We start from the raw sequence: 243,793 nt of genomic DNA, 5'->3' as shown, positions 1-243,793 counted from the left end.
CAACAGTGTTCAGCTTGTTTCTCTTTCCAGAACACTGCACATCTTGGTTGTTTTCATCTGAGAGGCATCCTCCTAGAGTGGTGTTTAATTCAGCCAGTCACATAGACCCTTCAGACAAATTAGAGTTCTGTTGGTGAGGAAGAAACACACTGGACGGTGGGAGGCAGAGGCAGGCAGATCTCTGTGAGTTCGAGGCCAGCCTGTGTACAGAACAAGTTCCAGGACAGCCAGGAGTATGGAGAGAAACCCTGTCTCAAACACCACACACACACAGACACATAGACACACACACACACACATAGACACACACACACACATAGACACACACATAGACACACACACACAGACACACACAGACACACACATATAGACACACACACATTACACACAGACACACACATATAGACACACACACAGACACACACACACACATAGACACACACACAGACACACACATACACACACATATAGACACACACACACACACATAGACACACACACACACACACACACATAGACACACACACACACACACACACACACACACACACACACACACACTACGAAGCAGAAGTAGATATTGGATAAGCAAAGCTAGACTCAGTTCCTCTCAGGAACATATTGAAAATATATCTTTTCTTTCCTGATCCATCACTTTCCCTCTTCTGGAATCTTCATGAACACTCTAGCACTCACTAAACAGCTCCCTATTTTAAAAATCTTCAGGCTGGTGAGATGGCTGATGGGGTGAAAGCACTTGCCTGATCCTCAGAACCAATGTGGTGGGAGAGCTGACTCCTGTAACTTGTCTTCTGGTCACCACACCTGTGCTGGGACATGGGTGCAACCATGTCAACCCCCTCTCACACACAAATAAAGAGAAAAATGATTTGAAATAGAATTAAACATTTCCTTTGTTCTCCTACTAACTTCCACCTACTAAACCACATCTTTATCTCCTAGCTGGTTCCTGGTTGGTTGGTAGTTTGGTTTTTTGTTTTGTTTTGGTTTTTTTGTTTGTTTGTTTGTTTGTTTTGTTTTTTGTCAACCTCTGACACAAGTTAGAGTTTCAGAAGAGGAAAACACAATTGAGAAAATGCATATGTAAGAGAGACTACAGGCAAGCCTGTGGGACATTTTTTGAATTAGTGATTGATGGGGGAGGGTCCAGCCCATGGTGGGTGGTTCCATCCCTGGGCTGGTGGTCCTGGGTTCTATAAGAAAGCAGACTGAGTAAACCATGAGGAGCAAGCCAGTAAGCAACATTCCTCCACGGCCTCTGCCTCAGCTCCTGCCTCCAGGTTCCTGCCTTGAGTTGCCATGACTTCCTTCAAGATGGGCTGGGATGTGGACGTGTAAGATGAAGTACACCTTTCCTCCCCAAGTTACCTTCGATCTGGGTGTTTCATCACAGTTATGGAAACCCTAAGACACCATCTCAGAGACAGTTCTGCAAGGAGTTGTTTATGAGCACACAGCCTACTTACCTCAGAGCCCATTCCTCTGCAGCCTCAGCCTCATCAGTCTTCTGTCCCTAAGAGACAAGATTCCCAATCAAGGCTGAGCTGCCAAGTGCAGTTACTGATTTTTCCTCTTCCTTCCACACTCTCTTCTGTTGACCATTTGCCTTCATCTTGGTTCTGAGGCACTCTGCTCTTCATTTTCTCCCATATCACCAAGTAATTGTCACCTTCCTCGGACCCCCTTTCCTCCGGATCCCTAAACCTCTGGTTGTGGAGGGCCCAGCCTCCCCGACTATACTCCTCTGAGATCTTCCCCTCTGTATTATGGCTCCTTTGCACACCCTGTATTAAATAGCCGTTCTCCAGTAAGTATTCTCTCCCTTCCCCTCCTTACTGGGGCAGGGCATATCTCCTTGTTCCCTGACCTGGCCTGTGACTTACTCTGACCTTGTGAGAGAATGGGACATGAGAGCTTTTGCCTCACCTCAAGGACAGTAATTTCCTATGGCTGCTGGTCCAAGGCAATCAAAGAGCTCTTAAGAGTGGACTGGAACACAGCCCCAGCCTGAGAGCAAGGGCGAGCAGCCTGTAGCCTGAAGTAGCAATGCCCCAGACACCCCAGACTGCTGAAGAAAGCAAAGAGCCCCTGTGGCTTTGGGTGGTTTCTTCTATGGCATCCCTAGGTCATCCTGGGTTAGGTTAAGGGTAGAACTCCTCAGTTGGGTCCAGGCAAATTGTAAGGTGACTCAAAACATGGTAGGGATTGTGGGATGGGGATAAAGGAGCAGAGTTGGGAGGACTGGACTATCGCAAGCAGGGCTTGCTTGCAGATGGGCTGTGAGTGGGGTAAGAGGATCGTGTAGCAGTCCTGCTTACTAATTGGAGTCTCTTGGGAGTGTGGCAGATAATCTTGGTTGCCAACTTGATACATCTGGGAAGAGGGACTTGTGTGCGTGACAGGGGGTGGGGTTTAAGTGTTAACCCATGTAGGAAGGCCCAGCCTACTGCAGGAGGCACTGCCCTCAGGGAGGTGCTCCAGGGGTGTGGAAGAGAGGCAGGCGCTGGTGGAGGGGAGCATTGCTCTTCTCTTGGGGCTACCTCAAGCTCCTGTCTTGAGTTCCTGGTCACACCTGCAACTCCAGCCCTTGGGAGACAGGCAGGAGGACAAGGAGCTGAGGTCATCCTTGGCTACACAGCCTGAGCTACACAAGACTGTATCGAAACAAACAAAAATCTAAAACGTCAGCATAAAAGCTGGAGACCAAGCTGTCGAAACACGAGCCTGACAGTCATCATCAAACGTCCAAATCCGCCTCATTTCCTAATAATTTGTTAAACTTGGTTGGTCTGAGTGAAGATCCAAAGCAGAACCACACAAACATCTCTCTGGTTACTCTGGTTTCAGTCTGTTTTAATCTGGGGAGTTCTTCTCCTCCCTCAGTCCCTACCCCTCTCTCTCCAAAGCCAGACAGCTCTGGGAGTCCACCCCATCTCTGGTAGCCCACCCCATCTCTAGGAGCCCCCCCCCCATCTCTGGGAACCCACCCCATCTCTGGGAACCCACCCCATCTCTGGGAACCCACCCCATCTCTGGAAGCCCACCCCATCTCTAGGAGCCCCCCCCCCATCTCTGGGAAGCCACCCCATCTCTGTGAGTCCACCCCATCTCTGGTACCCACCCCCCATCTCTGGGAGCCCACCCCCTTGCCCTATAGAAACCTTCTCTTCTGCCAGTCTCAGGGTCTATGAGTTGGCAGTTGAGTCTAACAGATCAGATTCAGGTTTACAGCTTTGGCAGCAACAGCATGTGGGAGGTGGTGTGCACTTTCTGTACCTGCACACTGGGGTTCACAGACACAGATACGTCTGTTACTAAGGAGACTGCAGGGCTCAGGTACCACTGGCTGCATCAGTTGCTCTTAGCAGCTGTTTCCTTATTGGTTTTAATACTAGCTGGTGATCATATTCAAAACTGATTTGTTTTTTTTTTCCCTCATGGGATATAAGATGCTCACAGCAAGTCCCATCATCCTGGCTGCTTGTCTCCACTAGAGTTCTGTAGGAATAGTTCCTAGGCAATGTATCATTGCTTTGAAATAGGATCATACAGGAAAGGTGTGCTGTGGAGGTCATGAGACAACCTTTGGATGTCAGACCTTTCCTGCCACCTTGATTATCTTCCATGACAGGATCTGTGTGCCCCAGGCTTGCTGGCTCAGAAGCCTTTGGGGGCCCTGTCTCCACCCCACCCCCCATCTCACTGCAAGATCACTGGGATTCCAGATCTGTATCCAACTCTATAGAGGTTCTGGGGATCTGAACTCAGTTCCTCCCAGCTTTACCCACTGAGCCACTTTCCAGCAACCCTCCCCCCTTGTAATGTTTTTTTGTTGGCAACTGAAACTCAGTCTTTATTGTGAAGATTTATATTAGCGGGGCTAGAGTCAAACTCTGGCTAATGCTTGTTGAAGCTATACTAATCACAAGCTGCTGGTGAGAGGAAGGAGCTTGACATCATATTCCAGTCAGTCTTCTAGTGTGCCAGTGCCTGTGACTTTGCACAAATGTGTGTTCTTTGTGGCTTCTTTTCCCCCTTGAGTGAGACACAGAGACTAGGCATGGGCTGGGGCAGAAGTGCCATTCCCTCCCCAGGGCTCTGGGGCAAACCTCGGGAGAAGTCCCCGTCCTGGAGTGTAGGCTTTTGTTATGGAAACAGCTCTGGACGTATTTTACAATGACGACGAGTCTTCTCTGCTGCAGCCATAAAGGGGTTGCTCTCAGATCTTAACCGTGAGAACCTGGTGGGGTTACTGGCAGGGCAGTGCTGAAGACTGGGTCCCCAGGAGCTTCTCCCTCCTGCAGGGGTTTCCACTGTTCCTGCTGAACCCCAGCAATTCATGGAAACCACCATTCATGTCTTCCTGGCAGTTCACAGGGCTTCTGCACCATCTGTCCTGGGGCAGAGCTCTTGGCTCCAGGCCTCTCCGGAGCATCCTGCTCCTCCATCTTTTGGACGTCAGCCTCCAAGCAATCCCAACACCCATTGCTTTTCAGTTTGTCAGATTTCTCTAGTCCTTAGTATAGAAGCGACCTTTCCTCCACTCAAAAGTTGAAATAGCAAGTTGCTTCTCTTATTTCATGCAGCTTTTTCTTTCATTTTTTTTTTTAAAGAAAGCAGGTAACACATTTACATGTTTCCAAAACCAAATCTGTAAACAATGTCTACTAAGAAAGATTTAATATTTTAATCCCTGTCCCAAATATCCTACATTTTCCTTCTCTATAGGAACCATTTCTTAAAACACACCAACACACACACACACACACACACACACACACACACACACACACACACACACCCCATACCACTTTATCTTCCCAATATTGCTAATTGTTGGATAACCACTCACATAATTCTGATGTAAGAAGGTGCCGGTGTCTTAGGAAGCTGAGTTGGGTGGGGGAGGGGATGCTGCCAGTTAAAATAATCATGGGTCAGAAGAGAAGGCTCATGGAGCAAAGGCACTTATTGCCAAGGCTGACTTGAGTTCCGTCGCTGGGACCCATAGGTGGAAGGAGAGAACTGACTCCAGAAAGCTGGCCTCGGGACTCTGCGGTGAATCACGTGGACATACGGTGTAGTTCCTGGTCATAACCCTGCTGTTTTCTCCTCCCTGGGACCACAGCTTCACTGAGCCTTGCTCCAGGCCACACTGGGTGATGGCTCAGCCTCTCCCTGTGGTCAGGTGTCCTCTGCAGCCCTTCCAGTTGCTCAGGATCTTTAGATTAACCCGACAGAAGACAGGCTCCCTGGACGTGGCCAGCCACACACCCAGCTTGTCTGCATCCTCACTTGGGATTCTCATCCTGTCCTGGCCACCAGCTCTCTGAGGTGAGGTACTCGATTCTCCTTTGAGCCTAGCTATGTTTGTCTATTTTCTGTCTGTGCGTTGGCTCACTATTGCTGCTTGAATAGAAAAAAGCGGGACCTAAAGGCATGACCTTCCATAGGCACAGTTTTTAATAATCCAGAAAAAACAATTGTTTTCTGTATCTAAAGTTACTGGGACCCTGCTGGACTGTTTTTTTTTTTTGTTTTGTTTTGTTTTTTTTTTTTTTTTGTGGACAACAACTTGCTGCATCTTTAAAGGGATTTCTTTTGTAAATTACCCTATCAGATGCCCCCCCCCCAAGATGAATAGTAAGCATTTGTATTTTCTTTGAAAATCATCTTTTTCGTTTTTTAAGACCAAACAGTTAAAGCTCATGACTGTTTTAATCTACTCAGAAATTTTGGCTTCCCTCTTATTATCTTGTATTGTCTCCATTTTTCCTGATTAGGCTCTTGCTTCATGAGCTGCTCAACACTCTACAGGGAAACTCGGGCTTTCGCCTTTCCTTCCGATTCCGTGGTCTGCCGCTCTCTTCTCCCTCCACTTCCTTCAGCAAGATTATGACTTATCTTCATTAATTAACAGTAGAGTGTCTATGAGTATTAATTTTTAGGCTTTATACTTTTCTCTGTACCACTTTAAGTTATCTCTTGTGTCCTCAATGCAAACTTTTTCTTTATTGTAATTTTCTGAATATTCTAGAATTTGTTTTGCATTTCCTCCAGTTGAGCAATGGTGGCGGGTGCTGACTTTTGTTGTTGATTTGGGGGCCTTCCCATCTTGGTTTGTCTTGTGACTTGCGCAGCACACTGTGGGGTTGCAGGAAGACGATGCCCACGGCTTCACTCTGAGGGGTTCACGACCTTGCTTTTGCCTCAAGTATTTCAATTAGTTTTTTTAAAACCACTTTCTCTATTATTTCACAAACTATATCTGCATAGAAAGATGATGTCTCCTACAGCTAATTCAACCTCTTAGCTACACACACACACACACACACACACACACACACACACACACACACACTTAAGAATTTGGATAGTATTGTGCTTGACATACAAATAAACGTAAAATTAGGTCTTAGTTTCAGTTTGTATTATAAAATTGCCTTTATTTCCCCAGCATAATGCTCTTGCCTTTAACTTCATAAAGTAATTTTTTTCTTTCTTTCTGTTTATATTCTGTTTATATTGCCCTGTAACTCCATCTCTAATTTTCCAGGCTGCCATGTTTGGGTTTAGCTCAGGATTGCCAAGGACTGAGCCTGTGATTCAGCTTGAGTATCCTTTCTTTAAGAAGTTTATCCATTTGAATTTGCAGAGAGCAACAGACACACTTGATGTCAGTTTTTCTATGCTTTGTGTTACAGACATCATTAGTTATTTACAGTGGCCTGGAGAGATGGCTCAGTGGTTAAGAGCACTGGCTGCTCTTTCAGAGGTCCTGAGTTCAATTCCCAGCACCCACATGGTGGCTATAACTCTATAAACAGGAGACCCTACATCCTCCTCTGGCCTCTGAGGGCACCATGAATGCATGTACACAGACATACATGCAAGCAAAACACTCATACATGTAAGATAGTAATAAAAGGAAGTCTTTTAAAAAAGCAACTAAAGGAAGGTTTGTTTTGGCTCTGGTTTGAGAATACAGCTCATCATAGTAGAGAAAGCGTGATGCAGGGCAGCTGGTGATAGCCCCAGCAGGAAGCAGAGAGATGAATGCTGGCTCAGCTCACTTTCTCCCGACTGGAACATCTGGAGCCCCAGCCCACAGAGGAGCGCCCACACTCAAGGGCAGGGGGTGCTTCTCACCTTCAACTTTTCTGGAAACATCTTTACAGAAAGGCCCAGAAATTTGTCTCCCGAAGGGATTCTAAATACATAATCCATATTTTAGTCTTTTTAAAAATCTTTCTACCATGTGGTTTGTGGTTTCCATATCCCATTATGTGCACACGTTTTCTGATGATTTGGAAGACTTTTAGTTTTGACTTCACTGATTTAAACGCATTCCAGTTTTTTAGTAGTTTGATTTTTATGTAATTAATTCTCTTGTCCTTCAAAGAGAAATTATTGGGCAGACTGGGGAGCGCTTATAAAGCAGCAGCCAAAGGAGATTCTACACTCACTATAGATGACGGAAGACCCAAGGAAGGGCACAGGAGATGGCCTGGTTGGTGAGCGTGTGCCGCACGCCACCAGAGACTTGCCAGTGCCTTTTACTGTCTTTCCTGTGGTGGCATCTGGAGTGTGAGCTTCTGTTCACACCCTTCCTGCATGATTTCCTTGTTTTTCTCCCTGATCTTTCCAGTCCAATCCAGTCTTGTCCTTTCTTCTCCCCTCCCTCCTCCCTTCCCCTTTCCTCACCCTTCCATAATTCTGTTGATGGGTGAAAAAAACTCTTTTCTAAATTCAAAGTTTGCCAGTAGATTTTTTAAAAAAAATTCATATTTAGGTCTAGGATCAAAACTGATTTAACTTTTGTGAAAGGCATAAGGCCTGTGTCCAGGTTTATTTCTATTTTTTAAATTATCTTTTAAACTTGTACTGACTTCAGCATTACTTTTTGATACAGCATCCCTTCTCCATTGGTGTGCCTATTTCCCTCTCTCTTTCTGTCTCTGTCTCTCCCTCTCTCTCTTCTCTTCAAAAATCCACCCAGAACCCTTTTATTTTAGTGACTTATTTGGAGCAGAGATTCTCATACTGGAGAGGGGAGAGAAGACCGACTTGACCATGAGGACCTGGTGGGAGCTGTCTTGTTTCAACTTAATCCCTCCTACACGCTGAGCATGTAGGCCATGAAGTTACGCACAGGAACCCCAGCCTAAGCTTTTCTGTGTTCCTTGCCCCTGCCAAGTGCCCCGAGAGCAAGCAGGGCATCCAGCTATTTTCTGCAGTCCCAGGACCCAGTAGAGCGCCCCCTATCTAGAAGAGTAGAACTTTGTCTGCTGAGGCCGATTAGGGTTTCATTTCTCCTCAGCCCTTTCCTTTATCAGCCTACTGTATCTCCTGGACAAATGAACCGGTTCAATTCTCTCAAGACTTATCATGGTCTAACTGGAGTGACTACTTGGAAGCTAAGGTTCCACAGAAGAGAGGGCTGGGAAGCTCCAGGGGTCCGGATCAGCTGATCCATAGAAGCTACTTTGTCTTTGAAAGCTCTCTGTAACTTGCTCAAGTCCACCCATGGGCTGTGGCTGGGTTCCAGCTGCTGGTTGGCCTCTCCTTTGCTCCTTAATCCAGGTTTAACGAGATGAGCACCATTAGGAGAGGTGGACGGTTACCCTTTAAGTGAGCAAAGTGACTCTCCCCAGAAGGACTGATTTTAATAACCCAGTGCAAGACCCCCTTTAAGGTACAGGATGATTCTGGCACATCGGTTAAGTGTTACACAAAACAGACGTGCGTCTTCAAAATCAAAGGCGCTTTTCATTCATGTGAAAAAGGAATCAGTAAGCTGCATGAAAACTGGGGTGTGTAAAAGTCCCTGGGGCCTCTGGTCCACAGCAGGAAAAGCTCAGAGCAGATTGGACACAGGGGGAGGCAAGCTCGCCGCCCATAATTCAGAGATAGAGGGCGGCAATCTCCCTGCACCCTCTGTTTCATGTGCGGGCTTTTGCTTCTGATCTGCCAGAAGTTGCCTAATTGGCAGTGACTGTTTCTGTGGACACAAGGGTCTGCTAAATGTGTAAGGCCTGCATTTTTCCAGGGGAGACTTTTTCCTTTGCACATAAGCCAAAGATTCCTTCATGCACAAATTCTTTCTCATGCAGGTCACTGGATTCTTGTGCAGGGAACATGAATGCTGAGTCCTCCGCACAGAGCTGAATATTTGCACACACATACATTTATAGGATCTGGTCACACACAGCAGTGGGGATGCTGTGTGGGAAGCCATGTGCACATCTTGAAATTCCCACACTCATGAAAATGCTCCCTAGGCCCAGGATGAGGGAAACACTTTGAGCTGCTTGTTTACCCAGTCAAGAGGGTTTTCCTTTCAGTCAGCCACGCTTTAGATTCTGTCTCCATTGTGACCAAAGGTACCTTGGGAAAATGTTCTTTATTATGAGTATGTGCATGTGGAGGGCAGAGGACAACCCTGAGTGTCATCCTCAGGCATACCACCCACCTCCTTTGAGTTTTGGAGCCCATCAGGTAGGCCAGGCTGGCTGGTCAGTAAGTCCCAGGGATCCATTTGTCTGTACCTCTTCAGCAATGGCACTACTACAGCATGATACCAAGCCTGGTGTGTGTATGTGTCTGCATGAACACTTGTGTGAACATGCATGTGGGGATCTGAGGATGCTGTCAGGATCACCATCAATCTCTCTTCTACCTTATTCATTGACAATCTGTCAATCAAACCTAGAGATCATAGGCTTGCTACCCAGCATGCTCTGGGGACCCCCTTCTCTGCCTCCCAAGGCTGGACTTAGAGGAAATCAATCACAACCACCCAGCATTTATGTCAATTTTGGGGACTGACACCTGGTCCTTATGCTTAGTTATGTCCCTAGCCCCATGCCTGGTATTTTTACATGGGCTCTGGGAACCAAATTTAGGATATCATGCTTTTAAAGTGAGCCATCCCCTCAGCCCTACTTGGGGGTTTCTGAACAAAAATGTAAACTACCCACTCTAAGGATAACTCTCTGGTATTAGCACAATAGCTACCCCACTGAGGTAAGAAATGATCTCTAAGTCAATCTGAGGACTGGCAAGTAGGTCTATGAGTCCACTTCCCAGGAATCAGGACAGCTGATGTTGATTTAATACTTCTTTGTGGCTTGAGCAGATTAATTGGGTCGCCCCAAGTATTATTTTTATCCACATATTACACACACACACACACACACATCCAAACAGACCTCGTGCATCCACCGAGGTAGCAGTGGTATTTGGGACTGGGTAATCCCTTGCTAGAGGAAGCTGTACTCTGCCACTGTAGAACGGGTACGCCAGCTCCTCCCAATACAACATGAAGGAGTCACTCTGAACAAGGCCGAGTCATGCTAGCACTCCAGCTTCACTGAAAGTGGAGTTCCTTCCTCGCATCGGGCGCAAAGGATTCTGGACCCATCACGGGCCTTAACTTCCTCATACCCCTCCTTGCCTCGTTAATGTGAATGTTGGGAGCAAACCCGGCTTAGAATTTATTGAGCATGGAATGGCAGCTATTAGGCAGATTTGAGGACTACTTCACCTCACAACTTAGACTTATGAGTGAAAAGGTGAGTTCCGCATCGTTTTGGAACTTTCTGCCACGGTATCTCAAGTCACAGATTTGATTTCCTGAAGCCAATCTGTTAGTGCTTCTGGAGTCTCAAATCAAACTAGTAGCTTGGCTTTGGCAACAAACAATGTACTTCTGGACCGCCACTTCTCACCCCGTTTAAAACTTCCTCTTCAAAAAAGCGTGACTTTAATTCCCACCCATCTTGGCCCCATGGTCTGGTGTAGTAAAAGTCCAACTTGCAGTCGACAAATGAAATACACGTTTTGGTAAGACACACATGGAGTCAATCCAGAGAGGAGAGGTGTGATTTTTACAGTTGTTTTTCTGACCATCCATTTCACAGCAGAACGGGCGGAGGCCACGTGGAGGGGCCCAGCCACATGCCCTTAAGTGTTCAGTCTTGTGTGACTCATTACTGCAAATAAAGGTGTTGGCCAAACGGTGCCCATTATATAGCACCCAATCAGGGCCTTGTTAGGAACGGCCTCACTGACTCCCCACATGGAAGTGTTCTCTGGGCTTCATGAAACCGCCACGTCTCCAGCGCTGACAGCTCACCCTCACTTTGATGTCAGTGGTAAACGGTGACTCCAAGCAAGCATGTTCTGAAGCAGTGTCGTCTGGCCACTGCCGCCTCAACTGATGAACCCAGGGGCCTCAGGACCAGTCGCCCAGGGAGCTTCCATTCTTGGTGGGATGAAGCTCCCTGGGAATGGATGTCCTACCAAGACACCTGACAAAGGGTGCTGTTTCTGAGGAAAATAGCAGACCTATGTCAGCCTGTTTTGGGCCAGGCATACATCACATATAATCTTAAGAAGAGCCCCAGGGGATCCTAAGAGCAGAAGGGCTGTCCCTGCCCCTCACCAGCGGCAGCACTGGAAGAGGATCGACCCCTGTACCTCACCTGGGTAACACAGCAGAGCTGGTCCTGATGGTGCAGGTGTGGGAGAGCCCACCCTGAGGGTAAGGGAGAGGAACTGGTCACCCCCCACACCCCCTCACTGCTGCAGGTGAATTAGCAGGGACAATGCTGGAGAGCTCACCCTGGTGGTGAGGACAGCCCTACAGCCGCCCAGAACCAAGGTTATGACTTGGCCCGCCCCAACATCCACCCCAGCTGTGACCTGCTGGAGCACATGAAGGAACCTGACTGCAGCCCCAAAGCTGCAGGATCTCCACAGCACAGGGCAACAGCAGGATGTCCAAGAGTCCTAGTGAGGACCCAGCATCGATAGTGCAGTGGAAACCAGAGGCCTCGAACCAGACCAATGACTCTGCAATGAACACCGGACACTTGTAGGTAAAGATACATGGACAAGGGGGTTTACTGCGTGACTCACTGTGTCACAATGCAGCTTCCATGAGATGTTTATTTTTACGCTTAAATTCTCTTTTACCAGGGTATGTGTGTGTACAGGGGTGGAAGGCTGATGTGAAGGGACAGGAAAATGAATGGGATCAAGACACATGATGTAAAAGATGCATACAATAAATTTTTAAAAAAGGGGGAAAACTGAAGAGTCCCAGGGTGGTACTATTATCCCTCTATTCTGAAGATGGGAAAACTCAAGGTGCAGAGACAATTTGAGATCATCTAGCCATGAGGCTGAGCCTGTGTCCTTCACTGCTGAGTTACCTGGTAGGCTTAAAAAAATATTAAAGAATAACATAAACCCAATGCAAAAATTATGTATCTTTCTTAAAAACTTATTTTGTGTGTGTGCTTATGTGCACATCAGTGTAGTACCCATAGAGGCCAAAAGAGGGTGCTGGGTCATTTGGAGCTGGACTTACAGGTTGTTGTGAGCCTCCCAATGTAGGTGCTGGGAATCTTGACTGCTGAGCCATCTCTCCAGCCCCTGAATATGTAATTAAGGAATTACACACACACACACACACACACACACACACACACACACACACACACACACACACACCCCAAAACCCCAAAACAATGCATGTCATCAACAGACCTTAGAAGCACCCTATGTTCAGCCACCCACTGCACAGGAAACTGCTACGATGCCTTATTTCATTTCATAGATCAATTCTGCTTAGCTTGAAACTTAAGAACCAAAAGAGCCTGGGAATGTAGCTCAGTTGGCAGTCTGCTTGCCCAGCATGCATGGAGCCCTGGTTGGATCCTCAGCACTACATAAACCAGCTCAAGACCACTCAAGGCCTGAGCTACATGAGACGGCTGTTCCCTGCATCACAAGGGCCAAAGGAACCAACGAAATACATAATCTCTGGGGGCTTCTCCAGTAATTCATTTTCGAGATGACTGACATTACATGCAGTAGCAATTCATTTTCATCATCCTGTGGTGTTCTTCTGTGATGACATAATTTATAGCATTGTTAGTAGGTAGGGGTTCTGTAAAACCAGGGGCTATGTCAATGCTGCTGGGGGCACTGACCACCCCCCACATGCACACACACACATTGTCACACTTACACCCCCCCATTCTCACTGTTACACACAACACTCTCTCCCTCCCACACATCCTCCCTCTCTCTCTCTCTCTCTCTCTCTCTCTCTCTCTCTCTCACACACACACACACACACACACACACACACACACACACACACAGACACCCTAGGAGTGAACTGTTTTGGTGACTGGGTTTGAACAGGTATTTCCCACATATCCACCTGTGCTGTCCTGAACTGTTCAAGTGTCTTGAGGGGTCCAAAGGACTGAGCAGTTTCCTCAGCATCCCCATGCCGAAGGGAGCCCTGTGGGTGTGCCGTATTCAGAGAGCAGCCCCTTTAAAGAACTAGTGCTGTCGGACGAGCGGCACGCAAACCCAGCGGGACTGGTGTCCTGATAAGTGGTGCCCAAGTGTGCTTTGAGTGTGCACCAAGGAGAAGTCACCGGGGACTCATCAAGGCCTTGGCTGACAGGAACCTTCGCAACTAAGAAAATAATCCGTCATCTCTACCGTGGTACTCTGCCACAGCAGCCTGAGCTGACAGATCCAGGGGACAGTGAAAAACCCTGAGTCCCTCAGCAAGCTTTCTCCCTGTGCGGGATGTCAGCCTGTCCAGTCGGGGGCCTTGGCAACACCCGAGTGTCTCTGCAGCCCTTGGGTTCCACTGAAGCATCCGTGAGGGTGAGTCTTGGTGAGACTTTACCCAAATCCCATGCCACTCCCACCCTTTAAGAGCCTTCGGGGGTAAAGCGCTTCATGGGTGGCCTGGCAGAAATCATACATCTTTACTAAAAATAGGATCTAATTGGTAGCTTTAAAGCAGGGGCTGAGAATAACTTAAAAGAAAAAAATAGACCAGAGTAAGACTGATGAACTGTGGTCTTTGGTGTAAGTGCTGGGGACAAAACAGGGGGTGCTAGGCAAGTGATCTACCACAGAGCTACACCCCAGCTTTTGCTGTCTCTTTTCACTAAAGTTCTCAGACAAACAGCTGTTCAAGTGTGCCCTCTGCTAGTTTAGAAACGACCCAACTGCTTTCCTTCAACTGACGTCAGTTTAGACCCAATGCCTTCTCAGTGGTGCGAACTCAGAGCACTGTGATTTCCTCCACCAGACAGGCAGCGACTTTGTAGGTGATCACACCTGCTCATCTGCAGGAAACAGAAGCTCTCAGTGGCATCCGAATGTCTAAAACAGACCACTTGGGGTGAATGGTGGATGAAACCAAACAGGCTTTGGAGCTCTTGCCATCCCCTTGTGGTGGTATGGTCTAGGGAGCCGCTTGGCTACTCTGCCCCGGTTTCTTTAGCTGTAATAGGGAGCTAATCACCCTGAAAAGTACTTCAAGCTTGTGAGCATGGGTCAGTGTGTATGGGTGGTCCTGCAACACTGATGAGTTGAGTTCGGTCTGCTCACAGACTGGACTCTGGACTCTGTTCATCAAGAAGTATATTCTGCTCCTTCTACCCCCAATACAGTGCATCCATCCATCCATCGTACTGAGTGCTGAGCAACGTGTCCTGGTGCCAGTACCCAGAACACTGCCTCCTACTTCCAAAGGACCTGAGTGTTCGGTGATAAGATGGCCTGGCCTTTCGGGGTTATTAACCTTAATGGAGTTGGTGGAATCAACATCACCCCAGAAAAAAAAGATCCCTCTGATGGACCAAGGAAGCACACAAGTACAGTGATGTGGAGGGGCCATCAATATGGAGAAAGGTGTGACAAAGCAGGAAACAGCCAACTTTCAGGGAACATGTGATGCCTCCTCTGACTTCATACACAGCCTCCTCTGCTTGGAATGAGCAGCTGCTTCGACTTCCACGTCTTCACTGTGAGGAACACAAGATGGCTGAGTCTTCAGGTCAGTGCCTACTTTGGTCCCTAGGGCCACCTGCCTTAGCCTGGGGTGAGTGGTGGTCTGAAAAGTCCTGGGCCCCTCAGCTTCTTTTTCACACTGGAGTCTGATCTCTATCAGTGCATATACCTGTCAGTATTCTCAGGAGCACCTCCATGTGGCATGCTGAGAACACAGCCTGGACCATTCATTACTCAATGCTTCTTGGACTCTTTTTTTTTTTTTTTAATATAAATAATCCTTAGTACAAATATTTATCGGGCTTCATAATACATAACAGTTGAGAGAATGCACAATTAACATCCTGGTAGTAATGGACAGGGATGACCATGTGTCCATGTATTGTACCCAGGTATTTAACTGCCATCTGGTATTTAAGGAAGGACATTCTTATAAGGCAGGCTGCATTGATTACATCCCACCAAGACTCAAGTCTCAGTGTGTAAGACTTGATGTAACCGCTGGCCCTTCCATGTCCCAGAGAGCCCATGTGTCACCTGACACGCTCTGGGTATCAGTTTACGTCTTCAACAAATCTAGCCACTTGTGCGTGGGGGGCCGGAGGAGGCCACTGGGAGTCTTGCCCATCACTCTCTGCTTCGTTCTTTACCAGGATCTGTCACTGAACCTGAAGTGCACTGCCTGACTACACTGGCTGCAAGCTCTGGACTGCCTGGCTGCTCCCGAACCCACCTCCACAGCAGCACAGGTTCTAGGTGCATGTCCAGCTCTTACGTGGGACGCTGGGGATGAACTCAGGGCCTCATGTTTGCGCCAACAGATACTTTACTGACAGCTAACTCCCTAGTCCCAATTCAAACAATTCTTTACCTCCTGCACATCTGATGAGAAACCAGAGTTCTGTTAACCAGAAGATGTCATGAGGAATTGTAAGGAAGGTTTTTCTAAATCAGTACATTTAAAAATATATAACATAAATAAGTCAGATATGCTTGCTCATACCTGTAAATCCAACACTTGTGAGAGATGGAGGCAGGAAGATTGGGACGAGCTCAAATCCAGCCTGGACTACAGAGTGAGATTCTAGCTCGAAGCCAAAGAAAATCAACTGTAGTTCATAATCTCTCTAGCTTGTGTGCCTGTGACTCAGCACGAGGCTGCGGTCTGTGGGGCCGGCATCTCCCGTGACTCGGGCTCTCGGTTAAGCTGTCAATCAGCCGTTTGGAACTCAGAAGTCCCTCAGAGTCCTCTGCTTTGGGCTGTGCGGGCTGCTGGCCGTGTCCCCCAGGGACTGCACCCATCCTTACTCATTGTACTTGGCCAGTTTCAACCTGGGGATGATGTTCATGGACTGCAGCTCCTGGAAGAGCAGCTTGCAGGCATACGGGATGCGCAGCGAGGACACGTGGCCTGATGACTTGCAGTAGTGGCACCTGAAACCCAAGGAGGCATGCGTCAGGGGGACTAGGCTGCACACCGCATGTGACGTCCCTCTCCCTGAGCGGCCCATCCCTGTTAGACACGTACAGCTCAGAAAGTTAAACAGCCATCTGTGCATTCAAAATCAAGAACGACACAAACCAATCCCTGCAGTTTAAAAGTATGCAACTTGACTCTATCAACTACATTTCTAGAACTTTCTCTTCAAACTGTTTTGAAAGAATCCCAGAAATGGAGCCATCAGGAACCGAATCAGCTGGTTCACTGTTGGAGTTTTCGGCTGGCTTCACCAACCCACATTGAGTTTGGGGCATCTCTGTGCCACATTGTTCTCTGAAACACACTTGCCAAGAAACTTCACTTCCTACCACTGAGGCAGTCAAGGCTGATGAAAAAGAAGCCTTTTAAACAGGAGAGCAGCAGTGGTTCAGGCCTTGTCTATCAGTCAGTATTTACAGTAAGCTGTCCCTTGCAAAAACCTGAGAAATGTCTGTATGGACATGTAAATATTTCCACTTGACCCCTGCAACAGCCTGCATCCCAGCCAACATGCTAGCCACACTATGTCAGATTCTTCGTCCTCTTCTGGTCTCAGTCCTAATCTACAACTATAGAAGGTTCCTTGGGGAGGACGTAGTTGTCCTTTCCGGTTTTCCAGTAGAAGACTCAGAAGAGTGTCCACAGCGAGGCTATTAACAAGACCACAGAGCTAGAGCTCAGAAAACCAGCTGGTTCTCATTCTAGGACATTTATACAGAAGAGTGTTGTAGTCACTCAACATCACAGCAGACTCAGTCACTGAAAAGGGAGATGTTCATGATACACTACAGAGTAAAAAACTCCAGTTAGTGAGACAACACCCAGACGGATTTCTAAGCCCTAAACACATCAAAAGTTTGAAAAGACTTCTAAGATGCAAAAGTAAAGAGGGGACTGGAGAGACGGCTCAGTGGTTAAGAACACTGGTTGCTATTCCAGAGGACATGCGTTTGAGTTCAGCATCCGCACAGTGGCTCACAACCATCTGGAACTCCAGTCCCTGGCGATCTGAATCAGCCTCCACAGACTGCTAGCAGGGAAAGTACCCATACACATTAAAAGAAGAGAGAGAAGAAACAAGGGCCGGTGGGACGGCTCAGTGGGTGCTTCAACTAGTCTGATGAGTCTGATCCCTAGGTCCCACAGGGTGGGAAGAGAACCAAGACCAACAGATTGTCCTCTGACCTCTGTAAGTACCCCATGGCATCTGCATGTTAATACATAAATACAAAAGAGTAAATGTAAAAGAAAAAAAAAAATGTATATTAGGGTGGATGTGGTGGCACATTCCTACAGTCCTTAAGTTCAACACCTGGGAGGCAGAGGCAAGAGGATCATAAGTTCAAGGCCAGCCTAAGCTGCATGAGGTCTTTTTTTTTTTTTTTTTTTTTTTTTTTTTTTTTGAAAGGTTCATATTTGGATGTTCTTCTATTATCAGAATCTTGGGAGGGTTTACAATTTAAAAAGTAAACAAAACCTGAAGAGTAAGGGCAATCAGCCATGCTCCACGGACACCGTCACTCAATTATACCAGCAGTCATCTCTGGGAGGTGAGAATGTTTGGGCCCCTCCCACTTGTAACTTTGAGCAAGGGCTATTTCTACAGCCAGCAAAATGCAACTGCTTTTGTGTGTGTGTGTGTGTGTGTGTGTGTGTGTGTGTGTGTGTGTGTGTGTGTGTGTGTTGTATTTAATCCTATTTTATTTGCCAGAGGCTTGCTTCAGAACCTTGGTGTGTCCTTGAACTTGCTATGCAGACCAGGCTAGCTTCAAACTTGTAGCGGTTCCCACGCCATCTACAGGGTCCTGAGGTAAGTGTGAGACAGACATCACATTTCTCCTGTTTAAATTTCAGAAAAGCAGAGCAAGTACTGAGGATGAAAACTTACATGGTGACAGTGACCTGTGGGACAGAACCCCCCGCCTTGGGGTGGGGGTCTGGTGGGAGAAGGGTGCACCATCCTGGATGCTGACAGCAGAGACACAGTGATGATATAAACTTCAGCAATATAAAATCTCTTAAGAGACAGCCCAAAGAGTTCTTTAAAGCATTACAATCAAGACATGTTCTTAATGTGCCTGGGTGGGTCTAAACTATTCAGGAATCATACCCATACACTACTTTAATTAAATTGGGGAAACAGACTGAACTGAGGTAACTTCTTCCTGGTTTTCCTATCCTGTATATTACATGGTGGCTCCAATTTTAGTTAATCTAGTTAAAATTTTCATATGTGCTGATTCATAGCCTAAATAACCAGTTAATCTTAATATAATCATTCAAAACATTCCAACGTTCTTTATATACACATACATATGTAAGCTAATTTACATGGCTGAACAACTTGCAGAGGTAGAAACCTGACTAATAACAATAAAGTAAACTGGTCTCTAGGACGAAGACAGCAAGAGGAGGCAGCTGTGGCTGCAGTTGAGGTGCGTGCCCAGGCAGCATCCTCCACGAGCTAACTACCTTAACAGGGCTCACTGGTGACTTCCATCCTGGGCCTCTGAGAAACAACAGTCTTGTGTAAACCTCCCCATAGCAATGCCTGACTAATGTGCAAGTTACTCACCAGGTCCTGCTCCGAGACACCGAACCCCTTAATTACCCAGCCTCCATTGTGTGGCTTATTAAAGGACAAGTGTCTCCAACTAGCTGTGTTTTCTCCTCCATCAGCTGGGCACACCAGACCAGGGAATGGCAGGAAAAATGACAGCATCATTATGCTGCTCAGCCAGAGAGCTGCACATGAAGAGGCAGCCAGACTACAGAACGGGTTAGGATTTTCTTTGGTTGGCAACAGAGTATAAATAGGGCACTCAAATTAGACATACAGTGTCTTAAGGTCTATGTAGCTACAGATAAAGACCGCCAGACCACATGACCTGACCAAGTCCTTTCAAACGATAGCACACTGAACCCATGATCAAGGCTGCAATCAGATGAGCTTGACACTAGACAGAAGCAAAGCACCAAAGAAGGCAGAGGTTTAATGAGATAGAGACGTCTGTCCAGCCTTATGCCAGCTGTACCCAAACACTGAGCACAGAGACAAAGGCTTGGGCCTGGGGAACCCACTTCACTGTTTCCTTTTTCTTTCAGAGGAGGGAGAAATACAAGGAAGACAAAGTGAGAACTCTTCTGCCAGACGGGAAGGTGTAAGCATGGGGAACTGGGCTCCAGCCCATCCTATAATGCTACTGTTCTCTGTCTCTCTCAGAAGACAAATGGACTTCCTAGGACTGAACAAACCTCATCTCATTGATAGAAGAAAAGGTCAGGCTTATTCTCATAAAAATATCACCAACTCTGTGATCTTAGGGAAAGAATGAAATTAAAAGTGGACACTTGTCCATTTGTGTCCAAATTAATGATTTCTTCATAAGCAGGACTCACCTGCTATGAACAATCCTTTTCTACACTATGAATGTATATCACTCTTGTTGGTTAATAAAAAGCTGACAGGGCAGTAGCTAGGCAGGGAGTTAGGCAGAAAAGTCAATCTGAGAATGATGGGAAGAAGGAGGGCAGAGTCAGGGGAGACACCAGCCAGCTGCCCAGAAGCAAGACATGTTAAGAGGACAGGTAAAACCACAAGCCACGTGACAATACATAGATTAATAGAAATGGTTACTTTAAATGTAAGAGTTAGCTAGTAACAAGCCTGAGCTATCCGCAGAGCATTTATAAATAATATTAAGTAAATGTGCCCCTGCCATGAGACTCGACTTTCAGAGAACCAAAGGGTAGAAGCCAGGACCAGCATGTCATGAGCTAAGTTACACAGCAGTTTTTTGCTCATGCAGACAGAAAAGGTTATAGATGCACAGTAAGGGCAGATTCAGACAAAAAGAGCCTATAAATGGGTCACAGTGTGTTTAAAAATATGTGTAGGCTTGGGGGGGGAATGTATATATAGTCTTAGATTAAAAAATATAGTTTTAGGGGTTGGGGATTTAGCTGAGTGGTACAGCGCTTGCCTAGCAAGTGCAAGGCCTGGGGTTTGATCCTCAGCTCCAAAAATAAATAAATAAATAAATAAATTAAATTAAACAAAAATAATAAAAATAAAAATATAGTTTAAAAATAATAAAGTCCTTAAAAAGGAATAAAACAAAAAAATATAATACACATAAAGATGAAAAACAGATTGAGGAAGACCACCCCCCCTGGAAAAATCTCCGATGGGAGTGGATGGCCCAGATGATCCCAGAGTGCCTCTGTTGCAGTTTCCTGAGTTCTAAATCCAGAACAGCTTCAAGGCAATTGGCTGAGATGATCCAGCCTCACAAAATACTCTAGTCAGGACTTAACAATAATCCTGAATTTTCTCAGGATCCCCCAAAGATTACCAGTGCCTTCAATTAGCAGGATATAGTTTAGAGGACTATACCCACATTCCCAAAAATGAATTATGAATGTTTGTCATCCTTTTGGGGGATTGGTTATAAGTTGTTATGGATAATGGTCAGGAAAAAAGCTAAACAAAGGAGATTAGATTCAGGGATCTTGTTCTGAAAAGAAAAAGTGGAGAAACAGAAATGATATGATAAAGGGTAGATTATTGAATCTACTTTTAAAGCAAAAAAAAATCTTAATCTTACATATTTTACATTGGTATAGATTTTAGTTTATTGATACAAATTTAAAGTTAATTTTGTTATACTGTATGTATTTTTCTACTTTTGTTTAAGGTATTATGTTTATACAGCTCATTTAAAAGTATAATGTATAATTAAAGAATACAGATTAATAATTATCTACAATATTCAAACTTATAGTCATATTAGGTATGTTTTCAAGGTTAAAGAGATATATTTAGATAGAGGGTCTTCAAACACTTCCAAGACCTGCAGAATATGGCATTTCCTATGTTTAATAACCTAAGGTCTTTCATGACAGTGAGACATGTCTGCTCCTGGCAGCACCAGTCTACTTCAAAGAACATGATGGGCATTGAAGAAACTCCATATGGAGTTTGCTTTCTTTATGGCAAAAGCTAGCCATGTGAGCAGAGAAACTTGCCTCAATTGTGATAGATACTGACCAAACTGGACCAGCAGGACATAAAAGAAAGCGACTACCAAACTTTGCCAAGACATGGTAGGACATTCCATGCTTTGAGAAAAGTTGGCTATACTAGGCCTGTGAGTCAGAGACAGATGCCCCAGTGTTATAGAGGAACTTTAGGTGACTGTCCAGGCAGCAAGATGTCCCTGTCATTAGGTAACATTTCACCCTTTTGGGGTCTTTGACAGAGTTGAAGACTAGATAGGGTAGTTATAGTTTTTCTTAATTATGATAAAAGATAAATTAGATACAAAACTTTAGACTCACCAAGATAAGACAGATAATTAAGTATTTTCTCCAATTTTGCTAAATGCTAACGGTTTGGATATTGTTACTGTAATTTGTACTTAATCAATGTTTTTGTTGTATATAGTTTTACTATATTAAGGTTAAAACCTTCCTTTTTAATTAGACAATAAGGGAGAAATGCTATAGAACAATCTTTTTATACATTATGAATATGTATTACTCTCATTGGTTAATAAAAAGCTGACAGGCCAGTAGCTGGACAGGAAGTTAGGCAGGAAAGTCAAACTGAGATTGATGGGAAGAAGAAGGGGCAGAGAGGGGAGACACCAGCCAGCTGCCCAGGAAGCAAGATATGCTAGAGGACAGGTAAAGCTACGAGCCATGTGGTAATTCATAGATTAATAGAAATGGGTTAATTTAAATGTAAGAGTTAGCTAGTAACAAACCTGAGCTATTGGTCAAGTATTTACAATTCATATTTGGTTTCTGAATGGGCGGGAGAGAAATGTCTGACTACACTCATCAATTCATCTACACTGCAATCATAAAATAATCTCTTAAAAAGTTTGTCACCAAGCTAGCAAGTATATACTGTGCTCTAAGAAGTCCCTTTGCTCTTTAAAAAATATGGTACATATACACAATGGAGTACTACTCAGGAGAGAAAAACAGTGACATCATGAGGTTTGCAGGCAAATGGATGGATCTAGAAAAAAAATCACTCTGAGTGAAGTAACCCAGACTCAGAAGGACGAACATGGTATGTACTCACTCATAGTAGGATACTAGATGTAAAACAAAGATGACTAGACTGCTACACAACTCCAGGGAGGCTACCTAGAAAACTGGACCCTAGGAAAGACACAGGGATAGCCCAATGACAGAGAAATGGATGAGATCTACATGAACAACCTGGACGACAGTGGGAGTAATGAAGGGCAAGGTCTGAGCGAAAGAAAGCTTAGGGGAGCAGGAGATCTAAGCTGGATCAAGAACAGAAAGGGAGAACAAGGAATAACAGACCATGATAAGTGAAGACCACATGAGAACAGGAATAGGCAGAGTGCTGGAGAGGTCCCCAGAAATCAACAATGATACATCCTCTGTAGACTGCTGGCAATGGTCAAGAAAAAGCCTGATCTGATCTAGTCCAGTGATCAGATGGTCAAACACCCTAACTGTCGTGCTGGAACTCTCATCCAATAACTGATGGAAGTGGATACAGAGATCCTCAGCCAGGCCCCAGGTGGAACTCCAGGAGTCCAATTGTCGAGAAAGAGTGTGAATTGTTGAGACCAAGATTGGAAAAGCACAGGGACAAATAGCCAAACAAATGGAAGCACATGAATTATGAACCAAAGGCTGTGGAGCCCCCAGCTGGAGCAGGCCCTCTGGATAAGTGAGACAACTGAATAGCTCGAACTGTTTGGGAGGCACCCAGGCAGTGGGACCCAGACCTGTCCTAGTGCATGAGCTGGCTGTTTGGAACCTTGGGCTTACACAGGGACACTTTGCTCAGCCTGGAAGGAGGGGACTGGTCCTGCCTGTACTGAATCCACCAGGTTTAAATGAATCCCCAGGGGAGTCTTGGCCCTGGAGGACATGGGAATGGAGGGGAGGGGATGGGGGGAAGGTGGGAGTGGGAGGGGGGAGGACAGGGGAACCCATGGCTGATGTGTAAAATTAAAACACAAAAAAAAGGAAAAAAATAGTCAAAAAACAAAACATTTATTCTTTATCTATTGTTTGTTCATTCATTCATCCATCCATGTGTATGACTGTGGGTGCCTATGTATGTCTGCAGGTATGTGCATGCCACAGTGCACACCTGGAGGTCAGGAGACAATTGGCGAGATTCTACTCTTTCCCATTGGTCCTGGAGCTGGAACTCAGGTCATCAGGTTTGCGTGCACCTTTACATTTTTTTTTCTTTTTCTTTTTTGTTTTTAGAGACAGGGTTTCTTTGTGTAGCCTTAGCTGTTCTAGAACTTGCTCTGTAGACCAGATTGGCCTCAAATTCAGAGACCCACCTGCCTCTGCCTCCCAAGTGCTGGGATTAAAGGCGTGCACCACCGCCACTTGGGTGCACCTTTCCTTTCCTTTCTAAGCATCTTGCAGGCCTGGCCCTTTCCTGATTCCTGACCTGCCTGATCTAACCAGGAAGTGGCAGCTTATAAAGGCAGCAGGGTAAGACTGTTTTGGAGAGAGGAAAAGGTGACCATGCATTCCTCAGACCCCAGCAATGACTGCTCACTTAGCTTCACACTGTTCTCTCAGGTGGGAACCCACCTGAGAAAGAGGGGCTCTGGGTAGGGCCGATGAGGGAGCCAGGGTATCACGGCTATTCTCCACCCATGGAATGTCTATCTTAGACACTGTGATTTTGCCTCTGATAGATCAGAGGGACCACAGGCTCTGTCAGCAACACAAGGAATGCAGGGCTGCAGACCTTGATACCCCTAAGCAGATCTTTTTGTTCTTTGGTGGCAGTGGAGTGATTACAAATAAGAAAGGTTCTACAACTATCCAACACAAATAACCCAGGGAGCACCACCCATTAAGATGCAAATCAAACACTTTATAAATTACATAACGAACTTGATCACTTAGCAGTTACATTTTTCATTAAGCATCTACCAGGTGCAAACTAGAGAGTGCATCCATGAGACAGAATGCAGGGAGCAGCCAGCATGTCTCCTTCCAACCGTTCTTCTGGACCCAGAGCTGCATCTGACACAGCAGATACTGAATGCATGCTGGATGAGCCACTGAGACAGTCTGTGCAGCATTGAGTGTACAGTCCAAGGCACTTGCCACAGGGTAGGGGCACAGTACACACACCAGGACTTTGCCCTAGCTTTGTCACTGTTTGTAAGATATGGGGTAATTTGGCTTTTGGGGTCTGAGGTTACCAATAACAGATCTTGATACAACTTTCCCTAAGGGTTTTGTTTGTTTGTTTGTCTGTTTTAATTTGCAATTCTTGTTATAGATGGATGGTTGTAAGCTACCATATAGGCACTGGGAACTGAACCCAGGTCCTGGAGCAACAGGTGCTGAGACATCTCTTCAGCCCCTGTGATAATATTAAAATTAGGATAAAATCTGCCCTACTTAGGAGCTTAAAGTACAGCAGCATAAATATAGCATTAAAGACACAACATACAAACACCTACTCATGGGGATGTTTGGACAAGTGGGGCACACACATGATCACAGGAAAAGACTGCAGAGTATGTGGGTCTGGTCAAGGACAATTCTTGGGCTGTTACCTAGGCCAAGGGATTTGGTCTGAGAGATTCGGTATCTATCCACTTACCAGCCTGAATATCCCAGGAGTCCACACTGCCCACAGACGTCAACCTCAAAAGCATCACTTGAGATCATTAGTCTCTCTAGCAAAAGCATACTCGCTCCGTAGCCGATTAAACAATCACGTTCCATTTCTCCCAGACGCAAGCCACCATCACGAGATCGTCCTTCAGTGGGCTGCCTTTGCAGTAAATGAGCAGACATGCGTTAGACATGGGAAACAGAGACAGCATCACACACTGACCAAAAGCAAGGCTTTAGAGCAGGCTCTCCCGCATCCGAACCACATCAGACAGTGACCGGGAACTACTCAGTCTCTGAAGGGCTTCCAGAGAGCAAACTAGTGGCTGTCATTGTGAAAACCATAATTATACAGTCCTTATACAACATACCACTACAGCCATAATATAACAGTATATTGTTTACATAATCCCCCAATCCTAATGTTAGTGTTCATTAGTCTCACATCATGGTCACTGTTATTAGGCTAGTATAATATTCAAATCGGAGAGCAATGTCTTTGAGTATTTTCAGAAATGCTTAGTTCTCTGTTACTTAGAGAAAAAGGGACTCAGACGATGAAGAAACCTAGGTTTCCAGTAGCTCCTGCAAGGGCTCTGTGCTGCTTAGCTTTTGTGAACTTGCTGAGAACCTAGACCCACCCAGGGAACAGGGAATGTCAAATGAAAAACTGCCTCCATCAGATTAGCCTGTGGGCATGTCTGTGGACCATTTTTTTAAAATTGCTGATTGATGTGGGAGAGCCCAGCCTGCCATGGACAGTGCCATCCCTTGGCAGGTGGGAAACTGAGCATCCAGTAAGCCAGTAAGCAGTGTTCCTTCCTCTGCGCTCTCTGCAGTTCCTGCCTTGGCTCCCCTGGGGGATGACTGCAACGTGTAAGCCAAATAAACCTTTCCTCCCCAAGTTGGTTCTAGTCAGTGTTTTGTCACTACAGCAGAAAGCAAACTAGAACAGGCCCCACAGCCTGTTACTTCCTTGAATGGACTCCCCATGACACAGTGAATACAGTGCCTCCCAACATATGATGAAATGTTCATATTGCCTGTTGTTACAGCTGGATGTTACCATGAGAAATAAATAAAGAGCAGATTATTTGAAAGAAAAAGCTACAAATGAAAAGCTAACTGAAATGTCTGGAGGCGCACTCTGTGGAGGAGACTTCATGAACACAACCTTTTCCATTTGTATCTGCTGGTGGACACACCCCGGACAGGCACTCTCCACTCGAGATTGCTGGATAGGCGACGGTGGTATGTACACATGAGCAGTCTCCATGCTTGTACTTCATCTGCCTGAGATCACGGACTATAGATAACTGTCCCAGACAAGCTCCATGTTGAAAAGAGACATTATAAATGATCAGAAGGGACAACACCTGGCCCCCAGGGGTCTCACTGCTCAGGCAGTAACTACCCAGAGTCTTAGCTCCTCTTCCCTTTTTGTCTTTAAAAATATTTAAAAAAGATTATTCTATCTTATGTATGAGTGTTTGCTGCACGTATATACACCATGTATGTGCCTGGTTGCCTTCAGAGATCAAAAGAGGGCATGGGATCCCCTAGAACTGGAGTTATGGATGGTTGTGAACTACCATGTGAGTGCTAGGAATTGAATCCAGGTCCTCTGCAAGAGTATCAAGTGCTCTTAACCACTGAGCCATCTCTCCAGACCCTTTCCAGCATTTTGAAGCGCGCGCGCGCGCGCGCACACACACACACACACACACACACACACACACACACATCCACCCCTACGATTTTAATAGGCATTGCATATGCTCAAATTATGCTCAAGACTGAGTTTGGCTTTCAAAAAGCAAAGCCAAATGGTGGCTGCCCCATTTTCCTCCCGTTTAGCCAGCATGATCAGTGAAAATGAGGGGACCAGACAGTCATTAGACATCTGTCATGTGCCTGGTATTCAGTCCATAGCACTATCACTCTGTGAAGTAGGTACTACCATCTGTGACGAGGACTTCAGGAAGAGATCGGCTCTGGAGGCACCCTTGCCCATGGCGCATCTCACTGCCCTGTGATGCAATTTTACTTTCCCTAATACCCTTCCTCTGCATGTTGAACCTATGGAAACAAACCTACATCTACAGAGGGCCATTCAGCACAACGCTGACAACATGCTCTGAGCATGCTCTGAGCTGACTGGTCTGTGGCTGTGCTGGTCTTCCCTCCTAGAGTAACAAAGTGTTTTTACCTTGTTTTTAGGTTTTACAGGAGCTTACAGCTGGGAGACTTTGGAATTTTAGAGAAACTTTAAAATTTTAAAGACCATGGAGCTTTAAAAAGTTGGGATGTTTTATATTGTGATATTAATATTAGTATGATATCCTTGGGACAGATGAGAAAGGAAAAGTTATGGGTGATGTTCACAAGGGATCAATTGTGCTGGTTACTTTTTTGTTTGTTTTTTGCCAACATGACATATGCTACAGTCTTCTGAGAGGAAAGCCTCAATTGAAAAAATGCCTCCTTAAGACTGGCCTGTAGACAAGCTTGCTGGACAGTTTCTTGATTAATGAGTGATGTGGGAGGCCCTGCTCACTGTGGGTGGTGCTGTTCCTAGTCAGGCAATCCTGAGTGGTCTAAGAAATCAGGCTGAGCAAGCCATGAGGAGCAAGATAGTAAGCAGCTCTATGGTCTCTGCTTCAGTTCCTGCCTTGAATTCCTGTCCGGGCTTCTGTCAGTGATGAAGTGTTGCCTGAGAGTCATAAGAATTCTCTCCTCCTCAAGTTGCCTTTGGTTATGGTGTTTTTAATCACCGCAACAGAAGGGACTAAGACAGTGTGTCTGATACAACCAAATGTGGGTATCTTAAGGGACACGAGTTTGCTGGGACTGTTTATTGCCAGACAAGCATATAACGACCCGACTGCAGCATCGGCTTTTGTCCCCTGGGGCTTCTCTTACCTGGTGAGCACAGCGCGTGGTCCTCGGGCCCGGGCGTGCATTTTATCCAGCACCATGTGTTTCAGCTTCTGATAGTACACAGGTCCAAAGTATATGTACGCCTCTAAGGGCTCACTGAAAAGGAAGTCAGCACTGGGGTTTAAGAAACAGTCTGGATAACTCAACAGACAGCCTTCTCATGCCTCAGCACCAGGAGGTCCTTGCTGTTTCCTCAAAGACTATGACAACTGTGAGACTAACCCTCAGTCTAGAGTGGATGAAAAGGCTAGACCAAACCCACAGACGCACTAGCACTATGTGAGCAGATCATGCCCTCATATGAAATGAGCTGTCAACAGGGTGACCCTCTTCATCCCGTTTCATCAGGACATCATTTCTTGGTGTGTTAATTCCTGGCTGATCTGGTCTGGTAGACAACTGGTCTACCAGAACAATCCAGTGTCCTCCTAAACTGGAAATCACAATAGGTCACTCTGCTCTAAAATTCCCAATGTTTTCTTTTCTGATATTCCATGTTGCCAAAATTATACATAGCTATCATGCCAAACGTACTAACCCCTCTGCCTCAGACCACTGCCCTCAGACATGTGCTAACAGTGGTCTTCTGCCAGGTATATGCATGTGCCTGTCAACAGTGATTCCTTAGAGGAACTTTCTGGAACATCTTTTCTTTTTGTTTTGAGACAAGGTCTTACCACATGGCTTAAGTGTCCCTGGAATTTGCTACATAGCCTAGGCTGGTGTCAAACGTACACTCTTTTGGTACCACCCTCCTATGTACTAGGACCCCAGGACTTCTGAGAGGAATCCTCCTTCTGTGCTCTCTACCTCTTCCCTCACCTGCAGTGCACGCAGCACCTTTGTGTGGTAATCGTTGCTTGTCACTCTGTTTACTGCCTGTCTTTCCAGAAGAAGGCAGTTCTTTGTCTCCTTTACCACAGTGGCTCCAGTATCTGTACTGCCTGGCATACACCTAGTGCTCAATAAATGTTTGTCTCTCATAGATGCCCCATGACCTTTCCAATTCAGTTTCCTTGCATCAAGGTTGTCAGCCAAGGGTCTTTCCAGTTCTAGTAAATGACTCCGGTTCTCGGCGACAATAAGTCATGGTAGAATTTACGGACATCTGTCACCCAGTGCTAGTCCACATCAATGGAGTAGAGCCACACGCAATTCCTACTTCTGACTAAGATCAGGAACATGGGTGAGAACAGGGAGGACATGTGCAGGTCCTGGGCATCTGAGCAGGCTCAACAGTGCTCCTCAAGCTCTGGCATGGAGAGGATGGCAAAGAAGTGAAAAGTCCACGCGGTGCCAAGGGAAGCATGCAGACTACAGCCGTGCACAGCACACAGCTGTAGCTTACGCCAACCTTTCAGTGCAGTAATTTTCGGGAAGCTGCACTGAATGGGTCCTATGGTTTTAGACAGTCTCCGGACAACATTATTTCGGAGTAGAAATGAAGGTGATGGGTTAGCAATGATTGTGCTTTTTTGAAATGGACCCTAACTATTTAAACCATAGTTAAGTGAAGCAGACTGTTAATTTTTTTCTAAAATGAGATTCTGGTTTTTTTTTTTTTTTTTTTTAACATCTCAAGAATGATGTACCCGAAGAAATCTGTATTGTTACCATCTGGAGAAGTCATTTTAAAAAGCACTCCATCCTGCAGCAGAAATGGATTTGGGGTACTTCCATCACTTCTGGAGCATTTTTTTTGAGCACTGCAGTTAAGCAGCATGCCCGCCCTCCCACATGCTTCAGCTGAGCTGCACCTGTGTTCAGGTGGGTTACAACCCAAGGGCAGCTTAAACATCCGTGACCCAGAGGTCACCCCAGAGACTCCCTCCCTCCCTCCCTCGCTCACTTATCTCTGCAGGAGCGCATGTGCACTGGTTTAGAAGCCCTTGGGTCTCACACTTGGGTCCCATGGAGCAGCAGCTAGCACCTGGCCTAGGGTTTTACCTGCCACAGGGTACGAAGCAGCGGATTTGATCTGAGTACCAAGACCTCATCATTCACAATAACTGCATGGACGTCTCTCTGTCAAAGATGACAGGCAGACCCTTCACTCTTTTTTCCCAGCCTCACCTCAGCTGGACAGCTGCCTCCTTATGGACTATCAGCTGGGCTGGCACCTACCAGTTCTCGGGATTTGCTTGGGAGTGTGTTTTCCTTGTACCACACTCTCTAAACGGCAGGACAGCTTCTGCCCTCCACATCTTACCCACCCTCTCACCATTCCCTTGTCTTCACGTGCTGAGAGCGAGTTCTTGTCAGCATTTTCCTACCCAGCAGGCACTGCTGGAGCACCTGTGCTAGGTTCCGGAGACAGATAACAGAGCCAGCCTGCTCTCATGGAGGCTAGGTCCCAGCCGGGTGAAAGACAACAGTACCATGGACATGTCCGGTAGTGATGACTGCCATGGTGTCCCAGCCGGGTGAAGGACAACAGTACCATGGACATGTCCGGTAGTGATGACTGGAGAGCAGTGAGGAAGGAATGGCAGTGCTAGGTTGGGTTTTCATTGGGTAATAATCAGTGGGCAGAGGGTGAGACCCAGGCATGGAGTGCTTGGTAAACATACATGAGGCTCAGGGTTCAATGCTCAGCAACAGAGAGCAAAACCAAAATCCTCAAAGCAAAAGCAAAGTAGTGTGTAAGCAACCCAACAGCCTGCCTCCACTAGGCAGTCCCTGAGGCCTGCACTGTTCCATGTCTAGTAACGACCCATATGGTCAGCTTTGCGGCTTAACTGACTTTGATCCCGTCAAACACCGTTCTGGTGTGAGCTCTGGCCCCAGGCTGGGGACAACACTGCATCCTCTGCAGTCAATTCCTCAGGAGCAGCACAGACACTGACCTTGTTGAACAGAGTGACCGGCTTACCAACCCAAGTCGTCCTCAATGACCTTTGCTTTTCTTTTCGTTTTTTCCAGTCAGGGTTTCTCTGTAGCCCTGGATGTCCTGGAATTTGCTCTGTAGCCCAGGCTGGCCTCAAACTCAGAGATCTGCCTGGCTCTGCCTCTCAAGTGCTGGGATTAAAGGTGTGCGCCACCACCGCCCAGCGCAATGACCTGTTTCTTGTACCAGGTTTCCTAAAACAGTGAAGCTTCACTGCTCCAGACAGTCCACTTTTCTAGGCTCTTCCTCCTTTCTTCCTAGTGGTGGACGGTACACTCACCCTGTGATGCCTGAGGTGACATAATCCTTCCCCAGGTAGTTATAGCCATGGCGAACGAGGTCTTCACACACATCCTTTACTTTACTCCCTCCAAAGGCAGTGCCGTAGTGGAACCTGCCGTCTAACACACCTGCCTTGCCAGCCAGCAGCTCAATTAACTTTCCGACCTGTGGGGTGAGATGGGAACAAACTGTGAGTGTCTCCCTGTGGTGTGGAGTTCTCCTGACCTACTTAGCTTTGGCTTACAGGTAGCTTCAACCCCCACAATTACCAAGAGTGATACATTACTAATACCGGCATTCACTGGTACCTTGCTAAGGAACCCTGGCCTAGGCGACTAACATCCCTATGGTGTTCCCTAGTTTTCAGATAAGGAAACTCAAGTATGAGCTAAGCACTGTGGCTGCGGACACATGACCCATGACAGAATTACAGGTGACAGGAAGTGACTGCTCAAAGAGGCAAACTAGCAGGCTCACACACAGTGTTCTGCCGGGCCACCGAGGAGAGTACGAGGGACTAGGAGTCTGTCTATCTGTCAGGGGACTGCTCACTGTAACTAAACTAACAGCCTGCTTCCTTCCTTCAGAGTACACCTCTGAAAAGCCCACAGGTAACTGACCGTCATTCTCGATGGGAAGCCGTGCGGGTTCATTATGATGTCGGGACAGATACCAGAGTCGCAGAACGGCATGTCTTCCTGGGGGACGATCAGACCACAAACACCTGGGGACAGGAGGTTTTATAGTACGTGAGGCAAACAGGCAGGAGGGAAGAATAGAGCCTTAATTGGGATCTTCCCGCTGCTATCTCCATCCCCACTCTGCGAAACCCTCCCCACCGTCTCCATTAAGAGTAACAAGAGCAATTTCCAACAACCCTGGTAGCCAAGCAGTTCAAAGATGACTCTCCTTGGAGAAAGGCATTGTAGCCCGGGGACTGGCCTGCTGGCAAGACACACAATGGGGCTGTCAGGCTGCTTGCCCATCTTCCCCGAGGACCACAAAACGCGAAGTACAGTGTCAGGACTGCTCCTACCTGGAGCTTAGCAATCAGCAGTCCTTGTCAGCTAGGCTGTGGTCTGCTGCTTCATACCCAAACCACAGGAATCCAAATTCTCTGACCACCAAACAAAGAATGGCTGAATAAGACTGAGTATGTAAACTGGTATTAAAAACCTATGACAAGAGATGGCTCGGCGATTAAGAGCCCTAGCTCGCTCCCCAGCATCTGTATGGTAGCTCACAACTGTCTGTAACTCCAGTTCTGGGGATCTGACACCCACACATGCAGGCAAATACTAAATGCACATAAAACAAAAGCAAGAAAAGAAATCCGTGTGCACAGCTGAAATGCTAACAGGTGTACTCTGGCTACAGAGCTGGCTGGTTGGCCCACCTTGCTAGAGCTTCCCCGGCTGAGCTTAACCTGCCTTAAGGAATTTTAATTCCTATAGCTTACAGCACATTAGAAAAGTGATCTTTGATTGAACTTGTAAAGATCAACAAGAAAAGTAAGCGCCAAATCATTCTCAGTGCAAAAGGCTAGAATTAGACACGGAATTCTAAGAATGAAAAAAAGCAGGGCACACATGGGAGCCCAGCAGCTCTGCACTCCACTGACAGTCTCTCAAGGTTGCAGACCTGAGTAGTCCCTGGCAGCTTCTAACCTTGGAGAGATTTTGTTGCTAAACAGTTTTTTAATCCTTCAGATTTGCTTTTCCTGGGAAGACGAGTAGGGACAGAATTTAGGTGCTCAATCACACTTTATATAAGAACTACAAGACTTGGGGGCTGGAGAGACGGCTCAGCAGTTAAGAGCACTGGCTGCTCTTCCAGGGGACCTGGGTTCAGTTCCCAGCACCCACATGGCAGCTCGAGACTGTCTGTACACAGACATACATGGAGGCAAAATACCAGTGAACATAAAAAAGTTTTAAAAAAAAAAAAAGAAGAAGAACTGGAAGAGTTGTATATAACAGCAGTGAATGAGGAAACAAACGCTCTTGACTGTTGTGATAAGATAGACCTCTTTTCTCCAATGTGTGAATTTACCAATGTCAGGACCTATTGAAAAAACCGAAGGTTTCCACTCCTGTTTGTACTCTACATAATTCAAGCCACTTATTTTTTTAAAATTTTATTATTATTGCGCTGTCAGAGCTAAAACCTAAGACATGATAAGCAAGCACTGAGCTGCAGCCCCAGAATCCCAAACTACCTTAAAACAAAACCTTTATGAGCTGTGTACTATGAAGAGCAGAAGCTCAGAGGAAAGGAATCCTCCTGTATCTAGAATTGTGTTGACACTCTGCTTTTGAGGGGCTGCCAGCAAGACTGCAATTAGGCTTGTGGAGTTGGATTCTAGAGCATACAGCCCCTTTGAGAGCTATCTTGGTTGAGAAGGTTTTAACATATCGTGAATGCTTTTCTGTATGAGTAACACAAACGGTTATTTGGTATGCTGTAGTTCAAACCCAGCTATGTGCTAAAATTTATGTCAAGCAAAGGATGTGAATTTTTCCTTCCCTCCTAAAACACATCTCCATACTGAAATTATCTGACAAAACCCTAGAGCTACTGGGAAATCTCCTTTGAAGGACATCAGATTGTGAACTAGGCACCCTGACAACATCACCAGAAGCCATGAACCAAGTGTTGAGCACGGTAATTCCTACGAGGGCAGGAACGCTGCTGAGAGTCAGTCCGGTGACACCCTCAAACACAAATCCAAAGGGAAAAGGCAGAACTCAGCCAGAACTCGCAGGGACGCTGGAGTCAGCTTGGAAGAAGCTGCCTGCTGTCCGCACTCCAAGGCACCAGGAGAAGGTGGGAGGGAGGGACAGGTGGTCCAGAACAGACTGAGGCAGCGTGACAGGCAGGCTGGGACTTGGGAGGGTAGGAAGGGAGAAAACTTGCACTTTATCTTAGGTTTTAGTTGACGTGTTTAATTGAGCCAGTTCGACCTCATTATGCTAGAAGATGAAATGTTCATTCCTAAAATCAGAATCTAGTAATTTTCCTCTAAGCCTGATTAATCTTCACTGCAGAGCATCCTTTTGGGATGTTCTTTCCTTATCTGCTGTTTCCTGACACTTGGGGAAGAAAGCATACATGAGTAGCTTTTTTTTCACTCCATCCTATAGCAGATCTGCTCTAGCTGTATCTGAACCAAGGGCACCTGTAAGCCAAAAATTAAATCTTTGCTAACTTAAAATTACTCGAGTCCCTGAAACCCTTTTATATGCCAAGACGGTTCCCATAGCAGACAGCCTGTGTTGTTTGTTTTGTGTGAAAGTGAATGATAAAAGACCCATGAAATCGACACAGAAAGCCAGAACAGCGGAGAGAGGCGAGGGCTCTCCATCACGGCGGCTTCTACCCTCTGCTGACTCGCAGAACAATGGGAGCCACACATCCAACTGCAGATCCAACACAGCTGTGCGTTTCATTAGATGGGGGCACTAGTGCCCCAAGTAAATAATTAACTTATTCTGCTCTGCTGACTGTGCTTATGAGACCAGTCAGAGCTGACGGGTTTTAATACACGGGAGCACAAAGGAGCCATAATGAGCTTAGAAGTTAAAACAAAATATTTAGACAGAATTTGAGGATCTTGAATCTCCAATTAGACAGATGATTTTTTAAGTTTGCATTTTACTAAGTCCATCAGGGGTAAAGAACGTTCTCCATCTTAGAAACACTTTCCCCCTTTCTCTTTCCTTCCATATTTCTCTGGTTCAGAAGTATCAGATCTTCAACATACTGGGAAGGTTTCTTTTCTTTTCTTTTCTTCCAAGGAAACATTAAAAGTGTGTTTCATAGAGGAACACAGGCAGAAAGTCCACACCAGTACTAAGAACTTTTCAAAGTTGTGGCCACTTCCCTTGAACACTGGCTTAAAATGCAAACAATGTGCAGTGTGCTTGAGTATGCTGACACCCCCCCAGCCCCCCACCCCCGGTCCCTGGAAAGAGATGGGCTGCAAATAAAGCATGGCTAATGGGAGCTGTTGGGAAATGATTACTGATTCATACCTTAAAAGCTTACACAGCATTCCAGATTTTAAAATAAAATTTCACCCCCCTCCCTATGCCGATGTCTCAACTCCATTGTTTGCAGCACAGCCTCCTGGTAGCAAAATGCAAATACATTTTGCTCAGGAACTTTGATGCACTCACTGGGGGCAACTGGGAATTAGGCCACAGACTGTATCACAGGACTCTTAGCAAACAAATCAATGAAGAAACAGAAGCTGGGCAAGTTAAGAGCAGATGCCCTGCCAAGAGAATATTACTCCATCAGCACCAACACCGGCATACAGAACTCACTGAGTCCAGGGAAGCTACACTGGGTGCCAGTCCACTCAGAGGACCCACACACTGCCAGGCTCCTATACCAAGTTGCTATCTTTATTTCTATAGCTTCATAGAGCAACCCAGAAATCATGTATGAATGGGTCTGTTCAGAGGAAGTCCATTCAGCATTATGAATCATTTGGTTTTCTTAAAATGTATTTCTAATGATTCATATTAATAGCAACTGACCTATTAGTTTTAATGGGTTGGATCTGTGTGATGGAATACTTTAAATTAAATAGTTAAGAGATATCTATATCAGAAAAAAATATCAGAAAATATATATCTATATCAGAAATATATCAGAAAAAAAATTGGTGTAGTAGCTCATGTCAGTAATGCAAGTATCAGGGCAGCAGGAGGGTTCTGAATTCCAGGTCAGCCTGGCTACTCAGCAAGACCATCTCAAAAACAAACAAACAAACAAACAACCCAAAAGAGAAAAGAGAAAAATACCATTCTCGAGCAACATCAAGACAAGAGGGCAGAAGCTAACTGCAGAAAGAGCTCCGACCATATATTGAATCCAGGACTATTTCCCAGGGGACTTCCTCATGGAGGACTGTCTAGCAAACAGTTTCTATTGGTTGTCAACTCAGTATTACGAAGCACAGACTGTGACAAGCACTGTAAGGAGGTGAGGACACGACCCCAGACAGGCAGATGCAGCCAGCCTGGATCAATCCAAATCGTGTCCTCACCTCCTTACGTGACTGATGCCAGGCTCGTGACACTCATGACTGTGGGGAGATGACACCCCCAGAGTTCATCTCTCCTTGGACCTCAGTCCAGTGTGGGGAGGACAAGGAGTCAGGTGACCTTAATCTGGTGCTCTTCTGTTTATCTGTTTATCTATCTGGACGTCAGTGTTTGGTTGGAGAAGGGGCAGTGATGAACCTTGGTAGTTTAGTCTTTATACTGGGAATAATTAGCACCTCCTTCATCAGGCAATTGTGTTAAGAAGAACCAATGAGCTAATGTTTGAGAGCAACTTTATGGTCCTTAGAGAAAAGACTCAATCTAAACACAAGGAATTATTATCATATAAGAAACCTAATTGCTCTCAGCGGGAAGTATTAGAGGAGATCAACTCAGTGGACAGCCTGCCAGGACCAATTGCCCCACCTCTGGAAGAGGAGGCTGGAACCTGCATCCTTCAGTTTGCTGTTCCGGCCATTCCACATTAGCTAGACACTGCCTTCTCACCCCGGGAGCCACCAGGGCCAGGGCAGGAGTGTCCAGTGGAAAGTGCTTCCTGCTGCTGGACAGGACGGCACTGAACACGGTCAAAGCACAGCCGAGTGCACTTGAGTGTGGCTGCTCTCAATTAAGAAATGTTCTTAATAAACATATGGCTATGGGCCTTAAGACATTCAGAAATGTAAATTTCTAATTCAAAATGTGAAGGCTAACACAGGTGGTTACTTCTTTCTTTCCTTTTTTCCAGTTATCAAATTAACCTTTTTTTTTTTCTCTCTCTCTCTCACTACCACCTTAAATCATGCCAAGGAGAGAGAGGGAAGACAAAAACTGTGGTATCACCTCAGATCTATCACATCACTGGCCATATCCTGGCTGATGTAACTTCAATTCGGCTCTTCCTTCCATGCTAACAGATAAATAATGCATAAGAAAACTTGATTAGCTTTCTTATTAAAACATCACTCTAAATGAGAGGAGGCGCTGGAAGACAATAGTGTTTTTACAGGCTTTCCCATGAGCAGTTGAATGGTTTATGTGATAAATTTGCATAGTCTGAGGCACACAAAGGGCTGATTAATTGAAACCCTTACAATGCTTCTGGAAGCAGCTATTGTAAAACAATAACCATAGGAACTTTACAAAATACACATGGCTAAATGTGTCAAGAACTTAATGAAATGTGTTGAGCCTACACTATTCGGAAACAGAATTGGAGATTTTTATTCTGGGGCATAAAACAATAAATACCCTAATTTCAAAGCTTTCGTTGGCTAGTTACTAAAAGGGCAGAGGGCTACAGTGAGCTGCAGAAGATCAGAATTTGTTCTTGGAAAACAGGTTAGGTAAAGGCTTCTTACAATGAGGTGTCTATGTGGGTAAATACGGATTTCTAAGACTAGTCAGTTGCTGGAATTTCTTTTTGGACTCTGAGTATTAGAGATGCTGGAAAATGCACCTTATCTTTGGGGTCTCACTATTACTGCAATCAGTCACCCCTCTTCCCTCCCACTTAGGAACTTTCATTCAAGCAGATCAGGCGGCCAGGGAGCCAAAGACACCAGTGTGTCTGAAGGTGGCCTGGCTGAGGATTTTAACAACCAGAAGAGCTGTGTGAGGACAAGGGGTCAACCATGTCCTTCCTTCTCCAGGCTGAGATCTCACTCACCCAGTTTAGAAATGCTACAGAAAACCCATAATGAGTGAAGAAGGTCTGGGAAAACTGGCTTTAATGTGCCTCACAGACAAACTGTGCTCCCAGGTTTTCTGGTACACACGAATCGACGTTTTCTTCCTCCTCAGACCCTTCATAGCACTGCAGAGGATTTTAAATGCTCCAGAGAGTAAGGGCAGAGCTTTTAAGATACACTCCATCCAAACATTAGTAAACCAACAGCAGATTACTGAATAATCTTTGAGGTAAGCAATCTTTTAATGGGACTTATTTTGAGCAAGAGTCAAAGATAACTATTCCAGAAAGTTTGTCCACAAATACAAAATAAACCACTAAGTGAACCACTCAGTGCAAAGCTGTGCTTCGATGAGAGCAAGCTCAACTTCAAACACGGATGATGTTAGAGCATTTTAACTGGCTCTCTGGTCCCAGAGGAGGGAGAGGGCAGGAAGAAGTGGACATCATTATCTCAGATTTGCAGTTATTAAAAAGCTCCTGTTTGCCAGGACAAACACTCTTGCTCAAATACAGTTTTTCCTTAGAAACACTGCTTGGCATTACTGCGGTTCTGTGATCTGTGGGACCTTTGTTGGAGGTGCTAATCCTTTTTCACATGAGAGACTGAGAAATGTCCTTTCAGGAGAGTGATATATTGCTTTTCTCCTCTCCACATCAAAGGAGCCTACTCTTTCCTTGCTCATTGTGGATGGCAACAACAGAAAGGATATCCAGAAATATAATAATTCGCTTTGCCTGGACACTGAGATGAAACTTAACTCCTCAGGCTAATGTAATCTTTTGATAAAGAATTAAAAAAAGACCAAGAATGAAATCTAATAACGGCATTATCAGAGAAAAAGTCTCAATATGAAAATATTATTTGGCCCCAATTAAAAAATTGGCTTCAGTGAGTTCCCTCTATGCAGACTTTATAAAAAGTCAAAGAGCCTAATGCACTTGTTTATATTTCAAAACGGAAGTCTAGCTCCAGAGTAGACATGGTTCCAGTCAAGCCTCATGTGAACATCTCTTTGTATCTTTATGTACAAAGTGGGTAATGGATCTCATAGAAGCACACAGCACTTCAGACCCACGGTCCTGCTCGACTGGCTACTTTGGAAGCCATTACCTATGAACCATGGGAGTCACAGCTTCACCCCCAAGTGAAAAAAAATGAAACAGGAAAAGATCAAAACTCCTGCACAGAACTCAGAACCAAAGCAGACGTAGCTTCCTCTGTAGACACACAAGGCAGTTCACCCATGCTGTAGAGGAGGCCCTTACTAAGTAACTCAACATCCCCAGATAGGCTTCATCAAAAGCTCTCTGGGCCAGCAGCTACCCGACCAATCTCACTGATGACATTTATAACAGATCTAGTGAAGACCCACGGAAGCTTGCATGGACTTCACCAAGACTCACTGACTGTCAGAGTGGACAGATGGAGACTTCCTTAACGCAAAGTGCTACAGCAGGTGCACAGAGTGTGTCGGTCCCATCTTTAAGTAGCTTTTGTGTGTGACACCGTCTTCACTCAAGACTTTCTTCTTCAACACTGGCTCTGTCCGTTTAGTCCTGTTTATAGTTTTGTTTTGGAGACAGGGTCTTACTATGTAGCCCTGGCTGTCCTGTAACTTCCTCTGTAGACCAAGCTGGCCTTGAAATCACAGAGATCCACCTGCTCCTGCCCCACAAGTGCCACCATGCCCAGCCTAGCCTCTGAGGGTCCAAAGAGTAATGCTGCAGGGACTTATGACCCTTCTATTTCCTACAGTGTTTTCTTGCCAATCAGTCTTTGCTCATCACACTGCTCTTGAGGTATGGATTCTCTTGGTCCAGCTTACCTGCTCATACCATCCTCTTCAATCTTCAAGAGTGCTTTGATCATGCACAGCATTTAGCTACCAATGCTCCACTTCCTGTCCCCAGTTGCTTCATTTAGCAACTGTTATCTTTGAAATGTTATCCTGTTACCTTTGAAATGACTATGCTTGAGCCAGAGATCAACACTCATGTTCTGTGAAACTAAGAATCTCAAGTTGTCGCTAACTGCTGGAAAGGCTATTTTAAGAGGTATTGGGTGCAGAAATGTAATCTAATCTCTGTATTACACCTGTACTTAAAAAAAAAATCCCTAACAGCAGCTTAAAAACAAAAAATAAAATAAAAAACAACAACAAAAAACCCCACCCAAAACAACAACAACAACAACAACAACAAAACTAAACCAAACCAGACAACAAAGCAACCAGGCCATCGCTAGGGTCATGCTGATCCTTGAACATCATGAGCTTAAGCCCATGCTTAGAAGGCAGTGCATAATACACGTCAAATCAAAACAGCCCTAAGGTTTTCTCCTGGAGAAGACTTAGGGGTCAGCTTGCAGGCAATGCTCTATTATTTCTAAACAAGTCTACATTTCAAGAGTGAACGCAAAGCTCCACTAACCACTATTCTTACCTTAGGATGTGTCTGAATCAAAACAAATCAACCACAGCAGGAATCATGGTGTGACACATACACCCCAGAACCCCACAAACTCTTGAGACTTTCATCAGCCCATTCTGCAATGATTACTATGGTACCATGGACCATGCTCTCCAGTGACTTCTCATTTTACCTGACAACATCTAACTCCCTGGGTCTGATCCGGGTCCTCTTCCGGCTCTACAACCTGCGTTGAGATACTGCTGTAACTGCCCTACCCGTCACTTCCTCCACACTCCTCCTTCTGGCGTTGGCTAGGGAATGGTCAAAATGGAAGGCTCAGATTTTACTGCATTTTCTACTTTTTCCAATTCATGAGACACTGAATTTTAATCAACCGGGCTACTAAAGCCTTGGCAGATGATCAGTTAAAGAACAGAGCAGGGACACATTTATAATGAATTGATTTTAGCAGGGAAGGGGCATCAGAGAATACAGTTTTGAGGAGTATGTCTTCTGGACAAGTCAAGACCAATTCATATTAGGGTAGTATTTGCTTTGCTTTGGTGGTATATACAGGTGTTTTTTTTTTTTTTGTTTGTTTGTTTGTTTGTTTGTTTTTTAGGAAAACCGGGGATTTTGAAGAGATGCCCCCCTCATGAAGGAAAAACTTGAAAGAAATAGGAGAAACTCCCAGGGCTGTGGCAATTCCAGAGGAATGACCAGGGTATCAGCCAGGCTAATGGAAGAGGCAACACACTCAGAAAATTCTGGATTCAAATCCTGGTTCTGCAGGCATTAAGCTGTACCCAGCAACCTCCTCCTTGAGGTTCAAATGCCTCATTCTGTGTGGTAGGAATCCCAGCAGTAACTAGAACTGTAGAGATAAAAGCATAGAGCATACACGAAATGTTTATAAATTATCAGGACACCAAAAGTACCGTACTATGAATTTGGGGACAGACAGCACACATACATACGACTCCAGGACTCCGTGCCTAGCTCTAACCTCCTGCTGTCTCATACCCACTTGCCTCCTTTAGTGAAGAGCCTAACAGACATCTCAGACTTGAGGCTCAAACTCTTAACACGTGCCCTTGTCTAACTCCATAACATAGTTCCTGCCATATTCTTGCCCATTTCACTGAACAGCAAATTGCCTGCTCAGGCCACAAACATCCCATGGTTTGGATTTATCTCCCTAAACAGACATGTGAAAAATGTAACAGTGTTGGGCAGTGGGGCCTATTGGGAGGTGTTTTGGGCATGAGGGTGCCAGTGCTGAGTGCAGAAGCATCTGCGGCTGCAGACTCCGTCTGATGCTCTCTCTCCACTGTGCTCTTTGCCCTTTCACTGTCTACCAAGAGATGATATAATAAAAAAGCCCACAGATGTGAGACCTTCGGCCTTGCATTTTCTAGCTTCTAGAACTGAAGAAAGCCTCTGTACTCATAAACTGCCCAGACTAACGATTCTAGGCATTGCAGCACAGATCAGATGAAGGCAAGGGGCTAAGGGAGATAGGTCCCTGAAGGTCACTGGCCAGCATGTCTAGCCTAATCAATGAGTTTCTGGTTCACTGAGAAACCTTCTCTCAAAAAGTAGATAAATAAACAAATAATAAATAAAAGTGGAAAGTGAGCAAGGAAGAATGCCAGATGCTATAACTTGAACCTCTACACACATGTGCACTCACGTGCATGTGGCACCTGCATGTATGCGTATACATAAAACACACGCACGAACACACCAACACACAAGCTCACAGAGAAACAGTACAAAAAAACCGAGTACTATGATGCTCAGTCTAAATGAGTGATAACACTGGACCTACTACCTGATAATGCTGTCCAAGTACTCAGGGAAACAATGTTCTTACTAGAACATTCCCAACAGACACCAACAGGGAACAGGACGTGCTCATATGCACATGGCCTCATGAAACTTGCTTCCTACGACCACTTTCTCAATCATCTCAGGAACAACTAGTCTACAAGGAGAAGAGACTGGGTGTGGGGAGAAAAGTAAGCACAGGAAGAACCAGGAAGCAGGAGTTCCCTAAGTCCATGGCGTGGCGGCTCCCTACATTAGTGTACTCGCCGACTCTCAGTACACCTTAGAAGCACAGTCAGGTGGATCTCTGAGTCCGAGGCCAGCCTGGACCACATAGCAAGCCAAGGCTACATGTAGAGACCACCTCATAAGCAAACAAACAAAACCTTCAAAACCCTCTCCTAAAACAACAACAAAAGAGGTAATCACAGTTGAACGGAATCACTAAGACAAACCCTAATCCAATATACCTCGTGTATTTATAAGAAAAACCTGAGAAGAGAGGATATGCCACTTGGAGCAAGGCCTCAGAAAAGCCTGCATCTGCTGACCCCTTGACCTTGGATGGCCAGCCTCACCACAGTAAGAAAATCGACGGCTGTTGCTAGCCTCCCAGGTCTGTGGAACTTGCTGGAGCTGCCTTACTATGCCAATGCAGTGTGCACCCAGCCTTCTTGCAAACGGTGGCTTGGCACTTAAGAGAACAAGACAGTTTCTGGCTCTGTTTGACTGTTGGCTCGTGAACATTATTTCAAAGTGTGTCCCCTCTATTCCGTGTGTGTGTGTGTGTGTGTGTGTGTGTGTGTGTGTGTGTGTGTGTGTTCAACATCAGATGTCTTCCCTTAATTGATCCTACCCCACGGATCCTCTTGCCCGCCTCTTCCTCAGTGCTGACATTACAGGTGTGCACTGTTGCTCCTGTTTTTACACGAGTCTTGGGGGTCTGAACCCAGGTCCAGCGTTTGTGTGGCAGATGCTTTACAAACCTGGACATTGAGTTTTTTAGGGGGTGGGGGTGGGGGTGAAAGCCTTAGAGAGATCAGGGAAATACAGAAAGCCACCAGCTAACCTCACCTCACCAACTCTGCAGCTTCCAAGGAGAGTGACTTCCTGTCTACCCAGGCTTATATGCCTTGCTTTTTTGCCCTCTCACTGGCTCTTAGCCCAGCTAACTCACTTCCTCTTCCTACACAGCCCTGCCACTGTCTGTCTGTCTGTCCAGACCTCCAGGTCTCTATGGTTGTAACCATGAACAACACCCAGCCCTATGCATCACTTAATAATACTGACAGATTCTGAGAAATGTATCATTTGGTTATTCATTTGCTCTTGGAACATCATAAAGCATACTTACACAAATTGAGTTGGTTACAACCTCACTAGATAATACAATTTCAAAATGTCCTTAACTGGGACATGTGGTGATATTTTATTTGTGCTGAAATGTGGAGATATTTTATTTGTATGTTAATAAATAAAGCTTGCCTGGAAATGGGGGCGGGGAGACCAGACATTTTAAGTAAACAAGAAGTTAGGCAGTACCCACCCTTAATCCTTTAGCAGGCAGGATCTTGTGTGTTCAAGGCCACACTAGGGAACAGAGCCAAGTATGGTGACACACACCTTTAATCCCAGTGCCAACCACAGAGACACTGAGTTCTTAGTTCCTCAGAGAATGAGTACCATAATGTGGAGCAGGAATGAGGGAGGTTCCTTAAGGAACATTGTGTGTGTCTCTAAACAGACTACTGATCTCGAGGAAAACTGTGCAAAGAGTCTGTTGATGGTATGGAAGAACAATAATATAAACACAAATAGATGAGTCCCAGAATTGTAAATAAATAAATGAGAGAAAAGTATTACTTCAGAAAAAAAATTCATGCTACAGAGGAGTGATACTCAAATGGTTACTTATTTTGTATTGGACACCGGCTATGTAATTAAATGACAAGGGCAGGCTGTTTAGAAGAGGTGCTAAGTTACTGGACCCACCTAGCCACCTAACAGTGAGTATCACCCAAAATGAATGACTGTGTCTAAGAACACTAGACACAGGAAGGTGTGAGCGGGTGGAGCTGCTTCTGGGATGAATGACTGTATCTAAGAACACTAGACACAGGAAGGTGTGAGCGGGTGGAGCTACTTCTGGGATGAATGACTGTGTCTAAGAACACTAGACACAGGAAGGTGTGAGCGGGTGGAGCTGCTTCTGGGATGAATGACTGTATCTAAGAACACTAGACACAGGAAGGTGTGAGCGGGTGGAGCTGCTTCTGGGATGAATGACTGTATCTTAGAACACTAGACACAGGAAGGTGTGAGCAGGTGGAGCTGCTTCTGGGATGAATGACTGTGTATCTAAGAACACTAGACACAGGAAGGTGTGAGCGGGTGGAGCTGCTTCTGGGATGAATGACTGTATCTTAGAACACTAGACACAGGAAGGTGTGAGCAGGTGGAGCTGCTTCTGGGATGAATGACTGTGTCTAAGAACACTAGACACAGGAAGGTGTGAGCGGGTGGAGCTGCTTCTGGGATGAATGACTGTGTCTAAGAACACTAGACACAGGAAGGTGTGAGCGGGTGGAGCTGCTTCTGGGATGAATGACTGTATCTTAAACACTAGACACAGGAAGGTGTGAGCGGGTGGAGCTGCTTCTGGGATGAATGACTGTGTCTAAGAACACTAGACACAGGAAGGTGTGAGCGGGTGGAGCTGCTTCTGGGATGAATGACTGTGTCTAAGAACACTAGACACAGGAAGGTGTGAGCGGGTGGAGCTGCTTCTGGGATGAATGACTGTATCTAAGAACACTAGACACAGGAAGGTGTGAGCGGGTGGAGCTGCTTCTGGGATGAATGACTGTATCTAAGAACACTAGACACAGGAAGGTGTGAGCGGGTGGAGCTGCTTCTGGGATGAATGACTGTATCTTAGAACACTAGACACAGGAAGGTGTGAGCAGGAGGAGCTGCTTCTGGGATGAATGACTGTGTGTCTAAGAACACTAGACACAGGAAGGTGTGAGCGGGTGGAGCTGCTTCTGGGATGAATGACTGTGTCTAAGAACACTAGACACAGGAAGGTGTGAGCAGGTGGAGCTGCTTCTGGGATGAATGACTGTGTCTAAGAACACTAGACACAGGAAGGTGTGAGCGGGTGGAGCTGCTTCTGGGATGAATGACTGTATCTTAGAACACTAGACACAGGAAGGTGTGAGCGGGTGGAGCTGCTTCTGGGATGAATGACTGTGTGTCTAAGAACACTAGACACAGGAAGGTGTGAGCAGGTGGAGCTGCTTCTGGGATGAATGACTGTGTCTAAGAACACTAGACACAGGAAGGTGTGAGCAGGTGGAGCTGCTTCTGGGATGAATGACTGTATCTAAGAACACTAGACACAGGAAGGTGTGAGCAGGTGGAGCTGCTTCTGGGATGAATGACTGTGTCTAAGAACACTAGACACAGGAAGGTGTGAGCAGGTGGAGCTGCTTCTGGGATGAATGACTGTGTATCTAAGAACACTAGACACAGGAAGGTGTGAGCAGGTGGAGCTGCTTCTGGGATGAATGACTGTATCTAAGAACACTAGACACAGGAAGGTGTGAGCAGGTGGAGCTGCTTCTGGGATGAATGACTGTATCTTAGAACACTAGACACAGGAAGGTGTGAGCAGGTGGAGCTGCTTCTGGGATGAATGACTGTGTCTAAGAACACTAGACACAGGAAGGTGTGAGCAGGTGGAGCTGCTTCTGGGATGAATGACTGTATCTTAGAACACTAGACACAGGAAGGTGTGAGCAGGTGGAGCTGCTTCTGGGATGAATGACTGTGTCTAAGAACACTAGACACAGGAAGGTGTGAGCGGGTGGAGCTGCTTCTGGGATGAATGACTGTGTCTAAGAACACTAGACACAGGAAGGTGTGAGCGGGTGGAGCTGCTTCTGGGATGAATGACTGTATCTTAGAACACTAGACACAGGAAGGTGTGAGCGGGTGGAGCTGCTTCTGGGATGAATGACTGTATCTAAGAACACTAGACACAGGAAGGTGTGAGCGGGTGGAGCTGCTTCTGGGATGAATGACTGTATCTTAGAACACTAGACACAGGAAGGTGTGAGCAGGTGGAGCTGCTTCTGGGATGAATGACTGTGTCTAAGAACACTAGACACAGGAAGGTGTGAGCGGGTGGAGCTGCTTCTGGGATGAATGACTGTATCTTAAACACTAGACACAGGAAGGTGTGAGCGGGTGGAGCTGCTTCTGGGATGAATGACTGTGTCTAAGAACACTAGACACAGGAAGGTGTGAGCAGGTGGAGCTGCTTCTGGGATGAATGACTGTATCTTAGAACACTAGACACAGGAAGGTGTGAGCGGGTGGAGCTGCTTCTGGGATGAATGACTGTATCTAAGAACACTAGACACAGGAAGGTGTGAGCGGGTGGAGCTGCTTCTGGGATGAATGACTGTGTCTAAGAACACTAGACACAGGAAGGTGTGAGCGGGTGGAGCTGCTTCTGGGATGAATGACTGTGTCTAAGAACACTAGACACAGGAAGGTGTGAGCGGGTGGAGCTGCTTCTGGGATGAATGACTGTGTATCTAAGAACACTAGACACAGGAAGGTGTGAGCAGGTGGAGCTGCTTCTGGGATGAATGACTGTATCTAAGAACACTAGACACAGGAAGGTGTGAGCGGGTGGAGCTGCTTCTGGGATGAATGACTGTATCTAAGAACACTAGACACAGGAAGGTGTGAGCGGGTGGAGCTGCTTCTGGGATGAATGACTGTATCTAAGAACACTAGACACAGGAAGGTGTGAGCGGGTGGAGCTGCTTCTGGGATGAATGACTGTATCTTAGAACACTAGACACAGGAAGGTGTGAGCGGGTGGAGCTGCTTCTGGGATGAATGACTGTATCTTAGAACACTAGACACAGGAAGGTGTGAGCAGGTGGAGCTGCTTCTGGGATGAATGACTGTATCTTAGAACACTAGACACAGGAAGGTGTGAGCGGGTGGAGCTGCTTCTGGGATGAATGACTGTGTCTAAGAACACTAGACACAGGAAGGTGTGAGCGGGTGGAGCTGCTTCTGGGATGAATGACTGTGTATCTAAGAACACTAGACACAGGAAGGTGTGAGCGGGTGGAGCTGCTTCTGGGATGAATGACTGTATCTTAGAACACTAGACACAGGAAGGTGTGAGCAGGTGGAGCTGCTTCTGGGATGAATGACTGTATCTTAGAACACTAGACACAGGAAGGTGTGAGCGGGTGGAGCTGCTTCTGGGATGAATGACTGTATCTAAGAACACTAGACACAGGAAGGTGTGAGCGGGTGGAGCTGCTTCTGGGATGAATGACTGTGTCTAAGAACACTAGACACAGGAAGGTGTGAGCGGGTGGAGCTGCTTCTGGGATGAATGACTGTGTATCTAAGAACACTAGACACAGGAAGGTGTGAGCAGGTGGAGCTGCTTCTGGGATGAATGACTGTATCTAAGAACACTAGACACAGGAAGGTGTGAGCGGGTGGAGCTGCTTCTGGGATGAATGACTGTATCTAAGAACACTAGACACAGGAAGGTGTGAGCGGGTGGAGCTGCTTCTGGGATGAATGACTGTATCTAAGAACACTAGACACAGGAAGGTGTGAGCGGGTGGAGCTGCTTCTGGGATGAATGACTGTGTCTAAGAACACTAGACACAGGAAGGTGTGAGCAGGTGGAGCTGCTTCTGGGATGAATGACTGTATCTAAGAACACTAGACACAGGAAGGTGTGAGCGGGTGGAGCTGCTTCTGGGATGAATGACTGTATCTTAGAACACTAGACACAGGAAGGTGTGAGCAGGTGGAGCTGCTTCTGGGATGAATGACTGTGTGTCTAAGAACACTAGACACAGGATGAGCAGGTGGAGCTGCTTCTGGGATGAATGACTGTATCTAAGAACACTAGACACAGGAAGGTGTGAGCGGGTGGAGCTGCTTCTGGGATGAATGACTGTATCTAAGAACACTAGACACAGGAAGGTGTGAGCGGGTGGAGCTGCTTCTGGGATGAATTACTGTATCTTAGAACACTAGACACAGGAAGGTGTGAGCGGGTGGAGCTGCTTCTGGGATGAATGACTGTATCTAAGAACACTAGACACAGGAAGGTGTGAGCAGGTGGAGCTGCTTCTGGGATGAATGACTGTGTCTAAGAACACTAGACACAGGAAGGTGTGAGCAGGTGGAGCTGCTTCTGGGATGAATGACTGTGTGTCTAAGAACACTAGACACAGGAAGGTGTGAGCGGGTGGAGCTGCTTCTGGGATGAATGACTGTGTATCTAAGAACACTAGACACAGGAAGGTGTGAGCGGGTGGAGCTGCTTCTGGGATGAATGACTGTGTATCTAAGAACACTAGACACAGGAAGGTGTGAGCGGGTGGAGCTGCTTCTGGGATGAATGACTGTGTGTCTAAGAACACTAGACACAGGAAGGTGTGAGCGGGTGGAGCTGCTTCTGGGATGAATGACTGTGTCTAAGAACACTAGACACAGGAAGGTGTGAGCAGGTGGAGCTGCTTCTGGGATGAATGACTGTATCTAAGAACACTAGACACAGGAAGGTGTGAGCGGGTGGAGCTGCTTCTGGGATGAATGACTGTGTCTAAGAACACTAGACACAGGAAGGTGTGAGCAGGTGGAGCTGCTTCTGGGATGAATGACTGTATCTTAGAACACTAGACACAGGAAGGTGTGAGCAGGTGGAGCTGCTTCTGGGATGAATGACTGTGTCTAAGAACACTAGACACAGGAAGGTGTGAGCGGGTGGAGCTGCTTCTGGGGGACACAAAGGGAGGAAAAGCAGGACCAGCGTTTCTTTAGCACACAGCCCTCCTTTTCTACCTGCAGCGCTGTGTGGTGATACATTGTGTGCCCTAATAAACTTGCCTGAGAATCAGAGGACAGAGCCAGCCACTAGATTAGACACAGAGGTCAGGCAGTGGTGGCACACACCCTTAATCCTAGTATTGGGAAGCACACATGCCTTTAATCCCAGGAAGTGATGTCTGGGCAGAGAAAACAGGAACTCACTCTCGTTAGACTGAGGATTTTGTAGAGGTGAGAACTAGTGGCTGGCTGTTCTGATGCTCTGATCTTTCAGCTCTCACCCTGATGTCTGACTCTGGATTTTTATTTACTTTTATTAAGAAAATCTAAGATAGAACAACAGCACTAAAAGATCAAGGCCTCAAGAGGAAAGCCATCTACCACAGAACTCTATCACCAGCCTAAACTTCCACTTAAAAATACAATAAATGAACCTTGAGAACCATGCACATGGGCCAGTGAGTGACTCAGCAGGTAAAGGTGCTTGTTGTCTACGCTGATGAGGTCACGTGATGGAAGGAGAGGACTCAGAGCTGTCCCCTGACATCCACATATGTGCTATTACACACACACACATACACATAAACAGAAATAAATCAATAAAATACCGTTTATTATTTGATAAAAATCATGCTTACAAGTAAGTTTCTATTTGCCCAAGAGCCCTATTCTTTCATTATAGGGTTCAAGTATATGCTACCTATTTTTCTGTGTGGCTGCTTCTTCTTCTGCCTCCTGGCTTTCCAATAAATCTGATAAACCATAAGATAGGGCTATCAAGGGATGAGAGCTAATCATGAGGTTTTACCTTGGATTAAAAGCCATCTGGAAAAAGAAAAGCAGGAAGACAAAGTCCTCACTGAAGAAAAAGGTCAGCCACCCTGGGAGGACTTCCTTCAGTTTCACAGAGAAACATGTATGTCAGAGGCCCTGGAGCAAACAGCGCTCTACAGGCACTATGCAGACAACTGAGGCAGAGGACTGCTGTCAGCAAGTCTGATCCCTGTCATATTTACAGCACAAAGCTTCCTGACATTTCACTTAGACACCATGTTTAATGGAGCTTACTGACGGGTTCAGCTCAACAGCAGTGCTCTGTCCGTGTGTGTGTGTGTGTGTGTGTGTGTGTGTGTGTGTGTGTGTGCGCACGCGCACAGTAAACCTAAGGACAACCTACTCATCAAGAATTGAAGGAAGCCTCAATTCTCACCAATTTTCTCAGATTCTCTTATCAAGTACTTACTCAGCATCTGCTCTAAGAAAGGCTTCATTAGGCTTCAGGCCTGGAGAACATTCTGCCGCCCTTAGTAAGTTTAGTGGGACCAGTACCTAGTGGATAAGCACTGACATGCTAACCAGTCTCCAATTCTTTGTACAATATAAAATTGACTTGGGTATGTGTCCTAGTTAGGATTTCTGTTGCTGTGATAAAACACCATGACCAAGTTGGAGAGGAAAGGGCTTATTTGGCTTACACTTCCACACTGCTGTTCATCATCAAAGGAAGTCAGGACAGGAACTCAAACAGGGCAGGATCCTGGAGGGAGGAGCTGAGGCAGAGGCCATGGAGAGGAGCTGCTTATTGGCTTGCTCAGCCTGCTTTCTTATAGAACCCAGGGATGATACCACTGACCATGGGCTGGACCTCCCCAGTCATTCACTAATTCAGAAAATGCCTTACAGCCGGATATTATGGAGGCATTTTCTCAATTGAGGTTCCCTCTGCTCAGATGACTTTACCTTGTGTCAAGTAGACATCAAACTAGCCAGGACAGTGACGTGACACGTTGATGCAGAATGGGATGTTCTCTTATGGTGTGAATTCTTGTAAGGAATATTGACATTTTCTAACATGTCAATTCTGTTCTGTCTACATAATAAGTAAGATGAGAGTAATCAAAACTGTTAATAAAGGGATATTCAATTCTGAGGGATCTTCTAGAACTGAAATTCTATGACACAACAGAATACAGAAGGGGTTAAGCATGTGCCTTTCATAAAAGAATCACTATTACTGTCATATGTACTTCAATAGGCATAGTGTCTGGGTTTGTGATTCTGGGCACAGAATGAAATTAAAATGAAATACATGATCAGATAAGCACTTTTACCATGTATACCTCTACATGCCATTGCAGTTTTAACAGGTGAATCTGAGAAGTAAGGCTGAAGAGTTGGTGTACCTTTCTGTCCATGACGACTGCTGAACTTGTCTCCTATCTCTGGCCGCCGCGTCTGTCTCAGGAGCATCTTGATGAGGAAGGCGTCCTCAGCATTGGAAGAGATCATCACTTTCTCAATGTAGGAGTCTGTTGCACCTTTGTACCTAATGTGACGACAAAGTCCCTACAATGGCTTCTGATGCCCTTGTCAATCTCGCACCCATCTAACATGCTCTCTTCACTTCTACCACAAAATATTTTGATATTCTCCTCTCAAGCTCTAAAAAATTATTTCAATATTAAAGTTTACAATTTTCCTTTTACAGTGTTACATTTCTTAGGAGGCAGACACAATACAGCAATCCTACAGTTATTCCTTTATTATAGACAACATTAACAGTGGTTAGTTTGTGTGAGAACATGTGCCTCACGCAGCAGAGCTGAACTCTGAGGGGAGAGTATCAGATTCAGCTCTGAGTGCCTGGTCACTTTTCCAACAGTTCCTCAACCTACTGACCACTGACATTACTGTCGCACACACAGTTTGCTTCATGTATTCTTATACAACAGACATTATGAGGAGTCTACTAAGAGTCAGATCCCTGGAGTATGGACGTCCAGCCATTAAAGGGTAGAGTTCCTGCACAAAAGCAGCTTGCTTCCAGAAAGAAAGAGGGAGAAAGGTCAACTGTGCTAGAGACCAGAAGCCCAGGGAGCTCTCAACTGCTGGGGCCCCGGACGGCAATGGTGGCGGACAGTGGGCTGCCACACACCACCACAGACCTGACTCTAGCAGGCGACACCTGCTCAGGCACAGGGAGCAGCCTAAGCCAATGGGAGTGGCCCCAAAGTGGATGGCACGTTTTGAAGAGACAATTTCCTAGAAATGCAGGCTGGTGTGTATGTAAGGCAAAGCCAAGAGGCATGCTAGGGAATCTTCCCTACAGGCAACCCTGTCATTTAGAATTTTACTCTATTTTCTCAAGAGAGTCACATAGCCAGATGAAAGGTTCAGAAAAAAAAAAAAAAAAATCACTTGGATGGGTACTCCAGAAGTTAAGATAAAGCTAACAGCTTTGGTGACTAGATGATAGTAAGTAATAGTCCAGGCAGAAGCAGAACTCAGTTACCTCAGGGGGTGAAAGTGTGTGTGTGTGTGTGTGTGCGTGCACACATGTGTATGCATGTGCATCATGTATATGTGTGAGTTTGTGCAAGCACATGTGTATTGTATGCATGTGTGTGTGCACAAATGTGCATGTGCGCGTGTGCATGTGCGTGTGTATGTGTGAGTATATTGTGTTTGTGAGTGTGCATGCAGGTGTGTATGAGTGTATTGTGTGTGTGTATGTGTGAATGCATGTGCATGTGAAGGTGGGTGTCTGAGTGTGTGTGAAGTGTGTCTGTGAGTGAGTACGTGTGATAGAACCTACAACAGGAGTTACTGAAATGGCGCCCGTGGCGGAGGAAAGGAAGCACAGGGCTTGTGCTGCCAGTGCCTGGCTGGACTGTGGTGCTTATCATCACCAAAAGAGATCAGGAGAAGCCAATTTTGGGCTAGGGAGGAAGATGGTGTGGTCTAGGTTTGGCTCAGGTGCCGCACGAAGCCAGCAGCAGGCAGATGTCCTTCTGGGAGACGTGAGTAAGAGCCAGGGAGGGAGGAGAGAGACGCAGAAGGGGCTATCGTCACTAGCTCAGCTCAGGTCTGGATCAAGTCTCCACCAGGCCAGCAGGAGGACGAGGTGGGGGTAGTGCTAACCATGAAACCCAGGGGAACGACCTGTCAGTGTTAAATGTCTTCAAGATCAATGCAGGTGGCACACTAGGTGTACGGGGTGAATGGGGGACAAGGGCTTAGCCACAGGACTAGAACACAAGGTGCCACGACCTCGGCCAACCGCCCATCTCTGGGTTCCCTAGTTCACCTCTTCCTGCACTAGGCTGTGAGTTCCACAGGGCACGGACGGCACTGGCTGGCTCACTGTTGTCTTGGTAACTAGAATATCTCCTGGAGCAGTTAACTAAAGTGCTCCAAACACTCCTGACTGAAAAGAGCGTAGGCTGTCTTTGGCCACCTGCTCTAGAGCTGTTTCAGTAGCTAGAGAGACAGGAACTTGGGAGTGAGGTGGAGAAGCAGGAACAAGGGTGACCCAGAAAAGAAAGAGACACAGAAGGGGAACTAGCTAGGGATAAATCCCAAATCCAGAAAAGGCCATCTTTCTCTAAGATGCTAAAAATATTTAAGCACATTCTCTACCGTGGGAAAGAGATGGATTCTAAAAACAGGTGGTAATATGAAAGACAAGACAGAAGAGCAGAGTACCGTCTCTTGAGGAGCGAAGGAAACAGAGGTGCTGGCAGAAGGGAAGACGGGTCTTGACCATCTGTCTCCTTTAGAGCCACCCCATACCTGTAGCTTCAAGAGTTCTGTTGGGGGGATTTGGTGTCAGAGACCCAGTCCCAAGTCAGCTGCACGATGGCTTTCCCCACTGCCGCATTTAGCACAGCTCTCAAGAGCGAGCAGTTCCGCCAGACCGCTGCCAAGCACACCCAGGTGGCCTTGGGATGTCACCCACGTTCCCCTTCCCCTTCCATTCCCACACCATCAGACTCTAATGAACTTCTGGGAGATGCGGCACGGGGTGGAAGGACTAAGCTCCCACATGCAGGACGCCCATACGACGGGCAGACTGGCGGTACAGAAGGCCACTATCATTACGGCAGCAACTGCATGTCTCTGTCAGTCTCTGCCAGTCACTGTTCTCCGCTGCCCCTTCCCACCCCTCACCTCAGCCTAGGTCAGCCTGTCTAAGGCAGAATATTCATCTTCTCTAGACGGGTCTATATCATCACAGTGTGGTGACTATTACTGGCTCCCCCCAGCAACTTTCACATTTCATTATAGTTTAGAGCTGAGAAGAAATGTAGAGATGGATGACTTTAACCTTTTCATTATACAGAGAAAACAAAAGGGATTTACATGCTTTACCCATGATAACGAACAGCCCAGTTCTAGTCCACTGGTGATGGCACGGTGTGGCTAGTGCTTTATTCATTTCTATGACACAGACCTGGTGGTTGTGCCACTCTGTAGAATGACCTGCAAACTCTCCTGTATGTTAGCAATAGCGAGCTACACTGACCCTCCAAAGCCGCCGAGCCCTTTCTACCTCGTGCCCTGCTTCTCTTCTACGGGACTCCTGTCTACTTGACCTGCTCCCTTACCAGGCTAGATGATCTGTTTGATTCCATACTTCAGCTTCTCTTCAATGACACACCATTTTCATGCAACAAAAGTATCAAAAAATTGCTATTTCTAGTTCTTCAATTTATAAAGACCGTATAACTTACACATGATACATAGTCCTATATAACATATCATTTCCTCCATCCATTCTTTTTCCAGACATCTCTATGTGTTATCAAGGCCTGAGCAATACTCACGTGATGGGCACGTCTTTGTACTGTGGCTGCTGCGGCACACTACTTCCCTCCAAAGGAATCTGGGTCACTGTGGGCATGGACTTGTTTACAAGCACCTGTTTGTTTTCTACTTTCTCACCTAAGGAAAAGACAAGAGCATCAAGCAGACTGTTATATATCATAATGCAAGGCTGCTGGGCACAAAACCATGGACAGACTTGGTTTATGAGATCTAGACATGGAAGAAAGACACAGGCCACCCTGGTGGGAAGTCAAGTTCAACAGTGCTCAGAGGTAGGTTTGTAAAGAAAAAAACCAGATGGAAATCACCTGTGATTAATGAGACACTGACTCAGGACCACATATCAGTGAAACACCTCCATCCACAAGAGGCTGTCTTAAGAGACCACACAACAAAGGAGCACCACCCTAGCCAACAGCATCAGAACAGATTGGGAGCACTTGTTATCTCTAGACATTTCCATCAGAACCAAGTTACCACCAGCTTACCTTGGAAAGGAAGAAAAAATATCTCTGGTTTTGCTCTTTCTAGTCTAAGGACCAGCTACTGGAACAACCATCCTCATGCTTATTTTTGAAACCACAGTGTAAACACGTTACAGAAATTTCTAAGAAACAAAGGTAGACGGACTAAAGCCACTTGTGTGGCTTGGGGTAACCCAGCTCTGCACAGGACTGTCCACCCAGGGCTCAACTATGACTAGGCTGTGTGGAAGGTGACTGTCCCTGTGTTCTGCATAGCCGTACTGTGCTCTCGTCCCTTCAGGTAACCTCAGCTAGCTAACACACAGACACTCACCCAGGTTTAGAAACGAAGAAACTACTTTCCATCTCTCTTTAGCAGATACTCTTCCTATCTGCATTTCCTTAGAGACTCTGCAGATCTTCCACACTAGGGTGAGTCCTCTTGCCACACAATGGCATCACAGTTATCTCTATGATTGATTCCTTACACCAGCTGTAACCTGACATGCTTGTGTAATCTGATGATCAATGTCAGCCTTCTACACTAGCCTGTAGAACCAAAGGCAAGGGCTGTGTGCTGTACAAACAAATTCATTACACATTTGCAATTATAATGAGTCATTTCTTTTAGGGAAAGAACAGTCCAAAGTCAAACCATAAGCAAAATGTATATATTAAGAAATAGCAGCATAGATACAGAGTCAAGACCTTATTCAAAACATTGTTTCAAGTTTGGCTTTTCTATAATTTAAGATTAGCCTAGAATACATTTTTGCTACGGGAAAACATACATAAGACACAGGAAAATATTGTTAAATAACTCTCACAATCTTACAAGTATACCCTGAAATTCATTATTCTTTAAGGGTTTTTACCTGGAGAACAAATGCCATCTGCATCTAAGATTTCATGTCGCCAGATGGGTTTTCTGGTAGCAGCATCCAACATGGGACCCATCACCTTATCAAAAGTCTGATTGGTGTATCGCTTCAATGTGCACTTAGCATTTTTATACACAAGACAACGCCCAAAACCTGAAAGGAAACCCCAAATGGGTCAGAATCCCTGATAATATGAAACTATGACAAAACATGGATTTATGGTATTCAAGAAGCCACTTCACCTCACAGTTCCAAAAACAAAATGAAAACCCAAACCTCAAACTATTTTACTGTTGGTAAATCTAGAACTGGCAAAAACCAAGTAACAATCCAAAGACTGGCTCACACCCTCTGCCACTTATGTACACAGACACCGTGGGTTCGACTCGCACTTTCCAGCTGCGATCGACTAGATCATGCTGGAGGAAGTGACACAGGCCTCAGAACACCAGGCTTTCAAAGGGCGTTTGAAACCACCCGGGCCGTCCTTTCTGTCACAGGCCTTCTGAGTGAGGCCAGGAACCTGAACACCCTCAGTCACCCAGGAAGTTGGGTGAAAACTCTCAAGTCAGGATGCTCAGCACAAACATGCTCTGTACAATTTCTGCTAAGCCATTCTTAAAGGTCTTCCCTTCTTCGATTCTGGCATTCATGGTTAGACCTAAGTAAGCAAGCAAAATAATATTTACTTTTGCAGAAAGGGAAACACATCAGCCCCTGCCTCCGGTCTTTTAAACGTTGAAGGTGACTGTGGGATGAAAAAGAGTGTAAGGTATATAGAGTCATTTCTAAGTCTCTGGGTGTTCCCATCATCATGGCTCCAGTGACCTGTGCGGTAGAGTTAACCTCAGCTCAGAGAGCCAGCTGCTCTGCAAATACTGCATGATCTGAAACTGTGATACAACAGCCATGCAACATGCTGCAGTGCATGCAAATCCAAATTGCACAAACTATCATGTGGTTTCTTCTAAGCTTAAATGGACATTTTATTTATAGGCAGAAGCTTAAAAGCTAACGGAGGGCAAAGTCGGATCATTAAATCGTGGTTCAGAGTTTCTGAGAGACATCACAACGTCTTCAGATATCCACATCAACATTACCAGTTAATCAGAAAGGAAAATATCTAGTTCTAAAGCATGGCTGTTGTCATTGGAGGAAAAAAGGGGCATAAATTCAGTGCTGCTAACATTAATGCCAGTGACACATATCTAGGAGTACTATTATGGCTGCCTAGCAACTAGGGAGAGGGAGGAAGGCATTGTGGGTATGCCAGGGAGGGAAGGAACTAGAGGCTGAATAGAAGTCAGCCTGCAGACCAGGTGGTGCTCATTAGGGCCGGCAGCGGTGACCTGCGAGAGCGACATGTTAAGAGGAGTGAGGAAGAAAAGGACAAAACTACACAGTTGTAATGTACATGCCTAGCTTTTGACATTGGCTAACAAATGTATCACAGACTTGGGGTTAAACTGTATAGTAATAGCCTTTTCCATCTGCCCTCTCAACACAGGTTTACTGTTGCATATATTAACAGATATATTAGAAACAAACAAAATGAGCCTTAGTTCATGTACTGTTTAATTCCTGGTAGAAAAAAAATCTCATTTATTTTTCTCTTTGAGAAACTTTCTAGCTATTAATAAAGTAATAAAGACTCTAAAGTTAAACATTTAACACATGTTTTCCAATGTCAGTCAGTAAAAACAAAGAGAGCAAACAGAACCAGCACAAAGTCTAACAAGTCTTACAAACTTCTAGACATGGCAGTGACCTGCACCCACGAGACCTCAACAAAATGGCCACCTAAACAAGAGCTGCATAACGACAGCTTTAGTTGATACCCTGAAGTAGGCAGGGGAGATTTACAAGTTTCTACCTCGAGCTTAAGAGCTAAAGGCGATCAGTGGCTGCTGAGAAGGAAAATCAGTCTTCTCTAGGGACGAGCTCCCCGATAAGTTAGTTGATCCCACATGGCCAGCCCTAAACACATGTACACATAGCAACATTAAATGGAGTTAGACATTTTACAAACCTCTGTGTGTGTGTGTCTGTGTGTGTGTGTGTCTGTGTGTGTGTGTGTGTGTGTGTGTGTGTGTGTGTAACAGTGAAGAGGTTATTAATTTGGATGGGGGTGGTGAAGGACGGAGAAAGAGAGGTGGGATGACATACAGTCCTCCTATGAAATTCTCAATTTAAATAAAAATCTACAACGCTAGTTTGTGTCCAAGTTCAAATACTTGAAACCTGCAGTCACTGTAACACCAATAGCCATCACTTTCTATCTAGCTCTGAGAACTCACTTACCCCTGTCCAGGGAGGCCTTGTTCAAGACCAGCGCGTCTTCGATATCATAGCCACTGTAACTCATCACGGCAACGGTTGCATTCTGTCCAGCCGGCAATTTCTCAAAATCTATCAACTCAATGGTCTTTGTTTTAACCATGGGTTTCTGTGGATATGCCAGTAGATACATAAGTGTATCAATTCTGTTTCGCTGGTTGTATCCAATGGTACCTTCATTAATATTGAAGAAAACAAAGCCAATCATTATATCCTGTAGAATAATCAGGTAGCATTGAATTTAAATACATTAAATTTGCTTAACTAAAGTGAAGAAAATCTCAGGTTAAACATTTCACAATTAAGACCCATATGGTAGCCATTGATTTCTAAAGTAACTTTTCTCCCTAATATTTAAAATCCCACAAATATAATCAGAGTAATAACAACCTAAATAATTTCAACTTTTTGGACTTTATAAACACAATTGATTCCACTTGCACAAACTTAGTTGTTACTGGTTAACTTTACAAGTTCAGTACATGAACCTATACTTGGTTCTGTTCAGATGATGTGAGAACACTGAGTCTTCACATGCAGGAGCTTACACTGCACAACGAAAATACGCAACTAATGACAGCAAAAGCTTGAAGTGGAAAGGAAAGGAAAAGAGAGGAGGGATGGATGGAAGAAAGAAGAATTCCACTGAAAGCAGAGAAGCATGGATTTGTTAATTTGTTATTAATGAAGCAGCAAAAACAAAACAAAAAACAACAAAACAAAAAGAATATACTTGCACCAAACATGAGGAACACTTGAGTAAATGTCAGGTCCCTTCTCCTAAAGAAGTGAAGACAGTCTGGTTAGGATGAGGAGTGAGGGTGTAGTCTGGTTAGGAGGAGTGAGGATGTAGTCTGGTTAGGAGGAGTGAGGGTGTAGTCTGGTTAGGAGGAGTGAGGGTGTAGTCTGGTTAGGATGAGGAGTGAGGATGTAGTCTGGTTAGGAGGAGTGAGGATGTAGTCTGGTTAGGAGGAGTGAGGATGTAGTCTGGTTAGGAGGAGTGAGGATGTAGTCTGGTTAGGAGGAGTGAGGGTGTAGTCTGGTTAGGAGGAGTGAGGGTGTAGTCTGGTTAGGATGAGGAGTGAGGATGTAGTCTGGTTAGGATGAGTGAGGATGTAGTCTGGTTAGGAGGAGTGAGGATGTAGTCTGGTTAGGATGAGTGAGGATGTAGTCTGGTTAGGATGAGTGAGGATGTAGTCTGGTTAGGAGGAGTGAGGATGTAGTCTGGTTAGGATGAGTGAGGATGTAGTCTGGTTAGGAGGAGTGAGGATGTAGTCTAGTTAGGATGAGTGAGGATGTAGTCTGGTTAGGAGGAGTGAGGGTGTAGTCTGGTTAGGAGGAGTGAGGATGTAGTCTGGTTAGGATGAGTGAGGATGTAGTCTGGTTAGGATGAGTGAGGATGTAGTCTGGTTAGGATGAGTGAGGGTGTAGTCTGGTTAGGAGGAGTGAGGATGTAGTCTGGTTAGGAGGAGTGAAGATGTAGTCTGGTTAGGATGAGTGAGGGTGTAGTCTGGTTAGGAGGAGTGAGGATGTAGTCTAGTTAGGAGGAGTGAGGATGTAGTCTAGTTAGGAGGAGTGAGGATGTAGTCTGGTTAGGAGGAGTGAGGATGTAGTCTGGTTAGGAGGAGTGAGGATGTAGTCTAGTTAGGATGAGTGAGGATGTAGTCTGGTTAGGAGGAGTGAGGATGTAGTCTGGTTAGGAGGAGTGAGGATGTAGTCTGGTTAGGAGGAGTGAGGATGTAGTCTGGTTAGGAGGAGTGAGGATGTAGTCTGGTTAGGATGAGTGAGGATGTAGTCTGGTTAGGAGGAGTGAGGATGTAGTCTGGTTAGGATGAGTGAGGATGTAGTCTGGTTAGGAGGAGTGAGGATGTAGTCTAGTTAGGATGAGTGAGGATGTAGTCTGGTTAGGAGGAGTGAGGGTGTAGTCTGGTTAGGAGGAGTGAGGATGTAGTCTGGTTAGGATGAGTGAGGATGTAGTCTGGTTAGGATGAGTGAGGATGTAGTCTGGTTAGGATGAGTGAGGGTGTAGTCTGGTTAGGAGGAGTGAGGATGTAGTCTGGTTAGGAGGAGTGAAGATGTAGTCTGGTTAGGATGAGTGAGGGTGTAGTCTGGTTAGGAGGAGTGAGGATGTAGTCTAGTTAGGAGGAGTGAGGATGTAGTCTAGTTAGGAGGAGTGAGGATGTAGTCTGGTTAGGAGGAGTGAGGATGTAGTCTGGTTAGGAGGAGTGAGGATGTAGTCTAGTTAGGATGAGTGAGGATGTAGTCTGGTTAGGAGGAGTGAGGATGTAGTCTGGTTAGGAGGAGTGAGGATGTAGTCTGGTTAGGAGGAGTGAGGATGTAGTCTGGTTAGGAGGAGTGAGGATGTAGTCTGGTTAGGATGAGTGAGGATGTAGTCTGGTTAGGAGGAGTGAGGATGTAGTCTGGTTAGGATGAGGAGCCTTCTCACCTGACAGTCCTTAGAAGTATGTGTTACTGGGCAATTGTCATCTACAAGTGAAATCTGAACTTTAACCCTACAGTGGGTTTCATGGTTTTCTGAGGTAGAGTCTTTCCATGTTTTGGGCTCATGGGCACACAGTTGATTTTAAAACAGATGTTTACACTAGGAAACTAAAACCTGCCCCTGAACTTCTGAGCACCTCTTCACTGAGGAGTGACTGAGGAGATGAGGTGTCAGCATTAGCAGATGCTTGCTTTTTCATGCATGGGCCCAAAGTGCTACTGTATGGAGCTGAGCCAAACTCTGTATTTGATTTCCTCTAACTTCTGCATCTTTGTGTTATTAGATCACCTGCGTTCCATCCCCATCACTACCTCCCCCACCCAAAAAAAAATCAACAGCAATCTTAAATCAAGACTGAAACCGACTATTGAGCAGCAAAAAGAAAAAAAGATTTGCCACTCCCTGACAATCACCACCAAAGGTAACAAACAACAAGGGCCTGGAAGGAGGGAGGCATCGCAGACTGGGGAGCTCATTAAGGTTGCTCGGGAAATGTCAAGTGAATTAAAGTGAAGAACTTGTGCTTCTTAACAGTGCATATGTATTTGTGCTTAAATCTCTACAAAACTTACCAAAATTCAGCTGAAAAACAATTGTCAGATTGAACCTTGTGGCCCTTTGGTTGAGCTTGCACTAGGAACTGCAATTTGTGTTCTTTTAGTGACAGCGAGTCAACTGGACACGGAACCTGACAGTGACCACTTGTGCTTTAGGAAAGGTGAGTGCTGCTGGGATGTGACGCAGCTCCCGGACAATAACTTTACGTCTGTCTATGAAACCACTTAAAATTTAGGCTGTGACTCCAGTTCCAGCTGTGCAGTTTACTCAGCTTGAGCTGAGGATTCAGGCAATGTCCCACCAGGCTGCCAAAACATGTCTCCTGAAACTGAGACAAGCATTATCGTGCAGCAGGGAAACATAAGTGGCCGTGCCTCTCAACAATGGCCACGGAGCCCGATCCTGCTGTACACTGCGCTCTCAAGCACAGAACGTGATTCTCAAGCATTACTACTGACCACTAAATGGAGGAACAGCAAGATCATTTAGCACATCTGGGGTTATGATTCATCGGAGATTTTTCTTTAAAAAACTTATGTACTATACTTATACACAGTATTTTTGGAAGCATAATGGATGTATATATTAAAACAGTACATATAAACTAAATTTCTACACCACAGATTCTTACAATGCCATCAAATCCTTATAATTTTTTTCTAAAATTATGAATATTTGTCAAGAAGGGTTTTTGTTTGAGAAAGTATCTAGAGAAACTGAGTCAAGAGGCTTGCCTATGGAAGCACAGGCTCAGCTAAAATGACCTTCCTGCTGCTTCTTCAGTTTCTTTCCGGAGCATTGCAGGACTGGGCTGCAGCTCGGTGGCTGTGCTTACCCAGCATGCACACAGCACACCATAAAAGACACTGGGCTAACTCCCACCGCTAACACAGAAGGGCACCACCTACACGCTGTGCTTTATTTCTACGGCCCCATTTTGCTGTAACCACTGTCTCCAGTGACTCCCTTTGCTTATTACAGGACACAGTTTTTCTTACTGAGCCACATTTTCCTGATAACTTCCCTAAGTTATCAAGAGGCATACAACGTATACACATGTACGTTAAAACAGGGAAAAGGTTATTTAAGGTGAGATGGAAGAGACTATAAATGTGTAACAAAGTAGTGTTTATGGAAAAATGAAGTTGCATGCATTTAATATTTCTCTCACTCTTTGCCCTCAATCTTAATCATTACCAATTAAAATAAAGGGTGATGGTATGGTTAACTTGCAGACACTGCCAAAGAATCGGGTAGAGCGACTATATCTTCTATCTCCATGGCAGTGTCTGCACCTTCCCACTGATCTGCACACTGACATGCAGGATGCAGCCTCTAGCTTTCCTGTTCCAGGGCATGTGTAGACCCCCATGTGGCTCACTCTGCATTCACTTTGCATCCTTACACTCCAGCAGACTGACAGGAACACTGGTCATTCTGTACACTCTGCTGAGTGTCTCACTTTGGGTTTCTTGGCTCATCTTTTAGCTGGATTGTCTTATTACCAGTGTTCTTTATATAAACTAGGCATCTATGTGTTGGGAGAATGCCTCTTCCTACTCTGTGACCTGCATTTTCATGCCTCCAACTGTCTTTCAAGAGCAAAAATCCAGTTTTGAGAAATTTAATTCATCAACTTTTTCTCCTAACAGTTTATACCCTTTGTATCTATTGTATATTAGAAAGCTTACTCAAATCTTACATTCTCAAAGATATTTCTTCTTCTTCTTCTTCTTCTTCTTCTTCTTCTTCTTCTTCTTCTTCTTCTTCTTCTTCTTCTTCTCCTCCTTCTTCTTCAAGTTTTAGTTTTTTGTTTTTGTTTTTGTTTGAGACAGGGTTTCTCTGTAGCTTTGGAGCCTGTCCTGGAACTCACTCTGTAGACTAGGCTGGCCTCAAACTCACAAAGATCCACCTGACTCTGCCTCCCGAGTGCTGGGATTAAAGGTGTGCACCACCACACCTGGCTTGTTTTGTTTTTGTTTTGTTTTCCAAGTTTTAGTTTTAGCTCTTATGTTTAGGGTATGATTTATTTTGTATTAATTTTTTTATGATATCAGATAGGAACTGATATTCACTCTTTATATATAGTTATACAAAATAAAATATGTTTGGTCGAGAATTGTTTTTTCCCCAATGAACTGTTATGGCACTTTCATTAAAAATCATCTGTCAGGGCTGGAGAGCTGGCTCAGCAGTAAAGAGCACTTGCTGCTCTTCCAGAGGACTGCAGTTCAGTTCCGAGTGCCCACACCAGGAAGTTACAACCATGCATGACTCCAGTCCTAGGGAACTGACATCTGTGGGCACCTGCACTCTTGGGCACATACTCTCCCTCCTCCTCCCACACCGTACACGTAAATAAAAAAAAACCCTTAAAAGCAAACAAACAAACATTAGTTATAAAGATAACTTAGTGCTTCAAAATGGGGAATAATGACTGTAAAGAAATTCAGTCCACAGCCGGTGTATTGGCACACCTTTAATCCTGGCACTTGCTTGGTAAAGGCAGGCATATCTGTACTGAGTTTGAGGCCAGCCTTGTTCACACAATGAGTAGGCCAGGTGGGGATACACAGTGAGACCCTGTCTCAAATAAGACAGAGAGAGAGAAAGAAAATCAGCTGCCTATAAATGCTTGCACCTCTTTCTCAACTGTTAATTCTGTTGCATCCAATCACACACCTACCCTTGAATCACTATCACACTGTCTTTCTTGTTGAAGCTTTAGAATAAACCAGAATCAGGTTGTAACTTCTCCAGTTTATTCTTCCATAGCTTAAAACTCCCTTCCTGCCCCGCTTTGTATGTGTGTGCATGTGTGTAGTTACCCATGCATGTTTGTGTATGGAGGCCAGAGGTTAGTGCTGGATTTTTTTTTTCTCAATCATTCTCCACTTTTTTTGTGCATTTGTTTTGAGACAAGTATCTCATGATATAACCCTGCTGGCCTGGAACTCACAGAGTTCTATCTCACTCTGCCTCCCAAGTGCTGAAATTAAGGACCTGTGCCACCTAATCCAGCTCTGTATTAGAGACATTCATTTACCCACACATCCATTCATGTATTCATTGTTTCAGAAACATTTATGAAGTATTTACCATGCCACCCACCAAGCTGGCTGGACACAATAATGAAGTACATTCCTGTCTTCAATGAGATTATAACCTATACTGTCGTACAAAAGCCAGACTGATTAGGGCCATAAGAGTTCAAGAAATATGGAAGGATGTGAGTTTTCCTAGAGAAGAACTTCAGTAAATCCTATAAAGGAGATTCCATGAGAGATAGAATGCACCATGGTGCAAGCTGTTCCCCCACTCTGGGATTCAGCTTTCTTGTCAGAAAGAAAAGGGCGTGCCTCACAGATTGTTATCACGCCTAAACACAAATGTGTGTAAGAATTGGAGGTCTGGGGACAGGTCAGCAGTAGAGCATGTGTTTGGCATGAATGAAGCCCTGGGTTCTCACCCACAGACTGAAGCAGTAACTTCCTATCACTCTCAGGAGAACCACAGAAACCACAGAGGCCAGACCACAGGAACCTCACCCACGGGAGTGAGTCTAACATGGAACGCAGACACAGGGTGTTTGAAGCTCTGGAGAGACTTGAGATAATACAGAAGCATTTCAGTCAGGAACTACCACACAGACTTACACTCAGAAGAGGTACAGTGATTAAAAAAACCTTCATCAACAGAATTAAAAAAACCCTCATGAAAAACTGGCGAAGGCTTTCCCTTTAAAACTCCTAAACAAGTAAGTAGATAAGCAGAACAGACAATGGGACAGGGAAACGCAACAGTTTTATGAGGATTCTTGAACATTAAGATCTCGATTTCAGGAAACTCCATTCCAGTTTAAACACAGGAGGAAATGGTCTTCTTAGAGACAGATTCTACTGAAGACAAAAAGAGAAGTCGTTCCAGCTCCTGAGTTTTTTTGCTTTTTTTGTTTTGTTTTGTTTTGTTTTGTGTTAGTCTGGCAAACTGGAGCTGATGGGGGAAGAGCTGGAGGAAGGCCACGATGCATATTCATTAACTTGCTGATAGAAATTGAGGGATCCTTTAAGGAGAAAGTGTTCCACTAGAGGACTGCCAGCTAGTAAGATCTGAGAGTGAGAGGTTGAGCTCAGCCCTGCCAGTGCACCCCACAGCTCCAGCACACAGCCCAGAGACCTGGAGCCTGACCCTTTCCAGATGTCTGACTTTCTATGCTGAAAGGTCAGGACACCGGCAGCCACACCCACAGAAGTGAGAAAGTCTTAGCAGCAGAGATGCCATGCAGAGACTTCAAAATTTTACTAGTTAAAGTGTCTGTCATTTAAGAAGCACCTTTGTAGCCGGCTTGTGGGACTGGCTCTGAGTTCCTGTGGTGGCACAGGTCCTGGTGCACTTTGTAGAAGAGAAAAGGAGTTACTGTGTTTCATTCTCTGAGGGGGTGTTGAAAGGGCAATGGGTTGGACACACAAATCTTCCAGGTTGGCTAGAATATTTAGTGAGCCAGTTCTGGACTAGTAAATCTCTTTCACTTTCTACATGACTAGCAGACAAGGAAAATGTTACTTTGGAAAATCCACACAGACTCTGAGATTAAAACAGTCTTCAGCAATGTGCCCTCTTTAAAGTGGCTTTAGTTCTTAGCTGCCAGGACTCAGCGAGCTCAACTGATCCAGAGCAGTCCTGCTCAAAAGGGCCAGGCTTGCCCGGGACCTGGGCCTCTGATGTGCCTTCTCTCTCACTGACCTTTTCCCGGCTGCCTTTCACACAGACCCTGTCACTCTTGCAGCTATTTTAGTACCCAAAGGGGAATGTGGCCAAGCCATGTGCCAACTTGAAATGCACTTCTCTAGGCCTTCCTTCCCAGTCAGGTGTGTTTTATAATAACAAACAGTAACAAAGCTTTTTTTTTTTCTGACTTAAGATATTCAGCAGCTTTTGTCTTGCCGGCGTCAGCAGTAACGTCAGAGGATTGTATCCAAGGAGCTAACTGTGCAGGACCCAGGGTCAGAGCAGCTGAATACACCAACCTCAGAAAACACAGACAATGAATTGCAAATGACACTCAGAACAAAACGAGGAAAAAACCTTCACACAGAAGACTACAAAAGAACTCCCCAGACACTGAATCGGCTTTCTGTGCACACTGATCCTGCCCGACTGTGTGTGGTAACTAGCCCAACGCTTCAGACGTGGGGCGGCAAAAGAAAGGCTGTGTTTTGTTTGTTTGTTTGTTTTTGGTGGGGAGGGTTGTGATAAAAACCTCTTTTAAGTCTGTTCTTTATTTTTAAAACAGTTTCACTAGCTGGAGGTGGCCAGTGCTTTGGTTTGTATCTCCAAACAAAACAAGGAGCATTGGTAAGGCAGTGCTTAGTCTGTGTTAATTCTGCTGAAGGTTCTCCACAAAAGGTGTATTGTTCGGCAGGGATTCACATCACGAAACAAAGTTGTTTGGTAAACCCCAAAGAAGTGACAGTACTTCCGTGACATCCAGGGGTGTCTGCGGAAACTTGTGAGCAAGGCAGAAGCACGGGCAGGCTATCAGATACACACCGGGGTGATGGGAAGCCAAACGATGAGCCACTCTTCAGAGTTGCCCACTGGGAATTATTCCCGACTGCCCAGGCATCATACCATTCAGGTAAACGGTGGTGGGACACTCTGCCTTTCATCTCTCCACAGCCAGGCAAAGGGCACACGGAACTCAGGAAGATGTCTCTACACTTCCTGTCTGTGGTGAGCAAGCAGGATTTCCTAAGGCCAGCTGCAGCTAGAAGAGGGACAGAGGCTGAGCATGGCAACACAATTGTGTTCACAATGTTGAAAATGAAACTCCTGTAGCCCCTGAGATTAGAAATGATACATCATAAGGGGAGTGGAAATTGATTAAGAGTACTAGGATTTGAAAACCACTTTCAACAAGTCTCCAAGGGAGATTGTTTATGGGGTGGACTCCTCAGACTACTCCCTGGGTCATACTGATTCTCCGTGTAGTGTATACTCTCCTCCACATCACTCTGTCTTCTTCCCACAAAGACACACCTTGCAGCAAGGCTCCCATGAAATGCTTGCTCCTATTTTCTCTTGGAAAGATGCTTCCCTTCCAAGATTCAATGCAGTTCCTGCTTTGCATGGCCTCTTCTCCTCTCCACCTCCTGATCCTGGAGAGGTCTGATCTGCTGGTCCTCCAGGTGCACTGACACTCCTTCCCAGAAAGCTCTGCCTGCTGTCTGTGTTCAGGCTCCTCCCCCCACACCTGACTGCCAGCCTTGCTCAGCAAAGGTTACAGATGTGTGGACGGGTAGATAAATTATAGGAAGACAGGAGAAAGGGAAGGAAAAGGACTTGGAAACTGGAGTGTAAGTTTTAGAAGACACAACAGCAGAACAGGACAAGTTTGTGACTCTCAGTAAACCTCCCTGGCACCCTGAACCTCCCTGCCTTCACTTTCCACTGCTCTGCTCCTTCATGTATCTTTCCTGGTCAACTTACACTTCAAGGGCTTTGATGTTTATAGTCACACACAATTACGGGAAATGTATTATGCGGTTCCTTGTCGGCTAAGGAAACAATCTGAGATCTGCATTTATTCAAGTAAAAGACAGGACAGGGATCCCACAGGCATCAGGGCTCCACAGGCCCTTGAGCTTGGCAACATCTGATTTGTCCAAACACACACTAGTGAGAAGAAAGATGGAGTCTTTTTCCAAATAGTGTGGGTGCAGGTTGAAGGCATCTTACCCATGGCTTGCTTGCCCATGGCACACTGGTAGGTGTTCCTTGGAGACTGGTTATGATGCGGGTATGGGATGAGGCCAGCACAAACACCAAGAAGAGTGAAGGGTTCAATCTCCAGGTGGGTGGTATCTCTAGCAAGTTAATGAAGAGTTGGCAGTTTAGACATCAAGTACTAAAATCAGTATCTGTTTAAGGATATAAAAATTACTATTTCCTAGGTCCCCAAGGGACTTAGAAGACAATAAACTTTGATGCTAGCGGAACTGCTAAAATAAAAACATGCTGAAATAAAGTGTGATGAAACCTAAGAATTTAAACTGTTCTGTGATAAAAATTCTTACCAGTGATGGAAATAAAAGAGAAGGGAGACAGTGTAACAGTGTTTATATAAAAATAAAACGATATCATCCTACACACTACCAATGGTATATTACAGACAAGAATTTCTACACCAAGCACAGAAGTATGGTACAATAACTTGTACATGGGCGAGAAGCTTCCCTTCTATCAATAAGGAGCCTGCATCATTGTGTGAGGATAGGAAGAGATCTCTTTGAAAAATGAGTCACTACAGACCTGTGCAGACCAGTGGTAGTCATTAGCTGATGGTGCCTACTGAGCAGTTGAAACATTAGGCTACTAAAGAACTAAATTTCAGATTTTACCCAATTTTAATGGATTTAAAATTTGAAACTCAAGTTTAAATTTAAATTAATTCAGTTTCTTATTTTAACTGTCATTATATTATAAACAATTTTCATTTGTGAATCTACCTATTCAAATGTGAAAGTTCTATGAGATTTAGCATTTCTAATAAAATTTGGTTCTAAGTATATATAATATTTTAAAGACTCATACTGGGAAGAATGTAAAATATCTCATTAAAATGTTCATTATGATGACACAATATTTTGGACACAGTGGGATCACAAAAATATTAAAATTAAGGGCTGGGGACAGAGCTAGGTGGTCAAGAACCTTCTAGCACTTGTGAAGCCCCAGACTCAGTCCTCAGTATCCTTCACTCATTATGTTCCTGTTCATATGGCGACTAGAAATCTGTATGTACTGGTGCCTTGCACTATGTTCTTACAGGTGTCAGAATCTTCTTCCTTCATGATACCTCTCTGCAGAAAACTCAGGTTAGGGTGTTTTCACAGGAGAGAACAGCCAGAGTGTGCAAGGTTGTTACTCAAAGTAACACATGTCATATTCAGGATACATGCCACACCGTGATCCTGTGTTCCTTACCCAAGGGTCCATGCAATAGAACCTTAGTCATTTCAAAGGTTCACAGCACCTGAGGGGAGAGGAGATTCTAGGAAACCAGGTCCCCACCCACTGTGGAAAGTGAGCTGTAATGTACCTGGTAAAAGACCTCCTACTTCTTCATCCATTTTTCTCTCACACACACTAAGCTATATCCCCATGCTGACGGGGACGTGCTTTCCACTACCTCTAAGCTGGAAGATTGTGGGAGCTCGTTTTCAGGTCTGCATAGAAAGGATGATTAGTTCACGGGCATGAGTGCAGGTGTCTCAGATGGTCTGCACTTGGCTGTGTTGAGGAGGAGGTCTTTTGCTCCACCCCTTGGGGGTCTCTATAAATACCCTGGGGCAGAGACAGTCAGGACTCGTTGGAATAGGTTCCAGGCCCTCTCGAGGCTATCCTGTATTTTCTATCTGTTTATCTCCACAATCTAAATCCTTCTATCTAATATTTCCTGCTGCTCACACTCAAGAACACTCTGGAGAACTGTGGGATTGGTGGGTAAACACCTCTCAGAAGAACAGCATTTTCCTTAGGATCTAGCAGAATCTGAGATGTGATCAGAACCTTTGTCAGCAGAGTGGGAAAAGGTCTAAGGGATTTTTGTTTTAAGAAGCAGAACTTAAAGCTTAATTTTCTACTCTAGAATGAAACAGTTCGGTTAGGGGATGTGGATTAGTGATGTAGAACTTGACTAGGCACATTTGAGGTCCTAGGTTCAATTCCTAGTACTGGAAAAAAACAAGCAAGCAAACCCAGAATTTTCTTAAGTACAATGTTTTGCCTAAATACTATGAAATTCTGTAACACACAAAAAAAAAAGCATTTGTAAGATATAAAGATGGAGTTAATTGAAAAAAAAAGGAAACACAGTTCTTTTATCACAAACTGATATATATATATAAGATTATATAACCTCTCATAAATATTGAACATCTAAATGCTCTGAATTTTAGTTTTATGAAAAAGAAAAATAATTTCCTTTAAAATCATAACCACTGTAAATTTATCCTGAACAGCAATTAAGAGATTTTACTACATGTAACACACTTACATTTACTTAGCACACAGTAAACAGCCAGTGCTGGGTACTGGGGGACATAGACTCTTACGGAATGGGGAAGAACGCAGGGTCAGTCTTTTCATGGAGGCGGGGTCTTACGGAACACAGACAGAGTGAAGATCACTAGGAATTTCTGATCCTGTTGCCGCCACCTCTGGAGTGATAGGATTACAGGCATGTACCACTAAACCAGGTTTTAATTTTAATTTTAATTTTTTCGAGACAGGATCTCTCTGGCTTTCCTAGATATCTGCCTGCCTCTGCCTCCTGGGTGTTGGGCTTAAAGGTGTGTGCCCTGCTAAAGGCAGGTGCCATTAGGCCTGGTTTTACTGGGTGCTGGGGCTTGTATGCGGTGCTTTGTGTATGTGCTTTGTATATGCTAGGCAAGTACTCTGCCAACTGGGTTACACCCCAAGTCTAAGTTCATTTTTTTTTAATTTTATGGACATCTACATTAAAAAACACATCTAGACTATGAATAGAACAATAGAATTGTATTTTAAAATAACATGAATTTGATCAAAACAATATGTTGGTGACTGGATAAACCCCTGCTTCATAACACCCCACTGCAGGAAGATATGCAGTACACAAATGAGTCAGTAAAACACAGATTTTTACTCCATGGCAGTAAGCACCAGCAGTGAGGAAGGCAAAGACGGGTGTTTGTTGACAAATGGTCCCCAGAACCGCACAACCAAGTGACCCGACTGCAGGTCGGAAGGAGGCCAGGGAGGTGTTTGAGGAGAGTGAGTGTGAGCAGGTGCTGGAAGAACTTCTGAGAGACATGGAAGGCTGCAGAGGACAAGCAACTGCAGCCTCCTGACTCAATGGAAGATGGGGTGATGAACTATCGACAGGTGAGAGCAATCAGGGCTCAAGAACCACAAAGGATTTATCTGTCACCCATACATGTGCTACAGGCTAAACATGGCGGTGCACACCTGTAATCCCAGTACCTGGAAGACAGACACATAAGAATCTCTAAGTTTGAGGCTAGCCTGGGCTACTTAGTAAGTTCCAGATCAGTCAGGGCTACATAATGAGACGATGTCCCTAAAACAGAGTCTACTACAAAATAGTTCTTTTATATTCCATCTTGTAATGTGGAGCATAAGAGTAATTTGGAAAGCTCATCACCTGAAGGTGTAAAAATCCTGACTAAAAAGCATAATTTATCAAGTTGTAATACAAACATACATTTCTCTGGTAGCAGGAAGAAGTTAATTACTTGTTTGTGGTTGGAGATATAAACAGTTATCAAGTATGAGTATTAAATTCCCTTTTAAAACTGTAACTGCAGAAATTCCTGTTTCAGCCAAGTGGTACAATAATGGCTGCATCACAAAGCAGTTGTACAGATGTCCTCTGATGTCTTCCAGACGAAACGCAGATGCTTCAAGAATGCCAGTGTGGTAGAAGAGATATTATGAACACATTGGCATCTCCAGTTTACACTGCACATATGCTCAGCAATATTTTTACAACATACTATGTGTGGACTTCCTACTCTAACAAGAAGATTTCAGATACCCACTGACAAAATCCTATCTAAGACAGACAAACATATACTCCGAATCCTGACTCATTAGCTCCATGTTTACTGTGGTTAGTTATTAAAATCAGACAGGCAATTCTTTTTAAAAGTATACACCAACTATCACATGGTGGGAGGGATAATTCAATCTAAAGATCACTTGTGAGTGATTCTGTAGCATTTCATGGGGACAAACAACAGTTATAATTTATTACAAAACACCTCCCAGGACGTAACAGGGCAGTGAAAACACACAGGACTTTCTACAGACACATGGACTTGAACTGTGGTTGTTCCAATCTTACTTACTTGTTAATCGTGTGCTCATAGAGTGCAATGTTACAATCATTTTCTTCATTCACATCTAAGTACTCAACTAGACTCTCGTGTAAGAAATCTTCGAAGTTCCTGGAAAACAGCGGTAAAGGAGATACTGAAACGCTTTGCTGCAGTACTGTACATGACAACAAGGATCCTGGTTTCCATTTGTTCCCTAATTCCATTCTCCCCTAGAGAGAATCAATACACTGAGATATCTGAAACCCAAGTTTATGGGTCACAAGTCACTAAAACAAAGCACTTGCCAACCTGGTCCCCACTCCTAAGAACACTGACTTTAGAAACTGGTATGAGGATGCAGTGTCTCCATCAGCAACAAGGCCATGAGGGTTTCCTTTGTGGAAGCAGCTAATGGAGAGTGATTTACATCAGGGCTCTATAATCCTCAGGAGCTAAGTTGTTAAGTACTTCATCCCATGCCAGCGACTGCACATGGATGATTTTTAACTGGTTGTGGTATACTTGTAGGGAGAAGTCAATAGACTGGAGATGAAAATACTTTCCTAGAGAGTGTGTGTGTGTGTGTGTGTGTGTGTGTGTGTGTCCAAGAACGTTATTGCTGATTAAAGCATGTGTATCCATAGTTAAAGAGATTAACAACTCCTCTTTTGATCACTTACCTGTAACCTTGAGCCAACTCTTCCATATGCTTATTTGTGACTGCCGGCTTTTGTCTCTTGACAATGATGTAAGGCCTAGGAAGGAGAAGAATAACTTACTAGAAGAATGATGTCAGCCAGCTCTATCCACCACTGTGGAATGAGACAGAGTAGATGCAGCTTGTCCTGGAACAGACTGAGGACATACAGTATTCTCTGACACACACACACACACACACACACACACACACACACACACACACACACACACACACACCTATACTTATGTGAGTAGGTGCTCACCACTCAGTTTTCCCTCCAGTTGTCCTAAGAATCATTTGGATTTCAATGAAAAGGCCACGTGAAGATCATAGTCACTGAAGTCTCGACAGGGCACAGAATCTTCACGCCATACTTTTTAAACTGTAAAGCACTACACATGCACCTCTTTATTTCCCACTGGGAATAGTTGATGTATAGAATCTCCCTTTACATATGCTTCAGTGTTTTTGTGCTTTTGGTAACTTTAGTTTAGAGTCAACTGTGGTCAAGGAAGTTTTAAATCAGGTACCCTCCTGGGCAGTGCGGTGAACTCCTGTAGCGCCCTGCCCCATTCTTCCTGGGAAGGGAATCACCCTTTTCTCTAGGGCGTCTGCACTACACAGCACTAACAGGACACCTGCCTGTTAGCCTTTGAATAACAGTCTCAGTTATCTGATTAAAACGATGGTACTTTAGAGACTGGGTACTATAGATGCTTTTAGCCATCCCCTGGGGAATCCTGGGACATATCCTCCACACAGAAGAATTGCTGTAACGCCTACAGTGTTCACAGGCAGACTTGTCACCGAAGACAATAATGGCAGCTATTTTGAGAGTTCAGAGGAGACCCAGACGTTTGAGGTGGTTTGATGCATGACGAACATCACTGAAATAGATAAACAGCTCACTTGGCTGTATGCTTGCTTACAGAGAACACAGCTTCCTTACTGAAGAATTATGACCGGATGGGGGTGAGATGGAGAGAGTACTCTGGCAGATTGACCTGTGTAACTGTCAGCAGTGACTTGCCTCTGCAGGAAATACCCACAAACAGAAGAGGCACGCCACATGGAAACGTCAGGAGCTGCGGCTGTTTGGATAAGCAGCTCTTACAGTGGGGAGCAAGATGCCAGAAGACACTTGTGTGTCTGTCCTGAAGCCCAAATAAGGATGTGAAGACTAATGAGCAAGAAGAGCTGATCACTCACAAAAAGGGGCATGAGAATGAACAGGAGCTTGACAAGCTCTTCAAGGAAGTCAGCAGTACCTCAATCTGGCTTTTTGGTGAGGAAGCAGACCAGCTCCTGCCCCGCTCCAGGAGCTCCGCCCACTTGCGCCCCACTCCAGGAGTTCCACCCACTGGCCCCACTCCCAGAGCTCCGCCCACCCGCCCCACCCACTCCAGGAGCTCAGATCAAGGCTCACAAGACAAAGCAGAAACCAGGAAGTGGGGGGGGGGGGGGGAGAGGTCCCTTTACTCAATAAATTTTTCTAATCCAGCCAGGTCTGTGATCTGCTATTATAAAATTACTTCTGAAAAACAACTAACTTTATTTTAGAACATGTTCTATTATATGGATACAATGAAATAAAGAAATTCCAAACAGGAATACTTTAGAACAAGCCACTGCTTCCCCTGCCCCTCAGAAGGTCATGTTGTCTAATACCTGCTTCTTTCCTCTTTTTAAGTCAGGATCTCACCACAGAGACCAGGGTGGACCTCACGGAGAGTCCACCAGCCTTTGCCTCCTAAATGCTAAGATTAAGGTCACTGAGCCACCATGCCTGGCCTAGGCCATTTGGTAACAACTCCACATAAGCACTTACCACAGCCTACTAGCTAGTTCTTAGCCCAGCCACAGGTAGGCACTACCGCTTACATTTCACAGTCAAGGAAACCAAGCCCCAGAAAGTTAAGAATACTCAGATTCACAGTCACTAAGTGGCCAGCTGGACTCAAGCATGGGTATCTTATTTTAGCAACACCATAAGAGAAACCAATTCTGAACAGGTTAAGCAAAAATTACTTTACTACAAGCACTGAGAATTTGTCAGAAGGAATGAGAATCAAGGGAGAGGAGAAATACTGAGAAAGATCAGTAACTGAGACAGTTGAGCGGACCCAGGGAGTACCGAGTAAGAGGTGACCTTAAGCTTATGTCTGCCTGGGTTGGGGGCAGATACCAGTTGGCTTTTGTCTGCTCAAAGGACTCCACCTGTGTGTGACAAGCAGCTGGACACTCCACAGGCACAAAGGAGCCTACTTTTCTAGTTAGCTTCTTCACCTGTGTCTTCACACGTTCGCTTGTGGCTTGCCTCAGCCTTTCTCCGTTCACTCTCTGGTCAAATCGCATAACTCTGCTAGAACCTCAAAGCTCGGGAGACTAAAGAGAGAGAGACTCTGATTGCTGGAGTCAAGTGACTTCTGGGGACTGCCAAGAAAAACCCAATTCTACTCTACTCCAGCTCTGGGTATATGGCTCAGCTTCACAGAGCCCCCCAAGCTCATTAAAGAAGAAAATAATTCAAATCAGGGTCTCACACACAGCACACCCAATAAGACAACAGACAGCATCCTTTCCTAGCACAGTTGGTTGCTACTAGTAATTATTTCTGTTTCTCTTGGCAGATAAAACTCTCTGAGGACAAAAATATCTCCCATTGGTTTTCAAGACTCCCATTAATCTCTAAAGTGTTTGTAACTGAATTACATTCATCTCCAGGACAAGAAAGGTTATTAAAAGCAGCTTCGGGGGGAGGGTGTGTGTTGGGGATTTAGGTCAGTGGTAGAGCGTTCGCGCCCTGGGTTCAGTCCTCAGCTGGGGGGGGGGGGGAGCAGCTTCAAGACTGAAAGTGAGGCCAGTTCTGTCAAAAGTTCACATGAAGAGACTTAAGTCCTTTAGAACAACATACCTGCACAGCCGTCCTCCATCAGAGGAAATATAAACACAGCGGTCTGTAAGATTTGTAGAGATAGAAACAAATTCATTGATGTAGCCTGCTCTTCGCATCAGCCGAAATGTACTGACAAGCTTTTTATGGTCTCGGATGACACCTAGGATGTTGCCTAAACAGAGAAGACAGGGTAGTGAGTCAGAAACAAAAAAATAATCTGATTTAAATGATCCATCCAATAATACTGAGAAGTCATTTGAATGAGTAGTCATTTGAAAATAGTTATCAACATGAAAACTAGTCCACAGGCTCTAGGGAGCAGCACAGGGTATGCTCAAAGAGTCTGGGGGCCTTGAAGCCCGTGGCCATCACACCAGACACTGACTGAGAAACCCCCAAGAGTTCGCTTCACTGTCCTCAGCTGTCAGCACCGTCATGGGGACATAAGGTTCCAACCAGAACAGGCCTATGCAATCCACAGGGGTCCTGTGCTGAGTGCTGAGAACTCTGCCTTGTACCTGGTCTGACACCACAGAACCTTGATGAAACTAAGATGCTAGGCTTCACCTCCCAGGGTTAGCATGAGGACTCAGAGGCACAGGATGAAGCACAGACTCAGAGCCAGCTCCCCATCAACTCCTGGGAACACTAATAAGGCGGGCAGCTGACCCTTCCTCCAGAGCCTGTATACAAAGGGCTAGCGACTCCCTGAGTGGGAGGAAAGGGGACAAAGGAAGAGCAGAGCGGTGGCCAGAGATGAGCACACCAGACAACATGCAGCGACCAAGTCAAAAGGAGGAAGGGTAGGTAGGGCACACTGCTGCCAGCCTCTAGGGCTTTTAGGGAAGCAGAGTAACACATGAAGGAAGAAATGGCATGAACCAAAGGAGCCCCATCTTGCCCCAGCTACTGAGTTTAAGTGACTGGATGGCTGACACTGTGAGTGAGTTGATCTGTGTGCACATTTAACTAGCTTTTAACACATCACACAAGGCTTACTCTACTATGGATAGTTTAGCAGCTCACACAGATGGAAAGCAGTAGATGGGCCTCAGTGCTGTTCTCCCGTGTTCTCAGAATCTTGGGTACCACAGTCAAAAGATCACTTTTCTTCCTTCAAATTAGTGCCTACCGAAGACACCTTCTCAGTCAGGGATGGGAGTTCGTGTCCACTGCCCTCTCTCAGCGCTAGGATCCCACCTGGCTTGGACCTGTGCAAGTTATCTCCCATTGACAACCAACTGCTCAAACAGTGAGTCTCACTGGGTGTACAAACCACACTTAAAGGCAGGCCCTGTGTCCAGCAAGTAGACAGAAAAGACAAAAAGAACTCAACAGAATTTTTGGAGATGTTTTTGTCTCATATTCCTTTGTTTGGGTATTTTTGACCATACTTTGTGTTCCTATGGGTTTTGTTTGTTTGTCTGCATGTGTACTGTTTCTTCAGCTTTTTCTTTGTTTTTTATTTGGTTTTGCCTTATTCTAGTTTGTTTTTCCAAGAGACAAAAAAAGAAGTTGTAGAGCTGGAAGGGCAAGGAGATGGAAAGATGTGGGAGAAATGAGGGAGGGAAGCCATAAATCAGAATATATAGAATGGAAAATATTTATTTTCAATAAAAATAAAATAAAAAATAAAGGTCTATCTATAGCCATAACTAAAGTATGTTTATATTTTAAATATAAAAGCAGTGGATTCCCTCTTTACTCCCAAAAGATTGCTTAGAACAGTGGTTCTCAACCTTCCTAATGCTGTGACCCTTTAATACAGTCCCTCATGCTGTTATGACCAGCCATGAAGTCATTTCATTGCTACTTCATGACTGTAATTTTGCTACTATTATGAATCATAACGTAAATATCTGATATGCAGGATATCTGATGACCCCTCTGAAAGGGTCATTTGACTCCCAAAGGGTTTGCAAGTCACATGATGAGAACCACTGGCTTAGGAAGAACATGTCTCTCTATCATACTTACCATTCAGGAAGACAAGAAACACATTGGGGTAAGAGAGTTCTTCTCCACAGAGTAAATTCACATCTTCTACTCCCAGGTTACCAGCTAACTTAATAATGGGTCCGTCCTCCATGTCAGTTGTAATATGTGTCATAAGGGCCAAGTTTTTAACCAAACCACAGGCCTAACAGAAACAGACAGTCATGAGTGTTAGTCATACAAAGTAGAGCTTGTATCTGAAAATGCTCAGCACTCTGTTGGTAGCAATATAAAAGAGCATCCCAGCACTAGGAAGGCAGAGCCAGGCAGATCTCTGTGAGTTCAAGGTCAGCCTGGGCTACCAAGTGAGGAAAAGGCGTACACAGAGAAACCCTGTCTCGAAAAACTGGAAAGAAAAAAAAAAGAGCATACTAATAGGGACACTTGGGGACTGACACTCATTCTCTCTCTCTCTCTCTCTCTCTCTCTCTCTCTCTCTCTCTCACACACACACACACACACACACACACACACACCCCTCAAACAAATAACCTCACCTTTAAAATGTGTACATTCTTTAACCTGAGGAACTTATCCTCAGATGACAAGAAAAGACATTGTCCTGGCTAGTTTATTGTCAATTTGACACATATTAGAATTATCTGAGAGAACCACAATTGAGAAAAATGCCTCCATATGAATGGGCTGCAGACAAGTACACGTTCTTAATTGGTAGTTGATGTGGGAGAACCCAGTCCATTGTGGATAATACCATCCCTGGGCTGGTGGTCATGGGTGTATAAGAAAGCAGGCTGAGCAAGCCAGGAGGAGCAAGCCAGTAAGCAGCACTCCTCTATGGCCTGTGCTTTAGTTCCTGCTTCCAGATTCCTGCCCGAACTTCCCTCAGTGATGGAGTGTGACCTGGAAGTGTGAGCCGAATAAACCCTCTCCTCCCCAAGTTGCTGACAGCCATGGCACTCTACACAGCAACAGAAACTCTACCTAAGCCAGAGATTGGAACCAGGTCAACAGGCACTGATATGACAGGCCTGACGGTGTTTTTGAGGACTGGAAAGGCTACTGTGTGCTCAGGGCTCAGTGGGCTGTTCTGGGGAAGTTTGGAAGAACACTGAGATCCATGGAGACAGTGAGGCCTGGCTAGTAAGGTTTCAGAGAGAAGTTTGCAAGCTCCTTAAAGACTCTATCAGGACTACTCAATATTTTGGAATAAGAACCATTAAAGGGAAACCTTTGCTTTGCAGAGAAAATTGATACTGGTCAGCTGGAGCTGAAGAATCAACAGTGATTAGGAAGAGACCGTCACCATTACTGAGGATGGCAAATCTGGGCATGTTCCCTTAGGGTCAGCACACAGAAGCTGTGGTCAAGAGGGAGCCAAGGCTGGACTTGTGCTTCCCATATAATTCAGAGTTACTGCAGGTCGTTGACTATACACTACGAGTTGTCCTTTACGCACAACTAAAGAAGCCACGAAGCTACTCAAAGATCCTTCTGAGCATCAAAGGTGATAGCTCTCTCATTTGTCCACATCCCAGTCACTTCTTCTGGGATGAGAAAGAGAAATGTTCACTATGAATCTCTTTGGATAAGATAATGAATCACATAATATAACTGACAAACTACATCAATATTTCTTGCCAAATAATCAGTTAATCAAAAGAGAAGAAACAGCCTAGTGCATGGGTCCAGAAGCAGAACCCTGGCCTCCCATCCCAACAGGTATGACCTCTGACTCCCATGGTACCTTACCTCTCCTTCAGGTGTGTCAGAGGGACACAGCATCCCCCACTGGGATGGCTGGAGAGAACGAGGACCACTCACTTTTCTTGTTTTTTCAAACTGGGAAGAGATTCTTGTCATCATGCCGAGTGCAGAAATATATGACAACCGAGACAGCACCTGGGTCACACCCTGGCGGTCCATTTTAAATCTCTTTAGAGACCAATTCCCCTGTAGAGAGATGGGATGCAGGAGACGACTCCCAACCAGTTCATAAACTGAGAAGTTTATCATAGTAACTGCCTGAAATGCGCATATAGCCATGACAGAACTACAGAAACCAAAATGATACAACTGGGTTACAACTCAGCCAGTCTCTGCGGAGGCACAGAATGAGGCTACACTGTGGCTAGTAAGCAGATCCGAATATGCATCCCAGAAGAGTTACCTCCTCTGGGACTCAGGGTCCACTGCCCAGAGGCTTCCAGGGGAGCAGGAAATGGAGTATGGAAGCACTGGTGAGGGTTCCAATCAAAGCTCTAGGGGAATCTCACGTTGCACTGTCATTTAGATGCCTTCCAACAACAGTGTTAAGACAAATATAAGCTCAGAAAAAAAGTGACTCTTAACAAGCAGTAGTTTAATGAGAGATGATTATCTATACTTCCTTAACCTAGGCCCAAGGAATACGAAATTGCATATTTTAATCTTTTTTGTTTTGTCTTTTTTTAAATGTTGGGGAACAAATGCAGGACTTGCAAATGCTAAGCAGGTGCTCTACCCAGAGGAGCACCTTCTGCCCTAAAACTGTACATTATTTTCATTAAGAAATAGTACGTTGTCAAATCAAGAAATACCTCTGAGTCACATCGATATTAAAAGATTGCTGTCATTAATGTAAAGAAGCTATAATGAACTCTATTACTCTATATGCTAACCTGAAAATATTAATAAAAATGGACTTATGTGAGTAAATCTTAAATGTTAATTTTATTTCTATATACTGAGCATATCAATATCAATATAATTTTATTTATATTAGTTGTATACATTAAATATTTATGCTCCAAAGACATGAATACACAGTAACATGAATTGTAGAAAATAGCATGCATCAAAAAGCAAAGTAAAAAAAAAAAACTCTCAAAACCATTTGACTCAATTATCTTCATGACTTAAAATTTCTAGCATAAACTTTTGAATTCAATTTCAGGCGAGCACTTGTCGATCCCAGCTTTAGAAGCCTCAAAACAGGAAAATTAGTGGGTTTTTAGGACGGTGTTCCCAACCTTCCTGATGCTGTGACTCTTCAATACAGTTCCTCATGTTGTGGTGACCCCAAGCCATAAAACTATTTCATTGCTACGTCATAACTGTAATTTTGCTAACATTATGAATCATCATGTAAATATTTTCAGAGATAGAGATTTGCCAAAGGGGTCATGACCCACAGGTTGAGAACGATTGTTTTCAGAGCTCAAATAACAGTTGCTATTAAAATATGACTTCCGGGGATCTCCCTCATGAGTTAAAATTATAATTTGTTTAGTTCAAAATCTATTTCTTACAAATCTTCAATCTTTTGGCAGTTTGGATAAATGCTCTAAATTCTAGGCGTAAAGCTCTACCCCTTAAAAGCCCAGAGCAAGCAGACAAGCATCCCACCCACAGACTGCTGTGTGCTCAGTTGGCTCCTTTTATTCTTGGGATGAGACTTACGCCCTGAGGTCAGAGGAAATGAGACGAATATTCAGCTGAGAGCTAGAATGAGGCAGCCCGCAGGAAACAGGAAGCAGGCAGGGAGTGAGGCTGAGAGAGTGTGTTCTAGTGGTCTGCAGGAGCAGACAAAAAGGAGCACAGGCACAGAGCAGGCACACAGCCTGAAACCCGCGTGTTCTTTTGTTGGGACCACTGTGCAGCCACCTCAGATCGGGACACACCTGCCAGTCTAGTGCTTTCTAATTAGCAGGTGGCCGAGAAGATAACCAGTGTCATGCTGAAAGAACACAGTCAGGAGAAAGGGAAGCTCTTACTTCGACAATGCTGACGTTGCAGGTCTTCTGCCTCCAGAACCTAGGCCAAGGCACAGAAGTGGCTTGCACCGCCACGTCAGCTGTAGTAGAACCATGAAACTGTCCACATAGACCCACTAAATCTCTGAAGCTGAGCAGTGAAGCAAGTCTGCGCTATATTTCATGGTTATGGGAGCCAACGTATTGGGCCAAAACCCATCCATAAAACTAACTGTGTGTCTGGAATACCCTATGTGAATCGGACTTGATCAAGATAGACCCATAATTGCTCTGTTTTAAAAAGGGAGCAGATACCTATCTGATAACCTTTCATGAATAGCCCAGCCCTGAATACACAGCAGCTGCAGGGGATGGGTTCAGAGCCCAGAAAGGAAGATGATGGAGCTCTGAAGAATATAAGCCCTACTGTGAAATAAAACACTGTTGTATGGCTTTGGACAAAAGCTGCCAACTAAGAAATTCATCTGATGTATAAGTCAATTTCATTACAGGGAAAAAACAGAGGAAGTGCCCACAAGAAGAAGGCCTGTTAACAGTTAAACGAGGGATTTGTCCTCTCCCTGCAAGTGCATGTCCACAGTGCCATGCATCAGGAACTCCAATATAGCAGGGAAGGTACACAGGAGTCCTCCCTAATCTATGCGGGCCTGTTCAAGGTCCCAGGGGATGCTGAAATGGAGGAAGTACAGAACCCTACCCATAACTGTATGCTGTTTCTTTACACACCCACGATAGAGTTTAATTTGTGAATTAAGCATAGAAAGTAATTTGCAACTAATAAAAAGTAGAAAAACCACAATATAATCCAAGTTACTTAAATTTATGAATTACTTTTGAAATGGCAGCAACAGTTCGCCCTGACTCCATACGCGAATGGGATGAGATGGCTATGGGGGAGTGGCTGGATTAACAGAGTTCCTATTGAGAAGACTTAAACTTTACAGGGACTTGCAGAGACTCTGTGGCCTTCACGTTCTTTGCTGTAAATGTGTCGTTCATGATCTGTACCCATCACCTGGGTTCCCAGGGTCTTTCCCACTCTAGTCTACTTGTGTTCAAAGGCTGCACAGACAGCCGGACTCACAGTGGAGATGGCGTTCACCATGCCGTTGGTGATCTGGTCCTGACGCATGTGCTTCACGACATCAAACTGGGCTGCTCTTTGCTTGGGAATCACCTGGTCTGCAATCTTCTTCATTTCTGAATTAAATTTTTTGAACAAATCTTCAAAAAGAAGCGACAAAAGCTAGAAGACAAGGATGCAATGATTAAGTTTAGGTCTCAACTAAGGCTCTGTTTTAGAAAAAAAGACAAATTTTAATACTGAAAACAATACATTTTTGGAAAATTCAACTTAATGGATATGTACAGAACTTAAGATGGATATATGTCAAACTCTGTGTAGGAATGCTGAATGAGAGCAAAGGTGATATAAACCTGGCAACCAGAGATATTTAATTTAGAATACTCTCAGATTTGTAGGTTTTACTGACCAATTTTAATTTACAAAGAAAGGCGCTGAAAGTTGAAGTTTCTGATTCAGTAGATCTGAGGGAAAAGGCAGTACTTTGCATTTCTACCAAGTCATCAGAAGTGAGACTCGATGGTGGCGAGCATTTTGAGAATCAGTTTCCTACTGATATCTGCATTTAGTTGTACGAGGACACTACCAGTATCCTCTATAAACTGCAATCTATATAAACAAAATTTAGACAAACTGAGCTATACTTATACAAGAACATTAGCAACCAATGAAAATGAACAAAAACTAGTACAAAGTCATGGCAAAAACCTGAAAAACACAACACCCAATGAAAGATATCATACACAAAGTCATGTCTGTATCTCCCATGAAATGAGGTTCAAACTCCAGCACAACTGAACTACACTGTCTCAGAAGCCCAGACCAGTGTAAAACAAGAACAGAGGCACTGTGGAAGAAAGACCCACACTATCATAAGAGTTCAGCTTCTTCACTCTTCACCACAGGAAAAGCCAAGAGCACAAGTTCTGTTTTCTCCCTCTCCCATGAGAGAAAGACACCTTTGCTGGAACAAAGGCAACTGAACTCTTTCTACTTCCCTGGAAGTAGAACAAATGTATAAGCAGCTGGGGAAGGGTCAGGAAACCTGCTTAGCATGTCTAGGAGGCAAGAGTACTGGAGCTCACAGAAGGCGGGGCAAAGCTGCCTGCCCCATGTGAGAGCACAGGAGGAAATCTTCCTTGCCACCCACAAGCATTGCCCCTAGAAACAACAAATACCAGACTAGCACTGGAGGAGGACGGACAGATCTCCTGGTCACTAATGGCAAGAAAAGGCACAATGTCAGAGGATGAGGTGGATTCCACGTCCTGTGCATTGCTACCCAGCAGGGACCCAGGCCACAGGGAAGGGACCAGACAGACGGATTTCCATTATGGAACTGGGGACAAGGGGACAATCTTCATATTCTTCATATCCCTACTCAACACAGCAGTGGAGGTGGCATTCAGTTCAATGGGGCAAAGGAGGGATATCAATAATGAGAAGGAAGCCGTAAAGCTGTCTTTACTTGAAGGTAACACATATATCGTCAGGAAGATCACAAGGACTCTAAAAGAAACTGCATTATGAAAAGGTGCATTTAGCAAGCTTGCATGATTCAAGGCCAGTAAACAAAAAGCAACTGTTTAAAGTAGCACCAAGAGAAATGGCTGAGACTCTTACTAGGAGAGATGCCCCACAGTCATGGAGTGGGGACTGGAGACATTCAGAAGTGAGCTCTCCAAACTGTCCTACGGATCAAATGCAACCTCAGTCAAAAGCCGCCAGTCACTCATTAGTTAAGAAAAACTTAGAGAAGCCAGTGTTAAAGTCAAGTGAAAATGTTAAAATTCCTGTTTATCATCAAGTTCAGAAAGAAGAAACTAACACATTGGACGGTCTCTAGAGGAAACTGGAGAACTCAATTATTCTCCAGCAAACTCTATTGCAGAGGCCATTCCTAGTGGTACATGTGCTTAAGCCCAGCACTTGGGAAGAAGAGGCTAGGCGGACCTCTTTGCGTTCCAGGGAAGCCAGGACCACATACTGAGAACCTCACTATTTTATTATTATTTTTTTAGATTTTTAGCTAGCATTTTTTCTTGACTTTCATATATCAATTATGGCTCAAGGGAACCAAGGAGATGATGACAAAAAGTATTATTTTTTAAATTCCAGATGACGAGTGTGTTAGAATGAAAATATTAGATACCATGATTCTCCATACCATAAAGAAATGATGAGAAATGGAAATGATCCTTATCAACCACTAAGGAAGCAATTAGGAGAAAAGCTGGTCAATTTTAGAACAGATGAACTGGGATTCTAGTCCCCTGTACCTTCTAGTCCCCAGTACCAAGTATCACAAAGACAGACACATAGGACACATCCTTCCTTACAGAACACAGCACCAATGTCATCAAGGAATCCAGACGAAGAACACAATGTTCAAGAGCGTCTAGTCTCTACAAACTCTATTCCCAATTAGACATGTTAATACATACAACACACATGAACACGTGTCACAAGGAGGTTAGGTGTTGTGCACATTACTGCAATCCCAACACTCGGGAGGGAAGAGGCAGGGGGATCCGAACTTTGAGACTAGCCTAGGATATACAAGTGAGTTCAAGGCCAGTTTGAGCTACACTGAGACCCTGTCTACCCCCAAACCACCTCAGACTCTAAGGCCTAAGCAGGTAGCTTAGGGGTCTAATGCTTCAGTCTATCCCCACTACTACAAAACAGGAAGAAGTGAGGGCACATTTTAGGTGTCAATGCTGATGGGGCATTCCTTCTGAGTCTATTTAGATGTTTCTGGAATAGGATGGCATTTGACCAGTAAACTGAATAAAGAAGGTCCACATCTACCCTGATTTGATGTGGGTAGGAATCATATAACATGGAGGCTCAAATGGAGCAGAAAGGCAGAGGCAAGGCACATGTCCCCGAGCCCCAGCTCCCTCTGCAGAGCCATCAGCCAAACCTAGAATGTAGGAAATTCCTTAGAACAAAATATTCACTTTCTTGAAACACACACACACACACACACACACACACACTCAAAAGGACATCTAATATATAAATCAACCAATTGCAACAAGCGAGACACAATAGCTCATTGGATCCTTGATGATAGTAAGAAATTACTCTTTCAAAAGTTTAGGTCTGAAAATGATTTAGAGACATGTCTTATGTCTGTATGATGTAATTTTCTATCTTCGATACTGAAATAATTTGATGGCTGTAGCCTGTTTCAACAATCCACCCTGAGAACTGGAGGGGATGGGAGGGTGCTCAAGAGGATGCAGATGGAACAAAATGAACTGAGCTCCAGGAGTCCAGTCAACCAGAGAGAGGAGGGATTCTATGAACAAAGGACATCGTGATCATGATTGGAAAAAGTACAGAGACAACTAGCCAAACTAGTGGAACATGAACTGTGGACCAATGTCTGAGGAGCCCCCATGGAACTGGACTAGACTCTCTGGATAAGTGAGACAGTTGTTTAGCTTGAACTGTTTAGGGGGGCCCCAGGCAGTGGGATCAGGACCTGTCCCTTAGTACATGAGCCGGCTTTTTGGAGCTTAATGCCTATGGTGAGACACTTTGTGAAACCTTGGGGACAGGGAGGGGGGCGGTTTGGACCTGCCTCAACTGAATGTACCAGGCTCTTCTGACTCCCCATGGGAGGCCTTGCCTTGGAGGAGGAGGGAATGAGGGGTGGGTTGGGAGGGAAGGCTGGGAGGCGGGAGGAGGGAGGACAGGAGAAGCTGTGGTTGGTATGTAAAATGAATAGAAAATCTCTTAATTAAAAAAAAAGATGAACTTCTAATAATCACAAAATAGATGATGGCTGATTTTACTATGTTTATATATTTGAAGGTTTTCATATTGATATTTTTCATTAAAAATAACTCTCAAAGATACTTAGAAATAAACCTTTTAAAATATCTTTTTATTTGTGTGTGTCTGCAGGTGTGTGGGGTATAGCAGAGGCACTATCCTCTGGAGAGGGAGTTACAGGTGGTCCTGAGATGCTGATGAAGGTGCTGGAGAACAAACTCAGATCCTCTGGAAGGGCAGCAAATGTTAAGGAACTGCTAAAGCCATCTCTCTAGCTCCAGAAATACATTTTTGTTTGTTTGTTTGTTTTTAAGAGGGCAAAAGACATTCTTTGAAGAAGATTAGAAATCTTTAATGGAAGACATGAAAAGAAACCTAAGTAAGATTTATGAATAAGACTAATATTTTAAGATTATAAGTTTTCTCAAAATTTTATCTGTAATTCTAATGAAAATCCCTAGAATAATTTTATGAAAATTAGCAGACTAATTCTAAGATTTACAAGGAAAAATCTAAAACCCTAACATAGTCCAGGTCTTGTGAAAAGGTAATAGATGCACAGGCAATGGAAGGCCAGAACACAGCTTTGAGACAGACCCACACACAACCGGCACATCACAGAGGTGCAGTTTGATTGACAGGATCATGTAACAAATGGCCCTGGGACAACACATTTCCCATCTGAAAAAAAATGAAATTCGATCCTTTCTCCATCTCTTCTCTATTTGAAGAAGGTGTCACACCAGCCTGGCATCATGTAATATGTATGAGCTTAAACTTAAAAAAAATTCTTTTACATGTGGTGTTTTGTCTGTACGGGTGTTCCTGTACCACATGAGTGCCTGGTACCCATGGAAGCCAGAGGAGAGTTAGATCCCCTGGGACTGGACTTACATACAGAGACAGTTGTGAGCCACCACATGGGTTCTGGGAATCAAACCTGAGTCCTCTGAAGGAACAGCTGATGCTCGCAACTTCTGAACCATCTCTCTAGGCCAGGCCTTGACTTTCTGAGCATCCTGCCTCCAAGCCCCGAGTCCTGGGATTATATACGATGCACCACCACACTGTGTTTGTGTGGGCCTGGGGACTGAACCCAGAACTGTGGGCATGCTAGGCAGACACTCTACCAACTAAGATAAATCCCCAGCCCTGAAATGGGGTTCTTTAACAGCATTCAAAACTGTCTGGAGAACAAATACCAAAGATCTCTGTGGTAGAATATTATTTTAAGTGTGTTACTTTTGTTCATGTTGCATTTGTTTAACTCTGTGAAGCTGTGTTACTGTGCCTGTCTAAAACACCCGATGGTCTAATAAAGAGCTGAACAGCCAATAGCAAGGCAGGAGAAAGGATAGGCAGGGCTGGCAGGCAGAGAGTATAAATAGGAGAAATCTGGGAAGAGGAAATTGAAAAGGAAGAAGCCAGAGAAGGAGGAAGACTCCAGAGGCCAGCCAACCAGCTACACTTCAAGCCACAGAGTAAGAAACAAAGAAAGGTATTCAGGAATAGATAAGGAAAAGCCCAGAGGCAAAAAATAGATGGGATAATTTAAAGTTAAATAAAGCTGGCTAGAAACTAAGCCAAGTAAAGACTGGGCATTAAAATTAAGAATAAGCCTCCATGACTGATTTATTTTGTAGCTGGGTGGCGCCCCCCACCCCACCCCAAAAGAGTAAAATACCAACAATAACAGATCTAAGTTTCAAAAACAAAAAGCTCAAAATAGAGTTAGCAAAGCTGGTCACAAACTGATACTTGCTAAAAGGTATCATGAAGTTAAAAAAGAAATTTAGGCTAGAAAAGGGTAGCTATAGCATATATAATTGATTAAAAATAGGACCTAAAACATACAAAATGTCTCTTTGAAATCACTAAGGATGCAAACAAGATATTTCAAAGTAGAGGAAATAATACTGATCAACATATGAAGAGCTTAATCTTATTCATTAAGTAGGAAATGCAAAAAAAGGGGGGGGGAGTTGGGGATTTAGCTCAGTGGTAGAGCGCTTTCCTAGCAAGCGCAAGGCCCTGGGTTCGATTCTCAGCTCCATAGCTATGAAAAAAGAAAAAAAAAAAAAAAGGAAATGCAAATAAGAACACAGAAGACGTTACCCTGAACCCCTAGAGACAAAAACATAAAGTTGGACAAGGAGTCATAGATGGAGAGCATCAGGAATTCATCTATAAGACAATGCACACATGGGCAACCTGCTTCCATGAAAGCAGTCCTCCTGCTGTAAATACTAGGAACCAGGAGATGTGGAGAATAAGGTTAGGATAAAGAAAAAGGAAAGTATACAAAGCTCTTGACTGGTAGACTGGAGAGCAATACTTTTATTTCATGGTATCCACACACAATGGATTATAATATAGAAATAAAAATGCACTATGGTGATGCACAATACTGTTGAATCTTAAAAATAACACTGACTAGAAAAGTTATGAATTGTATGATAGAAATTTATTTTATGAAGCTCAAAATAAATAAATCTTACATTGTAGTAAAAGGTTTACATTTGCCATCAGGGCTAGAGGCAAGGCCCAACAATTAAGAGCAGTGTGCTACTTTTCCAGGGAAGCCGAGTCCCAGCACCCACGGCCAGCAGCTCACAATCTCCTGGAACTCCAGCTTCAGTCGGAATCTAACACCTCTGGATTCCAGGGGCATCTGTGCTTATGTGCACATACTCACACACATATGCATAATTAAAATTAATATGAACAAAAATCTGCTGGGAGGTGGTGGTGCACGCCTGTAATCACAGCATTCAGGAGGCAGAGACAGATGGATCTCTGTGAGTCTGAAGCTAGCTTGGTCTACAGAGCGAGTTCCAGAACAGCCAAGGCCACTATTACACAGAGAAACCTTGTCCTGAAGAAATGAAGATAATAATAAATGCAAACATCTCTAAGAGCAGAGGGGGAAGTGGACAACGGGAAACCGGCATGGCACCGATGACAAGCTACACTGAGAAGTAGCTCTTAGTGTTCATTGTATCTGTACCCTTCATAACACACATCTGTGGGACGTATTTTTAACTCATCCTAAGAACTCCTTAAAATACATGCTATTCAATAACATACTTGCCATAGTTTGGTCATGGTAGAACAGGGAGTGATGAAAACCACTGAAGTGGTGTCTGTAGAATTAGGGGGTGACTAGCACAGCACCAATGGGTGGGTTTGCCTGCAGATGACTTTGTCTGAACAAAGCACCACCATCTTTGAAGGCACTGCACTGGCAGGCAAAACTTGGAAGACATTCAGCAATGGCTTCATTTCTTGTTTTTAAGATGTTTTAATCTAGTAGTAAGCTGAACTGTGAGGGAGATGGGTCTAAATGGGAAACCAAAATGCAAAAGCTCCCCTCCCATTGACCCAGCACCCCCCCCCCCCACCAACCTCCTTTCTTGGTTTTACTGGATGAAGAACCAGAGAAAAAGCAACCCCAGCTAAGAAATACAAACAGCTGGAAAGCGAGGAGAACTTCTCAGAAGGGAAAGAGCCACAGGGAGAAACCCCAAATTATACAAATAAAGTTGGCCCAACCTCCGGCTATCCCCTGAACTACAAAGGGAATATGAGGTGCAGGGCATGTGCCCCTGGCACCTAAAATACAGAGAACAGGGATTGTGGCCCACGGGGAAGCAGTAACGATAGTGTGGCCTGTGCATCTAGACCTTAGGACATGCACTCAGAGTGCGGAGCCATCTGAAGTCACAGCCTCACTGGACCTTGCCCTTCAGCCATTCCTGCAGCCACCAACTAGATGACCAATGGCTGACCTCCACCAGTACTACAGGCAAACTGCCCAGTTCCACCTGAATGCCTGACCCACAAAATTGTGAGGTCTACGAAAAGGAAACCACTGCTTATGGCAAGCATGTGCCACGGCAACAGATAACCAAAACATCAGTAACGTGAAGTTCACAGAGAGGAAACACTAAGTAGCTGTTATACTACAAGAGAGAGCTGGCATACTTCTACAATAAATATAGAAGCTATTATAAACACTAATCTCTATAATTATATTCAAATTTCCCATGTAAGCTTTCCTTTCATTAATAGAACAAAAAAAGCTCAATATATTTGTTTGTGATTAAAGTCAATTAGCAAAAACATTTCAATGATTCACTTAAAGAGGAATTCTGAGATTCACCGAAAACATTTAAGCTGAAGATTCACCAAATCCTATGCTGACTATAAGAAAGCAGACTTATGACTCTGAATGAAGAATTATTAAAAACAACTAAGTTTTCCTTAACAGCAAGAGAATTTTTCTAAGTTGGACCATTTTAAATGTCTTTCCCCCTTAAGTTGGACACATCCATCTACTTTTCTACTAAAACCAAGTCTGCAGACCAGGAAGCCAGGATCTTGGACTTGAATTTACAAAAGTGTTCTGAAAAGAGACCTTCCTCCCTGAGAACTTAATCCTTCCTCACAGGCAGACCCAGCAGCCTCTCTCATGGAAGAAAGACTGTGGGAGTGGGAGGAAGCAGGTGCAGAAGGGTGAGGGCGACAGAGCCGGTTCCAGCCGGTTCCAGCCAGTTCCTGTGGGCAACACCACGGAACCAGCACAAGCGTCCTGAACAGAATCAAGTCCCTCAACCAGACCACAGAGCCAGCGCTCTTTTAATTAGTCCTTACACTTAGCTGCCTTGGTCTCAAATTACGAAAAAGTTTTTTGGGACTCCAGCTGAATCTTTTGTGGCTTCCTAACTCAGACACAAGAAAATGTCCCTGGTGCTAAACACGGATGAACAGGACTGCCTCGTCAACAACACTGCTACAGGAATGCACTTCCCCTAGCCTAAAATGTCAACTTTAGAGAAGTAGTGCCATCCAGGTACCAGAGCAATGAGAGGCTGCAAGGCCAAGCCATACTATGAGCCACAAGGTCTAGGTTGGAAGCAAAATGATTACAAGGGCAGGATGCTGCGCTAACATTCGACTTCCTCCAGCTGAAGACAGAGGCAACATCGAGCAAATCATATTTCAGGGAAAAGTGCTGACAGCTCATCAATTGATTTTCAATGAAAATGCTAAAAAAATTAATAAAGAAGTTAAGCCATTGAAATACAGTTTCACAAATTAGCTTAATGTCAGAGAATTCTAATTAGGTGCCTTGAGATTGCTATTTAGTGTTTAAGCCTTCAGAGTGCCAAATTCTCCTTTTCACACAAACTGGTTGCAAAATTAAAGACATTAGGCAGCCTTAATTACATTATCAGAACAGCTGGGATTAGGCAATCTCTGAAGTCAAGACGGCATTCTTTTGTCCCGGGATGGAAATCCCTGGCTTTCCAGGGTGCTGGATTTTGGTGCCATTCCATATCTCGCCCATACAAAGCAAGCTGCATTAGAAACAAAAAAAATTGCAGACAAAGAACAGAGTAACGTGCAACAAATAATGAACACATTACTGAAGAAGAAAAGGTAAGTGCAAAGATTAAGCCTGAAATCAGTAGGTTTTGTTAACACCTACTGGCGGCTGGCCGGGCAACTCTCTGGTGACAGTCAGAGTGAGGGAAAGCTCACTGGGCCAGTGGAGACAACTCTGTTATCTAAAGCTAAAGCATGGCTCCCCTGCCTCATCCCACGGGTGGGAACTAGCAGCTATTGTTTTAACACATTCTTGCCAACACAATACCTTTATGTGCTTACATTGTTCATTAAGCTATGTTTTCTTGCATGTGGGAGTCCTTTTCTTAAGCAACAGGAATCCCTCTTTAGCCTCCTCATTCCTTCCATATTCCTCTACACAGTCCTTTTTTTTTAAGGACTCACTTACAGCTTGATTTTTTTCTTTTAATTGAAAAATGGTTAAAATGAGGATTAGTGGTAGGAATACCATAAACCCTTGCAGAGTGAGTGGTCAATCTGAATGTGGTAAAAAGAACCCCTGCTAAACAGGCATTAACCTTTAACCAAACAGAGCGTCCCCACATCCCAGATCCCGACTCTTCCCAAGCCTAAAAATGGTTCTAACTTCCAAAATCTAATTTTCTATTTTAGTTGTGGGACTAGACAGATAGTTTAGTGGGTAAAGGCACTTGCTGCCAAGCCTGATCAATCCTCAGGACCCATGTGGAAGAGGGAGAGAACCTCTCTGCAAGTTATCCTCTGATCTCCACTAAGCATATGTGCACACACAGCTCATTTTCACTCCCACTCCCCACAAACGAAATACAAATTAACTTTAGTTGAGAAACATCTGCTGGTCTCCTCTCAGCTGACAGGCCTCATCTGGATCATTGCTATCGCCTCTGGCCAGCCCATTCTTGGCCTGTTCATCTCCAAGTTTGTTCTCTCAGATCTAAAACCCAGCTCATGTCCCTCCCTGACTAAAACTGCACAGTGGCTCTCCATTCCATGTCAAATGAAATCCAAACCCAGGACCCGTGGACTCTAGCAAGCCCACTTCTACCTAGGTACTCACTCATACATGGTTTCAGAACTGACTGGGGCTGGAGAGATGACTCAGAGGTCTGGACAGAGTTCTGTCCCAGCACACATGCAAAGCAGATTACAACCACCTGTGCCTGCAGCTCCAGGGGGTCCAATGCACCCTGGATCTCATACACACACATACACACATACACACACACACACACACACTCTCTCTCTCTCTCTCTCTCTCTCTCTCTCTCTCTCTCTCTCTCTCTCTCAAACTTTGGTCTGTCTATCTTCCTCCTGTACACGCAACACCAGTACCTAGGAGCAAGCCTGGAACATAGAAGTATCTAAGAAATATTTGTTAATTGAAATTAAACTAAGTTGTTAATTGTTAATTAAGACAACTGTTAATATCACTTAAAGTCACATTTCTCTTCCAACATTACAGGATTGGAACGAGGGAAAACATCTCAACAAAGATGTAACACAGGTAACATACTACAGGGCTATTTAAAGAACAAAGACTTTCCACAGCAAAAAAAAAGAAGAAAAGAAAATCTAAGTCGTATGCGAAAGTTACACTTCAAACTACATATACATACAGTTTCTATTAGATTTATATGAATTCATACCTAGAGTTACTAAAAAAAAAATTAATCTTATCAAAGAAAATAAAATTCTTCATGAAGGTAATTAAAGTACCTGTCCTGCCAATTCCAGTCGCTTGTTACCATAATAGTCTCTGTCATCGACTTTATTATCTCCTTGAGCCAGAATCACCCTTCGAACCATCACTGCAGTGTAGATGCACTTAGCTCGGAAATTGAATTCCTTAACCTGTAATTCAGAAATTGGAGAAACATTTTGCGATGCTGTACACTTACTTAATCAAGGTGCCTCAAGAAAACGAAGTTATTACATTCAAATGAGAAAGCAACGAACTGTTACAGTTCTTCCTATTCTAAGAAGTCAGCTAGGGTATAAACTTCCCGAGAGGTATTCAGACTGTGCCTCTCTGCATTTACTGCTGCTGTGGTAGTCTTCCTTCCAAGATGACTTCTGGAACAGCTTTGCTTCCTATATCCTCCATGCCACTCAGTCACTGCCCACTGTGGACTGGCCCATGGTGAGTCTGACCAAGATATGGCAGACATGATGCCAAGCCAGGGCTCTCCAACCCTGGCATGTTCACTGTCTTGAAACCCAAGGCATCAGAGGGCAAGTCAAGGACACAGTGGGGAAGGAGTGCCTTTCGCTGGGAGGGAAGGAGCCTTGGTGGACACCCAGTCCAGTGAAGCCCTCAGATGACTCCAGTCTTGGCTGCCATTTGCAACTTCGTGACAGGCCAAGACAAGAAACCCTCTCCAACTTTGGGTTAAGACTAGTGAACACAGACCAATGAGTGATACGACACAGTTATGTTCAGCCACTGAGGTTTGAAGCTCTTTGCTATACAGTGATAATAAATGATTTATATTCTCAGTATATAGAGAACTCTGTGTTCCATTTTATTTTCTTGGCCTTAATGTTGGGTAAGTTGCACTGATCATCTAACTCTTCTGGCTGTTTAATAATCAATCGTTTTGTTTACTGATGAGAAAAATAAAGAATTTATTAGTCACATTTCAGTTTTCAACAAAGTCCAGTTCACATTCCCCTTTCACGTACATAAATACTGGAGGCAGAAGTAAACATGAATATTCATATCAACAATCCCTGCTACACTCTATGGTTCTTCAACTCATTTTACCTACCTCCCCTTTTAACTACTATATGCTTGAAACCCAAGCCAGGACCTTATCTGAAATGATTTCAGTCTGAGCACATTTCTCCAGGACAATGCCCACAATCACATGGAAAGTGGGCACCCTCTGCTCTAATGACTATCCATGACTTGTAGACTACCAACAGCAGCTCAGGCATTCCTTGGGGCGTTAACATGAACCACATGAAAAGGGTAAGAGCTCTAAAATGAGCATGGGATGGTGGAGCAGGACTGTCAACACAACCCGGAGACTTCTGAACGTCACCCTGCTCTTAGCAGTTAAGGTTTTTCCAGTCTGTGAATGTGCCACAGGCACCTGGAAGACTTGCTAAAATGCATATGCTAAGGCTCACTCTAGAGTCTCCAACTCAATAGGTCTAGGAAGAGCTTCACTATTTCTAGCAAACTCCCGGGTGTTAGCTGGCCCAGAGTGCTCTGAGCCTGCGTCTTGATGAACAACAGTCAGCATTGCTTTATTTTGGTAATACTCATGTTCCTGTATTGCCCCCCAAAGTTTTAATTTATGTAAAAAAACTGTCTTAGACTGTCTTTTCCTAATTCATCTATTCTTGACTGAAATATGTATTTAAAAACATTTTGAAAATTGTAAAATAGTAGTTTACTCTCTATGCAAAAGAGCAAAGGAATTATGCTTTAAGACCCAAATTTAGCAAAGACCTGCACAGCCAGCATGGTCAACAAGGCTCTCTCTGCCATTACCGTATTATGGTAAGCCAGGCTCCTAATGTACTACACTATCTTGGAGAACTGGGAAATGGAGCTTTCTGTATAAGCTGAACCCTGAACCATCACAAGAGCCTTAGGGGGCAGTAGTGTTACTTCATAATCCTGATGGAGAAAATTAAGTTCAGAAAAACTCACATTAGTGCAAGGAAAACCCAGAGTTCCAAACCAGGATCTGAACAATCGTGTCTCCAGCATCTCACTGCTCACATATCCAAGGATCTGAACAATCGTGTCTCCAGCATCTCACTGCTCACACTATCCAAGGATCTGAACAATCGTGTCTCCAGCATCTCACTGCTCACATTATCCCCTTTTGCTGTTTTGAATTTTAAACTCTTTTCAATCATCCAAAAGAACTTAAAACTCAGTTCCCACACAGCTTCAATAAGAATTTCAAATGCTCTGAATCAGATCACAGATATACAGACAGAAGCCACAGAGCAGTACAGACATACAGATTATTTGCTTAAAGTGTTTAAGGTAAGAAAACTGAACCTGAATGTCACTACAAAGCCAGTCTACATCCACAGATTCCCTGAAGGTACAGTTTGTGACCCTGGAATTAGATCATCCATGACGGCCCACTTGGTAGCTCTGATTTAGCAAAAGGGGCATACACATTCCCTGAGGGAGAGAACGACTCCTGCAAATACCCCACATGCCACCACGGCTGACCTACAATGGTTAACAGAAAATAAACATGGCCCACTTCAAGGCCAGTAGGCAGGCTCCAGCTTCTCTCTGCACTCACCAGTCCGGTGACAAGGCAAACCACCCAGCTATGGAAGAGAGAGTCTTCCCTGTGAGGGATGGAAGCTAGACACTCTGGGATTCAAGGTCATGGGGATGACTCAGCCAATGAGCATTTTAAAAAATGGCACAGGCAACATTGACTACCGACACTGACTGCTGATAACGGGAGCTGAGTCCCAACAGGGCAGTGCAGTCCTCTTAGTATTAGCTCTTGGGGACACACCAAACAGTGTATGCCGCATTCCAGAATCTTGGGGAGGAAGTAGTGAGTCTCACAAATGTCATTCAGAGTTGGCGATTACTCACAGGTACATGGGTCAGAATGGTAGAAGCCAGGAGTTCTCTCGCTTCTTCTATTTTTGTTTTCTTTGGTCCACCTCCCCACATTCTTTGTCTTCTTACTTTATTCCCTATATATTTTAACGCCTATAAGAAAAACAAAGTAGGGTTTGATTACATCACTGGGATCATCAGTGCTGACGCGCTGTTATAAGCAAAGAAGTCAAGGACCTGGTTACACAGACTGCTGCACTGGGAAAAAAGACAACATGATGAATCAATAACAAACACTACAGCACACTACCTACCCAACACACTGGTTCCCCTTGCATTTTTAAATTGTCTTACTCCTATAAAATTGGCACATAACTATTTATAGGGAATTGAGAAAAAGAAAAAATGTGTTTGTGTGTGTATAAGGAAGCCATCAATTCTTCATTCAGAATATCACTGTGGAATGTTGTAGTTCCCATTAAAAAAAACAAAACATAACAAACACACAAACAAACAAAAAACCAAGTAAACAAACCACGCCAAGATCTAAGAACTACAGAAAAAACAAAACCCAAATAAATGCAGGATGAATGTCATGAACTAGATGACTTAATAACACGATGTACAGTTCGAATTCTTTCCAAATTAACCAAGAAATTAACAACAGATCATTTTATTCCCGTCGGGCTTTAAACAACTCCAAGTTGGTTGATTCCAAAGCCCTAGGTTCTCTCGTTTACAAGGCTGTGCACAGGACTTGGATAGCTGAGAAGAACATGCTTTCAACTACAAAGCCGCGGGAGCCAGGCACTCAGAGCACGCACGGCCTTTAATCTCAAGCCTTGGGAGGCAGAAGCAGGCGGATCTCTGTCAGTTCAAGGCCAGCAGGGACACATAGAGAGACCCTGTCTCAAAAACAAAGAAACAAAACCTCAGGAACGACAAAGATGTTAAGAGTGGTGTGGGGAAGGACAGACGGGAAGAAACCACAAGCCCTAACAAGCTCACACGGAGTGTCCAACTGACTCCTGACAAAGAGTCAGAACAAGTCAGCGAGAAAGAAACCGCCCTTTGAGTAAACACAACTAGGGACCCAAACATGAGCACGCAGCCCGGGCCTCTGAATGAAGCCAAGAGGAAAAAACAAATCAGAGGGAAGACTTGACACCTGCCAGGTGTTGCTGCACACGGCTTTAATGCCAGCACTCGGGAGGCAGAGGCAGGAGGATCTCTGAGTTTGAGGCCAGCCTGGGCTACAGAGTGAGTTCCAGGACAGCCAGAGCTACCTAGTCTTAAAAAAACAAACAAAAACAAAAAAAGGACTTTATAACTAGTATGGAAATTAAAACTGTATGACTTCTAGAAAAAGACACAAAACATTCCCAAGTGGAGTAGGGAAGATCTCCAGGATACAGAGGTAATGATGTAAAAGACAAAACACAGCTTTTTTGATACCTTGGTTTTGTCAAAGGTAAACAGTGATAGACAATTACACGGTTGGGCTTGCCCGGCGGACCGCCTAACTATTTCCGGTGTAGAATAGCCATCTCCGGGTCAGACATCTCGCGGGACCGGGACTCTGTGGCCTTACATGGTTGCGTAAAGCGCGCGCGCAGCCATGTAATCTACACGCATGCGTGGAGTACCCACAGGAGTCCCTGTACGCATGCGCGGCCCAACCTTTAAAAAGCCGGCGCCATCTTGCGCGAGGCTCTCAGTCTCTGTCTCTCTCTCTCCCCACGTGTGTTTCACACAGGCCTGTCACCTCTATCCTCTTTAATAAAACTCTCCCGTGATTCTGTCGTGTTCGGGACGTGTTCCTAGCGCCGCATAACTACTAACAAACAGCACTGTGAAAGAAAGAGACCAGAGAAGCAACAAAAGAGCTGCCAGTGTTTACAGTATAGAAGGATACGGGATTTATATCCAGACTTTTCCGTTTGCTTTAGTTTTTTTAAGACAGGGTTTCTCTGTGTAGCCATGGTTGTCCTGGAACTCACTCTGTAGACCAGGCTGTCCTTGAACTCACAGAGTTCAAATGCTGGGGTTAAAGACATGTGCCACCATGCCTGACTTTATTTTTTATTTTATTTATTTTTATTTTTATTTTTTTCTGGAGCTGAGGATGGAACCCAGGGCCTTGCGCCAAGCGCTCTACCACCGAGCTAAATTCCCAACACCAGACTTTATTTTTAAAAGGATTCTTGAACTCATTAATAAAAAGATGCACAACTGAATGCAGACAGTGAACAAATAAATAGTCCGAACCCCTCAAAAGAAAATCAGTGGCTGATTCACACATGAAAAGCACATGACATAATTTGCCATTAAAAATGAATATTAAGGGTTGGGGATTTAGCTCAGTGGTAGAGCACTTGCCTACAAAGCGCAAGGCTCTGGGTTCGATCCTCAGCTCCAAAAAAAAAGAATATTAAGGCTACAATAAGATAATGCTACACACCCAATAAAACATCTAAAATTTAAAAAACACACCACCAAATACTGTGAGAACAAGAAGCAATCAGACTTGTATACTGTGGCCAGTAATACAAAATAGAATGATCATTTGGGGATAGGAAAAGTTTCAACTTTATAAAAGTTAAATATGCACTGTTCTCTGGCCCAGTAACTCAACTCCTATGTATTTACCCAAAAGAATAAAATTGCCCATACAAAGACTTGTCAATGGTGGCACAGTTCATAAAAGCAAAAGAAAGAAGATCCAAATGAACATCAATACAAAAAGGGAAAACTGGTCCAGTTATACAGTAGAATATTATTAAGCAATACAGGACAGACTCCATGAAAAAACAACAAAAAGGAACACAAACAACAACAAAAAAATCTTGGGAAATCTCAGACAGTATGCTTAGTGAAAGTTAGACACATTATACACAGCCTAATTCCATAACAAGCTCAGGAACAAATGAGATAAAATCATCATAATACCAGAGGGTGGGGTAGGGGACTGTGGGGTGGTGAGAACTGGTGGGCAGTGGGAAACCTGTGGGAAACATTGTCCATTGTGTGAAGTCACAGCTTAGATGGAGGCAGACCCTGAAGCCCTCACATAGTGACTGTCAGTGAGCAACAACAAAGAGACTGCCTGGAGCAAGCCCACTCCGCAGGAAACAAGAGCAAAGAGGCAGCTTGATGTTCTCTAACTGAGACATCCATTACAGCTTTCTCCTTGGGGAAGGGTGCAGGATTCCTCACTCTGAGGGGAAAAATGAGAGGGATGCAAGGAGAGGGGAATCCCTTCTGGTGTCACATTGCTGTCTCTTCCCTAGGTACCTAACAATGCCACTTCCTCACTGTGTGAGGGCTGAAGAAACAGCTTATCAAGAGAGGCCAAAATATTATTCCTAGCAACATCTCCCAAAAGGAAAGAACCAGAGCCCTTGACAATGATGAAAAACATATAAACAATATACAGCTAAGGCTTTAGAACAGAATAAATGGTGGAGGCTAAAAACTGCATAAAAACAAATAAACAAACAAAAAACACTTCTTCATTTAATTCACTGAAGCATCCCATCTTCAAAAGGGCTATTTGTGGTGTAACAGTTTCCTCCAAAATTGAGACATTCCATCTCACAAAGAAGATTCTTGAGTAGGAAGCTAAACAACTCAAGATAGCTTCAGGAAGTCCCTGAAACTGAGTGGATTCACTAGGCCCCTCCCTGCCAAATGAAGCTGAGAGTTCCTCTCAGATGACTAGAACTGCAAAAGAGACTAAAAGAAAAAACAACAACAACAAAAAAGCTGCCAAGAAGACTTAAGACCAGCAGCTTGGAAGAAACAAAAACCAGACAAGTTGCCTGGAAGAGCTTTAGACCTGGGTCATGAAAGGACACTCTCCAACCTGTTGAGCTGCTTTGTAGGCTGTGCTGTGCGCTCCAAGTTCCCAACTTCTGTGAGTTGTCACTCATGCTGGGGTGGGCTCTGGTGATACAGCTGTCTGAGTCACCCTGCTCCTGTAAGTAAGCCCTCACCATATGCTTCCAATAAAACTCAATGATCACCAGGTTGGACTGTGGTGGTGCCCATACCTTGGTCTGTCCCGAGATCCTAATCTGGTGTGCTGTATCTCCCCAGGAAAAGTTTTGTCACACAGCACTGGTCCACAATGAAGTGCACTTTCCCCGTCCTCATTCAGAATAGGAGAGAACACTCATGCTTTCATAACCAATGCTATATCTTCAACGTACTAAACATTTTGGATTATTATTAACCTAGCATGCAGACCTTAGGCACTTGCAAATCCCTACTTTCTGTTCAGGGAAACAAAACATTTCTCTTTCTGAAGTTAACTAATTATATCTCTCTTCCATCTTTTCTCCAACCTATTCTAATTGAGTTAGCTGAAAATTTTCCATGAGTATCTACTAACAGATAGGAATGTGAGTTTCTAACCCACTGTGGCCTTGCTTACACAGTTCTACAATGCTGAGGACTATCTGACCAACAATGGTTAAAATGTGGAAGGAAACTATCAGAGCCCTCTGTTACCATTAGAACACTCTTTTGTCACAGACAGACAGCAAGTCTCCCAAAGCTGAGCCTATATTCCTGTTCACAGGACAAATGTTCATTTTCTATTTCATTTCTTAATGTTTCCTCTCTATGTTCCAAGATCCCTGGACATGATTCCTTGATTTTTTATAATGAACATTCAAGTATTTCACTTTCAAGACAGGCCTAAACTAGTACTTCCTAATCAACATACTGTTTCCTGATGTTATTTGTCCAATTATCTGAGTCAATTTCCACTCACCTTGGAGAAAGAGTAAAGCAGTCAGGAGCGGCCCCTAGTGATGTGCTTTGGATACACACACTGAAGTGTATGACAGCAACCTTCCAAAGTGCATGACTTCATCTAAAATCCATCCATGACTTATTTGATTTCAGAACACATAAACAGACAGTAAGTGAGAATGTTCTCTCTACATGCATCAAGGGTGGCCAGAAGAAAGGAACCCGGGATTTATATTTTCCTGTATCTCACAGGCTAGAAAATGTACATATTGACAAATTCAAACCATCTAATCTAGTTCTATAGGAGGGCATCCCTAGCTCCCAGAGGGTATAAGAAATGCCACATAGACTCAGAGAGTTAGCAAAACACCTTGTGACTATCAGACTAAAAAGCCCTACTACTATGAGGACTTTCCCACATGAAAAAGGAATTATAATTATTTTTTAAAATTATGTTTACACACATGGAGTTCCCTAACATCATCTTTGAATCTTGTCCTTAGATTCCAAGGTTCTAACCAGGAATAACTGAGGCCAGTGAAGAATCTGGGGGAATAAAAGGAACTATTCCTGGACCTTTCTTGATACTGAAGTAATTAGGAATTCAGAAAATGGGATGAAGACTAAATAGATAAATTGGGAGTTGGCAATGAACAGACATTAAGAACTAAGGACACAGCTCATTGGTAGAGTATCTGCTATGTACGCAAAGCCCTGTTTGGGTCCTTGTTGTGTTAAATGAGAAATGTCTTCCACAGCTCATGAGTTTGAACACTCGGTCCCCAGTTGATGGTCATGGAACCTTCAAGAGGTAGAGCTATGTTGGAGGAAGTGTCACTGGGGGTGAGATGTGAGGGTGACCTTGCCCCAATTCCTGCTTTCTCCTGACTCCGTGTCGATGAAAATGTGACTGGCTAGCTTCCTGCCCCTGCTTTCTGCTACCATACTTCCGATACCACTATGGACGCTATCCCTCTGGAACTGCAAGCCAGAACGAACTCTTCCTTTAGTTGCTTTTAGTCACAGTGGTTTATCATAACAACCCACCCAACACCACCACCAAAAGGCTATCAAAGAGAATGAAAGCAGAGAAGTCTCAGGTGGGAACTGCCAGGGTATTAAAAGTGCACCATCCCTTGGACAAATAGGGCAAATGGTGTCATTACTGAAGCACAGGAGAAGCCTCCTCTGCACGAAGCCCTCTTCTGATGACTGGCGCAGCGGCTCCTTCCTCCAGTTTCCAGAAGTGAGTCAAAGGAACTTCTGTGTTGCTCTTCTCCTCAACCCCCTTCCCCACCCTGCACCCCCAAAGCCACTGCAATGGTGGCTTATTGAGATGAACAGCACTGAAGACTCAATCCACAGCAATGGATGCCATGAAAGGACACACCTGCATCTGTGTGAAAATCTGAGCTTTCTGGCACTCCTCCAAGCTGGGCCCAAATGCAGCCATCACGTGCTCCTCTGTTCCAATCATCTGCACAATTTCCTGGTCACTCTCAACACCCATGGCCTAGAAAGAGAAGAAAAGACAGAGAGTGTTGGCTTTGTGCTCACTCACTGACATTTGCTTATGCTAATCTGGCATTGTTTGTGGGTATTACTTCCAAGCAAAAGCCAGCTCTTCTCTCAGAAACGGTGCCATCTGGCATTGGCAGCCAGAGCCTGAGCTGCACGAGAACCTGAAATAGCAATTGTCATTAGGAAGAGGAAAGCAAACACCCTCAAGCATTTCTTCATGTGTACAATCATCCCAATTTTTTTAAATAGTCTAAGAGTTTTACTATGAAGACATGAGGCTTGAAAGTCTAGTGGGAAGGCCGGGTCACAGTAACAAGAGCAAACTAAAGCAAGACCTCCAATGAACACTGCTGAAAATGAGTGTGCCTGACTAGGAACCTTCTTAAGTGTTGCAAGGTGGCAGTGGCCACCTCATGGTCCTGTACTCACTCACTTCCTCACACACAGCCAGAATGCTGCCATGTGGAGAGACACAGTGTAATCCCACTAGCCATCTCCTGGTATAGTAATGACCTGCTTCTTAGAAGTCAGGGGAAAGTCATATTTACACCAAAACGTCTTCATTTTGCGTTGAGAGAAGACCAAAACAGAGGATAACTGTCAAGTCAAGCTTGTCATTTTCTCCTCAGTTCTCTTCCACACAAAGAGAAGCAAAGGGAGTTCCCAGTTGCAATGCAGAACTTCAAGGCCATCATCCCATAAACTACTGAGAGGCATCTATCTAGAGACCTCAGCTCCTCACTGTTCTTCCAGGATAAGGCCAACTCCATTGCTACCATCACTTCCTTCTACTGCACCATCATCATCCATTTCCTTCTACTACACCATCATCCACTTCCTTCTACTGCACCACCATCATCCACTTCCTTCTACTGCATCATCATCATCCACTTCCTTCTACTGCAGCACCATCATCCACTTCCTTCTACTGCAGCATCATCATCCACTTCCTTCTACTGCACCATCATCATCCACTTCCTTCTACTGCAGCACCATCATCCACTTCCTTCCACTGCAGCACCATCATCCACTTCCTTCTACTGCAGCACCATCATCCACTTCCTTCTACTGCAGCACCATCATCCACTTCCTTCTACTGCAGCACCATCATCCACTTCCTTCTACTGCACCATCATCATCCACTTCCTTCTACTGCAGCAGCATCATCCACTTCCTTCTACTGCATCATCATCATCCACTTCCTTCTACTGCAGCACCATCATCCACTTCCTTCTACTGCATCATCATCATCCACTTCCTTCTACTGCACCATCATCATCCACTTCCTTCTACTGCAGCACCATCATCCACTTCCTTCTACTGCATCATCATCATCCACTTCCTTCTACTGCAGCACCATCATCCACTTCCTTCTACTGCACCATCATCCACTTCCTTCTACTGCAGCACCATAATCCACTTCCTTCTACTGCAGCATCATCATCCACTTCCTTCTACTACAGCATAATCATCCACTTCCTTCTACTGCAGCACCATCATCCACTTCCTTCTACTACACCATCATCCACTTCCTTCTACTGCAGCATCATCATCCACTTCCTTCTACTGCAGCACCATCATCCACTTCCTTCCACTGCAGCACCATCACCCACTTCCTTCTACTGCAGCACCATCATCCACTTCCTTCTACTGCAGCACCATCATCCACTTCCTTCTACTGCAGCACCATCATCCACTTCCTTCTACTGCAGCACCATCATCCACTTCCTTCTACTGCACCATCATCATCCACTTCCTTCTACTGCACCATCATCATCCACTTCCTTCTACTGCAGCACCATCATCCACTTCCTTCTACTGCACCACCATCATCCACTTCCTTCTACTGCAGCATCATCATCCACTTCCTTCTACTGCACCATCATCATCCACTTCCTTCTACTGAAGCACCATCATCCACTTCCTTCTACTGCAGCACCATCACCCACTTCCTTCTACTGCACCATCATCCACTTCCTTCTACTGCACCATCATCCACTTCCTACTACTGCAGCACCATCATCCACTTCCTTCTACTGCATCATCATCATCCACTTCCTTCTACTGCAGCATCATCATCCACTTCCTTCTACTGCAGCACCATCATCCACTTCCTTCTACTACACCATCATCCACTTCCTTCTACTGCAGCATCATCATCCACTTCCTTCTACTGCAGCACCATCATCCACTTCCTTCCACTGCAGCACCATCACCCACTTCCTTCTACTGCAGCACCATCATCCACTTCCTTCTACTGCAGCACCATCATCCACTTCCTTCTACTGCAGCACCATCATCCACTTCCTTCTACTGCAGCACCATCATCATCCACTTCCTTCTACTGCACCATCATCATCCACTTCCTTCTACTGCAGCACCATCATCCACTTCCTTCTACTGCACCACCATCATCCACTTCCTTCTACTGCAGCATCATCATCCACTTCCTTCTACTGCACCATCATCATCCACTTCCTTCTACTGCAGCACCATCATCCACTTCCTTCTACTGCAGCACCATCACCCACTTCCTTCTTCTACTGCACCATCATCCACTTCCTTCTACTGCACCATCATCATCCACTTCCTTCTACTGCAGCACCATCATCCACATCCTTCTACTGCAGCACCATCATCTACTTCCTTCTACTGCAGCACCATCACCCACTTCCTTCTACTGCAGCACCATCATCCACTTCCTTCTACTACAGCACCATCATCCACTTCCTTCTACTGCAGCAGCACCATCCACTTCCTTCTACTGCAGCACCATCATCCACTTCCTTCTACTGCAGCAGCATCATCCACTTCCTTCTACTGCACCATCATCCACTTCCTTCTACTGCATCATCATTCACTTCCTTCTACTGCAGCACCATCATCATCCACTTCCTTCTACTGCAGCACCATCATCCACTTCCTTCTACTGCACCATCATCATCCACTTCCTTCTACTGCACCATCATCCACTTCCTTCTACTGCACCACCATCATCCACTTCCTTCTACTGCAGCACCATCATCCACTTCCTTCTACTGCAGCACCATCATCCACTTCCTTCTACTGCAGCACCATCATCCACTTCCTTCTACTGCAGCACCATCACCCACTTCCTTCTACTGCAGCATCATCATCCACTTCCTTCTACTGCACCATCATCATCCACTTCCTTCTACTGCAGCATCATCATCCACTTCCTTCTACTGAACCATCACCCACTTCCTTCTACTGCAGCATCATCATCCACTTCCTTCTACTGCACCATCATCATCCACTTCCTTCTACTGCAGCACCATCATCCACTTCCTTCTACTGCACCATCATCCACTTCCTTCTACTGCACCATCATCCACTTCCTTCTACTGCACCATCATCATCCACTTCCTTCTACTGCAGCACCATCACCCACTTCCTTCTACTGCATCATCATCCACTTCCTTCTACTGCATCATCATCATCCACTTCCTTCTACTGCAGCACCATCATCCACTTCCTTCTACTGCAGCACCATCACCCACTTCCTTCTACTGCACCATCATCCACTTCCTTCTACTGCAGCACCATCCACTTCCTTCTACTGCAGCACCATCATCCACTTCCTTCTACTGCAGCATCATCATCCACTTCCTTCTACTGCAGCACCATCATCCACTTCCTTCTACTGCAGCACCATCCACTTCCTTCTACTGCACCATCATCATCCACTTCCTTCCACTGCAGCACCATCATCCACTTCCTTCTACTACACCATCATCCACTTCCTTCTACTGCAGCATCATCCACTTCCTTCTACTGCAGCATCATCATCCACTTCCTTCTACTGCACCATCATCCACTTCCTTCTACTGCAGCACCATCATCCACTTCCTTCTACTGCAGCACCATCATCCACTTCCTTCTACTGCAGCACCATCCACTTCCTTCTATTGCAGCATCATCATCCACTTCCTTCTACTGCACCACCATCATCCACTTCCTTCCACTGCAGCACCATCATCCACTTCCTTCTACTGCAGCACCATCATCCACTTCCTTCTACTGCAGCATCATCATCCACTTCCTTCTACTGCACCATCATCATCCATTTCCTTCTACTGCAGCATCATCATCCACTTCCTTCTACTGCAACATCATCATCCATTTCCTTCTACTGCAGCACCATTATCCACTTCCTTCTACTGCACCATCATCATCCATTTCCTTCTACTGCACCATCATCATCCATTTCCTTCTACTGCACCATCATCATCCATTTCCTTCTACTGCAGCAGCATCATCCACTTCCTTCTACTGCATCATCATCATCCACTTCCTTCTACTGCAGCATCATCTACTTCCTTCTACTGCAGCACCATCATCCACTTCCTTCTACTGCAGCACCATCATCCACTTCCTTCTACTGCAGCACCATCCACTTCCTTCTACTGCAGCACCATCATCCATTTCCTTCTAGTGAACCATCATCATCCACTTCGTTCTACTGCAACACCATCCACTTCCTTCTACTGCAGCATCATCATCCACTTCCTTCTACTGCAGCACCATCATCCACTTCCTTCTGCTGCAGCACCATCATCCACTTCCTTCTACTGCAGCACCATCATCCACTTCCTTCTACTGCAGCACCATCACGCACTTCCTTCTACTGCAGCACCATCCACTTCCTTCTACTGCAGCACCATCATCCCATTCCTTCTACTGCACCATCATCCACTTCCTTCTACTGCAGCATCATCATCCACTTCCTTGTACTGCAGCACCATCATCCACTTCCTTCTACTGCACCATCATCATCCACTTCCTTCTACTGCAGCATCATCATCCACTTCCTTCTACTGCAGCACCATCATCCACTTCCTTCTACTGCACCACCATCCTCCACTTCCTTCTACTGCACCATCATCATCCACTTCCTTCTACTGCAGCACCATCATCCACTTCCTTCTACTGCAGCATCATCATCCACTTCCTTCTACTGCAGCACCATCATCCACTTCCTTCTACTGCAGCACCATCATCCACTTCCTTCTACTGCAGCACCATCATCCACTTCCTTCTACTGCACCATCATCCACTTCCTTCTACTGCACCATCATCATCCATTTCCTTCTACTGCAGCATCATCATCCACTTCCTTCTACTGCAACATCATCATCCATTTCCTTCTACTGCAGCACCATTATCCACTTCCTTCTACTGCACCATCATCATCCATTTCCTTCTACTGCACCATCATCATCCATTTCCTTCTACTGCACCATCATCATCCATTTCCTTCTACTGCAGCAGCATCATCCACTTCCTTCTACTGCATCATCATCATCCACTTCCTTCTACTGCAGCATCATCTACTTCCTTCTACTGCAGCACCATCATCCACTTCCTTCTACTGCAGCACCATCATCCACTTCCTTCTACTGCAGCACCATCCACTTCCTTCTACTGCAGCACCATCATCCATTTCCTTCTACTGAACCATCATCATCCACTTCGTTCTACTGCAACACCATCCACTTCCTTCTACTGCAGCACCATCATCCACTTCCTTCTACTGCAGCACCATCACGCACTTCCTTCTACTGCAGCACCATCCACTTCCTTCTACTGCAGCACCATCATCCACTTCCTTCTACTGCACCATCATCCACTTCCTTCTACTGCAGCATCATCATCCACTTCCTTCTACTGCAGCACCATCATCCACTTCCTTCTACTGCACCATCATCATCCACTTCCTTCTACTGCAGCATCATCATCCACTTCCTTCTACTGCAGCACCATCATCCACTTCCTTCTACTGCACCACCATCCTCCACTTCCTTCTACTGCACCATCATCATCCACTTCCTTCTACTGCAGCACCATCATCCACTTCCTTCTACTGCAGCATCTTCATCCACTTCCTTCTACTGCAGCACCTTCATCCACTTCCTTCTACTGCAGCACCATCATCCACTTCCTTCTACTGCAGCACCATCATCCACTTCCTTCTACTGCACCATCATCCACTTCCTTCTACTGCATCATCATCATCCACTTCCTTCTACTGCAGCATCATCATCCACTTCCTTCTACTGCAGCACCATCATCCACTTCCTTCTACTGCATCATCATCATCCACTTCCTTCTACTGCAGCATCATCATCCACTTCCTTCTACTGCAGCACCATCATCCACTTCCTTCTACTGCAGCACCATCATCCACTTCCTTCTACTGCAGCACCATCCACCTCCTTCTACTGCAGTACCAAAGGGACCTACTGGCTCAAAGTTAACTCATTTGACCTGGAAAATTCTGAAGACCCAGGGGATGCTACGTAGCTGATATATGTCCCTTTATACCAAATGAGGGGAGTTTGAAAATGTCCCCAAAACTCCTAGCAGCAACTCCTCTGAGCAGAGTAAACTTGGTGTCTCCCCCCTGTGTGAAGAAATTATCTACCCAGCTTTTGGAGGCTTGCTTTCTTTACAGGCACTGTAGTTTCCTGCCTGCTCCTACTGCCAAATCATGAGGGTACCCACGAAGAATGTGAGAAGGTTGAGAGGTTAAAAACCTTACAGCCTCTTACCATGTTGGTAGTTACTTAGCATCAGGTGGCAACAGACAGAAAGACTGATAACAGAAAGACCCTGAGCCAGCATACCCAGCAAAATAACCCCCAAATATCTGATCAACAGAACAAAGTGTGTTTTCGTAGCTATTTCTGAATTTACATATCCCCTCCTGAAGGGAAGAGGGAGGCTCATAAAACTCAGGGAACTAGAGGCAGGCGGATCTTTGTGAGTTCGAGGCCAGCCTGGTCTACCAAGCGAGATCCAGGGAAGGTGCAAAGCTACACAGAGAAACCCTGTCCCAAAACCCCCCGTCCCCTCCAAAAAAAACAACCTCAGCGAACTGAGGAAACTCAAGCAACTCCGGAAGCTGCTGCACCTTACAGGAATCAGAAAGCACAGATAGCTTTAGGACTTAACCAGAAGTGTGGTGGCGCACGCCTTTAATCCCAATGTTCAGGAGGCAGAGGCAGATGGATCTCTGTGAGTTCAAACCTGGGCAGATCTCTGTGAGTTCCAGGCTGGCCTGGTCTACATACCCAGACTAGCCAGGGCTGCACAGTGAGACCTTGTCTCAAAAACTAAAGTTATAAAATTCAGGCAGTACTTCTCCAAAGTTACATAAGCTCTGAACAAACTGCAGAGCGAGAGGGATTCTTCCCTGGAAGTGACCACCTTTGAACAGGGAGCTCCAAGGATGAGCTGGCTGGAGTCATCCACACTCCTGTCAGGAGCCCTTCACCACATTCCTACAAACAACCCCAGTAAACCCACCGCTTCACCAAGCTAAATAGGATGGGATCATTTCCCTGGTCAGATGCTGGTCCCCTTCTGAGGTGAAAACATGTTGTGCATGTCTCCTCAGGAAAAGCTACACAATAGTGTGATGCTTTAGAGGCAGCTCAGAGGGCAAACTAACAACATGAGGAATCAAGTCCACTGTTTGAACAGAATTGTATTCTAAGACAAGCTGGCCTTGACTGTTAACCCTCCTGCTTCAGCTTCCCCAGTGCTGGGGTTACAGGCAGGTACTACCAAAAGCGGCTTCAAACTTTTCCTTTACAAATCAAATTTCTAGACTCACATCACATGTTTTGTTAATTTTTGTAGTCCTTTTATCTCCAATTTGATACAACGCATTTATCCAAGCAGCTGCTAAAGATAAATGTCAATTAAAAATCATTAAATTCAGTAAAGTAGCCTCTTATGGTTCAAAGGTTAGCAGCTCAAAAAGTAACCAGTTTTAATGTTTTAAACAAAAGAACAAAAACTAGGCGTGTTAACATCTTAACCATTAAATCAGAGGCCACTTGGCTTATTTTAGCAATTTTACGTCAGTAATTTCCAAGTAAAGAAAAGACTACAAACTGGATCTCCTACTTAGGAGTTTTATAATAATAGTGGGGAAAAAAAAAAAACCTTCCTCGCTCCTCATTTGATCACCATTTAAGTCGTCCTGGTGTGGGATCTAAATAGTAGTTTTTAAATTGCCTGGATGGCTTAAAATGGATCTAAACAGATTGCTTGGCCCCTCCAGGCACGCCTAGGCTGTGGAACAAAGTCATGCCCAGCAATGATGAAAGACACCATCTGCATAAGGCATGCGCACTGCCAAAGCCTTCCTGCAAAAGACTAAACCCTCCCTACTGGGTCACTGAAACACAGGCCGTGACTCAGTCAGGTACTATCAAAAGAGCCTCAGCTCCAAGGACTGAATCAGCGTTAGCACCGGTTAGCCTTCAGCAGTCATGGCTACAAATAAATGACATATCGCCATGTAAACAAACAAAATGCCCATCCAGAATTCAGACACCTGAAAACTAACATTATGTGGAACTCTTTGTACTCCTGAACCCTTATCACTCCCACTAACATTTTCAAGAGAAAAACTCTACGCAATGATAACCTTAGGAAAAAGTGGCAGAGATAAAGTTTGTCTGAAGAGTGTCACCCAAGGTCTGGCACTCAGCAACAGAGAACAAAATCCAGGAGAGGCACTCTTTACAAAGTGGCATGAAACTGTGTCCTCAGACATCTACACAGTGTAAGTTTTAAAGGCAGGAAGAAGATGATGCTAATGACCTGCACTGATGGGGAGACATGTAAGGTCCTGATGAAGGTAACTTCCTAACAGAGCCAAGACCCAGAAGCCTCTGACTGTCTGTAGTGAGCTGACATTTATCACTGCTAACAGCAGTCAATAAGGGAACTACGATGGATGACTTCTTTAAATCTGTAGTTGTTTCCCTTTAAAGATAAAACAGGTCCATAGAAGTTGGCGTCTGAGGAACAAAGCCCAGTTCCGGAGATCCTTTTGGGCTACAGATGCCACCACAGTGCAAGTGCTGAAAGCTTGTGACACCAAATGGGAAGAGGGAAAGATTCATGGGCAGGAGAACCTCTGTGGCAATTCAAGTCCATAAATAAGGCTGATCCAGGCCTTACAAGCTCTACCCATCATATTCAGACTCAGCATGGTGTCTGGAAACCCTGCTGCTTCTGCCACTTTTAGGCAATTGTTGGTTACAATCAACAACCATCAGGTCCTAATGACTGTCAAGGTCTTTCAGGCCACACAACACACAAAGAGATAAGATGTGCCTCCTCCAGCATCCTGGTGTACTTTCCCCAGCTCCTAACAATGGGTAAAGAGGACCCAGCAAAGAGAAAGGGCACATTTCCGGGATTTTGATTTCATCTGTGTTTCACAAATCACCCCCGTAGGTGACATTTCTCCTGAAAGATGAGTTATTCAGGGCTAAAGAATTTGGGAATTCTGCCCAATGTTACACAGCTACTAAGTGGAGAAACAGAAATTGAGGCTAACTCTGTCTGCCTCTAAGATCTCCATTACCCTGCACTGTCACCCAGGTAGAAACGTGGTGATGAACACACAAGTTCTCAGCAGTTGACTGAAATATTCCTGAAAAAAAAAAAAAAAAAAAAAAAACGTGACTATATATGATCAAAATACTCAGTTCACTGATCTGAACTAAAAAGTTCTAAATGTTTATTTTAAATGCTATATAGTGCTTGCTAGATCACTAATAAACACGTTTCTGGAAAACAGATATAATATTTACCAAGTGTTAAAGAGATACACTCCCATGTCCAGGATTAAAATCCTATAATCTATCAGCAATGTGCATGAACATATATGAGAAGGACAGTTATTTCAGGGTGTGTGAGACTGAAAACATGCAAGTGGAAAAAATATACTTAAAATCATAGTCTAGGAAACTGAAAAATTACAATATAATAATTACTAATGATGGTGATACAGAAAGTTGCCATAACCTATCATCAAGTAAAACACAAAACAAGCTGTTATGTATATTACAAGTCACAAAAAAAGACCTGCAAAATATATAAAAACCTACTATACTTTTCAGAGCCTTTCTTCATTTTTAACTGGTTACATATAAAACAGATTGTTCATTCATAGCCTTTTTCTAGATAGACCTTGAATCAGCTATATCTCTGTGCTTACAACATAAATATTAAACAAATATTACAGGAGGAATTATTTTATTAAACTTTGGTCATCTAGTCAAAAAAAGGAATGTTTACAAGCTTTCCAGATTTTTAGTCCATGAATGCATCTCATTACACATCTTCTACATACATGATACAAAGATCACAGGCTTTCTGACTAATTAACACTCCTGGTCTAAAAACAGCAGTGGTAGTCATGCTCATGTTTAAAACTTCGAAGAAGAAAAAAATAGAAGTCCCATGGATACATGGAGACATACTGCCCTCTGCTGAAGATGTGACTCTAGGCTGGTGGATAAAAATGTCTCCATCACTTTGCATGTACATGAGACACTGTTGAGTGCTGTAGGATTCACCTAAGAAAAGCCAAAGTTCCTTCTGTGCTTAAAAATGCAAACTTCAAAGAAAGGAAGTAAGACAGCAGGCATGTGTGAGACTCTCTGGACTCTTGATATAAATGGTCCTATCATGATTATCATCTTATAAAGAAAATTAATGACTCCATCTTTTATAGAACTCAAAAGTATATGAAGCTACAATAAACATAGAAAATAGTTCATAGAACCTCTTTCCTATGACTGCATTTCAAATATGGTTATTTCTCAAGTTAAAGAACCTAAGTAGTCAGCATTTATTTACCTGTGAATGACCACGGGCATATCCCACCCATAACCACAAACCAGACTTGAAGAAGCCCGCCTCTCTGACTCCCATGCAATCTGGGGACATCTTTAGGACATCTTCTTTGTGACTCCAAATGATTTTCCTTTGTATCCAGATCTGTTACTACCATGCACAGGACCTCTGCCTGTTGAGTCTATTCTACAATAAAGCCACCGTGGAACAGGAACGCTGACTCCAAAAGTGAAGCTGAAGGGTGCTACTGAGCAGTATTTGTCTCTAGGATGACCTGCGTGCCTCATAGAACCATCTGGGCGCATTGTTACTCTATTTAGTCATCAAGAGCCATGTTACACATGTGCACACCTTACAACATGCTAAATGGACCACAGGACTGTACAAGAAGAATACCAATGAAGCATTTCTACAGGAAAAAGGTTTTCAGGTGCTAAGCCAACAACTGAAACAAACTTAAAAATCCAGTTGTATAAGTAAAGACACATGCTTATTCAGAAACAACAGAATTCTATAAAAAAAGCAGATATGAAATTTCCTGAGATAGAATCTACAGATGTCCTTGCTCATGTGACACATCACAGCATGTTTTCTATGTCCATGAACTGGAAGCTGGAAAATGTTGTAGGATATTTGTACACTGTGAGAAGATGGATTTGCTGTGATTGGTGTAATAAAGAGCTGAATGGCCAATAGCGGGACAGGAAAAGGTTAGGCGGGACTTGTAGGGACAGAAAGGACTATGGGAAGAAGAAAGGCAGAGTCACCAGACAGAGAGGAAACAGGAGGTGCAAGATGAAAGAAAGGTAAAAAGCCATGAGGCAAAATGCAGATTATATAAATGGGTTAATTTAAGTTATAAGAGTTAGTGGGACAAACCTAAGCTAAGGCCAAGCTTCCATAATTAATAAGCAGTCTCTGAGTCGTTACTTGGGAACTGGCTGGTAGGACAAGTAAAGACTCATAACATATGGCGTCCAATGTGGAGGCCCCAATATCCAAACACAGGGCCTGAGAAAGCTAAGAAAATTTCTGGACAAGGAGCCCGGTGCAGGTTTCTAGTCCTGCAGTCTCTCGGGCAGGCCAGTGCTCAGCGCCACACAGAAGTGCGGCTACTGGCTGCTGCCTGTGGGCTGGAGCTAGCTAGCTGCTGGTGCCATGTGCAAGCACCATGCACTAAGCTGAGCCATGTGGCAGCTGACATAGCAGTTCAAGATTTGTATCATGTGTTCAGAGAACGCTGTAGGCGCTCAGTAAAGCCAGGACCAGACACAGAAAACCTCTAAACAGGTAGAGTACACTTTAAAATGTGCTTAGATGCTAAAAGAAGGAAATAGGTATAGACAGTCATAAAAAAAATAATTTAAAAATAACAAAGTCTTTAAAAAGAGAGTAAAGTAATATAAAAAAATAAAGCATGTAAGGATGGAAAATATAACACAGGGAGTTTGGACCCTATACGAGCTGTGTTAATTTTGGATTTTTTGAATGTTAATGAGCAGAGAACAACAGCTGCTGAGAGACACTGGATTGTGGAGGGACTGCCGAGTCAAACCAGCCTAGACACTTTAGGGGTGTCTTGGCTTCAGAATGGAAGTCAGTCAATCGCTGGGTTGCAGGAGGGGTTGTGATTTTGTTTCCATAGGAAACTAAAAGCTATGGATTCCTTCAAAGTAAATTGAGATCAAATTTGACCATGGAGACCTCCTAAGGATCTTAGCTACAGACATGAGGGAAAAAGATAAGAAAGACGACAGGACAGGTGACATATATGCTGATCCCTCTACATTGGAACAGATCTGAGACTGGACGAAATATGATACATCTTGTTGGCTACAGAGTCCTCATGACTTATTATTACATGCCATCCTTACACATGGCATACAGAGAGGTTTGGTTATACAGTCCAAACAGACATAAAGTTAACAGATGCCTTTTACCTACTCAAACATAAAACAAAAATTAATCTTTAGCTGACTTGTGCACACCACACATTCCATATTTGTGTTAATACAAATATAAATGTTACCTTTAAAATTTATATGTTTTCAGAAAAAAAAAAAAAAAAGACCAGACACCAATGAAAACAAGTAGCTCAAGCAATCCAGCCTTTCAAAATGCCTCTGTTGCAGTTTCCTCAAAATTATGCATCAGAACAGCTTCAAAGCTGCTGTCTGAGATGGTCTGACCTCACAGACTATCCAGCCAAGACATCAGATAAACTCTACACTTTCCCATCATACAGAGACTAAACAAAAAATAATACAACTAATTTCCCCAGAACTTGACCATTATCTCAGTTTTCTTAGGATCCCCTAAAGATGCCGTTGCCTCCAAACATCAGGAAGCAATTTTAAGAATGTGATGCACAAATTCCTAAGAGGTGGAATGCTGTGTGGGGTCAGGGGTTGGTTGTTCAGTGGGCTATAGATGTTTGTCATTGCTTAGGGGAGTTGGTTGCAAATTGTTGCTGGTCATGGTAAGGAAGGGAACTAAACAAAGGACATTAGATTCAAGGATCTTGTTCTTAAAAGAAAAAACGGATATATAGGAGTAGATTATAGGATAAAAGGGTAGATTATTGAATCTACTTTTGAATTAAAAAAACACATACTTGTCTCACATATTTTACATTGGAATTTTTGTATATTGATACAAATTTAAGGTTATTTTTGTTATACTGTATACATGTTTCTATTCTTGTATAAGGTAATTTATATACTGATACAAACTTAAGATTATTTTTGTTATACTGTATATATGTTTCTACTCTTAAGGCATTATACCTATGCAGCTTATTTAACAATCTAATGTAAACTTCTAGTCCTTGAAAGTTATTATTACAAACTATATAGGGTGATTAAGAAATAACAGGTTAGTGGTTAGTCCTAACAATCAAATTTGTAGCCATGTTGGGCATGTTTTCAAGGTCAAACAGAGATATATTCTAGATAGACAGATGGTCTTCAAACACTTCAGAGACCTACAGAATGTGGCATCTAAGATGTTTTCATAACATAAGGCCTTTTCTTGACAGTGAGACACATCTGCTCCTGACAGCACCAATTTACTTTTAGAAAGGATTGGGCAATGAAGAACCTCCACATGGAGTTTGCTTTCATTTGTGGCAAAGTTAGCCACTGGGCAAAGAAATTGCCCTTGCCTAAACTGCTGACAGTATGCTTCCAAACTGGACAAGCAGGACACAAAAGAAGGTGATTGCCAAACTTTGCAAGACAAGGTAAGACAGTCCTTCAAAATCTCCTGCTTCACAAAAAAGTCCTTCAGATATTCTAGGCCTGTAAGCTGAAGATGGATGCCCCAACATTACAGAGGAACCCTGGGTGACTGTCCAGTCACCCAGCTGTTTCTGTCATTTCTAGTTTTGGAAGTTGCTTGCTTTACACTTCCTATTTAATCAGGTAATATTATATCCTTCTTGGGTCTCTGATGGAGTTGAAGACAAGAAAGTTATGCTCCAGTTTTCTTTGTTACCAAATTCAGAAAAGAAAATTACATAAGAGATATAAAGTTTATAATGTTTAGGGACTAAAAGCTTAAACTGTCTATCTAAAAAAAATGTTTTGAGGTCTAAAAAATAGTTTTTTGTGTTGGTAATACAAGTTAGGATAGAAAGTAAACTAGGTACAAAACTTTGGACTCACTAAGATAGGATAGATAATATAGTACTTTCTCTGAATTTGCTAAATACAAATGGACTGGACATTGTTAATGTAATTCTTACCTGATAATTGTCTTATTGTATATAATTTTACTATGTTAGAGTTAAAACCTTTTTATTTAGACAAGAAGGGGGAAATGTTGTAAGATATTTGTATACTGTGTGAAGATGTATTTGTTGTGATTGGTGTAATAAAGGGCTGAAGGGCCAATACCGAGACAGGAAAGAGGTTAAGTGGGACTTGCAGGGACAGAGAAGACTATGGGAAGAAGAAAGGCAGAGTCACCAGACAGAGAGGAAAAAGAATGAAAGAAAGGTAAAAGGCTATGAGGCAAAATGTAGGTTAATATAAATGGGTTAATTTATATTAATAATTATATTAATAAGAGTGGGGCAAACCTAAGCTAAGGCTAAGCTTCCATAATTAATAAGCAGTCTTTGTGTCGTTATTTGGAAGTTGGCTGATGGGACAGAAAAAGACTCATTACAGGAACACTCATAATTGGAACAGTCTGTCAATAGGTCTGTGTAATGGCTAATCCCACTGTCAACCTGATGAGATTCAGAATCACCTCAAGACAGACTTCTGGGCTTGCTGTGGGGACTGTCTTGATTAGATTCTTGAGATGGGAAGACTCCAGCACGCCCTGAGCTGTGGTCCTGGACTTTAGGAAGAGACAGAGAGCTGAGCACAAGCTCCCTCTTCTCTGCTTCCTGACCACAGAGGAGACTTTCCTGCCATGGTGAATGGTGAGACAAGATTAAACCCTTTTCCAGGATTCTGCTTTTATCATTTTGGTATTTGTCATCTGGTATTTTATCACAACAACAGAGAAGACACCAAGTCTGCACGTATCGACTAAACAGATCTATTTCTACTCATGCATATGTAAACTACCACTTGAAAGACTCATGAGATACTGGTAGCAGTGGGATCTCTAGGTAGCACTGTGGTTAGGAAGAAGGGAGAAAGGGTCATTCCTCACTATGTCCTTGTACACCCTGGTATCTCCTAAAAACCAAAGAACACAGATGAACATACAACTTATGTATGAGACAAACCTTCCTGTTCCCAGAATCCCTTGCCTACCTAATTCTACCTTCCCTGATTCTATATGAAAAAACAACACTCAGGGACTGGTGGGAGGCTCAGTGGGGGCCGGTGCTGCTGCTGCCAAGCCTCATGAGCTGAGCTCATCTGAAATCCACATGATGGACGGGGAGAACGGACTTCTACAGTTGGTCCTCTGGCCTACACACACACACACACACACACACACACACACACACACACACACACCGTCAACACTCACACACATGTACATAAAAATAAATAAAATGTGATAAAAATTGTAATTAATAAAGAAGAAAGCAGAGAAGTTCTTTCTAGTTTCAGAAAGAGGGCTGCGGCCTTACCTTAAATATGATGACAATGGGTATATCTTCAGACAAAGTGTTGTGCCTCAAATAAAACCGTCCTTGCTTCACAGCCATGTTGGTTCTGCTTTTCTTCTCGTGGGTGGAGCTATGAGGAAACACAATCCAGTTACACTGCATCCCGACCCAGGAGCTCCAGCGGCAACAATCCTTAGCAAGTCAGGTCAGCTGCTCAACAAATAAATCATCCCTAATTATTTCGCTTTCAAAGACACACAACTTCCTGCACTTGTGTGAACACTTAAAAACACCACAGCTGCTTCTTCACGGTCAACTGCGGTGGAGCTGCTGTGATCAGTGGCGGCTTCCTGCCTTGGACCTAATCTCCCTTCCCTGTGCCCTGTGTGTTGCTGGATCTTGAGGAAAGGGCTCGTGAGCAGGCTGGCCTTGAACTTGCTGCATAAGGATGATCTCAGACCCTTGCTCCTCCTTGTGCCTGCTAAGTGCAAAGATTTCGGTTATGTGCCACAGTGCCCAACTTTTAACTTCTTTCACTTTTATTCTACCTGAGTTACTCTGATCCAGTGTAGGGCATATATCCATGACTGATTTTTCCCGAAGAGAAAAATCCCAATGGGCCAGGACACATTCTCGGAAGAAACAGGTTTTAAACTTGGTAATACACGTAAGTTCCCCGCAGTTTCGGCACACAGTGAGAAGAAGTCATCCTAGTTTAGCTCTTCCTATCCGAATCTCCGTTAGGAGATTCCTAACGACTTAAAGCCTTTCAAAAGCTCTTTCCAACCGTAACAGCAGCACATATAAGTGCCTACTACTCTGTTGCCATGTGGCACACGAGTTCTAATCCCCACATGACAACACTTACTGAGAGCTCCCTCTAAACGACATCTGAGCAAATGGAGACTTCGAGAAGCTAAGTGACTACCCACTGCAGTGCCAGACAGAAAGATGACCTCCTGGATTCAAATCCAGAGTGCTGTGGCTCCAAAACCGCACAGTTCAAAGAGATGGATACCGAGGACCTCTTACAATCAAGGTGACCCTGAGCTTAGCTATGAAATAGAAACAGTGTCATTTATCCTGAAGGAATGTGGTGACAATTGAAACACATAATATACCAAAGAAACTGACTGGTTCCTATTAAGTCTTAGGTGAGCACTAAGTGGCCATTATTGTTAGCTGCCTCTCCATTGGAAAGAGGCCTGCAAACCCCCAGGCTAATGGGTCAATAAGGCCACATGAAGAGAAGCTCTGCCCACTGGCGTCTTACCTTTGCTACAATCATCCTGCTCTCATATCCTCACATTTCAAACCACATGAGAATAGAAGCTGTGGAAGTCCTACAGGGCATTGCTGCTGTAGATGACAGGCGCACTATGAAAATGCCATCTGGACAGCTGACGGCAGCATGCAGAGTCCGCGGTACAAACCATGCAATTATAGACAACAGTCCTTGCTTACAGAAAGCCCAAAGAGGAGTGTGAAAACCTTCAAGGGTGCTTTTGTGCTTTTTCTTTAAAAGTTTCTTAATTTGGGCTGGAGAGATGGCTCAGTGGTTGAGAGTACTGGTTGCTCTTCCAGGGGACCCAGGTTCAATTCCCAGCACCCACATGGCAGTTCACAACTGTCTCTAACTCCAGTTCCAGGGGGTCTGACATCCTCAAACAGACATATATGCAGGCAAAACCCCAATGTATGTTAAATAAATCTTTAAAAAAAAAAAGTTTCTTAATTTAATGCTTATTACGATTAGTAAAGTGCACAGATTAACTAGTGTCCTTCCAAATGCCCACCTTACTGAAATCGATGTTGTGTTCCTAGACTTATACAACAGGTGAGTTTTAAATACACTATCTTCTACTAGAGAAATACTGTCCCCCCAGGAGAAGCTACCACCCACTACTGCTGAAACGATGAATGTTTTGAAAACCCTGTCTGTTCTCCGTACCTGGTGACGGAAGCCCCAACGGCCCCTTTCCTGTCTGCCTCCACGATGATCCTGTTCTTGGACAGCTGCTCTTGGATAAGAATCACTTTTTCGACACCTTTAACAATGAAGTAGCCACCTGCCCAAAAGAAGCAAGAAGAGCTCACCGCCGCTCCTGTAACCAGTGTGAGTAGGTGAGGTGGTCTCCAGCGTACCAATACAAACTGGCCCTGAGCCTCCTGTACCCGCCTCTCCAGTGCCTATGATCATCTCTTCAGGCACCAGCAAGCACTCACTTGAAGGGGCTGTGACACTGCTGTGAGCAGATGACAGCATCAGCACATGGCTTCACACAGAGGGGCCAGAGCTGACACACCTTCTGAAGACAGCGTGTCTGACTGGTCTGCTGCCCTGGCTAGAATTGTTGTTAAGAAAGAGGGAACCTCACCTGATGAGCTGCCGCCATCTTGTCTGCCTGGTGTGCATGTCTATGGGGCAGTGTCTGGATTGCTAATTGACATAAGAGGGCTTACCCACTGTTCCCTCCCTAGACAGATGGGCCTGAGCCATAAGAGAGATGAATGTAAGCCAGGAGCAAGCCAGACAGCAGTGTCCCTCATGGCTTCTGCCTCAGTTCCCGCTTATGCTCCTGAACTAAGCTAAGTAAATCTCTCCTCAGGCTGCTTTGGTCATAGTGTTTATCACAGCAACAGGAAGGAAGACAGAAATTAGACCAGAAGTGGGTGTTTCTATGGTGGACCTGGCCATGTTGGTTTGAGGACTATGGAGAAGCATCTGGAACTTGGGGCTAGAAAAGCCACTGAGTGCTCAGAGAATAATAGGTGTTTCCATGGAAACCTGGAAGGTAAGACTACTGAAAAGGCAGACAATGGAGCCTGGCTTGTAGACTCAGAGGAAAGCAAACGCTCTATCAGGGCTGTTTGTGTGGTACTTTTTCTTTAAGAGTCTGTGGAAGTGAAATCTTCTGTTTTACTGAGACTGTGAGGCTGGCTGCCTGGGAAGAAGAAACAGTGGTGATTAACGAGAGACCAGTGTCACTGATGAAGAATCTTCTGGGAAGCATGTCCTCAGCGTAAGCACACAGAAGCTGTGGTCCAGAAGGGACCAGGGCTGCATTTTAAGCTGACAGCAGAACTTGACAATGCTAAGAGTCTTCTATGTGGTGATGGCTTGGCAGCATCAACGCTGCAGGACTGAAGGAGTCATGAAGAGAAGCTGAAGCCTGGCACTATGCGGAAGAGTTAAAGTCTCAAAGAGGGACCAGGAGAGGCTACTGGTGAAAGCGAAGCCTCAGGTGACGTGGAGACTCCAGATGCTGAGATGCCTGGATCATGGGATGTCTACCAAGGACAGTGGCAGGTGTGCAGTAGAGTGGTCTCTACTTTGTGACAAGCTATGTGTGCTGCAGATGGCAGATCCAGAGAAAGGGAGTAGTCCAAGCCTTCCGAGCCAGAAGATCATGAATATGGGCTGGGCAGTGCTGGCACACACCTTTAATCCCAGCATTCAGGAGGCAGAGCCAGGTGGATCTCTGTGAGTTCGAGGCCAGCCTTGTGTACACAGTGAAAACCAGGACAGGCACCAAACTACACAAAGAAACCCTGTCTCGAAAAACCAAAAAAAGATCATGAGTGCATCTCAGATGTCAGACACTGAACTTTTTACATTGTTAGATTTTGATTTTGCTTTGATCTGATTACAACTGTGTCCTGTCCTCCTTCTTGGAATAAGGAAGTATATAGAGGTGCACGCACTAAGAGACTGAATTTTTAAGGAGACCTTGAACCTTTAAATCACTGCAGTTTTTAAAGACTATGAGGCTTTGAAGGTTGTACTGTGTTTTGTAATATGATATTAACATGAGATATTGGGAACAAGCCAGAAGGAAAAACTGTGGTTTCACAGTGACGTGTCTGTGTGTCAAGCTGCCAAGGGGTGAAGGTACTGGTTAGTTTTGCTGGGACTCCAATGGGAGGAGGAACCCTCAACTGAAGAACTGCCTTCGTCACGCAATGCCGCAGGCATGTCCAAGGGGCACTGTCTTGGTTGCTCAGTCATGGGAAGGACCAGCCCACATGGGCATTACATTCCTCAGGCAGGTGGGCCTGGGCTGCATAAGAAAGGAGGAGGAACAGGAGCCTGGGAACAAGCCGGAAAGCAGCGTTCTTCCCTGGTTTCTGCTTCAATTCCTGCTTGAACTCCTCCCTAATGGCCCTCAATGACAGACTGTGACCTGGAAGTATAAGCCAAAGAAACCCCTTCCCCTTCAACCTTCTTTTGGTCAAGGTATGTACCATGGTAACAAAGAAACAATCTATAACATCCACATATTTTACCAAGCCAACAGGTATACCAGGCAAATGAAACAAAAAAAAAAAAAAAGAAAGAAAGAAAAAAATGTATTGAACAGATAGATCTTTAGCTCTCTTAAGCACAGGAATAACCTGGGATCTTCAATGGGAACTGACACTTGTTCCAACTTTTCTAACAAATCAGGAACAACAGTAGACCATGATTAGGTTTATATTGAATAAATATATGTTTATATTGAATAAAAGTCATGCACCATTATTAGATAATTTTTTCACATAATTCAGGATTCGTACAGAATGAGATTTTGTCCTATCTGCAAACTATAAGCAAAGCCAAGAAAACACATTTAACTTATGAAAAACTTGGTTAGAGTCTAGCAAAGTAAGGTTCTTCCTATTTCTTTCTAAAAGGAACCAGGTGAGGTGGCACAGGCGTGTAAGCTCGGTCCCTGAGAGGTATAGGCAAGAGGATCAGGTGATCAAGGCCAGCCTGTGCTATATAGTAAGTTTAAGGCCAGCCTGTGCTACGTGAGACCACGTCTCCTTAAAAACAACCAAATAAGTAAACAAACAACAACAAAATCCTCCTGGATGCAAAGAGTTCCAGCAGAGCAACCACAAGTGCTTTTAAAGGCATTTCGAGAAACTCTGTGTTCTTTTGTTTGAAATTTTATCAAAAATAGTCTAGAAATCAGCACAAAAATATAAATTTTAAGAGCTTAAACAACAGCAACAATGTTTCCATTTATCTCCTTTTTCTACATTTAACATAGAGTAGTAGTCATCTACTGGGTCTTTTCAGAATAGCTTAGAAAGTAACTTGGTGAGAATCTATCAAAAGAAACTACTGAACAAAGGCAGAAAGAAAAGAACAAGCCCTGGCAATGAGTCAGAAGGCAAGCTACTAAAATTTTAAAGCTAACAAAAGAATCACATATTTTTAGAACTCCAGACTAAAGCTGGTGCCAAATCTCCAGAAGTTTATGAGCATAGTTTTCCAACCAGTTCATAGAAGGCAGAAAGCCTACAGCAGAATAGGAAAAAGACCAGAGCAAGGAAAGGGGCGGAGGGCACCCAGTCATCACACACCTGGGTCCAATGGGCATTCGTTCAACTTGGCAAACTCTGCTGGGGTTTTCCCCGTCAGCACGCAGTTTGAACTTCGGAGCATGATGGGCATTCTGTTTAAAGTAAAACAAAACAAAGTTACTATGCACAGACTGAGGCATTAAAAAATACACAGTGAACACACGCAGAGGGGCCTGCATCTCTGGGTACCATGTTAGAAGATGGTCAGAAGATGTTAGAAGATTCCATGAGAGAGCCAAGGGAAACCAAAGATTTCCCAGACACACTGTCTGGCACAGATAACAAAACTCTACAATTATGCTGGATAACAACTACGGCACAACTGAGGAGGGAATTACTAAATGGGAGAAATTATCAAGAATGTTATTTTAAAGGGCTGGGGATTTAGCTCAGTGGTAGAGCGCTTGCCAAGTAAGCGCAAGGCCCTGGGTTCGATCCTCAGCTTAAAAAAAAAAAAAAGAAGAATGTTATTTTAGGAAGACTAAGAGGTGGACTCTATGAAGAAGAGTATAAGCACCATGTAAGAGCTAAATATTCTAAAGCACACCTATTCAGACTTCTAGACAAAATATTCAAAGGGGAAAAGGCTGTGGATTTTAAAGATGTGTGAAAGCTTCACAGTACTATCTATACAGAATAAACGAAGGACCAACCTAAACATACCACACAGCAAAGTGGAAGAGAGGGTGCAAACAGGAGCAAAGGCAGATTACCAAAAGGAGAAGCTGAGTCTACTCTCAGCACTGAACTGAGAAAGAACAATCTACATCTGGGTATTCTGTTAGTACATGAGGTCAGGTAGAGATGTTTTCAGGTATGAACTTAAAAATAATAAGACCCTCACTAATGAAATTTCTAGAAAGTTTCCACCTCCAGAAGATGAAAAGTAAACAGCAAAGGCTGACGCGGAAGGCTGTACAGGGCTGGAGTGGTGGCGTGCGGCCAAGAGCACTAGCTACTCTTCCACTTCAGCCCCGGCGCCCACATAAGCTCACCACCATCCTAACTCCAGTTCTAGGGGACCTGGCGCCGTCCTCTGCCCTCTTCAGAACAAAGCACACATTCAGTCTACATACATACACGTAGACAAAACACCCATACACACAAAATCCTTAAAAAAGAAAGGGCCGGGCAGTGGTGGCGCACGCCTTTAATCCCAGCACTCGGAGGCAGAGGCAGGCGGATCTCTGTGAGTTCAAGGCCAGCCTGGGCTACCAGGTGAGTTCCAGGGAAAGTGCAAAGCTACACAGAGAAACCCTGTCTCAAAAAACAAAAAAAAAAAAAAAAAAAAAAAAAAAGAAAAGAAAACAAAACAAAGACAAATACACAGAAATATAACTAAATGTTAACTTTATACAACAATGATTTTGAATTTATGGGTTAAAACACAAAACAAGAGGAACTTGGCAAAACCAAAGTCAAGGATTTGACCCAAGTCAAAGCTCTCTGAGATGTTACTCCTCCTAAAAGGATAATAAAGATATTATACTCAAACTTTGCTAAGTTATGTGTTTAATCCTAAAGTAACACAGACAGAAATGATAAACAGGTCTTTCAGAGCAGGTAGAAGAAAGAAAGGAGCTCCTATTAACCAAATAGAGCAAAGGAGAAAACATAAAAATACGGAGCTGGAAAGAGTTCAAGTGCAGAATACACTGACAGAGATATGTGTGAATATATAATTCTGTACATGTAAACATTGTGTGTGTGTGTGTGTGTGTGTGTGTGTGTGTGTGTGTGTGTGTGTGTGGAGGAGGAGGAGGAGGAAGAGGAGGAGGAGGAGGAAGAGGAGGAGGAGATGTAAATGAGCCACATTCCCCAAAAAATTTTTAAAAAATCTAGGTACCTCAAGAAAACCAAAAACATTTTAAATTCATAACTATTTCTACAGAAGGCTCAACATATGTTCCTAATTAGGAAAAGCACATTCCAAAAATCCTAGCTGACCCTATCCGTTATTTTCAAACTTCTGGGAGATGTAACTTCTTCCATAACTACTGCTACACATAAATAAATGTCTAGGGAAACTACGCACAGGATGCAGCAAGAAGCCCAATGCAGGAGAAGTCAACGAAATCCTAACTGACCTACTGAGTGCTCACTGATGGTATCACCTAACTGACCTACTGAGTGCTCACTGATGGTGTCAGGAGAAGAAAGGGAAGCATTTCCTCAGTGTTACAAAACGTTCTACAATTACTAAGAACCACATCTCTGCCTGGCCCTTCCTCTAAGGATCCACAAAGAAATTCCATGTGATGGGTACTGCTTCCAGCACACTTCAGATGAGGGAGCCAGGCAAAAGGACTTATTAACATGCTAAAGATCGCATTATGGGGCTGATGTCCAGGCAGTGTGGCTCCAAGAGCAGCTTCACTTCTCACCTGCCAATGGGTAAGGCGTTGCGGATTATCCTCTGGCTGCCTCGGGTATACTCAATGTCCACTGTGATTGGAGCAGAGTACGTCATGTCCCTCAAACGGCACTGGAACAAAATCACAGTTACACCCCTCTTCCTTCAGCACTCCCACTATGGTCCACACCAAACTGAACTTCCCTCAAGACAACTTTCCCCAGGAAAGGGATGACATCATGTATTGGCCTACATATTGATACAGCATCCCTGGTCCTACAGTCCAAAGACGGAACAATAATCCTAGGAGCACTTTTCTTCTCATCAACCCGGTACAAATGACTAGTTTGTTTCCACATCATTACAGCAATCAGATTGTTCCTTGCAAATCCATCCATAGAAACTAATTAACGTGGCTGGTTATACTGTTTAAAATTGTTAACAATTATAAAAGAAAGAAAAGTATGTGTGTATGCATGTGTGTAAACTGTATCACAAAACACCTTACCAAGAGACCATTATACACAAACCATTCATCACACCACTCTACCAACTTCTGAATCATCACAGGGATTTTAGAAATCGTGGGGACATGTGTTAGCTTGATGTAACAACAAGCTAAAGGATATCTGCGGCTAAGCCACAAGAAAGCACACGCAGACTCTCCAGTGCCTTCGAATTATTATACTGACAGTTACGTGGTGGTTTATAGCTTCAAAAGAGAGTTTCTCCGAACATTAGCCACAGAATTCTTTGTGAAATCTCATCTGTGGCTTCTACTGAAAGTCAGGTTTAAGTTTCTTTTAACTTTTTAAATTTTAAATTTTCTATTCCTGACATAAAAATTGCTTATTTGGGGTTGAAGGAGTGGCTTAGAGTTAAGAGCACTGGCTGCTCTTCCAGAGGACCCAGGTTCAATTAAAACAATCTCAAAAATACACAGTAAGAGCAGACTCTGGGTCAGAACAAACAAGCCCAAGTAAGGTCAGACACACGGTACCTCATGGGGGGACACTGGCCTCGTTACATTGAAGCTTTCTTCAACATCGGGAAGCCCAACGTAGATATTAAGATATCTGAAAAGCAATTTTATTTCATCAATTTATGTCTTTAAAGAACACACACAAGGGGGTTGGGGATTTAGCTCAGTGGTAGAACACCAGCCTAGCAAGTGCAAGGCCCTGGGTTCAATCCTCAGCTCCAAAAATAAAAGAACACACACAAGTGTCCATTGGTCTTTGAAAAGTGACTCCCTTGCTGAGGATAACAAACAAAAGTGAGAATTGACATCTTCTTGAAGTGGTAGTTCATATAGCTTTACAAAGAGAGGAAATGCTATCAAAGTATTTCTGCACTCTGTGTGTCTCTGTGTGTGTGTGTGTGTCTATGTGTGTGTGTGTGTGTGTGTGTGTGTGTGTGTGTGTGTGTGTGAGAGAGAGAGAGAGAGAGAGAGAGAGAGAGAGAGAGAGATGTATACGTTCATGTATGTGCACAGGTGCACTGGAGACAAGACATTAATGCTGGGCTGCTGTTTCCATTGCTTTTCACCCTATGTATTTTTAAAGATTTATTTTTGAAAATACACTGTGTGCATGCATGATACCTGCAGAAGCCACAAGATGGCACTGGTTCCCTGGGAACTGAAGTTACACAGGGCTGTCTGCCACGGTGGGGGTGCTGGCAACTAAACCCAGGTCCTCCACAAGAGCAATCAGTGCTCTTAACTGCTGAGACATCTCTCCAGCATCTCTACCTTATTTTTTGAGACAGGGTCTTTCACTGAACATGAATTAACCAACTAAGTTAGTTATATTCAAGCTTTGTAACATGCCTGTCTTCATACCCCAGTCTTGGGTTCAGATGTATACACTGCTGCACCCAGCTTTTACATGAGGGCCTGGGATCCAAATTCAGCATGCTATCCACATAACTATCCCTCTGCTCTCCTTTAAAAGATAATGCAGTAACACTTGCAAGTAAAAATATATGGATAAAAGGATTTACTGTGTAACTCACTGTGTCATACTACAGTTTCCATGACAAGACTGATTTTTTTCTCTTAAATTTTATTTTATTTTGGAGGGAAGGCTGCAAAGGCAGAGGGTGAATATGAAGGGATGGAAAAGTGAATGGGATGGAGATGTATGATGAGAAAGACACAAAGAATAAAAAGGAGAAAAAAAGATAATGCAGGTTTTATTAGAAAAATACTAGAGCTGGTTCTATATAAGTAATGCCCAATGGAGACAGCAATGTGTGAGGCATTGCCTGTGCTATGTGAGCATTCAAATTTGTGTTGTATTAAATGAAAAGGAGGACTTAAGAGATGAAAATAAATGTTCATTGGTGTAAAAGGAGGGGGAATGATGGGAATCTAATGGTGTTCTTAACCACCAGAAGTAGTCAGAAACAGGATGGAAAGAACTCAGAAGGAAGCAACAACTTTTGAAGATATTGTTTGCCAAAGGTCTAACTCTTCTAATGACAGTATTTTGATGCAGCCCAAAAGCACATAATTGAAATGAACCCTGAATCAAGTACAAACATGACTGAATTCCCATGAAGTAATAGAACCACACTAGAACAGAAGGGAAGAACAGCATCCTTGGAAACAGCAGTTTGACTGGACCCTGTCAGGCTGAAGACAGAAGAATGGTGTACAACTGTCCTCCAACTAGTGAATGCTCTTCCTGCAGACCTGTCAGTGACCCTGAGGTCACTCTGTGTACAACCTGAGGCTGAAATTTTAAAAATGACAGATACGGGAGCCACATTTCTCACTGTGGGGAAAGGAGGAAAGGAAGACTGTTAGGATGAGTTGGTACTGCTGGCTGAGAACCAGGGCATCAGTCTGAAGTCTCTCACATAAACAAAATGGATATAGGACATAGACGTGTGCATGAATGTGTTAGTACATGTACACAGATCTGCTAATGCTGTCTGCCTTAGTGTCTGTATGGTGATCTACAAGTACTACCTTCTAATAACAGAATAGGCACCTGATGGGCACACAGAAAAAACAAACACATATAAAGTATATCCTATGGTTCCAGAAAGTACAGAAGTAGTTGAAATGTTATGAGAGCACATTTTGAAAGGGCATGGAGTCAAACTGAAGGATTTCCCTATGGCAAAGCTAGGATAATCTGAACAAGAGAATAATAACAAACAACAAGAAAAAAAATATGCCATGAGCCTAGACTCATATAAAGTAATATACAGAAGGGTACAATGAGGGTATGGGAACATTAAAAACAGAAGGGATAATGGAAGAGAGACTTATAATTATCACATACTAGTAACCCTTATGGATAAGAAAAATCAATGTATATTAAAATCAGTGGTGAAGCCGGGCAGTGGTGGCGCATGCCTGTAATCCCAGCACTCGGGAGGCAGAGCCAGGCAGATCTCTGTGAGTTTGAGGCCAGCCTGGGCTACCAAGTGAGTTCCTGGAAAGGCACAAAGCTACACAGAGAAACCCTGTCTTGAAAAAACAAAAAACAAAAAAATCAGTGGTGAGGGGCTGTGTATTTAGCTCATTGTAGAATACTTGTTTCGAAAACACAAAGTTTGGTGTTCAATCCTAAGCACAGTAAATTTTTTTAAAGAATTAATTAAAATCAGTGGAGGAAATATTGATACTTGCATTGTTTAAAGGATTTCCCCATAGGTACTTAACATAAAGAGAAAAGACAATATCTTCACAATGGAGAATTCTGAAAGACAGGCACTATATTAACCAAAAAAACAGTGTTAAAATCACCAGCAATAAAAGATATTGACAATTGTACCCTCTGACATGAATCATTAAAAATGGCACAAAACACTGTAAGGTGTTGTTGCTAAAAATGCATAACTTACTCTAATGATGATCAAATCAAGTACCAAAAACTCAGAAGGCCCCTCTGCAAACTGTGGTCAGACCGTTCAAAAGTATCATGGCTGAGAAACACCAGGCAAGACCAAGGACTATCAGCATCCAGGGACCAAGACAAGGTCAGGGCTGGAGGGATGCCTTGGCAATTTAAGAGCACTTGAAGAGGACCTAAAGTTGGGTCCCCAGCACTGCCCCAGACAGCTCCAGGGGATCTGATGCCCTCTTCTGGCCTCCAAGGGCACTTGTACTCAGCTGTACACAAACATACACATTGACATAATGGTGGACCTGGAACAACTGAATCTATCCTTTTTTTTTTTTCTTTAAAGATTTATTTATTTATTATATATATATAGAAGAGGGTGCCAGATCTCATTACAGATGGTTGTGAGCCACCATGTGGTTGCTGGAAATTGAACTCAGGACCTCTGGAAGAGCAGTCGGTACTCTTAACCTATGAGCCATCTCTCCAGCCCCAAATCTATCTTAAGAAGCCATCTTACTCCAAGGTCAAAATAAGTTCATCCCTGTTTTTTGTAAAACTTGAATTTGATCAGGTCTTGACCCATTTCCTGGAATTTGACATGTTCTATACCCTATACCCTGACCCCCACCCTGATAAGATGTTCTGCTAAGTAATTTTGAAATGTTCATCCAAGTTCCTAAGTAACCAAAATCATCTGGAAATCCCCTAATCCTTGAAAACCTCCCAGTCTTGCAGTTTTGGGGGCTATATGAACCCCACTTTCTCATATGTTTGATGCTATTTTCTCAAACCCCACTTTATGGAGACAGCCTCGTCTAACAGAAAATAAAGCTTGCATAATTTGACCAAAGAATTTGGGTAATGGTCTTTACTCTTGTTTGGTGAGATTAACAATTGAAAGATAGCCTAACATGGGGACAGGGACTGATTCTGGTACAATAAATAGGACACAAATGGGAAAAACACCAAGTCAGGCCTAAAGTTCAGCCAGCAGCATCCAGCAATGTAACTTTATGTTCTGATGATTGCTGCCTGATCACATACAATGTAGTAACATATGCTGCAAGGAATACTGAGCACTTTTTCCTGTTTTTAACAACTTTTCTATAGCTAAAACTCATCAAAAGAAAAGCTTGCTTAGGAGAATCAAAACAGTTTTAGTAACTTTTCAATTAAAATTGTACTTACAATGATTTATAATTAAAAGCTAAATATGAGCACTTTATAACTAGTTTACTAAACAGATAAACTAATGGTTATATAAGAGATCTGACAACTTTAGCATTTAGAAACCAGTCAGAACATTATTAAAGAGTAGCTTGCTTCTTACTTTAAGTACCACATGGGGTCAGCGTCACTTGTAACCTTTTCATTGGCTTTCATTATCTTCTTAATCTGCAGTAGAAAGCGCAAAGTTAGGGGCAGAACTCTGACTTCCAACTGGCCCTCTAATTTTCATCCTGGATGCTTACCTCTACATTAATGAAATAGTTAAAGGAGTCTATGTGCTGTTTCACAAGACCTTTCACCTGAACAGAGAGAGAACAAAGGATGGCAATAAGCTGCAGGTTAGAGTCACTCTGGCCACAGATAACCATCAATGTTTCCCAAACACAAGTAAAGGAAAGAATAATAAATGCATTTAGTTAGGAAAAAAATTAACAGGACCATATAGTGACTTATTGTGTGATAAATAACCAATTATCATTAAATGTCAAATAATTACCTTTAAAAATGCTGGCAGCAGCCTCCATTTTTCCTGTGGACCAAATAACAAGAACATGAGAACTCTGTGCCAGTAACTACAAAACACAATTAGTTTGATGTACCAAGTTTATCACAGAAGAAGTAAACCAATAAGTACTATTGTAAACAGGGTGTTCATATATGTGCATATACATATAAACACATACACATCTCACAGGTTTCCCTACATATTACCTCTGCTTGATAAGATCCCAAATACTTTTCACATTTATTCTCACAGCACATCCTAAGTGAGGTCTGTAGTTTGTCTGAATGTGGTAGGAGAATCAGAGTTCTTACTGAAGCCAAGCTACCTCAAGGATTCTGGGGTGGGGAGGGTCAGCTCACATGGGTGTTTGCTCCTCCACTGAAGGACTCCTAACTGTATGACTTGCCTTCCAGACCACTCAGACCATGACAGCCTCTTTCCACTTATCTCAGTTCCTAAGGAAAGGCCTATGGACAACCCAGGGCTGTATGGCAAACACGGAGACTGGTTTTAACTTGAGAGACCTGAGTGGCACTACAAAGTTCTAACATGATAGCCTCCTGAATCACTGGATCACTCTGGATGCTGGGTGCAGATGAGAGAGACACAGAGACACAAAGATCGAGAGAAATCAAGAATTTCTAACATCTAGAAATGAGGATGTGGAGAGATCTGGGTGACCTGGCCTCGAGGACTGTGGAAGATATAGACCAGTGCAGAAGATGTCAGTGGGCCAACTCTAATCCAATATGACTGGTACCCACATAACAAAGGGGAATTTGGACAGACACAGTCAGGGACACCGTCATGTAAAGATGAAGACAGATGTCAGGATAATACTTCTGCATGTGAAAGACACACCAAAGCCGGTCTGTACACCCACAGACACTCCAAAGACTGTCCATACACCAGCAGACACTCCAAAGACTATCCATACACCAGCAGACACTCCAAAGACTGTCCGTGCACCAGCAGACACTCCAAAGACTGTCCATACACCAGCAGACACACCAAAGACTGTCCATACACCAGCAGACACTCCAAAGACTGTCCATACACCAGCAGACACACCAAAGACTGTCCATACACCAGCAGACACTCCAAAGACTGTCCATACACCAGCAGACACACCAAAGACTGTCCATACACCAGCAGACACACCACAGACTGTCCGTGCACACCAAAGACTGTCCATGCACACCAAAGACTGTCTATACACCAGCAGACACACCAAAGACTGCCCATGCACCAGCAGACACTAGGGAGGAGGCATGCAATGGAACTGTTCCCAGGCCCTGCTTCAAACTTGATCTTAAGAGTTCCAGCCTTCAGAAACATGAGAAATTAAACTTGTTTTTCATACTCTCAAGTTGTAGTACTTTGTTTCAGCAACCCTATATACTAATCTAACTTTTAAATTTTCTGCTCCCACATTTCAAAATTCCCCCTGGGTGCCCAGTGAAATTCCTCCTGTCTCAAAGGCAGGAGTCCACAGTCCATAGTGGAAAGCTCACTATCAGTCACAAACACATACTTTCTGATCTCCCCTAGGAAAATGGGAAACCCTCCCTCAATCATCACAACTCCTGGATGTGTCCTCTTATCACCTCTCTATTGGCTACTTCTCTTAAAACTATTCAAACCTTTGAGCCAGGCATGGTGGCTCAGGTCTATTGCTCTAGCAATTAGGAGATGGAAGTAGATTCAGGAGTTCAGGGTCAGCCTTGAGTCACCAGGGAGTGGAACTGTCTCAAAGTATTAGAAGGAGGTGTGGTCCTGTTGGAGGATGTACCACTGCAGGTGGCCTTTGAGATTTCAAAAGCCCATGCCAGGCCTAGTCTCTCTCTCCATCTGCCTGCACACAGACCAGGATGTAATGCTTTCAGTTACTTCTCCAGCACCATGCTCCCCTTCAGGATGACAGTGGACTAACCCCTGAATCTGCTAGCAAGCCCCTATTCAATGCTTTCTTTTTTTTTTGGGGGGGGGGGTCGAGACAGTGTTTTTCTGTGTAGTTTTGGTGCTTGTCCTCATTCTGTAGACCAGGCTGGCCTTGAACTCACAGAGGTCAGGATTAAAGGCTTGCACCAACGCTGCCCAGCACCAATTCAACGCTTTCCATTAGAAGAGATATCTTGGTCATGGTGTCTCTCTCTTTTTTTTTTTTTTGGTTTTTCGAGACAGGGTTTCCCTGTGTAGCTTTGGTGCCTTTCCTGAATCTTGCTCGGTAGACCAGGCTGGCCTCGAACTCACAAAGATACGCCTGCCTCTGCCTCCCGAGTGCTGGGATTACAGGCATGCACCACTACCACCCGGCGGTCATGGTGTCTCTTGATAGCAACAGATCAGTAACTAAACACAGGATAAAATCAAAATCTACCCAGGGCTATCTCTCCAGCCTTTTCCCACCACTGCTGCTGCTGCTGGGGCTGCTGCTGCTTCTCCTTCTCCTCCTCCTCCTTCTCCTTCTTCTACTTTTGGTTTTTTGAGACAGAGTTTCTGTATAGCTTTGGAGTCTGCCTGGAGCTTGCTTTGTAGCCCAGGCTGCTCTCGAACTCAGAGATCCACCTGCCTCTGCCTCCCGAGATTACAGGCGTGCGCCACCACCGCCCAGCCACCACTGCTTATTCTACTTGCTGAGATCTTTCACTTGTATGCTTCTACTTTCTTCTGTTTTTATTTCCCCTCATTCCTATTCATAGATTAAAGTCTGTGCATCCATCATGACTTCCTTAGGAAGGTACCGATTCCTTCCTCCAGTACCTGCCACAGTCCCTGTGTTCTAACACTTAGTTGTTTTTCCCAGTCTTAGTCTCTGTAGTGGGGTCCTGGCATTTTTCCTGAATGAATAATGTTACTGGCTTTGCAAAAAAAGGCCCAGGATGACACTGGAGATTCAGAAATTGACATTGCACTTATTTATACTGATTTAGTATAAATTCTCATTTAGTTTTGTGAAGTAAACTACAATTCCGTAACTAATGAAGATTAATCTGAACAGTACTTATCAGAGCAGTATTTCAATGTGCCTAATTAAATGAAAATGTCATTCCCTTTAGCTGAGCTATTTACTGTTCAACTTGCCAACGTACATCTCCTCTACAACTCTAGACAAGAGCACCATTTTATCTGAATTAATAATTTCTAGTATACTTTTTCCTTCATATTATAGCATGGTAGGAGAAGTTATTCAAGCTTTGGGGCCAGTTATTACTGACTGATAAGGTGAACAAACACTTGTTGATCTTGTTGAGTGCTTATTGGTAGTGTCTTACCAACTTAAACAAGTAAACAAATGGACATGCTTCCTGACTTCAGAAGCCATTAGCTTAGTAGGGAGACATGTACACAAGTGGATGACACCTAGGAGGTGTTGGGATGAAAGTATGCAGAGGGATAGATCATACACGGCAGCTGGACTGGGGTGCCTTGACATGGTGGATGTAGGAGGGAGGCATTCCAAACAGAAGGAGCCACTGTGAGCAAGCCCACATGGGTTAAAGGAGTTGGCAGGGTTGAGGTCACTGAGGGTGTGTGTGCCTTGCTATGGGTGAGACATGGTGAGGAGGGTGGGTACACTGAAGAGACTTAAGGTAGTGGAGGAGATGATAGGAGGTTCTGGTGAGCTAGTGCACTATGGCTCAAATGCTGAGTCAGGGGTGGGGAACACAAAGATCAGAAAGCACCTTAGTGGTCTGTGTGGAAGATGTTGAGAGTCCCAATGCAGCAGCTAAGGACAATTGTGAGGAATATTAAGGAAATTCTACATTAACACTGTACTACAACACTGTGATCTACAAAATTCACACCTGAGGACCATACCAAAAAATTTTAAAAAAGAAAATAAAATATATTCGTAATGTTTTAACTAAATTTACAATTTTGTATTGGGCCACATTCTTAACTACGCTTAGCTGCATGAAGTACTGGAGACATGCCTGTGGGAATACCCCATTGATTAGGAATAGTGACAGATTGCGAAATAAGCTAAACACAAAGGCAAATACTGTGTATCCCCAAGAGAATTTTTGAACCCCCTCTGAGGCACTGAGCCTCCGACCTCCACATCACAAATGCTGGGATTAAAGTCGTGTGCCCCCACGCCCCGTTTATAGGCAACGCCCTGTTTATGTACAACACCCTGTTTAAGAGAGATAGTAGGAACCAAACTCGGGTCCTCTGGAAGCGCAGCCATAGTACTCAGCCCTTAAATCACCTCTCCCGGCACTAAGGAAGTTTTTACCATTCAGTACAATTACTGGTCATGTCACCCCCATTTAAACACTTCAAAGGTACTTTATTATTTCCAGGGAGACAGTCCAACACCTCTAACAACGCATTTCGTAATCAGGACCCTTCCTTTTACCCTTCATCTTTTCTGCTGCCTCTTCCCCTCCCCCACTATTACTGGATTTATTTCAGTTCTTCTGAAACACCTGACAGTACCGCTGAAAGTCAGGCACAGCTTGTCCCTCTGCCTGAATTTCTCCCCTGACCATCTTCAATCCTAATTCCCCCATTCCATGCCAAAGATTTCAAGGCTCGGAAAGACTGTATGCACCTTCTCAGAATGGACTTAATCATGCCAATAACTGCTCTTCATCAGGCAGTTCACTGTGGAGCAATTATCATTTAATTTTTGAGAATCTGATGAAAGAGCCATAGGGGCCCTTCAGAAAATACAAGATCAAAAATTGGGGGAAATATCCAAGGTACTTAAAATACGTCTGCAGTCCAAAGAAACTCTGGGCTAAATGGCACACGGCAACCAGCGTGGGATTTACATTTACTTTTGGTACCAAAGCCAGCTGTGGGACCTCACGAATATCGCTAAGATGATACTGGTTCCCCAGGCAAGAAACCGAGGACCAGTTCTTGCCAGAACACACTAGCACCAGAAAAGCTTCAGCCGAGATCCACTCGCGGAGCTCTAAACCCGGGACGCTACTAAGACTCCTGTTTGTGCTACCCCCAACACGCGAGATCCAGACCACACAGACTCGCACACGCGCCGCCGAGCATGCGCAGAAGCCTAGGGCCCGCCCCCGCCAGCACCAGTGCTCTCCCGGCAGCGCCTCCTCAGTCGCCTCTTCCGCTGCCCGCGCTCACAGCGCTTACCTCTACTGTAGGGACCGGCGCAGCCAGCTGCTCTGGGGTCAGGCTCCCGAACTCCTCCGCTAGCACGTCCATTCCACTCACGGTAAAGGAAGGAGTCGACCGAATGTTCACATCCGCCCGCGCTGCTCCAAGCAGACAGCACGCGGAGACTGGCGTGCGTTGTCCTAAAGTGTCCCCGCTGCGCTTGTTTACCGGAGGCGCTTCAGAAAGGTTCCGCCTGGTCCCGGCCTAACCTGCGGTAACCCGGAAGTGACAGAGCCGGATGTGAGAAATTGCGCCTCCTGGTCTAGTTCCCAGGTTTCGCCTTGCTAATCCTAGACCCCCAGCAGACAGGTTTATTGCCAATAGCCCCTTCAAGAGTTATTGAGCACGGCAAAATACAGTGTAACTAATCCGAAGAATTACTGAATGACAGTGGCCACAACATGAACCCCTGAAGCAGAGAATTCATTTAACTCAGTCAAAAACTGTGTGTTTTGCATAGTACAAAAGAGCAACAACTGTTAACCGTGTCTAGTAACAAGTGGGTGGTTAAATAATTGATGGTACCTGCGTGTAACGGACAGTCATCAACCGCCGTCAGAATAACCATAATAGGGTGGAGAGAAATGCACTGTAGTGAGAATAAGTCCTAACAAGGTAGTGTTACTGAAACTCGGAGATGCACGATCTCGGATTAAAATACCCGCACAAAAGTTTAGCATGGAAAGATTTACCCGTTTAAATGGGTAGGTGAATGGGGAAGAAAAAAAAAAGGACACAACTGCTCCTAGATATGGTGGAGGAGAACGTTTATGGCAGCTAAAGGGGAGAGCATAGCCAGGGGGGATAGTCTAGAGTGGACATTACCAGGAGCCACGTGAGCAGACAGTGGGGAGAGGGCGGGTTAAGCCAGCCATACCCTATACAGATAGGGACTAAGGGGGGCTGAGAGAAGCTGGTGGCCAGGTCTGCTTTGATATGTTAGATGTGCCTATGTTTCCCAGGATTTGAGACCTAACAGTAGGGGAAACCCAATAATTGATATTAAAATAGCTAATTAGCAGTTTGGAAGACAATATCTCTAAATTCTATATAGATTAAATATTCCAATGTATGTTAACAAAACATTAGAAGAAGATGTAAGAGGTGGAGTTTGTAGAGTGCCTGCTAGTTGCATCAGGGCATGGGTTTGGTCCCCACCACAGCGAATAAACCTGGGATCATACATAAACCTCCCGTGGTGGCACACACCTATATGCATTTAGGAGGTAGAGGTAAGAGGATCAGAAGAAGCTCGAGGGCATCACTGGCTACCTAGTAAGTTTGAGGCCAGCCTGGACTACATGAAACCCTGTCTCCAAAGAAGAGAGAATGTATTAATAACATTGACTTGGTGAAAGATTTCAAGGATGAAAACAGAGAAAGCATAACATTTGTTAATAAAATTTTACAGTTTTATCATTCCATGAAAAAAAATTTAAATTTCAGAACACATTGCTAAAAACTCTCTGTGAATAGTTTAACACATAGAGCTAGTGGAAGAAAGGCAAAGGGATTTGCCTCTGTAATTTAAAAAAACGAGTTCATGCAAATCCAATGGGAAGAAAAATGTAAAAGGTATCAACAGTTCCAGTTTAGGAAAATACAAAAGCAGTGGAGATGGTCTCATATGTAAGTGTGCATAGTGCTTCTGAACTGTGTTGAAACCATTATAAAGAAGATCTTCAAATCTTTTTTTTTTTTTTTTTTTTTTTTTTTTTTGCGGGGGGGGGGGGGGGGGGGAAGGGTTTTGAGACAGGGTTTCTCTGTAGCTTTGGAGCCTGTCCTGGACAAGCTCTGTAGACCAGGCTGGCCTTGAACTCACAGAGATCCACCTGCCTCTGGCTACTGAGTGCTGGGATTACAGGCGTGTGCCACCACCGCCCATCTTACTCTAGTTTCTTTAAAGATTTATTTTTTATATACATTGGGCCTGCTTGTATGTCTGTGTTAGGATGCTAGATCTAAACATTGTACTGATAGACTTCTGAAAGTAGGTGAAGAAAGGAAAAAAGCATGCCACAAGATGGCTCAGTAAAGTTAAGGTCATGGCCACCAAGCTTGACAAGCTGAGTTCAATCCCCAGGACCCACACTGTAGGAGAGAACAGCTTGAGAGGCGGCCTCTGATCTTACTCATATATAAGATAAATCACTTAAAAATAATAACTATCAACCACTGCCCTTAAATTCTTAAAATCTACTCAGAGAAACAAGAATGATCCTTGTGAATTAGTTACCTTAGAGCATCCTATTTAGAGTGTAGTCTGGAAGGGACTGTGAACGTGATTTATAGATGGCAGAGGGTGGTAAGTTTGGCTCAGGTGGTCAGCTCTCCAACGTAGTCTTTGATTTCCACTGTGAGATGGTTCTTGTAGTTGTAGCACAGATCACAGTTACCTGGGGAGCTAAAAAATAATCTCAGCTTTCTGATGGGCAGGCTGGAGCTGTCAAACTCCCTGCTACTGCAACCTAATACCATAACTTGTGTACTTGTCTAGTTTTTCAGGCTGTGAACACCAGAGCACGAATTGTCTTGCTTTCTAAGTCCTAGTGCATTATTTGTTCCTTAATAAGTTTGTATTGAATACATAATTTGAAAATAAAACCAAAATAGGTAATAATACATTTAACATTATATTCCTGTTTTTCACCCTGATTTTTTTAAAAAGATTTTGTTGTTGTTGTTGTTGTTGTTGTTTTCTAGACAGGGTTTTTCCATGTGGCCCTAGCTGTCCTCTCTCTGTAGACCAGACTGGCCTCACACTCACAGAGATCTACCTGCCTCTGCCTCCCAAGCACTGGGATTAAAGGCGTGCGCCACCACCGCCCATCTTACCCTTGTTTCTTAAAGATTTATTTTTTATATACATTGGGCCTGCTTGTATGTCTGTGTTAGGATGCTAGATCCCCTGGAACTGGAATTATAGACAGTTGTGAACTGCCATATATCACCCTGATTTTTTTTGTTTTAGGTGTCTCTTTAAATAGGAAACTTTGTCAGAAGTAGGTCTCAATCCTCCATGGCTGCAGTTGGTTGGCAGCGATGGTCTTGGCTATTAGATCACAATCCCTGTAAGCCTTTTTCATTAGACCTGTACCCCAGGTCAAATCCATGACTTCTTTCAGGTTTCTAAGAGGCTAGACTTTTGAAGCAAGGGGAAAAAAGTTTTATGCTGCCACACCATTTTACTGAGGTATTAGTCTAAAAGCCTGGTGACTTGTGTAGAGGTCTGGGAAATTCTAGAGGACAAGTGCTTTGGATCCTGAAGTAATGCCCCATCCATTATATAAAGTGAATGAGGTGTGTGATAGACAGATGAGCCATTGGCCAATGCTATGGGGCAAGAATGGCTGATTGAGGGGCATTAGTAATGGGAGAGGTAGTTGGAATCCTGGGACACCAGGAAGAGTATGCATCAGTTTGAACGTTGCTCCTTCACAGGCATTTGAATACCTTCTTTAAGTCAGTTGTCTAATGATCCACCCTTGGTGGTGAGTCTGAGATCTCCACTTGACAAGCTAAGGCAGCGGTTAAGAAGTTTGCCTGACTGCATTGGAGTTTTAATCCACAATTATCCAGTACCCATGCTTTGTGTGAGGCCTCAGACTTGAGTTTCTTTGACACCTAATGCTTTTAATTATTCAATCATAACATCACCCAGCAAAGGCATAGGGAGGCAGAAGACATTTTAACACAGAACTAACAGCTAGGGCTCAGTCAGAGTATATTTTTCTATGTTCTGGCAATTAAATGTGGTGCTTATGCAGGGCTTGCCAAGGACAAGTCTGTTTGGTGACACCAGAAAGAGCCAGCAGGGCTGGGCCTTTGTGTCACGTTAAAGAATTTAGCTGTTTTCTGAGACTTTAGCAGACTGCACCAGAGTCTCTCCTAGGAGTACATTTCAGCTGCAGGAAAACACCTCCAATGCTGTCTCAGTCCATGGATACAGTCTCAAAGAGGCAGAGGAGGCCGGAAGCAGTGCTGGAGAGTGGAGGACCCTTCGGCCTTGGAAAAGAAAGAGGGGTATTCCTTTATCACTTCACCAGTGACTAGGGGAGAGCAGGGTCAGAAGATGTTACATACGGAGAACATGACTGAGCAGCTCAAAAGTCTTCATTCACCTCCATGCCCATAGTCCCTTCTCTGAAAAGCCCTGGTTTGTGGAATAGGACATCATTCTCCCCCAACCAAAGGTCAGATCCCCACAAAAACAGCCATCTAAGCTGGACATGAGGGAGAGGTTGAAACTAGCTTACCAGAGCTTTACCCAGTGCAGGAAGTGTGTCCAGACTAGGACATTGCTCGGAAAAACTTTTCAGCTGGAAAAGACATTCATAGTAAACTTAAAATACAGCTTTTAAAAGATTTAGAAGGAGCAAAATCATCTCAGAGTTTGTTGAATGTTAGTTCCAAGGAAAAATTGTAAGCTTCATGGTTTTTGGCTCCTTGAGAAAATACCTAATTTTCCCTAATAGCTATCCAAGAAATTTTTGCTTAGAGCTTTACGGTAGATCAATGGGAATTTCACCATCATCCTGAAGTGAAGCTTTTTGTAGAGCAAACTGAAAGTTCTGCTACAACAGAAAGGTTTGTTTCATTTCTGGCACAGAGAAGCTGTTATGAATTTGGATAAAGGGACAGCCTCTAACTAGAAACCGTTTGTCAACAGGCCATCTTAAAATCCTAAAAAAAGCAAGAGAAATCAGTCCATACACTGAACATTGTTTTAGAAGAAACATATGGGAAATTTAAAAAAGTGCTTTACCTTTTGAACAAATAGCCTGCAATGAGTGACTGCTTTGCAAATTTAATAAGGAGATAATGAAACAGGCATTCAAAAAGAAATGACTGCTTTATAGATGGGAACAAACTTCAGAAAATCTAGCTGTCTTAAAAAATAGAGTTGCTTCACCTGAAAGTTCCTTATAAGAAATCAATGCTAAATACTATAGCTGCTAATAATAATAACATCAGGGGTTAAGAAGCTAATAAAGACTGTTGAGTTGCCAGCTTAGCAATTCAGAAACAGAATATTCCTTACAAGGTTTTTCTTCTCTTGTTTTCTTTCTTTTGGGGTTTGCTGTAAACTGCGATAGCTCTTAATAGAGTTTTTATAAAAGATCTGAAACGCATAAAGTACTGTTTAGTGACACTCACTAAATCCCAGAATTGAGAGAGCTATTAAAGAATTACAGTCTTGTTTCAATCTATCAAGAACTTTTAGAATATCAAAGTTAACAATAAGCTCTGAACTTTACAAATGATTACATAAGAGTCTAATAGTTCTAGTGAAGAGTAAAAAGTAGAAAATTATTCTGTCTTGTTGGAAGATAATGTAGATGTTAAGAAATCTTTAGGTGTTTTCTAAGTTAGATATATGCTAAAGAATATAATCTTGTAAGAAGTAAAGATCTAAGGTAGTCCTATAATCTTGTAAGTAAAGATCTAAGGTAGTTCTATAATCTTCTAAGAAGTAAAGATCTAAGGTAGTTCTATAATCTTGTAAGAAGTAAAGATCTAAAGTAGTCCTATAATAAGCTTGTAGGAAGTAAAGATGAAGGGTTTTTGTTGTTGTTGTTGTTTGGTTTTTGGTTTTTTTTTTTTTTGAGCTGAGGGTCGAACCCATGGCCTTGCGCTTACTAGGCAAGTGCTCTACCACTGAGCTAAATCCCCAACCCAAGATGAAGTTTAAATAAGAAGTATATGTTTATAAAATTGATATATAGAATTTAAGAATATAAGTTTGCAAGAGAGATATTTGCTAAGGTAGTCCTAATATTTGCTAAGGTAGCCCTATAGAGTTTCCTTAAGAACTATAAATAAGTACATGTTATATGTGAGTTTTTGAAAAAGTGTAAATGTTGAGTGTGAATCTATGCTTAATGTTTATGGTGAAGGAACCTGAGACACAGAAGGTAATGTCCTAGCAGACTGCAAGCAGGCAGTCTGAGCCATTTCAAAGGCTCCAGAAGCCATTAAGAAGCTAAGAATGGCAGACGCCAGAATCACAACAAGGCATCTGCAGCTGAGATCCGTGGAAAATCAAGGCAACACAGAAAAACCTGAGCTAACATCAAAAACGGTGCGGTTTAGACTACTACTGTACCTAAAAAGGCCTCTGGCTTGAGGATGAAAGTTGCAGAGATGCTTGTTTGAAAACAAATTGTTAATTGCAAAAAGTTTTGGAAGTAGAAGTCTGATACAGGAATTTACTCCCCCCCCCCCCCCCCCCCACCGAGCTGAGGACCAAACCCAGGGCCTTGTGCTTGTTAGGCAAGCGCTCTACCACTGAGCTAAATCCCCAACCCCCAGAATTTACAATTTTTGAACTTAAAAAAAATGAGATAAAACTACAAAAAGGCTTTGGTTATGGATTTCTTCATATTTGGAAGGCTGGTACCAGAATTTATTATTTGAATTTTGGGACTTAATGAAATGAACAATAGTGATTTCATTGCAATGGAACAATTTTGAATTTACTTATGGTGATGACCTAGGAACTGTTTTATGGAATTATTTGTGAACTGTTTAAATGAAGAAATTTATTTTTTCTACCTAGGCTCAAGATGCAGTTTTGAGTATACATATATGCTGGTGATTCATGAATTGTTTTGTGTTCAAAATGGAACTATTTAAATGGAAAAGTTTGGATTTTCTAACTAGGCTTGAGATTTTGTTTTAAAAAATTGTAAAGAAAAGGGAGAATTAATATTCCTTAGTCTATATAATTTAAAAAATATTTTCTTGTTGAGTGGATTAATGTTATGTTAGTAAGAAATGCAAATGGGTATACTAAGAGATTATTTTAAAGTGTAAAGAATTTTACTAAGAAACTGCTTTTGAATGTTTTGCTAAAAGTTTTCAAAATGGTAATGGTTAGATTAAGAATATTGCTTTTCTATATGGGTTTGTAGGAATTGTGTAAGTTTGGGTGTTCTTCTAACGAGGTTCAAGATTTTGTTTTAAAAAATTATAAAGAAAAGGAGAAGTCATGAGTGAATTTAAGGTTGAATGTATGTTTGCAGAAATTATGTCAACCTACTGATATTAATGCACCCTAGTTTGAAGTTAAGGAAATATGTAAGTTTAACGTGAAAACATCAGGTTTTCCTATGTTCCGTTAGCAAGAAAACTCAAATGGTTCTATTAAGCGTTAAAGATGTAAGACTGAGAAAATTGTAACTATATATAGCACCATTTATATTAATTCAAATGGTTCTGGTAAGAGTTTGCTTTGAGATGTAAGATTGGGAGAATTGTAACTAGGTATAGCAAGATTTATGTTAACCTGTTACTGGTAATGATGAAATAAGGGATTCTTTAAGTTTGCAATTGCATTAAGAGTTTTTGGTTTAGAAAGGGCTGGATGCAGCTAAAGACTGCTGTAGTCACCTTGGACCTAATCCAAAAAAGAAATGCCATCTTTGTCATCCTCTACTCCCATACTGGGAGGTGTGACAGCTATGGAGATTGCTGTAAGCTATTAATGAGTTATTTTTTTTATATATTAAGAAAGAGGGGCGTGTGAGAGCCCATTTTCAGGTTTCCTAGTAGCTTTACTCAGCAGGTCTGTCTGCATAGAGAGGATGATTAGACCCCTGGCCTGAGTGCAGGTGTCTGAGATGGTCTGCACTTGGCAGTGCTGGGGGGAGGTCTTTTGCTCCACCCCTTGGCATTTCTATAAATACCCTGGGGCAGAGACTGGGGGGGGGGGGGCGTTGGAATAGGTCGGGCCCTCTAGAGGCTGTCCTGTATTTTCTGTCTGGAACAAATTCAGTCCCCCTCTCTCAGGACATCAAGACTGGCCAAGAGCAAAGGCAGCAACAGAAGAGGGCAGGTAAATGCCGAGTCGGCATCTGGTCGCGTCACAAGAGCAGAAAATGCTTTGGTTTGGATGAATCAAGGAGCAGCTCTGTGACCCTGGGTAAGTTCATCTGCTGTTGCACATATGAAAATGATCAGGAGTCTGCCCCACAATATGCTGTGCAGTTACACAACTTACATAAGGTGTTCAGGGTAGACCCTGCCAGATGGTGAGTACCCAGTGGTTATCACATGTGCAAAAGCCCATACAGTAAGCTCCTCTGTTCCTGTCCCTTAAGTATTAAAGAGGCTCTCACATTATAAGCTTAGAAATGAAGACAAGGCTTCATTGCAGAAGGAGCAAAGGAGACAGCAGAAAGCTTATCATTAAAACTCTTTTGGAAGGATAAACTCAGTGATTGCTAAATGAATCAAGAGCATATTGCATTTTGTCAGCAGCCTTTGAAATTGACATCAAGGACTACCTCTATAGCCTCTATAAGCTTGGGTTTTTCTGCCAGTGACAACTTTGGGACTCATGAGCTGTGGTTCTGATGAGTGTGGTGATATTGTGTCCCCCAATATATTGTGCACCCTAATAAACTTATCTGGGGTCAGAGAACAGAACAGCCACTAGACAGACATAGAGACCAGAAAATGGTGGCACACACCTTTAATACTATCACTTGGGAGGCAGAGATCCATGTGGATCTCTGTGAGTTCAAAGCCACACTGGAAACAGCCAGGCATGGTGACACACACTTTTAATCCCAGGAAGTGATGGCAGGAAGCAGAAAGGTATATAAGGCATGAGGACCAGGAACTAGAAGCTTTTAAATGTTTAGGCTTTTAGCAGCAGTTCAGGTGAGATCCATTCAGATGAAGACTCAGAGGCTTCCAATCTGAGGAAACAAGATCAGCTGAGGAATTGGTGAGGTGAGGTTGGCTGTGGCTTGTTCTGTTTCTCTGATCTTCCAGCATTCACCCCAATATCTGGCTCCTGTGTTTATTAATAAGACCCTTTAAGATTCATGTTACAGATGAGAAATGACAAATTTTGTTCTTATGTGGTTAAGCACTTAGCCATCATTTCTCAAAACACTAAAACCCCTTGAAGCTTGAAAGAGATTTCAGTTACAAATAATGTATGTGAGTTACATTATAGTTGGCAGACAATTTGAGCCTCATCCTGTGAGGCTGATGAGTAGTCTGGTGGGAAGGCAGGATAAGTAACTGGTTCATGACGATTAAAAGATGGCTTGAGTTTATACAGCAATGGGATTTCTGGGGTGGGTTCAAACTTGGATGTTGTGATCTCAGTCCCATTCTGCATTTTCTGAACAGCAAGTAGAAAATGTTAGAACATGGGTCTGACTTTATAGGGCCCCGGGAATAGGAGACAGTTTCACATTTACCACGTAGGGTCGGGTGCTTGCTCTAGACTCACTCAAGTGAATATTGGTGTCAGGGGCTTCAGACTTTACCACAGTGAGGCAAAGCAGCATGCAGAGTTTTGTCAGTGAGACTGGATGCCTTGCGATTCACACTCCTCAGTCCTCGTCTATTTTCCAAGACTGATTCTTCAAATTAAGCTGGTTCTGTGAGATACTCAGTATCCATCCAATTCCTTCACCACTTGTTCTCAGATTTTTGTTTTGTTTTGTTTTTCAAGTCAGGATTTCCTGTGTCGCTTTGGAGCCTGTCCTGAAACTCATTCTATAGACCAAGCTGGCCTTGAACTCACAGAAATCCACCTGCCTCCGCCTCCCAAGTGCAGGGATTAAAGGCGTGCAGCAGCAGCAGCAGCAGCAGCACCACCACCACCACCACCACCAGCACCCAACCCTTGTTCTCAGAGGTTTTTACTGCTTATACCACGCGCTCCTGTGAACACGTGCATTCACACACCACATACAAGACTATGACATCACCACCAACAGGAATTTCTGTTGCAATAGCTGTCTTGTTTATGGTCTTCTCCTATGAAAACATTTAGTGATTATTTTTATCACCTTCAGGACAAAGGGAAAAGCTTGATTACGGCCCCAAGAAACTGCACCTTTGGCTTTGGTCACTTCATTCTTCTCCTGATCGCTGGACTCGCTGCTCAGTCAGAGTTTGCTGTGTCCGCTCCAACCCTGTTGGTTCATGGCCCACTCTTCTCTGTCCTTCAGGCTTCAGTCCAAGAATTATCCTCCTCAGGGGAGAGTTCAGTGATCTTTACTAGCATGAATCCCATCTATTTTGTAGCCCTTATTTTTTATGACTAGAGTATTTAAAATTTTATTTAGCTGGGTGGTGGTGGCACAATACCTTCCATCTCAGCACTCAGGAGGCAGAAGCAGGTAGATCTCTTGAGTTTGAGGGTGGCCTGGTCTACAGAGGGAGTTCTAGTACAACCAGGGTACACAGAGAAACTTGTCTCAAAATAAGAAACAAATCAAAAACCCCAAATTAGTTTTTTAAACGTATATTAATTATCCTAATAGGTTTCATTTTGACCTTTTTTTTAAAGACAGTTTCTGCAGCTTAGGCTAGCTTTGCACTTGGGTGCTTCTGTCTCGGCCTGCTGAGTTGCTGGCACTGGACAAGCTGTCACCACACCTGGCTCATTATAGCATTTAATATAGTTTGATCATAGGTCTAGTCTGATGCTCCCATTGCTCTGTCATTCTCTACACTCACCTCTGCTCTTCCCATCCTCTTTAATTTCATTAAATAATCCTTTTTTGTTTTGTTTTGTTTTGTTTTTTGAGACAGGGTTTCTCTGTGTAGTTTTGGAACCTGTCCTGGATCTCACTCTGTAGACCAGGCTGGCCTCGAACTCAGAGATCCACCTGCCTCTGCCTCCCTAGTGCTGGGAGCTGGGATTAAAGGCGTGTGCTACCACCGCGCAGCTTTAAATAGTCCTTTCATATCTTCAATACAGACACAGATTCTGTGTGAGAGGAAAAACATGGGATTTTCTAAATCTGCCTTACTTTGCTCTAAAAGCACAGATCATCTCAGGAATTTTCACATCCTCCTTTGTCGGGGCTATACTGTTCTTTATGGTTCAATTTTTGTGCCCAGTTCAGCAGTAGAAATACTAGCTTCCTGATAGCCGGTGGCTGCTCCATAGGTGCTTGTTAATTGAATGAACAGACATGACGCCATGTCTGTAAGGCTCTGAGAAGCAGCACAACCTGGACTAACTATGAAAAGGGCCCAGGGCATCTAATCCCAGCACTAAGGAAGCAGAGACAAGCAGATCTCGCTGAGTCCAAAGCCAGTATACATATTGAATCACAGGCCAGCCAGGGCTACAGAGTGAGATCCTGTCTAAAAAGGAAAAAATAAAAAAATAAAGCAAGAAAAAGTAAAAACCAAATGTCCACATTCCATTCTGTGCCCCCAAGGGAGGTTAGAAAACAGAGGTACTAATTGTCCTGAAATAATTTTTCTCATTTTAGGATATAATTGGTATGAGCAATGCATGTTTTAGCAGCAAAAGAATGAAAGATCACCTTTAATAAATTTTTATTACAAAACAACCATGTTAGGAAAGCCTCAAAAGTAGAAGTAAACATTTAATAACTAAATAAACATGCAAAGAACTATGATTAAAAATCCTAATAAATGTACTTGGCTAAATCTAGACTTGAGACACAAATTTACTTTGCCACTTAACAAAAGAATGAAGCAGAATGCCCTTCATTTTCAATGTAATTTTAAATGTTTGCACATTATATTCCTACAGGCAACTGCAGTATAATCAAGTACATAAACAAAAAACAACTCCTTTCAGGTTGAATGAACAAGCCACATAAAAATACTCAATATAAATGTTTAAGAAAACACCAGTATTATATAGGTGATATAATTCATTACAAATTACTTTTCTTCCTTAGAAATGTCTGCCTTGAACTTGGAAATGATACACAAAGGAGTCTATGGAGATAAGGCCTTCTGTGATGCTAACATGACTGGATTACACAGATTCCATCTAACAATACTCTAGGGACAGCACTGAGAATGTGCCCCACCTACAATGCCAATAACAAAAACAGTGTACCAAGTGCTGATCTCCAACTCTTTTCCAGGCCAGCTTCTCTTTAGTTAGCTGGAAGTGAAGTCTCTATCTTCCCCACAGCTTCATCCTGGAAGAGCAGCTGTCGGAATATATTTGCATAAAATGGTCCATACACCTGCTTGTTGTGGTTCACAATGTTTGCATATTGACAGCCAAGCACTTCCAGCTCCTGCTGAATGACACCAAGGCCCCCTGGCACAGGTGGCATGCTCTTCTGATTACTTGGAAGACAGAGTAAGCTTTTCATGTACAACTGGATCCGTTTATCTAAAGGAAAAACAATGGTATCTTTACTAATGAACAGTAAGGTTCCCATTTACCCATGCTTGTACTCAAGTGGCGTTACAGTTCCTCCCATTAAGGATGCAGAATATTTCTTTATTCCTCAAGTATGAACTGGCTTTGTCACCTGTTCTTGCTAATGCAATGTTATAGAAATACCAGGATGCCAGATGCATGCCCAAGCCTCAAGATGCATGACTGACTCCACTCTGCCTGCTCTCAACCATGTGAATAAGGCTGAAACTGCTGGGGCAAGACTGGAAAAAGCAGCCCAGCTCTCCCAGACCTATGGGAGAGCATTCTAGAGGAACCGCCTCCCAAGCTCCTGGAAGAGTCCAGCCAAGGTCAACAGGACGACCAACCTAAGCCACAGAACCACTTAGCTGACCTATAGACTTGTGAGAAATAAATAAGTAAAACTCTGTAGAGCCTTGGGTGACATGTATAATTAGAGATGGTTGATTAGGAAAAACAAAAAAACAAAAAACAAAACAGTGCTTTTGCGAGGTAGAATTTTTTTTTTTTAAACAAAAGTCAATGCCCAACATCTACAATCATTCCTGAAGCTGGCACTGTCAATTTAGTAAATATCATATTTCTTTGGGGTTTTGTTTTCATAGAAGCATTTTAGAATTAGGAATTCCACACTGAAATGCAAATTTTTGGTTCTATAAGAAAAAAAATCTAGAAACCCAGCACCCTTGGGATTTCAACATAATACAGAGGAAGTTTGGCCACACACATCTATGTTTCCAGAGACAGTGCAGTTCATGCCTAATGCTCCTGTACAGTTAAAAACAGTACTGTGCAAAGCACCCTGGTTTGGTAAGTAATTATCCAGCCACTCTGCACAGGGGCATTGAGGAAGGGCTGCTCCCACAGCACTGCCTTCAGTCCCCTTCCCTCCCTGCCTCACTGCAGCTCACCTGGGGACCACTAGATACCAGCAAGCGCATGCATAGATTTGCCTAGTCCCATCAGACAATTAGCAGTGCTAACCGGACCGACTACACCTGCAGCTCGAAAGACTCTAGCTTTGGAAACAAAACCCTCATAAATAATGCTTACTAATAACAGTCCACGGAGCACAGGCAGTTACGACATTAAATGAAACTCTTTCACCTTTGGAGACAAGGTCATGAAGCCTGGGGTAGCCTCAAACATACTGTGTGGCTCAACTATGATCCTCTTGCCTCACATCCCATGTGGTAGGATTTACAGGTATGTGATAGTATGCCTGGCTTTTGACATTAACCAAACTCTTATTTTCAAACACCATTTCCCACAAATTCTGCTTTAGCCATAACTGACCCCAGAACTTGACAATTTCCAATACCATGTCTTAGAATTTTTCCTCCTACTAAACTCCTATCCCATCCCATTTCTCCAGATCTCCTTCAGTGCAGAGTCTAAGGTAACTTCTCACTGTGGCTCCTCTGACAGTCTGTTACAGATTCACGTACCAGGTTATACCACTGTGCATGGCTTTCTCCTGTCTTAAGAGAGTGAGCTCTTTGGGGGTCTGGGGGAGTGGAGGCTATGTCTCTTTATCTTTATATTCCTGGCCTGACACGTGGCACATAAATCCTGACTCAATTAAAACGAAATGAGATGAAAAAATTTTATAAACACCAAACTGAAAACAATGGAAGCCTAGAAAGGGAGCCTGGAGAAGGCAAGCATAGACAAAACAATTCTCACCTACCTATATGTTTGAACAGGATAAATGACTCAAGTATCACTTGGGCAACTGAAAAAAACTCAAAAATGCAAATGGCTATGGGTGTGCATATAGACATGCAATCCAAAGATAGTTTTTACCTGTTTTTTTTAATATATTGGGGAAAGTTTTGGTCTGAAAGAAAATTCACTATTATTTCAAAGGGTTATGACATGGTGAAGATGTAATGCCCTCACATCAACTGAGAACACAGGGTGGCAGAGCATGGGTGCCATGCACAGGGAGAGCCATGGCCAGCACTGGCAGAGCCTTTCCTATATGCCAAGATCCAAGTGCTTAATTTATGCTAGTTTCTCATCATGCAAAAACCCAGTGAATTTTCTGCCTCTTGCAGACCTGGGCCTAACTAACTTCATCACAATCCAAGCACTTTGTCACAAGAAAGCCTAAAAATGAAATCCTTTCAAAATGGTTATAATGTCAACAAGTAGTTCTGCCTCCTTTTTGGACAAGTCAGGTTTTTAGGCCAAGACTACAGAAGCATTGTTCAGTTTGAACAGCCAAATGGAGTCCCTGCCAAAGGCTGTTCTTGTCTTCCAGAGTCAAAAGACACTCAAGACAGTCACTCAAGTAGCTAAGGAAACGATACTTTGAATAAGCTTAAAAATACTTTCAATGTGCAGAACAACAGGCAAAGGTGCCCTGGGGAGAGCTGCGAACAAAAGCTGCTTTACCAGATTTTAAGGGGCATCTCCTGCCCCCTCTCCCCTTCCCATTTGATATCCAGGGCACAGACACACTGTGAGTTCAGGGCTCCAGCTCTGCCTGAAACACAATTAGGAGTATGAACCCTGGAACCAGATAGGCAAAGTAAGAATCCCAACGCTACCTCTGTTAGTTATTTGGGCATGGGCACTGCGCCCTGTTTGTTAGTGAGCCATGGCACTACCCTGTTTGTTAGTTAGTAAGCCATGGGCACTTTATAGTATGCATTAAATGCCAGCTATAGACTCAGCACCATGTAGAGAAACAGCAGACACCAAACGTCCCCTGGACTCATGAGGTCTGCACACCAGTAGGGAGCCAGCAGCATGTGGAGCAAAATCTCTGATTACAGCTGCTCCTCAGCATGTGAGGTAGAAAAGGAAGGGCCGTGATAAGTGGCTGTGCCAATTATCACTATCAGCTGTCCCCTCTTGGTAGCAGCCCTGACTGCCACAGTGCTGTACCCTGGCACTGATCCTTTCTGGGGTCAAGGTGAAGCCTTGGACCAGCTAAGGTAGCCTGTGTAAGCCTGAACTTTAGTATCCTATGTTCCCAGGAATAAGAATAAGAAAAATCATTACAGAGCCCCGAATCCATAATAAAATGTGCCACACTGTTAGGGCACCGGCACTGTACTTGGAAAGCTTCCAGATTAATCCCAGAATGTACTCTCTTCCTCCTTCTAGGCTTTACTTTTCTACCCCTGCAGCAACTGAGCACATTTTACAAACACCTGCCTTTGTCCTCTGTAATGGTAACAACACCCTGCTTTGTGAAAGGCAGCAGTGTCTCCCCTACACTCACAGATATTCAGGTTCAGCAGACAGTCCCAGAAGTGAGGACATATTTCAAGATTAAGTTCTTTGCCTCTCATCACCAAGACCAATTCAAGGACAGAACCTGACCTAGGTTAGGCCACTTACAGCCAATGGGACTCCATGCTGGACCACTGCTAGCTAACAGAGGGGTGAGACTCCTGGCTTTGTGTGACTTAAACATGGAAGGCCAATGGCAGAGCAAGCCACCTTAGTGTGTAGGCACCCACGCCAGACGTGCAGTGCTGAGAGATGGAGTGGGGAACCGAAGTCCCTGATGGCACCGTCAGCAGCCAGCCCCATCCCTGGCCCTCTGGGCCATAGGAGAAGACAACTGCCCCTTCTAACCAGTCACAGGTGACTGCAAGAGTCCCAGTGCATGCTCCATGCTGCCAACTCTGTAGCCCGGCCTGACAGCAAGCACAATGAGAGCCCACCATGATGCCTCCTGGTTCCAGCCTTTCACTCTCTAACTCTGACCAAGGAGGGGATCTCCGTTCTCTCAGGTATGCTCATGGCAGAACCAATGTCTCATTCTGTGAGCGAGTTGAGAGCAGGCTTGAGCTGCACATTCACCCAGGATTTCCATAGCACCATACTGTCTCCATAAAGTCCACTGGCTGGATAGTTATGATAGGTGCTCAACAAAGAAGTGAGACCTATGAAAACATCAATTTTTCTTTATACTTTGAATATTTGTCCTCCAAAAGTGAAAGTATCTGTGTTGACTAGTTTATGTCAACTTAGCACAGCTAAAGTCATCAGAGAGAAGGGAGCCTCAATTGAGAAAATGCCTCTGTAAGATCAGGCTGTAGGCGAGCCGGCTGAGCATTTTCTTAAGTAAGACCCATGAAGGAGGGCCTAGACCACTGCATGGGGCCGCCCCATGCTGGTGGTCCTGGGGTCTATAGAAAAGCAGGCAGAGCAAGCCATGTAAGCAAGCCAATAAGATGTAGTCCTCCACAGTCTCTGCATCAGCACCTGCTTCTAGGTTATGGCTGTTGTTGCTTTCAATGATGAACTGTAAGTGAAATAAACCCTTTCCTCCCCAAGTGACTTTTGGTCATGGTGTTCCCATACAGCAATAGTAAGGCAGTATCTTTTGCCCAAAATTCAAGGTGTATCACAGGTGTTTTTGATGTTGCTGGGAATTTTGTTTATTTTGTTATAGAACACAGGAATGGACGTGATGGATTACGCATCCCTAATCTGAAAATCCAAAATCTGAATTTCTGAATTAGTACTGCATCTAACACTAAAATGTGACTAACATGCAAACATTGTTGGCCACAGCAGGTCAAAGCAAATTGCAACTGAAGCAGAAACTGGTTTAAAAATGAAGAGAACTCACCCATCAAGGTACAGACAGGATTGCCCTTCTCTTCAAGGCTTGAGAACTGACCAACAAGATTAGCTTGGACCTCAGCATTTAAAGTGAGCAAGCCTCTCTCTTTCAGGGCCTTATTAATTTCAGCACAAGTCTGAACACCAATAGAATTCAGAGCTTCCTTCAAATTAAACGTCCTAGAAAACACAGAGCAAACTGCATCAGGCCAAGTCTGGGTCTTCAGGAATCTTTTTGTTTTGTTTTTAAATATACTTACTACAGATGCATGCCAATTTTCTCTTACAGCAATAAGAATTATTTTTATAGACTGAACAGAAAATAGTGCCTCTCCAAACTACCATTGCTCTCACATAATACATTTTTAAGTGCTGAAAACCATGTAATTGTGTACCCCATGTCTGACAGAAAAGCAAATGCATACATGTAAAACCCCATTTTCACAGGTTTAGCAAAGGGGATGGAAAATACCATTTACTTCTTAAACCTACTGATATGAGTGGATTCATTCATATACATTTTGAAAGCATTATCTTACATATGAATATTTCACAAGCATGCACATATGTATACCATATACATGCTTAGTTCCTCTAACCTGAAATTCTAAACTGATCATGTCCAAAGGCAGTTAACTCCCCATTACTACTTTCTAGTAATTAATAATCCCAAACACAGTCTAGACATTAAACAGTAATTAAGGAGTAAGTTGTTTAATCAATTGAAAGAGAATTAGTGAAGGTTTTTTTAGATCTGCACTATTAAAGAATATTTGAAAAATGATATCTCATTGTATAGAAAAGGTTCTAAGTATCACTGTGAGAAATATGAACTAAAGAATGAGAGGTGACCTAGTGACAGGAGGTAGCACAGTGGAGTAAATTAGGACTTAAGTCTGATATGGGGAAGACCTTGGTTCAAATCCAGGCTCCACCACTGGACTTGCTCTATGACCAAGTGAGCTTTTGGCAGGATGTCAAGTGAACAGTAGACACTTAGTGAGAAAAGCATGGAAGTGGTATATCATCACTGCTGTTTTGCCTTAACTGGAATCTGCTGTACACTCACACTGGACCTACCTCTGGGGTTCTGTAACCCAAGGGTAGACTGTTTGGATAAAATCTTTTCCTTCTGAAGAGTTTTAATCCACTACAGAGTAGCATTTTAGCTTTCTCCTGCTTTTAGTCAGTAAGTTCATAGGCTAAAGGAAAAAAAAAATTTTAATATGGGCCAAGGCTTCCTATTCACAAAAAAGGCAAAACCTTGCCTGTCTGTGTGACATGTCACCGAACCATATGACATCTAGGCCTACCAGTGACTTGAGGTCATCTACTTGTTTTACATTACAAATGCTGTTACTCCACCTATTTTTAAAGATTTATTTATTTATAAATTATGTATACAGTGTTCTATCTGCATGTATGCCTGCAGGCCAGAAGAGGGCACCAGATCTCATTACAGATGGCTATGAGCCACCATGTGGTTGCTGGGAATTGAACTCAAGACCTCTGGAAGAGTAGTCAGTGCTCTTAACCTCTGAGCCATCTCTCCAGCCCTGTTACTCCAACTATAATGTGAGTACTTGGACAGTGAATATATTCATTTTCTATAAAGAAATGTTTCTATATTATGTGAAACAGCCAGTAAACAGTGAAATAAAGCTATAAGGAGAATCCCTGAACACCCAAACAGTTATTAATAACTAACGTTCACTGTGTGCCAGACACCTGTGCAAAGATTCTCTTACTAATCATCTTTTTTCTCACAGTTCCAAAGTAGGGAAAATTATTATTCTCCTTTCTATGTGTTCGTAGGGGTGTGCTCACTCATATGTGTTCATGTCAAGGCCACAGGTAAACTTCAGGTGTCTTCCTCTATTACTCTACACCTTATTTCTGGGGATAGGGTCACTCTCTGAACCTGGAGCTAGCCATTTTGGATAGACTGACTTGCTAGCAAGTACCCAGGATCTGTTTCTCTATTAGCCTGTGCAGCCCAGGTCACAGACACTCCTCCATACTTGACTTTCACATGGGTGCTGCAGGATCCGAACTCAGCCCTCACTTGCAAATCAAACACTTTACCCACTGAGCCATTATTATGATTATATTATATATTATTATATATACATTATTATAATAATAGTAGGGGCTCCCTCTATTATTCTCTTTCCACATGAGAAAATAAGGCTCAGGAACTTTTCAACCATATGTGACAAGGCAGTTCAGAGCTCAGTGTGACCTGGTCACCTGATTTGAAGCCTGTCCTCTTAGTTTCTACGTGTTGTTTCTATAGACTTCGTATCAACACTTGGCAGCACTGGATGCTCATAAACATTTCTGGAAAGCAACAGTTCCCAGTGCGAAGAGAGGAAGACACTGTTTCTGTGTGGGTCTTGGGTCCTGAAATGTGAACTAAGATATGCGGCAGTAGTAAGCAGTAGTCAGGAGAAAGGGGAGGCCTCAGACAGTAAGACAAGCGGAGGCTTACTTTGCCCATTCCCCCACAGCCCAAGACAAACCCTCTCCTCTGAGTTTCAGCCCACAATGAGAAGTATGGGTCCCAAGCCACTTAAGATTCCTCCTACTCTAGGTTTTATCACATGGCTCATGTTCTAACAGAGGAGGACAAGTGCATGGCCCTTCAGTGACAGAACAGAGGACAAAGGCCTAAAAACACCGAGAGGCAGAGCAGCGGGGAGCCACCCGAGTGAGAGCCACAGAAACACACTGACAAGACAGTGTCTCCATGGGATCGACCTAAAGGCAAAAGTCCAAGTGGGATTCTAACATTCAATGAAAGAGCAAGACTGGAGGTAAATTTAGCAAATGTAAAACTTTCATCAGGCTTATATTAGACAGAACTGTCTCTATTTTAGGACCTTCATAGTGTGGATCCATTCAAGTCAGTTATGATCTCACGAGAGAGAAAGGACAGAGTAGACACCATCCGATCTAAGAATCCACTTTGACAAAGTAGTTCAGGGGATTTCTGCTTTTGCTTTTCCTCAGCACTGTCACCAAAACACTTCTGTGCACACCACTGAAAGGGGAAACCCGACACCCATCCTGGCATGTGTCATGGGACACATCTCTGCCGTCCCTGAAAGGACAGCTAGAACTTGTGAGATCCAAAAGCACCGTAGAAAGAAGGGGAGAGACTTCAAAGCCAGTAGAAAACTGTTGCAGCCTCACGGCCAAGGTTATGCATGAAGCCATGTACACACATGTAGACCCTTCACATGTGAGGGAGCAAACACACACATGAAGAACTTACTCTTTAGTCATGCCTTCAAGTAGAACAGCTGAGATCCTTTTTAGCCTGTTTGCAAGCCCAGGCAGGCCTTCTGTGATGGCACCCACCATGTTGTTGGTAATTAGGGACAAGCAGGCAATCATTTTCAACTGATTCAGCTTCTCTGTCAGCTCCTGAAGTCGCGTCCCATCTGTCACCAGTGTCTAGCATATTTATTTAAAATGTGAAAATAGAAAGGGAAGCACAATGCCATGAACATGTGAAACAAGCAATGTCATATTCACATTCTCATTTTTATCATATGCAACACAGACAGGCCATCTGATTCAGGGTCAAAACTCAAGAATTAAAATGCCGGACATCCTGCTGGAGGAAAAGCCACGCACCTCTGGTAAGACCTTTGTCTGATAATCCCACTGAAGTAGTTTCAAGTAACAATTATTCAGCACCAACAGAGGGCTTAGGCTTGGGGTGGAACTCTGTTCTGCTCCGGGAGCTAGAGCAGTCTCAGAAAGGGATTCTTCACCCATTGACTCTTTGAGCCATTCCGTAGTTTGACTAAGGGCGTCTAAGGGCAAAAGAAACCATACAGTTACTCTTTAGTAGATCAGTCCTTTTGTTTATGTATTCTACATGACAGATTCTATGTAGGTCCCAGGCATGAATGAAACGACACAGCCAAGCCGGGTCCACATGGGGAGACATATCTATAAATAACTACTGCTTCTCGTGGGGTACAGTGAATGATAGAGGAGCAGGAGAGAACAGGGCTACTCAGGTGTTCACGAGAAAGAACGTCCAAGTGACACCTGAAGCAGAGAGAAGAAAAGGCTGCCTGCCTGGCACGCTAGCAAGGAGAATGCCCACATAAAAATGTTAAAATGGCAGCATACGGCACATTCTGGAAGTGGCCCATCATATATGTATTGCTGGTCCTTAAGGGGCTAGTGAAGAGAAGAGCAGCCCCTGAAGGCATTGGGTTTGGCAGTCAGAAACCAGCTTGCCCTAACCGTGCTCACAGATGACTTGAGTTTGGACGCAACATACTAAACCCTTTGGGGTGCTAAGCCAATTTGAGTGTCTAATTAGAGCTATATTTTTGCCAAGATCCATGTGCATGTTTACGTTCCCACATTCCTGAATAATTTTCATTTCAGTTCAAACATCAGCTTTGGGAAATAAAGACTCTTTGCATAGCTCTTTTCAACATGGAACTGATATAATCAGATAGAAGTGTTAGAAAAATCACTGAGAGGAAGGCTGGGTAAACGAGAGGATTGCAGGCTGTTGTAGTCCAGTCAAGAGTGAATGGACAAGGGCATTGAAAATAGAGAGAAATCAGCCAGGTGGTGGTGGCACACACCTTTAATCCCAGCACTCTGGAGGCAGAGCCAGGCGGATTTCTATGAGTTCGAGGCCAGCCTGGTCTACAGAGTGAGATCCAGGAAAGGCGCAAAGCTACACAGAGAAACCCTGTCTTAAAAAAGAAAAGAAAATAGAGAAAATGGTGGGAAAGGAGAAACACTATTATTTAGAAGCAGTGTCCATGGGTCTTGAAGACCACTTAAATGTAAAAAGGATGAAAGTTTGTAGGGTCACTCCCATATCCCTATGTAGGACTGCAGAATGGATGAGATACAAAGGACAGATTGGAGGACGAACAACTGTCTTCCCATAACTCTCTGAAGCTACCAGCTGTCTTCTAGCTCTTCAGTCTACTCTCTGACAGCGTCTCATCTGAGGACACCCCCAGAACCCTCTCTCTTCTTGCTGTCTGTGATTTCTCATCCCCGGTTTCCTTGAATAATATCATGAGTCACACCTGGGTTTTTCTTCCTGTCCCTTAAACACACTTTCCAGGACAACTAGCCTGTCTCCATCTGTCACTCTCCAGTCCCCCTAGATACCTTCCTCATGGTCATCATTCCCATCTGCACCCCAGCGGGGCCCAGACCTCTATCCCTGAGCCTTGTCCTCCCCTGCTTTGGATTTCCTTGTGGGAAAGAGCAGTGGGAGGGATGAAAAGTCGGTGTGGCAGCAGCACTGGACACAGTGTCCATTGTTAGGACACAGGTGTAAAGACTGTCACAGCTGCAGCAAGGCTAGGATGCTTAGGAGGCAAGAGGTACCTAGGACTTCCTTACCTTTGCTTTTAAAGTCGTTTTGTTTCCCATGCATAGAAATGCACATATATACATGGACATACAGTTTCATAAAGTAAAGTGCCCCTCCGTAAAGGCCCACTTTGGTCAGTTTTGACCGTTTATGATCTGTGCAACAACTATCCCAAACCAGATGAAAACGATTTCCATCACCCCAGGAAGTTCTCTCAGTCACTGTACTCTGCTCTCAAGTATTGACTTCAGGGGTTACTTCTGCCTCCGGTAGTTCCCTGTAAACGGAGTATCTAGTACCTAGCACGCTTCTGAAATTATCCATGCTGTCACTATTCATAGTTTATTTCTCCTGCTGGGGGGAAGCTTTCAAAATAACCTCACAACTTTTTAATTCTTAAATAGTTCAAGCCATGAGAAGTAAAAAACCAGCAAACCAGCACAGGATATCTCTGCAAGCTCTTCACCTAGCTGCCACCACAGCAAGCAACATCGTAACCTGTCAAAACCAGGAAGCCAAAGATGACTTCAGCACAACAGCACTAACTGAGACGTAGGCTTTATTTGGATTCCATCAGTTTTTAATGTATTCTTTATGTGTGTGTACACCTCCAGGCAACACATTATAGAAGTGATTTTATAGATACATCAGGGCTGACTCATTCCATTTACACACACACACACACACACACACACACACACACACACACACACACGAGAGAGAGAGAGAGAGAGAGAGAGAGAGAGAGAGAGAGAGAGAGAGAGAGAGAGAGCGCGCACGAGCAGGTTCCCTCATGTTACTCTGAATAGCTGCCTTCCTATACTAAGTCTATTCTCTGGCAACCATGGATCAAGTGACTCAAGCAAGTCATGAATACAGATTGAATGTCTGAATCTTGATTCTCCTCCAAATGTTGTATTTTGAAGCCTAACTCAAATTCCAGGGTATGGACTTGGAGTTGAAGCCTCTAGGAAGTTAATCAAGTGGGATGCCGTCACAAGGGCAGAGTCCTCCGACAGTGCCATGCCTTTCTTAGAGACCCAAATCAGCTCACTCTCTCTTTCCACATATACACACTGAAATTCAGACATGTAGAAGCAAGAAGGATATCTGAGGGGCTGGAGAGGTGTTCCAGCATTTGAAAGAGCACTGTTTGCTCCTCTAGAGGACCTGAGTTCGATTCTCAGCTTCCACACAGCAACTCACAACTATCTTTAACTCCAGTTCCAGGGGCATTGGACACCCTCTTCTGGACTCCATGATGGACTCCATAAGCACTAGGTAAGCATGTGGTGCACAGACATATTAGCGGGCAAAACACTGTACACATAAAATAAAAATATTACTTTTAAAAAGATGGTGTCTGAAAGCCAAGAAGAAAGTTCTCAAGAGACAAAGCATGGTGGTGGCACCTGCATCCCAGGAAGTAGCGAATGACTCCCAACTCAGTGCCGTCCATACGCATCACAGCCTGTTTCTAACATTCCAAACAGGACACAGGCAAGCAGGGAGGCACCTTCTTCCTTGCAATTGATTTGGTGAGAACAAATGTCATTTCTAGTAGAGGGGCTGAGCTACAACAGCCTGCTCCCAACACACAGAGAGTGAAGAAATATGACTGTAGAGTCAAATCTGCATTGCAGATTAATAAATCTCAACTAAGGGAAGCCTAATACATAAGCAACTGAGGCATGATTCAGAACTTGTGTATCACACTCTCTCCTGCTGGATAAGTGGCCAGTGAACTGGTTGGGAGCATGGCTTCTGAGCAAGATGCTGCTAAAGTTGGCCTGATTTCACTCATTAGCACTGTGCCTTGGCTAACTTACTTAATACAATGCCATACCTGCTATTCCATTTCCACATCTGTAAACTGGACATAGAGAAAAACAGTCCCTTCCTGCAGCTGGGGTAAGGATTCAAGAAATGAATACATGCAATTCTCTGAGACTCATTCTAGCAAGTAGGAAATGTCTAATAATGGTTAGCAATTGTGATGTTCACTCATTCAGCTACACAGACACCTCAGGGAATGGGGTAGACTGTCTCTATTTGCACTAGATTTGGTATTTGAAGCACAGGAGGTCTGAACTCATTTCTCTGTCACAGATCAGCTGTGTGAGCTGATGCTAAAGTTACCTCAGACAGCAGGACTGCACAGGCATAAAGAATGTGGATTTGTTTTTACATACCAATTAGGGATTTTGCTAGAGAAAGTGTAATCTCAGCAGACCCCCTTAAAGAAAACTCAACTTTCCACAGGAATGCTATGTAAGAAATATGACAGAACAGAAACTCCAGTTACCCAGCACAATCCTTAGTGTCAGGCAAGGACTGTTCCAGAAGGAAGGATGAGAGAAGGATGTGGTAATGATAGAAGAGTGTGTCCCTGAACCTGCCTCTCATATGGAACTTACTGCTGTCTTAGCAAGCACCACCTCTTCAGACAACAGACGATGGTGTGAAGAGCACAACAAGATGGCTTCAGACAAGAGACCATCCCAAGGGGCTGCCACCAGATTGTGTTTACTGGAGACCCAGCGCTCTTAAAGCACAAAGAAATCCCTTTAGCTCATCATAAAATAGATTAATTTCCACTCTTGACCTACAACAGGGTATCTCAGCTGCAGCACCACTGGCATTTGAGGCTAGATAACCCTTGGCTGTGGGGCACTGTCCTGACCACTCTGAGATGTTTAGTGGCACTCCTGACTTCTCTGCCTGCTGGATTCCAGTAGAATGCCGTGACCCCACCATCAGAATAGGACAGTCAGAAGTCCCTGACAGGATTCATTGGCGTCAGGCAGACTACCCCAGGAAGAGCACTGCTTTACATAACAATTAGTATCCATTTACGTTTTGTTCACAGAATTTCTATTAACCCTGAATTCCCTATCTCCTCCGTCATAGACCAAATGAAATCACACTGACGACTAGTCCAGAGGCTTTAGGGTTACAGCCAATTTTTCTACTGCACTGTTGGCCTTAGGGCAAAATTCACTTTGTTTTTCATTAGACCCAGTTCTAAGGTCTCCCACTAGAAGCAAATTGCTTTTTGTATCACAGCTCTCATAAAAGCCTCCATTGGTAGATATTATAGGGCAGCAACTGCCAAGAGGAGCAAACTGAGTACAGGTGCAGATTTAAAAACAACAAGGGAAAGAAATAAAGACCAGATTGCAATTCTTCCTTGGAGTGGGGTGCTTCAACAGGGGTAACTTATGACTGGTGCTGTTTGCTACACCAAGGCCACACCACCCCCGGAATCTAAGCAACCTAAGCTCTGGTTCTTGTCAGTGGCAAATACTTTGGTTTGGTTTGCTAGCTCTGTGTATAAAGATGGAAAAGGTCTTTTATTTAAAAGATATCCAACAGAGAGCATGGAGTGGAAAGCCAGGGAGATGTACCATGTGACAGTTAATCAGCATTTACACTGTATGTTTAATCATCACAGCTGACATAGTTAAAGCCCAGTTAGTTATCACCAACTAAAGCAACAGTGTGGCTTGGTGCAGCCCAACTCCAGCCGCCTTTAGAATCATCCAGGGACTTTAAAAACCACCATCCAGCATAGCTCCTGGAGTTTGTGACTTGTCAGTCTAAGGTAGGGTGTGGACACGGGTATTCAAGGACCACAGGTCAGGCGAGCACACATTCAGAGCTGCACAGAATCAGGAAAGCAGAAGGTGCAACACCTGCATTCCTCTCAGCTGTATGTTGAGATTTCACTCCCCAAGATGTTTTCACTCACTGCCTCATGGCGCCCCAAAAGTAAGGTCAACAGGTGAAGTACCTTGTAGCCTTCCTAAGTCTTGGGGAGACTAGTGTCTCCATTTGCTCATATATTCAATAGTAACCACTGATGACCTTTTTTGTTTTGTTTTGTTTTGGTTATGCAAGACAGGGTTTCTCTGTGCAGCCCTGGGTGGCTAGAACTTGCCCTGTAGACCAGGCTGGCCTCGAACTCACAGAGATCTGCCTGTTTCTGCCTCCTGAGTGCTGGGATTAAAGGTATGTGCCACCGCCACCTGGCTACTGATGACCTTCTATGGGATTGGTACTGTACCAAGTGTTGGGGAGTCACAGATGAGTAAACATGGCCCAAGATCTTAGGAGGCGGAAACACAAGGACATGCAGCGTCATGACAGTGACCTTCAGTCGTTCCAACTTTCCTTTAGAAAATGTCTCCTTATCGATGACACATATTCTTTTATTTCTGCCATGTTCCCTTATTTCATGTCTTCTTTTAAAATTGTCAATTAATAGGCCCAGCCTCACTAATGAGAGGTTGGCTCAGCTAACTCTATGCCCATTGGGCACTTTTCAGGGTCTCAATGTTACCAGTGTTCAGGGATGGCCCTTGTCTGTCCACCAACCCAGTTTGGCTTTCCTTGATCTGTCCTGGTGGATGTTAGCTCTCTTTCTAGTCTGAGAACTCATCCTTCTATCCACTTGTTTTTTTCTATGCTAGCTAGAGTTGGCTTCTGTTGCTTGTAACACAACACAGCTAACATAACGCAAAAGGGCAAACACACAAAGCAAGAGATGAACAAGTCGCAGATAAGTTTGGACTTGGACTTGGGAGAGCCGGCTTCCACCAGCTCTGCTCTTATTGGGCACCACTCTCTGTGGTCAGTGCTGAGCACCAATGCCTCCTCCTGCTGTCTCAGTGTTTGTCTGTTGTTTTGGTTGCTGTCTCTTGTGCTGGGAGTCAAGGCTTGTGCTACCAACACCCAGTTTTTAATGGTTTGGATTTTTTTTTAAGACTTATTTTGATATTAGGGCATGGACCAATTTTTAACAGAGTGACTAGGGATATAATTAACAACTGACCTATACTCTATTTCCTGTACTTTTGATTTCTCTAGCTGGGCAAAAATGAACTCTAAGCATAGCTGACTTTGCTGTATTCATAAGTCTGTGGGAAAGAGCCAAGTCAACATGAAAGGTGAAAAATAAGCAAATAATTTGAGATAAACAAAGCTAGATTCAACTACATATGAAGGAGTTTGCCCAATATTTGCAGCTGTCTGGATTGAAGGCCTGACTGCATTTAAATGCGTGTGTTCTCACACAGGTACACACGATCCTTCCACTGAGTCTCAGGAAGCTGATGCTGAGAACACAGTCAAGTTCAGGCTTCAGAGTAAAGGACTCCTCCCACCCCAACCCCTTCCCACTGGAGCTAAAATAGAATCCTTGAAGTCACAGAACTTTACCACTAAAAAGCCTTTAGTGGTCATCTGTTGTTCGAATCTTAAACGGTATTATAATAAAAAACCTGGAGCCAGATATCAGGGTGAAAGCTGAAAGATCAGAGAAGCAGAACAGGCCACAGCCACTACCTACTACCTCACCAGCTGCACAAATCCTCTAACTGAAATCCACTGAGTCTTTACGCTAAAGGGTCTCAGCTGAACTGAACTTTTTCCTATCCCTCACACCTTACATACCTTTCTCTGCCCAGCCATGTCACTTCCTGGGATTAAAGGTGTGTGCCACCACTGCCTGGCTCTGTTTCCAGTGTGGCCTTGAACTCACAGAGATCTAGATGCTCTCCGCCTCTGAGTGATGGTATTAAGGGTGTGTGCCACCGCTGTCTGGCCTTTATGTCTAATCCAGTGGCTGGCTCTGTCCTCTGATCCTCAGGGGATTTACTAGAGTACACAATATATCACCACAATCATCTAGTCCCACCCACCAGGTGGCATCATAGACCCTCTGCGATTCGTGCCACTGAGAGTCAGTGTCTTGTTCTAGGAGGAGCAGGGTTCCCAGTGTCAAAAAGCACATGCTTGCTGCTAATCCCAGCACTCTGGAGGCAGAAGCAGGGGGATCTCTGAGTTCGAGGCCAGCCTGGTCTAGAGTGAGTTCAAGGACAGCCAGGGCTACACAGAGAAACCATGTCTCAAAAACCTGACGGAAAAGAAAAAAAATGGCACATGCTCTAAGGCAGAGAACATCTGGGTGGCTAGGCTCTCCAGCTACTGACCTCATCAGGACCTGTAACTTAGCCTCAGTTTCCTCATATGTAAATAGAGGGCAATGACACCGCCAACCTCTGGATTTCAGGGAGACCAATCAAGGAATGAGTTTGACAAAGGTCATAGCATCACCACCAGCAATAGAGAGAGGCCTATCCCAAAATTCAAACAGCTCCAACGATCAGAAGATCTATCCACCGGTTTACTATTTCCTCGTAAAGATCTTAATTTATCCCACAGAGCTTAAGAAAGGTCTCTAAATTGCTATCAAAGGAGAATGTGGTGTTATGAGCTTGTTACCCAGCAGAACATGCCTAAATTTATGACCTTTCCTCAGGTGGCTTCCACAATCTATATGCTCCCCTGGGTGTGCTCCAGTGTGTAGGGGTCCATTTCCAGTTTACATAGTGCTACTATCTTATCATTGTGATGGAAAAGCTCAGTCTGTTAAAGGTGGGCCAGAGGGGAGGTAGGCCACCCAACAGTCTCAGACCACAGCTAATAAAGTCCCTATCAACACGGCCACCTGCTAGCTGCCACAGCACCTCAAGCTCTCCACTGGAAAAGTGAAGGGTACCAGGACCCAGCTCACTGGGCACTTGATTGATGAGGGAGTCTTTCCTCAATTCCATCCTTTTCTGCCCCTCTGCAGTCATAAACCTACTGAAACCACTCCCATCACCATTATCAATAATCCTCGCTAGTCAAATCCAGTGAGGTCAAGTCTTGGCTTCATCCCTCTTGATAACTAAAGAAGGTCCTGTCCCATCCACTCATGCTTCTCCTAACCGTAGGAACCCTCCTGACTCACAGTCTACTTCCTGGCTACTCTCAAGTCTCCATTGCTGATCTTCCTCATGTCACCTCTAGATGCTAAACGTCCCAGGCCATCCCCTCAGCAGCCACACTTACTCCCTAAGGCTGCCTTATCCATGCAGTAAGAATAAGTGCACAGACTGTGTGAGTCTGCCTGGGTGAGTCCAGCTGCATACTTTATAAGCTGTGATATAGAAGCAAATGACTTCACCTCTCTATGCCTCAGTTTCCCCATTTATAAAGTGGGGGTAATTTCATATACTTGTAATGTTAAATTAGTTATGTAAGCAAATTGGATAGAATGTGCTAAGCACTTTTTAAGTGTTAACTCTCTACTTCTATCGCTTTATATAGTATAAATATGCTGATGAACCCCAGTGTGTATTCATGGTTCCCAACATCGTACCTTCATACCTGAATGCCTACCTGGCATCTCTTTGCTAATGTCGGCCTGTATCTTCACGTTTATGTACCTAGACCTCCCACCTTTCTTTCCCAAGTTTCCTCTATCCCAGCACTAAGCAATGCTTCATCCAGATATCTTTGCTGAATCTTCCTCAATGCCTCCATGTTCCTCTCATCCAAATTCCCAGGGTATGGGGTATTCCCACACTCAGAACCTGACCTTACTTCCTGTCACTACACTCTGGAACAAGTCACCATCCTTCTTGTCTGAGAAGCACTAGGCCACACAGCTGACAGCTCTGTCTCCCTCTTTGCTCCTGCAGGAACCACTCTCTGAAAGTAACAATCACACACTGCTTCCTGCTCAAGACTCTCAAGACTTCATCAAAACTGGACTGCTCTAAATCTTATCACAGATCTGCCTTTGATCCCTCCCCCCCCCAAACAGCCCATGCTTCCTCGCAGATTTCCCTCAGGCACATCTACCTTGGCCAAGTCAAACCAAAGCCAGTGTCTCTTCAGGGCTGTCCTTTCCTTCACACCTGTGCATGCCCTTCCAGAGGTTTTTTGTTTTTGTTTTTTCCAAGACAGGGTTTCTCTGTAGTTTTGGTGCCTGTCGTCCTGGAACTCACTCTATAGACCAGGCTGGCCTCGAACTCACAGAGATCTGCCTGGCTCTGCCTCCTGAGTGCTGGGATTAAAGGCGTGCGCCACCACTGCCCGGCATTCTTCCAGAGTTCTTAGCAAACTCTGCTCAAATGTTACTTACTCAAGAAGCCTTGTCTCATTCTTCCTACAGATGGCCTCCACCCTCATTCCTGCCCTTCCACTGCTTGTTCCCGAATAATCCATGTGATAGTCTGTCTGTTGTTATGCCTACTAGAATGTCAGCTCCTTGGAGACTACAACTTCATACTGTTTTGTCTATGGTCATACCATAGCACCTTCCCAATAAGATACAGCAGATGCTCAATAAACCTTTATGGAATGAATACATGGAAAAATTAAAAAGGAGCTCAGCACATCTCCTGGGACAAAACAAAAATAACCACAAGTTTGTAATAGCAACTTTTAAGAGGCTTAAAACATGTTTCAACATTAACACAACACAAACAGACAAAAGTTACAGTGCCATACTTTTACCCAATTTTGACATAAGCACACACTGTATTATTATACATACTTGGAGTTTCTTCCAAAATTCCCTGAAATTTGTTTCTCTCATATTCCACCAAATCACGTTGAATGTAAGGTCTAATATTCCTAATGACAAAATTCGTCATGTCCAGTCTCATGAGGTCCAAAACACGGAATATTTGCCTAAAATTTCAGAATTGAAATGAGAAGTGGTTAAGAAGTTAATTGAAACTGAAGACTACTACTACCTATGTGTCACAGGCTACATAAGATAAACCTCTGGAAAATGGTGCTGAGGCATCAACAGTCATTCCCCAGGGTCATTTTTCAAGGAAGGCTATACACGTATATTCCACAGGTCTCCTCCACACATGGCAAAATCACCTACTGTGGCAGCATTTGCAACACCAGCAGCCTATCCCCCACAGCTTGCTGTCACTTCAAGGAGCCTGAACACAGTGCATAAGGATTCCACTTCTACAGAAGGAAGGAAAGCATCTAAGTAAATCAAAGTACAGAAGGTGAGGCATTGAGGGAAAGCCCTGCTCAAATTCAGCTTTTCCACTCACCTGGTCTATGCTCATGCACACTTCCTCAGTGTCCTTATGCCTCAGCTTTTCGTGACCAAAAGAGAGGACATCCATTTGGAAGTGTGTCATGAACAGTAGTGAGAATAATGGAAACAGAAGTTCAGGAAGCAATCATATTCATCACTGCTCTTTGTATAATAGCCAGGAAATGAACAGCCTAGTTATCTAGCAACTGATCGGTGGGTGAAAATACAGTCCACTTAGCCCAATGGTTGTCAACATTCCTAGTGCTGTGGCCCTTTAATACAGTTCTCCATGTGGTGGTCACCTCCAACCTAAAATTATTTTCTTTGCTACTTCATAGCTGTAATTTTGCTGTTATGAATCATAATGTAGGTGGACAGAGGTGGTGCATGTCTTTAATCTCAGCACTCGGTAGATAGAGACTGGAGGATCTCTGAGTTCCTGGCCAGCCTGGTCTACAGAGCAAACACCTCCCCCACAAAGAATCAATGTAAACATCTGTGTTTTCTGATGGTCTTAGGTGACCCTGTGAAACGGGGAGTTTGACCCAGAGGTGGAGAAACACTGATTTATACTATAGTATTTTATCCAATGTTAAAAACCAGAATTATGAAATGTACAGGAAAATGGAAAAATGCATGGAACTGGAAAACATTCTGCTGAGTGGAATGACTGAGACCTAGACAGACAGACAGACGTCCATGGTTGCTCTCAAGTGAGGACCCCAGCTTGGACTTCCGAGAGTTGTATGTCTGTGTTGTAAAGTGTCTGTAAAGGTCAAAACACAGGAGACAGTAAAACCTAGGGATATGAAAGTTGACGAGGGGAGATACAATGTGCAAAAAGATTTAGACAGGGATGGGCAGGGGGCGTAAACAAAAACCAAGGATGTATAAGAAATCCATATAAGCCCACTTCTTTATAACTAAAAACCCCCAATTTAAAAAGAAGCTAGGAGTGAAGCAACCCTACATGAGTGAGTAATGCCACTCCCAGAAGTCACGGGTCTACAAACAAAAATATCAGTGTCAGGAATAGGACATTGTCTCTGAGTTGTTGCCCAGAGAGGTCCCCAAATTTTCTCCAAAACAACAGTTGCCACTGTTCTTTGTTGCCCACCAGAATTAGACAGTAAAACTAACTTACTGCTAAAGGTGCTACACACATTGATTGTCAGACATAGAGAAGTCAATCTGGATCTCAGAGGGCAGCAGCTCCCCTGGCTGCTAGTGTATATAGTGAAAGTGCTATTCAGGCTGCTGGGTGGGTGTGGGGAGAGTGGAAAATCCATCAATGGCTTTATCTAGCTGTGAACACTGTGGGCCTTCTGGGCAACAGTGGCATGGCTATTTGTGGGGTAACCAACTACATTCTGATTGCATTTAAGTCCTGCATCACAGAAAGAAATACATACCTGATACTGTAAGCTAAATCAGAATCCTATGACTTAGGAGGCCATAGGCCATAGAGGGAACCTATTATTGTTGTTTGGCTAAATACACATTGTCAATCTTCCTTCTAAATATATATGTTTATACTCATAGATCAGTGTTGCTCTCAACTTCAGACAGATGTATCCCTTTTTACAGTGGGTGAAGGGCACAAGACTGGAGCTTTAAATACTCTATCATGGATAGAGGAGGTATCGATGAAGTTCCACCCCTGCCTAAGAGCAACTAGCAGTTAACAGTTGCTGGGTTGCTGGGAAAGGGGGTGGCATTTTCTTCAGTGGCTATTACCACTCATGAGTTACACATGCTCCAGCAACAGCCTCTACTCATGTTTATACAAGCAACTATAACAAACTCAGTGGATCAGAAAGAGAAAAAAAGGAAGTGGCATCCAGTAGGTACCCACAACCAAGATAAACACTAGAGATCTGACATTATATGCCAGTAATATTGGTGACTGGAAAGAAGAGCTTCTATAATCTTCCAGAACTCAGGACAATTCTAAAAACATATAAAGCCAATTTTACAGACACATGAAGCATCACCTTGACAAACTGTCAATTTACCACAGGCTACAAATGAAATTACTTTCTATATTCTATATATAGACCAGTTTCCATCTCCTTGTTTTCTAAAACTATAAGATATAACTCGGTTCTCAGTATGACTTGTATTCATAAAACATAGTTCCTTCAATGGCAATAAGTGGTTCACAGTCTGTCCTCTGGGATTAGGAGGAAGTGACTGCCTACAGAGATAAACAAGATGCTCACACATCAATGTGAACCTCCCATCCTTGGAGGAACTGCAGCAGAGCTGGAGGGCTGACAACCAATTTCTGGCAGATTTGAGGCTCTGGCAAGTATCTCCAGACAGGAACTCCCTTCCACAGCCCCGTTTCAATCTAGTGAGACTGTGGCTAGACAAAGTCAAGGGTATCCGCCCCTCTGGTGCTGAGTTTGCACACTGATGTCCCACAGTCTCTTTCCACTTGTAGCTGAATGGAGACAATATCACCAGCTAGGTGAGGGACAACCAAGAACAGGGGAGCCTGGCTTCCCAAAAGGAAAGTGGAGAGCTGCTGACCAAAGTCAGACACTAGTACAAAACAATTTTTTTATTGACAAACTCACTGAGAATTTAATAGCAGCTAATGACTCTTCCCAATGCAGATGGCTTCCTCTAACCCTGACTACATTAGAAGCCCTTGCTGGAAGTTCTACAACCTATAAGCCTCCTTCAATAGCACCAATAACAACTGTTTAATTAGCACAGTGCATTGTTCAAGGTCTGTCTCTCCCTCTAAACCCCTGGGGCCAGGAATTCAGTTTTTATTACTGTATCCTCAGGGTCCACTGAAAGCAGACTAACACCTTGCTAGAAAATTCTACACTCTGTCAAGGACTGACTGGATCCCTGCTTTTATGTTTTCCCTGTGTCGCAAACTCCTTTGGAAGGCCAGTTATTACACTCCCTGCTCCCAGGTCTCTGAATGAATGTGAAGACACTGTAAGAAAATGGATGCAGTAAAAGGGCTAACCTCAGCATCTCCACGATGTTGGTAGTAGCCTTCAGCTCTCGGATATCTTCATCTCTCACAGGAGCACACATCTTCCCCATCGTGCTGATGACATAGTTGGCCAGACCCTGAATGTCAACAGCACTGTGCTTGGCCTGCTGTCTAATGAGGTCAATGTCCAAAACTTCACAGATCTGATTGTGAAGCCTGTTCCCACCGGGAGTGAGAAAAGAAAGGAGAATCTGCATGGGGAAAGAAGAGTCAGCAGCACGTTACAGAAGGAGGTGCTTCCCCACTCACACCCAAGTGTTCCGATGTTGCCTAGGAAGTACTGTGTCAGAAGCACTCGGTGTCTCCACCTTGAGAAGAGCGCCATCTGCTGATCAAAAGCTACCACGGGGGTGACTGGCAGTTCAGAAGAAAACAGCCGACAAGGACGCAGAGCCTGAGCACTCCCAAAGCCTGGGTGAGGAAGAAGGAACGCTCACACTCAAGAGTAGACGGAAAAGCCTGTGAAGTCCATGAAGAATACTCTGCACACAAATACTGTACAAGCCAGTGGTTAACTGGGTACTCCTCACGTGGTGGGCTCCAAGCTCACGTCCACTGTAATGGCTGGGCAACGAGCTCTGAGCCTGACAGTCTCGAATCAGATCCCTCTGACCTCAAAGCTTTGTGACTTTGGGTGAGTTAGAGAACTATGCACATAAATACAATACAGTGCATGGTAAAGAGCAAGCATCTTGTCACTGTCACTGAAAAGAACTGCCACCTTCTCACTGAGTTCCTGTAACTACCCTGGGACCACTCAAGCAGCTGACATTTTTAGAGGGTGAGCCTATTCCGAGGCCAGGTCTAACTCCAAGGTCTTGTTTTGTGCTCAAAGCTCTACCCTGAGCTCTATCTGCTGCTGTTTCCCTAGATTCCACCCACTGCTAGGAGGTTCACAGAAGAATCTACTGGTACCTGATAGTCTTTTAAAGTGAGAGATGATACAAAGATACCAAACAGTCTTCTGGAGAGAAAACCAACTGCTACAATGTATTACATACACACACCCATTCCTGTTCATATGTTGAAACCCAATTCTGACAGGTAATTAGGTCATGACGGTAGATTCATCACAAATGGGATTAATGCCTTTATGAAAGGGACCCAAGAGGGCTCCTTTGCCCCCTCTGCCATGTGAGGATAAAGAAAGGAGGATTCTCCTACAAAATAGGCCTTCACCAGACAGCAAATGTGCTGTGCCTTGGTCTTAGACTTCTATACTGTTTATAAGCTATCCATCCACGGTATCCATCACACTGTCCCCAGGGGGTTAAGGCACTAATGAAACAACATCAACTTGCCTCTCTGATCTCTTCAAACAGTCTGATGGCATATTCATATTGGGGGGGCTCAGCATTGAGATCTGCTTCCAAGACATCCCAGAAAGCCTGGTGAACAACACGCTTCACTTGACCAGCAAGGCTATATAGCAAAAAAAAAATGAACTATTTAAAATGAGCATTGAAAGATACATGTTCACTATAGATTACTTAGAAAATACATTTTAAAAACCCAGAACATATCTTACCCTTAAGCCCATGATTAATCTCTTAGCATATTTTCCTTGTTCAGAGCATGAACAATGTTTTCACACAATAAAAACACTGAGCTGAAGAGATGTCTTAGTGGGTAAGACTTGTGGAATCACAAGGACAGGCAGTTAGATCTCAGAATCCTCTTAACAAACCAGGTGTCCTACAAACACCTGGGGATTTGGAGGAATCAAAAGTCCTCTTGTGGCCTCCATGCACGCACATAGTCAGTCAGACAGACAGACACATGCACACAAATAAAAATAAATATTAAAAAAATACCAATATGCACAATATAATAATTCTTTTTCATTTAGAGATTCGTGTTTTCTCCTAAACTCTAAAATGTTTCCTTAGCATATCTTTTAATAATGTCAAAAAGTTCTGTCCTAAGAAGGTATATCATGACTTAGTAGATAGTCTTCTATACAGCACTGTATTTTAGGGGTAAGGTAACAACAGCATTGCTCTTTCTTCAACAGCTGAACTTGCGTGGAAGGACAGAACAGGTTGATCCCAAGGAGACATGCCTTTGAATGGCTGCCATATTCTACTCAGATGTCCCATTTAAAGCTAGCCCGGAATAAACTGCTGAAATAGGAGACTTCCCAGGAAGCGCTCACAAGAGTCAATGCATTCCCACTGAACTCTTCGCTACATTCAATCAAACACACACACACACACACACACACACACACACACACACACACTCTTTAGCATCCTTCACATACACACAGGATTCCAGGTTACCTGTTCTCTGGGAGGGCATTTTGCTTCAACTGGAAGTTCTCGTTTACAGCTATTTCATGAGCAAGAGTCATGTCTGATAAGTTCTTTGCTGCAGCCATTACGTCATCAAATGTCACCCCCCCGGGAGGGCTGGTGGCTGAAAGAAAAGCGAAGTCAGCAATGTAGCAGGAGAGAAGCTGACATCCAATGTCCCCAGTGCCCAGGCAGGCTTGTCCTCAGGCACATATGGCAGTTCTACAAGTCAGAGGACATACACTACAGAAAGGTGGGCCTGGCAAAGATTTCCAGTATTGAACATTCCCTCTGCAGCTTTAGTTTTCCTGAGACAAACCCCTTAATATAGGCCTATTTTAACTTTTAAAAACTTAAACCAGTTTCAGTGTTTATTGGTATATGTGTTTACATGTACTAACCAGCAGATTGACAGGCAATGCTGTGTATATCGCTCTGTGTAAATAAAGTTCTGATTGGCCAGTGGCCAGGCAGGAAGTATAGGCGGGACAAGAGAGAAGAGAATTCTGGGAAGTAGAAGACTGGGGAGAGACACCGCCAGCCGCCGCCATGAAAAGCAACATGTAAAGACACTGGTAAGCCACAAGCCCTGTGGCAAAGTATAGACTAACAGAAATGGGTTAATTTAAGAGAGAAGAAGTAGATAACAAGCAGCCTGCCACGGCCATACAGTTTGTAAGCAATGTAAGTTTCTGTGTGCTTTCTTGGTTGGGTCTGAGCGACTGTGGGACTGGCGGGTAAGAGAGATTTGTCCTGACTGGGCCAGGCAGGAAAACTCTAACTACAAATGGCGTCCAACGTGTTGGCAAGAATTTCCACCTAAAACCTGACAAAAAAGATTCTAAAACAAAGCTAAAAACAGCTTCCTAGTTGTCTTTCTCAAGTTAGCGGCAGCCTGCCGGTTTCAGCTACTATGGCGGGTTCCTGGCGTGTGCTTCTGACCTGCAGTGTGGAAGGAATGAGGAGTCTACAAGCGGCACTTTACTCTGCTGCGTGGTAGATTTAGCCTTTGCTAGTTTAAAAAAAGAAAAAAAAAGTTTCTGGGCTATGCACTGCTTTGATAGAACTGCTTCTGATAGTTGATGGTACACATGGCTCCAGACCCAGAGCTGGCGGTAAACTGTTCCACCGCCATGTTGGGAAACTGAGGTGGGTGGAGCCAGCAGCCACAGTGGCATTTCAGTCTTACAAAGATGGATATTACACAGAGAATCTGGTTTGTCTTGTCTTTTGGATTTTTAACTTCAAAAAAAGATTTGATCATAAAAGCTGTTGAGTTAAACAAATATGTAAATTTTAAAGGTACCTTGACTTCAAAATTTGGATATAAGGATATGTTGCTTTGGAAAGGAGTCTCTGCTTTTGTTTCCACAGAAAGCCAGAGGCTATGGATTTGTTCCAAATTAAGATACATCAGGTTTGATCAGCCAAGACCACCTGAAAGGTCTCCAATGACAACATGGCCCAGATGATCGACATCCAGAATGGTTTCAAGGCAACTGGCTCAGAGGTTCACCCTAATGGACTACTCTATAATCCAAAAATTTTCTTTGTATCCCCATAAGATACAGCGCCCCCCTCCAGCAGGAAGTAGTAAGAAAAACTACGCCCAAATTCCCACCTGGCTTTGGAGATGGAATTGTCTCACTCCTTCTCTAAACCCAGACATATTGCTAAAAGAAAAGGTTAAGAGATTCTTGTGTCCCAAATCAGAAGAGCCCTCTGGTGTGGGACAGAGAAAAACCAATATTTTTCTTTAAAGCAGATTGATTATAAATGCAATCTCTTTCTAAAGAAGAAAAGGGGATATGATATAGATATAATAGGATGAAAGGGTAGATTAAGGAAGGAACTTACTTCTAAAGAGCAACAACTTGTTTAAAATGTTTTACATTGGTATAGACTTTAGTCTATTGATACAAACTTAAAGTTAATTTTGTTATACTGTGTGTATATTTCTACTCATGTTTAAGGTATTATGTTTGTATAGCTCATTTTAAATTGTAGTAGATAATTAAAAATAGATTAGTAATTAGTCATCTATGATAATCATACTTGTAGCCATGTTACTTAAGTCTTCTACATATACATAGAGATATTTCAGATAGATAGGTAATCTTCAAATACTTCAAAGACCTACAGAATATGGCATTTAAAATATTTTTAAAATTTAGACTTTCTGGACAGTGAGACATGTCTGCTCCTGGCAGCACCGATTTACTTCAGAGAGGAGGATGGGCATTGAAGACACTTCATATCTTATCTTCACCTTGGCAAAAATAGCCATTTGGGCAAGAAACTGTTCTTGCCTGGACTGCTTGATTAACTGGACATGCAGGACCCATAGAAAGGTGACCACTAAACTTTGCTTGAAAAAATGGTCCTTCAGGTTCCTGCTTCACAGAGGAAACTGCCAGACATTCTGCAGGACACTGAGAAAAATAACCAAGAGCCTCTAGCCCTGTGGGCTGAAGACAGATACCCCAACTTTACAAAGGAACATTAGGTGACTGTCCAGGCTGCCAGCTGTCTCTGTCTACCCTGCAAGACTCCTGAAAGTTGCTTGCATCCTTCTCCCGGTTCTCAGGTAATATTATATCCTTCTGAGGTCTTTGATGTGGTTGAAGGCTAGATAGTCATAATTTCCTCAGTTATGATAAAAGATAAGTTAGATATAAAACCTTAGACACAAATATAAGATAGATAGGATATCTTCTTTAATATTGTAACTGTAATTCTTGCTTGATAATTGTTTTGTTATATGTAATTGTACTATGTAAAAGTTAAAACCTTCCTTAAAAAAAAAAGAAAAGGGGAAGTGCTGTGTATATCGCTCTGTGTAAATAAAGTTCTGATTGGCCAGTGGCCAGGCAGGAAGTATAGGCGGGACAAGAGAGAAGAGAATTCTGGGAAGTAGAAGACTGGGGAGAGACACCGCCAGCCGCCGCCATGAAAAGCAACATGTAAAGACACTGGTAAGCCACAAGCCCTGTGGCAAAGTATAGACTAACAGAAATGGGTTAATTTAAGAGAGAAGAAGTAGATAACAAGCAGCCTGCCACGGCCATACAGTTTGTAAGCAATGTAAGTTTCTGTGTGCTTTCTTGGTTGGGTCTGAGCGACTGTGGGACTGGCGGGTAAGAGAGATTTGTCCTGACTGGGCCAGGTGTACAGGCAGTTTGGTGCAAGGCTGAAGTTGGATTCCCATCTCTGCCACTTGTTAGTTCATTTGACTTCACTGACACTTATATTCGCTTCTTAACAGGCTCTCTCTGAGGCAATTAATTAAGACAATTTTTTTTCTTTTTAGTTTTTTCATGACAGGGTTTCTCTGTGTAGCCATGGCTGTCCTGGATCTCAGTCTATAGACCACAGGCTGATCTTGAACTCAGAGTTCCACCTGCCTCTGCCTCCTGAATACTGGGTGGGATTAAAGGTGTGCACCACCACTGTTGAGCAATTTAAGTAAGAGCATAGGAGGAACTCAATACATAATTAAATCATAATGAAACATATTTGAGAGGGTAGATTATCTACTCAGTAGGAAAATAGTAAAGAATTGTAGTTATTTCTAGATATTATACTAAGAAATTGTTCTAATAAATCAAGTTTACAATATCACTATTGGAAAAAAATCTCAGCTTCAGTTAATTAAAAGTCATGACCTCAAATAAAGGCACAGACAGGCAATACTTTCCAGTCTGTTGTTATTGTTTGTTTTAGGGGAGGGAGGCAGAGGAAGTGCTTAAGTGGAGGAAGATGAGAAAGATATGCCTGGGAATTGGCAAAATCCTTCTTCAGAATGGCTGATATCATGGGTACCATGATATCAGATGTAGAGACTCTGGACATGGTGTCAAGAATGAGAAAAGATGCAGAAGTGCATGGCTGCTGTGGATTTTCTACCTCAAGATTCTCCTTTAAAACATCTGTAGTCTTTGATCCAATCATCCAGTGATACCCAGAAAGTCTCAGTGCATCAGGATGCTCATAAAACCCCATTTGTAAAAGAGCAAAACAAGATAGAAAATGACTGTCCAATGACAAATCAATAAATACATATGAATGTCTATTTCCTTATGACATAGTAGGTGGTCAGAAGGACAGTGTTTATCATGAGTATGTATGTGTTTTGGTTTCAAAACTAAGGGCAAGAGTCCACATCAGTGTGGAGGATGATGGTTTGGCAAAGTGCTGGCAGCTGTCTGTCATGTTTGGGTGATACTGCAGGCAATCTCTTCTTTTCTCTATACTATAGATTTTCTTAGTTTTAAAACTGGAAACATAAAAATTTAAATAAACAAAACTACTTGTTTTGAAGTGGGCATCTGATCATATTGAACATCAGTTGCTTTTCCCTACCTTAGCTTTGGTAGTTTAGATGTTCTGTACTTTCTAGACAAAATGCTAATTCCAAACTTAAAAAAACAAAAGGCAAAGTCAAGTAGTTCATACCTGTATCTGTAGCCCTGGGGGGGGGGGGGGCGGGGAGGAGGAAAGTGCCACAGGTTCAAAGCCAGCCTGGGCTACAGAGTGAAATCTTGTGGAAGGAAAAAAAGTGCCTGCTTGACACACAGGAGGGGAGGGGCCTGTCTCCCCAGTGACAGCCGCTCTTCTGGCTCTCCCACAACCCACAGTGTAGTAATTCTCCCTGTGGGTTGATCTGGGGGGATTTGCACAACAGTGTTTAAAATCAGTAGGGAAACTATCTTTAGATTATTTCACTTCCTGTCCACCCTTCCGGAAAGGCAAATTTCCTTCAATGTGAAACAGAAAAGACTAATTTGGCTTCATCATAATCTGCACAAGATGATCTCAAGAAGGGGTGTTGCCACCATTTGGGAGACAAAACAGACAGGGCTGGGGATGGGGTTTTAGCTTCATGCTCAAACTAAACAGGTTAGAGACAAGGCTCAACATAAAATGAGCAGGTTACAGGCTTACTCCTAAGAACACACGCACACTGCTACAGTGCCTTTGACACGCTATTCTGGTGGCTCTAGAAAGGAGGGGGAAGGGGGAAGATCTGCTCACAACACTTCTAAGTTTTCAAAACCATCATGCATTACCAGCACCACCACCACCCCACACACACCCCGCCGCTGCGCCTGCCTTGCCCCCTGTTACTCACAGGCAGGAGAGCTGGATTTGCTGGAGAAATCGCTGGTGAAGCTCTGCCTGGAACACTCATAGTCACTGAGCGATGCCATGCTTTCGGAGAACCGAGAAGACTCTGAATCACTTTGCTGGTCGTCATTCACACACTGCTTCTCATCATTCAAAGGCATCTCGTATCACCTTGGGTATGGAGAGAGGTGGGGAAGAGGAGAGAGGGAAGGGGGCTGGGAGGGAGGGAGAGGGGAAGAGAGAAAGAGTAGAGGGGGAGAGATGGGGACGTGAGAGAGACAGAGACAGAGAGAACCTGCCCAGACAGAGAGACCCTGAATCAACATGGTTTCCAACATGCTTGTTCCAACATGGATAATATAATGTCCACAGGTGTGGACAGTATAGGGGGAACAAAAGTCCCCAAGAAATTACTTCCCCCTTCCCCCAGCACCCTGACCAAGACTGTTGCAAGATCATCAAGACTTCCTTCCACAAACCAGGCTTCAAGGCCATATCCAATGCAAATGTGGAGCAACTCTAAGCGATGACAAATCCTTTTAAAATGCACACAGAGCACAGATGCTCTCTCCTGGGTTGGTGTGTCAAGGCTCTGTGGGCTCCTCTGCAGACTCCTTATTCTGTTCTGGGGAAATCACTTAACCACCTGACTCTGTGGGAAAGTGAGGCTCAAAGACTGACCTTCCAGGCCTTGGTCAAGACTGAAGAGGATTAATTGCATCACGGGGGCTTCTTCACACAGCATGCAAATATAGTTACTGTTCTTACTGCTTTGTTTTAAATAAATTAGGCTTAGCTGGTGAGATGGCTTGGGTAAGGGCACTTGCTGCCAAGCCCAATGACCTGAGTTCAATCCCTGCAATCCACACGATAGAAGAAGATAACCAATTTCCACAAACTGTCCTCTGACCTCCACAAGTGCTGTTAGCATGACTGTACCTATACACATACACAGGACAAATTTAAAGAATGAAACTTAAAAAGAGAATAAGGATGCTCTGTGAGCCTCTCAAGGGAAAGAAAGACTGAAGAGTCTTCCTGGGCTACCAGGTATCTCCTCCATTTTCATATGAACTGTCCCAGCACGAAGACTAAGACCTGTTGTTTGGTTTGTACCTAACAATTCACAAAGCAGCTAGCACAACTTACTGAACCTAGGAACATAAACAGACTCAGAGGGACAAGGAGATTGACTCCACCATGGAACCAGCCCCTAGACGGTAAGTCAAGTGCCTTCTCTGGGACATCACAGAGCATCTCAAGGAAGGGGACAGGCCTATCACAATCGAGAAAGACTATGGCATATGAATGCCAGCCCTGGGCCCATAACACCAGCCAGGGCTATGAGGAAATCAGCCTTGATAGGAACACAGTATCACTGACACCAAAAGGGAAATTTTGCCCAAGGGAGAAGGTACTTCCAACCTGGATAGGCAACAAAAATAGAGTTAACTTCAGTGAGGGATGGGATACTTTTCACAAATGCCAAAAAAAAAAAAAAAAGAGAGAGACACCATTAACAATGCATACTATGACTGGGAATGCCTCTACAATTTCTTACATGAATCTATCTGTTCATATTTATGTGAACCAGGCACTGGGAAAAGTAACTGAACAAAACAGACATGATCCTATTCTCACAGTTCTCAAGTATGGTTACATAAAACTCTGTGTGCCATATGGAAACAAGGTATTGCTGAAAATTACAAGAAAAAAGTAGGGAAGGGTCAGGACTAAGGGGTACAGACAAGAGATCCAGAAGTCATTGTGAGATATAAGGAAAACTGCATCTTTTGGGTGCTGATGGGAGCAAGGATGAACCTGGGAGTGGGGGGGGGGGGGGGGGGTCCGTGAAAAGGAAAAAAAGGCCAAAGAGCATTTCCACCTGGTCTTAACCAAAACTTTCTTCAGTCTTGACACTCACAGAGATGCCCATTGGCTCAGGGAACTGCTTCTGCAGATAGAAAGGCACTGAACAGTGGGGCACTGCCCCTTGGAGACATTCACCCTATCTTAGAATCCCAAAGCTGACTTCCATAGACATGGGCTATAAAATAGTCGAGAACTCTTGGCTCTTCAATGGCAAGTTCTTCTGTCCGGTGAAAACTGGTTTTTACCTGAGTGTTTACTACAGTGTCCTGGGGAGGCAGGGAGGGACAGAAGAGAATGAGCTGCTGCCATCCTCTGCCAACAGCTCACTTCCTATTGCTGGCACTGCTTGAAAATGCTTTATTCCCAGGAGCCTCCCTCTGTCCTCCACCACATGGCACTCTGCTCAGCAGCTCTGTAGCACGTCTCCTTCATCTCCACAAAAGGACTTGATGATGGGCCAGTGAATACAAACATCTGAGTACCAGGCATGAGGAACTGAATTCAAGTCCCCAAAGCCCACATTTAAAAAAAAAAAAAAAAAAAAAAAAAAAAACCAACCTGTAATCCCATGGCTTCCGGGAGGGACAGCAGGACTTCTGGGGCTTGCTGACCTCTACCTAGCTCCAGGTGCAGTGGGAGACCCTGTCTCAAGGAACTAGGGTGGGGTAACAAAGCAGGCTTCTAACATGTTCACACCCCCAAAAGGCATTTGCAGCTATTTTCTTGCAGTGGCTATTTTTGAGTCTCCTTGGTGAGGGAGACACAGTGCCTCATCCAGTACCAAGTTCATGACAAATATTCAGGGTCAGCTACATCATAGTCACTGGATCCTGTTTGGAACAGATTCAAGGAGAACATCTGCAAACAGACAGCCCTACACGTTCACACGCCCGCTGCTGCCAAGTGCAGCCCTAGAGCAGAGACACTACCATCTATGCCAGCTTCTTTCCTGAATCCAAAACCCAGGTCCTGTCACTCCCGGGCTGGCTCCTGCTTTCTCTACTGCAGTGGCCTCATGCCAACAGGGTATTTAAGTAAAAGTAAATAAAAGCTTTCATCTGTGGGAATTTATGAACCGGCTCATTTTATATTCCAGCTGGATAGCACATTTGGTAGGTGTCATAATTACTTGAACAAGGAAGTCAGGTACAAGACTTAAAAAGAAAGAAGCATGAGGTTAAGAGCTAGAACCCAGTCTGTCACCAGCTTACTGTGTGACTTCATGCATAGCTGTTTTCTCGGTGGTAGGGGGCCATGAGGTGGGCTAATTCCAGATTCTTTTTTTTTTTAAGATTTATTTATTTATTTATTTATTTATTTATTTATTTATTTATTATATATACAGTGTCCTGTCTGCATATATCCCTGCAGGCCAGAAGAGGGCACCAGACTTCATTACAGATGGTTGTGAGCCACCATGTGGTCACTGGGAATTGAACTCAGGACCTTTGGAAGAACAAGCAATACTCTTAACCTCTAAGCTATCTCTCCAGCCCCCCCCCCCACCCAGATTCTTTCAGTCAGAAATTGATAAGATGCTCCTCCAAACCAGGGTTCCATGAAACAGCATGAGATGTTTTAAAGAAAGCAAACATACAGCAAGCATGCTTAACTGTATGCAACTAAGTTTTGTGTCAACTTGTCACTGGAGGCAGAATCTGAGGCACTCAGCTATGACAGAAAACTGAAATGTATCAACACTGTTAGAAGCTCTTTAGTGGGCAGAAGCATCCATGTTACAACGGGGACTTACTGTATGCAAGCAGAAGCTTGTGTTTGAAGCAAGGTGCTCAGCACTTTGTTAAGAGTTGTCTATTTTGTATGTAGGTAAACCCCAAATCCTAACATATGGAGCTGGAATGCAACTTTGCTTGGTTACTAAGAAGAGGGTGCTGGGACTGGTCAGACACAGACAACAGGACACAGGTGACTGTGTGCTTCTGTCAAATCACCTTGGACATTAAGACAGGAGGACAAAATCATGTTTCCCCTACAGGAAAACAAGTCTGGCAATGACCCCAGGACAGAACTACACGCTTTTCTGAAATACAAAACTATCAAATGGCCTGTCCCAGTGAGAGATCTTCTTCTGCAGGCACCCTCACACCAATCCTTCCCTTCCTCCCTCTTGAGTTTGCACATGGGTCCTCTAAGACAATCAACTCCACCGAGAAGACATTAAGGGTAACTAGACTGCTTCAACTATTTCAGATTCTTAGACTGGTGATAATAAAGTCATTTGTTTCAAAGAAGCACACTGCTTTTCCTACTGACAAACGTAGATCTATCTGGCCACCAAAGCAACTCCCAGTTAAATCAAGCGATCCAGCAGGAACACCAACCTGAGGACTCACTGACCAAAGGTAAAGACAGATGATACCTCCAAGCAAAGTTTCCAACATTATTACAACGGGTCACTATTTGAAGAAACTGCAGATTTTATGTATCATTCCATTCTTTTCTAACATTCAGCATCATGCCACTCCTTCTTAGGACCGCTCAGCAGGAAAAGATTTATTGCTGAATTAAATACATTGATGAATAATGACAGTTTACTGCTAACATTTTAGAGACAAAGAAATAGATACAGAAACCTAAAGGAGCCAGCCATGTGTCTCACCACAGAGAACAGGGAGATCGGTTATTAATTTGTGATTCTTCAGTTTATATTTGACTTTATGTCCTTATTTCCTTTCTACAGAAAACTATTTCTATAAATAACCTGTACTGGTGCAGGATTATAAAGAGACACAAGCATTGACATACATGTCCCCAAAGCAGTAGCAACACTGCTAGCCAAGTAAATGTCCTCACATGAACAAATGTGGTCCCATGTCTACTCCTAAAACAGCTGGAGTTTCCAAGCTGTCTTGCCTGGATCACATTGCTCATCAAGAAGTCACTTCAGGTAGTTAGTTTAACAGTCTGCATTTCTGCCTTCCCAGTAACTTTAAAAATGCATGTAGAAAAGGAAGTATTTCCTTTTCCAGTCTCCAGTTCCTATCTCCAAACAATTCAAAAGTTAGCAAAGCCTCAAAGTCCCAGGAGCCTAAAGAACATGCACATTGTACCACTGTCCTCTTCGGACCCTTACCAGTACTAAAAGACTAAGTTAGAAACAACAGTTATTGACACTTAGCATGATCTCAATAATACTCTGTGAGTGCTTAAAAGAACTGATTTCCTCAAATCTGCATCATAACTATGTTATGTGGGTGTTACTCTTGTTTAAAATAAGAACTTATAGGTCAGAGAGACAGAATTACTCCCCCAAAGGTTTACAGCAGAGCAGAGGCTCAGCTCAAGCCACAGCAGTTTGGAGCCCTGAAGCCCACACATTCTACTGCTCTAGGGAAGCTGGAGGAAATCAGTGTGCTGCTCATTCTTTCCATTCCCTCTCTGCCAAACTGATCTGTCTATCATCACATGGACACTTGCACATGTGGAAGCAAGATGACCTTATCTTGGGACAGCTGTTCAAGCTCTATACCGTGAAGGACACCACTGAAAGATATCATTCAACAGAGTAAAATTCAACCACCCCACTACAGCGAGGAAAGCCCTCTACTAGAGTGCAGTTCCTTATCTACTGCAAAATCCTTGGTAAAGCCCAGGCATTACCCAAAGGGTTAACTGCTTACAGGAGCCAACTCAAAAACACTGTGAAGTCAACTGTTTAGGTTATCCAACAGGGCCCTAAAGAATGAAATCCATGCAGTTAAGGCTAGGTTGTGGAAAAAAGAGATGTCAAGAGACATTTAGTGGCTACCCTCCTTCAAGACCATACTGAAGTCAGGCACAAGGCACCCAGAGGACAGTGTTGGAGCCCACTACATTGCCTAGTGGCTGTACCCAGAAGGACTGCATAAGAGGTTGATTGGACCATGGGCCTAAGTATCAGGTGTTTCTAAGGGTCTACACTTGATGGTAACTCTCATTTGCTCCACCCCTTGGCATTGTTATAAACAGACCTTTGGAATAAAGTTCAAGGCCCGTTTGGATAAGGGTCCAGGCCCACCCGAGTCTATCCTGTGTTTCCTCTCTGTTTCTCTCCCCTCTCTTTCTAAGTATCTTATCCCTCATTCCTCAAGAGGCCCTAGTGAAAATAATGGTGGGAGCTGGCCTGCCACAGGACAGGGGGAGGGGGTGGGACACGACACTGAGCTCCGATGAAAAAAATTGCAGATGCTAGAAAATTTCCATCTTCTACCAAATGCCACTTTAGCACCAGCCCAGAGCCAAGCAAAAACCATAGGACTGAGGGAAAAGTCCCTGCAACAACAGTGGTCCTCATCAAATCAGCCTACAGAGAGCTAGACAAAAGCCAACACGCCAGCCACTGTCTGCAAGGCAGTGCCCATGATCCACAAGTCATGTGTCATGACCGCACCAGGGAAGGTTTCCAGGCACCTTTCATCCTGGAGAGCATTCTCTGCCCATCTCTGCTGCCTAGTTAAACACACTCCGGGGGCCTCATGTTAGCTGCCTGTACACATGACTGGGTCTTCAGCCCTGGGTCACTTCAAGTGGGGCAATGTATGATATCCAAGGAGACAGGGAGAAAAGGCAGGTAGACAGGGAGCCTCCTAGCTCAGGAACCAGCGTAAGAACCTCATTATCAGTTGGCATAGGAAAACCAAGACCTCTGAGCTGGACACCCTGAGTGCTGAGGGGCTCTCTAGGGACAAGGGCAGGTTGTCTGGTTTCCTCACGTTAAGGCACTAAGACAACGATGAGAGAGTATATTTCACTTCAGTCACAGGGGAAACCACTCTTAAGTGTTTCCTCTCCTCTGCTTGTACTGTAGTTTAACAGACACTTCTTTGTTGACTAGATTTTTGCATTAAAACACATGATCTGGGCTTCATGTGGTCAGGGGTGGACAGAACCCACAGTCGTGTACATGCCAAGAAAGTGCTCTCCCATGAAACTACATTCCCAGTCATTTTAAAAGGAAACGTCACGTCGTTGCGAAATCGCTCGTTTAATGGAAGTTTTTTCTCCCCTACTAACGTAAACACTCCTAACTGTGTCATCCACGTGCCACCAAACCTCGCTGCTATGTGTTGTGGTGCCACCCTGAGCACAGAGTCATCCTTGAGAAGGCAAGGGTCTGACCCAGATGTGACCTGAGCTGCCCTCCGGACCGTCAAGTCCAACGGAAGTCCCCGGAGTCCCGCCCGCTCGCCCACGTTCCCCGCTCGCCCCTCCCTCCAGCAACACCACGTTTCCTGTCAAAACAAACGCTTGGGGGAGGGGACTGCCGGGACAGAGCCCAGCGCCCGAGAAACCCGGCAACAAGCGGCAAACACAGGCCGCGGCCCGGCCCGGCCCCACCACGGCTCAGCCCAACTCTCCAGGGCCGGGGCAGCGGGCACCGCCGCACTGGGAGCCCGGAGCGCCTCGCGCCCCGAGCGCAGTCGCTGGCACGCACCCAAAGGGATGTCATCGCGGCCCAGCGGACCCGGCCCCGCCTGGGCGCCACCGCCACCGCGCCCCCGGGGGTCCCATGCCCCGACCTCGGATGGCACAAGGAGTCCTCCCGCCGCCCTGAGGAGAGGAGGTCCTCTCAGATCCCACGGCCCCTCCCCTGGGATGGGTACGCACCCCTGGATCCCGCGCAGAGGCTTGAGAAAGGCTGGGTGACCGGGGTTGCGGGGCTCTGCGTATCCCCTCACCCAGCACCGCACACGCAGGGGGACTGACCGGCCTGTCAACTCTGGAGCCTTCCTGCAGCCCCACGCGGTATTTAAAGGGTCCCGAGGTACACCCTGGGCGAGACCATCCGCGAGGGGACTGGAGGGGGGAGAGGACACCGGACACCGCGACTCGGGGATGCAGAGGATCCAGTCAGAGCTGAGATCGCTGAACCCTTACATAGTGTGACTACAGAAAATCAAACTTCCTCAGGCTTGCATCGCGAAGGCCGGGGACGGCTCAGATTGAAAGCCGTTTGGTCACGGGAAGACCGACTCCCCCGTGCTCACGAGTGGTACGGTCCGAGCCTGCCGGGGGCGGGGCGAGGAGTGTACACGGAACTGGGACAGCCTATGACCTGGCCGTGCTGGGGCCTAAGGCGTTGGGGGCGTGGCCTAATGTCTAGGGGCGGGGCCACTGTCTAAGGGCCCGGCCGGGAGCAGGTGGAGCCCCCAAACCCTGTTTCTTTTAGTTCCACAGTTGTCTAGATGCTGGCTAACTCCAATTGAGCGGACAAACTTGTAGTGCCCGCTCGCTCTATGCTTTGAAAGCTGGATGCCCAACTTCACACACGGGGTCGAGGGAGCCAACAGCATTCCAAATTGGCTGCCTCAAGCACATCAGCGACCAATCGCGTCATCCACAAGTGTCTACATTTTCTCGCAAACACGGGTCCTGATTTGCCCCTTGAATCAAGTGATTGGCTTCTAGGAGCCACACCTACCCAAGTTCTGCTAAGGCTTCGTGTGCATGCAAAGATAAGGTGTTGTACTTCTAAGTAAGAGCTTTTTGGCAGCGCTTATCTTGGGGAGAAGTTTCGACCTGGGTTAATGTAAATACGTGCTGGGAGGGGCTCTGTGTGGTCAGGCTTACTAAGCATAACTTCTAGTGAGTTTGCTTTTGGATACAAAGAAACGGTCTTCCCCTCCGCCCAGAGAACCACTGTTCTACCAGGTGCAGATCGGCATTACTTGTGGTATTCATAAAAATAAATAAATCGGTATTCATATAAATAAAAATAAATTTTATATAAGCTGAAATATTTCTGTTTAGGACTGAAATCATATCTAAATTGTGTAGGCAAATTGGCCACTGTCATTCTAGAGAGAAGAAAAACAAAAGCAGGCAATATTTTAAAACAAGATATAAATGCAGTTGTACAGCGTGGGCCGGTCTCAGGTTCAAACCCAGTCCCTAACATTTACCTACCCAGGAGCTCTTGTTCAGTGAGACAGCAGTAGTTCTGTTTCCCTGAGGTACTGTGAGAATGGAGGATCTACAGCAGTCTACACAAGGGTACTCAGCATTAGCTACTAAAATTAGTTGGCGAGTCATTCTGAACAAACCTACCTAGTAATTTGTATAAATACGTACCTGTCACTCTCCTAAAACATGCAACCTAAAGCTGGAGCCATGGCAGGTAAGAGCTTTGGCTGCTCTATCCAGAGGCCCATAGGTAGTATGGATCTCAGCATCCAGTTTGGGTGGCTCACAAACACTTGTAACTCTAACTCTGAGGGATTCAATGTTCTCTCCTGGACTCCTCAAGCACCTGCACACACACATACACACATATGCACACGTACACTCTCAAACGTGCAGAGACATACACATAAATAAAATCTAAAATAATAAAGTATACAAGCTGTTACTGATCAGGAGATTGAAGAGAAAATGCTGTTGGTACCCAGGTTCTTTCCTATGGACCCACCATTATTTATATCACTTGTTGGAATAAGCAGCTTCTAGTCTCAAGGCTTGCCATATAACCACCACCAAACAACTGCCCTAAAAACACCACAATAAAAAGATTAACCAAAAACATCTCACTTCCTGGTAAGCATGTGACAAAGACATGTGAAAACAGTGTGTGCTTTGCAGGCTTTGTATTAATGTGCTTAGTATCGTGCTATGCCCTTAACTAGGGACAGGTGAGCGTGAGTCAGCACAGCTGCCCCGTCTACCTGGGTGACCAACTGGCTTTGACACTACTTTTAAAGCTCAAACATGTGTGTGCCGGGTGGTGGTGGCACACGCCTGTAATCCCAGCACTCAGGAGGCAGAGGCAGGCAGAGCTTTGTGAGTTCGAGGCCAGTTTGGTCTACCGAGCGAGATCCAGGAAAGGTGCAAAGAAACACTGTCTTGAAAAACAAAAAACAAAAAACAAACAAACAAAAACTCAAACATGTAACTCTCACAGACACAAGGAAGTAGTTTTTCATCAAAGCGGGTGAGTCAACTTTCAGCCTGTTGTGGGGTGAGAATCTTGAAGTGGAATGGAGTAGGGTAGAGGCTAACATCAGGAGCCAAGCCAGGAAGAGAAAAGATACAGGAAACAAATCTTCTGTCCCTTTAATTTAAATAACTTGTTATTCTTAAGCCTGTTGGAGAATTTCTGACCGGCTGCTGTCTTGCCTGGGTTGTGCTGTAAAATAGAAAGCAGTTTCTCTCTCTCTCTCTCTCTCTCTCTCCCTCTCTCTCTCTCTCTCTCTCTCTCTCTCTCTCTCTCTCTCTCTCTCTCTCTTTCATGAACACACGCACCCTCCCCTCCCCCAAAAAGCTTTGTATCACAGATCAAACTATAAAGTCCTCGCTGCTGAGGTTATGTTTATGACTTTCTTGGGGCAAATATCTGAAAAGGAAACCATTTTAGCAAATAAAATAATTAAAACTTTATTTGAAGAAATCTTATAATCGCACCTAATGTGGGGTTTGTATTTGTTTATTTGAGACAGGGCCCTGCTGGCCACAAACTTCTGGTTTTTCTGCCTCTGGAGTGCTGTGTTTACAAGCATGTGCCATTGCATCCAGCTTTGAATTTGTAAATTACCTGCTTTGAACCTAGGAAGACTCATGGTAATAACTTTGTTTTCCCCCAAAGTACAATTTGTTTTAGAGATTACACATTTTATCCTTGGAAAAACAAACAAAAACATCAGCTAAGAGCAGGTCAAGATTTTTGCTTGAATGCCCATACTTCCTTTTTTACACCTCTGAAAAGTTTTTAGTCCCTGCCCACTTTTGGGTGGTAGTAGTGGAGTCCTTTCTGTGAGTTGTTTTTTGTTTGTTTGTTTGTTTGTTTGTTTGTTTTTCCTAATGCTGCTAGGGGCCAGAAGCCATGAACAAACAGCTAGCTAGCCGGACGGTGGTGGTGCATGCCTTTAATCCCAGCAGAGCCAGGCGGATCTCTGTGAGTTCGAGGCCAACCTGGGCTACCAAGTGAGTTCCAGGAAACCCTGTCTTGAAAAACAAACAAACAAACAAAATAAATAAATAAAAACAAACAACAACAACAAAAATAACAGCTAGCTAAGTCCTGAACCTCTGAAATCTGAGTTCTAAGTTACAATGAATTCTTGGGGGGAAAATCAGAAAATCAAAAAAATCATCATTGTAATTGAGACCTGTAACTCTCTCAACCAGTTTGCTGATGGAGTTGGTGTATGGATCCCCAATTCAACTGTAACACACTCACAGCTGGTGGGGGGGGGATTTGGAGAAGGGGTAGTAACCCCAAAGAATGACGAAACACTGTCAGTGATTCAACCCCGTTTTTCTCTGCATGTGTTGTGAAGCTTCTCTTCTGGTTGAACTGACTTCCAAGCTTCTCATTTTTCTCAGTTTCTTGAGGCTGCTACCTATGCATTTGTGCAAGCCTCTATTCTTGAAGACTAAAGCCCGCCATCACCACTCACTTGGTTTAATGTCCCACTTGGGCAGTCTTGACATTCCTAACACTTCCTGAACAAGGGGTTCCTGCATTTTCATTTTGCACTGAACCCCATAAGTCATGTACCTGGTCCTGATCTCCCCACAAAGAATATGAGTTCTGCTTTCCAGTCCTGTGGATTGATCCTAGGGTCTTGCATGCATGCTAATCAAGTACTCTACCCCTGACCTGTAGCCCCAGATCTTCATTTATTTGTATTTTATTTCTGATATAGGGTCTCGCTAGGTTTTCCAGGCTGGCTTAAACATGCTCTGTGGTCCAGGAAGACCTTGAACTTGCCATCTTCCTGCCTCAGAGTCTAGTGTTTAAATGACCACCTCCCTCCTTAACCTGCTCCGCAATGCAAATCTACTGTTTCATCCAGTAGTCGGTTGAAGAAATCTATATCTATTTCAGTACTAGAGAAAAAAAAACAACCAAACAAAAACCCAACAACTGTGTGTATCTTGGGTTTTATTTATTTATTTATTTATTTATTTATTTATTTATTTATTTATTTAGAGCTGAGGCTCAAACCCAGGGCCTTGCGATTGCTAGGCAAGCACTCTACCACTGAGCTAAATCCCCAACCCTATATCTTGGGTTTTATAATAGGTCATTTAATTTCTAAGAAAAATTTTGACTACAAAAAAATTTGGCCTTATGTCCTCGATTTTGTAGACTTACATAAGATATGATTTCACTGTAAGAAGAAGAAAAGCTAAATGGACTCAGATCTCTTTTTTGTCCTTTGTGCGTCTTAAGGGACAGGAGAACAAGTCAACAACCGAGGGACACGTGATTGAGAGCAGAGAGGAGAACACAAGCTGACTCACACAGACAGGAGACAATAAGGTGTTCAAACAGCAACCACATACCTTCTGTTCAAATTGTTTCAAATCTAAAACTGCTCTAAAAAATAAAGTCTATTAAAAAATTAATCACCCTCCCCTTATTGGTACGTTTTTCTGTATTTTTCCCTTGGCTTTGAAGATTAGGTAAGATTTAAGTTTTGACTATGATCGGTTTTCTAAATCTTCAAAACCAGTCTTCTCTGGATTCCACTGAACTGAATCAGTATAGTCATGTTTCATACCAAATGTATCTCCATTCACATTTGACACAGCCTGATCCTGGCCCTGACAAATACTGAAAACCCGAACAACTTCAGAGCTTGCCCCTCTACTCCACTGTCTCTTTCCACTCCACTGTCTCTTTCCGCTTACCTGGACAGTGCTGTGGGACTCGAAGGAGAGGCTGAGTGAAGAGAGAGCTGTGGCCAGCAGGGCTGAGGTGCGCCGGGCAAGGAAAACCTGGCGGACCAGGACATTTCTCTCCTGCACAGCTCTGGCCCACCAGGCACTGGTTTTCTAGATGCTCTTGTGAGTAAACATGAAGGCCTTCACTTTTTAAATCAAATAGAATACCCAGTGGCACCTAAGAGCTTCTAAAATAAAATGTAAAACCTAGACCAGGAAAGGGAAACATTGAGAAATGTGACTCGCCAGATAACACCCAACTTCCAAACACAAGTCACAGAGCAGCAATTGCAAGGTGTTGCCATTTGTGCCAGAGAGGGTTTACCCTGGGGACAGTCATTTACTTAGGAAACACATCCAAAAGGACCTGATTGATGAGGAGGTACCTTGGTCAGGGCGGGGGTGGGGAGAGGGGCAGATTGATTGGCTACACATTTAGACAGCTCGTTTGTTTTCAATGAGTGTGTGCTCATTCACACTGCTATACAACAAAACTACCCTCACCATTGCAAGTCCCCCGCACTGTGCCTGACTAGAGATAGGTTAGTAATACAGTACAGAAGATGGCTTTCCTGTCTCCTCTTCATTCGTGAAAACAAATGGAGCTTTCCATGTAAAGGAAGGTCCCTCTCTATGGTGTGTTACAGTTCTTCATACCAGGCGGGGGCTACTGACCCTTATCCTTTAGTTTGTTTTCTTTCATTTCATTTCTTTGGTGATAAATTTGACAAGTATCCTTTCCCAAAGTGACATGAAGCACTTGGGACACAATTGCAGGTTGTCCAGCGGTGACTCAATAATTACACTACTTCAGTAACCCCACAGTTTCTGAGGTGACAGTAAAGAGCCCTGACCCTTCAGCCCCCTCTCACAGTGGTTCTTCCCAGAGCTCCTGGCACACTAGGGCAGTGAGGGCTACGACTGAACAAAAACATTCTCTGTAGTGACTCACTGAGTTGGCAGGTCAAAAATAGAAACCAGAAGAACTCTTGGCATGGCTTCTCCACACACACATAAACACATGTGTGCAGTGTCACATGCAGAGAGCTTTACCTGGTGACCACCACATTTCCATAGTAACATGAAAACAGCATGCAGCCTAGGCACCAACTGAATGCTTGAAATATTTATGACCACAATCCATTACTTAGCAGAGTGCTTGGCCCTGGTACCTGAGTGGCCATGCCTTCCAAGAAAGCAAGGAGAATGGAATGCTCTTAACTAGCCTACAGTGTGTGACTGTCTATGCTTCTCTCGTAATACAAATATACACATAATGTACCTATACACAGATGTATGCACATATGTATTATGTCAGTATGTGTACATATGAAGTAGAGAAAGAGGCCTTTCTGAATAGTTCCTGGAGAAAGATTTGAGGCTTCCACATGGTTCATACAACAGACTACAACACAATTGTACAAATGGTTTTGTTTTTCTTTTCTTTCTTTTTTTCCAGTAGTGGAGATTGGAATCAAGGCTTCATATCTGCTAGGCTTGTGTTGAACAACTATTCTGTGTAGCTGGCCCTCTTCTTTAATTTTCTATTTTGAGACAGGGTCTCAAATTGTCTATGCTGACCTTGAACTCATTCTGGAGCCCAGGCTAACCTTGAATTTGAGTTTTGTGCTGGTTAATTTTTTGCCAACTTGACACAAACTAGAGTCATCTTGGAAGAGGGAACTTGTGGTAGTTTGAATGTAATTGCCCCCCATAATTTCATATGGAGATTTACATATTAGGACGTGTGGCTTTGTTGGAGGAAGTGTGTCACTGTTGCGGTGGGCTTTGAGGTTTCCTCTGTTCAGGATACTGCCTAGTGTCTCAGTCAACTTCCTGTTGCCTACAAGATGTAGGACTTTCAGCTACTTCTCCAGCACCATGTCTGCCTGCATGCCGCCATGCTCCCCACCTTAATGATAATGGACCTCTAAAACTGTAAGCTGCCACCCCAACTATAAGAGTTTCCATGGTCATGGTGTCTCTTCACAGCAGTAAAAACCCTACTAAGACAGAATTTCAAATGAGAAAACGCTTCCATCGGGTTGGCCCATGGATAAGTCTGTGGGAGCATTTTCCTGATTGATGATTGATGTGGGTCAGTGCTATCTCTGAGTAGGTCCTGGGAGGGCTGAGGAGTGTAACTGAAACACAGCTGGGGGGAAAGCTGGAAAACAACGTTCTTCAGTGGTCTGCCTCCAGGTTACGGCCTTGAGTTCCTGCCCTGACTTCCCTAGTGGTGGACTGTTGATTCAGGGAGGTAAGCCACATAAACCCTTCTCTGTCCACATTGTTGGTCAGTATTTTCACAGCAACAGAATCAACTCAGACAGGCACCTCCGGCCTTAGCTTCCCTGAGAAGGTGGGTTATAAGCCTGTGCCTTGGGGCTCAGTTACACGCCAAGTTTAAAACTCATGCCTGGTTCTTTATTGAATAATCAATGACATGTTAAAATTTGTAAGCACATGGGCTGGAGAGATGGCTCAGAGGTTAAGAGCACTGGCTGTTCTTCCAGAGGTCTTGAGTTCAATTCCCAGCAACCACATGTTGGCTCACAAGCATCTACAATGAGAGATCTGGTGCCCTCTTCTGGCCTGTAGGGAGAACACTCACTGTATACATAATAAACAAACAAATAAATAAATCTTTTAAAAAAAATTATAAGCACAGGTAATCGATTGTTTTCAGAGAACAAATCAATTAGAAGGAAGTGCTTGTGGAGAGCTAAGGTGAGGTCTTGCATGCAGAGTTCTTAGCCACTCACTGTCTGTGTGCCCTTATCTCCACAGGTGTCAGACTGCGTGGAGCATGGTCTCAGGGCGCATTTGCTTCTTCAATCTGTTTTCTTTTCCTGGTAACCCCACACCACAGACCAGATGGACTACAAAGGAGGCTTACTTTAGTTCACATTTCTTCAAATGCAAAGTCAGACAACCAAAGTGTCCCCCTGCTCTCTTCCTGGCACCCGAATCCGCTCACAAAAGCTCCACTCTAGTGACTTTCATCTTACCTGCCAAAGCTCCTCACCCCTAAACACCATAGTTTGGTGACATTTCCATGCACGTAAGCATCATAATAGGGATTACTTTCCCATACACAAAACCTTTGTTGTGGGAGTCTTTCTGGATAAACACTCCAGCCCCAGTGAGAATGGAAGAGAGGAGATACGTTGGTGGGCCAAAGCCAGGACAGCTGCTGAAAGGCCTCGGCCCTGACTCCAGTTTGTCATTTTATACTGTAAAACCACAAGGTGAGGTGAGCAAGCAAGTGAGATTTTACAGAAGTGGACACAGCAGTCAGCGCTTTGTTTCTAAAGGCATAGATTATCATTGACAGGTGTAAGCTTTTATGGTCAGGTTGTTAAGGGCAATGACCCACCGTTTCAGCTATTTCTCCAGGTCTTCTGTTCCAGGGAGCAGATGAAGCCATGTTTGGAAATGAACAGTACAGTAGCACTTTAAGTAAATCATTAAATAAGTTAATAAATCAATATCTAAAAATTGGTCTTTTCTGTCTTTTTCTATTTCACCTTTACAGACATGCTTAAGTTGTATCCAAACCAGGGAAGGTAACCAGCTCCCCTAAGTGTGTAGTTACTCCACACAGTGCTGAGCCCAAATAAGGAAGGAAGGAAGGAAGGGTTGATTCTGGCTTACAGTTTTAGGGGGCACAGTCTGCCATGGCAGGGAAGGTGTGGTGGCAGGAATTAGAGGTGGCAGGGCACAGTGCAGCTACAGTTGTGGGGGGTGCTCACTTGTACTCAGCTTGCGATCTCCTTTTTATTCAGTACAGGCCACAGAATGGAGCTGCCCACATTAAGGGTGGGTCTTCCCACTTCAATGAACACAATCTAGAAAGTTCCTCACAAAAATGCCCAGAGATTTGTTTCCATGGTGATTCTAAATCTCACAAAGTTGACAATATTAACATCACACAAAGATTCATTTATTCATTTATTATAGGAACCAAAATGGGTATGATATGGCAAGCTGGCTAACATTGTTCTGCTGGGATGGAAAGGTTCTTTCTTCACAGACTTGAAATCCGCTGCACAGACACAAAACCTAAGCAGGTGCCATTAGATGGTGATCAGCCCAGGAAGGCAGGGATGAGTCTCACAGACCCTGCAAAGGACAAGGGACCCCAAACCATGGTACCAGTCATCACATCCTTAGCCAGTCAGCTGTGTCCTGATCTCAGCAATGCCTGGCTTCCTTTAGTTCTTCCTCAAGCCTCAAAGATGCTATGTTCACACAGCTATGTCCATGAGCTACTGAAAGGGAAAAATCAGTAGCTATCTTGAGAGACGCTTCCCCCTCCTCTCCTCTAAAGGTATTTGCTGACCAGCAGTTTTAGAAGTGACCAGAAGTTGAACTTTTAAGGCTGGGACAATAAATCTATGTATCCTGGACTTGGCAAAACCAGATATGGGGAGTAATGGGCTCAACTGACCAGAAGTTGACCTCAGAGGACAGTAGGACTGGAACAATAAATCTGAATGTATATATCCTGGGTTCAACAAAAGCAGGGCATAGGGAGTAAAAACTTACGTCTCTGTAGATACCATGAATCCTGTTAGCCATGAGTAATCTCATGCTTGTAGTTCAACCAGTTCAAAGAACTTCCTCACCCTTAGCCCCCTGGTCCAATCCCAAGCTGCAAGTAAACCTTTCCTATATAAACCACTTAAAGTGAGTGCTCAGGGCTATTCTCCTCCACCTGCTGTGTTGGATGTAGGACAATGACCAAGCCCGAGCTTGTTTGTTATCAATAAACCCCTTTGTGTTTTGCATCGGACATTTGCTCTGTGGTGGTCTTACTTGGGGGTCTTGTGATGGCGGTACAACACTATCAAGACTATGATTCAATTCTATCAGCTACAAAGATCTGCTGATCTACTCAGAATAGACATCTATCATCGACACTAAGAACTTTGACTAGGAAAAAAGAATACCTTGCATTTTGTCAGGGAATTCAAAGAGATGATGCATATAAGGAGTTGATCAGAGTCCTAGGTACATGGTGTGGATCAATCAACTACAGACTTAAGGCAGGCTGTTAAATATGGAGCATGTAGCACATGTGCCCTGGGTGTTGGAAGTACATGGAAGCTGCTTACTTGGGCTGTGAGTTCCTTGGGTTGGAAAACTGACTAATTCACCTTCATGACCATGGAAATGAATGCTCTGATGGTCCAAGTCTCACTTAAAACCTTAACTCTGGGTTGATGGATTTGGAGAGTTTGTTCCCCACTAGTAGGAGGGGCCATGCCAGAAATTGGCGTCTCTTGAATGTCCAGTCTCCAGGCGTTGTGTGAGTGTTCCCGTGACTCCCCTCCGTAGCTGCCTCTTCCTTGAAGACTGCTGGTGCTTGAGTGCACAGGTCTGCTGGCAAAGTTGCTCTCATGCTTGCTCCATTAAGTGGAAGAGCCAGAGGTGAGGGTTTTCCTGTGCACCACAGCTCAGATGCACACACCTTGCCCTCAAGTACACGCCCTCAACCTTGTCCTCAGGCACATGCCCTCATCCTCATGCACAAACCCCCTCTGTCCTCAGCCAATACTGGCTCCTTCCAACCATGCAGTACAACCTACAGTGAGCTGTGTTGGCTGCTGTTTGCTTCAAGCCTTGTCCAAGCATGTTATGTTCACCTTTAAATGAATCCTTTACACAGTATCTGCTAGACTGTCAATGCTACCTGCAGTCAGCCTCCGTCTCTGGAAGTTCGGCATCAGTCAGGGGGAAAAACATGTGTGCTGAACACACACAGATGTTTTCTCGTCATCTTTAATCCCAGCACTTGGGAGGCAGAGGCAGGTGGATCTCTGTGAGTTTGAGGCCAGCCTGGTCTACAAAGTGAGTTCCAGGAAAGGTGCAAAACTACATGGAGAAACCCTGCCACAACTCCCCCCCCCCAAAAAAAAAATGCGATATGAAAGGCTGGAATGGTGGCTCAGAAGGTCAATGTCAGAATACTGTCGAAAGAATGACCCCTGGGGAACTACGCCTGGGGAACAACACCTGGGGAACTGTGAGAGGCTCTAGGAAAAAAGGCCTTTACCTCTGGAGTACTAATTCCCTGGAGTGTTCTTGGACGTGATTTCCTGCCTCCTGTGACACACATTCACAATCAGTTTATAAGACAAGTTCATTCTTGTTGGGTGTCAGAACATAGCTCTCGAACCCCATTTGGTCATTGTGCCCTGAGGCTGGGTGCGACCTTCTGCCGTGCTTTCCCAGATATAGTGTGTGCTAGGCGTTGTGTTTAAACTGGTCTGTCCTGAGAAAGTCCTGGGAAAGGGCTGCTCTGTTAACATTTAGCACGTGCTTATTGACGTTTATTTACATGATTTTCTGACCACGTTTTTCTAAACTCAAACAACCTTCCTTGGACCATGGCTTTCTCTGTTACATTCGTGTACAAAGGTTCACTGACACTGACGTAAGGTTGTCTGCAGCATCAGACTGTGGTCTGCCCTGTTCTCTGAGGTCCTCAGATACTAGGTCCAGCAGACAAGATCTGCACAGGTCGGCCCCAAAGTCGACAGGTAGAGTGCTCACGGTAAGAGCATGAGGACGTGAATCTGTACACAAAAGCTGAGTGAAGTGGTGTACGCCTGTCATCCCAGCACACACCTGTCAGTCATCCCAGCACATACTTGTCAGTCATCCCAGTACACACCTGTCATCCCAGCACCAGGTAAGCAGCAGGAGGATCAGCCCTGCAGCTTGTTGGCTGGCTAAGCTTGCCAAAGTGGTGAGCTCCAGTTGAGTCAACACTTTACCTCAGAACATAGAGTGGCGCACGCGGCCATTAACCCCAGCCCTCAGGAGACACAGGCAAGCTGATCTCTGTACATTTGAGCCCAACCTGGCCTGCATAGCGAGTTCCAGGCCAGCCACATTACACAGTGAGGTTCTTGCTCTAAATAAATAGGACTTGGAGAGTGACCAAAGAAGACAGCCAATGTGCCAGTCTTTGGCTTCTACATACCTGCACACACATGCACACATGTGCACAAGTGCCCATCCACATGACTCCATATGGGGTGTTGGCTCACAGTTTAAGAAGCTGTGCTCTAGGGATGATGTCAAGGAGAGGATTATGCGAGTATATGCAAACTGTATGTTATAATTTTATACTGTCTGATTGACCACAAGAAATGAAAGGGGAGCCGGGCGGTGGTGGCGCACGCCTGTAATCCCAGCACTCAGGAGGCAGAGGCAGGTGGATCTCTGTGAGTTCGAGGCCAGCCTGGTCTATAAAGCGAGTTCCAGGACAGCCTCCAAAGCTACAGAGAAACCCTGTCTCGGGAAAAAAAAAAGAAAGAAAGAAAGAAAGAAGGAAGGAAGGAAGGAAGGAAGGAAGGAAAGAGAGAGAGAGAAAGAAAGAAAGAAAGAAAGAAAGAAAGAAAGAAAGAAAGAAAGAAATGAAAGGGAAATTTATAAACACTGCTGGCTGGGAGTACAGAGAGTCGATCAGCAGGGAAGTTACTGAGAGCAGAATCAACGGAAGCCAGCTTTCTTTTCTTTCCTTCTGCTTGTAACAGTAACCAGAACAGTAACATGAAGACTGAGGAGGAAACCCAGTCATTATGTCTTTTTAAATCATGAGCTCAACTGTCTTTAAAGATCAGCTTAGAGCACAGGTTTCTGCCCGGGACAGAGCGTACAGAGCCGGGATGAGCTGGAGCACGTTCTGGGCAAACCGAAGTAGATGAGGGATTGGTTAGTTTCCCAGAGTAAAGCCCTGAGCTTGACGGGCAGTGGTTCTGAGGATTATAATTATTTGTAAAGACGTGTAGTGATCTAAGCATCCTTTGGAGGTAGTGAGAAGGGAGAGAGAAAGGAGCCAGATGAGAAGAACATGAGAGACTCTAGTCACGTTGACCTGAGGGCACCGCGGTTCTACGGCCTGTCAGCTGGTTCAGGTGAGCCGCTTAATCTTTCAAAGCCTCACTTAACCTGCCTATAAAATGGGATAGCATGTGCTTAATGAAAACCTGGTGTGTGTGTGTGTGTGTGTGTGTGTGTGTGGTGTGATTGTGTGTGTGTGGTGTGATTGTGTGTGTGATGTGTGTGAGTGTGTGTGTATGTGGTGTGTGAGTGTGTGATGTGTGTGAGTGTGTGTGTGCATGTATGAGTGATATGTGTGACTGTGTTGTGTGTGGTATGTGTGTGCTTGTGTGTATGTGTGATGTGTATATGTGATGTTTGTGTGTGTGTGAGTGTGTGTGTGTGGTGTGTGATTGTGTGTGATGTGTGTGAGTGTGTGTGTGTGCATGTGTGTATGTGTGATATGTGTGACTGTTGTGTGTGGTATGTGTGTGCTTGTGTGTATGTGTGATGTGTGTATGTGATATATGTATGTGATGTATATGTGTGATGTGTGTATGTGATGTATGTGTGTGATGTGTGTGAGTGTGTGATGTGTCTACATAGGAACGTGTGTTATCAAATCCACTATCTTTTTCTCTTGACATAACCTCAGGGCAAGTGATTTCTGGCCAAATGCATGGGAAGATGACAGGCACCACTTTCTGGTCCTTAGACATCATTTTCTCTAGCCATGGTTGTTCTAGAAAATAAAATTCATGAGACAAAAGAAACCTGGATCCCAATGAGTCCCAGGATCCTCTTGTATCTACCGCCATGATGCTGGAATTACAGACATATGCTGCCACACCTAGATCCCTACAAGGCTGCTGGGGATGGGAACTCGGGTCCCTATGTTTGTGCAGAAAACACCTTACCATTGAGCATCTCCGTAGCACCACCAGGGCGTGTTTTTGTCGAGCAGGCACTTTCCTGGACACTGGGGACATAAGATAGTCAGGGTCTCAGGCTCCAGGGAGTTTTACAATTTAGGAGGGAAAACAGGTAAAATCATAAATAAATGTAGCCAGTTGAGTGCTATGGGAATAGAGGCTGGGTACAGTGAAGGAGGTGGGTGGGTGTGGAGGCCTCTCAGTGGTCAGCTGGTTGTTAAATGATTGGTTTGTATCTCAGAAAACGTTTACTAGTTAGTATGACTGTGTAACAAATCACCCGCAAAACAATGGCATAAAACGACCTTTGATTATATGTAGATAGTCTTATGTGTGGGAAATCTGAGCAAGACTCAGTGGGAAGGCTGTTATCACTGCACTACAGTGTCTGGGGCCTCAGTGCAAAGACTTAAAGGCAGAAACTATCAACTGCTGAGAAGTTCCGATATTTGTGTCTGTGCTTGATGCTGGGGAAACACGGTGTTTGTCTCTCCATATGGCATCTTTATGCAGCCTGTCTTGTCCAGTGGCTTCAGGATAACTGATCACATGTGGATTCCCGACACACATGCCCTGAGAAAGAAAGCCAGATGGCGGTGTGACCTCCACTCTCTTCTGGCTGTGGGAGTCACACTGTTATTTGAGCCTGTTGTTCTGGGGCCCATATCTGCAAGAAGAATGTGTCCCTAACTTGGGTGGAAGAACGTTGGAGAATGTACAGACCTCTGTAAAAACTACTGCACCGCCACCATGTTTGTTGCTGTGCTTTACGACCCCCAAATTATGGCGCTACTATGATGTACATGCTTGCAGGCATTGGCCTCCCAAATCTCTGCTCATCATTTAAGTAAGATTTGGTCCAGACACCTCTATACCATAAACTTCTGGAGACCCACATTTAAACGTAATTCTGTTCTTCTCTGTACTCCCTGTGGACCTCTGCTTCAAGTTTCCTGCCTCGAATATGTATTTATTGAGTAGATAAATAGACCAGAACAATAAAATCTCAGTGTGAAAGTGACCTTGTGTAGCTCATTTGTGAGCTCGTTTATTTCTGTTCATGGCTATTCCTCCTATGGACTTTGTAGCATCTGGAAGGCAGGAACCAAAGCTGACCTACCTCTGAACCTCTTCCATCCTACCGTCCACCTTCCATCACTGCTCATCTGTTGGAGACTTTGAAGGAATGTCAATTAAGTGGGCAAGGCTTCCTTCCCCAACACACACACACACACACACACACACACACACACACACACACACACACACACAGAGACACACAGACACAGACAGACAGACAGACACACACACACACACATGTATCTATGCAGCCTTCTATTTTGTTATCTCTTTAATTGATCAGGTAATATTTGATGTGATGCAGATTGGAACAGTTGTGAGACATAATTCCCAAGTTCTGAAAGAATGGGAGATGTTCTTAAACCATCTGATGCCATAGATGAGAACCACAGGTCTGTGCTGTGACCACCCTCTGTACTGATTGCCTTTCACATCCGTGGGGTAAAATGCCCGACTAAAGCAACTCGAGGAAAGAAGGGCTTCTTTCTGGTCCTGCTTTGAGGGACCAGTTCATCACAGAGGGAATGTGTGACAGCAGGCACATGAGCATCCGGGGTTAGGATGCAGAAAGAGATGACTTCTTAAGCACTTAGAGTGCTTACCAGGGTCTTACCTGTGGGGTGTGCTGCCACACATATAGGTGTTCCTTAGGTAGAACTTTCTGAAAACACCCTCACGGATAATGTTCAGAACCATCTTCTGTAACATTCCAAATCCAGGCAAGTTGACAATTGAGATTAACACTTCCGGCCACAGTTTAGATATTAAATGTCCCCAAAGATCCCCATGTTGGTGGCTGTGTTCCTAGTATGGTGCTGTTGGGAGGTGGTGAAACCTTCAGGAGATGGGACCCAGTGGGAGGTTGCTAGGTCACTGTGAGACATGTTCTCAAAGAAGATTTTAAATCCTAGACCATCTTCTTCCCATAAAAGATTTGTTTATTTTTACGTGTATGTGCCTTAGTATTTATATGTGTACCAAATACATGCAGATACTCAAGGAGGCCAGAAGAGTGTGTCAGGTCCACTTAACTAGAGTTTTAGGTGGTTGTGAGCTGCCTGGTGTGGGTGCTGGGAATTGAACCTAGGTCTTCTGCAAGAGCAAGTGCTTTTAACCACTGAGCCGTCCCTCCAGTCCTCCACTCCTCTCTTTGCTTTCTTGGCTCATGATATAAACAGTTTGATTTGCCATATGTTCCCACCATAGTGTCCTGCCTCACCAGAGGTCTAAGGCAAAGTCCTGTAAGCCATGAATCAAAACAAAGCTTTTGCTTTAAATGTTTTGCTGGCATTTCCTTATAGTTATGAAAAGCTAACTAGCACACCTTCCGACTAGCCACAGATTTGTCCTTGTTGAGTAAAGATGTTCTTTGTCCACATGTATCTGGGAAGAGCTAAGGTGCTAGTCCCCCTTTAGACATCCTTTCTAGGTCCTCCCCTGCCTGCTATTCTGCTTTCTGGGACACATAAAACAGATTAACAATGATCATTCTGTTCCTTGTTAGTATCAAAAAGCAGTTTGGGCTAGTGGGTGGCTCAAGGGTTAAAAGCAATTGCCAGACAGTCTGATACTCTGATTCTCAGAGACACATGAAAAGCCAGATGTGGTAGCTCACATCTGTAATTCCGGCTCTTCTACAGTGAAATGCTGTGCAGCAGAAACAAGAGAGACCGTGCTTTAATAAGATGGGAGGTGAGGACCCACTCTTGAAGCTTGTCCTCTGGCTTCCATGTGCATGCATGGCATGTACACCCCTCCCCACAAACAAGTAAATAAGTAAGTTACAAAAGCAACTCGCTGTTGAATGGTTTCTGGTTTTGAAAGAATACTCTTCAGTATTCTTTACCATCCACCTTGGCCACACAGAAGGAACTTAGGGCCTCTTAAGTGACTCTTAAAGCATCACTCAAGCACTGATGTCTTGGAAATCCCAAATCATCATGAAAAAATATAATGTAATGCTGGCAATTGAATGAAAAAGGCTATGAATATGTTTTATTTATGATTTTTTATAAAAAATTTATGTTTTGGTCAGAGTCTTGCTCCATAGCCTAAGGTAGCCCAGTGCTTATTAGGTAGCCCAGGCTGGCCTCAAATTCATGGCTGTCCTCCTGATGATAAACAGTGATATGGAAGTGTAACCCCACTAAACCCTTTCCTCTCCAACTTGCTTTTTGGTCATGGTGTTTTGTTGCAGCAATAGAGACCCTGACAAAGACAAGCTGGTGCCAGGAGATGGGTATTGCTGTCAGACCTGACCATGTTTCGGGGAAGATTGTGGAAGGACTTTGGAACTTAGGACTAGAAAAACCATTGGGTGTTGGGAGCTTAGTTGGCTATTCTGTAGGAGCTTGAAAGATAAAAATGTTGAGATAGTGCAGAAGATGGGGCCTGGCTCGTGAAGTTCCAGAGGGAAGTTTAAAGACTCTATTAGGGCTGTTTGCTATTTTGAATTAAGAGTCTGTCATTCTTGTCAGCTGGGCCTGAAGAGTCAGCCATAATTAACAAGAGACCAGCACCATTGAAGTGAAACCTTTTTGTTACTGGGGCAATTGATACTGGTCAGCTGGAGCTAAGAAATCAGCAGTGATTAAGGGGACAAGTATCACTGAGGTGAAATCTTCTGGCAAGTGTTTCCTGAGAGCACAGAGAAGCTGTATTCCAGAAGTGGCCAAGGCAAAACCTAGTGTTGGTAGTCAAACTTGGGATTGTGTAAAAGTCACCCAGGTGGTACTGGTTTTGAAGTCATGAAGGGGTCATGGAGAACTGCTGAGGCTTGGCACTGTGAGAGGCCATTGGTGAAGGTGCAGCCTCAGCGGCAGTTGAAGGCCCAGGACTGAAGGGATCATGCAGAGAAATTGAAGCTTGGCAGCATGAAGAGAACCTATGAGAGGGTATTGGTGAAAGTATTGCCCAGTTGCAGCAGAAGACCCAGCATTTTGGAGATGCCAGTGCCATGGCCATTAAGAACAGCAGCAGCAGTGGAGTGGAGCCAGCTGGAGACTAGAAGACAAGCTGTGTGTGCTGCAGAGGGTGGAGCTGGAGGAGTGACCTAAGCCCTTTGGAAGAGTCTGGAAGATGGTGTGTGGATCCCAGACACTGGACAGCTGGAATTTGGTTTTGCTTTGATTCGATTGTGACTGTGCCTTGATTTTTCCCTCTTGAAGTAAGAAAGTATTTGATTTGTTTTTTATTTTACTGAAGCCCACAGTTGAGATGGGGCTAATTTAAAGTTAAGGAAATCTGGCAAGAAACAAGCCAAGCTAAGGCCAGGCATTTATAATTAATAATAAAGGATAAAACAGAATGAGTTGGGAAGATGCAGGGTGAAGAAGACGGTAGGTGAGTTACACGTGTAACTACTGTTCCAAAGGACTAACTGCTTGTTTGAAGACTGGCACACAACTGGCACAGAAAGTCAGTGGGAAGGCTGCCACAGAAATCCAGGCTGTGGGTGACAGGGACTGTGCTGGTGGCAATGCTGTTGACCCTGACCCTGGTTTGTGAACTGCATGCCCTTCCCTTCAAGTCCTGTCCTGGGTTACTCTGAGGCACAGCTTCCTGCCTCAGCTGGGGCAGGATGGAAAGGCTGGACATAACTGAATGTTATAGAAGGAAGAACACAGGGTCATCAAGGGCCACCAGGAAAACCTCTGGATGAAACCAGACACGCTGGCTTCCTTGGAACTACTCCTCCTGGGCCAAGGCAGCACATGCACGGGGTGGGGGGTGGGGTGGGATAAAGGGAGACTGCCAAGATGGCTGCCTCATTGCAGTCAGCTGCTTTGGGCTCCAAGAGATAGGCGCCCAGCACACAGCAAAGAGCAGGAGGTCCCTTGGCCTTCTGCTTGCTCTCACAGTTTGATATGAATAGCTCCATAGAAGAACTCCCTGACCTGTCCACTCCTTAGCAGGCATTTACTGAAAGTGTAAATATCTTCCTTTCCAAATGGGGCCAACTGTATTGTCCTCCCAGCCCCACAACCCCACCCCTGGGGAAGGAAGCAAAAAGCGAATGTCCCTGTCTGCTCAGACAGTTGCCTTCATAAGGGAGCATGGCTGTGAACTGCAACTCGAGCCTCACCATTCTTTGCTCCTCACTGTAGTGAAGAACAACAGGTTCATATATCCAAATGATCTCTGGGCTTGACCAAGCAGTGTGTTTGCTGAAAGTTGGGTTGTGTGGTCCCACTCACAACTTCAGCTTCTGGACTGTCTTGGTCAACAGCAGTCTTCACTGGCACCCCCTTCACATCCGGGAAAGACAGAAAGCGTGTGGCTACCTTCTTGTGGGGCTGTGGATGCTGCCCGTACAGTTTCCTTGTGTCTGCTCATTAGCTTTTGTTTTAGTAGTCTAGGCATCTAGCCGTGGAAGGCATCAGGGAAGAAGCAGTGCCTGGAAGCAGTGGTGCCCTCCAGCATCGTGAGGAGGTTCCCCGAGGGAAGCCTGCTTTCCCTGCTGCTGTGGTAAAACACCTTTGACAAAAGCAACTTAGGGAGAAAGGGCTTATTTGGGTTCAGAGTTCAAGGTACATCTCATCATGGTGGGGAAGTCAAGGCAGAAGGGGCTTGAAGCAGCTGGTCACATGACTTCTACAACCCAGTACCCTGTCTCCATTTTACACAGTGCAGGATCCCAGCCAGGGAACGGGCCTGTCCACAATCCCCACAGGCAGATCCATCTCTCAGGTGATTCCAGGTCCTGTTGACTTGACTCAACCCTAACCATCAGTGAGGGAGCCAGTTCAGGGGAAGAGATAGTCATTGTCTATCATATGTGAGACATTCGCTATTGGTAAGACATGCCAAGCTTGGTAGGAGAAGATGAACTCCGTGTGAGGGGAACTGAAACACACACACACACACACACACACACACACACACACACACACACACACACACACACACACACACACACACACACACACACACACACACACACACACACACGGCTTTAGAGAGGAAAGGAAAGGTAGGGCTGTGCATGCTTAGTAGGAAGGAGTTCATCGCGGTCATAATATGGAGTGGGTAGCCTGATACTCCAGGTGAGGCAGAGGGCAAGTACTGGGATTTGGCCATTTAGAGTGCCATTGTGTCCTGGAGAGCAGGGGTGCTAGGGCGCTGACAAGCTGGGCCTGGAAAGCTGGATTGTGGTTGGAAAGAGGCCCACGTTTGTCATGGGTGATGAGTGTTCATCAAGAGAGTGAGATCTGCTGATTGCTCCTGGAAGCCAGGAGTTGGGTAGAGTTGAGATGGCCTACTAGAGACAAGAGCGTCTCTGCTTGGAAAACACTAAACTTAGGCAGTACCTAGTAGTGACCACTAGGTGGGGCAAGTGTGCCAGGGCAGCTTGGTTGTTGGCTGCTTGTGGAGGCAGCACGGGCGGGAGAAGGCCCAGGCAGCCGCTGTTTTCACCAGCTGGAAGCTTCTCAGACAGATGTTCAAAACTCTGGAAGGAGCTGTGATGGTTTTAAAAATTCCCCAGCACAAGGCTGGAATGTGTTTGATGGCGCAGCAGTCAGTGATGTGCGTACTGTGTAAGAGCAAAGACCTGAGTTCACCTTTTCAGGATCCATGTAAAAAGCCAAGCATAGAGTCAGGTGCCTGTAACCTGTGCATTGTTGGAAAAGGGGCACAGAGACAGGTGGATTCCTGGAGTTTGTGGCCCAGGAAGCCTAGCCGAATGGACGAGTCCCAGGTTCAGTAAGAGATCCTGTGTGGCAGTGGTTTCAATGAGAAATGTCCACCACAGACAGGCTCATGTATTCGAACCCTTGGTCCTTAGTCAGTGGTGCTGATTAGGGAGGTTTCTGGCTGGACAGCCTTGCTGAAGGAAGTACATTGCTGGGTAGGCTTTAGGATTCCACAGCCTCACCCCACTTCCAGCGCTTTGAGCTCTCAGCTCCCTGCTTCCGCCGTCCTGTGGCTGCTTGCTGTCTTGGTGGTGGAGTCCTATCCCTCTGAAACCATGAGTCAAAACTGTTTCTTCCCTGAGTCCCTTTTGGGCATTGGTATTTTGTCACAGCAACAGAAAGTAACTAATACCTTCTGTCTCAACAAATGAAGGTGCAGTGTGATGGGGACAATACTTGATGTCAACCAGGGGCTTCCTATACATGCGCTCATGTACGCCCCCTCCCCTTTTATAGCACAAGCTGGAAAACCACTCAAAACACCACCAACAGAGGACTAATTTCAACAATCAGAAGGTATTCATGCTATACAGCGAGGTGCAAGGGTAGATCTGTTTTTGCCCACATGAAAAAATGTCCTGGGTTGGGGATTTAGCTCAGTGGTAGAACGCTTGCCTAGCAAGCACAAGGCCCTGGGTCCGATCCTCAGCTAAAAAAAAAAAAAAAAAAAAAAAAAAAGGTAAAAAAAATGTCCAAGCTGAAAAAGCAAGTTATAGAATAGTCTGTATGTTGGGTCCCCTGCTGTGTAACAGACCAGAAAGGTGAATGAATACATAATATATTAGTGGGAACTGCAAGGAAAGATTTTGGGGCTGTTGATGGTATTATGTGCATTTTAGTCCATTTGAGATACTAAAATACAATACCATGAAATAGGTGGCTTGTAATCAACAAAACTTCACCTCTCATAGTTCTTGAATATGAAAAATCAAAACCCAAGTCCTCAACAGATTTTGTGTCCACTGAGGGCTATTTTCTGCTTGTGCTGAATGCTTTTGCTGTGTCTTTTCCTGGCAGAAGGGGCATGTCCTGTGTCCTAGTCTCTGTAATAAAGTTGTCGTATTAGTTTTTTGTCACTGAAACAGATACTGAGAAAGTCCACTTCTACAGAGAACCATGTGGGGAGCTGAAGCGGTGGCTCAGTGGTTAAGATCACATACTGCTCTTCCACAGGTTCCCAATTCAGTGCCAGCACACATGTAGGAGCTCATATCATCACGTCTTTAGTAGCTGAAGATGAGCACCTTTGCTGGTTTGCCCTGTGTAGATAATGACTCTGTTAAAAAATCTGTGGGCACGGGCTATTGATATTCATATTTCACCTTATACTGCCATCAAGTTTTAATGATTCTTGTTTGCAGTGGAAATCTCTCTTTATAATAATAGTGGATTTAAAATATATCAGCTTAATAATAATTTCATTTTGAACTTTAAATTTAAAGTATATTAAGCCCGGTGTGGTGGCGCACGCCTTTAATCTCAGCACTCGGGAGGCAGAGGCAGCAGGATCTCTGTGAGTTTGAGGCCAGCCTGGGCTACAAAAAAAGAGACAGAGAAACTCTGTCTTAGAAAAAGAAAAAAAAGAAAGAAAGAAAGAAAGAAAGAAAACCAAAAACAGTAACAACAAAAATTTTAAGTATATTACATTGAGGTAATAGAAGATTCCTATAATATCCTAAAAAAAAAAGCATTGATTCTAACACTCAATTTCAAATGACTAGAAATCACCTTAAAAAACAACAATATTTTCATTACCTTAAATCGCTGAATTTGAGAGAACATGCATCTAGATGCAAGTGGATCTGCCTTGTGATCTTGGGCAAGCTCTCAAAGCTTCAGGCTTGTGTGTGTGCACATGTGTGTGGAGGTGTGCTTTCATATGTGTGTGCACATATGTGTAGAGGTGTGCATTCATGTGCGTGTGCACATGTGGGGGCCAGAGGTCAATCTTAGCTGTCATTGCTCAGAACAGCTGAGATAGGGTCTCTCACTGGCTAGTGAGCCCCATGGATCCACTTGACTCCCCTCCCCAGGGCTGGAGTACTAAGCATGCACCTGTATCCCTGGGTTTTTTTTTTTTATTATTATTTTTTTCTTTTTCAATGTGGGTTTCAGGGATTAGTCTCTGGTCCTGATGCTTTACTAATTGAGTGGTCTCTCCAGGCTCTTCAATGCCCTGCCCCCCCACACTTTGGGAATCTGACACACTATTTGTCTTACTCACTTCTTTTGAAGAGTCGTCTGATCTGTTTGAGCAGTGACTACACTAACTAGCACATAACACCTAGCACGTGCTCCGTGGACATTAGACCTTCGACGATAAAGCAGTTTGTCTTACCAGCCAAGGGTTTTGTGGTAAAAACTGAAGCTCAAGACACGCTGAGCACAGCCACAAGGTTCTCCTGCAAAAAAAAAAACTTTGTTGAAACCAGTATCGAAGCAGGCAGCATTCTTTGTGATAGTCAAGGTCAGCAGCCCCACCCCTCTTCCTTTTAAAGACTCTGAAATTGGTGTCAAAAGGAGAAGAAACGGGAAGTGGAAGCGAGTTGAAAATGGACATCTCAGCACACACTGACTTCCTCTGCGGAGCACTCAGTGTCCTATGTTGCTCAAACCACTGAGTCTTGCAGATGAAAGGTGTCCTGAAGGTTGGTGCATAGTTAGGGTTGTGAGATTAATGTCAGTCCACAAATGCTGAGTATTGTACAAAGCAACCATAAGACTCTCAGCAGCTGCCTCCAAAGAGGAGCTTTGGAAGGAAAAAAGGAGGCATGTTAGATGAACAAACAGCTTGAGAACATAACTCTTGAATTTCTAAGGGGCCTCTGATGTCAACTTGACATAACCTAGAACCACCTGGGGTGTGATTTCAGTGATTTCAGTGAGGTATGGTCTACATTGGGTTGGCCTATGGGCATATCTGGGGCATTATCTTAGTAAGCCAATTGGTCGTGGGAAGATACAGCCCACTGTGGACAGCATCATTCCCTAGGCAGAGCCTACTGAACTGTGTAAGAGAAGAAATATGGAACTGAGCAAGTAAGCATGTATGCATGCCTACATTCATCTCTCTCTGTGTATGTGCATGCCTGCATTCACCTCTCTCTGTGTATGTGCATGCCTGCATTCACCTCTCTCTGCATGTGTGCATGCCTGCATTCACCTCTCTCTGCATGTGTACATGCCTGCATTCACCTCTCTCTCTCTCTCTCTCTCTCTCTGCATGTGTACATACCTGTATTCACCTCTCTCTCTCTCTCTCTCTCTCTCTCTCTCTCTCTCTCTCTCTGCATGTGTGCATGCCTGCATTCACCTCTCTCTACATGTATGCCTGCCTTCATTCACCTCTCTCTGCATGTGTACATGCCTGCATTCATTTCTCTCTGCATGTGTATATGCCTGCATTCACCTCTCTCTGCATGTGTGCATACCTGCATTCATTTCTCTCTGCATGTGTGCATACCTGCATTCACCTCTCTCTGTATGTGTACATGCCTGCATTCACCTCTCTCTGCATGTATGCCTGCCTTCATTCACCTCTCTCTGCATGTGTACATGCCTGCATTCATTTCTCTCTGCATGTGTGCATACCTGCATTCACCTCTCTCTGCATGTGTGCATACCTGCATTCACCTCTCTCTGCATGTGTGCATACCTGCATTCATTTCTCTCTGCATGTGTGCATACCTGCATTCACCTCTCTCTGCATGTGTGCATGCCTGCATTCATTTCTCTCTGCATGTGTACATGCCTGCATTCACCTCTCTCTGCATGTGTACATACCTGCATTCACCTCTCTCTGCATGTGTGCATACCTGCATTCATTTCTCTCTGCATGTGTGCATACCTGCATTCACCTCTCTCTGCATGTGTGCATACCTGCATTCATTTCTCTCTGCATGTGTGCATACCTGCATTCACCTCTCTCTGCATGTGTACATACCTGCATTCACCTCTCTCTGCATGTGTGCATACCTGCATTCATTTCTCTCTGCATGTGTACATGCCTGTATTCACCTCTCTCTCTCTCTCTCTGCATGTGTACATGCCTGCATTCACCTCTCTCTGCATGTGTGCATGCCTGCATTCACCTCTCTCTGCATGTGTGCATACCTGCATTCATCTCTCTGCATATGTACATGCCTGCATTCACCTCTCTCTGCTCTCAACTGTGGATGTGTTGTGAGCAGCTGTTTGAAGTTCCTGTGGCCTTGATTTCTCTACTATGATAGATTCCAACCTGGAATTGGGGGTTAAGCAATCCCTGTCTCCTAAGTTGCATTTTGGTCGAGGTATTTTGTCACAGCCACAGAAATGAAAGCAGAAAAAGCCCAGATCTCTAGGTTGTTCCACCACCTTGAATCCCGGGACTCTTGTCCCACTTCTGTTACAGAGCCTGTGACTTGTGTGGGGGTTGCTTCTTACATGAACTGTGAGTTTTTAGGGGACTTAGAGATTAAGGTATTGCTTGTTTTTTCCCCTAGTTTCCTGTTTGACATTATAGAACATTCTCAATTAAATGTTACAGATAAGTGTAGCGCACACTGTAGTTTGGATGTTGAACATTTACTAGTTTGGATGTTGTCCCTAGGGGGGCGCTATTGAAAGGTGATGCAAAGTAGTGAAACTTGGTGGCAGGTCTTTAGGTCACTGGGACATGCTCTTATGTGGCCACTTTCTCCTACCCACACCGTTACCACTCAACATGCTCACCAGAGGCCTAGGCCTAGTTAAACCTCCAAAATCATGAGCTAAGCAAACAACTTCCCTTTATTAAATTGGTTGCTGTAGGCAATTTATTTCAGTAACACAAAGTTAACAAATGGAAACAGATAAAAAAAAGTTTGCTCTCCATAAACACAAGGACCTTGTAAGAGGAGAGGGTTCTGCCGCAGTGAAGGGCCCTTTTGTCCAGCTGGGCTCCCAGAGAGCTCCAGAGCTGTCTTCAGAGTGAGCCGAGGAACTTTGGAGTCAAGAGAACACTGACTTAGGCATGTTGCGTGTGTGCATGTGTGTGTAAAGCGGGGAGTGGGGGAGGCTCAGGGAGGCACTCCACCAAGGAAAGCAGCCAATGAGAGCACATTCCCCAGCATGAATGCCACTGAGTTTGCTATGTTTAGTTTTCACATGGATGTCTAAGTTCGCTCTTAGCCGTCCGTCTGAGCTTCTCCTCGGCTCCCCAACGTGTCCGCCGACATCTACATACTCAGACTGTCTCCTAAGTTGGGCATGAGAGAAAGAGGTACTGTCCATCTGGACCAGAGACAGGAAGGTGGACCATCTCAGTGGACAGGTTCACGAAGTCCAACTGGCCGGGATGCTAAACTTCAGAAAACATGTTTCCAAGCTACTCATGGGGTCTTGGGTAAGGCCTTAAGTTTCCTCAAGGCACTGATTTTGAAATTTCTCCTGTGGTTTGTCTTGGAATGTGGTGAGAGACTGCAGCTGATATCTAGGTTACAACAGGAAGGAACGAAGGGAGAAGAGAGAAGGAGGCCCTCCCTTCCCCAGGCTCTTAGAGAGGGTCTGGGTACATCTGGTTTATTACACATCACTTTACTGCACTCTTAAGCACATTTCCAAAAGAATTGTTTTGTTTTTATTAACACGTATTAATTATATACATTGATGACATTCAGTGTGGCATTTCCACACATGCATGCACTGTGTACTAATGAAATGCAGCCTCCTATTCATATCCCCCTCAACCTCTGTCTCCCCTGTCCTTTTTCCACATGTGTGTATGTGTGTGACGTGTGTATATGTGTGTGTGAAGTATGTTTGTTTGTGTGATGTGTGTATGTGTGTGATGTATGTGTGTATGTGTATGTATGTGTGTGATATGTGTGTGATATGTATGATATGTGTGATGTGTGTATGTGTGTGTATGTGTGTGATGTGTATGTATGTGTGTGTATGTGCATATGCATGAGTATGTGTGTGATGTGATGTGTGTGTATGTACACATGTGTGAGTACACACACATGTGTATGCATGCATGTGGACGCTGAAGGTTGATGTCTGGAATCATCCTTGATTATTCTTTCACCTCATTCATTGAGGCAGAGCTTTTAATCAAACTCAGAGCTTACTGGTGGCTAACCTTGCCAGCTGGCTTGCTCTGGGGATTTCTAGTTCATTTAGGAAAACAACAATAGTAGCTTCTTCTCTAGGATCCATGACTAAAGTCATGAGCTTTGACCTCGTTTATACTATCAGACATGAATTGCCCTCTGTGGAACAGGCCTCAAGTCCAGGCAGAGAGCAGTTGTTTACCCCCATAACAGCTGCCATTATCGCACCCATAGCACATCTGCCTGGCAGATCAGTAGTGTAACATACAGTGCACACAGCTGTGTAAGATTGTTGGTGACCAGCAGCCTGCAGATCACTTCCTGCACTGTGGAAGCCAGCAAGCCAGGGGGAAGCGTCCAGCTCAGTTCCAGCTTGATTCCTTTATGTCCTGCAACCACAGTGCATGGTGTTTTCAGCAACAGGGTCTTTCTATCTAGTTCTGGATGCTCTTCTTTATGGCTGAATAATATTTTATTGTGAACATACATCATATTTTCCTTATCAATTGATCTATTGAGGGTACTTAGGGTGATTTTGTGTCTTAGCTATTATGAATACTGGCTTGATGAACACAGATACGTAGGTATCTTGTTTTCCCACCAGAGTGGGAAAGCTGGGTCATATAATGATCAAGTTGTACGTTCTTGAGAAACTCCCATACTGTTCTCCACAATGGAAATTTTTTGGTAGTCATTCTAACTGAGAAGATATGGAATCTCATTGTGGTTTGGATTTGCATTTCCATGATGGCTAACAATAATAACTATTTTTCACATATTAGTTGCCCATTTGTATTTCTTCTTTTGGGAAGTATCTGCTCAGATTATTGGCTCATTTAGAAACAGTGTTATCTGGGTTCTGTTGTCAGGTTGATAATTGTGATTTTACAAGTGAAAGGTTTGGGTAACCATCTACCATGGCAGGTCTACCAGTGCCATTTTCCCATCAGCATGTGCTCATTTCATTCTATGTTACACTTTGGTTATTCCCAAAACATCTCAAACTTTACCATCAATATCATGTTATGGGGATCTGTGATCAGAGTCTTTGAAGTTACTATTGTGATTGTCAAAATACTGAAGGCCATTGTGGAAATGAGGTCAAAGGGTGTAGAGCCATAGTTCTCAACCTTCCCAGTGCTGGGACCCCTCAATAAAGTTCCTCATGTTGTAGTGACCCCCAACCATAGCATTATTTCATTGCTACTTCATAACTTTAATTTTGCTACTGTTATGAATCATGATATAAATATCCGTGTTTTCTGATGGTCTTAGGTGACCCTCGTGAAAGGGTCATTTGATCCACAAAGTGGTTGTGACCCACGGGTTGAGAACCATTGGCATAGAATGTCATATACACTTAGTTGATAAAACAGCCTCTGAGAGAATTGAATAATCTTGAAAGAAGTTTCAGCCTGTGTAAAACACAACGAGATAGCACCTGTTGCCTGCTGTAGAGAAGATGTCTTTTGTGAAAAGGAAAAGCCTCCATGACTTCCCTGCCATGTGAGCTGTGCCCTTAAACTCGGGCCCAAATAAACCCTTCCTTCTTGAAGTTGCTCTTGTCAGAACTTACCTTGTCAATGGGATCATCCTGTCAAGGTATTTGAAGAAATTACCACAGCCATGGGGGATTCTCCCCACACAGCCACCACAAGCTTCATGGACAACCACCCTGATAAGGCAGTAGGCATTCACACTGAATCAAGATACCCACCTTCAAAGATTAGGACATGCCAAGGCTCGGATGAATCTAGTGATTATTTTAGCAATAGTGTGTGCTTAAATTGTTGGACACAATACTATTACATGCTTAATGGGCTCTGGCACAGGGTAAAGACATCTTGTATAGACATTGAAAACCTAGTAATTCTTTATGAATTTGTTTATTTTTAAATTTTATATGTATGAGTGTTTTGCCCACATGTATAATGTGCAAAATGTGTGTGTCTGGTGTGCACAGAGGTCAGAAGAGGGTGCTGGAACTCTTGGAACTGTAGTTACAGAGAGTTGTGATCACCATGTGGGTGCTGGGAATTTATCCCAGGTCCTCAGCAAAAGCAACAAGTGCCCTAAACCACTGAAACATCTGCCTCCCGAACCCAGCAACTCCTGATTTAGTGTGATAGGCTCTTTTATTGCATTTGTTTGCAATATCTCTCAGTGTACCCGTGTGAACCCTGCATGTGAAGAAGGCAGCGCATGGGGGACAGTATAGGAGGACACCTGTGAGATGGACAGTCCACAGGGACAGTATAGGACACCTGTGAGATGGACAGCCCACGGGGACAGTATAGGACAGCTGTGAGATGGACAGCCCACGGGGGCAGTATAGGAGGACACACATAGAGCAGATATGGGCATGTGTTCAGAGACTAGTGTAGAAATTCTCACAATGAACTAAGCCTTGAGCTAGCCTTGAAGAGTGGGTCTGCTACTCAAATGCTTATTTTCTTTCAATATGTAGTTCTTTATATGTACAATTTGAAATACACCTGAAATTGAAATTCTTATCTAATATCTTTTCTTACTGAGAAGGTTGAGATGGAAGGAGACTTTGACTCTAAAATCAAAGAGTCAGGCTTTAAATCTTGGCTCCTCTCCATGTATCAGCTGTGTGACTTTGGGCAAGTTACTTAAGCTCTCTGAGTCTCGTCATCATGGGTAAATCAGAGATAACGGAAGTATCCATCTTAAAGAGAAATGCTTAATAAATGAGATCCATTTCTATTTAAGTTTATTGACCACAACTTAGAAAATACAGAGAGAAGCTGAAATAAAACCCATAACAGCTTCACCACACAAAGAAAACCACAGTGGACAGCTGAAGTCCCTTTCTAGTTTCCAGCCAAAACATGACTCGGGTTGCTTCCCCCTTTTTGTATTGTCTGGCATTCTGAATATAAAATTCAAACCTAATGTTTCATTACATTTTCTTCACCTATTTATTTACTGTGGGGGTTTGGAGGTACACATGCCAGGGTGTGCGTGTGGCGGCCCGAGGACATCTGTCAGGAGTTGTCAGGACTCTTTTCCCACCATGGCAGTCCTGGGGATGGAATTCAGATTGTCAGGCTTGGTGGCAAACGCCTTTATCTCCGGAGCCACCTCGCGTGCCTCCGAGTCTAAGTTTCTGGTTGGGTAACGTAGTGAGCTTCTGTCTTTCGACCATTGTGGAGTATTAAATTGGGTTATTGTGGTATATTCACTTAGTCATTCCTGCCTGTTAGATGGGATTTGTCTGGATTCTAGTTACTTGTCCTGCCCTGTTCTAACAGTTAAGCAGTAATCAGGTCCATACACAATCTTTTTAATTTTTATTTTTCTTTAGAAACAGTTTCCAGAGATGAAACCATGGATGCGGTCAGTATGAATAGTTCCAGTGATCCTGCTTGTCACCAAAAATAATTCAGAAGACAGCTGAAAAGACCTCCATGCTCAGATTCTGCCCCTTCCACCCCCGCCCCTCATGCTTGCTTCTTTTCCAAGAGGAACTGAGCAGGAGGCCTGGGCGCTCCTGGGCCCTCTCTGCCAGAGGGCAGAGTCCCAGCTCAGGACGAAAGATGCTGTTCTTCTTCCTTCCCAGCTCTCGGATGCAGCCCAAGAGAACTGGCTGGGAACGTGGACATTGGAGGAAGCCTGGGCATTTTTTCTCTCTCTCTTCTCCCATGCACGAGGTAGACTTCCTCTTTGCCTCTGCCTGAGCTCCAGATGGAGCGCTCTCATCTAGTACGGACAGTGCACACACACTTTGCTGTCTTTCCCTGCTAACAGGGCGCCAGAGAGCTGTTCAGGGAAGGCTCCTTCAGCATGTCTAACTGCAAGAAGGCTGCATATTTTTGAGGCAGAATTTTGTTTTGAGGGTGGGTCTGGAAACCCTCTAACACCGAAGTTGCATGGGGGAGGTTCTCTTCATTTGTGATGCAGGGCAGCATGAAAGTCCCAGGTGGGATTTGGGTGGGTTCAGCTTGGATGGCTGCCTGATCCTCAATTCTCTTGATCGTTAGGGACAAGAATCCAGCCTGCAGTTCTTTCAGCAAAGTTGGGAGATGTTTAACAACTAGCTATCCAGGAAGGAAGGAAAGAAAGAAAGAAAGAAAGAAAGAAAGAAAGAAAGAAAGAAAGAAAGAAAGAAAGAAAGAAAAAGGAAGGAAGGAAGGAAGAAAGGAAGAAAGGAAGGAAGAAAGAAAGAAGGAAGGAAGGAAGGAAGGAAGAAAAGAAGGAAGGAAGGAAGGAAGGAAGGAAGGAAAGAAAGAAAGGGGGAGGGAGGAAAGGAAAGAAAGGAAGGAAGGAAGGAAAGAAAGGGGAGGGAGGAAAGGAAAGAAAGGAAGGAAGGAAGGAAGAAAGAAAGGAAGGAAGGAAAGAAAGGGGAGGGAGGAAAGGAAAGAAAGGAAGGAAGGAAGGAAGGAAGGAAGGAAGGAAGGAAGGACCTGATTTACAGCGTTTTCAGATTCCCATAGGTTAAATATTTCCACCAGGGCTGATTTCAAAGGCACTGGACAAACAGTTTACACATCCCTGAGCAGAGGTTAGCCACAGGCTCTTGCAAAGCAGAGAAAGCCCACTCTAGCAAAGCGAGGATGGCAAACCCAAGGCTGATTCACTCACTCGTCACGGTGAGGGAAGAGGAGGTTCTCTTCCTTTGTAATGTGGCACAGAAGTGACCTCAACAGGGATGAGCACCCAGAGAAGCTTCTCTCTGCAAACCAACCCATTGTTGCCATGGATTTGTGCTCTGCACGTCAAGACATGGCTGCAGCAGGCAGCCTTTGGAATTGCCTCCTCACTTTGTCACAGCTAGAGACAAAGAAACTGTCATCAGCGCTGGCTGGAAAAATCCTAGGGAAGGTTGACCTTCCTTTGCCACACAGGCTGAGGGCTGAAGGCTGCCCGGTGGTGGTGCCGAGGAAGATGCACCGGCCTGACAGAGCCAGCGCTTCCCTGTGCTAGCCTCTGGACACTATGACAAAGCCCAGAGAACTGACTTGAAGGAGGAAGGATTGATTTGGCTTAGTTCGAAGTCAGCTAGTTCCACTGCTTTTAGGTCTGAGATGATGCAAAGCATACTGGTGACTGGCACATGTGGTAGAGGAGGATGCTGTCTTTGTGGGAGCTTGAAAGCCATAAGACAGAAGGAGGACAAGGAACAAGGTATATTCAAGGGCAAACTCTCAGTGACCTCCTTCCTCCAGCTAGGCTGTACCTCAGAGTGTCTAACGGCTCCTAACCCTGCTGTTAAAAGACAGAACCCTGCAGTCGACTGATTAGGTCAGAGCTTTCATGCTCCGGTCACCTCTCAATGATGCTACCAGCGAGGGTCTGCTCCTTCAGTGCTTAAGTCTTTTGGAGAATACACTCCTGCCATAGTTATTGCCACCAGAACTCTGCTCTCATTTGTGCTTGTCTCCGAAGTGTTTGAACCAATGACATCATGAAAGAGCTGTTTCCTGTTACATATTATGGGCATTGTATTTTCTTAGGACTTTCCTTTAATCTAAGCTAATCTTGTAGCAAAAATACTAACCCTCTGTTTCATTAAGTGATTCCATTTTATGTCATAATTAGGTTGCTAATACACTACATGTTAAATAATTGTATCTTCCTTTCCATGTTCACGGCTTTAGCTCATTTCTGGAGTTTTAAGTTAGAATTTATTCAGTAAAAATGTACTCATGCATTATTTAGGTCAAGTATCTGCAGACAAAGGACATAAGAGAGCAAACAACTAGGGGGCACCTACCTTCAGAGCACCTTTTCAGTAAAAAAAGATTTAGTTTCAATTATGTGTATGCGTGTGCATCTGTGTGCACATGTATGCAGGCACCCAAGGAGACCAGAAGAGGAAGTCAGATCCTCTTGGAGTAAGAGTTACAGGCTTTTGTGAGACACCCAGTGTGGGTGCTGGGAACCAAACTCCAGTCCTCTGCAAGAACAGGAAGTACTTTGAACCTCTAAGCCATCTCCTTAATGGCCAGAAAGCCATTTGCATAACACATTAACAACATCTCGTGTTAACAGATACCTTCCCTCTGTGCTGCCATATTTAAAGCACAAATTTCCAGCATGGCTTCTCCACTTATTCAAAAATCTAATTTTACATTTTGTGTAGATGTATATGATCTGCTTTGCCCTTTTACCCAGATCATTTTCATCGATGCTGAGATATTCCAGTTTCCCATGAAATTTTAAGAGATGACTCATTTTATTTATTGTTGGTTTTCCAAGGTGTAAAACTTTTATACACTTGATTATCCAATTCATTTTTATTTAGTATTTTTGGGATGAGCCAAACATTGAAGCTGGCAGTTTTACCAAGCATTCAACACTACCGAAAGACTCCCTTCCCTGCCACTCCATCTAGAAGCCAATAGGCAGAATTTTGGTCAATGGGCCAGCGAGGTAGAGCTTGCTGGGGACAGCTGCTGTTGCACCTTAGGAAATTTGGTGTAGGAAATGGTGAGGAATGGTTTTATCTGGAACAAAGGGTGGCTTAAAAATAATTTTTGTCATTTTAGTTTATCTGTAACAGGCGTTTTGACTGCATGCATGTCTCTGTACACGTGTGTGTATGGTGCCCTCAGAAGCCAGAAGAATTTATCACATTCCTTGAATTTGGAGTTACAGTTGGTTCTGAGCTGCCATATGGATAGTGAAAATCAAATCCAGAGGCCACGCAGAACTCAGTGACAGATTTAGGAGGCAAACAGCCTACCCTCCATGGGAAGGGGACGGAGCCTTTAGGACCATGAGAAAGAACCTGGAGTTACAGACAAAGAGCCCTCCCACTCAGTTCAATGACCACACCCCAAAGCCTACTTGTGAACTTGAGGGGAAATGGGTTTCAATCTCATTTGTCTGCTTTCAGGCTGGGAGCTGAGTGGGTTGCTGGTCCTCTCTGTGTCTTTCTGTAGGTCTCTCTCTCTCTCTCTCTCTCTCTCTCTCTCTCTCTAACCACGAACAAACATATTTACCTACCAGGCTTGTGATGAGTCAAAGGGAACTCAAAGATGAAACACCTGGCTCAGCTCCTGACAGCTGCATGCATTCTTTCCTCTTCCCTCCACTGAACCTTTGGCCCTTGCTGGACTGGCCTGGTAACTAACTTCAGGATGAAGAGATAGGAGGTATTTTCAGAGAAGACATGCTAACACACATTCAGGTGAGCAAGAGAAGAAGGTCTAAGGAGCTCCGGAGTTCTAGAGGCTCTGATAGACTTGTGGAACTTCTCCTGCCTCAGAGAACCAAAGAGAAGCCAGCACTGTGCAGGCCTCAGCTTCATAGCATCATAATTCTTCTGTCTCATAGCTCCATAGCTTGGCTGAGGTGGAACCTGGCTCCGTGACAGGGCACCTTAGTTCAGTCACAAATGTAATCTCAGCCCTGGGCAGCTTGGCCTGTGAATCTCAGCCAAGGTCAGCTGTTATGCAAGGGACACAGTCATTCTTACAGAGGAAAGTTCCTCACTTCAGTCTATTTGCAGAGTCAAGACTCATTTCTAGAGGATGGAAAACACCTTCCTCTTGCTCCCAAGACCTGCCAGCCTCTACTTTATAGCACTGATATCCATCTGTGATTTGACAAATATTTATCGACATCTCTTCTGCTTGGCAGGTACTTGAGAAAACTGTAGTCTGCACAGTAATTGTTTTAAAATGACATGCTGCCTAGTCTTCTAAATTAACACCAAATATTGATGTTGAGATTAACAGCAGATCTGGATTCCTTGGAGGTCACTCATCCAAAAGGCAGTGTGGCTGACAGAAAGGAGTAGGGACCCAGAAAGCAGACACATGTGATTTGTGACTTCTGATTGACCCAGTGTGCTTTTCCTCTAAATGAGATTCTCTTTCTTACTCTAAACCTAGTGTTCTCTTCCTCAGAGAGCAGTTTTTTGGCTGGGTAGAGATAGATGCTAATGTGATGCCAGAAAGGGCGGTGGTGGGGGGACCTCCTGCTGCAGGGAGATATCTTAGGAAACTAGGAAGATAACTTTGGGCCTGTGGGAGAAGAGCCCTCCTCCTGCCTGCCACACTGATCACACCCCAAAGCCTAGGCTATCGATGGGGACTTAGAAATCTCTGGGAACTGGTGGGTGGGCTTGAGCTGCAGGGGATGAATGGGAGTCTCCACCAGTGAGCTTCTTGTCTGACTTGTCTTCCCTAAACATCGGAGAAATAGGTCAAGAAATGAATAGCATTTTATGCTCTTGAAGCAAGCATAAGGGGATCTAGCTGGGCTTGTTGACACAAGAGAGGCTTAAGTTAAATAGTAACATGTGCTCTTCACTGTGAGGAGAGAGCGAGGTTTATTCCAAGTCACCAAGTCCTCTAAGAGAGTGGAAGATGCATTAAGTGGCTCTCCGTCTCATCTATGTACTGGACAGGTCCCCAGGTTACTACAATGCTCATTAGAGTTGGGAGTTTTGGGTGAGTCCTTTTCCTTGTTTTGTCAATGTCCTTGGAGGCAGAAACCTGGGAGGTGTATCCAAGTCTCAAACAGCTGACTCCTCCTCCTGGCTGCCACCCCATCAGAGCTGATAAGGATGCCAGGCCCAGGGCTCAGGTGCCAGCTAGCCACGGACCTCTAAAGGGATAAGAACTCTCAATTCAAACTCCTGCCCTCCCTCTGTCTCTTTGAAGGAGTAGACACAGCCAAGGGGACCTCATGCTGCATTCCATACAGTTATGGTGTGAGGATGTAAGGGCATAAGAAGTCTCCAAGGCAGCTGAACTTCGAGGCAGCAGGCATGGATGTTAGGGATGGTGGCCTCAGAAAGTGAGATTCGGTTCCCCAGGTTTAGCATTGCTGTGGGTGCTGGATTGTGGTACTGGAGAGATACGGTCAGGAGCTCATAAAGACAACTTTGGTAATGTGCTGTGTGTGCCAGCTCTGTTCCCTTTTATTTGATAAACAGTAAATATTTATGGAATGAATTGCTCACACAAACTGGCAAGATTGGTCTCTTTTCAGTTTTCTGCATGTACCCCATGATCCATGCACTTGTTCTTATCTACCCAGAAGCCCCCCTCCCCCACAGATTTGGGGGGGCTGGACCTCATACTTTTTTTTTTTAATCAGAAGTCCCCTTCTCATTGTGGTATCTCTGACCACATAATATCCCATCTCTACCCAATACCCCCTTTGCACTGTTCTTGTCCCAAGTAGCACATAATGATGCTCAGGATACTTTACTTGATGGGTGTGCCTGATCTCCGTGACTAGCCCGAGAACCCCAGAAGACAGGGACTTTGGACTATTTTGTTCATTCCTATAATCTCCTCCCCTGGGTCAGGTACTCAGCTTTGTTCAGTCAGTATGTGAATTGAATGGAAGAAATGCTTCTTTGGGATAGCCAGTATGTACCCAGCGATAAGCAGCAAGGTAGCTCAGCAAACAATACGCACAAGACGGCCATGCTGGAAGAGAGATAAGATAGTAGACTGACTACACCAGAACAGGCATTCTCCTGAAACAAAACATGCTGGCTGCTTCACAAACACTACAACCTCCCTAGCACCCTAGCCTTCGGGACTATGAATCCCAGCATAGAGAGGTTCCATAGGCTTTTTTAAAAATAGCTGAAGATATCCAGGTAGTTTCTGAATGATAGAGGCCTGAACTTACTTAGTTTTCACACCTCAATAAAATATTAATATGTAACACATATATGTATATTATATATACAAATATATGTAAACCTTACAATGGGCTTTTTAATATTTATTACTTCTCACATGTCCTATGATGTGACTTTTCAAATGATGAAAACTGAGGCTCCAGAACTACATGCACAGTGTCTTCCAGACAGGATCAGACAGATGCAGTAACGCCTACCACTTGTGCTCAGGCCCCAGGATTGGGGGAACTGTCCTGGGGAAAGAGAAGGGCATTCTGGGAGCAAATTTTTCCAGAGAAGGAAGCAGTGGGACTTTTCAGGTCAGAGGGCTTGGAAGGAGGACCTGAACAAAGAACAAAAGCTTGCAGATAGCTGGAGGGCAAGGCTGGCAGACTGGTTAGAAGGCTGTGGAGGTAGGGTTCCACACCCTAACCCCTACTCCCTCCTGCTGCTCTGATTGGTTCTAATAAGTAGATGTGGGAGGTACTTGAGCAAGGCAGGGCAGTAGGGAGTAGGATTTCTTAGGAATCCATCATGTCCACTTAAATTAACAATATGTATTTATAATGTATTGTCTGAACCTCACATAAATTTATGTATAATATGTACTCCCACTAAACTTTCCAAGTTTTAGTCCTGATATTCCCTTCATCTAAGGGTGAATATCTGACAAAGGAGGATTTTGAAAGCCAAGTAACCATTCTACACCATGTACTGTCACATCCACCCATCCACCTACCCATTCACACACACATTCTGGGTTGAGCGTCCCTTATTATACAGGCAAGCTGCTGTTCTGTACAGTTTAGTGTCAACTTGACCCAAGCCAAAGTCATCTGAGAGGAGAGGATCTCAATTGAAAAAAAATGCCTTCATAAGATCGGGCTGTAGGCAAGCCTGTAGGTCATTTTCTTAGTTAGTGATTGATGTGGGAGGGCCCAGCCTATTGTGGGTGATGTCATCTCTGGGCTCGTGGTCCTGGGCTCTATACCAAAGCAGGCTGAGCAGGTATAGAAGCAAGCCAGTAAATAGCTCCCTCTATGGCCTCTACATCAGCTTCTGCCTCTAGATTCCTTCCCTGCTTGAGTTCCTGTCCTGACTTCCTTTGGTGATAGAACAGTGATATGGAAGTGTAAGCCAAATAAACCCTTTCCTCTGCAACTTGCTTTTTGCTCATGGTGTTTTATCACAGCAATAGACCCTACCTAAGACAGCCACCTTGCTCTAGGGATAAAAGAAGGCAGAGGCCGCAGGCCCTGCCCTGTTCTGGGGTGACTAGCAGTGAGTAAACAGGAGTTATGTCAGGCTGTGATGAGTGCTCAGACCTACCTGGGAGCTGGAGGTGTGGTTGGCGGGACACTTTATCCAGGATGGGAATGGAGGCACGAAAAGCAACAAAAAGCTGAATCCTGAGAGAACGGCCTTTGGGGAAGCTGAGTCCTGAGAGAACAGCCTTTGGGGAAGCTGAGTCCTGAGAGAACGGCCTTTGGGGAAGCTGAGTCCTGAGAGAACGGCCTTTGGGGAAGCTGAATCCTGAGAGAACAGCCTTTGGGGAAGCACGGTTGGCTATACAAAGAGTAGGAAGGGCTTGAAGGAAGAAATGTGCTGAAGGAGAAGAGCAGGAGTTAAATGTGAAGGATGTGGCTCCATGCTCAGCCAGTGGTTCTCAGAGCTTCTTCCCCTGCCTACAACTTGCCAGAAAGAACAATTTGGAAGTACATGTCCACGGGCAGGCTGAGGTGAGGTCTTCCTCTTCCCTTCCTGTGAGATACCTGATGAGCATAATTTGAAGGTCAGATGGGTTGGATCAGCTACTTACACGCTAAGCCTTCTTTTACATGTCTCTACATGTGTGTGCTATTGTAACTGTAGGCCCAGTGTTGGGATTCTAACTGTCCACACAATTCTCAAGCCATGCCACCTTGAACAAATGCTCACTTTCATCAGTAAGCTGTATCAGTACTGTGGTACCTACCTTAGACATCTACTGAGTCTGAGAGGAGATGGAGGCACAGCTCCGGCCATGGAGGTTAGCATGCAGGATATAGTAGGCAACCAGGAAGTGTGAAAGATCACACAGGCATGTGTTAGTTAGTACAGCCCTAGGAATCAGCCATCATCATGGTCACGGTGGTTAGCATCAGCATCATCAGCACATCCTATAGCCATCACCACCATCCTCACCCATACCACCCCTATCAGCTTCCCCATCATCATAAGAGGGTCTTGGAGGTTACCCTTGCTGGCTTCCTTCCCCTGCTGTTCTTCCCTGTGGTTGTCTTAGATCCTAGATAGACGAATTTCAATAATGCGATATAGTATCAAAGAGAAGACCCTAGAGGGATTTTATTTGTTTATTTTAAAAGTTTATTGTTCACTGACAATATATAGAAATAGGGTTGATTTTAAAAGATTTATTAAAAAAATAGATTCCTTTATTTTCTGCATATGAATGCTTTGCCTGAATGTGTGCTACATCCATGCCTGCTGCCTGAAGAGGTCAGAAGAGGGTGTCCAATCCGTGGACTAGTGTTACAGCTGGCGAAGCCACCATGTAGGTGCCAAGCCGGGGTCCTCTGCAAGAGCAACAAGTGCTCTTAACCACGGAGTCATCTCTCTAGTCCCTTAAAGATCTTTGTTTGTTTGAGACAGGGTTTCTCTGAGTAGACCAGGCTGTCCTCGAACTCAGAGATCCACCTGCCTCTGCCTCTGCCTCTGCCTCTCTAGTGCTGGGATTAAAGGCATGCACCACCACACCTGGCTAAATATTTTTCGTACTTTAAATGACATATTTGTGTGAGTGTGTGCACATGAGTGCAGGTGCTCCCAGAGGCCAGAGGCATTGGATCTCCCCGGAGCTGGAGCTACAAACAGTTGTGAGTCAGCCAGCATGGGTGTGGGAGCTGAGCTCAGGTCTTCTCTAAGAGCAGCATGTGCTCTTATTCCTGAACCACCTCTGCAGTCACAGATTTGTATGTGTCGGTCTTGTATCTCATGTGTTTGGCTATTTAGCCCATGGTTTCCCAGGAGTCCCTTTGTATTAATTAGGTTTTGTTGTTGTTGACATGCTCAAATAGCTGACAGGGACACCTTAAGGCAGGAAGGGTTCATCTTGGTCTGTACTTTAAGGTCTATAGATGCACCATGGTAGGGAAATCATGATGGCAGTTTGTCACATTGTATCCACAATCAGGAAGCAAGGAGAGATGTATGCTGCTGCTCACCTAGCTTCCTCCTTTAAAAACATATTTATTTATTCCTTGAGAATTTTATACATGTATACAAAGTTTTTTGACTTTTTGCCTCTCAACTCCCCACAGGTCCCCCTAATATATCCCCCATTCAAATTTCATGTCCTTAAAAAAAATACCACTGAGTCAAATTAGTGTTATCACTAGATCCTGGAAACCTCCCCATCCAGCCAATAACTCCTCGTTAAGGGGTGGAGAGCACTCCCCATCTGTGCCCAAAGTTTGGCTCACTTGATCTTATACAGCTAACCATAGCCACTATGAGTCCATGAGCGCAATGGCCATGGCATTTTACAGCATTCTTCCCGTCCTTTGGCTCTTACATTAAAGGGGTTTTAGCAATGTGGTAGTCATAACATTTATTGAGCCCCTACTATATACAAGACATTATTCTAGGCACTGGAGATACAAACTGAGTTAATGAATGTTTTGCTTGTGGAGCTGGGAACTTAAATTTGTGTGGGAAGAAACACATAGGAATAAGCAGACAAATATGTAGTTGAGAAAAATGAATGCTAGAGAAAGAAGTTCATACAGGACAAAGTGGTCTTTAAAAGGAGATCGTCAAGGAAATAAGGTTAACCAGGCAAAACAACGGAAAGTGGGGAACAGAAAGTCCCTAGGTATTAAGATGTCTGGCATACTGAGGATACGGGCCAGTGTGACAGCCCAGCAGTGATCAGCTGAGAGTGACTGGTGAGGAGCATCTTGGAACATTCTGGGAGGGTTTAGGAAGACATGTGACATGGTTTGACTTGTCTCTTAGTGGAGATTGCTGACTTCTGTGCTGAACACAGATAATGGGCCATCATGTCCTTCAACAGAAAGGCCAGGCTGGAGGTTATTTCAGTTACCCAGTTGTGAGTAGCTTTGACATCCCTGGTATACCAGCTCGGGGGGAGTGGGAGATTCTGGGTAAATGTGGAGGAAAAGCCAAAGCCAAAGCCAAAAAAAAAAAAAGTCTGCTAATACGTTGCATTGAGAGGTGGGTGGCCCTGACTCTCCAAAGGAAAATTATGAAGTAGGGTTGCACCACTGATTCTGCAGAGCACTGGGGACTGTGGCTTGGCTTCCGGGGACTTTTTCATCTCAGTACAGAGGGGAAGCAATTGACATTCCTGGGGGCTTTTCATTCAGGCACTCTGGCTGAGATGTGGGAGGCCAAGGCCTCAGGCCCTCAGAACTCGAGCTTATAATTTAGTCGTGCAATATGAGGGTGTCTGGAGGCATCCTGGCACAGCTGGATTCCTGGATCCTGATCCCATCCTACACACTTTGGGGTAGAAAAGGAAAAAGGGATGAAAGAGTCCAGATGATCAGGAAACAGAAAGTCCCCTGAATGCATGCTGTGCCAGTCCAGAAGTCAGCAGGGTGGGGAATCTCCAGAGCCTCCAGCGTCTACAGCTTTACTTCCATGATGGCTCTGGGCAAGTCCCTCCTCCTATGGGTGTAACCAAACACCCTACTTCAGAGGAAAACACTGGCCTTCTTTTAAAGTTCAACACATCAGAGCCTGTGGTTTGTGAGACGCATATAGTGTGGGGAGCTCCCAGAAATGACATGGAAGAAAACCCTTGAGATCTGGACGGCATGTGTACCCTTTCTTCACAGAGACGCGCTATGATGTCAGTGTCATAGGATGTCACTCCTGCAATCCTCACACTGTGGTGAACCCCGTTCTTATTCCAGTTGATAGATGAAGTCACTAAAGTTCAGGGACAGCATGTTCTACGGAGGTTCTGGACCTGAATGTGACCCCAAGTCAGCGTATTCCAGAGCCAGTCTTGACCATTACACCCATGGGCCCCTGCCCTGTGTGTGGGTGTTATGTATGTGTGTGTGTGTGTGTGTGTGTGTGTGTGTGTGTGTGTGTACATGCACGTGAGTGCAGAGTCCAGAGGAAACCTCAGGCATCATTCACTAGGCACCATTACCTCTTTTCTTGTCTAGAGTCAGGGTCTCTCACTGGCCTGGAACTCATCAAGTAACCTAGGTTGATGGGTCAGGGAGCTGTGAAACCTATCTCTCTCTCTCTCTCTCTCTCTCTTTGTGTGTGTGTGTGTGTGTGTGTGTGTGTGTGTTGTATATGCATATGTGTATACCAATGCACAAGTCCATTGCACTCCTGTGAAAACCAGGAGATTTCTGGTGTCCTGCCCTATCGTTCTCCACCTTACCTCCTTTGAGACAAGCACTCTCAATGGACCTGGAGCTAGGCTGGCAGTCAGCAAGCCCCAGCGATCACCCTGCCTCCTCACTACCTTGCTCCCAGTACTGGGGTTCCACTCCCTTGCAGCCATGCCTGGCTTTTTTTCTGTGGGTCCTAGGGACTTGAGTTCGGCCCCTCATGTTTGTGCAGCAAATCCTCTTAACCGCCAAGCCATCTCCCCAGTCATGGTGTGGACTTTAACACAGGCTCTGGGGATAGAACTCAGGCCTTTTGCTTGTGGGCCATTGCTCTTATTGTCACCCTCTATTCTTCCAATGCTTAAAGGCAAAAACCTGAGAAACCTTCCACTCCCATCTCTGCCCTATACATGTAACTCCTTAAGAAAAAAAACAAAACTAAACTGATTATTTTCACTAACAAGTAAGTGTCTGTTTTCTCCAAGGAACAGATTAATGTCATAAGAAAGAGCTTTAGAGGCGTGCTTTACAGAGAAGGTAGCCTTGAAATCCAGAGGGAGGCTAAGTCCACTCCTCAAGGTGGCAGAGTTTGGTGGCAAAGCCATGGCTCAAAAAGCAGACAGGGCTCCTGCCTCCAGGCCAGAGCTTGGCTGGGTTCCAGCAGGCTGCCCTGAATTATGATCCTGTCCTCTTGACACAGATGGTGAAGGAGGGTCTCTGAACATCAACAACTTTAAGCCCACTTTGAACTTAGGTGGTTTTTAAGCAAGCTAGTCCTGAACATCTTCGGACAACCCAGCCCTTTGTTTTCATCTGTCCCTCTGTCCTGCAAGCTGAGGAATCCTGTCCTTTGTCCAAGTAGGAGGCTTTTGCTATAGCTCCTGCTGTTCAGCCCATGGAGGGTGCTCTCTTCTGGATAGAGCAGATGATTTCACTAGAGCAGGTTCTAGTCCAAATTCAATTTCCTCTGTGTTCCTTCCCTACAATAACGAAGATTCTTCTGCTTGCTTAGCTACCTTCTGCTGCCACTCCATCCAGCTTGTCTCTACAGGCAGCAAACACCCTTCAAGTCAAGACAGGTGTCCTGGGCTCACCCCACTTCCGCCTCAGAAATAGCCTTCCTGTTCTCCCACTATGCAAATCCATTCTCCAAATTATTCTTCATTGTGTACTGTGTGTACAGCGCAAGGTTTGCTTTCCAAGTTCTCTTTACATTTACATTCTCAGTTCTTGGGTGTTGGCTCTTAGCATGCTCTGCAAGTGTACTGCAGATCCAATGATCGCAGGCACACATGTGTCCATGCAGATTTAAAGGTGAGCTATGAAAAGAATGAGGAGCAGTGGCTGGCCTCAAGGAAGGTGTCTCTAGCAGGGTACAGACATCTCTCTGGCCCACAGTGGGCCTTCAGCAAGGCTTTGCTTTTGTAAAGGTGCACATACAATGTCTCCTTGTCATTGCTTATGCCAAGAGAGGTACTGGGCACATGACAGCCAAAGTATGGAAGTGGTGGTATTTGAATTTGGCTTTAAGGACAGGAAGATTTTGGATTTGTCTTTTTCTTCTTTCTCCTCTTGAGCAGATTCTGAGGAGGTTACAGACAGAAGAAATGGCATGCCTCTTCCCGCCAGGCACACACCAGGACTGCATCAGGAGCCAGTTGTGTGTGGGTTGAGCCCCAGAGCACTGACTAGAAAGCCAATGGATCTGAGCTGATGGTAGGCAAGTTTGTTCTCCAGGCCCTCATTCCCCTCCTGATCAGAGAGGAAGTCAGTCCGTCAGGCTTTAGAAACACCAGCAGCAGGTTCAAAGCGTGGCTATGTGTGACCTTGAGACATTCTGTTGGGGCTGAGGATCAGTCTGTTCCCTTCCTACAAAATGGGCAAATGTAATATCCCAACCTTTCAAGGCTTCCGTGGGGGTTCAGAACCAATATAAGCTGATACGCCGGGCCCTGGCACTGTTGTATTTCTTTCTTACAAACGTGTAAGCGACAACCTTGACCTGTGTTCCTCTAAGTATGAGTGCTGGTGGCTTCCCCACATTCCGCCCAGAGCCTGCCTGGGACAGAAGCTGTGGTGAAACTGTATGTACCCCAAAAGAAAACAGAGTCAAAGGGACTGGCGAGGGGGGTTGTCTACAGCCGACCGGCCGGGCCAAGAGGGCCACACAGTAACTTAGTCCCTTGGACAAGTTGCAGCCCACATCCAAGGTGCTAGGGCGCAGTCCTTCGAGCCTAAAAACCCTTGGGAAGAGACAAGGACCGGCCGGCTGCCGGCTTGCAGGGCGGCCTCGGGGGAGGGCTGTCTCAGGATTCGCCGTGGGCAGGAGGGGCGTCGGGTCCCCACCCTCCAGAGCCGTGCTCCCCACGACCCCTGCATCCCCCTCCACCCAGGTGGGGCTCACGCTCAGCACCGAGCTCAGGGTCACCCCCACCGACTCCACTCGAGGGTAGCCGGGGCACTAGGAAGCTCGGCCACCCCGGCAGCCGCGCCCAGCCTCGCCCTGCCCGGCCCCGCCCGCCCTCCCTCCGCGGGGTCGCGGCGAAGGGAGGAGGGGCGGCGGCCGCTTGCGTGGCAGGCGCTCGGGCTGGGCTCGGCCTCCCTTCCCGGGAGGCGGGGTCGGCGCCGCGGCGGCGGCGGCGGAGCCAGGCCCCCTCCTCCTTCCGTGGCCGGCCTCTTCCCTCGCCGCCCCACGCTCGGGGCCGCTCCGACGCCGCCGCCACCGCGCCCGCGTGCCGCCAGCACAGCCCCGCGGGAGCCCGAGCCAGCGTCCCGGCCGCTCGCCCCGCTCGCCCACCCCGCCGCCGCCGCCATGCCCTCGGCCAAACAAAGGGGCTCCAAGGGCGGCCACGGCGCCGCGAGCCCCTCGGACAAGGGCGCCCACCCGTCGGGCGGCGCGGATGACGTGGCCAAGAAGCCGCCGCCGGCGCCGCAGCAGCAGCCGCAGCCGCCCGCGCCTCACCCGCCGCAGCAGCAGCCGCAGAATCAGGCGCACCGGGGCGGCCACCGCGGCAGGTCCTCGGCCGCCGCCGCCGCCTCCTCCTCGGCGTCCTGCTCGCGCAGGCTCGGCCGGCTGCTCAACTTTCTCTTCTACCTCGCCCTGGTGGCGGCGGCCGCCTTCTCGGGCTGGTGTGTCCACCACGTCCTGGAGGAGGTCCAGCAGGTCCGGCGTGGCCACCAGGACTTCTCCCGTCAGAGGGACGAGCTGGGCCAGAGCCTGCAGGGCGTCGAGCAGAAGGTGGGTACCCCGGCTTTGGCGGGGCTGAGACCCCACTCCTGCCCTCCCTGAAGGGGCGCTCGTCCTTTTCCTGTCCAGGCCTTGTGGCAAGAGCTGGGACCCCAGCTCCCCAGTAGGCAGGGCGGCCCCAGACCCGCTTTGTTAATGGTCCTGGAGAGGGATGGAGCAGGCTAGAGGATGGCCAGAGCATGGGGGAGGGTGGGCCAAGGGCCTGTCACAGGACATTAGCGGTGACCTGTAAGGAAGCCCGCAGGCTCAACGGAACCCATTCTTTTTGCATTAGAAACCGCTGAATGGGCAGAGTTGCCTGAAAAAGAGGCAAGAAGGGAAGCCAGCACATCCCTGGAAGCCTTTGGTCAAGGCTCCACCTGGGTTCTGCCAGTGGGAGTCATCCGAGTCAGTTTTTAATAGACCCAGAGCTTTGGGGGGAGGAAAAGGCAGTGAGTGAGCTTCGTCATTTGCTAAGTTCAGATGAAATAGTGCCTATCTTTAGGTCCCCTGTCCTTAGCTGGACCAATGAGCCCATGTGGGCCTTTGAAATAGCCTAGCTTTAGAGGAAACACAAGGCCAAAGGTATTAGGTCACATTTATGTGGTGTGTAGACTCATGTATTTTATTTTCTAATTCATAGAGTTAACCCTGGAGGGAGGGAGGGAGGGAGGGAGGGAAGGAGGGAGGGAGGGAGGACTGACATGTTTGACTCCATTTTGCAGACCAGAAAATTGAGGTTTAGAGACATAAAGTGAGTTGACAAAGACCCCCAACTGACTGAGTTGCAGATTGTCTAAGAAAGTCTGGGCCACCGTGTGATGAAGAATCCCTAGGGAGCTGTTTCAGGAATGGCTGAACCCAACTCCAGAGGCAGAAGGCTTAGTTTTTCCACCCTGCCAGCCAGAACGTAGCCCCTTCCCTCCCAGGTCCCCACCAGCCTCCACCATATTTTTGCTCAATGAAACTCAGTTGCTGGACGGAAACAAAAAATCCCGCCACTTCTGAGCCCGGAACCACTGCCTCTTTTTCCCAGCATGCTGCTTGTCCTGCCAAGTCTCTACTTGGGTTGTGTGTGCAGCGCTAGGAATTTCCTCCTAAGACTGGAAGAGCAACCGGAGTGAGTCAGCCTGAGAAGTGGTGCAGGCCGAGGGAGGTGACTTCTCTGAGGGAGTCAAGTAGGTAGTTCTGCTGTGCCTGCTGAATGTCAGATCATCCTAAAAACATAGACGACAGCCTGCCGGAGTGGGATCATTAGCTCCTGTTTCCCTCTACCATCCACCCACTTGCTAATCAGTCATAATATTTATCGAAGCCTGATAGTTGCATGGCTCTGTGTGGGCCCTGTGGAGGATTTGGAGGAGAAAAAGGCACCAAGCAAACGTGTAAAGTGACACACTAAGTAGGTGTGAGTGGTGGGTCACTTGCGCACACTTTGGGAAGGGAGAGCTGGTGAAATTCCCTGGGTCCGTACTTGGGTGGTTGGGACAGTGTAGCCGGCAGAGCTGTTGAGAGAAGGACTGGAGAGCATCCAGGATAGGGAACAATCTTGAACATGCCTGAAGGACAGAAGGCAGCTTGCCTTCCTGGGACAGAGTGGCAGGGGAAGTTGGAAACCGAGGCCCAAATACAGGTTGAAGAAATTGGTGTTATTTCCCATCTCTCCCCTGGTTTCACCTTCTTTTCCATTGCAGCAGTATGCCAATCACTTTCCTCTTTGGGCCTCAGTTTCTCATTCTCCCATCGAGGAAGGTACCATCAAGATTTGTAAGAACTGGGGGTAGGGGAGGGGGGATAGGAATGGCCCAGTCAGTGTTTGCTATGAAAGCATTAGGACTTGAGTTTAGATTCCTAGGACCCATGTAAAAAGCTGGGCCTGGTGGTCCATGCTTGAAATCCCAGTGTTGGGGAGCACAGAAAGGAAGGTATCTCTGGGGTTTACTAGCCAGCCAGTCTGGTCAAATCAAGAGACCTTGTGCCAAAAAATAAGGTGGAGAGCAGTGCCCACCTGTGGCCTTCACATGTGTGTACATCCACACCACGCAGCACATGCACATGGACTCCGAAGCCGTGGAAGTGGTGACCACCCTTGAAAAGAGTTAATGGTGTTAAGAAGCTACTACCTAACGTATCATGTATATTATCTACTTAATATGTGAATGCCTGTACCACAAGACTGCAGGAAGTCCGGGCTTCAGCACATGGGGGCGGTTCAGCTGCAGCCCTAGCTAAGCCCCTGGTGCCCTGGTCCATCCCAAGGCTTCATAAAGCAGAAGCAGGAGTAGCTCAGGCTGGTAGGGGCACCTTGTGAGAGGACCAGCTACTGGTAGAGAGTGAGTCCTTGTTTGTGCTGTCTTGTTTCTCATTTGGGCTCTGTGAAGAGGAGCCAGGGCTTGCTTTCAGTGGGGCAACCCTCTAGGCCTCCTTTGGAATAGTCCGGTCCTGAAGTCAGACATCCTGGGATTCTGATACGTGGTTCCACCACTTACACTCTGTGTAGTTATTGGTGCACAGTAAGTGCTCCATTGACTGTCAGCCATTAGTAACCAGTCTGCCCATCCTTACCCCAGCAAGACTTCCTGAAGGGAGAGATGAGGTCTAGCTATTATTTTGTCTCTGGCATTTACCTATCTCCTACCACACAGTGTACATCCCACACAGCCCGGAAGAACAGATGTCTAATGCATATTAATTGTTAATAAACTCTTTGTGTATAAAGATGAACATCCTACAATGCCCTCAGGAGGGGAAACACTGGGTCCCTTTGGGAGTTGGTAAGGGTTTCTGATCGAAATCACTTCCTAGCTGTTTGTAAAGAGCCAACCTGGTACTAAATAGGAGCTAGGCCCACCCAAGCTCTATCAGGCTGTGCTCTGAATCCCTCCATCCTTTGGTCCATTGAGAAAACACTGAAAGTGCCTGCCACAGTGAGGTGTTGGGCTCAGCCACTCACTCAAGCTTCTGTTTGAAGTGCGATGCTTAGAACAGGGAGGCACTGTGATTTACTAACCTAGTTTTAGAGGTCACCTCTCTCTAGTGCCTCCTCACAGTGTTCTTTATGTCTCAGGCTGTGTTTGGCTGGGGAGGGAAATCGTCTACTTTCTGTATCCCCCATGCTAATCTACCTTAAACAATCCCCCATGCATGGAGATAGAGACTTGAGAGGCCCCCTCCCCCTTTGCTAACAACCTGGGACTTGGGAAGTGAATATGATTTTGAGGTCCTGGAGCATGGTGGGCATGCTCTTGGGCTCGGGTGTCCTGCCTGCATCCCTGTGGTGGTCTCAGTTTCTCCTTTCCGAGTTTGGCATTGAGTGGAAGGTGCTGCTAGGACTCCTGAACTTCTGAGGAATTAGGCTAAAGCTAAACCAGGAGGAAAACAGTAGCTGCTGTGCGTTTGAGCATCCACGAGTCAGGCACAGTTAAGGACTTGATGTGTTTGAACCCATTTAGTTCTCGTGTGATGATCCTGTGAGTCAGGTCCTATTTTTATTCATCCCCCACCCCTTTAGTTACACAGACTATGTAGCTTCAAGATCAGACAGCAGCAAAGTGTTAACCTGAGATTTGCCTACCCAGTCTGGCTCCAGAGCATGCCTTGTTCTGTCTCTTCCATATAGTCTAGGCTAGCCTCAGACTCACTGTGTAGCCTAGGATGACCTTGAACTTCTGATCTTTCTGCTTCTACCTCCTGAGTGCCAATGTTATAGGCATGTGCTACCAGACCCAATTTATGAAGTGCTTGGGCTTGAATCTAGATCTTGAGAAGGCTAGATAAGCAGTCTATCAGCTAAGCTATATGCCCAGTCACAGTGACAGTCTCTCTCTCTATACATATATACATACCCATATGTGTGTGGTGTGTGTGTGTGTGTGTGTGTGTGTGTGTGTGTGTGTGTGTGTACCTGATTTTAAATTGGGAAAACCACCTCCAAGATTTATTTTTATTTTGTGTGTTTGGGTATTGTGTCTGCACGTATGTCTGTGTGCATGCTTGGTATCCGAGGAAGCCAGAAGAAGACATCAGATCTTACGGAATGAGAGTTATGGACATTGTGAGCAGCCATGTGATTGCAGTGAATTAAACTGAGATCCTCTGGAAGAGCAGCCAGTGCTCTTAACCACTGAGCCATCTCTCCAGCTCCTGAAAACTCTGAAATTTAGTTTAATCTAGAATATCTGTCTTCCTCCCTCTTTTTAAAATACATTTAATTGTTGACTATTAATGACATCATTTATCCTACAGAACCTGTCACACACTGGATTTAGCTGGCAACAACCTCATGACATCATAGTGAGTCTCTTATGTGTTCCAGAAATGGGGAGTTGGACCTAGGGGCTTAGAGAATCAAGGCCACACTGCTGGCCTTCTTACTCTTCTTTCCCTAATTTCCCCCCACCAATGGTACAGGTTTCACATGGGGTTAAGCTCTAGCTTTGATCAGCACAGCCTCTCAGTGTGTTAGACAAGCTCATTCAGAGGGCCCCCATTGAACTTAATTCAGAATGGAGTTCATGTAGAATGGGTATACAGTAGCAAAGAAAGTCACAGTGTGCTCACAAGAGCCAGAGTGTCCTAAGGAATCATCTGGCCCACTGCTTGTGTTCTTAAGTGAGGGCACTGAAGTCCAGGGAAGACAGTAACCTGCCAGAGACTACACAGGAATACACCTGGACTTGGTCTCTACGCTTTGTGTTGAGTGTCTCCGTGTGCCTCAGATTCTTTCCTAGGAAACTGTGTGGTGCTCAGTTGCAAGAGTTAGAAAGCCATCCTTCAAATAGAGGGAAGAGAGAAGAGAGAATAGGAGGGTGGAAATGCCCTGATTGACAGAAAGCTCAAGAGTAGGTTCGCAGGGACTGAGTTACATTTTCAGAATGTGATCTGGCCTTGTTTCTGTCTCCCTGTGTGCTGTCTTGATTGATGGGTGGGTGTTGGCCACATGCTGATCTGAGCAGCTCCAGGTCTCCCTCATCCAGTGGGAAAAGGTATTGCCACCTCATCAGCCTGCCTGCCGCTTGTCCATCCCTGGCTCGTCATGTTGACTGGGAGGTAGCGGTTGAGAGAGGCAGATGGACTGTGTTGACTGGTCAGGTTGGGTCATGAGTCGACTCTGAAGTACCTGGAGGGACCCTGCAGTTAGGAAGGATCCTGCTGGCGGGGAGGATGCAGCAGATAGTGCAGAGACTAGCAGTAGTGTATACAAACATGCCAAAAACTATTCTCTGTGGCTAACCTCTGGATCTTGCTTCCAGGTACAGTCTCTGCAAGCCACATTTGGGACATTTGAGTCCATCTTGAGAAGTTCTCAGCATAAACAAGACCTCACAGAGAAAGCTGTGAAGCAGGGGGAGAGCGAGATAAACCGTATCAGCGAAGTCCTGCAGAAGCTGCAGAATGAGATTCTCAAAGATCTGTCGGACGGGATCCATGTGGTCAAGGATGCCCGAGAGCGGGATTTCACATCCTTGGAGAACACGGTTGAGGAGCGCCTGACAGAGCTCACCAAGTCCATCAATGACAACATTGCCATCTTCACCGATGTCCAGAAGAGGAGCCAGAAGGAGATAAATGACGTCAAGATGAAGGTCGCCTCCCTGGAAGAATCCAAGGGCAGTCAGGACCTGAAAATCCTGGAGAAGGCCCTGAAGGAACTCCAGGCCTCTGTGAAGTCCAGGGAGAAGGACATTGAGGCCCTGCAGAGTTCCCTCCAGACCATGGAATCGGATGTCTACACAGAGGTCCGGGAGCTCGTGAGCCTCAAGCAGGAACAGCAGGCATTCAAGCAGGCAGCTGACTCAGAGCGCCTGGCCTTGGAGGCCCTCACGGAGAAGCTTTTGCGGTCTGAGGAGTCCTCCTCTCGCCTCCCAGAGGACATCAGGAGACTGGAAGAAGAGCTGCAGCAGCTGAAGGCCGAGGCCCATGGGGCAGAGGAGGCCTTCGTCTTCAAAGACTCCAAAGCCTTAGATGAACTCCAGCGGCAGATTGAGGGCCTGGGTGCCAGGCTCCAGTATGTAGAGGATGGAGTCTATTCCATGCAGGTGGCCTCTGCTCGCCACACGGAGAGCCTGGAGTCGCTCCTGTCTAAGAGCCAGGAGTATGAGCAGCGCCTGGCTATGCTGCAGGAGCACCTGGAAAGCCTGGGGTCCTCCTCTGATCTGGCCAGCACGGTGAGGAGCCTGGGGGAGATCCAGCTGACACTGGCTGGCGAAGTGAAGGAGCTGCAGCAGAGTGTGGGTGAACTCCCCAGCACTGTGGGGTCGCTGCAGGAGCAGGTGCACTCGATGCTCAGCCAGGACCAAGCCCGGGCCACAGGCCTGCCTCCCCAGGACTTCCTGGATAGACTCTCCTCTCTAGACAACCTGAAATCCTCAGTGAGCCAAGTGGAGTCAGACTTGAAAATGCTCAGGACTGCCGTGGACAGCTTGGTCGCCTACTCTGTCAAGATCGAAACTAATGAAAACAACCTGGAGTCCGCCAAGGGCTTGCTGGATGACCTGAGGAATGATCTGGACAGGTTGTCTGTGAAAGTTGAAAAGATCCATGAAAACATCTAAATGAACTGCTTGTGCGGGGCACACATTTATAATCCAGTTTCTTACGACCAAAAAAACAAAACAAATTACTGTTTCCTCCCAGGTACCCTCCCACCAGCCTCTTCCCCTCCCCCCACGAAAAGCAGGAGACACCATCTGAGCATGACGGCGTGGTGCTCTGTGCCCAGTTAATTTATTTGCAGTTATTACCACACACCTTTGGGTTCTGAAATCCTGTTTCTGCTTTTGGTTTGGCTTCCTGAAGGCCCAGCCCTGTGCAGAAAGGTGGCTTTTGGAAGGGATGTGTCTGCTGTCAGGGGATAACAATGGCTTTAACTGGGGATTAACAGGGAGCAGATTAACCTAAAAAAAAGAAAAATCCTGTCTGGCTGACAGATTTATGGTAAAACACAGCAACAGCCGTGGGGGGGGGGGGGCACTTTTAATTATCTTTAAGGAAAATTAATTTTACTTTTTTTATACTCTTGGCCTGTGTTTTTATGTCTCTTGTCTTCCACTTAGAACTGGTAAAAACTCACAGATGTGAGCTCTGAATGGGAGGAGGTTAGAGCCCCCAGAGCCTGCTGCTGGAGGGTCACTTTCTGTTCCTGAGTCTAGTAATATCCAAGACAACTATGCAAATTCAGGAGGTTCTGAGTGTGAAAACCGTGCCCAGAGGGAGGGAGGTGCCCTTCTGTCCCGGTGACCCACCTGTGCTGCCACAGTGGGGGGGGGGGTGTCACCGAGGACGTTTGGAATCCTAGAGGGGAGGCCTTTGTGTTGTGATGCCCTCCGAGATGTACTTTCCACAAAGGATGTGGGCATCTCCCTGGGGGATGTGGGCCAGCTCTTTCGACAGTGTCCTGAGAGGTCTCCTGTCGCCTGGCCCCATCTGTCAGTGAGGACCATGTGTGTTGCATTTCTGTAACTGTGCTGTCTTCAATGGCTACCTTGCCCTTCCCACTCACCCCACCCCCCAAAAAAAGAAGGAAAGAAAAAATTAAAAAAAAAAAGAAAAAGCTGAAAAGAAAAACAAGGTTTGTTAGTTTACTGTGAAATGAACTGTATGGCTTATTTACAATATTTTTAATTCTTAATAAACACTTGAGCTTTGTTATGACTTTTTAAGTCGATGAATTTTTACTGAGAATTTAGTAATGATGATGTATTTTTATCGGCGTGAAATATTTGGGATTAGAAATTGATAGGTTTTCCATGTTAACACTTTCTAAAATTTAACGTTTTTAAAGAATTATTATTTGGGGGAGGTAGTGTGTGTGCTTTACAGCGCATGTGTGGATGTCAGGGCTCTGGGGCTGTCAGGCTCCAGTCCCCCAGGTCTGTAGGTCTCTTAGCAGGTTGGTTCCTAGCCACTGCCTGCAATCTCAATGTGGTATCTATCAGGCTCTTCCTCGGGATCTGGCACCAGTCTTTAAATGACTCCCTAGCTGGCTCTAGGGTGTAGGTAGGGTGCACCACTGTCTTGGAAGACCTTAGATGGCTGATGCACACCTGGGCATTTCCTGGGCATCTCCAGGCCCGCATCCACCACCTCATAAAGTCCGTTGCTTATTTTGAACCTGTGCACGGGCATGGGTGGACACTAAGCAATGGCTCCCACTAGTCGTGGGCAGCAAACTGAGAAGCATGACAGGAGGTCATGGGACGAGATTTGGACCTGTTTTCTGCTCTTACTGTGTCTTCCTTCTCTGCCGTCAGGTCTCTACTATCTGCTCAAGGGCCTGAAAAAGCAGGCAAGTGTCGAATTCACAGAATAGAGGGAGCTAGGATACTGATACACATGTGCTTTATACCTGCTTTTCTAGCTGGCCGGCTATCTATTCTGTAGCAAGAATCTTAAATGGTCTTATTAATAAAATCAAACCTGGTGCCAGTTATCGGGGTGAATGCTGGAAGATCAGAGAAGCAGAACAAGCCACAGCTTCTTCACCTCAACAATTCCTCAGCTGATTCTGTTTCTTCAGACTGGAAGCCTCTGAGTCCTCATCCAGAATGAATCTCAGCTGAACTGTTGCTCAAAAGCCTAAAAGCTTAACCAGACAAAAGCTTCTAGTTTCTGATCCTCGTGCCTTATATAATTAAAGGCTCTTGTTACCACACCTGGCTGTTTCCAGTGTGGCTTTGAACTCACAGAGATCCAGGCGGATCTCTGCCTCTGAAATGCTAGGATTAAAGGCGTGTGCTACCACTGCCTAAACTCTATGTTTAATATGTGGCTGTTCTGTTCTCTGACCCCAGATAAGTTTATTAGAGTGCGCAATATTTTGGGGAACACTATATCACCACACTGTTCATTGAACATTTACTGGGCCCACAGTCAGACATTCTGCTAAACTTTAGTGAAGTAAAGACCTGGGATATGATCACGATCCTAGGTCTTACAGCCCAGTTGAGACAGTTAGATAATGTGCTGTCATGAGGAACTGTAGGCGTTACACCCAGAAATAAGGGTGGTGGCAGAGGTGTAGTGACTGGTTCTGCCAGGATTGTACTAGAGGTGGTTAGAAGAGGCTTACAAAGGCCAGTGAGAGGAGAGGTGGGCATCTTCAGGAAATGTCAAGTTGTTTCATTGAATAAGAATAGCTGTGGAGTGCTGAAAATGTGGATTAAACTGCAGACCCATCAGTAGTAAGAGATTGTGGTGAAGTGTAGCATGTCAGCATGCTGGTGAGGCGGACGTCCGTCCACCTGCAGGTGGGGATGGAGATGCTGAGGGTGGAAATGATCTCTCCCATGGAGGTTGTGAGGGTTGAGTGGTGCCGACTGGGTCAGCTTAGTTCGGCATCTGTCACATACAACTCCAGAGTCCACACACATGCAACCAAACCAGAACCAACAAGACTGAAATAAGCTGGGCATAGTGGCACACAACCGTAAATCCCAACATTGTGGGGAGTGAGAGAGGAGGTCATCCTTTCTGAGCCTGTCTGGCTGCAGAGTGAGACCCTGGAGGTGAGGATTGGGCAAGTAACATTTAAACACTTTTAGGTCTTAAAATGCTTGTGTGCATATGTGTGATTTAAATAGATAACTGTGTAAAGAGGTACTTCTATCTGACAGGTGTGCAGAGCTACAAGGCAGCAGGCCAGAGATCCTGGGTTTGGAGTGGCCAAGAGACTGGAGAAGTTGAGAGCAGTTCTCAGGGCAAGAAGAGAGGATCCATGCTGGGCCCTGCTCAGGACCACCCACCCTTGTCCTGTCTTTCTCCTAGCCTGCCAGTAGGGGGCACAGTGGAATGGGTCTGAGGCTGGAGGATTCTGTCTGGAACCAAGTCCTGGAGGTTATGTGAGCCTGAATCTTAGTATGCAACTATGGGACACCAACAAAGGACTTTAGGCAGGGTGTGGTATTACAACAGTGATTTTTAAGCCCTCCTTGCAGGATTGGAGCAGAGCAAGGTGAGAGCAGGAAGGCACGGAAGACCCAGTGAGGTTCGCTTGGTCTCCTGAAGGTTCAGACAAGGGGTCTGGAGGAAAGCTACTGCAGAGCTCCCAGGGCCAAGTCACAGACATGCCTAATGCATGGGTGGGGGCGGGGGCGAGGAGGGGCGAGACTCTAAGATAATGGCCATCCCTGACAACTGGAGAGGATATAAGGGGCAGTTAGCATTTGTGTGGCACATACTGGGGACTCCAAGTCTGGAGCTCAGGCAAGAGAGAATGTTTTTCTGTTTTCTGAGTGACTCATTCTGAAGATTCTGAAGGAAATGTGAAGGGAAGGAAGGCACAAGAGGGTGATCAGAGACTGGAGAAGAAGGGTGCTGGGCAACGCTCATGGTAAGGAGACCTGGAAAAACCAGCTAGGGCTCCTAAGCGGTGCAGTTTCAGTCATGAGACATCTTTCAGGGAACAATTTGTATTAAATTTCCCCTCATTAGATTGCTAATTTGATCTATTTCCTAACTGGGCTGTAACTCACATAGGAGTGCTGCAATGGTAAAACCCCTCAAGACATAGGCAATGTACTGTCCCTGGTGACTTCCCATGAGGTCTACACTGCTCTGGAGTGGCCACCTAGGAGACTGATGTCTTGGGGAAGCTTTGCAGACTTCTCTGTGGAGCACTTCCTAAAACCTCATGTGCTGTGAACACACCAGCCTCCAGTGGTGCCTCAGTTGGCCGCAGCTGCCTGGTATCTTCTTCAGATGTCTGGATCTTGTCCTGCTGCTACCCACAGTGTGACAGTGGTGCCAGGCAAGTCCATATTTTATTTTCGGGTCCCATTTTCCTCATCAGCATAAGATAATACAGTCCAGACCATTGGCTCTCACATACTAAGTTGAATCAGCGAATCAGGAAACCATGTTAGCACACAGACTACACAGCTGGAGAGGCGGTTCAGTGAGTAAACTGCTTGCTGCCCATGCATGAGGACCTGGATCCTCAGCACCCATATAAAAAAGCTGGGCATAGGGAAAATTCCAGGAATCCACAAAGGTGACCCCAGCTAAGACTCCTCACAATAGTGGAGAGGGGGCCTGAACTGGCCTTCTGTAATCAGATTGATGACTACCCTAATTGTCATCAGGAAGCAGATGCAGAGATCCACAGCCAAGCACTGGGCCCAGCTCTGGGAGTCCTAAAGAAAGGAAGGGATTGTATGAGCCAGAGAGGTCAAGGTGATGGGAACCCATGGACTCTCAACCAACAGCTAGGGAGCCAGCATGGGACTGACCTAGGCTCTCTGCATGTGTGTGACAGTTGTGTAGCTTGGTCTGTTTGTGGGGCTCCTAGCAGTGGGGTCAGGACCAGTCCCTGGTGTTTGAGCTGGCTTTTGGTAACTCATTCCCCATGCTGGGTTGCAAGGAGAGGAGCTTGGTCCTGCCTCAACTTGATGTGCCATGCTTTGTTGACTCCCATGGGAGGCCTGCCTCTTTCTGAATGGAGACAGAGGAGGAGTGGATGGGGGCAGGGGTAGATAGGAGGTGGGGGTAGGGGATGGGAGAGGGAACAGGAGAGGGGAGGGGAGCATCTGTTGTCAGTATGTAAAATAAATGAAAAAACAAAACAAAACCAGGCAGTGGTGGTGGCGCATGCCTTTAATCACAGCACACGGGAGGCAGAGGCAGGCGGATCTCAGTGAATTTGAGGCCAGCCTGGGCTACAGAGTGAATTCCAGGAAAGGTGCCAAAACTACACAGAGACCTGTCTCAAAAAACAAACAAATAAAAAGCTGGGCATGGCAGCATGTACCTGTAATCAAAGTGCTGGGAAGGCAGAGTTAGGAAGGTCCCTGAGGCTCACCTGCCAGCCAGACTAGCTGAATCTTTGAGCTCCAGGTTCAGTGAAAAACCCTGTCAAAAAAATAAGGTGAGAGGAATTGAGAAGGACACCTGGCATCAACTTCTACCCTCTGTGTGCACGTATGCACATGTACCTGTTCTTACATGCACACACACACACACACACACACACACACACACACACACACACACACATTCACACTCAGGTTGCTGGACTCCTCTTTCTGAGAGTCTAGTCTTGTGGGTCTGATGTAGTTGTGATGGGGTGAGGGTGGAGAGAAATGGGGATCACAGCTCTCCATTTCTAACAAGTCCTCTGTCTGTTCTAATGATGGTCTGCACCTCAGTTTAAGAAGCACAGGACTAGATGATTCCTAAATTTCAAACCACAGGCCAAGACTAGACTTGCATGGTGCTGGGCATTTTTTCAGGGAATGGGTATGAAAGGAGGTAGCTATAGGCAAAAAGATGTAAAATTTATAGTTAGTAAGTAGCAACTCAGTGTTTTTTCATAAGGATCTTGACGTGTAAATATACTAAGCATCTTTTTATGGCCAACATAAAGGCAGCAATGATGTGAAGTCATTTCCTAGACTTTTTGTCAATTTTATTATATTTATTATTTATTTGTTTGTTTGTCCATTTGTTTATTTATTTATTTAGTTTTTTTCGAGGCAGGGTTTCTCTGTGTAGCTTTGGTACCTGTTCTGGATCTCAATCTGTAGACCAGGCTGGCCTCAAACTCACAGAGATCCACCTGGCTCTGCCTCCCGAGTGCTGGGATTAAAAAATATAAAGCCACTACCGTCTGGCTTTATATTTTTTATTTTATGTGTTTGAATGATTTGCCTACATGCATTGATGTACATCACATGAGTGCCTGATACTCATGGAAGTCAAAAGAGGGCTTTGGATCCCCTGGATCTGGAGTTATGAATGGTTGTGAGCTGCCATGTGGATGCTGAGAACAGAACCTGGGTTGTCTGCAGGAGCAACATGTGCTCTTAACTGCTGAACCATCTCTCCAGTCCCTAGATGTTTTTGTGCAGATGCACCTGGGCCATTTGCTATCTGCATAGCATTACTTTCCAAATCTCTATGCCAGGCCAGACATCTAAGATACTGATCTGGTTTTCTACTAATACCTAGATGTCTCTCTCTCCATCCACTCACTTGGTTTCAGACCCAAATTTTCATCTCTACCATGTAAACAGGGAACCAGGGATCCTCACATCACCTAAGCCAACGCTTAGGCATTACCTGCTTCCCACCTCTTCCCTTCCTGTGTTGATAAAGTCAGCTGGACACAAGCTAGAGTCATCACACAGGAGCGAGCCTCAACTGA

The 243,793-nt window shown here is 44.7% G+C and overlaps 3 protein-coding genes across 8 annotated transcripts; 1 reads left to right on the top strand and 2 right to left on the bottom strand.

Moving 5' to 3' along the window:
• Positions 1-1,518: 1,518 nt before the first annotated feature.
• Positions 1,519-137,023, bottom strand: Polr3b (RNA polymerase III subunit B). Of its 4 annotated transcripts, none has more exons than XR_004943281.1 (29): positions 136,785-137,023; positions 131,658-131,690; positions 131,404-131,460; positions 131,262-131,326; positions 127,069-127,144; positions 126,100-126,200; positions 123,716-123,807; positions 120,315-120,432; positions 118,385-118,493; positions 102,470-102,592; positions 96,355-96,474; positions 93,486-93,620; positions 82,596-82,757; positions 79,509-79,709; positions 77,781-77,943; positions 75,822-75,975; positions 72,888-72,962; positions 72,238-72,336; positions 68,063-68,190; positions 58,228-58,437; positions 55,921-56,079; positions 54,581-54,698; positions 51,158-51,300; positions 31,721-31,824; positions 31,099-31,265; positions 27,914-28,027; positions 24,978-25,151; positions 15,860-16,290; positions 1,519-1,534 (listed from the first exon to the last, which is right to left on the bottom strand). XR_004943281.1 is itself a non-coding variant. In XM_036169878.1 (28 exons), exons 1-28 carry the CDS (start codon positions 136,854-136,856, stop codon positions 16,161-16,163), a joined length of 3,402 nt encoding a protein of 1,133 aa, XP_036025771.1. In that variant the 5' UTR covers positions 136,857-137,023; the 3' UTR covers positions 14,877-16,160. The 4 variants fall into 4 exon arrangements, 2 of the variants coding, with proteins under 2 accessions (XP_036025771.1, XP_036025772.1); XR_004943280.1 differs by lacking the exon at positions 1,519-1,534 and adding an exon at positions 13,155-14,870; XM_036169878.1 differs by lacking the exon at positions 1,519-1,534 and having other exon boundaries at positions 14,877-16,290.
• Positions 137,024-148,096: 11,073 nt separating this feature from the next.
• On the bottom strand, positions 148,097-185,916 carry Tcp11l2 (t-complex 11 like 2). 3 transcript variants are annotated; one of them, XM_036169858.1, is made up of 10 exons: positions 185,760-185,916; positions 178,285-178,495; positions 173,142-173,277; positions 172,161-172,281; positions 170,830-171,050; positions 167,331-167,467; positions 157,213-157,394; positions 156,848-157,029; positions 153,578-153,750; positions 148,097-148,950 (listed from the first exon to the last, which is right to left on the bottom strand). In XM_036169858.1, exons 2-10 carry the CDS (start codon positions 178,439-178,441, stop codon positions 148,706-148,708), a joined length of 1,554 nt encoding a protein of 517 aa, XP_036025751.1. In that variant the 5' UTR covers positions 178,442-178,495; positions 185,760-185,916; the 3' UTR covers positions 148,097-148,705. The 3 variants fall into 3 exon arrangements, with proteins under 3 accessions (XP_036025751.1, XP_036025752.1, XP_036025753.1); XM_036169859.1 differs by having other exon boundaries at positions 178,285-178,451; XM_036169860.1 differs by lacking the exon at positions 153,578-153,750 and having other exon boundaries at positions 148,887-148,950.
• Positions 185,917-229,981: 44,065 nt separating this feature from the next.
• Ckap4 (cytoskeleton associated protein 4) lies at positions 229,982-238,288 on the top strand. Its single transcript, XM_036169780.1, has 2 exons — positions 229,982-230,664; positions 235,905-238,288. Exons 1-2 carry the CDS (start codon positions 230,239-230,241, stop codon positions 237,204-237,206), a joined length of 1,728 nt encoding a protein of 575 aa, XP_036025673.1. The 5' UTR covers positions 229,982-230,238; the 3' UTR covers positions 237,207-238,288.
• Positions 238,289-243,793: the final 5,505 nt, after the last annotated feature.

Source organism: Onychomys torridus, chromosome 20 (genome assembly GCF_903995425.1).
Source record: "Onychomys torridus chromosome 20, mOncTor1.1, whole genome shotgun sequence".
Classification (NCBI taxonomy): domain Eukaryota; kingdom Metazoa; phylum Chordata; class Mammalia; order Rodentia; family Cricetidae; genus Onychomys; species Onychomys torridus.
This window is presented reverse-complemented; position numbering and strand designations above follow the sequence as displayed.

What these genes read in the sequence shown, in the direction of transcription:
- Tcp11l2 (XM_036169858.1), bottom strand. Translation starts at nt 178,441, where the DNA reads ATGCCTTTGAATGATGAGAAGCAGTGTGTGAATGACGACCAGCAAAGT. An exon ending in CAAATCCAGCTCTCCTGCCT is followed by an intron (nt 173,278 to 178,284) that starts GTGAGTAACAGG and finishes CTTTTCTTTCAG; the next exon opens with CCACCAGCCCTCCCGGGGGG. An exon ending in TGTTTGAAGAGATCAGAGAG is followed by an intron (nt 171,051 to 172,160) that starts GCAAGTTGATGT and finishes TTCCCCATGCAG; the next exon opens with ATTCTCCTTTCTTTTCTCAC.
- Polr3b (XM_036169878.1), bottom strand. Translation starts at nt 136,856, where the DNA reads ATGGACGTGCTAGCGGAGGAGTTCGGGAGCCTGACCCCAGAGCAGCTG. An exon ending in GACCCCATGTGGTACTTAAA is followed by an intron (nt 127,145 to 131,261) that starts GTAAGAAGCAAG and finishes ATTGCTTTTCAG; the next exon opens with ATATCTTAATATCTACGTTG. An exon ending in AGATTTTCACACAGATGCAG is followed by an intron (nt 96,475 to 102,469) that starts GTGTGTCCTTTC and finishes TTTTTCTTATAG; the next exon opens with GCGTTAAAATATATAGGGAA.
- Ckap4 (XM_036169780.1), top strand. Translation starts at nt 230,239, where the DNA reads ATGCCCTCGGCCAAACAAAGGGGCTCCAAGGGCGGCCACGGCGCCGCG. An exon ending in TGCAGGGCGTCGAGCAGAAG is followed by an intron (nt 230,665 to 235,904) that starts GTGGGTACCCCG and finishes TCTTGCTTCCAG; the next exon opens with GTACAGTCTCTGCAAGCCAC.